We start from the raw sequence: 288358 nt of genomic DNA, 5'->3' as shown, positions 1-288358 counted from the left end.
GAAAACACCCAAAAAATCCACGTTCCACCCATGGCCCAAAATACCACACCCTATTCTGTCAATTTAAAATAAATGCCTATGATAACCTTAAGCTTGATTTGGACATGTCCTGCACCGAGAACCTCAGCAGGGCAGCTTGCCTTCAGACTTCTGTCGCTGCCACAGCCTTTCCCTGCGCAATGAAAGGATTTGCACAGGCAGCCTGGCTGCAGCAGCAACGCTCCCCCGGCAGAAAGCATTCCTCTGCCTGAATTTCAGGTACCGACCGTTCACGGTGAATACGCCAGAGTGACCCACCAGACCATGACAGTTCTTGGAGAACCTGTCTGGGAGACAATGAATGTGTTTTAAGGAAGACGACCGTTACGATTGCTCTCCAAGCAGAAAGCTGCTAACGGAAGACAATACATGTGGTTACACGAGCCAGTCTCTAGGCTCTACCCTGCATTAAATCTTTTAAGTCTGTCACCAACTGATCATTTTAGCAATAATGTCATGTTGAATACCTGAGGCCCTGGGATTTTAGCCCCAAAGTGCAATCAGTGAGCAGCCCCAGCGCAGACCTGCCCGTGCGCTGCCGTCCTGTGGTTTCCCTTTCCTTTTCCATCTACCTCCCAGCAACCCCTCTCTGCAGTTTCCCTCTGCCCTGCTGGCAGGAGTATTAGCTCCGCGGGCCCCGGCGTGTGCATCCAGCACCGACAAGCCTGGAAACCCGCTGGCGGGTGTGCTCTGCCCTCTCCGCTGGCCTCCTGCTCACAGGAGCATGAGGTGAAAGAAGGAAAACCGGGACACCATCAGCAAGTGACCGCTACACCCTCAGATCATAAACTATTGGCTTTGTCCTTTTGGGAATGTAGCTCCTTCAAAATACACGGACAATTAGCTAGAGATTGCGAGCTCCTCCGCAGAAACCTCATTTTTCCTTTTGTACCCCACTCTCCGCCATGTCAGCACGAGTTATGTCCTCCTACTTGCATTATCTAAAGAAGTGGATGTCCCATCTTTGTTTAAAAACAGCAAAGCCAAGCATCACTTAATATGTCACTGAGGTATGAGATCATGTTGACTGAGGTACCACCGCTGGTGGCTGCACACACAACAGCGTCTCGGGGAACACCGACACACTGCTTTGAAGTGGCTTTGCGAGCTTTAGTGGGGGATGTATCGCTGCTGGCTCCCCTGATCTATTTGGATAATTAGAACTCAGCTGTAGTGGGAATTAATTCCATACCTCCGGCTCTTGCAACATTACAAGGACAATTGCCAGGCGCAAGGTTTTCCTTTATAAAACGTAGCTTTAGTCTCATAATCCCGGCCTGATATTTCCCCCTCCAGCTATTTCCCACATTTTATGATTAAAGTAGACTTTCAATTAACTTGTCTTATAGATCAGATGCCACCTGCAGATACAAATACAAACATAAAAAATGGAAGGTTGCTCAGAGGCTAGAGAAAAACCCCACACTTCATCACTTGTTTAAATCCAGCCAGATCGATAGAGAACGGAGGCTGCTGCTGATGGCTCTGAAGGAGGTGACGTTTAGTTTTCTGTGCATCCACCATTTAGCACATCTTCCACAAGCACTGGCACTGCTGACTTCTGTAGTACTGTGGGACACAGAAGGGGTCATCCTACAGACAACTGACTTTAATGGAGGAAGGCTATAAGCATTTATGATTATTCATTCTAAAAATATTTTAATAAATAAAAAAAACCCCAAAACTTTCAGATTTTTTTTCTGCAGGATCTTAGCAAGCATTGACCTTCTTGTGCCGTGCTCCCGCCCTGTACGTGTTGGTGAGTGAGAGGGAACTCCACTCCCCCACACCTTCACACCACCGGGAAAGCAACCGTTAAAATCTAAAATGACTGGCTAATATTATCAGAATAAAACCACACATTGCAGGAATTCCAGCTGATATGAGATGGAGTTGACGAATCTCACTGCAGTTTCCACTGGGAAAACTGCAGTGAGATACAGTGGGTTGTGCACAGCATTAGCCGTTCCTCTGGCAGACTTGCCCCTGGGCATTGCCAGCTGAGCTCATTAGGGCCATCGGCCGCGACGCAGAAGAATTGCATAAGTCTATGAGACAACTTGTCTATTCTCCTGGCAGGGAGAGCAGGAAGGTTTTAGAGGACTTCCAACAATGCAATGTAGTATTTTCTAGTCAAGTTCAATCAGTGGGTTGCAAATTTTTAACGTTCTATAGACTATTAAGTGGTCTGGAAGACATAGTTGTAAATGTCTGTATTCTCTTTCGCCATCTACTTATGCAAAATTTGTGTAATTGGGGAATCACTAAGTTAAAAAGGGTTGAAACCCATCCCTCTGTGCCTTAACTGCAGGTTACCACCACAATGCAAAGGAGCGCGTGGATTTTAGCCCCGGTCCGCAGCTACGCCGACAAACCTGCCCTGAAAAGATGACTGCAGTCAAATGAGGGATCTGTGCGTGCCGGAGCGTTAAGGTCAGGCCCAACTGGATTCTTAAAGCAGAGAAATACCCTGCTCACCCCCGAACTACCTTCACATACAAGGGTTCGAGCTATTTATAACACAGTCAAGCCTTTATTCTTGTAACATTCCAGCAGAGACTGCAGGAGAGCATCAAGTAATTTGCCTTTAAGACAAACGTGTGGACGGTTTTCGTGCCTTGGCTTTGCTTTCCAAGATTCCTGAGAAGCAGCAGAAAGAGAAGCCTGGCCCTCCGGGGCGGTGTGAAGGGCAGCTCAGCCTTGCCAAGCCCCGCATGGCTCCGGCTGGGCTGCCGGTGGTGCAGGAGCCAGCCACCCTGGGACCCCTCCAGAGCCACCCATCTCCAGTGCCCTTCACCCATGGGGACCTGGCCGAGGCTTTGCCTCGTACAAAAATGGGTTTGCAGGTGACAGGGGCTACCTGGCAGCCTCTCGTGGCACCGCTGGGTCCCTGCAGAGCTTTGCTTGGCTTAGTCCCGAGTTTAAGGCAGCGAAATTCGGCTTTCTCAGCTCTCAAAGGTTTGTGCACCGGCAGGTTTCGTGCCGTGCGTCCCTGCAGGGCAGGTCAGGCTCTCGCAGGGTGACGGCTGCCAGATAGTCCAGTTACTCACCCGAGGGTCGCTTACATTTGCCGCTGGGCGCACGGTTTGCTTATAAACAGCGTATTCAGGCCCAGCAGCCACAACTGGGATCAAATCAGGATCCTGCTGTGCTAAGGAGCGTGTTTGTCTGGAGAGCTCGAAGTTCATAGACTTCGAGAGCTGGGAGGATGGAGAGCATCCAACATAATAATGTCCTTAAAACATCCAGCATTTATGGGGTGTTTTTTTCCCGAACTAATACTAACTCTCCTTCTTTGGCTTTTTGCTAGACGACCATTATCTGGTCAGTTAAGTGACATCGCAGCAAAACCAAAAATCAAAATGGGATCTGAGGGTAAAGGAGTGCTGGTCTTCTGAGAGAAGTCAGGGCAGGGGCTCAAGACCCAGGAGCCAGGCTTGAGGCCGGGGAAGGCGCTGCCGCGTCGATGGGAAAGGGCCGTATCGCTTTGGGAGCGGGCAGAGCGCAGGGGAGAGGGAGGTACAAGAGGATGGCGACGGCAGAGGGAGGTGCTGGTTCACAGAAGCCCTGGCAGATGGGTAGGCACGTGCATGAATCAAAACACCTCCAGAGATTTATTAAGAACCCAAAGAAAGCCTGTTGGTTGAAAAGTAGGTATTTACCCCCAAATCATCTGACTTTCAAATGAGATGGAAACGAAAGAATAATTTAGGAGTTACTGTTAAGTCATAAAATGTTTGTAACAGGGTCAGGAAAGTCGCCGCGTTTCCCTGCAGAGGCAGCTGTGATAACAGGGTTGCTTTGCCCCTCCGTTTCTTACGAGCGAGTGAACGGCTGTAGAAAACCAAGCGCTCTGTAACGCTTCTTGGCTGGCACAGTCGAGCCGACCTTTTCAAGGAGCGTACCGTCCCTCCGCGGGGAAGCTCGGCCGTGCCTCGCTGCGAGTGGAGCCAAGCCGCGGGGCACGCCAGCCTTCCTCCTGCCGCGGCCGGGCGCCGGAAGGAGACTCCAGGATCTCCAGGACGCCGTGTGGAACGTCGCACCGGGCATCTCCGCTGTGCCGCTTCGCGAAAGCCGTAGGCAACCTCATTTCTAAAAGGCAAATTGTGCAAATAGCTTTATACCATTTCTTTTTCAATTGCTTGTTCTCTGATTCAGCTTCTCCGCTGTCTTCCGAAGGGGAGCGTCCGGGATTTTTCCTCACAGGTGCTTGGAAGCGCGGAGTAGCGCCTTGGAGTTACTATGGCTATCTCGGGGAGTGCTGCCAAAGAGGGACAGCACGTTATCGTGTCCTTCCCAATACTGTTAAGTGCTCGAGGAGCGCCTGTAACAGAGTTCTCACCGGTTCAATCAATGGAAATGATGTGATAAGGGCAGCTACCGATTAGAGGGAAAGAACAGGTTTAAATGAGCGAAGGCAAAACCAGCGGTGACTTTGAGCTGGCATCCAGCACGGGTCTTTGTTCAAACTAGACCACCACCACCTCCGGGAGCACCCAACCCTCCTCCTGTTTTCTGGGTGCAGTTACACCTACTGAAGCTCACGTGTCTTTGCCCCGAGCTGGTAGCTGGACTAGAGCATCTGGGCTGATACAGAAACCTCCTGACGAATTCTGTGGTTTGGCTTACAAAGCAGGCAAAAATGACAATTGTTTAGTTCCCTGTAACATTTTCAAATCTACTTTCTATATATTACTAAGCTACATATGAGGCAACGGATCAGTTCTGACTGGGAAAGGCTGGGATTTGTGTGTTCAGCTGTTACCAGTGATGTAGGAAGGAAAACATCTGCATCAATTCAGTCACCTCTGTGAGCAACAGCCTAGATCAGACACTACGGAGCGGGCAGAACTTGTATTAAAAATCTGAGGATTAGGTCATATCTTATACAATCTTTTTTATCTTTTAGTGGATTTAAAAATATGAAGCAATCCTTTTCATCATTAATCTTTCAGAGGAAAACAAACAAACAAAAGCAAGTCTTTTACATCCGCCTATACTGGTAATCGGTTAGAGCTAAAACCAGAAATGCCTTTTTTTTTTTCCACAACTCGGTTATATGGAGCATCACTTTTCCTGTGCATAACAGTACAGCAGCTGAAAAACAAAGGTCTTTTATGGACAAACTACAGGCCCTTCAAAACACCGTCAAATAGTTCTCCTGCCAAATGAGAACAATTTTACACCATATAATATAGTGTAATACACCCAACACACCCTATGACGCATCAAGTAATACCGCATCATTAACAAAGTTACTGGAACCAATGCTTAAAGAAATAATTTATTTTAAAAATATGCTTTTTCACCCTGCACTATCTGCTTTTTTATCCGACCAGAAGAGGTGGTCTGATAAGTCTCATCTTATCAGAATTCAGCCAGGCCAGTGTGAAGGAGGAGTTTCTTTTTTAGGAACACTTGAATGTCTCCATTAAATTGCTTTTTTCTTTCCTAGAGGCCTTTGTAACCAAAGCATTCCAACACCTAATTTTAAGTACACCAGCGGTTTCAATGAGATCAATGAAATGATTCGCATTCATTGCATAAGCACCGAAATGCTTTGTAGGGCCAAGACGAGCAGCTACCACGTGAAGTACGAACCAGATCCTTTGATCTGAACCTGCCCGTCCTGACGCTTGGAGAAAGGAGTGAGGCTGCAGTCTGGTTTTCAGCGATAACTGACAGAATTCCTGAAGTCTCCCATCCCAAAAAAAAAAAGGTATTTTTGCAGCTTGACTTTACTCCTGCCAGGGTCTGGAGCACATCTCCCCTCCGCACTCCCGCGTGCGAATCGCCTCCGCTCCCCCCGACGTCCGCGGCCTGGGCTGCTCCTCCTTCGCCGTGTTGAGCCAGAAGGTTACTTCACCTGCTGCATCGTATTATGATTTTCTTCATTCAGTTCTGCGCTGGCGAGATGCAGTTTGCAGCGGGGCCAGTTGAGTTCCTTAGCGGCTGTACAAGCCTCCAGGGATGTACACTAGAAAAATGCACGGAATAAAATCCCCTGAACCATTCTGACCTCCGCAAGCATCACCTCAGCATCACAAACACTTAAATGAAAGCTGTTTAATATGAGAAAAACACAGACATGGCCTGAATCCCTTCTCTGGCTGAGAAGCTTTTCTCTGACAAAACAAGACTTACAGGATCTGGTCTCTGTAGGGTGACTGGCAACAGAATCCTCTCATAGAAAGGAAAACCTTTTCCTTCTGGCTGGACCATACTAACCCCACAAATCCATAGTAAAAGCTCTAAATATATCTTCAGCTTGCCCTCGTTCAGATCCACTTGGGAACATATCAGATTTACTGTTTCCTTAGGTTAAACATTTTTCAGCTGAAACCTGCAGACATCAAAGGTCAGTTGACGGATTCTTACCAGGTTTGCTGGAGTTTTCCACGGCAATCTCCCAGCAGGGTCCTGTATCTCCACCATATAGGGTGGAGTTGCTCCGATGACTAATGTTCTCCTTAGCCCCCACCTATATCTAATAGCAGGACCCTGTATGTGAGGTATGGGCTGCCTTGGCAGACAGCCAGAGAGCCGAATCCGTGACAACCCCAGCAAAAAGCCGGAGCGGCGGCAGCCAGAGCTGATGTACAGCTTCGCTAAGCTGGTGAAGGAGACAGCCTTTAACCTCCTCACCCATCACTGATGATACGAGCACCTTGCAGAAAGATTGTCCCAGTCCCACCTTCCATGTTTATTCACAACTCAGGTTCTTCTGTTGCGAGCCATAAAGGACACCTTGCAAGGGAAGGAATTTGTTTAGTAGACCCTGGTCCAGCCCCCAATGCCATCAGCCCCAAGTACGAGAAGGTGGAGGGGAGATTCAGGTTTTAGGTCCTGTTTACAGAGCTGGGCACCATCCTGCACGTCCATGTTCCATCTACAATTAATAGCATGTTTCCTGTTGTTCTGAAATTAAATAAGAGGTGACCAGCCTGTTGGGGACATCTCTAATAGCGTGAGCCATCTGCACTCCTGCAACGGGTGGTTCCTCCCACGTCACCGCAGTGAAGGTTACTGGCAGGACACCCAGTCTGCGCTAGGACTTGTTCCCAGAGCTTTCCTATCATCCTGTCCTGAAGGGAATTTTACTTACAAGCACTGATATTTCTGCAAGCACCACCCTTCAGAAGCAGCATGTTGCAATTAAACTTCAGCATCTGGCTAAGTTTGACCTGTAACTTCATATCAGCTGCTACTTCTACGTGCACTTAAGAATAAGTAAGTCATCACTAGCAACCCCTCTTCTCCTCCACTTAAAATGTGTCTCTTGTAGGATGGTTTACTAGCTGGTCTTTTTTTTTTTCTGTAAACTTTATAAAAAAATAGTTTAGAAACATGCAACCTCTCTGAGGAATCATCCCTGCTATTAACATTTACCATGTGATTTACCAGCTGACTGGGACACTAAATTAATATCCACTCTTTGGAAAAGTTGGGGTTTGGCTCAACTACAACTCTGGAAAACGGGAGGACTGCAGTGATAATTCATCTTCTAGATTACCCAGATGAGAACTAATGAGGTTTTACGGGTAAAAGTTTAACGAAAGAAAAGCTAATAATGCCACATACTGTAATAAGCACCTGCCTGAGACAGGTTTGCAGTGAAAAACAGATGACACGATGACTATAGTGTATTGAGAACTAATTTAAACTACATAGAACAAACCTCTGGAAGGTTTGGAGGTCTGGCTAGTTCCTTGGAGAATTGTCACTTTTTCTGCTTTTAAGTTGTTTCACTTTTTCTTCATTTACATTGGGAACAGGATCTCAGCCTGCTGCTGAAGAAGAAAAGTTCTGGCTTGTCAGAAGCAAGACATAAAACCTCAAACACTATTTAATTACAGTAGGCTTATAGTTTGGAAAAAACCTAACAGTTCAGAATAAGCAGAGCCAAGTTGGATCACATATTCTTGTGACAGCATCCATTCCCTGTAGCATAAAATGCTGGCATTTCTGCTCTCACAACTATAAATAGATACATATAAATATAATAATTAGATGTATAATATTTTTTACACGACCAGCTACACCTGAAAATACATGCCATGTAGGAGGGCTCAGCCTCCTGGTCCACGTCAGCTGCGCCTTGGCCCCGGTCTGATGAGGAAAGAGCCCAGTTGTTATCCCGGTGGCCAACCGGCAGATGTTGTTGTCCAGATGTGGGCGCTTTTAAGGGCAGTCTGAAAGCAATTATGAGCCCAGTCAAATGAGAAACCTGAGGTTAGATCGCCTTAATTTCATTTAAGAACAGCTCGTTGAAGCTCTGCTTTTCAGGCTACAGCAGACTGTCATAACATGTAAGTTAATTATGAAAGTCCAGTTATTAAAAAAAAAAACCAAACACAAGTTTGCACCTTTATTGGAGCTGAAATATTTCCAAAACAAGGAGTAAACGAAGTGCCTGTACTAAATAAATCGCGGGAGGAATGTATTATTGATAAATGGATTAACCGGGCTGAATGCTTCAAAACCGCGTCTGCGTCTTTGTGGGGTCCCACGCAGACAAAGCACCACCTTATCACAAAACTTACAGGAATATTTGTCCAAAATAGTTTACATTGCCCCTGTTGATGTACAGCTCATAGGGAATAAGGCTCTGTACATTTTATCTGCCGGCTGGAGGGCAGACTCAACCAAGCAGCCAGACCCTGTCTGGTTGAAGCGCTGCCCTGGCTATCGTCACACTTCTTAGTGTGTATCGGGCTGGAAGGGGCCGTTTCCTTTCAGCAGCACGGCTAGCTGATGCAACCAGTTTAATTCGGCTTCCCCGTGCGGGTACGCGCCGTCTGTCGGAGCTCGCTCTTCCTCCCAGCGCCGGTGCTCTGCTTGCGCAGCACCACCCGCACGCTTCCGCGGCAGCTTTATCCCGCACGGGATTACAGAGCCAAGCCAAGACAAGCTCTTTCAGTAACACGGCGAAGGAGCTCACGGAGAACAAGCGTCTCTAGAAGTGTCAGAATGGAAGGGAGGGGCTTTAGCTTTCGCGGAAAAACACAAAAACTCGGAAGCCAGCCAGGTGCTCGTCCTCTTTGGAAGCAGTCTTCCCGCCGCCTATATGATTAGAGGAAACTTCGCAAAGCCTAATTCTTTAAAAAAAAAAAAAAAGTGATGAAATGAACATGTGCTACCACCTGCTGTCCGTTATTTGCAAGAGCAGCATTCCTCAGCGCGGTCTGGCACCGGTCGGTCTCTCCGTACACAATCAATCACAGAATCGTAGAATGGTTTGGCTTAAAGATCATCTGGTTCCAACCCTCGGCCACGGGCAGGGACACCTTCCACTAGACCAGGTTGCTCAAAGCCCCGTCCATCCTGGCCTTGAGCACTCCCAGGGATGGGGCAACCACAGCTTCTCTGGGCAACCTGTGCCAGTGCCTCACCACCCTCATAGGGAAGAGTTTCTTCCTTATATCTAATAACCTTTACCTTCTGTCAGCTTAAAGCCATTACCCTTTGTCCTATCACTGCATGCCCTTGTAAAAAGACCCTCTCCAGCCTTCTTCTAGGCCCCTTTCAGGTACTGGCAGGCTGCTATGAGGCCTCCTTGGAGCCTTCTCTTCTCCAGGCTGAGGAACCCCAACTGTCTCAGCCTGTCTTCATAGGAGAGGTGCTCCAGCCCTCTGATCATCGTTGTGGCCCTCCTCTGGACTTGCTCCAACATCAAGAACAAGCTTCAATCTGTGTGAGGACAGCCTCAGGGGGCAGGAAACCGCCACCCTAAAGAGAAAGAGTTTGAGATTTTGTGAAATTATGTTCAATAAAGAGCAGCATCGAGGAGAGAATTAAGAGATGAGAAGATCAGAAAGGTGCCCAGTTTCATGCGAATGTCAGATCCATGGATGAACATGGAGGTACCAAGACGGAGAAGACAGCAACGGCAGCTCCACACACACATATCCTGGGTGCTCTCCTGGGGTCCATCATCACCCATTGGCACAGACATCCCTTATGGGAAACAAAGGCAAAAGATTCACCAAATAAATACAGGTTTAGATAGACAAATTTCTGTAGAGGTCAGTTCACTTCCACACATCACCACCAGGTCATCGACTCCGAAGTAGCAATGCAGATCTGAAGCTATAAATCACCTAGGGCTGGCAAGAAGAACAGCCCAGAGCTCACAAACACAGAGAATGTACTTAATCTTTTTCTGTTGCTGTGGTGAGCAAACAGAACGTGCCTGGCACATTAGGCAGCAAAGGTCCAGGCTCTTCTTGTGTTAAGGTATTACCTAAAATTATTTGTAAATTAAACGGAGACCAGTGGAGTCAGTCTAAGTACTCACCATTCACTGAGCCAAAGGACTCCCAGGAATCGTTATCCTCCCAAAGTCTTGACAAATAGGGAATTAAAGGACAAAAAAAGATCCGGTTCCAATTGTTGTAGCCAGAACCACATATGTCCTGAACCCATGGTTACACGTAAGATGTAACAGGAGAAAAAGAATGGAAAAGACTTTAAAAAAACACCATTATCCTTCTCAGCCTGTGCAGAGGCTTCTGAGCCTGCAAGGGCCCTGGGCATCAAAGTTACACATCTCAAAGTCTTTACATCTGCTTCTTTTGCAACATGTCACTGATACCACTGGTCCATGGTGCCTCTCATCCAACACTCTCAAAACACCTCTACAACTTGTTAATCGAGCACACTGTTTCACAAAGGTTAAATGAACTAATCCCTCACCTACCACATTATACAGCTGAGCAGGAAACCTCAAGCACCAACTCGGTGCAGAACACGTTACAGATTTGCCTCCAACAGCCGATGCGCTCAGCTGTGCTGGCAGAGATCACGCATTGAACAAGAAATTGGGAAGGAAGTTACCTTTTCCAAGATCATGTATGAACATAAAGTGTGGCTAAATTCAATTAATAAATTACTGAGGATATTTTGATCAACTGCAACAGGAGGTTTGATTGCAGCAGAGATGGCATCGGTAACTTCCCTGGCCTTCCCAAGCCTCTTGCAGTTTGCTCTGAAAGCAAACCTCCGCTAGGTTGGTTTGGAAGTGATCATTTCTACAAGCACGTTTAGCCCAGTTTAATCTGAAACCGTTTCTGTTCAGCCAGCGTGCTGGAGCAGTAACTACCAAGGAATAAAAAGGCCAATCCGGCATCGGTGTAAAGTAGAAAGGCAAAAGGTATTCAAGAGAAAAAGCAAAAAGGGGAATAAGTTAATGGCAATGCAGGCTTTACGGATACGTTTCACGGGCTCTTCTCTTACTTCGCCCTAAAGAGCAGAAAGAAACAATCTACGGTGAAATAAAAATGAGCAAAGGAAGAAAATAACGACTGTGCTAAACCCATTTTTTCAAAACCTCGATGGCATTTCTCTGCCGCAGCACTCCACATCTATCCGTAGGCTTGAGCCAGCGAGCGGATGCTGGGTTGCTTCACTCTCATAGCATGAACTCGCACTCCTTGCTATTCTCAATCTGTCACATTCAACAATCGCATGTGAAAATGACTCAGGCTGCCAGTTGTCTGCGTGTTGTGCTCGTTGAGCATTTGCCAGTTCCTCAGGAGTAGGCTTGATATCGAAAGCCACACTTTCGGAAACGTGATTTAGCCTGAGGCTGCTGCCATTAGGCTCAAACATTTTGATTTTTGTCCTGCAATTTTTTGTCCTTTTGTTTTTAATCTCACAGCCCACCAAGCCTGGAGACAGAGGAAACGATGGCAGGTCAGATTGGTGGCTCCTTCAACCTGGCATTTCGCCCCAACTGAAGGCATTTATTCAAAGTGCCTAACGTTTTGGCAGAAGTGGAGAAAACCTTCATGCACCACACCAATCACCAGCTGTGAACGCTGTGAACTTACAGCCCCAAGGACGCGTACCGTAGCCGCCGCTGACTACAGAGGCAGCCGCGAGCAGCGCACAGATACGATGCATGCGCCCCATTATTTAGGTGAATCCTACCCCAGGGTGCCCCAGAGCAACGGACCCGGCTGTGCAGGAGGGAAGCAATCCAACGTGTAGCTGCATGAGAAGCTGCCAAGTTTCAGAATTTAACTATTTATTTTGGCTGTGTTGGTGTTTTGCCCAATACTACGTTGTCCCCGCTCTCTGCAAACCTGGTGTCCTAAGGAAAGTATTTTGTCAATTCACATAATATAGAAATATCCACACTTAAGTAACTAAATTTATTCAGTCATTATTAACTACTAAATTTATTCAGTCATTTGGGGTTTTTTTTGTAACTACCAATTAAAAAAAATAAAGAATATTAGCACCTAGAATAGCCTCATGATTAAAGTGTACTTTATAAATTCAGTGGAGGTTTTTTCCCCCCCATTTGAGACTGTCCTTAGCCAAAACTCTTCAGATAAATAATGATCTCCTGTACAAAACATTCAGCAATGAGGACATTTAACATCTTGGAAATGTGTGATAGGTTGCAAAAGGAAGAGTCTATATAACTGTAAGTGGAAATTCTATGAAGTCACTTACTATTATGTAAGTAAAATTTGGGCCTAAGGTTTGAGGCAAGAAATCAGAACATTAGAGAGATTGATCCTAAAATCTTCATGCAACCATTTTATTGTTATTCAAAGTAATTAAACTGAGTTACTAATTTACAAAAAGTAAACAATAAATCACTCATTCTGACTCTCAAGTATCAAAAGTAAGGTCAGCAGAATTATAAACGAAGTTTGCAATGTCTTCTAATAACGTAGCAAATGGACTTTATATTCAAGAAGCTTCCATAACTTCCCCCCGTTACATAGATAGCTGTCTGAAAGCATACGGTTTGTGTGAAGACTGCATATACCATATGCACATCTCACTTCACTCGCCACTGAAACAGTTGTGTCATGGGTGGAATGTGGCAACTCTACCCACACACAGTAACGTGATACAACAGATGAAGATAGTGGAAAGCCGCGAAACTGCATGGAGAAATTTAAGTAGATTGAGCCCACCTCTACTTCAATGGGAATTAGATCAGGCCCCAAATGAGAATTTATGCATGACAGCTGGATTAACATATATATTTCCTGAAAGACAGTACCTTTATAAACTGAAGAGTTCCATAGTGTCACACTGGAGCATTAGTTCATTTTTTATTACGAGAGAAACCATCATTTTGTAATTCATGGTAATTTCCTCCAGGACATAGGTCCCCTTAGTTATCTCTTTTGAGTCCCGATCCTACTTAATTTGCAAGGTATGAGACTGCAGCAGGGACAGCTTAATGTATATTTCAGTTATAGTCCCCATATATTCGGGCTCATGAGCAGGAAACGGTGCAAGCGTGAGATTAACAGTTAAAAGTTCAGCGGTCTTCCTTTTCAGTGAACTACCAGGCGTCTAACGATAAGAGTATCACTGCATAGCCTTACACAAGAAAAACTGCACACCCTTTATTTTTTTGAAACCATGCCCAAGCGGCAGCACCCTGCCTGCCCGATCCGCGGTGTGAAATCCTGGCACTCCTGAAGGCTGGAGCTTCCCAGCAGTCGTACGAAACTAAATCAGACACGCAGTGCCACGGCAGGGGAAGCTCCACAGCGCAGGAGCACAGATGGGATCAGCTTGCAAGTAAATATGTTTCTGTTGCTAGAGAAAAGTGCAGAAAGAAACAATGAATAAAGAAGAAAAATAAGATGCTGACAGAAAAAGGGGGAAAAAATGCCAAAATGGGTACAAAGAGAAGAGGATATGGTAGAAAGGACGAAAAACTGGATGGGTAGTTTGAGCAGCTGGCTTTCCACTATGGAAACTCCTTCCATCTTGCATCAATAACGCCAAAATTTGGCATTTAACCTCTCAGTTGTGACTCCATAACTGGGCATTCAAGTATTTCATAGCAATTTTCACTATTCACTCACATACGTAAAAGCTCTTGCCGTGAAAGGCAAAGCCTTGTGCTCCTTTTCCGGTGCTTTGAATGCAACCAGGAGTTCTGCCCGTGTAATGAATCCACGCAGGTCATACCTTTTACTTTTTCTTTCATGTAATTACCTTGGTTTTGATACAAAAAGATGGTCATCTTCTTGGAGAAAGGTAACCGAGAGTTGGAGAGGTGACTGTAGAGACAAACATCTGGAAGAAGTGACCTGTACTTAAAAAATTACAATGAGGAAAACATAATTCCAGCTTCTTAACAGTGTTCACATTTTAATATTTGATTAGGGCAAGTAAGAATTATGTTATTCTTAGATCTGTTACTTTACTACTACGGTATAACACAAACGTGCATGCTAAGAAAATACTAATGACTAAGTGCTCCATAGACCTGTAAGGTACATTTTAAACTGTTACAGTCCTGATAACAGATCAAATATCTAAATAATTATAACAGTCATCTAAACATGGCATACAAGCATCTCAGGTGGTGGCAGAGTTAGTAGTATCCAGAACTGGCAAAAAGGAGGCAGAAATTCTTCTCTCGCTATGGAAGTCTTAATGCAGATATTTCTAGAAATAAATATTTGAAAGCTTTTCATCATATTTCACTTCTTTTTTAAGTACTTAGACAATTTCTGCATAAAAATGCATATTAAAGTAATGCTACGGCTGCAAAGCCCTTACCTACAATTGTGCCATGCCAGGATTAAAATTCCTTAATTCAGCTCTGTTGTGGATACGCATAACGAGAGTTTTCAATTATCGTTTTACATACAAGTCTTCTGGAAACCACTGAACTCCATTCCATGCAGACGAAAGCAGGAATATTAATTGCCTGAATGCTTTTTGTATGGGGCTTTCACGTAGTTTTAATGCTCAATAAACATCAAAGATTTATCTTTACGCTCCAACTGTGACAGAAGATGCTTTTACGTTCACTCGGTAGATGGAGAACAGGCCATAAAACTTAAGGCTGAAATCATTAAGCATGCAATGATTTTACATGTACAATACGAGTGCTCCAAGTCCTCATTTTTCAGAGTACCTGTCATTTTGGGAATAACCCATATTCAGAGCGGTGATCCCACTGGTCTCAATAGCCATGGAAGCTATCCTGCAGTTGGGATCCCAGTCTCTCTACCTGGATATATTGAAAATGTAGACCACAATTAAGCTCTGCCCTCCTATTTGGGATCCCTCTCCTCCTCCCAGTTACTCCCTGCTTTCCCCGTCGTTATCTCCCCTGCTTCGCCATAACTCCGCTCTCCTCCCCTGCTTCATTTCTTGCCTCCAGCTACATTGTTTTTTCGCATTTTCTGGGCACAGAAAGTGGGGCAGCGGAGGGCACTGAGCGTCTCCGCGTTCAGCTCTTCGGTAACCCCAGACACAAGAGCTTTCACAAGCCGTGACAGCTCCGTACCTGCTCCCTCTCAGCATGGGGTGACGTCCCTTCAGCTCACCCATCATGTATGAGCCACGGAGGATCAAGGATATGTCTCTTACTACAAAGAATTTAGAAGTCAAACAAGCCTCTACTGTACAACCGCCTATAGATATTTCAAAAATGCACAACTTCACCAAATTTGGCGATTTAAACAAAGCAAAAGAAGGAGCATGGCTCAGCCGCAAAGGCGACTCTCTACCACAAGTTTCACATCCCTCCGTCAGTGCACGGAGGCAACAGGACCTCAAACCAGCTGCGAGTGTTGGCAAGACGGACCAAGCGGCACACCTGGAGTCCTCCCAGGAACACCCCCCAGCTCCGGCCTGGGATGCATGCGTGGAGAGGGGAGATGACAGGGGTGCTAAGAGTTCTTAAACTACTCACAGCAAATTATTTCTGGCTCCGGGTATAAGGTCAGAAAGGTGGTAGGATATTCACTTTGGTTTTGTGGGACACGTGGTTGTGTGTCACAAGCGAGACTTGGCCCAACTGAAGCCTTATTCCACAGGACAAAAAGGTATTTTTGTTTTAGGGCTAATGAATGAAAACTAAAGTTCAGAGCATGGTAAGTTTAACATTGTGTTCAAAAAAGGGACTAATTTCTGGTCTAATCTGATTGTCTTTCACAGCAGTACTGTCCCGAACTCAGGACAACTGCGCTCCGTGCGACACAGCAGCTCTCGAGATGCACGGAAACTCTCATGGGCAGGTAAAAGATTAATGGCAAGGGCTCTCTTTTGATTGATGAATCTGTGACCTTGAGCAACAAGAGCACTTGCACGAAGTATATCTGCCATGCGAGACAGACAAAATGAAAGAGGCTCCTATTACACTCTCAGATCTCATTAAGCACCCGGACCAGAAACACCGATACTGGCACTGGCCATCTGCTCCAGTGTTTGCCTGGTTACAGGTCTGATAACACTTACAGGGAGCAAAAGTTAATCATACGGTACAGATGAGCAACAGCACTTCAGCACAGGAAATTCAGTGGAGCGTAACAGTTTCTAAAAAAATCCCCCACATACCTGTTTTTACTTCATTCTGTTGTTTCAAACCACACAAGCAAGCTGGCAGTTCAAAGAAAAATTGTTGACATAAAAGGCCATAACTTTAGAATCTTCAAATATTGTTGGTTTTTTATAAATAACCTGTAAATTTATCAGAAAGGTAATTAACTTGAAATCTGCCAAACTGCTGTGATCTCATGTTAGTTTATATAATGAGCAATAATAAAGCATTATTTTACAATGGCTTTTAAATTATTTCCTCTAATGCTCTTTTTTGCTTATCTCAGTTATTTGAGAATTGCTGGTATTTTCTGCCATTTGTTCTCCACTCACAGCGACGAAGCCAGTAGCCCCTTCCAATTCTGCTGTAATATTACCCCAGCATCCATCCCCGAGGAATGAAGTTTCCCTGCAAGCGTTTTTTGAGAGACTTGTGATCAGCTGAATTTTCTTTGCTGAGCAGCAATTCCTGGAAAATCCTGCAACGTATTCAAAGACTTTCCTACCGCTTTTGGAGAATTATCTCTGGGCAAAACGATACAGTCTATTGAGGCCATATCTGACCTAGAAAGTATTAACTGAAGAATGCGCGGGACAGCTGGTTATCGGAAAGAAAAGACATGCAGTGCCGGGGAACGACATGTAGAGCTACTCGAGTTAGGTCTGAATGGCTGTCAGCTCTCCAGAGCCAGCCAAGCCCGGGAAGCAGATACGGCACCTCTGCCAGAGCCTGTGCCGCGTCCCGCAGCACAGCGAGCTCAGATATCTCGAGCACAGGATTGCGCCATGCGGCGAGGAGATAGTTTATCATCCGAGAGCATTTCAGATACGTGATACGATAAGGCTGAACAGAAATCTGAAGTGCACCAGGATTATTTCCCAACAAAGCGCCAAGGGGCTCAGCCTTTCAACGAAGGACGTTCTGCCATCAGGGCTGGTACGCGGCGTGCCAGAGGTCATCTTTGTCAAAGCGTCGCTCTCGATGGTTGCTGGTGGTACTCCTCAGAAGCACAACCAGGTACCGTCCTCCTTTAAATGATGTTAAAAGAGAATGCCTTGTTGCAGAACAGTGTGAGTGCCATTTATTTCCAGCTACGTATCCAGTTATACCTAAAGAGATGAGGCTTCAGTTCTCATTTTGCTTTTCCCCATTCCCAGACACAGGGTTCTGTGTCTGGGATCACGTCTTTTTCCTTACTATTCCCGTCAATGAGGTGGTGCATACCAAGCACACATTTGCTTCCGCATCACCAATGCTTGAACATTTTAACTCTCTGAAAATCAGTGGAAAGCCTTCATTTGGAAGTCAACGTTTACGATTTTGGCCAGTGCTGCACCATGGATGGCACCTCCCCACCATCACTTCACCTAGTATCCCTCATCTTGCTGTGGAGTCTTGTTGCACAAGGGCAGTAGTAACACTACTAACAGCAGCCTTTATTTTTCCAAATATCTTTGTACACATCCATTAATCAGTTCAAGGGGGAAAATGGCGTGAGCCATAACCTGAGCTTCACAAAGGTGCTGACGGCAATTCTGGTGGCCATTTCACGGTAAACACTGTTTGTGCAAATGCCGTAGCAAAGGATCCGGGGCACTATTTTGCTATTAAAGACACAAAGATATAAAAGACATCCCCTTTGCTAAAAAGCGTTCAGCACACCCTCCACGTTTTGCCTGAGCACACCCAGTGCAAGTTTGAGTTCCTGACTCGGACTTTTGCAGAATTTGAAGGTTTTTTTCAAACCAGTGGCTATTTTAACCGGGCTTCCTGGACTCCTGCAGGAAGGCGCTTCCCCGCGATGCACCACTCGCGCCGCTTTCGCGTTTTACGGTACAGCTGACACGTTGTTTCACTGACTTTTCTGCGCCCCCCCCCGCCCCGATTCCTACCGAGGTTGCCCTAAAACACCCCTCCAAACCCCCTCCCCCGCCTTTGACACCCCCCCCCCCGGCACCCTACCCCTTCCCCAGCTCCGCCGCTGCCCCCCCGGCCCCTCTGTCCCCCCACCCGCGAGTGCCCCGGAGCTCGCCCCAACCTCCTGCCACCCCCCCGCCCGCCCCGCGTTCCCCACCGCGGCCGCGGAGCGTGCGCGGAGTGCGGGCGGCCTGGGCAGGCGGGGCGGAGGGAGAGGAGGAGGAGGGAGGAGGAGGAGGGCCGGCCCGCCCGCCCGCAGCCGCCGCCGCCGCCAGCGCCGCCATGATGCTTGTTTGCTTTCAATGAGTGAGAGGAGGAGGCGGGGGGGAGCTGCTCTCCCGTCCGGCCCGCGGCAGGAGACAAAGAGCCAGGCAGTCGGCGGAGCGAGGGCGGCGGGGGGACGGGGATGCTGCAGCCACAGGTAGGGGCGGCCCCGCTGCGGGGGGCGTCCGCGGCGCCTGGCCTGGAGGGGGGGCTGTGGCGCGGGGGGGCAGTACTGCGGGGGGGCGCTGCTGTGGGGGAGGGGAGCGGTGCTGTTCCGGGGGGGGCCTCCCTCGGAGTTTGCGGGGCGGCTGCCCCGCGCTGTGCCGTTTGGGGGTGTCGCGGGAGGGGGGCGAGGCCCTCCCGGGCGTGAGGGGGGCTCCGGGGAAGGGGGGAGGGGTGGCGCTGGAGGAAGCGTTGGGCCCTGGGCGGTCGCTGCTGCGGGGATGCCCGGGGGAAGGCTCCGCGCCCCCGGGAGGCGGCGGGGAAGTGTCCGGTATCAAAGCGGGGAGCGGGGGCTCCGCCGCCGGGAACTTGCCCGGCCGGCGGCCAGTAAACACCCATCCGGAGTGCGGGAGGCAGCCGGGCCGGGCGGCGCCTCGCAGGGAGCCCGGGTTCATTTGCATCGGGAAGGCAATTAAGAGAAATTAGCGTAGTGGCATCTGAAAGCTTGAAGTTTGTTTGTTTGGTTTTTGTTTGTTTTTTTTCTCTCCTCACTGTGCAATTGAGTTTAAAATAATTAAACAAAGGCAGAGGGAAATGACATCAATCTGGTAATTGCCCGTCCGCCCCCAGCGCACGGCTTCCCCGCGTCTCTGCCTCCCCGGAGGCCGGTTTGCCTCACGGAGAGCCCACCGAGCACCGGCAGCGCTGCCTGTCAACGGAGCGCCTCTCCTGCTCCGGAAGGAGCTGCCGGCAGCTGCCCGCCCCGCCGGCAGCGGGAGCCGCGGCCTCGCTGGCGCCGGGGCCCGGAGCGGCCCTTGCTCGTTCCGGCGGAGGGAAACGGCGAGGCAGGCGCGGGCCGTGATTGCCAACCCCGGCGGCCAATGGGGGAGCGCGGGAGGCGGGCCGAGCGCTGGCACATGATGCCGCGGGACAGACGCATGCAGGGATAAACAGAGGGGAACGGGGCGGGCGGGGAGGGGCCCTCGGCGGGTTCAGGCGTCTGAACGGCAGCGGCGCGTTAATGGAGCTGATGGGGGGGCGGGGGCGGGTTATCGCGCTTGTCCCGCTCTGGGGCAGGTGTACGGGGACTGGGCGCCTGAACTGGTGCAAAACTCCCGCACCGTGTGCGCCCTGCGGGCGCGGGGGAGCGGCTCCTGCGCCCCGCGCTGTGCCGTCGTGCTCGCAGGGCGGCTTTTCTCCTTCGCAGTTTTATAGTTTTAAGCCTGGGATCAGATAAGGCTTTAGAGAAGTACGTATCCATGCACCTGTCTCTGTCGTGATATACGTATATGTTGTGAACATGTATTTTATCAGCAAGTTTTCCACAAGCATTACAAATTCATATGAAGCCTGCTTTGCTTTGTGTAATATAACAAACGTATTCAGAACAAATGCAGTAAAACGGAGGTTTTGGGGGGGTGTTTTTTTTTAAATACAGACTTCCCTATTTCCCCAAACGCATAGAAAATTGTATTACTGAAAATACACCTTCGCAGACGGGTATTTGCTTTGTAACTAGAGCTGCAGATCTTCTGGTTTCTCGTTTGATTTCTGGGGCTTATTTTCTTAATCTAGATTTTGCCACAACGGGTAAATAATTCAAAATTCAAGGGATTAAGAAATACCTGTGGTATTTGTCTGGCTTAAATACAAAGATATGTAAGTGTTGACTGGTAATTGTACTGTATCTCGCATTTTTTTTTTTCATTCTAGAGCAGGTCTCGTAATTGGGAATTTATCAGCATTTCCACTGGGGTAATTTTACAGGATTATCCGCCCTCTGTTCTTCCTGCTGGTTCATCTGGACTCTGGAGTTTGCTGCTAGCAATGAAGCCTTCTGTGGGGGTTTATTCATGCTATTACTGAAATGGAGCCCTTCGCATTTGGATTAACTCTTTATTCACTTTCCACCTGAATCACATGGATCAGTCCATTTATAAAAAGGATACTACCGTGCGTCTCTTTTCTGTTTGCATTTTGAAGTTGAACTCTGAATACGGTCTTGGTATGTTCAGGCTGTTTACTTTGCTTGAATTTTAGAGGAAGAACTGAAATACAAATATAGATGAGACTGTAATACTGCATGGGCAGGTAAATACTTTTGACATTTTTATATATGAAAACTTGAAAACGTTATGAAAGGTCATACATTGAAATCAAGGCAAAAATTATTAAGATCAGGCTGTACTAGATATTAAGAAGATATTCTTCTAAACAAGTGCGATGTTCCTGATGGAAACCACTGTCTCTAAAATGGGCTCGAATGCTCCCAAGATTGAACAAACTAAAAATTATTTCTCAACTGATGAACAAAGCATTTATTTCTTTTAAAAACATGGCAGTGTAAATAAAAATGGTGCTGTTAATCGATCACCAAAAAGCTATGTATTTTTGCTTGTAGTGCAGTGTGTCTTATTATTTGGATGACCCCTGTGCCTAGGAGGCCGGGTGGTGAACCAGCATTCCTCCTTCCAGTTGTGCAGCACCTGCTACAACAGGCAGTCCCTGCTGCCGAGGCCCTGGTTCTGTTTTCTAACAGAACATTGAGGATTAAAATTATTCTCTGGGTTTTTTTCCATGTAATTTTGGGTGCACGCATGCATACGTGCAGTTTGTACCATTAGATCCCTGGCCCAAATGGGGCTGCATTATGTGAAGATTGTACGCAGACTGTATCTTTATGAGTGGAGATGCCTTTCAGTATTGAAAGAATATGTAAGAATCGTCACTTATTCCCACAGGAATAAGTTTTTTGCTAGGAGAAATGTGTAGTATTCACAGGTTACAGTTGTGTATGATGAGCTTTCCACTGATCTTAAAACTCTACAAGAATAATCTCAACGAATCCTACCTGTAGATTTCAGTGCTCGTTGCATGAAACAGGTTGGCCCCTTGCTCTGTGGCATACAATGTATCTGGGTTTTTTCTGTCTGTATATTGAGATTTTACACTACTTTCGGTGTCACAATACTGACGTTACTGAATCCAGTCTAAATTTAGACTTCTTCCATGGTGTAATTTTGAAAGCTTTGTACATAAATTGCTCAAACTGAGTCACTGCAGGGTTTCATCTGTTTTTCTATTCCCTCTTCAGTGTTGGTGCTGCACACTTGGAAGTGTGATTATTGTACAATATCTTGCAAGATTAGTAGCATTGTATTAAGTGACATAATTTATGCTCCTACATTGAAATTGGGTTGTAGCAATCTACTCAACAGGGAAGCTTGGCATAAGTTTGAGGACCTGCACTTACAGTTTCTACATTGAGCAATTTCTGCAGTTGAAGTCTTGAAAAGTTTACAAATGCTGAGGCAGGTCCCATAGAAAAAGCTGTTTAAATGCTTAACATGTACTTTTGAGCTACTAATTACACGTCCAAGATGGTGCTTAATTAAAAAAAAAAAAAAGTTGGCAACAACTCAGTTTTCTCTTTTGTAAGACTGCGACATGAATCCTTTTGTTAATGCCTCAGAGGGCTTTTTTAAGTGAAGAGATCAAGGAGGGACTCGGTGCAGAAAATGTATACATAGTTGTTTACTTTAGAACTAAAATACTTGCTGTTAGTATTCCAATTTGTGCTGTAATGGAGCTCTGCAGGAAGAGGTTGGTTTTACTTTTTTTTAGACTGGGAAAGCCGTTAGGTACGTTATGGAGGCTGCCATCTAGATGTCGTGATCACAGCCTGGATATTTTGATGGCTGTCTTGTGTGTCTTAGTTCATGTTCTCGATTTGCAACCTTTATTCCGCAAGTAAAGCGGCGTCCTACCTTAAGACGGTCCTAAAGTTTCTGTATCATTTTATCATACCAGTATCTCCAAGGCCTCCTTCAGCTCTTTGAGCTTCCCCCTTTCCTTAGCAAGGCAGCAGTGTCAGTCTGAAGACTGGGGCTTTTCTTCAGGAACACGCTGAAGCAATCTGAATCATAGCTTATGTTATTGGGATACAGCATCTTGCCATAGTTTGGAGACCATGAAGTACGCTGTAATTTAGTATACTGCATCTTCCAAATAATCTGTGCAGCTTTTCTGCTTGAGCTGCAAGTTGATCTGACTTAAATGGCGTTCCACAAAAGTACCGCTCCATATAGATCAGTTTGCAGAGTCAGGGATCAGAAAAAAACTTGAAGCACTAAACAGAAAAAACCTCAGTGCTTCAGAGATGGACCCTTTTATGCGCTTTTTGGAACAAAAACCACATTAAACTGACACCTACAAAGACAGGGAGGCTTGAAATTAAACTAAAACACAGCTATGTTTGAGCGTGCACTGTCTCATGTATATCACCTGTCAGAAGAAGGAGACAGCATTGTAATGGTTAAATAATGGAAAGTATTACGATGTCTTATGCCAAACTCTGACCATTAGCACTTTTCAGTACTCTTTTAAAGAAGTCTTAACAGTTGTCAACCCAACAGAAGAGCTTTTCCTGACAAGGCAAAGGTCCTGTACACTAAGATAGAGGAGTTTCAGTGCTGCTTTCATCACAATTCATCTGTAAATAGAGTACTTTCGAGAATAAGAGCTTTTAGGAACAAGTGATCTGTGTGAAAAATAATTAAAACTAGGGAGAAATCCTTGCTTTGCTGAGGAACTTCATGAAAGATGCACCTCTGAAGATTTGAGAACTGATCATACAGTAATTGCCAGTCACAGCATAGATGCTTTCCGTGTACGGAGCAATGTGCTAGATCACACATGGTTTCTTCTGGTACAGTAGGTCAGGACCTTTCTCCAGTGGCAGAACTTAGAAAGCTGCTACTTTGGTTGCTCATTAACTCCACATAATCTACATCAGTACAACCGTCATCGGAATAACGCTGAAAACCAACCAGTGACGTGGCTGGAGTGGTGATACTTTATTGGTTTTTTTTAAAAAACAACAACAATAGCCCCCACTTTCTTAGCTGTGCATCATTGCTGGTTTTCAACATCGTCTCTCAAACAGCTGCACCAACGCAGTAGAGTGATGAAGTGGAACATGGGGACAGGAAAAAAACCTTGAGTTTTCTTTGCTGTGTGAGAGTATGGCTGTGGAAGAATATTCTCAGGCTTGGTGTAATTTGAAGTAAAACCAATCTATAAATAGTCAGGATGTGGCTAGATGGATAGAGCACGAGCTGCATGAACAAATTCTGTGATATCCTGAACTTCATTTAGTTTAGCAATTCTAATATTAATAAGCATTTAAGTATCTAGAAATTGTTTTTTAGGAAGGCAGAGATTTTTGGATCTAGATACTGACATCTCTTGTCAAGCTTTCGTCCAGATCTATAGCAGGAATGCTGAAAATGAGCTCATGTCCAAACTTCATTTAAAACAGCTAGGTTGTCTCTTACTATTCTGTTGCAAGACTAAGAAAGAGAATAATGTTTTGTGCGGTGACTTCATGTTTTCACCCACAAAACAGCAGAAACATGGTAACAATTCTGCAGATGCATAAAGGAAAATGTGGTAAGGAACATTTTGGTCTATGTGCCAGTATTTAGAACAGCTTACTGAGTTGGACAAAGATAAGAAATTGTGCAGCAGTTACTGTAAACAAGAATTAATGTTCCATGTATTGTGAAGATTCATGACTAAATTGTCAAATATGATTGTCTGGACACAACCAGTGGAGTGAGAGTTGGTATTGTATTAACGTTTTGGAGTGTAAATCAATTCTCATTAGCTTTCCAAAGACGTCTGTAGGTAAAGCTTTTAAGCCTTGGTCTTACTGCCTATCTGCATTTTTAAAACTTGAAGCTAAATATTTTACAACAGAACTCTTCCTTTTAAAGTTGATCTTTTAGGTTCCATCTTATTTGTACAGTATATAATTATGTCATGCAAGTAAATTCTTAAAGTAATTAGTGAACCTGACTGGTCTTTTAATGTAGTGGCATTTCAGAATACACTAAACTAGAAAATGCAAAAATCTGAATGTTGCATAGTATTCATTAGCTAGCCAGAGTGTTTCTAGGGATACCAGTTAAAGGTCAACCTTTGCTTTGCAATTTGGTTTTTGCATTAATGTTTGTTTTGTATACAGCAGCCTTTTACTATAGACATAATTACATACAATTGCTGATAATTAAGAACTATTCTAATCATCTGGACTATGTCTGTGCTACACTGAGAACATTTGGACATAGTATTTCTAATCATTAGATGATGTGCAGGGTAAGGGGTGGGAATTAGAGTTTTTATCATGAGTCAGATAAAATAGATCTGTCTTGTAGATCTGTCTGGGAGATGGAGTGGCCAAGGACCTCTGTGCTGAAACGTACCATGACCACTTTAGAGTTCTCTTTTGAACCCAAACTTCTCTTTATATCAACTGAACATGAAATTAAAAACTATGGTAAATAAGTTTCTTCATGCCTTCCAAGGCTCAGGGGGTTACGTGTACACCGTTAAAATATCAGGCTGCAGGTCGCTTGCCTGATAGGAAGCTGCAAGTGGAGTGGAGGGGTGGCAGGTTGGGCAGGAGGAGAAGTAGAGGTTTGGAAGATGGCAACCTCCTACCCCTGCCACACACCTTGGAACCAGCCAGTTTGCATTTCTATAAACAAGTAGGTAAGAAGGACAAAGAAACCATAATTACATTTTAAATAACTGCAGGTCAAAACTTAATAATATGGTCTTCTTAAAAATATGAATTGACTGATTTTTGGACTTAACAAAATTTAAAGCCTGATCTAGTCGGTGCCATATAGCTCCATAGTCTAACCAAGTCTTCCTGGTTGGAAAACAGCAAATACACCCTTTGACATTTATGGCCCAGTTGGTCTGAGCCGGGATGCTTTGCTTTTCTTAAGTTTCAGGAGGGTTAGGTCTCATTTTAGTTGGCTTCGGTTAGATTAAGGGTTTTGCAGAACTTCTACGGCTTTATAGATTTTTTTGAAAGAATATTAAAGCATTTGTCAACTTCTGAGTTTTCTATAGTAGAACTTATATATGCAAAAATCAAATAACTTATCTGATTAGTCATATTCCACATATACTCACATGAACTAATGTGTATTGACTTAATCAGTATCTTGTATTTATTACTACACAGTTGTAACGCATGTTCACATCAGACTGCATTATCTCAGTCTGAAAAAGAGGAAGGCTAACTTGTGGTTTTGTATCAGCAGTCATGTAAAATGCTAGTTTTGGAAGTCTTCAAAATACGATGAAGCGTTACTTCCCTGATGAAGCCATTAAATCTTAATATGCTAACAGCCATTAAAATGTGATCCTACCAAGTGAAAAAGCACTTGGAATGAATCAACTGACTTTGTGTTGACTCAACAGCAATTTAATTTTTTTAACTTAATTATAAAATTAAGCTATAAATTAGGTTAAAGGGATCTTGACACTTTCCCACAAGTTATAGTTGTGTCTCTTGGGGGTGGGGCATGTTTCAGGAGTCATTCTGCTGCTGCTCCAGTTCTACCTGTGCACACAGCTGTTATGTCCCATCCCTCCCCACAGAAGGTAAAAGGAAATTTTTAATTCACAGCAGGTATTCTGAAAAATTCAGGTGTTACCCTTTAGCTAATTTCCCAATTGGATTTTCCCTAGTCTTATTTTTTGAATACTATATACTTACTGTGGAAAAAAAAAAAAACAAACACATTACTTAAACACCCTTTTAAAAAAAAAAAGCCAAGAGTGTTTGCACTACTCAGCAAATAATAGTTGTTTACACAGACTTGATGTTTACCTAAAAGTAGCATACTAGAAGGAAGAAAACCCCCAGACCTGTTTTCATGCAACACTGATGTTTTCCCTTGTGTGTATTTCAATAGTGCGATCTTGTTCATTCCTACAAAGTTAAATGTAAGGTTGTATTTCAATAGATAGGTGAGGTCTGTTTATTCAGCATCAAAATATTTGTAATTTTAGTACTAATGTGCTTTAGCATGGATTCCTCTAGTTCGAGGAAGCTTTAATTCTTCAATTTAATTTTTTTTTTTTTCTTTTAGGTGGTGGCTTACACCTGCATTTCTGAACTTTGGTTTATCTACTTGCGCAGTTGTGTATTGTAGCAAAATATAACCAGAAGCTATATTTCATAGCATGATGCAAGTATTCTTCCATATTATGATGTATACCTGCTGGTGGTTGGGAGATCCAAAACCGTAGGTGTATGTTAAGATTTCTTTAAGCAGAAAAAAACCACACACACAAAAATGCAATTTAATATGTTCTGAATAAGACATTGATAGAAGTAAGACTGACATGAAATTTAGCAGGATTTGTAGGAACAGTATCAGGCATACAGAAAAAAACACATTTAATTCTCTAGTTTTAAGTTTTATGTCTCAGTGTGTGTGTGGGGGGTGTGGTCCCCAAATAATTTCTAATAATAATTTGTCTGAAGTACATTAAATTTACTTCATATGACGCTAGGAGCTTAGCTGGGATGCATTGGGTACTTGCTTTCTTCCTTTCCTCAGTGTGGCATCTTGCCTAGGAATATTTTTTCCAATCATTTAACAATATTAAGATCACTGTCTACTTTGTTGCCCATGCATGGTATAGACTGAGGATAAATACAATAAATTCAGGTGTGTAAATTCTGTAGGGACTGACCTTTATCATAAGCCTGCTGAAGCTGCTGTTGCTTTTTTGGGAGAAGGCAGATGTTGCACCTTGTCATCCTGGCCAGCGACAGTGCCTGTTTACGCAGGGTCGTGGCTTCATTTGCCCATACTTTAAGCTGAAATGGCATTAAGTTCACATAGAAATTTGTAACTTGCCGAGTAAAGTACCACTAATGACTGGAAGGCGAAAGCAGTAAGCTTGATTCATTTTGGAAAAGCACTCGTTTAGCCAATGGGTAGTGGATCTTTCAGTGGGAATGAGCAAATCTCGAGTTCTATGGTAAAAACTGAAGTATAACACTATGAAATCACCTTAAAGAATTTTTTCCAAAGCACAGTAGTTATCTTTTAGATGTACGTCTGTTCCCTTTGAAGAGCGTCACTGTTTGGGGTTTAGAGCAGTAATTTCTGGTCATTCTAATAAAGCTCAACAGCCGAGATTAACCCTTTAAATACGGGTTAACGTTTCTGAGTAGCCTATACATTGCTAGAACTGCTACAGCTTTAAGTTATCTAAAAAGCAGTGTACTTTGCCTTCAGTTGGGATTTCAGACTTTGTTCAGTGTTACTATTTAACTAATCCATGGGTGAGGGTAGTTGGAAGCAAGATTTTGCTTCCTGCTGTGCGAGATGAGATTTCGGGTAGGTGTGGCCAGACAGGCCAGTTGTTGTCCCGATTTCAGTCCCATAAGCAGCTGCGCTGCGGATCCACATATACATTACTGCTGTACATGAATAATAATATAGGAATCTCAATCCCTCAATTTTATTTTTTTCCCCCCTTCCTCCCATGAGCTTTTGGGCAGTTTAGTTCTCTTCGCCTGCTCCTTGTGTTATCAGACAAAAGTCGGCGCTGATGCAAGAGCGGAGTGGAACTACACAGTCCTGGGGTGGAAGGAACTGCAGCAGGCAGCTTAGTTCTGCTTCATGCGGTGTAAAACCACGGCACAAGTGGCTGGTGTGGGGAGGATCCTAAATTAACTTTGCATTCAAGACCTATCAGTCAATTTAAGAAAGATATTTGTGGGGAAAGTCATTGGAACCCATTTTCCACATGGCTTTCCCAATGCAAAGTGAAACTTTGGATTACATGGAAAAGAGCTTCAGGGCACAAGGTTGCAAAGGAATGGTCTGGTGTGAGCTTCCAGTATTAGGGTTTGGAGATAAAACAACAAAACCAAATCTCAAATCTCATATATGCTATCATTTTCTTATTAAATCTTTGAGCAACTTAATGGTTTATAATTAATAGGAAGTACTGCAGATTGTATCCTATCCATCTAATTTTCAGCAGCGCAGAAGTTATTTATTTGGTAATTAATACTGTACTGCATTGATACATGGAAGATTGCTTAAATTGTTTTGCTACTTCTAACTTTGTTAGGTCTGGGTTTGTATAGTTTGTTCACCGTTTTTAATTAAAGTAGCAAGAAGTTTGAGTAATTCTGTACTTGATCAGGGTGATCCTACTTCATTTCCTCCTCGTGGCTGTCTTCTGAGCTACATCAGTTTATTGCTGTACCCAAATAAAGGGGGAAAAAAAAAATCAGAAGTCATCAATATGTGTCAGGAAGTTTCAGAAGGGGAGTTGTAATGCATCAGCAAAGTGATCTTCAGGTATTTCTAAAGGTACTTTCACATTTGTAAATGGGAGTGGTAGATGCTGCTTAGTGAGCATTGAAATACTTATTTCAGAATACTTGGTTAGATCAGATAAAGCTGTATCTGAACATTAACCCACGCTGCTCTCACTTGTTCCTTATTTTCTATGAAGTTTTAGAATTCAAGTTTTCTTTGCCTAGTTTAAATTTTGATAGGGAAGAAGCTGATGTTTCTAGGAGAGTTTTTATAGAAAAATTGATGTCTATGTTTATATTAAGGTTAATACCATACAGGATTGATGGTAAGCCTGGCTTATAGGAGTTGTCTAATGTATTTAGTTGTGAAATAGAGTTAATTTAGCTGTGGTATTGTAGAAAGCATTTCAGGAAATGAAGAACTGCTATAGTATTTTCTGTTGGTTTGGTTGGTTTTTCTTAAAAAAGCCCCACACCTTACTCTCAAGAAAATGGCTCACCTACCTATTTTGATTAAATCGTTCTGCCCACCATCTTCCCATTTCATAAATATGGCAGAAGGGAAGGACAGGGGAAAAGCCACTGTCTTTCCTGCCCTGTCACTCAAAGCAGCTTCCCTAGACTATCATCTCTGCATTTTGGAGGCGTTATTTACTGGTAGTTTACATAGTCATCAGGAGTGTCAGCTACCTCCTGGCCTAGCTTCCACCTTACACATGCCCATAGCCTGGGAGACTTACCATTTCAAAAGTCTTGTTGGGCAATGCTCTGAACGATCTTCATTCTTCTACAGCTAGCAGTGTAGCTGAAGTGGCTTGGCCTTCAGGCAACTCCTCCTTGTCTACACCACCAACTCCTCCCGACACCCCTAGTGGCACCAGTGGGAGGCCATAAGTGCTCCCCCATAAGTGCTCCCCCATAAGTGCTCCCCCAGCGAGGCAGCAGCTGTTCCGTAGTGCAGCATGCCCACTTGCAAGGCTGCTGGTAATCACACCGGCTCCTTTCCAGGACAGTTCTCTGAAACAACACCTAGCCTGACTGCACTCATGGCTTTAATCTGGAGAGACAGGCAGCCGTCGCTGCGGGTGCGCCTCAACCGGTGACCATGCGGCTTCGTCTCGAGTGGTCTGCTCCTGAGCGAAGCCAGAGCCCGTGCTCCATCACTCGCCTGCTGTGTCGGCCAACTTTGTCAGCTCTTCTAACAGGTTGCCCTCACTCGACTTTACAACCTTCAGGTTTTTTTCTCCTTCTCTTTCTGATCCTCGTCATCTGTGCCCTGCACCTTCCCTGAAGGGGCTTGTCTGCCCCTGCTCTCCCTCGCCCTGTCCTGCTGCCTTTCTCTCCGTACCCTCTGTGCAACCAAGGGCTTAAAACTCTGTCTACACTGGAGACTCGAGATCTAATTCCCTGCGGCAGACCCTTTGCGTTGTTGACCTCATTGGCCTCCTTCAGCTTAGTTTCTTTGGGGTAGAGGGTGTTAATTCTGTGTTGGGACTAAGTGACCTGGGGTGGGAATGGGCAGCCATGCTCCTTTTGAACTCTCAAGCTCTTCTGTTTTTACAGCAATTTAAATAACAATTTTAATAACCTGGTACAAGATAGTAAACAATTTCATTTGCATTCAAATATATTTAAATGTCCTCTTCATTAAATTTATATAGTCTGGGGTGTGTTCCAGGCGTCCATGTCATATCTTTGTTTATAAAGATTTTCTCCTTTAGCTTACTGCATGTGATAACAGCCTAATGCTCAGTGGTGCTTTCCACCATCTGTGTTGGTGTAACTGAAAATTACAGGTGGTGTAAGTAAGCTCTTTTGAAAATGATCATCGTGATAGTTTAAAGCTGCAGTTATCATGGCTTTAAGGTTGTTCAACACCATTTTATAGCTCTTACTTAAAATTGCTTTGGTCTGACAGAACTGTATCACTTAATCTGACTTTTACCTCAGCTTTTACAGTTAACTTTAGCAGCTCAGCGGGCTCTAAATTTGGATTTGGGGAGGTGGAGACAAGAGGAGAGACAATGATTTGTGAAAGAGACTGGTTTTCTTGAAGTGCTCCGCGCTGTGAAGTTTTGAAATGCAATTCAAGCTATTGCGCTTGTGTTTTACGACAGCCTGTGAAACACGACCCGGGGTTAGCCTTGCTGTCAGATCCTGAGCAATCCTGAGCTCTACCTGCCGGGTGAAGAAGCACTAACGCTTGGTGTGGCCGGCGTCAGCGATGCTGTGGGTCGGCAGCAGCTCCTCCAGCCAGGAGGCTCTCGAGCATTTGCTGCTTTTTCTGCTCCTGGTTAATCCTAAAGAGCAGAGAATTATGAGCAGAGAATTATCCGCAGAGAAATGCAGCAGCGAGAAAGGGAAAACCATCAAGAGCAGGAATGTTGACGGAGAGGAGTGCCATGGATGGACCGGGAGTGCGGGGCCACCAGGATCCAGTGTTAAAACCTCAAATTCTTAAATCTCTCATTGTTTTAGCACATATTAACAAAACCCACCGGAGAAGTATGTTATCCTCTTCTGGTAGCGAGGAGCGATATGCTGCTGGTACTGGCAAGGCTGTTAATTAGTGCGTGTGATTGAGCGTGCTCCGGGGAGCATTCAGGTTGCTCTACTGAATGAGATTTCGGTCTCCTGTCTACCTGCTTCATTTCTTGAAAAATTGGAACATATTTATTAATTCAGGGAGCTGCAGGAAGAGAAAGCATCAAACAACCGAGGAAGATAAAGGTTTCCTGACAAACTGGAGCATTCCTACGTAGCATTGGTCGTTGTTAATTACATATAATTATATATAGCAATTTCAGAAGAGGTGCTCTGTACACGACTTTGCCATATATTATTGCACTAGTTGCATAGTTACTGCAGGGAGAGGTTATGCTTTTACCTTTCCGGTGGTTATAATCTGCTCTTATCTCCTTTAATTAGCTGGGTTTGAAGAAGAAAGCGTTACGCTTGGTGATTCCAGTGCCCTGGGTACTCCAGTGCCTTCATTCTTTAAGGAGCTCCAGCCAGCTGCTATTTATAATCTCATCCTTTTACCCACAATTCACTTTTTAAAGGGGAATTTCTTTTCAGTGCAGAAATCTGTGTTTGACCAGTAGTGGGAGTGGGAGAGGGAAAGAGGATTGTGAATTAGTAACAGAGCTGTTGTATTAAAGTAAGCGTGTGGTGCCTAAAGGCTTTATTTTAATTAAGATGCATAATTAGATGAAAGGTTGGGGGGGGGGTTCTGTTGTTGTTTTTGACACGTGGAGTAAACATTTTCCAGTAAAATCAGTAAGCAGATAACGAGGCTGTTTACTAACAGTTACTCCTTGTTTATTCGCTTTATAATTACAACGCTTTTGTGATGTACTCACTTTGTGCAGGGATGTGAAAAAGTTAGAAAGCCTTAAAAGACGTGGTAGGTAGCTGTACTGGTGATTTTGACCAGCATAGCTGCTTCTTTATTGGGTGTTTTTGGGTAGTAGTATAATATTGCTGTAATGTATTTTCCTTAATAATTGCATAATATTACTTGTAATGTGTTAGTAAATATGATTTGAGCCAGCGTTGTTTAATTTCTCTATGCCATATAACTGATTCTATAGCTTGTTGCTTGTGCCTTTCTGTATGTAGTTTGGATGTGGCAGCTTAAGGTGGTGAAATTGCTGCTGTGAAAGCTCTTAGATATATGTAGGGCCATGCAAGAACATTACTTTTACTTGTGATAAATGCAATTTATATTGGAAGTCCTGTGTAACTTGAAAACAGCGCTAATTTGCAACATAATATAGTATTGATTGATTTATATCAAATATAAAAATACATGTAGGCTGGTTTTCTTCTTAAACTGAGTAAAACCCAAATGTATTTCTGTAGGGACAGAGAAGAGCTGGCTCATGGCACAGGGAGGGGTTATGGCACACAGCTTTAGTGTGGAGCCAGGAATGCCTTTTTTTTTTTTTTCCCTTCCTTCCTCCTCTTTGCAGTGAAACAGTACAAGCATGTTGATGTACAGGAAAGCTGGAAGGAGAGGGGTTTTTTGAGACAAAAGAGTTTTTCTGGAGAGGATTTTTGCCACGTCTTTCTCACAGTCCATGATGGGGTATGGTAAAAACAGACAAGAAATTTAAAAATGTTTTTTGTAAAGTTACCAGGAATGACATGAAAGAGAGTGGGAGAAATGGAGTTAAATTTTGGTGTTAAACACCTGGCTGAAGAAAGTGATAGAAATGTTTACCTCAGGTACAGTATTTGGAGATTGAAAACAGTAGAATGAGGGTTAGTTTAAAAGCTCTCACTTGGCATATTTAAAGAATTGAGGATCTTCTTGAAACCTGAATCCTTTTCTCGGATGCTGACTTGTGCAAAGAGTTGAGAATTGCAGTAAACCTGGAACTGATAGGTAGTCAAGGTTATTACTAAATGTTTTCTTTATAGTTTGAGTGAGGGAGAACCTGGTGGTGGTGGTGATCATTTTTTGAAGTTTCGTTGTTGAAGAACCAAGAACCTGCTGTAGGACGGATTGATTTTGAAGGACGTAGTAACTTACCCGTGAAAGGTGGCAGGACACAATGTTTATCTTGGTTTACAGCTTTTGTTAAATTATTGGGTGGGGGTTAGGCTGTTCTCTACGATTCTAGGCGCATCAGGAATCTGTGTTCTTCTATTTTATAGAAGTCTTTCCCACTCAGTGAAGTTGTAAAAGGGCGTGGGTTATCTTTAGCTGAAGTTTTGAGAAGTATTTGGAGCAAACGTCCAACACAAAAGTTAACTGAGACGGAAATTGCCTTTTTAAGAATTCTCAGTATATAATAGCTTAACGATTTGTGGTTTTGTCTCAACAGGAATGCCCAAGGAAAAGTACGATCCACCTGATCCACGGAGGATGTACACAATTATGTCCTCAGAGGAAGCAGCCAACGGAAAGAAATCACACTGGGCAGAGCTGGAAATAAGTGGTAAGAAACTCAGGAATCGTTCTGAGTTACAAACTCATTGCAAGTTAAGAGCAGCCTACAGGACATGAGGTCTGGAGTGGAGTTACCTAGCTTGAAGTGAGCCAGCATACCAGCAGAGCAGCTGCCAGTCTTTGGGTGTGTCAAGGGAAGAGGTTGGGTTGGGATAACGTAGGGAGCTGTAGGAGAGGTAAGTTGAGGCAGGTGGGGAATCCTAACATGTAGGAAGGGTGGCAAGATGAGCATAAGGGTGTGAGCTCTCTGTGTTTTCGGAAGATGGGGTGCGTGAGAGTGTGGATTTAGAACCTAATTTGTCAAAGAGAGGAGGGTAAAGTTGGGGATGATACATAGACATATGCTGTTACTTTAAGTAATGTAACAACAATGTTGTATTAGTCCATGACAGTATGATTTGTATTGAAGCATAAGTTTTCATTTTAAAAGCAGTTGTAAATCTTTGTTCTTGAGATTTAAAAAAAAAGATCCTCCAAGAACTGTGCCAGCTTTGAGATACTGTTGGACTTTTGGATCTTTTCTTGAAAATAAGGTAATGTTCAGAATTCATAAACGTGAATTCCAACTGATGTGGGACACCAGCCTCTCTTGATTTGTAGGGTAAATTCTGATTTTGCTACATAAAGTGTGTTTACAAGGAAATTCAAGCAAATATTTTAAGAATTTAAAAACTATTTTGTGATGTTGTATATTTAGGCTGAGATTTTGCTTAAATGTGGACAGTTTTTAAGAGACTGCAAAAATTGCCATGTGGTATTTCTAAATGACTGTCCAGTAGAGAAATTTATGGAAGGAGGAAAACAAATAGACTTCCTTGAATTGTGAGGAGGCTTTCCATCCAGATCATTGATCTGTGTCTTTCTTCAAGTGCCACATGCCTTGACATGTGAATAGCGTTCTTAACTTGAAGGTTACAGATACAAAAACCTAGTTAAATGCTACTTCAGGAATTGGCGTTGTATATCAGCATTAGGCTTGGATATCCACGTGGACATCTGCTGCCTCTGCGTAGGAGCTGCATTACGTGATGGCTCTTTCCTTTCACGCCTGGTAATCTCGCCGTAGACTGATTCCAGCCAAGAGAGGTGCAGGTAGTGAAGAGGATGGATCAGTGATGTTGATTGTAAATTCTTTCAGCTACAGGTGTTTCTCTGATCACAGTCACCTGTTTGCATGGCGGGGGGGGAGAGGTGTTAATTCAATTTTATAAATGCAAAGAACTATTGATTTATATTTAAAACCTTTCGAAAGATTTCTTAGTAGGATTACAGTAACATGAATCCTTTAAGAACTGTATGCATTTGCCCTGCAAAATAAGATGGGACAATGTTTTTGTTTTATTAAAATGTTCACGCTGTCTTTTCCTTGTGAAATACTTGGTCATCTAACACAGAAAGCCACAAATGTTTTAACTGCTCTCATTGAAATTGCTGAGCTTTTTCACTGCAGGCTTTTTTAGGCCACTCACTTTCTTACAGCTCACAGGAAATGATACCTGTATTAAACATTGTGTTACCAGGGTCTGAGTCCCAGGTACATGTATATCAGTGTAGCTTTCCCCAGGCACTAAATACGACTTTTTATTTGGAAGAAAATCATTTAAGGAAAGTAATTATAATGTGTGTATGTTGGTATAATATTAGCCAGACCGTTTTTAACGTTGGTGAGTCATGGTGGGGATTTTAAAGACTGTCACAAGAAACTTTTTGCCTTGGAGAAGCTGGTGTTGGTACTGTTCTTCTAATGCTTTTGGTACAGTGAGGTGACTTCTGTAAATGAAAAAGGAGCCACTCCAGGGGGGCATGGGGGAAATCTTGGAGAGAAGAAATGCTTTGAGACCTTCTGATGATAGCTCACATTCCTTGCATGCGGCAATGTAAAAATCTTGATTCTGTCACACAAATCCATGTTTCCACCCTTCAGTTTATACAAAAATCATACCTTTTTTTAAATATCTGGCAATAGTTTATGCAGCTTTTAGTTGACTGCCAGATGGAAATCCATGTTTTCAACTAAGCATTTTAGTCACTCTAAATATAGTGCTTCTATCTGTTCTTGACTGGATTAATGCCATAGAATAAAGATTTTTTTGGTTTGAAAGATGTTGCACAGAAATAAGGGGCAAACCGAAGAAGCATCTTTAATCTCAAACATAAACTATAGTTAAAAAAAATCTGTTTCTTACACCTCTGTTAATTATTGAATTCATGGTCAGTTAGTAAATATGTCTTGTATGGAACTCGAGAAAGACAGATGTTTAAACCTGAAGTATGGATTGGAATAAAACAAACTAAGCATCCCCAGGAACACCTTACATCATCTTAGGTATAGCTGAATTTTTTTTATCTGTGGAATTGGTGATTAATGGAATTTTCATTGAATAAAATAATAATAATAAAACCCAAACAAAACTCCTCCTCACACCCCCGCCCCATACGTACTTAGGAAATGTGTTATTATCGCTAAATCTATATATTTTAAATTTTTTATTTTCTTCTGTATCTTCCTTCCACAGGGAAAGTGAGAAGCTTGAGCTCATCATTGTGGACACTGACCCATTTGACAGCTTTGCATCTCAGTGACAATTCCTTATCCCGTATTCCTTCAGACATTGCCAAGCTTCACAATCTGGTATATCTGGACCTGTCCTCTAATAAAATTCGCAGTTTACCAGCAGAGCTCGGAAACATGGTGTCACTCAGGTATGTAAATTTTAACAGGAGGTAAAACCGTTCTCTTGTTATCTTTGTAGCAACAGCTTAAATTTCAGTGTAATTTTTAGATTCTAGTAAACAAAAAGCATAAATAAATTCCTCTTTCTTCACTTCTTTTTATCTGTTTCCCTGAATACTTGGTGTGGTCTGTGCAGCTATGGCAGTACTGGCTTTTCTGTGATCTCCTGTTCTGAGGTATGATGGTACAGAATGAGCTGCAGAAGTGCTCAGTTTGAGAGCAATCACCCATTTCATCTTTTTCCAAGTCAGGTTTCCTCTCTTCTAGACTCTTTTACAAGTCTTTATGTGGCGTTTTTCTCTTAAGAAATACTGATACACAAAAAATTGCTTTTAACACATAGTAAGGTAGCAGAAAGCTCAAATTAAACATTCATAATCATGCTAGCTACACTTTCTTCCTCTTTATTCATCTCTAGTAAATATTCTTAACAATAGTTCTTATTCTGTTTTTTTTATAACAACTGCAACTTGTCTCTCATTGTCTCCTTCCCACCTTTGGTACTGTGTAACTGCACTCCTGTGCAAACTTGGGAGGAGAGGAAAAAAATGTTATAAATGCACCTTTTTTTTTTTCTTCCTCAATTTTACAAATCCAAGGTGCACAATGTTTGCATGGAATGATGCCTCCTTTTGGAAGTGAAACATGAATAGTGATGCCTATTTAGATTATAATTAAGGCTGCAGCATTTTACTTTGTAAAAACAGTGTTATGTAAATATGTACATGATTTATATAAGAGTAAATATTTACAGGCAACATTTGTTTGCCCTTGACCCAAAGGAAGAGCCTTATCTTAGGGTTATTAGACAGTTACCAGTACTTGCCTTCATTGCTTTTAATTTTGAAGACATTTATGGACAGCTTTCTGAAATCCAGAAAACACCGAGTCTAAAAGTAACAAGAATGTTATTAGAAGTAAAGACGACAACAATAGAGAAATGGACTGCCAGCACAGCTTTAATGAAACTGGAAGCAAAGCAAGTTTGCACATAGAATAAAATGCAATGACTGATATTTCTACTTTAGGAAAGTCCACTCTGTTGGGGAGGATTAAACTAGCTGATTAAATTGGTACTAAAAGCTCAAATTCCAAAGCAGTTGAAGTCTCAGCCTTGGAGGCTGAGCAAAGGGACCTTGTTTTTTACAGCTTAATTGGCAGTTCTGTTTCGTAGTGTGTTTTATGGTTGTTTTCAGCTGTGAAGTAGCCTGTTCTAAAGAAAGCTTTGTGTTACTACTTCTATTAAAAGCAGTTATTAGTAACAGGTTTCTTCCTTCCTTTACCTACTCCTCAGGTGTTGTGAGTTAGCAATCCTAAATTTACTGGAACATTCTCAAATTCATCTTTGTACTTCATTAGCATTCTTTTATTTTCATCAGTCTTTGTCCATTTTAAGGAGAAGCTGTAAACATAATACTCATGACATGGAATTAGCTTAGGACTGTGTAGTCATCAGTAGTATCAAAAGATACGATGCCTTCTTCCCAACACTCTTCCCAATTTATCCTGGCTGATTCCATGAAGCTTCAGCTCTTCCAAGTCCGAAGTCTCTTCTGAGTACAGAAGGCTAAATCTTATGAATTTGAGATGCGTAGCTGAGGTCTAGGATCACATTAGTTTTCTGTTTGTGACCGAAACATAACACTTGAATCCAGATCTGTAGACATGACAAGCTAGTGCATTAATCCCCTGCACGCACTCAGTAATTGCAGCTGATCCATGATTTCTTTTCACTGGGGTGAAAGGGAAGAGAAACCCGTAAGTGCGTCCCACATGACAGTGCTCTGTAGGTCTCGGCTGTGCTGGAGTTTTATGTTCTAGGCTGGCTCTTACTGCTGACGCTTCCCATAGCTTCTGGGAAGTTGTTCAGACTAATGGTAATTCAGCACTGGGCATTGCTGATGTCCTGAGCCACAGAAATCGTCTATGCTCTCACGTCTGAGAATCGATGGCTTCTTCCAGCTCCCACCCCTGGAGCTCTGGGTTTGGTCTGTAGGACAAAGCTTGCCTAAGGCTCCTTGCATCTCCCTCCTTACTGCAGGTGCTTGAAGAAAGAGGTGTCAGAGCAGTACAAGTTCTGATCTTTGTGGAAAGAGGAGAAAAACGCTGTAACATGTTATCTTGGAAAGCTCAGCTGTAAAACAGATTTTCTTGATATGCTTGGAAGAACTGGTGGGATTTGCTGTGATCCCCGTTGCTGTGTAGAGGGGCCGGGTTCATTAGAGAAAATAATTCTTTCATCCAAGAGAGAAGGTCTAATGATACTACTGTGCCATTCTTCCAGCTTGGTGTTTTTCCTTTAGAGAATTTAGTTGGAGTTTTTTTGTAATTCGTACAAAACGTTTTTAGATTTCATCAGTGCTTTGAAAAACTCTTAGAGGAAAAAGTGGCTTCCTAAAGAATAAACTAGTACCTTTATAATGTCATACAGAACATCATCCCTAAAATAATAGCCATCTAAATGTCAACTGTCTATCGAAGTGCTGGGAACTAGTGGAGATGTTGATGTTGTTCTGGGCTTTTTTTTTTTAACCCCGCCATCTTCTTTCCTACCTGCTGTGTGCCTCATTTGTATATAGAAACCCTAGAATGACACAGTGGGCTTCTGAGTTTCTCTAAAATATGTGCTTTTGTCTGTGGGATTTTATACTCAAGCAAGCCCGGTTGGCTAGGTGTGAGACAGTCTGGCAGCCAGCTGAGCAATGACTTGACATTTCTAGATAACCCAACAAAATAAAAAGGAAGTCCCCTGCTGTATCTTCTTCCACTATTCCACACCCCCGAGGGTCTCTAAAAGAAGCCACTTTTACCAAGGTTTCTAAACACACAGTGAAACGGCGAGAATTGCTCAGGGAGTCCTTGTTGGGGAAGGACCAGGCAGAGCTTCTGAAATGCAAGGCTAGAAGAAGGGTTGTGTGCCTCTGCTTCAAATGTTATCTTGTAGAAAACTAAGAGCTAGGTAACTCTTGGCATCCCGGCTTCTCCCCCTTCTTTTTCCCTTTTTTGTTGCCCCAAAATACTTTTCAAGTCTCTAGGCTTCAAAGTAGCAACTTTTATATTGAATATGGTGAGGAAAGTCTTTGCTGCTTAGATGGGAATGCATTTAAGTAAGTGAAAAGCTCCAAACAAGTCCATTTTCTCTGCCCAGTTTGTTGGCATATCAGAATTCAGGACGTGAATTCTGTTCCTGTCTGCATATTGATTTTGTAAGCTAAAAAGCACATTTGTCTTAATGCTGAAATTATGAAAACAAACAACAGAAAATTACTATTGTAAATTACTATTACATGGTAATCATAGCTCTAATCGTACTGTCCTGTCCTGGAGTTTTTGCTTATACTTGTCTTCGGAGAGGTAGTTTCCCTTTATTTGGCCTTTAATTGTAGCCAAACTGTTTCATCACCTGGTTTGTCAGAGCTGTTACTGCTTCATCACTGGTAGTTATTAAAGTATTTAATTATTGCTAATGTTTACAAAAATTCTGACTTTTTAAGACGACCTTGCCAAACAGCTACTTTCCTCTGTACTTCAACGTAATGTGTATTTTGTCTATGTGTGTGTGTTTGAGTACAGCCTGATTTCCCTAACTGTTGCTGTTTAGTCTGAGTTTTTCAATATTGTGGTTTGCTAGTATTTTGTTTCTCTTTTAGTTAAACTTCTTGTACTGTACTGCTGAATACAAACGTTGGTCTGTTTTCAGCCCTGTATGATTCTTGCTCTGTCTACAGGGAACTACATTTAAATAACAACCTGTTACGAGTTTTACCTTTTGAGCTGGGAAAACTGTTCCAGTTACAGACTTTGGGTCTGAAAGGTATTACTGCTTTTTCTTGGTATCTGCTTGTTTAATGATATGTGTAGACTGCTAGTTCATAAAATGTTACTGAATAGGAATCCCAAATGTAGCTATTTACTCCACGTTTATAGATATTGTTATTTAGGAATTATTTTAAAAAAGAACTAGTTTGGCAAAGCGCACCACATATAAAGAGGTTTGCTTCTCTTTCCGCAGTGAGTGGAAGCTTTCTGCTGCTTGCGCAGGGGTTGGATAAAGTGCTGCTTTAACTAAGTAGTAGTCTGCAGTTAACTGTAGGTATTCAACTCCAACCAAAAAGGGAGCGTGGTTTGTACTGCTGCAGGGTACTGTGCCGTTCATGCAAGCAGCCATTTAAATCTTTTTCCAATTTTCTTTTTCTTCTCTGAGCTGTATAGATTCTAGCTGTAAAACTGCTGACCTCAGGGGAACCTGTATCACAAAATCAGGAGCACAGAGTGATGCAATACCTTTAAATGCTGTTAAGTCTCAAAAAAGTCTGTTTTTCTTCCCCTTTTAATAATTGCACTGTGTGGCGTCCGTGAAAACTGTTAGAATCCGCTTGCGCGCTTGGCAGACGGTAGGCTCTCTCCTCGGCTGCGACTGGCAGATAAACCGATGGTGGACGGTTCACTGCGTCGAGCAAAGCAAGCAGAGGTGCCTCCTCTGTTTGGCCTCAGCAGCTCTGCCGGCATGGTACCACGCCAAGTTTTGGCCGCTGTCAGACCCAGCGACCGCCCTCGGGGTGCTCAGTCAGGCGGCAGACGCAGGAGGGAATGTGGTTAACTTCGCTAGAGCTGTTCACACAGCTGGTGTTCTGTGGGATTGAAGACCTGAGATTTGAAACCTCTAAGTAGTTCATACTAGAAGCAGTGTCTTTTCTCAGAGGTGCCAGCTTTAAACACTGATACGTAAATTCATCGTGGTTCTGTTTATTAAATATTTCTGTAAATGTGTTTGCAGGAAATCCACTTACACAGGATATTCTGAACCTTTATCAGGAACCAGACGGGACGCGAAGGCTACTGAACTATTTGCTTGATAATTTGGCAGGTACTGCAAAAAGAAGTAAGTGATCATTCTTAAAGCATATATTTTGGCTGTGTAAAATAAACATGATTATCACTTGTTGTATCTCTAAAATGTGCCCATAGTTTCAACAGAACAACCACCTCCAAGATCTTGGATTATGTTGCAGGAACCAGACCGTACAAGACCGACAGGTACTGTAATACCTCTCTTCTCCCCACCCCCCATTATAAAAGCTGTGGATTTTCACTATCGGTTTAAAAATTTTTGATGCTTAAACTAACCAGTCATCTGTGCAGTTCTGACCAGCCAGCTGAAGTAGTTGGAACACCTGTTCAAGATTTACCCATCTTTTATTATAAGTAATTCCTTTTTAATTAATGTCCTCCTCACAGGAATTGAAACTGTTGTCCACAATTAGCTAAATAGTTGAATTATAATAGGCTTAATTGAACATTTGTTGAAGAATAAAAAAATGGAAGAACATGAGCATAATTTCCAAAAAAACTAGAATTTTTTTCTTTTTAAGTAACCAGTGTATCATTTTTGACACAGCGGTTTTCTTGCTGTTGGGTTTCAGGTCATGTTGTTTACTCCTTTCCCCCCCCCCCCCCCCCCCCCGCATGAATTGTGTAAATACAGCCTTTTCTATTTACCTGCACACCAAAAATCTTTGTGTATTTCTCAGTTATTGCCGTGTCCTCTCTTTCAGGACTGAGATACATTACTTTCCCCTATTGATTTTATTAAGGCAGTTGCTTCAAAGACCATGATGCTAATGCAGCTTGTCTCTTGCTATCACCTATTTGTTTTCAAAATGCTGGGCCTTCACCCTCGATCAGCCCAAGATTGTTACCTCACTTTGCTGCATCTTCAAACAACTGTCTTGTTTCTTTTTACTCCACATTTGAGAGGAGCTCCCAATAAGTTTCCAAGTATCTCATTACTCTACTGCAAATTCCTTAGTGCTTTGTTAAACAAAAAGTAATTAAACCCAACAAAACAAAACCAAAAATCCATGCTGCTGGATTACCTGCCTTGTTGCCCCGAACTGTCTCATTATCACTCCTGTTCCAAACGAATACAGAGAGTAGATGTTTCTTGTCTGTACACCTGAACTGTAAGCTTTTTGAGGTGGAAATATTTGGGGTTTTACTTTGCCTATACTTTTTCATTGTGCGAAGGGATCCTTATCCTGCCTGTGGATCTGTTACAGCTCGTGGTGGTAATAATTAAGATAGATTTTAAATAATTTATTTTAAGAGTTTGCAAGCCTTTGTATAGCTAGCAAATGTAAGTGTTCAGATACACTTGCCTTGTTTTAGGCTCTTCACAGTAGAGCACCACTTAGCATAAAGTACGTTTCTCTGCTGTTTACTACATTAACCATATAAAGAGGGGGCTTGGTGTTTGTTTTCTAATTAAATGCTAGAGGACAGCTGCCACAAGTCCAAGCTTGTAATTTATCTTCTTGGAAGGACTAACAAATTTTTTTGGTATAGATACATGTGCTGTGGTTTGGTTGAAGCGAAAGCAGCATGAATTGATAAGTTTGCAGAATGCAAAAGGGAAGAACATAATTGTATATCTATTTTTGTTGTTAAATATATCGGTGTGTAAGTAAAATTATTGTTCTGCAGCTTTGTTCTCTGTCATGTGTTACAATGTGCTCTGTGATAAATACGCTACCCGGCAGCTGTATGGCTATTGTCCGTCTTGGGCACTGAATTGGGAATACAGAAAAAAAGCCATTATGCAGGAAATCCTGAGCTGCAATGCTGACATCATAAGTCTTCAGGTAAAAGACATACTGTTATTTCTTTTCCTTTTCTATTCCCGTGTGCTGGTTTCTCTATATGAAACGTGTTTACAGTAAACGGTCTGTTTTCAAAACCTTCTGAAAACAAAAGAAAAAAGAAGCGGTGTTTAGAACATTATGTGTTGCTTGACATCAAAAGAATGCTTTTCAGCCCACACAGTTGGAATGTGAACCAGCAGCTGCTGATCAAAGAAATGTACGTGGGGGTGTTCTTGTGCCTGTGTGTGTACGTGGGGCTATAACTGACACATTTTCAAATAAAAGGCTGGAGATAATCATAACTCTGGGGATTACAGAAATTCATTTATATTTTCTTAAAATAGGGATATCGCTCTCAAATTTGCATTCTCTGATGTACTTAATTCTTAGAATTTTGTTTCCCTTAAATCTAATTTGAAAGTGATTTACACTTCTGAAGAGTCTCAATAATATCAGTCTAATAGTACATTCATGCTGTGCTGTCTTACAACTTTATAGGAGGTTGAAACAGAACAGTACTACAGCTTTTTCCTGGTAGAATTGAAAGAACGTGGCTACAATGGATTCTTCAGTCCAAAATCTAGAGCTAGGACAATGTCAGAACAGGAAAGGAAACACGTTGATGGCTGTGCAATATTTTTCAAAACAGAAAAGTAAGTGATGTGTTTTGCAAAGCCTTCTATTGTGTCTTGCTCTCTTTCGCATAATTTCTCAGGGCAGTCTATAGGTCCAAAAGTTTGGCATTAATCGCCCTTTTTATGGCCGTTCAGTGTTTCTTACAGACCATTCCTATCGTTAGAAAGAGGGACATGTATGAGAGAAATCGTTCTGTGCATAACTAGCAATAAAAAATCGTACCCTGAAGTTTTGTTTACGTTGGAATTTCATTCCGTTAGAGCAGTGCAGGTTAGGAGTTCTCTAAATTATACTTCCATTGTTGAGTGTGTGCGTCCCAACCATCAGGTGTTAATAATGAAAAATGAAGCAATGTCTTGTTTTCTTGCTTTCTTTGACTAAAGGAATTGATAATTCCCAAAATTGCTGCAGTAAGACCTCAGATGACATTGACTTTTTGATACAGTAGCCTTCTGATGAAGCAGAAGACCAGGCACTTAATATGACTGCTCACTTCTGGAAAAAAGCCATTAAAAGCCATATTAATTAAAAAAAGCCATTATTTATTAAGTCATAATTTAAATTAAAGCCATTATTATTTATCACTTACTGATTGTGTCATATTGTACTTGTACAACTATCTGGAATTGAGGGTAATCATTTCCCTTCCTCCTCCTGCTTCCATTCCTTTGTGTCCACAAGTAAATGTAGGTGCCAGGTTTGATACTATTTGGCTCAGAAAAATTACTTAGTCCCTCTATTAAATCTGCGTCTTTGAACTAGAAACTGGTGCAGAATTAGAAACAAGCACTCCTTTTCTCTAGTCTCTCTATACCCCCCCCCGCCCTTAATTGAAATTAAGTTAGTATAAAATATCTAAAAATTGCTAGGAAAATGATCCTTTGAGTTCAGCTTAGGATTTTATGAAATTATGTGATTGGCTGAGATTTTCACATCATAAATGTGTTTGAGCTTTAATTAAAAGGAGAATTCTCTATAACACTTTTGTATCTGGCTGCTGAAAAAAACATATGTTTCTCTTTCAGATTTACTTTGGTTCAAAAACATACTGTTGAGTTCAATCAACTAGCTATGGCAAACTCAGAAGGTTCAGAAGCGATGTTGAACAGAGTTATGACAAAAGATAACATTGGAGTTGCTGTATTGTTAGAACTGCGAAAGGAATTGATAGAAATGTCATGTAAGTCCTATTTACTTTAACTGTTTAATAGATTGTATTTTATAAATGGAAAAAATTGACTTTTGTTATAGTAAACCAGAGAAACTAGGTTCTACGGATGAATACATCTTTGCACATTGTATGCTTAGACAAATTTGTTTCCAAAGAGGATTTGAGGAAAAGTCATATTGCTTAAATGATGAAGACTTTTTTTCCCCCCCGACTTAGATCTCTTTGCTTAAAAAATACAAAGACTTGAGTTTGAGTGATTGTTGTTGTTGTTGTTGTTGTTGCTCGAGTTATGTACGGGTATCAAAGAATCGGTTGGTGTTAGTCCCGTGTTTCTGGGTCATGTATCTGCATCGTTTTAGCTTGTTATTTTCTTCCTTGTGATGCTTACACAACCTGCTTGTTCTGCCGTGGTGTCCTTAATTTAGGAAGTGTAAATTGGCTTTTTAAGTATCGCAGAGGGTACCTACTCAACCTGTGTTATGTTTATCCAAATGATACTTTATTAATTTAGATTCTAACAAAGAAACCTTTTAAGAAGCACTTCTAGCAAGAGAGGTAATTTACAATGTGGATAACTTAAAAATCAGAGCTCATTGCCTAGTAAGATACGAGCAATGCCTGTTTACTGTCACAACCTGAGGAAAACTGTTCCAATTTTTTAGAACTATGCTATTTGCCTATTGTTAGGATTATCTGTTATATATGGTAATTCACAGTATTCTTAAATATGTAAACATTACTTGTAACAAGATAGTCTGTCAATGGCCTTGAATGTGAAGCACAATTATTCCTAATGCTTCATATCAAGTAAAACAGTTGTATGACCCTCTTAAACAAAACGCTATTAACCCTCTTCAAGTTATACCGGTATTTTATTTTTGCCTCCCCTCAAACATCTTGTTTAAAATTCAATAATAGTATTTTTTGTTGCTGACCATGCAAGGTAAATAATTGATTTTTAAATTTTAGCTGGAAAGCCACATCTTGGGATGGAAAAGCAGCTAGTTCTTGTAGCTAATGCACATATGCATTGGGACCCAGATTATTCTGATGTGAAGCTGGTTCAGACTATGATGTTCCTGTCCGAGGTAAAGAACATTATTGATAAAGCTTCTCGTAGTCTCAAACCTGGTGTTTCGGGAGAACTTGGAACCATTCCGCTTGTACTGTGTGCAGATCTCAATTCTCTACCAGACTCTGGTAAGAGTTCTATTTCTTATTCTTTTAGACTGTTTCAAACGCGTAACAATTTAAATTTCAAGGTCTCACTTTTTTAAAGGAGTTTTCAACTTGGAGGATATGTTGTTTGATATCATAAGCTCTAAATGTACTAAGAAAATAGAAGGAAGAGAGAAAAGATAGAACTGTTTCTTTTGTGAGTGACCTTACTGCCCATGCAGTAGTATAGCTATGTCTGGTCTTTCAGAAGTATTTTCATTGTTATCTTAAAATACAGGAATGGAAAGGAAGAAAATATCTTTGACAAATAACTTGTCAATTTGGCTTTGTAGCCTCTTTGAAGTTAACTTTATCTGAAGTACTGTTATGAAAGTTGGCGCTTTTTTTTTCCCAACATTTTAGCCAAAGAATGTTGAAAGCCAAGACTTGAGCATAGAGACAAGGAGAGGAGGAAGCTGCTTACTTAGCACCTATAAAATTTTACTTCCACTTTTTTCATCTTCCCCCTGGCAGTCTGTTCCTAATTCCAGTTTTTTCTAATCAAAGTATGTCTCTATTTGTTCTAGGTGACATTTGCTCTTGACATACATATACATTGTCTTGAAATATTTTATAAGAACTACTGCTGACTGTATTGTATATGTGTTAAGGTTTTGCTTTTACAATGCGTAAGGTTGCATGTATGACTTTACATATAGTAATCGGCACATGCTTATTTGCTGAATGATTGTTAATACCTTCTTGTGTGAATGTGTCTCTCCTAAAAGGTGTTGTTGAGTACTTGAGCACTGGTGGAGTGGAAACAAACCACAAAGATTTTAAGGAACTGAGATACAATGAAAGTCTTACTAACTTCAGCTGTAATGGGAAAAATGGAACAACAAATGGAAGGATTACACATGGTTTCAAGTTGAAGAGTGCCTATGAGAACGGTCTAATGCCTTATACAAATTACACATTCGACTTCAAGGTAAGGACTGGGCTAGTATTTTGGAAAAGTCTTCCGTTTTGAAGCTTAACTAATGTGATTTGTTGTACAAAATTTAACAGAGAAGTTAATCCATTTGGGTAGCTAACAGTAAATTCACCAAGTTTATATTTAAAACATAGCAAACGAGAGTGCCCAGCACTTCGTCTCCTGGAAACCAAATTTTCCTTTTTCTTGTTCGTAACTTGTAATAGATTTGCAAGAGTTGGGGTGCTGTTAACATGCCCTGTAAATAGGAAGATACTGTATTTTAATACTCCAAGCTAAATGAAATAGTACAACAGGGGCACTTAAGCTGTCAACTGCAAGGCAATAATGCATGTTGCTACTGGAAAATGCGCAGTGCTCTGTTGCCCAGGGGAAGCAAAGATGGCTCTTCTCCTCAGAACCAGAGGAATGTGCTTTTAAGCTTTGTAGGAGGTTGGAAATTACAACTCACAAAAGCAGAACCGAAGTGATACTTTTGTTTTCCTAATCTATATTGAGCAACCCATGGGATATAGGAAGCAGTCCTAAGTGAATGATGTGCTGTGGGGAGGGAGTGGTAGCATTTCTGTTACCCGTAGCGCTGAGCTCACTTTTTGTTTGGAACAATACCTTGAGTCAAGAATATACACTTATAATAGACTTTATTTCTTTTCTTGTTATAGGGTATTATTGACTACATCTTCTACTCTAAACCTCAGCTAAACATACTTGGCATTCTTGGACCTTTGGATCATCATTGGTTGATAGAGAACAATATAAGTGGTTGTCCACATCCACTCATCCCTTCTGACCACTTCTCACTTTTTGCACAACTGGAGCTTTTGCTGCCTTTCCTGCCTCCTGTAAATGGAATCCATCTCCCTGGCAGGAGGTAGTCAAGTACATTTTGGAGGGCAACCTCAATCTAACTTGTACAATTGTAAAATCTGAATATAGAGGAGTGAGGTATGGCCAACAGGGATTTTTTTTTTCCTTAATAATCTTAATCTTAAATCTAATTATTTGCTAAAGACATAGTAAAAGCCAGGTGCTATCAACAGACACAATTCTGAGCCCAATATACTTTGTATACTGTTCGACAGCGATTGGTGCATTTGCACCTTTCTTTAATACGTTACAATTAACTTTCCTGTTTCTTTTATCCAACGTGACATTTTCATGCCTTGAAATAGGGAATTGTTATACAGTGTATTCTCTTTGCACAGTTATCTGTAGCACTACTTTTTGAGGCCAGTAGGAACATCCACAGAACATTTTCCGTACTTCACTCCCTCCTTTTTCAGACTTGTTTGTAAAATATAGAATTTGAATTTAGCCTTTATTGATTGTATATGAACAACAGATAAACCTGATTTATGAGATTTTGTACTTTAAAAAAAGAAAAATCAGATTTGGAAAATGATTGTATTGTAAACTAAGGCTAAATTTTTATCTGTTTTCATGTGTTATAAAGGCCAGCTTGTAAAAGAGGTTGTCACAGGTTTTCTCTGCTAATGATTTGCACTGTTAGGGTTTCGTTAGCCCTTTTGTACTACTTTTTATGTTCAATTGAGAACGTTACTTTTAAAATCCAAACCTATAAAATCTTAATATCTTACAGAGAGAACTAAATACATTCTGTCTATTTCTGATTTAAAAAGAGAGCAAAGCATAGAGTTCTCGCAGAACAGATAAGCTAAGCAGTGAATATAAGTAGACATGTATGGATTGAAGTTATTGCTGATGCGTATACACTCAGATATTTTTCACATCTCTAACTTTTTGAAGTAAAATTTAGGGATACTTGTGTACAGCTCCTTCATTTCTGTTTTGAATACTTGTCCTATCTCCACTGTGCCTGCTTAAATTTGTTCTCAACTAGCACTGCCTGTGCATGCAGAGAGATCCTGTGCATCCTCTTTTATTTTTTTTAAATAATGTTAACACTTGTGAAAATTTTATGAAGATACTTTTGTATAAGCTGTGGCATCTCTTTTTCCTTTGTGAAGCATTGAATATCACACTTCTTGAACATGTTCAGGTTATGGGTACACAGTTTCTAGCTTCTAATACCCATGCACTGCTTCTTTCAGTGTCATTGCACAGTGCCGTTTTTCCCACTAAGAATTACTATCATGTGAATTCTCTTTCGTTTAAGTGTGTTCCTCAGTTTCAGAAAGTATAATTCCTTGAAGAAAAATAACCCAACCCTGCATTTTCCATTGATGAAGCAGTGTAAAATAAATGCGTTTTCAATACAGGTCCCAAAGACAATTCTTCAGATCTTTTTTTTTTTTTTTAGAGTGACCAAGTCTTATTTTAAAGTGTCAAGCAAGACTAAAGTTGCAGTGTACCCTCAGTGCCATTTGTGTCATGAAGCCAAGTATATAACAGCTTACAAATTTAACTTGTTTATTTGTATCCTAAAAGGGAGAATTTATTATCTCCTTAAACTAATACAACTTGAATAATCAATGTTTAAAAAAAAATGGAGATAGAGAGCTTGGTCTTAAACAGCTTTTGTTTCAGCTGCGGGCAGGGAAGCAAAAGGACACTGAGCATTAAGAGAAAACTTTCTAAATATTGTGAATTTTTATATATAAGAGAGTGGATTGGTAATAATGATTCAAAATTTTATTGAAAAGTAGTCAGCACATTAAGTGTGCTCAAACCGTTCTGTTTTAAACTGAAAGTAAAAATTACAAACAGTTCGGATATGTAAAATGTACATTTTAAAATTTCAGTAGGAGAAATTTTGATCTTGAATCCTTGTCTGGGACCTGATCTCTTGGGGTTATTTCTTTTGGTTTTAGTTGTGAAAACACCAAACATGTCCAGTTTATAATCAGTACATTGAAATGCTGGTAGTATTGCTGTAGTAGACTTAATGCGTAGTGTTATTTTTTTTCTGTTTGTTTTTTGGGGTTTTTTTGTAAAGTGTGAATAAAAGGTGTTTTACTCATGTTTCCTTAACGATGTCTTGGTAATGTACATCATGACAATTTCCAGTGATGATGAGCCAATTTAGCTTGTCAAACTGAGCAAACTATTTTTCTTTTCTGATTATCTGGATTGTGTAATGAGTCCAGAAAGCTTTACAGAAGGGCAAGGGAAGCACTTACTCGTTTTGTATTTCTTGGAGGGGGATAATTTACTTTAATAGATGCTGGAGCTTGAGTGCACTTGTTAGATTCTAAAGGTTTGAGCTTTATCCGGTATGTGTTCTCCTGTATTGCTTAGTCTTAAAAAATATTTGAATTTATGACAGCATGTTAAAATACGGCCCCTTGTGTTTTTGGAGACACAATGTTCCTGCTTTAGTCACCTTACAGTCAAAGGGTCCATTTAAATAACAGTTTCCTCCAGCTTTTATATTAGGCCATCAGGTCCCAGTCGAAAACCCACTGGATACATTGAAGACACACCTTTGACTTCACTGGGTTTTAACTGGACTGCAGCTATGACTCGGGGGCTGAAGGAAGGAGAAAGGTTTTAAATATAGGGAAAGGCCAGACGGCACCAAAACAGAGCTGACAGAAACTTTGTCAACCAATCTTTCGAAGAAAATATATTCCTGTGTCAAACAAATCTAACTCAAAAGTCTCAATTTCCAGCTATAACACAGAATAAGGCAATAAACCGTGTCTTCACAAAATCAAAATTTTGCTTCACAGTTTTTAACACAAAATGGTTATTTGTAATATTTTTATTCGAGGTGGTTTTGGATGTTGCCATAATGTACCTTCAGTGTTCCTGTTGTAAAAGCACATATAGCAAAAGTCACAGAACACCCTTGGGGTTGAAAGGATTTATTTAGGTTAGACCAGGGTTTTTTCCCCACTTAAAGTACAGTCAGCCATATCTTGTCTAGTTTTATTTACATTTACCAAGAGTTCTGGGTGTCAAAGTGTAAATTGAAATAGACCTTTTACTAAAAGAATTGATTAGAGTGCAAGACTAATACCACAAGTTACTGCTTTTAACATAACACAAGTAGGGGGGAAAAAGAGCATATAAGTCAGTGTGTGTTGTAATTACTTCGTCCTTTAAGCAGCTTTAAAAAAAAAAAGGTAAATTTGGCTAGCATTTGACAAAACTCACTTTAGGAACATTGTACGTATGCATCTTTGATGTCACTTTAGCAAATCTCTCAACTTTGTTTTTTTTTTTAGAGCAGACTTAGAGTTTGCTTTTTCAACCACACAAAGCCTGTATGAGAGACAAAATAATTGCAACACCACTGGGGGGGAACCCTAATTACACTGTAAAACTTAAAAAAAAATTCAGTTAACTGCTTAAGTAGCAAGCCTTTTTCATCCAGCCGGACACAGTATTTTTAGTATGTTAAGTGCTATTCTTTTCTTTTGGTTGCATAAATTTGTAACACTTAAGTGTCTTGGTATGTTTAAGTAGTGTCTAAAATAGAATATCTTAGTCTTTATTCACAGTACTTCTGTATAATGTGTAATGCACTGGACTAACTCTTGTTTACCATTCATGTAACAAAAACCAGCACATTATCTGCACTAAGCTCAAAGAATGTTGCATTTGTCTATAGGCAGCTCTTCAATAAGATAAATGGGAAACTGAATATGGTCTGATGGTAAACAAGGGCTTTTACTGTTCTCTTCAGTGGAACTTTCTTCTTGGTCAAATTTTAACTAGTTAGTATTATATTTATATACAGGGTCTTCTTTTTCTTTACCAATGTATTTTCCTACTCATAGCTGACCAATAAATCCAATATCTGTTTCAAACCTTCTTGAAGTCTAATTCATATTTTAACTTAATTCCTAAAGCTTTTACCGAAGAGTTGCACGTACCGCCAAAGTGAGTGACCGCAAGTGTTAAGGGTAAAATGGAAGCATGGAAGAAACTTGTTAATCCCAGAAAGGCTTCCCTGTACTTTCTGTAACTTTCTAGATCTGCAAACCAGAAAGCTACTTGAATCAGTTGGGTTTGGATTGCAGAGTGAAGACCTGGATAGTAATAAACTCCAGAGTTTGTGGAAAACCTGTGTCCAAACCTACTTGGATCTCAACCCCATGTCTTCACATATGGCCATCTTCTGACCTTCCAAGTCAGTCAGTAAGGTTGCTTGTGCAGTGTAGGGTTTTGTCTGGGTCCTGTAGACCCTGCTCTTCCCTTCCTCTTCCCTCTCCACCTCAGAAAGCCCAAAGCAGACTTGGGGTCTGGTAGTGGGAAGAGATTCAAAGATTTAATTAACTTCCCACAGAAGGGGAACAAGGTGAAGATTTTTTGCATCTTTTTTTCTGGAATGATACTCTGCTAACTCTTGTCCTTGGTTCATTTTAATACCACATTCTTTTTTTTTTTTTTTCCCCCCCAGCATCAGAGTATATGTCTAACAGTGCACACACTTACCTGTTTATGTGATGTTCCCATTGCCAGCAGCAGAAAACATAAAATATCTGAGCACACTCGCTGTGTAAAGCACGGAAGCCCACAGGACCTCTCGCTGGCACCCCTGCGTCTCTTCAGAACTCGCGTTCAGTATGTTGGCGCTGCTTTGCTTTGAAATAAATGATCTAGCTCAGTGTTTCCACGAATACCGGACGCCCCAGAGTGTTCAGCTTGTTTGTAGTTTTAAAATTTGCTGTCTTGAAGCAGCTGTAAGTTGCCGACAGAGCGATGAGTCCATTACAAGCTTCAGCAATGATTTCTCTTCGATTCCATCTCGTGGGCAAGATTTTAATTCCCACCATCACGTTTGCAGTTTTGCCACTAGATGGTGTGGGTAACGCGGCTTCGTGCACACGGAGCGTAGCAGTGAATGTATTCATCGTGTAGCCACCCAGAAAGCAGGGCTTACAGAATTATTCTTATTTGTGGGAATTCAAGCCCAGGAATGAACCTTTTCCAGTGGCAGCTGTTGATTTGGTAACGTCCATGCCAATTAAATACTGGCTTTATAAATCCAGCTGTCATGATGGGAATAAAAATTACCTCCTTGGTCCTCAATGGTAAAATCATTCTAGGGCCTTCGCTTGCTGCATTTAATCTACTTAACGTTACATTTTAAGATGAGTATAGTTGTTACATGGTTCCGAAATTGGAATTTTTGAGCTCTTAAATAATATCTGCTAACCTGGCATGTAAGTATTGGGAGATTTAGCTGTAGGAAAACTCTCTGCCAAAATTGATGGAGAGCCTGGTGTCCTGTCCAGAGAGCGTATATGGAAAACATCTCTCACTCAATCCTTTGTCTTTGAGTTGAGCTTATGTCCTGTGGTCCTAAGCCAGACAGGAGAAAATCTGTTGTTCCTTAACTTGCAGTAAACGAACTACAGCTATTTTAATATAGTTGAATACAAAATCACTCTGGCCGGACTCCGAGTTTCTGGTCCTTCATGCCCCGTATCCACTGGCTCTTCAGTGATAGTACAAAGTTGGGTTTGTGCCTTATAGGGTGGGAATTTCCCAAATCAGTGCAGGTGACTGCGTGGCAATTCTTTTCTACTGACATGGGTAGAGCAGGGGGGCCTTAAAACGTCTTGGAATTGAGCCCGAAGAGACAGGGAAGGATGAGAAACTGAGAAAAGGGTAAGTGGAAAGGATAAGAATATGCAAGGTACACTGAGTGACCTTTTGGGAGAAAAGTACTTTATTAAAGGCGAGTGTTACGGTTACTTTCTTGCTTTTCATCTTTCCCTCCTAACCCAGAGGCACTAATTGTTCGCTCTCTAAATGCTCGCTTACTCTGTTTGCATGGAAAGCAGTAAAGCTAATTAAGCTTTGGGGACCTTTGGTGCATTTGAATATTTTCTTATTCCAAAATAAGCCTGGAATTCTCACAGGTTATCAGTTTTTAAAAGATAGGAAGGTATGTTCTGCTTAGATCTTCCTGGTGTGTCAGTGGACAGTTTTAACTTCTTTTAAAAATGCTAGATGTTTATTGTAAAAAAACATACATTACAGAAAATAAAAACATATATGCACTCCTTGCTGCATTTTAACGACCACAAAGATTTAGGCATCAGCTAGTTGTTCATAGCACACTTTTCTTTCCTAGTTAGTCTAGTTTTTCCAGGGATTTTTTTCTCGGTTTTTCCTATTTTTTTTCTAGTTGAAGGCACAGACTGCTCCCTTTGGGTGCCAATAGTGAATTAATGGTAGTTTCTCCACTGTGGCTAATGGCATTGCTAGCTCTTCAGAGATGGGATTTATTGATTTTATTTCCCTTCTTCCTTCTCAAAAAATGGCATACCAGTTAATAGACTGCTTTTTGGCAAGAGAGCTAAGACCCATTTTACCTAAAGACCTGAACCAAGCTAGGTGCCGGTTTTGCTGATCCTGGCAAGAAGGCATCACCAGGGTGAGATTAGATGGGGGAAAGCCTAGAGATGCGCAAGGATTTCTTTTAACCATGTCCTCGCCTCCCACCTCCCCCAGGGAAAGCAGGGGGAGAGGAGGGCGTTCGGAACCGCACACGCGTCGCTCCCGTGAGCAGCGTGGGGTGAAGGGAAGCGTCGTGCCTGACGTCGTGTCTGGCGATGCGCCATCCCCCACGGCGGGGCTGTCGCTTCTAACACATCAGTCTCTTGACGAGGCTACACCTTTTCTTTTCTCAATTAGTTGTTCTCCGGGGTTTTCGGGGCTCTGTGGGGACATGAGCCAGGCTCCAGTGGCACGCGAGAGCGCTTCACCAGTCGGCGTGGTTGCGTGGTGTCAGGATGTTGCGGTCCCGGTTCTTGTTAGTTGGACTTGTGCGCTCACGCAGGTCTTTGGCATCTGTGGAAGAGCTGCTGCTGAAATCTCAGAAGTATGAATTACAGGTTACCATGCAAAGGAAGCGAACAGGGATATTTAACATCTGCCTTGGTTAACACCTCAGAAGATTCAGCTTCCTTTGTCTTAGCGTGGTCATGAGTTTTCCCGTAAATAATAGCAACTATATTCAGTTGTGTTCTCCCTGTGCATTCTCCCTGTGCATTGCCCAGGGAGAAAGGAGCAAGGCAAGCACGCTTACCTTTCAAACTGAATTTTGATTTTCAGATTCTCCATTCATGAGTTTATGTGTTTTCATTCCTTTTGCAATGTTTTAAAACAATGTGTAAAACAGCATGGTTGCTTGGCTGCTCTCTGTGAGGCTGTACCTCTGTATTAGTGTGGGCTATTCCTGCAAACACTTGCACGTATTAAACTAGAAGTATTTCTGGTGTAAGTTTAGGTAATAGACTACAGGAAGGCCTGGGATTACTCTCGCGAAGGTTTTCTCCCTTAGCTGGAATCCTTCATCCAGGGACCAGTAAGGGAGGAGGGAGACGAACAAAAGGTAGAAATTTGGGTCTTGGCCCAAGATGACCAACAGGAAATTTTCCATTAACTCCACTGGGATTTCACTGGAACAACAAATACTCCAGGAGTACAGAAAATACCCTTGCCACATGTGCATGTAGAACAGAGTGTCTTCCCTTAAACCTGTCCTAACGCACCGAACCACCGCAGGCGGGGAGGGCGAGAGTCTGACCTGCGGCACCAAACAGGGAATTCACATTCCACTGAACCGGGTTTGCGTGGCTGGGTGCAGTCCTGAGTCTTTGGTACGGCTGTTCGATTTAATTAAGCTTTCGCATTTGACGATGTGAAAACTGCAGTTTCATCTAGTTACATCATCTTCAGTAGACGGCCAGGCTCTTCGTCACATTTGTCTTCGTATTACTCACGTCCTGTAGGAACCGTTGAAATGAATAAAGAGAAAGAACCGACCCAGCGTTGCAGCACATGCTCCTCTTTTACCACTGCGATTCTTTGCTGGCTATGAAAGATCTGTTTCTATATAATTATTTTTTCTTATAGGTTTGGCTCCTTCTTCCCCTAAGCAAGAATTATTCCCATTCTACAGAGAGCAAAAATAACTCAAAGCAAGCCAGCAGCTTGCTGGAGGTCCTGGGTGCCAGGACTGCGGAGCAGATCACGCTGCGGTCCCCAGCTCCAACCCGTCGGTCGTTCTGGCTCCCTCGTGTCCGGCAGGCAAACATCACCTCCCGGGACCTGAAACGTGCCGGGGGAGCATCACGAGGGTGCAATTGCTCTGCAAAGGTAGATCAAAGGGTATGAGAAGAACACAGAGCTGTGGCCGGGTCCTGCCCGGGGTACCTGTCACGGCAGGTTGAGCAATGTGCCTTCAGTCTGGCCCTGTCCGGTGCAGCGCTTTGTTCTCACAGCCATTTTAAAAATACCCTGCTGCTGGCGTGGAACACTTTGTACAAGGTTCTGAAAGCAGCGGCTCCTTAAATATGTTGCAAAGGCCCCGATCCATAAAGACACGTGTGTCTGTTGAAGTACGACGGATCTGAAATAGCTTGGGGAGCTGGTGCGGATCAGGATGTGAGTGCTTGTACCAGCAGCACTAAAATCTTACAGACTCTTTTATTATGATCTAAGCAAAAAACACTTCTCTAGGAAAAAAAGAATATATACGTGTGACAAACTGCCATGTAAATGCAGCCCTCGATACTGTTAATGAGAAAGGACAGAATTCTAATAAATCCTAATCAGAGTGTTCTGTCTGATAGCTGGGTCCTCGCGGCCCCGCCACATCTCAGGGTCTGACAAAGTTGTGACAGATCGTATTAAGCGTTGCTATTCCTGGAGGAGCAGGAGGTAAGGAAAATGGAAAACGCAAAGCAATTTTGCAAAACAGTTTGAACTTAATTTTGAAACGAAATGGATAGAATTGACCAAACGGCATTGGATGCAACAGCATTTGGTGGGGAGGTTTGGGGAGGATTTGTTTCCTTCCTCGGCGGTTTTGGCAGCAGTTGTTTTCATCCTTATTTTCAAATACGAAAATTTCCAAGGCAGTGGGCATCCCAAACTTCTGCCAAGCCTAATGGGATGATATTTAAACATTGACGTGTTTTCCTTTCTACCCCATATTGTTTGCAACGGACGTAGGAAGAAGGTTTTGTCTTTGGGCACATAATCCAAAGATTTCCACTGCTGGACTGAGACTACCAGGTAACTTTGTTGCCAGCATTAGGCTTAGCGAGATACTTGTCTCAGAATCCTTTTGTTGAAGACAGTGAAATTTAATGAAGTGAACTGATGAGCTTGGAGCGGGTTGCACTACCTTTGCTGTCACACCCAACGCACCATGCCTTCTGACATACTGTGCCAGGAGCATTTTTACGGTGTCAGAAAAATGTGCAAAGACTATAAATTTTTCTCAGCATCTTTCTAATGAAAAGAAAATTTTGGAAGAGATTATACTGGACGCTCCAGCTGCCAGCTAATACCTCCATGGTAGCTACCTCCATGGAGCAGCTAGTGTGTATCTGCACACCTGAAGAGTGAAGTCTGTGTTTCACTGGGGATTTTGCTTTGCTTATTTGCAGTAAATCCCAATTTCTTCTCCTCTTTTTGGTGGTAGAAACCATCACACCCACTGGACCGCCAACGCTTCCCTATGATGCCACTAGTGTTGGCTTTTGGATTCAGCTATTACCTCTACATGTTTTTGCGGCTGATGCTATAATATAGTTAAATAATTATTTTGGTTAGTTACGCTTAGAAAAGGGTTTCAGGGTGGAGACCCAACCAGCAGCTGCTTTATTGTGCAGCTCATTCTCTTCTTGATAAACGATTTGATCTGAAGCATAGAGGCAGCAGAGAAGTTAAAACTTGCGTTTCCTATCTTTCAAATTACGAGGGGAGGCTTTCACCACATGCTGTATCACGGACCAGCCATCACTGTGGCTCTCGGGGACTTCCTAGCGCGGGCGATGCTTTATTATTCTAAGGAAAAAGAAGAGACTTTGCAATAGCTCCTGCTATTTGCTTGTTGCTATAAAAAGATTGGGAAGGGGAGGTGGGGAGGAATCTGCTGTAAATCCAGCTGGTACCAGCGCAGCCCTTCAGGGAAGCACAACGCTTAATTTCTCGTGTATTTCTTTGACCCAGTTAGCATTGCACGAATGTTCCTGGTCACAGGACTAATCCTCTCTTGAGTCCTGCTAAATTTTATCTTGTTGACATCCTGCAGCAATTAATTCCAGGAGCGGACCGTGCACAGCACGGAGGCCTGGAGCTTTCTCTCTGCATCACCCGCTTTTCATTCCCCCTCCACGTACCCTCGCTCCAACACGGCGGGTTTGCGCGGGGGCCGCAGCTCGCGCTGCCGCCCCCGAGGGCCGGGGCCTGCGCCGCACGCAGCCGCGCCGGGAGGGAAGCGGCACGCCCGCCGCGCAGCTCCCACGGCACGGCACGGCGCCTCGCAGCACCTCGCCGAGGTGGCACCGCGGACGTTTCGGGGAGCGCTGGGGCCGAACCAGGCCCAGGAACAGCAGCCGAGCCCCAGCTGCAGCTTCTCCAGCTCATCCGTACCTGCTCTGCCGGGGCAGGAGCGGAAGCTTGTTTTGCCATCGCTACCAAATTGCTGCTCCCTGCAGTGTCAGCCCCTCAGGCACCCACCTGTCCTTAAACTGGGGTCCTGAGCGGGTCCTGAAAGTTTCTGGATTCAAAGCTGGGCATGATCGGGCCTGCGCTTACATTTGCTTACCCTAAAGACCAGGAACGTTTTTGGCGGACGGCGCTGGCTCTGCTCCGAGCAAGGACCGTGCACGGGTTCCTTTGCTCTTCACGCAAATCAACCTCCATCTGAAGCACCCAGCTCGTGTCACTAATGAGGTTTGAACAGCTCAGCACGTCGGGGACAGCCGCTCGCCACACGTTCGCACGGCACCCAGCTGAACAGGACCCAGTGGGTCGCTGGCATCACTAACCCACAGGAGACACCTGCGAGCAAATGTCACGACTTCTCCTGCGCAGTTCGATGCTTCTATAGCACGAGCTGAGGGGGAATGTGAAGAGCATCTGGAGCAAAGCTGGTATCTCTCATGTCATTGCTTTGGAGACTGGACACTTGCGACGTGGCATCTCCCGCTTCTGAAGCTGAGCCAGATGAGCTGCACCCAGTGCTCCACCAAGTGAGCTGGAAAGAGCCGAAACTTGCAGCCCAGCGCAAACCAGAAGCCATTTTCTCTCCTACATGCTTGTGACCAAGGGAAAAACAACAAAATATTCAGCTAAACTCAACTGACTTGTAGATGTCATATTCCACCGTCAGATGGGATGTGGCAGCCTCCCTGCTGCCTACTTCTGCTTTCAGCTTGCGTGACCACCCTGCTCCGCAGAGCAGAGGCTTGCTGACCGGAGAGGGGAAAAGCCGCTGCCAGCCGTGTCAGGAGCAGGCAGATAAAGCGTTGTGGTTAACACACAGTTTTTGCTAAGCTCACAGCAGGCTGGTGGGCTTTCAGCTAGATTAATTTAAAATTCAAGGAAATAGTTGACAAAATGCTAATACACACAAATAAACAAACTAATAATTTGATTGCCCTCATCAGCTGCTATTAGGAATCTGTGCTTTAAATGCAGCAGAAAATTATTCCCATTACAAGCCCGTTCCAAAGCACTTATGGGCTCCCTTTGATTTTAAATGGCATTTGGTCAAACATAATGTAGCAACTAGATGGTATTCCAGAAATGCCCAGTTTTTCTACAGCTCCTCACAACAGTCCTCAGAAGTGTTACCTCCAGGAGCATTAATTCCAGGAAGGCTGCGATTGCCAGGAACATTACATCTGTATTTACACAATGTGTATTTTGCATCAGCTCCAGCTCATGCCAGGCAAATTAAATCACAGTTGAGAATCCCAGAACACATGAAAAGGCCACGAGCCCAAGTCATGGTGCTCCAGGGGTCACCACTGCTGTCAACTGTGGCCCACAGAAGTGGTGCCAGCCACACAAATGCACGTGGGCTCTGGGGGGAGCAAGGCAGAGAGCTGTGCTTGTATAGCTGACTCTTCAAACACAAGCAGAAAAGCTTTCGGCCATCATTCTGCATCTCTATTCCGCCCATGGTTACAGCTGCAAATGCAAAATGCTTTGCCATTAATCACGTTGCTGATGGGACAGACGAGGTTTTCTTCCACAGCTAAGGGATTCCTGCTTAGTCACTAAATGCAGTTTAACTTCGTTGTACACCATTTATCATTACTCTCCACTTAGGAAGGCTCGCAGTTAATTAAAATATGCTCTCAACGAGCAATTAGGCCCACTTGCAGGCGCTTCAGGGCACTGATGCACTATCCGCAAAGCCCCCACTTTAAGCGGCGGGGCCCTGCGTTCTGCCTCGGGCCCGATCCCCTTAAATTAAGCCCTGTGTTTTCTCTTGGAGCTTTAAGATTTGGATTTTTTCTTAAAACAAAAATAGCTGCTTTTATCCTAACTTCAGAGTTAAAGACCTTTTTAGAAACTGGTTTTGCCAACCTCGCTCACATACCTCCTGCATCTACCTGCTTGTGTGAATCTGCTCCAGCTTGTCTCTGGCCATTACAATCCCTCGCTGAGAGAGACACGTTCATGACCTATCCCTGTCTGTGGCACTGGCTCATATTTTATTTTCTGAACAACATCTGTCTTCCTGGCTGTCCACATTGGCACAGAAAGGCCCCTCCTGCGGTGGATGAGGATCTCTATGTGCTGTGGCTGCTGGAAGCTTCTGAGCTGTTTCTGCATGGTACAGAAGACCATGGTACCGGTCTCATCACCAGATGCCATTAGTGAGGCTCACCAGCTGTTGCTTCCTTGCCTTTGGTGGGAGCTAATCGGTATCTTTGTCATTTAAAAGACAAGCGTTTAAGGAAAGAGTGGGACAGTGTTGTTTCTACCTTGCCGTCTCTGGTTTGTAAATTCTCCTCGTGATTTTCTGTGTCCAAAGGCGTCTACTGTTTGCAGCAGTAAAAGGCTGCATGACCATGCAAGCAAAATTGCACGTTAGCCCATAGATTGCTTGGGAACTGGTTGCGAAGGCTGAGACTGAAAGCTGCCAGTGGGATTTGGATACCAATTCCCCATTCAAATTAATCCAAATCCCTTCGGCGGTTTTGATGATCTCAATAAATGAGGTTTTTCTGCCAGTGACTTCAAATGCAGTGACTGCCATGAGATTGGCCATGGAAGCAGCATGGCTTTTATCTCACTCTGTGACCTAAATTCTTAGAAAAGGTTTTCTTTCTTGTCTGGGAGCACTTCGGAAGAGGCTGTGACTTCTGCAGGTTTATCCTGATGGGTAATCAGGTATCTTTTCCTCTCCTTTTCTGTAGAGGAAAAGAGGGAGAGCATTTCCCAATGGCCCCAGGTGTTCGTCTATGGGGCACTGTGGTCACCAAAGCGGGGAACGAGGAGAAAAGTGCTGTAGCGACAGGCCATGTCACCCCATCCAAACACACCCCATTTATTTTCCTCTGGTTGGGCCACAGGCTCCCTCGGCAGCTCTGTCACCTTCTGGAGAGCCCTCGGTGGCAGGGGAGCAGCGGGGCCGCTACAGCAGCCAACGCCGGCAGCAGTGGGGCGAAGGGGCTGCCCCACACCCCGGCTCCTCGTTGAGCCAGCCCAGAGTGTGTCCATGGGAGGTGGATGATGTTTCATGGCTGCAAAACTGCCTCATCCCAGCAACTGCTGGAGCAGCTAATTTCCCAGCGATTTCACAGGGGCTGACGTGCTCGTTCCAGCAAAGGCGGTGGTGAAGAAGGTGAGGGCTGTGCTTTTCAAAACAGGGTTTACTGGATCCTCAAGGGTGGCTCCCAGCCCCACAGCCCCCGGCATCCCCCTCCTGCTGGGAGCTGCCCCACTCACAGGCACCCCACGTTTCTCTCCTCTCACCCTGCTGCCCTGTCACTCCTGTGACCCTAATTTGCCTGTGCCTCTCTTTGTCCCATCTGCTGCAGCCCAGCAGCTTCGGCTCCTCTCACAAAACCCAGCTGCTTGAGGAGAACCTCAATTTTCACTAAAGAAAAGTGTGCTCCAGGAAAAGCCAGTTCACTCCAAAGCTTCATTCCTCTAAGCCTTGCTGCACCCAACAGCAAACATCCAGCGCTCACCGGGCATGCAGCCGCCGGCTGCTGAGCAAACCATGTGTACAGGTGCCCCCAGCACCAAGCCCAGCCCTGCCGTCCACCCCAGCCCCGCAGAGGGCGGCGCTGCTCCCTCTCCTGCCCAAGAGGGGTTGGGGGCTTTTCCAGGGTGTCCTGAGCTGCAGCTCTAACCCACTCCCGCACCTCTTTGCTCTGGGTATGGAAATATTTGCAGAGCCAGGAGCAGCAGGAGCGGCTGGGCTGTGCGCCCCGTGGCTGGGCTCTCGGCCGGACACGGCACATTGGTGCTCCGGTCCCCGCTCGCAGGTTTTAGATTGCTAGGGAGCTCTGCTGGAAAAGCTGATGGGTTTCAGGGTTTGAGAGACTCACAGGATTACGTGGCAGCTGAGAAGGGATGTGAGCGTTGGCCATCAGCTGCCAAAGGGGAGAGGTGTGAAGGCCTTTTTGTGCCTCTGCCATCAGGATGAAAATTTTAGCTACAGCGCTTGTCCTGGGGGGACATGCTGGTACACAGCTTGGCTGGTTTTAAGACAAGCAATTGCCTGGATCCTGGGCACAGAAGGACCGATCCTGACAAGGTAGAAAATATTTGCAAGGCATTGAATGTGTGGGGAAAGAGGCTGGGAGCTGGTTCTGTCGGTGACCTGGTGGGGTGAGAGTGTGTTTGGGTGGCGAGGCACAAGCCCACCTGCTGTGGACCAGCCCTGCACTGAAAATAATCACCTGTGGTTCTGCAGTAATGGAAACAGCAGCTTGATGTAACGGTTTTATTTGTTTTCTCTGTCCAAAGCAGTGATACATGCAGTTGGCACAAGACTTGCTAGGCATTAGTGTCATACTCACACAGAGAGAAATTTAAATGTCACCAGGGCAATGAGGACGAGCATCACTTAAATCCCAGCATTAACCTAAGAAGGGAGGGAAAGATGAGGAGGAGGCAGAGCAGGCTGGCACCTCCCCGATTCAACTCTCTCCATCAGCTCTAATAAATGCTGGAGCCACCTTCACTTTTGTTCTTGCTGTGTGGTTAGTTCAAAAACAAAGATGAGAAGCAGTTCAGCTCCATAGCGCTAATGAGTTTCAACAGGAGAAAAAATATTTTGAGGTAAGAGATGTGAGAATGAGAAGCTCAAATATGCTCAACTTTTGATCCTCAAGCATATTTACGCTCATGTTGGTACTGAGCAGAAGTTGCCTTCTGATTTAATCTGCTTGAGGGTGGTTTAGAAATCGCTTGTGAGCATTTTTATAATTGCAGCTTTCCAGTGGTGTTTCCCATCTTAGCTGCTGTTGAACAAACAGCCTGGTCCCTGTGCTCTCCTCCGTGCCAAAAGATTTATTCCTAGTAGTAGTAATAATATTTAGGCAAGTACAGCTTTGCAGTTTTCTCACCTACTTCTTTTGGCCGGCTACGGAGAGTGCGGTACCAAGCGCAGGAACGTGAGGTTGCTCTGATTGCAGGAGAAAGTGCCAATGAGAGACAGTTTCTCTGGATGGAGAAATCTCCACACAGCTGCGAGGGATGACCTAGGTGCGTGTCACCACCCTACACCAGGATCTTACAGCAATGTGGGAATGCTGGTCTTTCTGCAGACATCCCATGTAGCATTAACATCAACTGAATTGTTTTATATATGTGATGCCCTGGATGGTCGTAACATGCACGTGTGTTTTTTTCATGTTTCAGTCTCACAGCACCAGGCAAAGAGCAGTCAGCATCATTAGCGTGCTCAGGTAGGCAAGTATACAGAAGCACAGATATGAAGGGAAACTCAGAAATTATTATTTTACGCGTGGGTCCTGTCAACACCAGCCCAGCATCTCCAGGCTGCCCCTCAGCCAAACTCCTCTCGTCGCGCCGCTGAGCCTGCGGAGCTGCGTGCGAGCTCGTGGGGCACCGGGGCAGCAGACTCTGTGGGTGCCGCGGTGCGCTGCCTGGCTGCTGCGGGGCTGACAGTGCAGAGACCAGCCTGATATCTGTTTTTTTACAGCTGGCATCGCAGGTTGTTACAGCTCCGGGACAGCCGCAGAACTGGCACAGCAATGCCCACCCAGGGCTCCTAGCTCTCCTCCTGCCAAGGGCAAATCAGGGAGTAAAGGTAAGAGTTGTGCTAGGGTAAGCAACAGGAAAACCCCCACCCAGAGGAGTGGTAACATTCTCCATGTTGCCCTCTAGCAAACCCTTTTTTTTAAAATTTTTTTTTTAAATATTTCTTCATGCTACTGCACTAACAGGTGACCTATCCCGTGCTAGTCTGGTCTTGACACAGTGATCTATAATGGGTCTCCTAGTAAATTTGTATGTCAGAGACAGCACATTTAGTAATGTCCAAGCATTGGTCAAAATGTTCCTTTCACAATAACTGTACCCAAGTGTGAACAACATCTGGCTGGTTGGCATTTGCTGGAAAACACCAGTAGTCTGATGTTCCTGCAGATCACTTCTTCTCCAGAACAGATGGGGTTTGTGTTCTCTCCAGCTTTTCTTCATGCTCAGGGCAGTTCTAGGCAACAGGTGGGAGAAGATGCTTTAAGAACTGTTGCCTTTCCAAAATGAGAACTAATTGCTGTTTCCTTAGTGGATGAGATTCTGAATTGCCCCTTTGCCCACTGATGAGGAATATGATGGGTCACAAAAGTCTGCCTGACTCACATGCACATTCAAGCCATGTTTTCCATGTAAGGACTCCAGGGAGAGCTTCTTAGAGCACAGCGTAGTTATAGCTTGTGAATAAAATTATTCTGAGCAGCTACTTCTTCACACTTCAGCAATGGCTGGGAGCAAACAAGCCTTTACCTTTGCTTCTTTCCAGATGCATCTGTGCTCTGAAATCCAGTTATGGATCATGGCTCTTTTCGGTACCTGGAAACACTCGGAGTATCTCTGCTTAGTGGGGGCATCATCACCTCTTAAATTTTTGTCACACTGAGAATTTCCTCCCCCTTCTTTTTCATCGGTGCCTGCTGTATTGAGCAAACAACTCTGCCTTCTTACAGAGCAGTGCAAGTCTGGGTTTCCTACCAGCTTCCCTCTGGCTGAGGATGGCAATAGCTTTTCACCATTAATGAACACAGGGCCGTTTTCTTTCTGACTGTGGTTACTTGCTAAAACTGCTCCCTCATCTCTTCTGAGATGCTTCAGCTCTGAGCAGTCCACTTCTTTCTGCACTGGTCTTGGGGAGTGAAGCCTTGAAAACCTGAACACTCGTGGAAAATTGGGTTTCCCCAGGGCTTTTTCTTTCATGGTTGGGGGATGAAGTTCACCATTTGGGGTGGAAGAGTTGCACCATGAGTAACCAGTGCTGGAGTTTTTACTGTATGAAGAAGCCATGGAGGAGCAGAGCTTTCCTGCACGGGTGTAAATCTGTGCCAGGGGGTCCTCTCTGGACCAGAAGTTGGCTTCTGCAGGTGTGACCTTTCCCAGTGGCACCACATTTGAGATTAAATTGGTCAATTTACATTTTGACATTTCCTGCTGTGTCCCTCCAAGGGATGGAGACCATGACATGTCTTCAAGGGTCTTCAGGGTCTTTCTGTCCTGAACCTTATGGCTGCTTTCAGGAAGGCCTGGGAAGGTGGGTCTGGCAAGGTGGCAGATGGATTGAATGTAGTCATCGCTGGAGTACGAGTCTGGGCTGGCTGCTGTGCTTCCAGTGCGTTTCGGGTTGCTGGTTGAATCTTCCATCGCTTCCTCATGGGTTTCGCGTATGGTTGGGAGAGGCTTTGAAAGACCCAATCTTATCCGGGGTGCCATGGCTGCAAAGAACAGACCAGACATGATCAGCATGTGAAAGTCAGCAGTAAAGAAATTCTGGGCTTGCTTCTGTAAAGTCCGTGCTACCTGAGCCACCCGATGTTTTCTTGTGGCAAACAGTGATGTTTACAAAAACCGCATTTTAAAAGCTTTCTGGCACTACTTTTATATCCATGGCTTCATGAAGAGCCCACATAAGAAGCAGCCAAGTGATTAAGTGCAGTAGAAAACAAAAGGTACATTAAAGAGACCAGCAACAGGGCTCCCTTCTGAAGCAACACACGGGGTCAGCAGCCGAAGCAGCGTGGTGCAGGTGCACTAGCTCGTCTCCCTGTCCGGGTTGTAGCAGCGAGGGACAAACTACTCTCCTCATTTAATACTCCGCTGATCTGTTCACTGTAACAGGGCTCTGACTTCACATGTGTCCGAACAGGCAAGAGCTGATCTCAACAGGAGAGGAGCTGACCTACCCCCATGTAAATAAAGGGGGCATGTAAATGCGAGGGGGCGAGCACCATGTAAATAAAGTGACATTACAGCTGATCTCTTCTAGAAGATGTAGGTGATAATGTACAAACATGCTCATTTTCGTCTCTGCCAGCAGTTGATAAATGTAGTTACGGACTGGTAGATCCTTCCCTGAATGCTTACATAGCATCAAAGGGATTTAATTCATGTCCTTTATATTCAAATAGTTATCCTCAACTCTTTTTAGAATGGATTTTCATCAAACTGCTCCCACTAGTCAGGTAAACTTTTTTACAACTATTTCGGGTTGCAGCATTTGCTAACTACTGATTTTTTTTTTTCTCAAAATACTCTCCCCTGTGCTTTGGTTATCCTCACTTCTGGCAGAAATGACCACGTAGCCTGGATCCAATCTTTTATTTTTTTACTACCCCCCACCCCAATGGAATTTGTAGGTGGATAATCTGTCAACATAATATAGCTTTGTTGTGTGATTAAACACAAAAGTGCTTTGCTAGCTATTTTAATGCCTTGCTTGTCGTTGCTGGATATAAATCTGGCTTTGCTGAACTTCTCTGCAAAGCTGCAGATCTCGGCGTGCAAGTGAGCAGCTCCCACCGAGCCCAGGGCAGAGCTTGCCGGGTGTCCATCCCTCCCCCAGCTACTGCTGGCTTTTACTGGTTTTCATCACGGCTGCTACTGGTACAAAGACAGCCAAGGTGGGAACTGCTGAACGGAGAGCAGGAGATGCTTGTGTTAAACCTTACGGCCTTTTTGTTTCCCCTTATTCTGTCTGCTCCTTCCTCCTCGTTCCTGCAAGCACTACGAAGCAGGCTTGCTCCGGCGCCCGCCCTGCCGCCCCTTGCCCGAGCGCGGCTGTGCCAGGCTCGGGCCTGCTCTGACCCCGGCGCCGAGGAGGCGCAGCCGGATGCTTCAGATAACGGGCACGGGCACGTCGCGTTAACCTACGACAGCGCTAATCATTAACCGAGTCCTGGTAACGTGCCCTTCCTCCGGAAGGAAATTCAATTACTTATTTACAGGAGAACTCTTCCGATGGGATGGACCGGTTCCAGCCCGGACGCGATCCCCCTCGCCCCGGGCACCGCGCCGGCGCGGCCCCGCTCCATGCCGAGGTCACCTTCCCGCCCGCCGGCACCCCTGGGCCCCGGAGAGCTCGCACGGCGCTGCCCCGCGCCTTCGCCTCCCAGCCGCGCCCGGAGCATCACCGGCGGCCATGCTGGGCCCTTCCCAGCCACACCCGGCACTCAGCCCGCGTCCGGACCCCAGCTGTTGCGGCGCCCTCCCTTACCTGCGCTGCAGCCGAGGGACGGGCGGCGTTCGGCTGCCTCGGCTCCCCCCGCTCTGCGCCGCCCTGCTTTCAGCGCAGGGTACGTGCTGCCTGACACTGCCCCGCGCAGCAGGTCCCTGCCTCCAGTCAGCTGATCCGGCTGCCTCTTCTGTTGCTGTAGCTAAATATAGCGCGCCGGCCGCCCGCGCTGCCGGAGAGCCCGCGTCCGGCACCGCCGCGCCGCGGCAGCGACCGGGCGCCGGGGAGGCATGGCCGCCCCGTCCCCATCGGGGCAGCCCACGACAGACCCCCGCCGCTCGGCTGCCTTGTCACGCTTCCCCACGTGCAGCGCGAGCGCGGGGCCGCCGCAGGGGCTGCCTGTGCGCCGAGACGGGGGTGTGCGAAGAGCCGCGGTACCGTCCTGTTTCACTGCTGAAAAGGGGGGGTCCTTCGATTTTGGGCTGCTTTTGCTCCTTCTCTGCCTTATTTGGCGAGCAAATTCACGCCGCTTTGCCCGGGGTGCCCAAGGGAGCGTGGGGGAGTTCGCAGCACCGTCACCGCTGCTCTCCTCCCTGCCCGCGCCCGTTCCGCGCCGAGCCGTACACCCGCTGCGGAGCCCCAGCGGCAGCCACGTCCCTCCCCGGGCTCCGCTCCTCTAACCCCCCTCTCCCCGCTGCCCCCAGCATGGCCCCGTTTGCGTTTCGCTGAGCTGGAGCCCACCCAGCCCGGCCACACAAGTCGCTTGGCCAGGAGGACCGGCAGCGTCCGACCTTGCGGGTCTCTGGGGCAGGGGGTTGTCTGTTTTCGGAATTATTAACGTGCCGCAACCTGATTGCAATTCTAGTATAACTCCAGTATCCCTCTCGTAGCCTCTCTTGCAGCATCATGTTGGGTGGGGAGGTGAATAGTTGTTTTGCAGCAGAATTCCTTCTGCTTTTGTAGAAGTACCGGCCTCAGAGGGAGCCTCGATAGCTGCTCTTCGTTACTGGGAAACAGCCACGCTGCGCAACGTCCCTGTGTGACCCAGGCCAGAGAGCCTGACCGCGTTTCTGAACCTTGCTGCTCCCCATACAACCTGTCATGAGGTGCTTGGAGGGATGGAGAGAAAAGCAGCAATCCTAGATTTAAAATCACTGCTTTGTTTTAATGCAAATATTCTCAGTGTTACCAGCATTCAGGCTGGAATTGGCTTTGGCTGCTTGGGTCGCCCAAGCCCACACTCATCATCCAGGTTCTTTCTTTACCTCCAGGGGAAAGAAAGAAGCAGGTCAAAAGTCCTGTGCATCCCTTCAAGATACGTTTCAAAGCAGAGATCATTTGCTTTCCGGAGATACCCATTGCTTAGCATTTAAATATAAAAGGTGTACAAGCTGAAGCTGTTTGTCTGGACTTCTGCTGCCAAACAGCTGAACTGAGCTGAAATGACCCTCAACCTTCATGCATTACATTTGCTAACAGTGATGATCAGCTGGGGTCATGCAGTAGTAACAACTTCCAGCTTAGATTTCTCCTTCCTCCTTGCAGGCACCATAATTACCATCAAATGGGAAAAAAACCACCTCAGACCCCAGCTACTCTAAGCAGCTGCAGTATGAAGCTTGGGAAAGCCGTTTCACGAGGAGAATCACTGATCTGGCAAAAAGATTCCACATGTGCAGATGCGCATGGATACATTTGCTTTATAACACCCTTTGAGATTGTTCCCTTCCCCTGGAAAGTCCCTCTCCCGGCTGGAGACGGCTCCTTCTTAAAGGCCACATGGTCTGATGGAGCAAGTAGAACCAGGCGCATGGCACCCCACCTGCGATGGCAGCAGCTCCAAGCGCAGCTGAATCAGGCTTGGGGTTGGGTTATCAGGTGTCTAACAGGGTCAAGGCCCCTCCTAAAGCTTTTCCGTATTATCATCCCTCTGCGTGGTTTTGGTGGTGTCCAGCGGGACGCCGAGCCTCCCCTGGGAGAAAACCAAGCCCCGCACAGAGAAGCTGCCCGAGAGCTTCTAAAGTGATCAGGGTCCTCACAAAATGTGGATAGGTAAGATGTTTCTTTATGAAACTACACTAAAAATAAGGGTTTGCAATAAAAATCCCTTCTATCTATTGAAATTAGTTTCTTCTAGAAGTCTGATGCTACTGGAGGAAAATCACATTTATTCGAATCACTGTTATTGGAATTACTCAGATAAGCCCAGTATAAATGATTTGTTCTCTATCATCTTTTTTACATTCTTGATGATACGAAGATTAAAATACAAATTTAAAAATACCAGATACAGCTTAAAAAGTAGCTATCATTAACCAAATCTAATTTACAGCAATACCTCTGGGTTTTTTTTTTTACCTCAACCACGGCCGTTCAGTTTCCTCCTTTATCAAAGGTTTGCTCAAAAAATGCTAATTAAAAAAAAAAAGACACACCTTTGAACGCTTGTCTGTCTCATCGCAAACCTGCCGTAGGCTTCTTCCACGCGCTTCTGAGGATGGCTCTGATTAAACCATCCCGGTGTCCTGCACTTATACTCCCCTGAGTGCGGTGAATCAGCATTCCTGAGTGCATGAAAACCGTAACCAAATGGGATTAATAGCAAAACAGCAACAGCGGCGGTGCCCAAGCTGCCAAGGAAAACATGAGTTATTAGTTCTGCAAGGCTTGGTTGGGTGTCTGAGATCTAAATGCTGTAGAGTTATTTTTTGTTTGGTTTTCTGTTTGTTAGCTTTTTTTTTTTTTTTGATTGCTCCCAGTTTTGGGGGAAGCCTTAACAGAGTTGCACAAGTGTAACAGGCAGCTCTCCTCTGGGCATTTTTGAAGCTTGTTGATGTTTGGATAAACAAACCAATTTTAATCTTTGGGAGCCATAAATGGATACCAAAGTCAATTCCCATTTTGGATATTCTCAGGAAAAATACTCTTAATGCCAAAGGGGGGCTCTGGGACGACGGCAGCGCTGCTGGCGGAAGCCAGCGTCCACCTGATGGGGCACGAGCACTGCCAAGGCTGCCTCATAAATAACTTTTGCTTTGGAATATTGCGAGAGGTCTTTATTTGGGGGGGAAAAAATCACCTTATGCTTTCCAAAGTAAAGAATCTGTACAGCAAATGTGAAAAAAAAAAAAAAAGCCCTTCCAGCTTGGTTTGGCAGACCGATACCCCCGCGGGTGCCGGGGAGCTGGGCAGCCGTGTTGACCTGACTGGTGGGATGCAGGTCAGAGCTGGTGGCACCGGTATGACAGCTCAGTGGTGCCACATTGCTGCTCTGCTTGTGCCTGCGGTGACACAGCTGAGCCCTGGGCATTGGGACGCAGGCATCACTGCCCTGGGCTGTGGTAGCAAAATCCCAGTTTGAAAGAAGTCCCAGTTTTCGAGCTCCTGCACTGGGAGGCTGTGCCTGCTGCCAAAACTGGGTCAAACAGCCACTAAACTGAAGGTCCATTCCCTTCAACTTCTGATTACAAAGTCTCCAAAGGGACATTTAGGGTGCCAGGTTCCAGCTTTCCCAGTAACCGGTAGAACTGTAAATTCTGGTTTTAAACTTTTTTTTTTTTTCTTCTTTTTATTAAGCAGTTTTTACCCTGCTTGGCATCTCTCTGCCTCTGCTCCTCCCTGCCCTCTCCTCTTCCCAGAGCAGGCGCAGCACCCAAAGGCAAAGGGGTGGCCATCGGCCTGCGCACGCGGTCCTGCCACGCTCCTGCCTGTGGAAACAAGGATTTTTGGTAAACTAGCAAATATAGTGACTGGTTCACGACTGGAAAATGCTGCCATATTGCTCCCATGCTGTGAGACAGTATCTAAAAACATGTCAGAGAGTGTCGGGAAGGGAGCGGCATTAATGCCGGGCCCTGCTGTAGCGTGAGCTCCTGCCAGGGACGGGGTCCGAGGTCAGCGTGTCCCTGAGCATCCCCAAGGCTCGGTGCAGGAGCCGCTTCTCTCTTGCACGTTTGCCATTAAAAGTTCAGGAAAGGAAAACAGTTTGACCCAATTTGTGCCAGATTCCAGATGATTTGTGTTCTCTAATTATATCCCCCGGCCCATTAACCCCTTATGCATTACGGCAAGTAGCCGCTACGGTACTCAGCGAAGATATTCCCATGAAACATTAACGAGCTGTTTTCATATTAACTAGAGGGAGCTGGGTTAGAAATGTCGCACCCACAAGGTGCTGTTGCCTTGACTGCAGCTCACATGGTAACTGGTGGCAGCTACTTGTACAAACACTATAATTGATGCACACAGATTTTCTGGAAATTACCAGGCATTTCTTGCTCTTTTGCAAGCGAGGAACCGGTTTCTGGAGGACTGGGTTCTGCAGCCCGTCGCCATTTAGCACAAGGCTTGTTCGCAGGAGCTGAGCTCTCGCCCAGCTGCGAACATGGGTGGAATTTTTGCAGGAGGATTTGAAAAGGCTCCGAGTGATGTAGGCACTCGGTTTCCTTGGGAATTCAATTAAGCTGGGAAAACGACTCCAGGGAGCCTTCGCTGAGAGTTTCTGGGCCATGCCGGTGCCGTGGGTTCGCCAGCCCGGCTCTCATCGGCGCCGGCTGCCTGCGGCCAGCAGAGAGCTCGGTGCCGGCGTGGATTTTTTTTAAAGAAGTACTTTGAAGTCTCAGAAAGTGCAAACCATGGTGGCTGCTCGCTGGCAACTTCCCCTGGGAATCCAGCCCAGGATGTTTATTTGACATAATAGAAATATTTTTATATTATTTCTGTTCTGCATAAGGTTACATTCTCTCTTTGTATGCATGCATTTTTCCATACATCTTTTTAATTATAGAAATGCACATCCAGACTCCAACAAGACCCCTGAGCAGCCCAAAGCGCCTGAACGCTGATGCGGTTCCTCCTCTTCTGGGTTCACCCCGCGAAGAGGCTGGGAAGCTGCTCGCTGCCGATTGCGGCAGGCTCGGGGAGGATGCTCTGCTGCCATCGCTTGCAAGCGTTCTCCTAGCCGGGGGCCCCTGAAACCCCCCCCGTGCCGCCGGCAGCCCGGGGTGCCAAGTCGCTTGCTGCGGTTGCCTGAAGCTGAAACCCGGTGACCCGGGGATGCTGGCAGTGGCCAGAAAATCTGAGAAATCTGTACCAAGGGAAGCAGCGAGCCATGCAAGTGCCGTTACGTATTACAAGCAACAAGCTCTTTCCTGCTGGTCAGGCCTGGCAGAAGAATTGCGCTTCCCTTGCATGGCTCCTTTCCAAACCCCCTCTGGCAGTGCTGGGTGGGGGAGAGGGGTCTAAACGTGCCGTGCTACCGACCCACCGCCCCTCGAGCTGAAAACAAACCCAGACGGACCGAGGTTAGAGTACAACCGCACCGCGCGGCAGAGCGGGTGGCAGCTCAGCTCCCAGGAAAGCCGCGTTTGCTTCCTTTTGCCCTGAAGACCTCAACCACACAGAAACCCAGCTTTCGTTTTTCAGGCCCTGCGATCTCTATCCTTTAAACATGGAGATCAGTTTTATTTTGGAAGCTGTCTCGGTCAGTCCCGTAGACTGCCCCGGCACAGCTCACAAAGGACTCAATTCAATTAAACCTGCCATAAATGACTTCTGTTGCATGAAAGATTCTATAATCACAAAAACCAGCAAGAACATCCCAGTCACTTGCAAACGGAAAACAGACCCCATTTTGCTGAATAAATGTTTTTTTACAAATTGCTTGGCATTTGGCTAATCCAAGCGGCCGGCTCACCCAAGATGGGTTCGTCTTCCCATAGCTGTTGCATTTCTTTAATAAAAGAGCTTTGCCCGATTGAAAAAATCACAAGACCAGTTAATGATAATCATTAGTGGAAAACCCTGCAACGTTACTATCCTCTAAACTGTCTGTTGTCAGCTAGGGCTGGGCTGTGTTTAGATGCCCTAAGAAGTAGCACTCCCAGAAAATAATTTTTTAACTATTTTCTGTGTTTCACGTGGCGGGGCTGATCATGGCTCAGTTTCTCCGCTGCTGCTGCTGTCTGTGTTTCTCCCCCGCAGGCTTCATGCTTGTTCTTCAGCCCCCAGCTGCTGGTAAGGCACAGACAGCACTACAACAGCATCTCCGAATACATCCACGCTGCGGTGGGGATTGAGCCGAGCAGGATGTACCCCATCTGGTCCTGCCTGCAGCCCTGGGGTTGCAGAGAGCCCTTTCTCACCAGATGGAAGGATTTTTCACCCTGTTAGCAAAGGCCAGTGGCTGTTTCATAATCGTACTTCTTGTACCGTGCCACCATCTAGTGGTAACTCAACTAGAAACTCTGCATCTGGAGAGGCAAAGCAGCCTGAGCAGGTCCTCCATCGCCTGCCTGCAGGACCCAAGTGCTGCTCAGGGTAGCATGGATGCAAAATGGAATTCCGTCGCCTAAGGCTGGTGGGAACACGCGGCTGATGAAGCATAAAAACCAGTAGATTAACTATTATGAGGTTTCTCCCACGTGTCATCCTGCTCTGCTACTTGCTGTAATGGGTATTTAGAAGTGCCCTTGCACTTGATGTGGCTCTGTGGCTCCTTCGCTTCAGTCCTGCTCAGCTTTGGGAAGCTGCTAAGGAGGGAGGGATTGTGGAAGGGTGGTTGCTGGGGAGGGGTGGTTGCTGGGGAGGGACGGTGGGGGAGAGAGCACAGGAGAGGGATGCATGCACTCACACATCCACATGCACACCCCTCGGCAGCTCCGGCAGGCTTTCCAGGCACTCAGCCCCCAAAAAGGGCTCTGCACCATTCTTTGACCCCTGTGAGCAATGCCAAGCGCTGAGCCAGCGGCCCCCGGGTGCGTGGCTGGAAACCACCCTGCGCCTCCGCGGTGTGAAGGGCCAGTCAGATTTGCACGGCACTTTGGAGGAGCTACGTTCTGCCTGGTGTTAATTGCAAATAACCTGAACAACTACTTTCCTGGCCTGGAATTGCTCCTTGAACTGCCTTTCCCGCCCCCACCTAGAGCGCACGCCGCGGAGCCAACCGTGGTGTTCCCCGACCATTTGCCTGTTTCTGCAGCACCAACTCTAAGTCCTTCTCCCGAGACGTGAACACTTGCCCAGGGAGGCTCTCGTTCACCAGCACAGGCTCCTTGTTCTGCCCACGCCCATTTTAGTGCAGTCCATGGTTTTGGCATTTAGCTTATAGCCTGCTGCCAAGGTACCGCCGCGGTGGGCTGGCCCAGGCTGGAGGCCAGGTGCCACCGACGCTCTGTCACTGCCCCCTCAGCTGGGCGCGGGAGGGAACGGCTGAGGAGAAGCTGGTGGGTCGAGGTGAGGATGGGGAGAGATCCGTCAGCAACTACCCTCACGGGCAAAACGCTCAACTTGGGGAAATTAGTTTAATTTATTGCCAATCAAAATCAGAGTAGGATAATGAGAACTAAAACCAAATCTTAGAACACCTTCCCCCCACCCTTCCCTTCTTGCCAGGCTCAACTTCACTCCCCATTTCTCTCCCTCCTCCCCGCGAGCGGTGCAGGGGGACGGGGAATGGGGGTTGTGGTCAGTCCATCACACGCTGTCTCTGCTGCTCCTTCCTCCTCAGGGGGAGGCTCCTCACCCTCTGCCCTGCTCCAGCGTCGGGTCCTTCCCACAGGCTGCAGTTCTGCACAAGCTGCTCCAGCCTGGCCCCCCACGGGTGCCGTCCTTCAGGAACAGGCTGCTCCAGCCTGGGTCCCCCCACGGGTGCCGTCCTTCAGGAACAGGCTGCTCCAGCCTGGCCCCCGTGGGGTCCCAGGTCCTGCCAGCAAACCTGCTCCAGCCGGGGCTCCTCTCTCTCCCCACGGGGCCACAGGCCCTGCCAGGAGCCGGCCCCGGCGCGGGCTGCCCACGGGGTCACGGCCTCCTTCGGGCATCCCCCTGCCCCGGCGTGGGGCCCTCCCCGGGTGCGGGTGCAGATCTGCTCCCCCGTGGAGCTCCATGGCCGCAGGGGCACAGCCGCCTCCCCGGGGGCTTCCCCGGGGGCTGCCGGGGACCCTCTGCTCCGGCGCCTGGAGCCCTCCTGCTATGAGCCGGGGGCTGCGGGGCTGTTTTCACATGTTGTCACTCCTCTCTCTGGCTGGAAATGCCGCTCTGCTCTCCCAGAGGTGCTACCACCATTGCTGATGGGCTCGGCCTTGGCCAGCGGCGGGTCCATCTTGGAGTCGGCTGCACTGGCTGTATTGGACACAGGGGAAGCTTCTAGCAACTTCTCACAGAAGCCACCCCTGCAACTCCCACTGCTACCAAGACCTTGCCACACAGACACACTACAGTCACACATGGTGGGTTTGCTTTTGTGGGGACGCCTGGAGCCAGGCATGGCTTTGTGTACAGGGACAGGCAAAACATCAGCATGTGGTGCTTGTGGACGCCGTGGCAGCAGGAGACTGTATGGACATCGTCTACATGAGCAAGACCAAGCGGTCTGCCCGCAGCTTCTCTCGTTTAGGACAACGTTTCCTTTCCTTCCACTGCCAGAGTTGCTGCTTTAACGCACGCGCTGCAGCGAGCTGGGGAGGTGAAGCCCAGCTGGTGCTGTACTCGGTGCCGTTTAACCCGCTGTGATCCTGCACCCCTGCAGCGCCCGGCCTCCTAGAAGGAACTTGTTATCTGCAGTGGGACCCGAGCTAGGCCACTCGATTTTGGGGGCATGAGCATAACGTCCTCAACAGGATGAGGCTCCTGGAGCAAACGCTCGCCGCGCTGTTCCCAAAGCACGGCTTCCCAGGCACATCCAGCCCCGCGGCAGGTACCTGCTTTCGTCTTGGAGAAAGAGCCGTTCATCTGCCACGGGCTTTCCGAAGCAGTGACAGTCCCCCGGCAGGGCCCAGGGGACGGCCACAGTACTTCCCCTTAGAAAAGAGGCAGATCTTTAAGTTAAAAAAATTCTGTCGCTTCCGTTTGCATTTGGACATATTGGACGCGTTTGACTCCACCATGGGGGTTTCTTGTGGCTGGGGTATAGACATGAGACCCTTCCCCATGGCCACCCTAAAAATCTCCAAATCTTTGGGTTTGTAAAAGCCAATTAAGTATAACCCTTGTCACAGCTGTAAATCAGATACTATACAAATTGTCACAGTAAATGAAACCCTGGTTTTGTCTGCTCTGCATTTAAGTAAGTAAATGTCTTTTCCATATTGAAAATGCTGAGGTGGTTCGTTACCTCATTAAAGAACATGTTGGACTTGAACGCACTGCGTGGTGCTAACTGAATAATCAAGGTAAGCAGGGATCTTTCAAATCCTCAAGCAACAAAATTCAATTGGATGGGAGACAGTCAGTTATGTTTTAAAGGGAACCCGGCTACAGGCACGCAGGGTACGGCAGGAAAATGTGTGCAGAAGAGTTTCATGGAAAGGAGCAATTATTTCATCAATAGGACATGCAAAGCAAAATTTGCTCATCAGTCCTGCAGAGAAGCCCAAGTAACTGAGCCTTTTAAGGAGATGATACATGGACCAGGATGGATCTCAGCCGAATGCAAAGGATGAGAGCCCCAAGCAGGTTTAAGTGAGCTTGATTAAATATCCATGCAGTTGCCAGCTGAGGTTTTGGTCCAGTGACTTCATGATATTTGGCCTTGGATGATGCATGTTGTAACAAGGACGTAGGACTTTGGCATACAGTGCATCCCAATCAACTAAGAGGAAGTTTTAGAAATTGAATTGGGTTTGAGTCTGAAGATGCCGGTTCTTCCTCCTCCAGCATCTCTGCATAATGTTACTCCAATGAAAAAAGCACAGGGAAAAGTCAAACACTTTGCAAAAGAACACAGACATTTGAATTTAATAAATTATAAAATTAAAGATTCTAATTTGTATATACATTTTTAATATACAAGAAATGGCTATTTATTGCAATTTCTGTTAAGGCATATGTAAGTGAATGGAAGTTGCATATAGATACTCAGATGAACATAGCTAATACTGTGCATTGTAGGTGAGTAAATAAGACATTAAATGCAGTATGTAATAAAATAAAACATAAAACCCTTTGAGTACTGGTAAAGCACCATTTCTAGAATTCTCAAAATATCTGAAAGCATTCTATGGAGATGTTGTGAGACTCTAAATATTGAATGGATATATGAATATAACAAGTGATGCATTCATAATAGATTACAGAAATTTTTAAAGGCATGTTGGTAAAAAAAAATGGCAGTAGATTGGAGCCAAAGGAACCAGAATTGGTTTGGGATCTTTTTTTTTTTTCATGAGGGGCTGTCACTTGGATTTTAAGTTTAGACCAACAGAAAAATGACAATTTAGAAAGCTATATAGTTGCATGATCAGATCACAAAATGCACTGCTTAATGGGAGCACATTGCTTCAGCTCTCAGATCTCCGAGATGGTCTCTATAGGAATATACTTACTTATAAATCCGCTTTAGTTTCTGTGATTAGGTTACATTAAAATACCGCTCTCTGCTCATTATGTCTCAAAATGCAGTACCAGGGCAACAGCAAAATGGTTACAGAAGACACACTATGATGATGCTCTTGCCCAATTACAGCATTGTAGAAAAGAGGCAACAGTTGTCAAAGTTCAACCAACCAAAAAAAATGACCAAAATTTCCACCGCATGACAAGGAACGAAGATGAGCTGGAGCAAACCCCCATCTACTCCCTTGGTCTGCTTTTTCTTTACCAATAGACTCTGCTCTGTGTTTTCATAAGAGAGATACATGTTCTTAAGAAACCACCGTCATGGGAAACTGCTGAAAAAAATACCTTCTGAAAAACTCATGCCAGCTTGAAAAGAAGGCATCTTTCCTGGTCTGAAGAGACTTTTTTATCTCCTCAAACAGCAAGACTGTAAAGAGAAGGCAGCTGGTGGCTCTGCTCCATAAGGAGATCAACAAGTTTGTATCCATCATGGTCTCACTGTCTTGAGCAATCTAGACTGAAGCTGCTCCTTCAAATATCATTTCAGTGTTCCCCAAATAACAGCTAGAGAAATATTCAGTAGAATTAAAATCAGTGAGAAATATATCAAATTAAATCTCTCAAAAGGTGAGACTGAGAAGGGAGCAAGCGCTTCCTAAATGCAGATGCCACTAGGCATTGCATCAGGTCCCTAACGAACACCAGACATAGCATAGCACCACATCAGCCTTCTGGGAGGCTGCTCCTGCTCCAAGACGGAGCAGAAGTTTCCACTTTGTCTGGAAAAATGCTTTTGGTTGGTTTGATTGCAAACTGACTCACTCTGGAAAGATTCTGAACTTTGAACCGGCTTTGCAAGGTCAACCAGGGTGTCCATGCCGCACGTGAGCAAGCAAACCCCTGTGAATTGACCTTGCCCAGCCTCCATCAGTCCTGGCCACTGGGAGACACGGCTGGAAATGCTCAGCGCAGAACCGCCCACTTCTTTTTAAACGTTGGGTCTCCGCACTGGAAGAGGACTTTCCTTGTGCGGTTTGCAGAACGGTCACTTGACTTTGCACCGAGTAAATTCCTGCCCCACTTGCTATTGGAACACAACTTAGAAGTCCTTTGGACAGAAGAGGCTTTTGTAAGACAGCATTTGAGCTGTGGGCACTTCCTCCTGTGGCATTTCTTCACGTTGCCTGGTTGACTAAGCCTATTCCTGATGCTAAGGAAGAACAGAAGCTACTAGATGGGTTATCTCAGGCCTCTGGAGGTCAGAGAAATGGGTGTCCACAAAGTCCCAGAGAATAAGACTGGTACCATCCAGGCAGAAAACTTCTACTTCCCCACATTCTAACTTCATGGCCCAACCCCTCTCTACCCTTGGGTTGGTGAGGGTTTTTCCCCAAGTTTATCATATGCTTGGATGTGCTTCTAGGCTACAAAAAAGCTGGGGGTTGTGGTTTATTTTTATTGTCCACAGAGCTAAAAGCAGGACAGTAACTTGGAGGGGAAAAGATGAGTTTCACACTAGCCACATCTGTGTAAAGGAAATGTGGCAGGCAAGAAGTGCTCACTATGTCTACAGGCTGGGAGCCCAATTACAGCTTGCATCTCCTGTGGCACAGCAGCTGGAGTGATGTTGATTTACAAACATCTTCCTTGCTTATAAATAGCATGGTGGGTTTTTTCCCCTTCAGTGCTCATTACTACATTGCTCTGTTTTGCACAGATGTGACTGGACCCTCCGCTGTTACTAAAACTTGTCCTGTCTGCAGGCAGCCACAAATCCCTCAGCACAAGGCTCCTGGGGCCAGCGCTGGGCTCACCCGTGCATCACGGCTCTGCAGCGGCAGGCAGGCCACGGCGCGGGGCTGGGGCAAGCGAAGGCTACCACGCGGGCAACTAAAGATTAGCAACCTTTGACTGCAGGAAAATGCTTAGCGTCTCCCGAGTTAAAGTGAGACTCTGCTGTGCTTTTCTACCCGCACCAGGTCCTGCCACTGCCCCAACCAACTGCTGCTCAATGCTGCCAAACTGTGGAGCCCGAGTTGTACTTTTCAAAACCAAAATGGATTGCTTTGTTGCTTGTGCTGGCTGCTGCTTTCACATCTGCAGCCACGTCTGCTTGGCCCAAGAGATGTTTCCTAGTGCTCTGGGCTTTTACCAGGCCCGTTATGCTCCCTGGTCTTCAGAGCAATTCCCATCCCTGATACCATCTGAGCTGCTCTGAAACACTCACCCAAGTGTATCACCCGGTCCTCTGTAAGAAGGGATGCTTGATGCCATCACACCAGCTGAAAACACTCCTTCTCTGTTTTGGTTAGTATTTCCATAAAGTTCTTAAACCAGGTCTTGTCCTTCAAAGACTTTTGGCCACAGTTCAGGCCAGAACAGTTCAACGTTTCTGCGCTGCAAAGACGGCTGCTCCTGCAGGCTCTCGCCTCCTTTCCCGCAGGACCGGGCAGCACATTCAGCCGTGGTGGTTGAGGGCAGAAGGCAGGGTCGCAGGAAGCCACGTGTGGTTCACCTTGCAATACTTCTGAAGCTCTTTGCCAGCAGCCAGGCCACAGAAGAGCTTACACATTGCTGGAAAATCAGCACATTTCCAATAACTATGTGACTGTGTATACAGGCTTGCTACTGGCACTGCTTCAAACCAAAGCCAGCTCAGGCTGGACGATGAGATCTTTCTTACTCTCAGACTGGAAAATCTGAACTAGGAGCCATCAGACCTACCCAGTGGTAAAACAAGGATTTCGGGGAAGCCCTGGGCTCTGCAGGAGGCTTATCAGCAAAGAGGAAACAAATGGAAGGGTCCAAGCCAGTAGACAGTAGAAAAACTGCTCAGATGCCACCTGCAGCAGGAACCTGTCCACACTCCCTGACTCTTGAACCAAGCTGAATTCATCTTTTATCTCCAACCAGGAATTCAAAATGACCTACGAAAATCATGATGACCCTGAGGGGAAAGGAAGTACTCAAAGGGTTGTCAGGTTACACATCTTAAAAGTTTCTAGCAGACCTGGTACTGTGAGTACACGTGTGTGTATGTATGTACGTGTACATGTAAGGGCACAGCAAACAGTTGTTCACTTCTGCACCAATAAAGCTGTCCTAAGGAAAGGAAGATAATACAAAATTTTTGTTCCTCATCTTCCCTCATCCTATGGGAGAAAAAAAAAATGTTTTCTTAACAAAGCACCAAAGAAAAGGCAACAAGAATCCAGTCATCTTTAAGTTAAACAGTATGTGGGTAGAAAAAAAATCAGACCAATAAAAAAAGCACCAACCAGCAAAGATCACTGAGGCTGTTGCATTACCGGAACTTAAAGACTATCAAAAATATGGATAATTGTAAACAGAAAGACGAGGATGTTGTCAGTCCAAGTTGGTTGGATCTAGATGTCTTGCATGTATTCAAAAGTTTAGGAGAATCCTGTTAAATTGTTTATGGAAATATGTAAACTACTGTTTGCCAGTTTTTACTTTACACATAAATATACCGTCACAGAATTTTCTATGTATTTCCTTATGCAGTCCTGGTTAAGAAAGCTATGTAAGCACATGCCTAGCTGTACCTATGGGAGCAGCTCTCCCAAAGTCAGCTAAACTTAGTCTGGCATGTCCTTAAGTACCTTCCTGAACTGGGGGCTGAGTTAGCACCCGGGTTTATGCAATGCACAGAAGCATCACGGGATTGCTGACCATCTGCTTGTCAGTGTTAAAGGGATTTATTATGTCTTGGGACTGTTTTCCTCCATCCTATGTGTAACTCCTATTACTATTCCCAAGCAGTTTTACACAGGCATAGAAGACTTAAAAGAGCCCATAACAAGAAACCTGCTAACCTGGCCTAGGTATTACGGTTTGTTTGGATTCAGTGAAATGCTGTAATGATATTGCACTAATACTCTACCGTACCCTGTAAACCTAGCCATCAAAGTGTTCAGATTAGCACTTATGAAACAATCTGTCATTTTCATTTATAGTAGGCTTGAAAATTTGGCATCTCTGCCATAGCACCACTTTGATTTTTTCCCCCATTTTTAGTCTCTACGACATGGGCAATACTATGATGTTGGTAACATCTCTATAAGAGAAAAAAGTTTGTGCCGTATTTCCATTTTAGTTCATTTTCCTAAGAGTCTCTTTTTTCCTTTTCTCAGCAATCAGCTCCTGAATTCTTTGATTCCTTGTCCTTTCATAAGGTATCCTCCTCCGTGTAATGATGTTATGCTGCGATACTTCGTTATCCAGCCCATCGATTTTATAGGGAACATCCACTGCATTGATTTCTGGGTGCTCAGTTGCATTGGAAGGAGGTGCACGTGTTTTGGAAACAAGAGGAGGGCTGGTGGTAGACTGGGTGGTGGACACGCCCATGGAAGGGCTGAGGGTTGTCAGGAGCTCCTCCTCAATGACATTATTCTTATTTACGTTAGAATCGGTTGCATTGTCATCCTCTGTTATGTTGTTGTACGTATTACAGGACTTGCAACACAGCTTATTGTAACCGGGAATGGAGCAGTAACGAGAGAGAACTTCCATACGACAAAACATTGACTTGTCTCCTTGACAATGATCTTCTGAAAGAGAAAAAGGGAACAGATAAATAAAGAGCATCTTCATTAATCAGAAAAAGAAACACAGCTGAAGCTTTGGCAGTGGGAAGAGGGTTTGGTATTTAAAGAGGGATGGGAAACTGGCAAATGAGCCTTCTATAAGCAGAAGCAGGCTTAATATTAATCTAAAACAACTCGCTTCAAGGGATGCAGAAGCTGATCTGAACTGTTTGTACCAGCCCCATCCACCCTATAGATTGTAACACACTATTTTTTGGCTTTGCATTCCAGAAGTGCTACCTGAAGACCATGCAGCCACGATGAACTGCGTTCCTGCCGTGGCTTAGAGTTCAAAACATACCGATAGTACTGTGTTGTTGCTAAAGCTACTTTAAATCCCCAGAAAGTCATCAAGGTTTATATTGAGAAATCTTTTTTTTCTCCCCCTTTGCTCCTTTTAATGCTTTTCTGTAACCTAACAGTGACTAACCATGGTCAGGGTAATTTGTATTTTTCTGGACTGTCTCAAGAAAGTCAAGTCTTATTTCAATGTGTATCGTGTAACTCAGAATTAATCCATCTCCCATTGGAGTGATATTTTTGCCAGGTATCTCTATTCTGAAAACAGCAGCATCGCCTGAGCATGACCCTTGCTCAAGAGAAAAGTGGTGGGTTTAGCATAAGGCCTTTCTCCTCCTCCTAGAAAGCAGCCGATATATTCAGAACAATGAACTCCAGGGCGATGGAGCCAAGCCAGTCCATTAATGACTGGGAGACTCAGTAACAAGTCCCAGTTTTTGTGTCACTGACTGGAAAACTGTAATAAAAGAGGAAGAACGATAATCAATAGGTTTTTAGCTGTCGATAGCTGTTATGACAATCTGCATTGTAATAGAGGTGTTACAGCAGATCCTGATCTTCCTGAAAGACAGGTAGCAAAACATAGGCTAAGGCGTTAAAGGTGAACTGGTCAAACTGTATTACTGTCTGAGAAACATAAACAGAAGCCTGCTCAGAGATTACTCAAGCCCCTGTGATTTCTGCTCGGAGGAGGTAGAGGACCGTATGAATTGATGGACGGCGAGGGGTTAGCAGGCTCCTTGGAGAGAAAGCTACCTGTGCTCCGTCCTACGTACATGCTCTACAGCTCCTGTGCCTCCAGGCTGAAGTGATGGAGATGGAGCCAGGAACTACGGGGAACTGCCATGAAGGAAAAATCCCCAACATGCAGCCCATGCTGAAAGAAAGGGGAGTCAGAGGGCGTGCAGAAGAGGAGAGGGCTGAGGAGAAAGGCAGGCTGACCAACACTTGGCATGACCAGTAACAAAACATTTTCTCTGTGACCAGAGTGCTGAGACAGAGATGAAATCACTTCTGCCTCTCTCCCTGCTCTTACTACATCTCCACCTACTCTTACAGTAAAGGATGAGTAACTGCAATTACTCGCCTTTATTTAGAGCGTACCCGATGGCAGACAGCGTGCTCAAGGCAGCGGGTTACTGGAGCTCGTTTCTCACCATCCTGCTACGAGCACTGACTGACCCTGTCAGCAGCCTTACAGCCGAACAGAGAACCAGAGCAGGTTCAGAGATATCAAGTGAACTCGGAGAGCGTAGCTGTCACCTCTTCACTCACCCTCAGTTAACAAAATAGGGCATCGTAGGTGTTTAGTTGGCAAACATATCAGTCTAAAATAAACTAATAACTGTTGCTGCTGCTTTAAAATGCTAGTGCTGGCTGAGGAAGCTGGAAACACCATCCTTGCACTGTATTTATGCCCCAATTGTTACATTTGTTGGGGAAAAGCAAAATTCTGGTTCCTATTTTCAAATGTTTCAATTCATTTTCATATTTTTCAAATGCTAAAACTGAGATGCTGCTGGAAATAAACAACTCCCTCCTTAGGAACCTAAGAATAGTACCTAGGTTTTAGAGACGTTTTCAAACCAGTCTTTAAGAGCTGGAACTGTTCGTATCTGCATGCACAACTCTATACAAAGGATTGCATGTGCCTATATAGCTTTATATGTATTTTTACATACCAGGTAGAGTTCCCTTTGAACATTTTGCCTTGTGTTGCATGACCTTAATGCAAGCTTCTCCAAATGGCTTGCAAAATAAAAGCCAACAGGTATAACATTTAAATGCAGGTTCAACAAGGCAGACCTGTTCTTGGCTTTGTAAGAATCACTAAAAGCACCTTTAGAAAAATGCCTTTGTTTCCTATTAAAAATACGTAAGGTCAAGCTTAACAATACGTGAAGATAAAACTGCATTATGTGATATGTTTAGTGACATCTGGTAAGTTATATAAATAAACTCTGTAACTTAGGAATGTCAGAATGAAATTTTTATCCTCTATCCAGACCAAAATATCCAGATTTGCTGAACTTTTATTTATTTTTACTTGCAGTATGCATGACAGACTGGAAGTATATCTCCAAAACATCAGTAAGAAAAAAATAAATCAGTTTCACAGTCACTTTGGTACACATTAGTCTCATAAAAAAATATTGAAAAGCAAACTGAATTGGCACATCTTTAATATTATGTTAAATACATACAAAACACTAATAAAATATCCCTGATAAACCAAAGTGCATATAGACATAGTGCACAATGCCCAGATACCTTATTGCACCATTCTCTATAGCCACCCATCTCTTGAAACATCACTAAACATTGTCTATTTAAAGGTAACAGTCATGAATATATTTATACAGTTAAACACCAATTATTTTACATAACAGTATTCAGTGCCAGATACGTGTCTTTGCTTTTTCACCTTGTCATGTAAATTGTTAACATGTTTCAGGAAATTATCATATTAACAGCAAAATTTAAATATGTGATCACATGATAATGACAAGTTTGAAGTGCTACACTGTTGAAGACCCAAAGATTCAAAAATGCCACTTTTCCAAAGAATATGATCAATGCAATAAGGTACTAACTTGCTCCAAGACTGCAGTTTTAAAGTTGATACGCTTCTACTATTGGTACTGACTGTCACAAACAGGTTTATGACTTGTGAATTCCAAATCTTCAACACGAACACGGAAGGTGAAGCAAGAATGCCAGTTAAATTTCAGTAAGTCAGGTCACAATCCTGTCTTGATGAAGATATGGATATGCACTGTGCAAATTAACCTTGGATTAAATTTACTGCCTTCTAATAGTTATCATTCAAGTAAAAACACTCCATATGAAGATTAACTCAAGGTACCAGTGTACTGTTTATATTTAAAGCTGGATCTGGTAAATTAATGCCATTTACATTTCAACATTAAGGCATTTTTCTAAAATTCTTCTTCTAAGCAAAAAAAGCAATAAAAATTGAGGTAATTCTGTAGTAGTTCACACTGTTATGTTTGCCAGTTGACACATCTATAGAGCATACACACACACACACACACACAACCGTACCAGTCAAGTCAGACATGCATATGGTGAAAAAAGACCAAAGATGTAATGAGTATAAACAGCTCCATGCTGAGCAGCTGGAGACATCGTAGTCAATGAAAACATCATATTGCCTCCGCCAGGTTAAGAAAAACACCACCACGCAACCTTCAACGTGGACCACGCCTGTTCTGCTTCAGTTTTGTTTCTAAAGTCAAAGCACACAAAACTGGCAAAAACTGCGCAATGAGAAAATTAATGCAGCTTTTCACAAGGAAAAATATTTCAAGCCACCACCAGGAGTTTGGTGAGAGCAGACGGTGTCGTAGCAGCACGGAAAGTACCCACAGAAACTGCGCTTCTGCTTCCTGGTGAGCCCTCCACAGGTTACAAACACAAATGTGAAGGTCAGGAATAAAAAATGAGCAGCAAGGGTGAGTAAAGCAACGGCACCGCAAAGGAAAATGGAATGAATAAATTCTTTCACTCATCAGACTACCCTGTCAGCAAACTGAAACTAGATCTAGAGTTACGAGATTTAGGATTTTTAGATAAAGGAGAACTTTAGCACTACAAGGTGTCATTATTGTGATGTGATCACATTCACAATAAGTTCTCAGTTTTGCTATCAAACTGAACATCATGAACCAGTAAGAGCCTTTTTTCACCATCACCAAGCAACAAGCAAACCGATCCCAGCTCCCTTTCAGAGGACTGCAACATACTGTGGAGATCCAACTTCACACATCCAACACTTCAAGACCTCCACCACCAGTGCTACGCAAGCTCCAGAGAAGAAAGACACCGAGCACCAAGTGCCTGGTGTGAAAAAAAAGATTCAGCCCAAGATTTAAACTTGGCAAAGTCAAGGGAACTTTCCGCATAGAGAGAAAAAGAGAGCAAAAGGCAAAGTCCACATTCGATGTGGCATGCATTTAAGGGCAAAGGCAGAGTTATAAATGGGTCTTTTACTTGAAGATATTTTCTGGATGGGGTAGTCTGGATCAGGTCTTGACAGCCATTGTATCATGTAGGTTTTCTTTGAAGGATCAGAAACATTTCCTTGAACAGAGGAAAAAAAAGATGTAACACAACGTATGTTAGCATTAAGTAGCTGACCTGTCAGAAGTGGGTAAGCTAAGAGAGTGAGTGGACTCTGATGGTGAAGGAGCCCAGGGAAGGACTATGACCAGGCTGTGTAGTCTTGGGCAGAGGATGTTGTTTTGCCAGTTTGCTGCAATTTGTGCCCAGCACTTGGCAGCCAACACTGAAGATAGTCTGCAAACCAGTTCTCCAGCAGTACTTCTCACAGGAGTATTAAGTATGTCCTAAGATACATCCAGTCTAGTTTAGTTATACTGCCTCTTTAAAATCCTTGTATTGGAGACCATAATTGACAGCTTGGTTCTAGTTAATTAGGAATCAAAAGAAAAATACATCAGGAATAAAAGAAAAATATTAATTATTTAATAATAGGAATATCTAAAATGATCTCACAAGTATCATTTGCAAACGGCTGAAAAGCTAACAAGGATAAAGGCATTACTGCCCTGGATTAAGTAGGAACAAATGTATTACAGCTTAAAAAAATTGAGTTAGATAACCCCTGAAGATAGCTTGTGCTTGACAGAATGGAAAGGAAGGGTGGGATTGTTGCTGGAGGTGGGGAAAGCAAAGAGGCATCTTTATACATGATGCCCTTGATTAGCCACAACCCACCAGCCTCTTGCCAAGCCCAGCACGTCTCAGGGGTGCAGGGCCGGACTCAGGCAGTGTTTCTCGCCCAGGGGAGCTGCTGTCTGCCAGCTGGTTCCAGTCATCACCGCGGTGCTGAGGTCTGCCCCAGCCTCTCATGCTGTACTGGGGCAAGCGGTGCTCCTCACTGTGAGAAGAGAACAACCATGTGCCCAAGAAGCCCATCGGCCACACAACAGCTCTGCATTTGGAAAGTCTGCTCAAAACTGGGGCTGTGGAGCGCTGCCACCCCAGGCAGATGTAGCACACAAGTATAACTGAAATGCCTTCACTGAATTTAAATGCAACCAGTATAAATTTTTTCAGCAAGTAACATATGCTAGAGAAGACTGGCACTTACTTGGACACGGAGGTAGTCTGCAAATCCTTACGGTCTCCGGTTTATTTTCTTTACAAAGGCCGATAGCATTGTCCTTGGTCCGGCACAGGACCGGGCGATCCTGCGTGCCGTTGCCACAGCTGACAGAGCACTGAAAGGAGATGCACTGGTTAGACCCCAAGTCACCCTTTGGAAACAATGGATTAGAAATTAGTTTTTAAATTTTAAACAGCTGCCCTTGATTCGAGTCGACGTGGTACAGCATTTGAACTACTGCAGGACCTACAGTAACTAAGCAAGAGGGAGAACCACTGCTTTTTGTGGTGTACAAGTAATTGTGAAACACTCCAAGAAAGACCTTATGGTCTTGAGCAATAACCAACCAACTGTAAACGCAAGGCATCTATTCACCGTGTGCACCAGGGATGGCATTGCTTGTGACACCTATTCAACCCAGTGAGGATAGAATTATTTGTGCTTATTTGCATGGCACAGTTCCAAAATAAAATGTTGTTTCTCCAAATGCAGCCACGTTTTTTAAACAATTCAATGGAGAAATGCTGAGACGAACTGTAAGGATCCTGTGTATCAAAATCATAAGAACAATTTAATGTTGCAATATTCTACTCACATTTCTTGCCTTTTGATGACTGCAAAGGTTTCCAAGTATGAATACATGGTGCCTATTATTGCTCGAGGAAGTACTTTAGCAAGAAACAGTGTGCACAGTGGCATTACATTTCTTGCTCGCACAGCGAGTTAGCCAGAAAGCCAGGGATGGAAAGCACAAAATGCCCAGCTCCTGACACTTGTTCTGGGAGCAACTGAATCCTGTTTTGCCCATGGCAATGGCAAACAAAACCGGCTCACGAATAGGTGCCCTGTATTTCCATAGTAAACTAAGTGAAAACCTCTGTCTTTTGGCTTACAAACAGAACCTTATAAAACTGAGCAGCTAAATGTGCTGAAGGCCTTTATATTGCAGATGCTCACACCTTGGAATCTCCACGAGTGTTAGTGCCTAACTTCCTTAGGCTCCCTTAATCACAGTGTCTGATCATGCAGCATCACCACAGGATGCTTTACAGGCTGTTTCACTACCACCATCTCTCCATCTAACTCACTTTCTGTGGCATTAGCAGCAGTAGAAGCAATACACCCTGTGTATAGGCATTAGGTTATTGTGTTAATGCATTTGAACGGAAAGCACAGAACAAATTCCAGGATTTTCTCCCCTGCATTATAAGAAATGAGTTGCTTGAGGCCTCCAGAAAACGACTGACCTGTGACCAGGGTCCTATTCTCCACTGTGCTGGGCAAAGCTCCCGGTTGCAAGGCCTCCTGCCTTCTGGACGGTCATTGTTGCAGTACTTGGTATGAACAGACCGATTTGTATTATCGTGTAGGGGTTGGATACATCGGACAGATCGTACTTGATATCCTGTTTTCCCACAACTTTTGCTGCAAGGCTCCCATTCTCCTGTAACCCATCTGGGTTAGTGAAAAGAAAAGAAGTTGAGTAAAATTTTTGAACTCACCTAATTTAGGAGAGAGAAACTTAAACACAGTTTTAACAGGAAGTTCATAGTGGTTCTGATATGGAAAAAGAAGAAGATATGAAAAACCATAAGCAGTTATGGTGAGGGTTATTTGACCGTGTCCTTGAAAAATCACTAGTAAGACCAAGATGTTTAAAATTACTCTTTCTCATTATCTCCGAGATAAGCATTTTCTTACTTTGCTTCACGTGCTTTGATTGTAAGCTGGTCCTTCCAAGACTGCACATAAAAATCTGGTAGTTTTTACGTCAAAAGCAGCCACCCAAGGGTGCTGCTGAGCTTCCAGGTCTTGGTGCATGAGCTGTGCTTTGTCTCGCACTGTAGGGAGACCTGAGCATGCACCACCCATCCCCACAGCTGCTTCCCACAGAAGTGAATCCAAAACATCTGAGCTAAAAATGCAGCTCCAGCCTGGCCCATATCTGGATACTCCATGGACCACATCCCTGGCCACGCTAGACACCATCTCACTGAAGCACTGGCAAACCCAGCTACACCATCAATGCTGTGTGTGCTGAGCTCAGGGGAACTGGAGTCCTCAGCATCATAAATATTTGGTTTTGGCGAAGGCAACACTCCACTGAAAATCCAAAGGTCTGAGTTCATGTGTAAATCAATTTGGCCACTGAAAAATGTCACCTATGTTTTGTAATGTAGTTGAAAACTCTGCTGATCATCCAAACTGGCTCAAGGATTACACCTACAAACTGTAAGGAACTTAGAGAAGAGCAACAAGGACAGACAGGACCAGAGGAAATTTATGTAGACTGCTGAAAGCTTGGTTATATATTTACAGATTGCAGAGCTCTGCAGGAAGGAAATATTATTCAATACAAACAGTATTCATGGGATAAACTTAACCAAAAAATACATATGGTCTGAAGAAATATCCTGAGTTTGAAGCAATTGTCCTAAAGTACTCATAAAATCCTTGGTTTAGAAATAGTCAAGAAATAGCATGGGCACAAGGCGATGCACTAAAAGCTCAGGTTAAACAAAAAGTAGTGGCAATTTCACCCAGCTTTTTCTTTGTAGCCTACTGAAATTACGTAGCTGTGGAGGAAGGCAAGCGCTGTGGAAGAAGGTGAGCGCAGTGGAGCACAAAGCCATGAATCCTAAGGTGATTTCTGAGACAAAGATGATTTTTTCCCAGCAGTGAAGCAGCAGCATATTAGTGCAGTGGGTGTCACAGAGCTTCATAAAATCTCTTAAATAATTGCCTCTCCTATGCACAAGTGTAAAATGCTCCTATGTCATTCTACGGAAACAGAGGTGACTGAAACATTCAGGAATCCAAATACAATTTAGGATCCTATTGAGTCTTTGTGGTACTTGGGTCCAATTATATTTGCAGCTGAAAGAAGAATACAGTCCTTTCCAGAGAGCTTGAGATATGATTAGGTCATTACTTCAGTTTTCTGATAAATAAATATTAAGCCCTGACCCATGCTGAGTTTATGGGGCACAGCTTCTTGACTTTTCTCTTTTTCAAATCTTTTTTGAAAGGAAATTAGGAAATATTCTGTGGTATGTTCTACTTATTTGCTGTGCTTCCTGGAATCTAGATATGGTCCCCAGAGATAAAAGCTGGGATCAGCATACTCTTTTCTTGTTGCAGTAGCAACACAAGGAATATACGAGTCCTGTATGTGGCAGGAGTAACCTGCTGCCAGTCAAAAAAAGCACCTGTAAAATGTGAATTAAAATATTTGTAACACTTAACTACGTATAGCAAAGGTGAAACAGGCACACTATGCTGTAATAGGGCAGCCACAGAAATCTAACAGGCCAAATACTTTCCCCTGTGTTTATATGTGCAAAAATATGCTGTGAACTTTAGGAAGATTTGGATTTGAGAGGCTGTATGACATTGCTTTTCTTATGTAGCACTCTGTAAATTTGTTCTTACATGGTTAATTCACACTGTGTAAAATCAACTGGTATAAATTGAATTTATGTCTATTTTTTATTACCTCAAGATGGCCTGAACACAAATGTCTGGATCAAGACAGCACTTCTTTTCTAATCCAGCTTATTTCAGAAGTAATAGGAACCAGCAGTCCCAGAAATAGTACTTCTACAAGCAGAATATAGCATCACATCCTCATAGTCCTGGGTCTCTGTAATGATGCATGGAGGTCAAGCTTAAGCCACCTTCTTTCAGGCGACAAGTGCTAGCGGGGTATAATGCCTATCGCCGAGCCGCGCCGGTGGGCAGCGATGCTTACATGGGCTGGGAGCACTCCTGGAGGTTGCACACCCTGCGAATGGGCTTAGGCTTTTGGATCAACTCGCAGTAACTCCGATGAACCATCTTGTGGTCTGTCTTCCTCCGGCAGCCGTATTTCGTGAATTGGTAGCCTGGAGAAAGACACTCCTCTTATTTTCAGTACCGGTAGATCTTACACAGGACTCAGGTTTCAAACAAACTGCACATACACTGTGTCAAAGGTTGCAGTTGGAACTACAGGTGAACACGCTACAAAAGGAACTGTAAATTGCACCGAATAAACTCTTATCACATAGATTCAGCACCCAGAATTGCTCATCCCCTTTAGTTGTCACTACAGGCTATAATGAGAAAAACAACATCATCTGGAATTTCATAAACATTCTGCAAACGTGCACAGCCACGCTCCGGCGCTGCGACCTGCCCATCGGTCTGGTGATCAGCCTCAGGGTCTACATCTGGCCCCAAAAGCAGGAGCCTTCACATTGCAAGGCCCATGTCACAGGACGCAGATTTACTAAGGGCTGCCCCGTGGCACCTTGAGGTTTGACACTGTCGTCTCTCAGAGACCCTCATCCAAATCTTGCACATCTGTACTATTTTTCAATTTTCTAAGCATAAATCAGAAATGAACTGCCACAGATCTGCCCCAAAACCATTTTAGTGAGATTTTAAACTCTATTTGCTATTTATTTAGCTATTTCTCAAGTTAAATAAAATCCTCCCATACTCCTGGTCTCCCTAATGTCTTGTGGCAATGAATTCCACACGTGGAGTTCATTCTTTCAGTTTTCTCTTTATCAATTTTGAATGCTTTGGGGTTTTGTTTTTACCTCCTCCACAAGGTTTTGAACATTGGGACCATTTCTTCAAAGCCCATTCATACGACACCGAGTCCTCTTCCAAAACATTATTGTTATCTACATTCAAGGAATCTTCATGGATCATGTACTTATAAGTCAAAGATATCTTGGCACCACCATGAGGAATCACCTAGTAAGCAAAACAGATGTAGAGAAAAAAAGATTTGAAAGACTGATATCAGAAGCTATGTGAGATGACATGAAATAGCAATCATCACGGCTTAGATATAAAAACATCCCCGGAGGGATTTAAACCTTTTAGCAGCACTCAACACATTTTTTTTTCCCTGATGAAAAACTGTATCTATCCTTATGACACAGAGTTTCTAAACTGCGTATTGAGAAAGACTGTTGTTGATTTAGACTGATTTTTCTTGCCAGCATTGGACTGACTTCACAATACTAAATTTTTTCCATATCCCCTCATAAAGGAAGGAAATGTTGTACTAAAATGATCATGGATAGTTACACTAAAAGTCAAGACAAATACAAATGCACAGATAACTGAAAGCGGTGGAGAAAATTGCTTGTATTTCTGAGGAAATATAAATATTCTTATGATAATCCTAGGAATTCTGTGAAGCTTGTTCCTTAATCCTGACAGAAACATAAACTATTTAGAGTTTTTGCTATCACACTACACTAGGACAAATGCAAGAAAATGGAACTTAATGTGAATAAAGTGCAAAATATTGGTCCTTTGAAAACGTATTTATTCCTCCTTTGACATTCAGTTGGCGTAGATCAACACATTACAGCTTTCAGAGGAATTCTGAATCAACCTACCCCCACTCATTGCAGTCTATCATTTACTGGTTTGCAATGAAAAAAGGAATATAGCCAGGTAGGTTTGGGAACTGCAGGACTGGCTGTGTCCTGACAAAGTGAGCCTGGGGCAGAAGAATCCTGCATCTGCCTTTGCAGGATACATTGTCAAAACATGGTCGGGAGGAGGAGCTATTAATCTATCTGATATGAACCATTTGGACCTTTTTTTAACTGATGCTCATACGTCAGATATGATAAGTTGGGGAGTTTTTACACAGTGGCCATTCGCTAGGCCACCCACAGGAAATAATCAGGAGGGTTGGCTGCTCAGCATGTAACCCTGAGCTGTAACAACTCTTGTACAGAGCAATGAGTTAGGAGAAAGGAATTAGAATACACCTTCTATTGTCTTAAAAATTGAAGCAGATGTCTTGTAACTCACAAGAGGAATCTAGACTATATTATAGCACATTATGGCTCTGTAACTCTGACATTGTGTTCTGTGGAAGATGGTTTTCATTTGACTTACCAGAATAACTATTCCATTACGCAGTGGCCCCATGGTCTGCACGGTTTCTCTATCATCGTCATTCCGATATTCCCATTCCACACCCATGTCAATAAATACTTTAGAGTCTGGCACATAGTTGTCTTCGCTTAGAATGAATTTCCCCGTTTCACGATTTTTAATTGCTAGGAACAATGTAAGAAAAGTGAATACAAGAGGTTTGCTTCTCATCTTGAGTTTTGTTCTGCTCTCGTCCCAGTGGAAGAAGCAGAAAAGGCCAGTGTGCATTTTCCTGCTGTTCCTTCACATGTTTGGAAATACTTTTTCAGGTGTTTCACTGAACTGACAACGCTTTCCTGCTCAGCTCCAGAAATGTCAATTGTCCTTTTTTTTCCTTTTTCATAGCCTGCCTTGCCAGAGAAATGAGGCCAGCGCGACTGCACCGTGTGCATCCGTCTGCCTGCTCCCAACTAACAACTTCTGAATCCACTGGACAAATCCGAGCCAATTTGAGAGCCGGTGGGGGTCCCACAGCTGCTCAGCTCTTTCACATGTTGTAAGGCACCTCAGGGGGCTGTAACTGCTCCATGAGAGAAAGGCTATTGGGCTAACCCCCAGCGGGTCCCCACAGCGAGAGAGAGATGCTAGAAACTGTATTAATTCTCCTGCTCAGATCCAGCCCTGACACCGACACGGCTCCTGCCATTGCACACAGCGCCCGATTCCTCTGGTTCCGCTGGCGTCAATGCCCCACCCTTCACCTGGAGAGACTTCAGCCACTTTTCTATTAGGACTCCTGGTTTTCTCCTACTACGGTGGAAAATTTGCTCTCCTAGTTAGAAGCGGCAGGGACCGTTTGTTATTTAACGCCAGATTTTAACTCCCTTTTCTCTCTAGCAGCTACCTGGGCATCCTGCTCCCTCAGCACTGGCCTTAACAGAAAGCAAGCTGTTCGTGTCCCCTGTGTGTCGTTTACCCCACACTGAAAGAGCCACCTTGTGTGAATCGGCAAGCGATCGCTCTCCTGATCCATGGGGTCAGGCTGCACCGAGCAGCAAGGGAAGCGTTCACTGGTGAGAAGCTGGAATGACTCACGATACAGTTAGCAGGCCATTCGCTGTGGATCTACTTCCGATTAATAGCAGCCTACTAGACACTGCTTCGCACTGATTACAGGGCGAGGAGGGGATTTCAATTATTTTCTAAGCTGCGTGATCGATCGGGCAATCGTCAATACTGTTAGCAACAGGACAGAACCTGAAACGGATTTGGATGTGGCTGGGAAATGACTGAGGATGGGAAGCACATTATGAGAGATGCACACAAAGGTAACATGTTGCACCCCTTAATGTAATTCAGCTCCTTTTCCAGCAGTTTTCACACATGCATATGCCAATGCAGGGATCTTCTGGCTAGGACACTGGCGAATGCAGCACAGGGAAATCAAATTGCCAAAGAAGTTTCCTGTTTTAACATACTTAACAGAGGTACGTGGTGTGGGAGGATAATGGGTAAACAAATGCACAAACACATTGTGAGGCTCCAGAGACAAAAATAGACAGCTGAAAAAAATATTGACTGAAAATTTTCCTACTTGTTAAATACTTACCGAGATTATGACTGGTGCCGTCTGTTTCCTGTATAAGTAAATGTCTCGCACCAACAGGAATTTCAAACATCTTAACGTGCCCTTTATCGTAGTATTTGAAAAGACAGTAACTGGTTAGTATGCCACAAACAGGAAGAGTCTGTCTTAGGTTTTTCAATAAATCTTGTTTTCTAAAAGCAGGGTGTATTACAGCAAGCGGAACCTAATCCAGCATCATTCCCATCCCTATTTTTGTGCCAGATGATGGAACATAACAGGGACAAAGGGCTTTGAGTCAGAAGAAAAATGCCTTAAGTATCATCAACAAACTGACTTTGCTTCAGACTAAAACAGGCTTCGAGTGCCATATGCACCCACAGAGAGAGACCATGCAAGCTTCTGTCTGACAGTGCGTGATGACATATTATTGCAGCACTCCAGTGACTCGGATGGAGCAGCTGACTGACATCAGAAGCACAAACAAGTACATAGCTCTCCATCACAGAGCTCTGAAGCCCTCCTCAATGCATGCACAGGTCCCGATACCAGCAGACTAAACTGACCACTGGACAAAAGTCTTATTTTCGAATTCTGGACACATCTCAAAGTAAAGTCCAAGGAGTTTATTGGAATTAGTGATGCTGTAAATGATTTGTGGTTGCTCTGGTACTTTCCATGAAACAGAAGAGATCAAACAAAAATACCCTGAATTCCCCAGGACAAAACACAGTGAATACACTGACCTTGTTTCTTTGGTACTCTTGAAAATGTTCCTTTCACCACTTTGCAGTGGGAATTATCTCCTCCGCAAACACCACACTTATCTTCCTGCTTGGTGGAACCTATGACCCTGTCACACCCAACTTTCTGTGCACAAAAGAGAAAACAGTCATTCTTATTATCCACGCTTCAATTCAAATGAGCCTTCACTCCGGATATCAAAACCCAGACTTCTGCTTCAGCAAAGCAGCACAAACCGTAGTATTTTCCTGGAAGATCAACATCTAAACAGATTTTAATACTTTCAGTTGCTATAATAGCCGTCAATCAGGTGATTATATTTTTATATTATGCTTCACAGTGGTCCTCTTACTGAAGGAAAGCAGCACAGTTAAGGAAAAGCTCTTAAGCCTCAGCTTATCTTAAAGCAGATGCTTAAATTCCAGGAGAATCAAGGCATCTATGTGAGGATAAGCACCTCCACCACTGCTTTCCTAAGTCAGAGCCTCTAATTCTGTTAAAAGATGACCTGCGGCAGATCCCAACTTAGAGGAACTGTCATTGATTTTTTAAAAATAGCACGATCAAATACAGAGAGAGTGCACATCAGCCATATCTTAACCACTTTCCTTGAAAGCTGCCGCATGTTTCTGTTTCATAGTACATTCCACCCCCACTAAAGCTCTGCAGGAAAAGCTTTCATTGAAAGCTAATTGTAATAGCTCATCTTCAAATACTGCATTAAATATTACTGGTCTAGGTAGGCGCTGTTGGAATTGAGTCACATCCAATGGGATGGCAACTGTGAATATCACACATAATATTGTGACAATAAACCTAATGAAATCTCCTTATTGCCCAAAGCATTATTATTCTTGGAGAGAAACACTGAAGCTACCATTTTAATTGTTCTCACAATACTAAGCTCTGAAACAAGCCATCAAAAGCTTACCAAGCAGTCTCCCCGCACGCAGATGCTGTAAGCGTCTTTGTAGGAGCAGCGGGTCCCATCGTGGACCATCCTTTTCATATACACCACATCCCCCGTTTCCTTTGATTCACAATACAGGTGGCACCTTTCCTTAGCTGGAAAATAAAGTGACCCAAATTGTGCGTGTTCATCTCTAACAGTTCAGTTGCTGACTTTGTGAACAGTACTTTCAATAGTGTTGGCTCTCTCTTCATCCTTGCATACATCCCAGAACACAATACGGTACCCCATAAATCATCAATGCTTATCTCCTTTCAAAGGCTATGTGATCATTTGGAAACTGATGAATCATAAAGCGTCATCATTAGGAGACAGTCTTAAAAATAACAGATCATTTACTTTGATCATGGGGCCTCTATTTAATCCTTTGTCAGAAGATGCAATCTGGCAGAGGTTGCCACAGTGTGCTACATGACTACCTGTGAGAGATGCAGGTTTCTGCATCAGTTTCTCCTGCACTGCACTTAAACCTGAAAAAAAGCAAAAGTCATTTTGCCATTAAAAGCAGCTGTTCGACACTGAGTGAATCTGGTATCCAAAATGTCTTCAGAGACAGCTGGGCCATACCGTTTCCTTCTAAACATGAAGTTAATTTTCCCTCACTGTTGTACTTGTATTTATGATAGTTTAAATCATTAAACAAGATGAGATGTCAAAAAGATTCAGAAAAAAACCATTTCTTACTGCTAACGCATGCGCAAACAGCCAGACAAGCATACCTCTTTCTCCTACTCTGTTCCAAAGACCTAAGACCAAAAATATAGCTGAAATGACTAGTCAGTGGCTGAATAAAGATGTATTCCACCAGTATATTTCATTTTACCTATATCTCTTGCTGTCCCCAGCCCCATAACAGGATTTACTATGCTCTCCTTGGCAGTGAAGAGCAGATGGCCTTTCTGTTGGATGAAATAAAGATTCCACTATTTTAACACAATTAAAAGTTGGGACACTTTTCCCACTATTTAAAACAATAACAACCTTTCTGTTATAGCAGTCCAATTAAAATAAATCTTCACAGGCCCTTCGCGTTCTTCCTCGGTAGAGTTCCATGGCCTTTGCCCTCTTTTAATAAAGTCCTTGTTATTGCTGTTGATGTCCTCATGGCCACTGGGTATTGGTACATCAGAGACCTTTGTTACTGCTCCTGAACGATGCAGAGATATCATGCTAAAAACGTAGGGTCTAGACTATTAAAACAGGTACTTTACTTTTCTTGTGCAGATTCTTAATAGGGGACTATTAATACCATAATAATCACAGACCTAATGTATTTGCATATATTAGAAACGATGCACAAGAGCTGTATACACACACCCCCTGCGTATGTACCCACACCCACCCACACATACCATACATTCACTGTACGTGATTAAATGAAAATATCAGAGGGTCTGACTGGGTGCCAACAACTCCGTACAAGGGCTTTATTTTAGAGAGGGTTCTCTTCCCATTGCTCCATGGGAATAGTAAGTGTGCAAGTGCCGTTAAATTGGACCCTGTTAATTGCAAAGAATTATTTTCTTTCTATTCACTGGTGTTGGGCATAGTTGGGGTGCAGGAGCACGGACGTGACCATACGCCTGTCCGTTCCCAGCTCCCCATGCATTTCCTTCTCCTTTAATTGAGGCCGGGAGCTAACGGCCAACGTCGCTCCACACGGCGCTGGCAGATGCACGGCACAGGGCTATGTGAGCCCAGCGGAGGCTGGGAGATGGGGTGCTCGGGGGGCTTGGAGCAGGAGAGAGGCCAACAGCATGGTGCAGCACCGGGGGTGCTCAGGCACAGACTGGGGTGTACCCCAGCTTGGTGGCTTTTCTCTGGCCACAGGATGAGATGCTCCTCTCTGTCCCCATCACATACACGCTGTGTCAGACACGTCCAGCTGAGCTGTGTGTCAAGTGTATGAATTTAATGTCGCTTTGGAGCCATGACTGCATTATCTGCACAAAGTATGTCACTGATATGCCTTATCTTTACAGAAGGGAGTTTTATATATACTAGAGTTCAAGCATAAGCCACCCTCTGGCCTTGTTTTCACACAAAAGCTGTTCCCTCTAACAACCCGGCACAGGTAAGTGTAACTCTCACAAAGGGGGCTGCAGTTATACCATAATTATATGGGAAACCAGCGGTGCCCAGTGATCAGTGCTCAGACATCAGTGAGATGGTTTCTGACACAGAAGTTATGGAATTTAACAGAAAAACATCTGATTAGTTTCAGTGGTCTTTGCAGCAGACTGCTCCAAAGACTAAAGCAAGAAGCAAAGGTCTGTGGGCCACAACCATTCGTCCCCTCTCCCTGTGCCAGCAAAGTTATTTCATGAAATTAAGCTGTGAAGCTGTGTCTGCGCTCTGAAAACCCAGATTGCACAAGATGGCATGAAAAGAATGAGGGAACCCTGAGAACTGTTTGGGAAGAAAGTCAGGCAAATTAATTACAAGGAACTTGCTATTAACTTCTGGCAGAGTATCCTCTCACTGGAACGCAAAATTATTCACCCAAAGTGACCCTTCCCCTCCCAGAGATGAGTGCCTGGCCGAGGACACCTCGGGTGCCCGGTACCTGCCTCTTGGCCAGGCCAACCCTGCCCTGAAGGACTTGACATTCAAATGAAGTGACCAGGTTTAAAAACAGTGAGCAGCCCGCCCTGCTCATCAAACACGTTGAGAATTGTTGCCCTCTGCCTTTTTGTTTGTTAAAACCTCTTCTCAGCATGTTTTCAACACAACGTGGCAATAGCACGGCAACAGCCTTCATGGCCCAAATCAACCAGCTGCACTTTCATTGACATTTAAGAAGAGGCATTAACAGGAAAATGAACATTTTTGTTCTAAGAGATGAGCTCTGCTGAGGCGCCAGAGACTGACTGACTCTCAGACTGACCATGCCGATTCAGACCCAGCACCGCTCCAACCCAGCAACTGACTCTGACAGTGCCAGCAGTATTTGCAGGAAGATGTAAGAACCAACCTCATCCTTTTCTCAGAATATTCTCCAAGTTCCTTGTAAACTGCAGCCTGGGGACTTCCTAAGTCATGGCTGGAACTTGGTATTTAATAGCTCTTAATGGATTATAGAACTTTCAAGATTCACTCTAAATAATCTTCAAAAATTTCTGGCACCTGCAACTTCCTGTGGCAATGAATTCCAGTTTAAGTATATGCTGTGTGGAAAAGTACTTCCTCATTTGTTTTACACCTGCCATCTGATAATTTTATTTGATGTTCCCAGGCTTGTGTTATGAGAAACAGTGACTAATCATTCCATGTTCAGTCTCTTCATGCCACTCACAATTCTGCAACTCTTATCTTTTTAATCTAAGTCATCACTTTCTCAGAGTGAAAAGTCCTAGTTTCTCTAAAGTCTCCTTATTCATAAGTCACTGCTTATATTTGCTTTATTTGGGCCTTTCTGAGTTCAACTGCAGGTTTTTTAGCAATGGGGGCAGCAGTGAGATGGACACAACCTGAGCTACACTGGCAGAGTATCGTGCAGGTACACAGAGGCAGATGTTCTCCATCTCTCTCTCAACAATCACTGAACTGATGTTTTCCTAAAGCTATCCCCAACTCCCACACCTTTTTCTTCAGAGTCCACCTTGTGTACAGACCCATACACATATAGACACTTACCATTTTTTAATCACCATATCCATTATTGACATTTATCAACACCAAACTTAGTTTGCCACATTCAGTCACTTAGTAACACAAGGTCCTTCTGCAGCTCTCACAGCGGGGCTTCTTATTTTAATTAGCCCCAGTAACTTTGTACCAGGAGGAGATTTTTGTCGCCTCATTTGCTCCCTTTCCCAGCTGGCTACACCATGCGCTCAGCAGCACCCACGCTCCCAGCACCCATCCTTGTGGAACACACACCCCATGCAAGATCATTCCCTTTTGTCTCATGGTAACTCAGCTTAAGAGCAGTTATTGGGCAACAGGGTCCAAAGCTTTTTGAAAATCCAAGTACATTACATGAATTAGATCACTCATACACTGATACTCACTGATCCTGCCAAACAACTTGTAACCAATTTGTGAGGTATGATTTCCTCAGAAATAGTTTTCCCCCTCCTTATATAATTTTTACTTATATTTGCAACTGATTTTACTCTTCATAGGAAAAAGGGACTGCTCACCATCAACATGTTCATAGGGGAGCCAGTGGTGTTTTGTGTTCTGGTACTCGAAGTACGGATCCCACTGCCGGCACTGCTCCTCTCTGAAATCTTCAAAGTCCTTGGGACAGTCCTGAGTGTTGCACAGCTGGAACTCATAGCTCGGACCCACGCATGTGCGGCCTCCATTGGCGGGACTGCAGGAGGGAGAGAAACCCATGCTTAGTTTTTCCATTAATGCATGAGTCAAGCGTCAGTCAAATCCTTTGAGGAGTAATTTAATTCCCAGTCATGTCAGTAGGCACTTGATGAAGCCAGCTATGTATTTCTGATATGAAAAATACATATTTTCTTTAAAAACCCACTGTTACTATTTAGCTCTTAAAAAGCAATTTCTGCAAGGAGACCCTCAAACCACTTGATAAAGGCGAGAAAAGCCCTTTTCTTGGTGAGGCCCGGGAAGGAAAGCACAGGCAGATGAAGTGACTCATTCACATTTACCCCCTAAGCCAGCAGCAAATCCAGAAACAGAGCCCAGCTCAGTGCTGCATCCCCCAGGCAGACATGCATCAGGTTGCTGTCGGATCTGGCAAACCAGAGCACAGGAATCACAGCTGGGTTTGCACCCTCTTCCAGGAACACCGAAAACATTTTCAATAGTACATTAGGCTTTTCCTACATGAAAATAGATTTTACAGCTAAACCTGTGCCCACAGTTATAAAGGTCACTTTCATGTTGCCAGTGTAATAAAGGCTGAAATTAGAACTGGTAATTTTTTTCTTAGCAGAACAATTTCCATCAGAAAGTGATGCTTCATAAAACTTGCCTTTTTTTTTTTTTTTTAATCGATGACAAGATGATTTGTAACACTAGTCAAGTTCAATAACTTTATAACTCAGCATAAACTGAGAAAGTCAATGTTAAAAATATTCTGTCTCTGGTAAAATCATTTAATTCTGACAATTGTTTCAGTTCTTGCTGTTAGGGTCTTGGCATTTTATGATATTGCTATAAGATAGCAATAATTTTACATTTCATATCATTTGTACATACCTATCTATATAAGATATATTATACTTCCAGTGTTACTGAAACTACGTCATTCTACATTATCTAGATGAGCCGTATATAAGTTATTGAAGCAAAAAATTCAGTATTACTAAAAATAACTTTTTGGAAGGTTCTGATCTCTGGAGCTTTGTTCCAACATGGAAGCAAAACAGTTTGAAAATATTTTAAGACCTTCTTGTTGAAACATTCTAAAAGGTGTATTAAACAAAAATTTTAAAATAGTATATACATTTTTAGAAAAAATCCAGCAAATCACTACCGTTATTTCATACTCACATACTAAAACAAGACATATATAGGACCCTAAACTTTTACTCATGCTTTACGCAATAGTGTAATAGCACTTTCAAGATCCTTGTAACTGCATAACCAGCTTAATGGATGGATAAACTGAGAAATAAAGATGATTCATGATTTGCTGAGGGCCAAAAGTAGCGTGTTTGACAACATATACTATAGGTCAGATGTAACAAGCACCGCTCAACATCTTTACTGCATTACTGCACTAGGAATTTAGCAAGGATTCTCACCATTCTTTTGCTCTGCATCAGAAAAACATATGGGTGTACGTATACTTACTGCGGATTGTCACACTGCCGGGTCCTATACTTCACCCCGGTGCCACAGGTGCGAGAACAAGAGCCAAACTTACTCCACGCCCCCCAGTGTCCATCCTGCTTCAGGATGTCTGGTGTTAGCCAGATGCAGTGACCTTTAAAGCAATGCTAAAAGAGAAAAACAAATGTCAGAACGATTGGATGATTAAATTATACCATGAGAAGCTGTGGTACAACAGATTTCATTTTAGGCATGAATTCTGGATTTTTTTTTTTTCACCTCTCCAGGAGAAAGTCGTGAGACTCGCTGTCAGCCTGGGCCCATGATCACAAACTCACTCAGACTTTATGAGCTTACACACGTTAAGTACGCACATACATGCTCGCAGGATTCAAGCCTACCAAGTTCATCAAGCTACTCGCAGCATTACACGCCTTCATCACGTGTCTGCAGCGGTGACTTCAACATAATTGGTAGATTCACTTAAGGGAAATGGCAGAGTCCCAAATCTTGGAGACTAAGTGTAAAATTCTGCCATCGCACGCAGCCACTTCAGGCAGTAATGGCGAGAGCTCCTGCCGCAGCACCGTCCTTCCCAGCAGCTCCTGACTCGGCATACATATTCCTGCACGAAACGCGGTCAGTGAAGTGCAATGAAATTAATGCCAGCTCACATTTTAGACATTAGTGCTATTAAATAAAGAACTCTTGCAGCCTCCCTGGAGATCTCATCGTAAACCTGACCAAAATACCAGGAAGCATTCCTCAGGGAGCAGCCCTGGCCAGTCCCGCTCTGCGCAATTAATCACGCCCCACTAGGCCTTCTCTTTTCTTTCACCTGATTTTTAATACAGTCATACCGAGGTTGAAACACGCGATTTGCTACATTCCCCAAACCTATAAGGTATTTACACATTTCAAGAGCCTTCACATAGCTTCAGTACTGAAACTCTCTACTGTCTCCTCTCGTTAAAGAAACCCGCCGATGCCTTTCCACCAATTTCTTCAGTCCCTAATCAAGGAATTTTTTTCTTAGCTGAAGTCAGGATGAATACTTCTTAAGGATGACAGATTCTGGCCCTTTCTAGTACTATTTCTGCTTTCATAAAAGTCTACTGATGAAGTGCGGGTGCCGGAAAATATTTCCAGCCCAACAAATGACTTTGCATTGGATTGTCGCAGTTTGTCTGCGTTAACGGTTACTGTCGGGATAAGAGCTCTGGCTCAGGCGGACAGATGGCTATAACGACAAGTGCAATCAGTCACTTACCTTCCCTAACATTTAAGTCAACAACAACATTTTACACAGCTTAACAAGCCCTGGAACGCAGGAATTTGGCAGGCGGCACAAGTCGAGCATATGGCTAAATGCATGCTGCCAGCAAAAACAAAATCAGAAGATATATAACAGGAGAGCGTTCTTAAGCATAGAGCAATTAGTGATCTGGAAGACAAATGCAAAAGTGATGGATAATCATTAATAATGCTGAATTTAAAGAGAGAATCACTAGTAAAATAGTGACAAGACACAGATTACCGATTTGCCAATCTGCTCAATGACTGGCTCTTTATTCATGTAATTTATTTTGGTGCTGATTTGGTTGGACAAGGAGTAGAAAAGAGAGTAAAAATTAGGTTTCAACTATTCATTCTTTCTCATGACTTCAAATATTCAAAGTCAAAAATCTATGAAATAGATGAGTTACCACAAAGCCAATTATACCAATCCTGCTCCGGAGCTGTAATGGGCAGATTTTTCTTCGCTGTTTGACGGAAGAGATAATTCAGCAATAGATGAAAGAAATGTAAAATGCTAATACGTCTTTTGCTTTCTTCGGTTTTGAAGCTCAGCGCTGTACCCTTTAGGGACTGTTTACATATTGCTTTGTTTGAACCAACAGTTTGAGTTGTCGGGCCCTGCGTGGCAACAGGACCATTCAGAGATGCAGGGGAAGTGGGCAGTGCATCAGCTTGTCAATACGAATTGCAGCTGAGTTTGGAAGCAGATGAGATGTGGCAGCTCCTGATCCGCGCCTGCTTACACATCCGTTTATCAGAGTTCTGCACCCCTCAGGTATAAGTTCCACAGCGATCACTGAACCCGTTTCAAGAGCCACGTAGTGTATGTCCATTATGTGATGATCCAGGATCCGGCACTTGGACTCCGCGGAGGAAAGGGAGAGACATGTGACGTTGTGTTTGCCAATCTCTTTTCCCTGCTTCAGCCAGGAACAGGGGGATGTGCGTTTGCAACAACCACTAATAAACCACCTATTTGACACTGTGACTGGTCCCTGAACTGGAAAGCAAACATGGAAAAGTGTTATTGACTTTGCTGCGTAAAGGAAAGAGCAGCACCGATTTTTACTGGAGAAGTTGGTCATACGCCGATTGTCGGGAAGCTGAGGCAGAGCTATTAGGAGACAAGCATTTGTCTAAAATGAGTCATCCTCAGCTCTGCCTTTTTGTTTGTGGATTAAAAGAAAGGAGCCTACATAAAACATAACAAAATGATTCACAACCGAGTCTTACTCTGTGTAGACCCGTGCAAGAAAACGTGTGAGAAGGCAAAATCAGAGATGGAGCAATCTCCAGTGTAATAAAGGAAGCTAGAGCCAACCCTTCCTATTGCTACTACATTAACTACACAATGAGGTGGAGAAGGGCCAGCTTCAACCACTGTTCCCTTCATAAACAGGGGGTTTCGTTTAAAGAGTGAAGTATATTAAAGCAATTTTTTTCAAATGAGAAAATGGGTAAATGCAAATTGTTTTCTTAGTGGAAGTCAAGATGACTTCTTGCAGTCTCACTTATTTTTCTGGCAAACAGGACAGTCCAAACCAAGTGCAATTTCCAGGAGAGGAAGCTTAAATCTCTTGCAGTAAAACATTCCACTGCTGTTTTCAGCAGTTCTTTGAAACAACTGCTGTGGACGCCAAAAAAAGAGCCAGTGTGCTCCTGTGGGCTTAACGCACCTGCAAGTTAATTTTTCAAGAAAAGACTTGCAGATCTTCCGTGGGTGTATCTACCTATTTTATATGGGGCAGCAGCTAGCAACTCTCCTTTCTCCTCGCTTGACACCCCAGTTATCTACCCAGTAACCCTCGCGCTGCATCACAGCTGGTGGCCCTCAGCTCTCCCGAGATCGTATCAGCAGAGGGTTACTCATTTATTTGTACTTCCCATCACACGCAGGCTAGCCCGCTCTGCTCCATCTGCTTGAGAATAATTAGTTGCAAGGGATAAACTGAAAGCTTTAACACTGAAGTGTACCTTGAGCCAGTAAAAGTTTCTTCAGTGGAGAATCAAGTATTCTCACTGTTTCTGTGGTGACTAACACAGCATACACTCACCCATCTGTCTCCTGTCTCTGAGAGAAGCTGAGGTCAGCTTTCTCAGTGGGAAATTATCTGGGTTGCTTTGAGCACACATTAGTGTTTTCAGAAACCTTTTTTCTCAGTCCATTTTTCTTCTCCATAATATATATTTATTTCAATATTTAATCATTCCCTTGCTTTCCTGACAGACTAAAAAATCATTCCAAGTTTGACTCAGATTGTCTCATTAGCATTGTGCAAGCAAAGAGAATACCTGCTAGGTTTGTGCTGGATCCTTGGCACATAAGCCAAATCCAAGAGCAACATCAGCGTGGCTGGCAGGGGCAGGTACCAGGCTCTTACCTCTCCAAGAAAAGAAACAAAGGAAACTCAGGTGGTGCAGATGGACTCGAGCATGTGATTCCCCTGCATGAATGACTTTGGGTTTTATTTTTATCCTTCAGCCGATATAAATGTCTCCCCAGAAGAGTAACGGTTCAAAAAAACGTAACAACAAAAACTGGTAAGTTTTTGTGTTACAAAACAAAACTGATGAAGCCAGGTTGCCTGGCTTCAGAAGCCTGAGGCCAATGGTGGAGCTGACAGAATTGTATACAAGTAAATAAATTATCAGCTGAATGCGTATGGGTTTTTTTTAATCCACAGAACGCTAAGCCAGAGTTAAGCTTTGCACAGTTGTGCCTCATCTGCATGGTTTAGTACAGCGATTTATGGAGTGTCTTTGACTTCACATTAAGACTCTGACCCTCCATGTGCTTGACTTTACACACTGGAGTTATTTCATGGAAGTTAATGTGACCATTCAGACACAGAAGTAATTGCAAGTTGCTGCATCATCGAAGCTTCACAAAATTGACAGAATCTTCCCTCTTGCAATTGAAAACTCAATCTAGTTTAAAAAAAAAAAAATCAAGCTGGGAGCAATATAAAATATTCTATTTCCTTTAGGATTCTATAAAAATAGTATTTTTCTTCTCTGGCTGGGAAGCTCCAAGAGAGTATTTTATTTTTCTATCTCTAAACCAGCAAATAATTAATTTGCTGCCAGTTAACATAATGGTTGTTCAATGTCTCCATTTGCACAAGGAGACTTATTAAAAAGCTTTTGAAATGGCAGAACCTCAGTCTGTTTGCAACCACATGCACAGAAGAGCTTACATACATTTTTATATACATATTTACTTAAATACACATACATACACACATATAGACAGGATTAGAAAGGCTAATCTTCCTCCCATTTCTATGGGTCAGTGCCTGGGTCCAAGACACAGCCTGGGCATGCAGAGACATGGCCCTTATCAGCATGCTTACTGAAAATGTGCTGCAAATCTTGTGCATAGGTGTTCTTGCGCCTTGATCATCACTTAGGAAGGAGGCAGCTGGACTGGATTCTCCTCAATAGCATCTGCTAAGTTTGGGGAAGTGAAGAGACCAGTTCTCAGTTATCTGAACACCAGGCTTAGGTGAGAACATCTACGCACCATCCGCTGCGTCAGTCTCCTGAACACCGCTTTCGTTTCTGGCATTCGGTCCCCTCAGCTGCTGCAAAGCCGAGATGTTTCTTTGACACATCAGCAGTGTTGTGATTGGTTTGAGCTTAAAATAGGCCCTGGGAATTAGCGGTACGAAATCACGAAAGCTGCAAGTCTCTAAAGTGGGAAACAAATGGATCTTTCTGAATCAACATCTTTAATTCCTTATGTTTCTATTCTTTTCTTTTCTGGCATTATCCCAAAGAAAATAGTGGATCAAGTTTGAAGTTATTTTCCTCTTCCTCAAGTACTGATGAAGTATCATGGGAGATGTATCTTAAAGGAGGCTGCCACACTGCAATTGAGTCCCAGCTTTGGGCAACGTGTGCATTTAACAGTCCTCATCCTTTCAGGTAAGAGTCTCTGGTATTGTCCCAGTCAATGAAGACAGTGAACAGGGAAAGGCCAAATCAAAGGCAGGGATGAAAAGGAGAGGAACAGATGGAAAAGGATTGATCTGATGTGCCTGTATTAAAAACATCAACAACTAATATATACACTGCTCAAACGCTGAGCTCAGATATACAAAGTCAGTTGTATAGCATTCATAACTCATGCTGTTTCTACAAAAATGTTTAGCTCAGACTGCTAAGCCTTATCTAACAAAATGGTTTTCATTTTATGTAATTTTCTCAGGTTCTCCTGGAAGGTTGCAATAGGTTTATTTATCAAAAAACTGGGATTCCTCCAGGAATAACACAGCCATAGTCCTATCATCTACTGCAACTTCAGAATGTGCACATACTCTCTTGCATCTCCACTGAACTAAAAAGCCCTGGCTGTCTGCACAGTTTGCTGAAGCCTTGGATCCCAAGTTCCAGTCCAGAGAAAATTTTTATAGCTGAGTTGCATAATATCCTGACAAACTGTTTATAATGGAAGCACTGACAGATCCTTAACTGTATGGTTACAAGTTCTTTTTTTTTCATTTCTGTTCAAATACTAACATGAATGAATGGCTTGGGGAAGAGGGTGATGCAACAAAATGGAATATAACTGTACTTTTCTAGAGGTTTCATGAATATTTTCAATGCAAAAGTCAAGCTATAGAAAAGTGAATCTCAAGAAACTGTCTAAGATTTTCAAATGTAATTTAAAAATCTGTGGGTTTTTTTAACAAGAAACAAAGCAGTTATAACAGGAATAATCTAAACAAGAGAAAACCAGAAGGGAGTGGTTTATATAGAGCATGACTTGTAGGGAATTAATTTAGCATTACATTACGTTTTCATAAAAAAGACATTTCAAACCATAACAGCAGCTGCTAATACGGATCATTTATTGCATAAATGATGTCATCCATTGGGTTTTACAAAACGTCTTTCCAAGTAGCGACATCTTCCTCTCCCCCTCGGTCACTGCATCCAAAGCCCAGGGCAGCCAGACTTTTTCAGCAGACTTCAAAGGACTTGGAGTGCAGATCCACTCCAAGCACAGCGTGACCTCCACAGAAGGATAACTGAGACCTGGAGCAGTTCCAGCATGGGGGCTGAAGGGTTGGAGCTGTCTGAGCCCTTGTGACCTTGCAGCTTTCCTCCACAGCTCCTCATGCCTCCCTTGACTCTCATCAAAGCAGCAAATCCACCTCTGCCAATCTGCCCTTCTCTCTTCATAGTCCCTCTCTGCGGTCATGTTGGCTCTCCCTAGCTGGCATTCAACTCCCGCATCCGTTCTTTCCCTCAAGGCAGCCACAGCAGCCTTAGCTTGGCTGTCATCTCCAGGATCTCACTGCTTTCTGCACCCCCAGCACGAGGGAAGCCAGTCAGCATCACTACAACATCACTGACACAAACACAACCCCCCCGACCTCACACATGTTGTGAGTGAGTGGAAATTTCCCCATTTTTGGCTCTGCAACAAAGACTTGCCAAGAAGCACAGGGCAATCTGCAGATACTTACATGACTTGCATGAGGATGGGGTTCGACAGTCACAGAGCTGCCATGCAGGACACACCAGCCCTGGCCCCTGCCTCCTCGCCTCACGCTGCTCACCAGCCTTACTTGCACTCATGAGCTTGCGCCACATCGTTGCAGACTTCACGTCCTCAAGATAGGTTCTTCTCTGGTTCCCCTTGATTTTAAGGGGAACATCCCCAATTGCACACAAACACACAAGAACACACATGAGTGTGTGAGGACACGCAGCACCCACTCTCACCTTTCCTGGTGCACACATGGTCCCGTCCAGCGGAGGCCCTTTCTTTGTTTTGCAGAAGTAGGGGTTCTCGGGGTGGCTACACCACAGCTGCTTGCAGGGATCAAACGTACGGAACTGAAACACAAGAAAAATCAAGAGTGGATGATGCTTCGAGAGAGCTCCCACTGGAAAGTGCAATAGAAGCTGCAGCATGGTGGGGTTTTTCCCTTCTTAGCTGTAAAATGCCAGCTGTTCTCACTGATTCCTGAGGAACACTGCAGTGTCTGTGGATCGAGCATCTCTGAACTTTCATGCAAAATCATCAGTGACTCTGAAGTGAGATCCCATCTGCATTTGATGGAATAAGGTCAGGCAAAAACAGTTTTACACTAGTGACCAAAGGCAGACTGGACAAGGGGGAAACTAGTTCCTCCAGACAGTAAGACACACGCTGCCTTTTCTTACAGTTTCTCCAAATGCTGCTGCTTCATTTGGCAAAAAAAACAAAAAATACTTGAGTTCTCATGGGAGAGGGAAATGAGCTGCTCAGACTGTAGCTTAGCTGTTGCAATCACATGGATGGAAATTTGAGCTCAGGACCCTGATCCAATGAATAAATCGGCATTTTACCTACAATGCAGGACCTTGTATAGGAGATAATGAGAACCACCCACCACACAATATACTAAAACATGGTATCTGGACATGGTTTTGGCTATTCTGAACAAAGAAGAATACAAAGTCTCTGTCCCCCAGGCTCTGGAGAACGGCTGTAAGAAAAGACCCTCTTTGGCTGGGACATTCTTCTAAGGCAGCATCAGTGGGAATTGTGTCAAGACACAATACCACAGTGGATGCTTTAAAGGTTCTCATCCATTATCTAGAGACACCACTTGGCACCCATATTACTGCAGATGGGAATGAAAGAGAAATGTTATCTGTTAGCAGCTGCCATACCAGCTGAAAACATCTCTTTCCATTTAATATTTTCTCCTACTTGCAGAGCTGGAGATGGGAGGCATAGCCCTGCTGCAGAAAACTCTACTTTCTGAGGCCAATCCACTGAGAATTGCACTAATCTTTCTTTGCTTTAAATTTGGACTTTCTCTCTTGTTTTCCGGGCACAAGAGAGCCAACTATGTCATCAAGAGTCCTTGCAAGTTGCTCTATTCACTGTCACGCTTATTTTTTCATGCTAGGCATCAAAATGCATAACGATTTCTGTAAAATGGGATCATAAAAGCATACTGCCCCATGTTAGCACTAAACGATGTGCCACCAAATCCATCTGCTTCACATTTGGGTGGGATTTTTGTAGCAAAATAACTAGCTGCCAGCAATAAGAGGCTCAATAATGCAGCAAGCTTGTTTGCTTGAAGCCTACAGCTATTTATGAAACTACAGAATAATTATTTCTGTAACTCCAGTTTAGAAAAAGACAGAGATACTTAAAATAACGTATTTGTCAACATTCGGTTGTTGTTCCTTGCTCATAGCTAAGTGGGCACAACATCTTTCCTTGTGGGCTTCACTATACTGTCCCTATTGAGGACATTTCAGAGACGCTTACAACACTCCTGGATGAGAAATAGCAGAAGCCAAATTTAAGTACTCACAGCTGTGCACATCATGTAGCCCAAACCAAAATCAAAACGGCACTGCTCATTCATGGAGTAGTGAATTCCTGGCAGCTGTGGAAGGGAAGGCCAGTCATGTTCGAAGGGATCATCACGCAGACAATCATAGGAACTGCAACAGGCAAAAATTACAGTAACAGATGGGGCTGTGAGACTTGCACAGTGTTTGTGGTTTCAGTGCCTTTTTATTCCAAACAAAACAGAGCCTACGATTTCTCAGACACTGGTTGTGAAGAGCAGCTAATATTGCAGTTACACTCACATTAACTTTTTCATGTTGCATCCATCTTTAATGGATTCTGTATATTTTTTTCTGAAGCCCTGCCATTGTAATTTCCATTTAGCTTGCAGGTAAATTCCTATCAGTCTCTAGGCTCCTTATGTGAAAGAAATCAAAGGAAGAATCCACATGACACCAAGAAGAAAAGAAAGTTTAATTAATTTTCCATTTGTGGAATTTCTTGTTGCCTGCAACTGTCTTTCAAGTAAAGCTTTAGAAGCAGAAGCCAGGGTAACCATACAAGATTACCACTAAGCTTGCAGTTTTCCCATGTCCTTGCTGAGAAGCAGCAACTCATTTACAAGCATGTGTACTTTCCTGCCTGTATTAAATGCTCAGGTTTGTTCCCTCTCTGTTTCTCCTGATAGCTCTTGGCTCCACCCATAAGCTGTACAAAGTTTCCCTTCTGTGGGATGAATATGGGAGTTTCTCCTCACCCTAAATCGTGAGAACAGCCTGTAACGTACCAGAATCACGTCTGACAAACTCACGTGGAGAACAGAGGACTGATGGTAATATCACTGAATGGTTAACACAATATAATCATTGGTTAATTCACAAGACCAAGATGATCAACAGTATCCCTGAAATGTCTCTGAGTTAGTTAACAGACATGAGGACACCATACTCGAGTCTATTCTGGCAATAATTCAGGTTGCCTTGAAGATATCAATAGCTGAAAGCAGAATTTTGAGGTTAGATTTACTTCAAAGCAAACCATTGTTCTGCTTTGTTGTATTTAAAAATAACTGTATTTAAAAGAATGTAAAGCAGTCCTCTAGGCCAGATGATTTTTACTGAATGGCTAAAGCTCTAAAGGATCTTGCTAACTGAAACAATCACACTTCTCACACAGTATTTTTATTCTTTATTGCCATACCTAAGATATGTGTCAAAAGACAAGCCATCAGGGAAGACAACTGGCCTGGCTGAACAGAGAGCTTTGGCTGGAACTCAGGAAAAAAAGGAGAGTTTATGACCTTTGGAAGAAGGGGCAGGCAACTCAGGAGGACTACAAGGGTGCCATGAGATTTTGCAGAGAGAAAATTAGAACGGCCAAAGCCCAACTAGAACTTAATCTGGCTACTGCTGTGAAAGACAATAATATTTCTAGAAATACATCAAGAACAAAAGCAGGGCCGAGGAGAATCTCCATCCTTGATTGGATGTGGGGAGAAACATAGTGACAACGGATGAGGAAAAGGCTGAGATGCTTAATGCTTTCTTTGCCTCAGCCTTTAAGAGTAAGAGCAGTTGTCCTCCAGGTACCCAGCCCCCTGAGCCGACAGACAGGGAGCAGAATGAAGCCTCCATAATCCAAGGGGAAGTGGTTAGCGACCTGCTACACCACTTAGACACACACAGGTCTAACAGGCTGGATGAGATGCACCCAAGGGTACTGAGGGAGCCGGTGGCAGTGCTCACCGAGCCACTTTCCATCATTTATCAGCAGTCCTGGCTAACCAGGGAGGTCACGGTTGACTGGAGGTTAGCAAATGTGACACCCGTCTACAGGAAGGGCCAGAAGGAGGATATGGGGAACTACAGGCCTGTCAGTCTGACCTCAGTGCCGGGGAAGGTTATGGAGCAGATCATCCTGAATGGCATCACACGGCATGTACAGGACAACCAGGTGATCAGGCCCAGTCAACACACGTTTATGAAAGGCAGGTACTCCTTGATCAACCTATCTCCTTCTATGACAAGGTGACCTGCTTAGTGGACGAGGGAAAGGCTGCGGATGTTGTCTACTTAGACTTTTGTAAAGCCTTTGACACCGTTTCCTACAGCACACTCCTGAAGAAACTGGCTGCTCATGGCTTGGGCGGGTGTACTCTTCGCTGGGTAAAAAGCTGGCTGGACAGCTGGGCCCAAAGACTTGTGGTGAATGGAGTTAAATCCAGCTGGTGGCTGGTCACAAGCGGTGTTCCCCAGGGCTCAGTACTGGTTGGTTCTGTTTAGTATCTTTATCAATGATCTGGATGAGGGGATCGAATGCACTCTCAGTAAGTTTGCAGGCAACACCAAGTTGGGCAGGAGTATTGATCTGCTGGAGGGCAGGAGGGCTCTGTAGAGGGATCTGGACAGGCTGGATCGATGGGCCAAGGCCAGCTGTATGCGGTTCAACAAGACTAAGTGCTGGGTCCTGCACTTGGGTCACAACAACCCCATGCGACTCCACAGGCTTGTGGAAGAGTGGCTGGAGAGCTGCCTGGCAGGAAGGGACTTGGGGGTGCTGGTTGACAGCCAGGTGAATATGAGCCAGCAGTGTGCCCAGGTGGCCAAGAAGGCCAACAGCGTCCTGGCCTGTATCAGAAATAGTGTGGCCAGCAGGAGTAGGGAAGTGATTGTGCTCCTGTACTGGGCACTGGTGAGGCCGCACCTTGAATACTGCATTCAGCTTTGGGTCTCTCACTATAAGAAGGACATTGAGGTGCTGAAGTGTGTCCAAAGAAGGGCAATGAAGCTGGTAACGGGTCTAGAGCACAAGTCTTATGAGGGGTGGCTGACAGAACTGGGGTTGTTTAGCCTGGAGAAAAGGATGCTGAGGGGGACCTTATCGCTCTCTACAACTACCTGAAAGGAGATTGCAGTGAGGTGGGTGTCAGTCTCTTCTTCCAAGTAACAAGCGATAGGACAAGAGGAAACAGCCTCAAGTTGTGCCAGGGGAGGTTAGACTGGGTATTAGGAACAATTTCTTCACTGAAAGTATTGTCAAGCATTGGAACAGGCTGCGCAGGAAAGTGGTTGAATCACTATCCTCCTAAATTCTGGAGGTATTTAAAAGATGTGTAGATGTGGTGCTTAGGGACATGGTTTAGTGGTAAACTTGACAGTTCCAGGTTAACAGTTGGAATTGATGATCTTAAAGGTCTTTTCCAACCTAAATGATTCTATGATTCCATAGTTAAGATAAAAATACTGACAAAAAGACTAACTCATGTTTACTTCATGTATTTTGCTGCATTTTTTTTCTACTTATTTTCAGGTTTTGCTGGGTATCCTAGTAGTTTCCCTTTATTTTTCCATACAACTTGCACATAACAATAAGGGAAAGATCTTTTCTACAAGGAGGAAAAACATGGTCCTAAACATCAGTTTGTCGGGGAACTCAAGCGCAGAGTCAGGATCAAAGGGAAGACAGGAAGCTGTCACAAGGACCGGAGAATAAACAGTTTTGCATTTAGGGTACTTAAAGTGACAACTAAAGAATTAATTCTAGAACCATGCCTTTTCTTTAGATATCTATGAAAGTCAAAAAAAGCCCTGAGCACTTAAAGGGCAGAATTTCCTCTTTAGGCAGCACCATCTTATCATTGACAGGTATCATTAAGCAACAAATGGCCCTTGAAGACAAAGTTGTTATCTGTAAGATAGACACCACGCTGCTGGGTAGCATAGGCACTCCTACAGCTATAGGTTACATCAGGGAGCGAGGAAAGTTAGCAATGAGATTAAATAATAGTGTCTTCTCATAACCCCTGAGAGGACAGCATATATACTACCAAAGTCCAGAAAATGAACAGATGTAAATGAGAACAATTTAAAATGAACCAAAATCCATTTCATTAATTGAGAATTGCATTATTATTTGCAATTGATGGGAAAGCATCTCGGTCTCAATAGGATAGGGGGATTCTTTCTTTGTCTTATTCAACCCCATTTGAGTAACTAACAGAAGGAGAAAGCACAAATGCTAGATGCAGAATTGTTCTTACATGCTTCCTAATGAAAGGAGAGAGTCTGCTTAACAGTTACTCACTGGAGATAACGATTCAGCTCTTGCTGGCTGCAACGAGACCAGTGGAAGCGATGAAACGCGGCTTGCACGAGGGGAGCCATGATGCTCCCCAGGCGGACTTCATCCCCACATCTGTTCCCTTGGCCATCGTGCTCCATGCCTAAACTGCCCCACACAGGAGAGAGACAGCACATTTGCAGGTGAACTCTGAGTGCCCAAGCGCTTCCACATCCCAAATGTCACCAGTGGTTGATTGCAACAAGGTTCTTAAGTCCCATGACCCTTGTTTACAAGAGCAAAGTCATAAGAAATAAGGCAGGGTGATACTGAAGCTAAAGAGCTAGTCTGCATTGGTTCCCACATAGAAGCATCAACCCCTGAAAGCACTTTCATGTGATTAGCTTAATCCACTTTCTTAATCTGCTAATCTAAAATAGATTAAAAGTACGTTCTTTGGGCTTCTGTGCAGATCCACATTTGTGAATAACTATGGCTAAATTAGTCCATTTCTGGATTAAGGATCTAGTCCACCTTGCAGGAATACTAACAGAAATTTATCCATGCTCCAATCTGGAGCTATCCAGGAGTCTACCTAACTCTTAAAAAAATCACACCTTAGCTTAATTTGAAGTAATTTGCCATTATAGAAAAGTCCTTTGCACGGAAAAAAAGAAACCACACTGAAAGCTAGTTTAGACTAGGTGCTGCTCTTGCCCAGTAGCAATCCCACATTGTTGAAATGTGAAACAGCCTGGAAAGTGTTGGGTGCTTTCTGGAAAATTACCCCAACTTACAGATATTTTTCTGGTTTTATTATGAATATGTTTTCTCCTTTCCTTTGTTAGGATCTTATATTGCATTTTTTGACTAACATGGGCGATATCTGTCCATAATTTAAACCAAATTAACAGATTGGGGCTGAATGTGATTTGAGAGATTACAAACATTCTTCAGTGGTATCTCTTCTAAAGCTCACTGTGTATTCCTTTTAATCTTAATTCAAAAATTCTGGAATCAAATACCATCTGGGTATCAATTCTATGTCCCTGTCTAATTAAGATATGCTTACAGTGATTTCAATAAACTTTGGCAATTTTTTGTTTAAAGCCCTTAATAACTGTGATACAATAAAGAGAAAAGGGCCTTCAGGCTTTCTTAGGGAAAACAGAATAGACTGGAACTGTTCAGAAAAAGCCTTCTGGGAATTGTTGTTCTACCAAAGAGAAAATGGGAAATCAGTGGGTGTTCTCTCCAAAGAGGGAAACTAAAATGCTCTGGGAGAAACCAAAGCTCTGACAACTTCTGCCTGGTCATTGGTTCTAATCACATCAATATTAAAATGCATTTTTTATATGAAATATAGAGAACAGTTGTAACCTCAGTGCTTGGCACCTAGTTTCTACACAGTATTATACCCTTTACCAGCAGTAACATACATAGGTGATGGGCTTATTTAATATGGATTGTTTTCAAGAATCCTGTGTTCTATTGACTCACTGAATTCATATGTCATCATTATGTGTACTTTACATTGCCACCAGGAGACTATAATACAGCATTCAATCTACTCTCACAGCAGCCCTGGAAGATATTTTGGTATTCATTCCTTTTTCCCTTTGAAAATACTAAAATACAAAGCTTACGTAAGATCATAAAGAAAGCCTTGAGACAGCTCAGATCTGAAGCCAGAGCTAATTGAATAGTGTTTCTTGACATAAACTGCATCTTTCCAACGTCATTTGTCAGTACCAAAGACGTTATAAGGTAGGACACGGGATGTCCACAGTTCTACTCACACATGTCCAGTTTCATGAGCCACCACAAATGCAGATGAAAAACCATCTTCATGGTTGAGAGTGCAGCTTCGAACAGGATGACACATTCCAGTGACTGGAGCGTAGCCTGTGAGAAATACCAAGTGTTCCAGAAAATGAACAAGTATGGAAAGGCAACGTGGCGAGTTGCTCTAGGACAAACATCTGTCGCCTGTTTTGACACAGATATAGTTGAAGCAGTCCTCTCAAAAGACCTCTGCGCCCAAGCATTTAATAATGTGCTCCCTCATATACGAAACTAGATGAAACCAGCCTGTTGAACAAATTAAAACTGTATTCCTGGCTCACCAAGAAAACTGTTGTCACCTCTAGGACCATCCTGCAATTGCCTTCTCCAAGTGCATGAGGCAACAGGGGAAAAGGACACCACATGCTGCTGTGTTACAGCTCACAAGGAACTCAGTGCAGTTCTAGCTGGGAATGCAGGAGCAAAGCCCCAGCCCTGTGCTGACAGCAGATCTGGCCAACCCAAAAGGAATGGGAAAGCTCTGAGATTTATCCCCTCCAGTGAACAAACCTGATCTAAGAAGAGGCAGAGCCCTGAAAAAAGGAAAAAGTGGACAGCACTTGGCATTGCTGTTCCAGACCTCTCTGTAACAATATTTCTTGGCAATCCTGCTGGAACACGGCAACAGCTTTGGAGACTTTTTAAACACAAAATCTATTCATTAATCTTTGGGCATTTTCAGGACTGTTTACATAGGGATACCATTTGCTTGGCTTCAGCAAGAGCAAAGAAGTGATCCAATAATAATCCCACCAGTAAGAAAGGATAAAACAATAAGTGAAACAGTAACAACTGATAACGGCCACATGCAGAGCTCTTGGGGAAAGAAAATGCTGACCAAAACTAAGCAAAAGATACACAATTATACTTTGCATAACTAGCCTTGCTCAGTGATAAACACAAATGCTGCTCAGAAGTCTTGACATTTACAAACCAAAACCTGATGAACATCTTACCTTGCATGCCAGATGGACCAAAATCCTGCCTTGTGAGAAAGATAGCATGGTCGTGATATTCTGCATGCCCAGTGTCAGGTTTCTGTTGCAAGTAGGCCCAACGACACACATTCTCCAGGCTTTGCGAAGGGTTCCCAATCTCTATCAGACTCATAGACTGCATACGCACAGGAAGAAAAGACACCAATAGCTATTTATTACGAGAGTCACAATTTTTTTCCCCAAGTTGGGAAAAAAAAGTTCAGGCACTTGAACAAACATTCTATGTCTATTAAAAGTCTGTTCTTAATAAAGAGACAATTACACTTCAGAAACAAATTTTACTGGATCAAGAAAGAAAGAAAAAAGCTGAAGTTCATGGTTAGATTAAATGCAATTTCCATGACATATTCATGAGGTCTAAGATATAACAAAAGAAAAAAAAAGGGGGTATTTTAATGGCAAAACATCTTTTTTTTTTTTTTTTTTTAATTATATTGTGCATTGTGTGTGATTATTTCTATGCCACCCTGGCATCAGCTTGCACCATCACTTCCAGTCTGGACACAGAGTTTCCGATGGAGCTTGTGCCCCTGTTGGAACTGCAGCGGCTGTTGGCCAGCGGACACTAACCACCATGGGGAAGGGTAATGCCTATATGGCCTAGGGAAGCAAATGGCAATACCAGCAGACAGCCAGAACCCAGCCCTGGTTCCTCCGCCACTTCTGCCATGTAACCAAGCTGTTAGGGCTGTTTCGTCAGACCTATGAACACTACTGGATGATCTGTAAGTGTAAAAATTAAGTACATTTTTTCAGCTGTATTTGAATCAGTACTTTCAGAAACGGTCTTCACAATGACTGTCTTTAAGTGCACTTTCTTTATCTCATCTCACATGTGAAGATAGTTCCGAAGGTAGCACACATGACTTCCCACTGCGGCACGCCGTCCTCCCTCTAAACCGCACATTACATGGGTCATGCGCCAATATGGCTTAGCCAGCTCAAATGAGCTAAAGTGTGTTAGGTGCAGTGCAAAGGGCAATCCTCTTCAACAAGAAAGAGAAGGGATTTTAAAATCCAACTACTACATTTGTCTTTTTTCAAAATAGTATTTTCTTAAGAATTCCCAGCTAATTCTACTTAATACTGTGCATTGCTAAGACTTAAGAAAGTTTATTGTATGTGGGATGCTATAAAATGTATGACTAATTGACCCATCCCAGGCCTTCCAGGATTTGTAAGAAATACATATGTGAACCCTGGCTTTTCATCTGCAAAAATTATATTACCATGACAACACTGTAATCATAACACAAACCACTACAATTTAGATGCTATACTGTACTGTAAGCGTTTGTCATTCCAAAATACTTAACGTAGAGCAAAACGTAGCCTGAGCCAAAACTAAGAGAGAAGTAATATCGTTCGTGTTTAAATACAGATGTATTTGACATGTCCTATAATTGAGTGCATGATGCACAGAGTATTGACTACATGAAAAAGAAAATCCTCAAACGGTTGTGGAAGAACAACTGGAATTGATAAAAGAAGAGTCTGCCAAACTGAGGTCTGACTTTGGCAAAACTGGGATATTACAATTCTGCAAATGTTCAGAAAAACAAATTAATAAACCAAATAGAGGCACAGTTTGGATTCTGATACCACTGTGGAATGAAAAAGTTGTAATATAATCCCACACTGGTTCATACTGCTTCCAGCTGTAATTCCCTTGGAAACTGAACTAATAACTGTATTTAAATGGTGGGACAGTTGTGGTGCCTTTATGGCATCTTTGTAGATTTATAAGAACAGACTTAAACAAATTTTGATAGACTATTAAAGGGTAAAATCCTGGCTCTTCAAGCAAAAATCCTATTCAGTTAAACAAGGTTTGAGCACTATTGAGGTCTTTAATAACATACATCAGTGGTAAAGCAAAAACAAACAAGCAAAACAAACAAAATCCCTATCTACATCATCGCCACCTTGTTCTCATTTCTCCAAAGCTTCAGAAAAGAAATCAATCCCTTCAAGGAGCTCAGTGAGAAATCTTACTGCAAGATTCAAAAGCCAAAGAATGCTGTAAAATGAAGTTGAAAAATCTCAAGTCATGTGTATCATTTGCTAATAGTTCGTTGTCTCATAATGACATCCTTCTGTACATTCTACCAAATGAAAATCATCACATCTTACAAGATGCATCGATCAGAAAACAAAGAAAAAATACGCAATATCAACATGTGCTTTGTTTAAGGGTATCCAAATATTTGCAAAGAAATCTCTGCATGATCGGCAAACAATATAACAAAAACAATATAAAAAAGGCAATGAATTCTAAATAGCCACGGTTTTATAGCTCTCCTCTGTCATATGTCACCTCTTCCCTAAACTGAAACCTTTGCAGTGGACCCCAGCACAAAAGCAAACGACTAGTCTCCAAATGAACTAACGCAGCAGCTTGCAGCACTTTGACAAACGTCAACTCTGCCAGAGACCAGATCAGTCTGTCGCAGCGTACCCAGCAGCTCCCACGGTTCAGGCACTGCTTTGGCATCTGGCATGAGTTGACAACTGTTTTCACTGTATACTGAAGTCCACTTTGAGAGCAAAACCACTGGTTGAGTCCAAGAGCATCTCAATGCTTATTTATCAAAATGGCGATTATTTAGATCTTGTTTTCAAGCAAACAAAAGGAGAACCAACTGACTAACATGGGGCATTCTGGGTTTTTTCGCATCCACCACAGTGAGGAAAATGAAGAATATCCCTTTGGCATAAGAGGGGAAACTGAGAATACACAACTCTATAAAACACACTTCAGCTGATGGCCCGACTTCTTTGCTAATGACCCAATTTTACATCAGAAATGGGGCACATGTAAAATTGAGCCTTACTGCTCTTTAAGTTGGGAAGCAAGGCATCCAGTAGGAAGTCAATTATTTTAAATGTCCATGTGCTACAGATATAAATAGCAAGTCGAGGTCCCATGTCAATGAGGAGGACTTCCAAAGAGTAAGAGGAAAAACTCAGTCTACCTGCTGAGTACTCAAAGTCTACTGAGCACTCAAATCATCTGGCCATTAATCTCTTGTGTTTCTTCACTGTAATGTAGCAGCCCGAAAAAGAGACCCCCCCTTAATTCCTAGGAAGTTTTCAACCAAATTCCCACTTTCTGCAATTTGTCAAGGACTTCCAAATCAGAAAGGCTCCAACAGTACGAAGAGTGAATACTGTGCAGCCAGGGAACCACCGACCTGGGGTCTGAGTCAACCCCACTGTGCTATGCAATTGTTCAGACCAAAGAACCATGTAACCAATGGTCCTCTCCGGATAGGAGGCAACGGGATGCCCAGGGAAGGGAATTAGAGGAGTGCAAGTATAGCACAGTATTTGCCTCCAAATAACCTCCAAGGCTCCAGATGTCTTTGGATCAGAGATTTCCTGAGTCAGACATATCTTTATATTGCATTTTATTAACTTTTTCAGCTTCCTTGCCTTTAAAGATAAATGCTGCTGTCCTGCAAGAAAGAAGCTTAGGAATCATGGGACCAGGCACAGCTTGTTACTAGACAGGGAAGATGTAATGTTTTGGAAGGATGTTGTCCAAAAAATTTACTCTTGTAGAGATATCAGATAACACTTGATAATATTTTCTGTTGGAAGTCAATGGGGAGCTTTCATCTGACTCAGAAACGCCCAGTCTCTTATTAAATGGATGAAGTGACAGGACAAAAAGGAAAAGAGATGAACTCTGTACAGTAATAAGGATTACAAGTAAAGGTAAAATCCCTCTTTGTCACACTGCAGAGAAAGTTTGGGGGCTAGCAGGCTGCATATGGAGAAGTATAGGTGTTACTGTTGGCCAGCAAAGGGCCCCCACTGCCAGGAACATGCAGGTCCTGCAGCTGGCTGGGAGCTCAGACCTGGCTGAGAAGGACCTCTTTCCAAACAGGACAGCAGGCCTGTGGCGAGCATTACTCAGCTGATCAGCAGGAAAACTGCCAATGGAAAGAGAAACTTTCCTTCTCACAGCAAGAAAAGCAAAAAATCTGTGAGCATTTCAGAGAACTGCTGATGGAGACAGATGGAGATGTTGGCCAAGAAGTGGAAAGGCCTCAGCTGGGAGAAAAACCCCATGCAAGGAGACTCCACAGAGGGTTACAAGGACAGTCTGCCCTAGAGAACTAGCTCTGAGATCCTTGCTCTGCGAAACTCAACATCTACTACTGCCTTCCATTTTCCTTCTTTTTTGATTCTGCCTTCATTTCTTCTCTACTCCCTTCCTTTTTTAGATGGAAGCAGCAGAAAAAAAACTAAACAAAAATAGAAGACAACTGAGTTGCAACTACTATTCCTACTGGGAAGCAAAGCAGAGCAGTAAGAAATGGTTGAAAGTTGTTACTACATACATCCAGAGGCTTTTGAGCCTTCTTTGCTACCTGTCTTGTCTTTTGGGAAGTTATCAGTGTGATGTTCAGTTGTACTGTTACGAAGACACTGAAGACCAAGTCATTTCTGAAGCCGAATGTAAGGTCCTTCAAATACTTGTGGAAATTGTTTGGAAAGTAAGAAATATGTCATTTCTTTTTTCTTTAACTATTTCAAATACAAAGTTATCTTAGAAGAAAAACTGCAAAGTCTACCCAAACTTTTAAAGACGGTTCAAGTTGCCAGTACATGTGAAAGACACACTGGTATCACACGTAGAGTGGCAGCTTTCCTTAACCAACTGTTTTATTTATCTGCCATTTGGCATAACTGGGTACAATTTTGCAATGGTGTTGATGAGCAGAACACAAGAAATTTAGGCAGGTCAGAAGCTTGCCGGAAAAGGACCTTTCCTAACTCATCCATTAGGTGGTGCTCCAAGAGTACCAACGGAGAAGGCTTTGCTGCTCTTCAGCAGCTCCAGAAGGAGCAGAAATACGCTTAACTTGATAGGCTTCAAACTATGGTAGCAAAAGTTGGACCATAGCAGCGCACACATTCGAGAAACAATACATACAACTTTCCCTTCTTGAATGTGGAAAGTCTCTGCAAAACACACTGTTTACATTGTTCCTGCTTGGCACTTCTATTGTTCATTGTATATTGGATTGGATCTTATATATGCTTCTCTCACCCTGAACAAGACAAGCAATAAATAAATAAATACAATTATCTAGTGTCCATGGTAACCAAACCAACAAAAATAGCTCATTCAGCAAACTGTCATTTTGCATTCAAAGGATTTGTAAAGCTTTCTTATGGCAGCAATTTGTAAACATTTTTCAGTCTCTAATTCTGTATAAATGTAAGCAGATTGGGAATACAAAGTACTGTTTATGCTATCAGCCAGCTCTACACTCTTCAACGTCCCAACAAAACACACTGGGAAATTATAAGCTATGAGTCTAATATATAAATAAGGCAATTGAACTATTTACCCAGATAAAAAATAAGAGGGACAATATCACCTCTCATCTTTACCCCTACCCTAAACATATTGAAACCATACAAAAATATGAACAGTAGCCAAAATGCTATATAATAGGTAGGTTCTGGCCTTGCAACTCAGCCTTTACAGAACCGGAGATGGGATCAGGAACTCCATCTTCAGACATGTTTCCATAGCACATTGCAAGATCAGAGCTTGATTCCTGCTGATACTTTTGGGTCTTCTGCATCTACCAATGTCAGTGGAAAACTAAGATACTCAACTCACATTAGTGACCTTCTAATACAAGAAGAAGCTGGAGAAGAGGAGGCTCAGGGGGATCTCATCAATGTATATAAATACCTATTGGGAGGGGAGTAAAGATGACTCAGGCGGGTTCTTCTCAGTGGTATCCAGAGAAAGAACAAGAGGCAATGGGCACAAACTGAAATATAAGAAATCCCATTTAAATGCAATTAAAAAACTGTAAGAGTGTTACTGTAGTTTTACTGTAAGAATGGCCACACATTGGTAAAGATTGCCAAGAGAGGTCATGGAGTCTCTGTTTTTGGAGATATTCAAAATCCAGATAGACAAGGTCCTGAACAACCTGCTCTAGGTGACCCTGCTTTGAGCAGGGGGTTGGACTAGAGGATGCCCTTCCAAGCACAGCTATTCTGTGACCCTAATGTACAGCTAACAACCCCCTTGCCTTGCCTGGCACAATAGCTCTCAGCCAGAGTCCTTGCGTCTTCCCAGGATAAGCAGAGATGAGGGGAGCATTCATCCCTTTCCAACCAACCAGAGTCAAGAGCAAAATGGTAAGGATGAACACCAGATTTAAGGGATAAACCTGGCTTATCCTTCCACCTCATCTGCGTCACCTGTGCCACCCTCTGGGAAACAGAGCGAAGAACCTGGCTCAGACCGAACCACCGCTTTCCATCCTGGCTGAACCGCGAATATCTTCCCTGTTTGCATCAAGCTTAGACATGAAAAGGTCAGATGGCAGAGATAAAGAGAGCACCATTTTATGAAAAGATCAAAGGTAAAATCTTGTCCCAGATGAAGGCAGCAGGAGCTCTGCTAATACCTCAGATACACACAATTCAAAAATCCTCAGTTGAACAGTTCTGCCCTCTGAGATTGTAGACTTCCACCCCATACTACCTTCTTCTTGAACTGCCATCTTAAAGCCATTTGGGTCTCCTTCCCTCCCATAATTTTTTGAGAGGCTCTCTGCCTTGCTGGTCAGGTTCCTCTTTCAATCTGACGAAGTTAACACATCGCCAGAGTAAAACCACTTGTTCTGGGGCCAACATTGGTTTACAGCTCATATGGGCTTTCTCTCCCTAATGGTTGCCATCCCAAATGTGTACAGAGCAGACACAGCATCCCTCAGCCTATCCCACCCTGTTCCAGTCTGAATATGGGTGACTCTACCTATGCGTGTTGCTCAGGGGTGTCCTGCACTGCCACGTTCACATTTCCCAAGAAATAACCCTCATAAATCCTCAGATGGCTGCATTTCTTGAAACCCCTGCAGTTCCTGCAAAATTCTTTCTGATGTTTTTTTCATCAATAACTGTCTTAATTACACCCATCCCAGCTAACGTGTGTGTTTTTCTCTGCCGCTGTGCAAGCGCAGCTCATCTGCACACAAAGTCACCATTGTCGATGGACAGAGTGTGGGGTTGGAGCCAGGAATTTATGAGGTCTTATCCCCAGCCTGCCAGTGGCCTTCCGTGTGGCCTTGGAAAATAACACTTAACGTCTTTGTTTTTTTAGCTGTAAAATGGGAATAATAATCTTTATTCATCCACCTCAAAGAGGCGATGAGAGGATTTTATGCAGTGCTCAGGATTTAAATGTTTCCCAACAAATTTTATAATAACCAGTCAGGGTTTTTAAATCCATTTTCAGCTCATCTCTTGCCACCTCCTCTGCACTTGGTGATAGTGGTTGCTTTGCTTATTCCCCTGAGTATTCTAGAGCTAGCTGGATTACAGAGTAGTTACAACCAAAATAGGTCTAAATGGAATAATTTGCCCAAACATTGAATTATATTCATCTCAAATGTATCCGCAGTTTCCAGAATTTGGCACCGATCTTCCTACTACTGAAGTCAAAAAGGCAGAAGTGAGCCAGCTCATCTTTTTCCCATTTGAAGAAAAATGCACCACACGTCCCCTGTTTACTTATTTGCAGTATCCCATCACATCAAAAAAGCCTGTGACTTTGGGAGTCCACACAAAGAAAGTGCAAATGTATGGCAGCTACTGAAGCCACCACAGATATGAAGTAGCTTTTGCAGAACACATTTTTCTATCCTATTGATGGAATTGATAAATGAGCGGGCAGCAGCCAGGCATGGTCGAAGCCTTCACATCAGCCCCTCTGGTACATCACATTGCGTTGTTCTTTTATTTGACGTACTAGGAGAAAAGCGGGGAGTCAGGAAGGGGCTGGTAGCTTCAGCACGCCTGCCCCAGACACAGCACCGCCACATGCTGCCCTCTCCTCAAACACACCACCCAGCCAGCACCCACGCCTGGTGCTCCTTGGCAGGTCTCGACCTGCCATATCCTCAGACTAAGTTCAGAGGTAATTACACAAAGCGTTAATTCAGTAAAACAGTGTCAGAGCTTTTGAATTTGCCCCTGAAGTAATTTTAACATGTGATTACCAAGGAACACCTTCCATTTTTTCACCTTACCAGGGCAATTAATGCAATTACTGAAATTATTGACACTTTTACCCAGTTGTCTGTGTTTGAAAATATTAAAAAATAAGTACAATTCAAGGAATGGAGTACCTTCAAGCAAGAACCACTGAAAAGCTGGTTGCTATGCAACTCAAGTATTGTCCGTATTATTTTTATCAACTGATGATCTATAGTATAAAAGAATATAATCTAATCCTCTTTTAAAGGATGGAGAATTGGCAATAGCACAGAGTGCTGTCATAAACCTGACGCTGATGGTACATACTTCATCAATTACAAAACCATAATGTAATTATTATAATTATTTAAATGGCACCCTTAATATATATAAACTGCCTACAATGAAGCAAATGAATCTGAAGATATCAGCTACATGCTTTCAAAAGAAATGCTTACTCAGACAAGACTGTGATGATATTTTCATATTGTGAAGCCAACCAGGCTGCTTCATTCACGCACTCCCGTAACTTGAACATGCACCCTTCCTTTTATTATGTACTTTGAATATATATTCCTAAAAATTGTTAGTGCTGGTGTTCTGATTCCTCAGAAAAGGTTCAGAAAGTAAGAACTGTACACCTTTTCTCCCTGCTTTTCCACTGCTAAATAATCCCAACCCTCCAAAGAGAAACAGAGAAACCTCCTCACCTTCTACCTGCTGGCGCTAGTCCTCTGATCAGAAGCTTTAAAAATATGAACTTGAAAAATGCTTTCTTATACAGACAGGGCATGCAGGCCACCACACTATCAGGTGGAGAAGCTCTGAAATGATACCTTTTAAATTCATTTTACTTTTTTCAGAAAGCCATAAATTGCCTTTCCTGTAAGTAAGAATCAGATACAGAAACGCAAGAAAAATTATCTTCATGGTTATTTAGAGCAAGCTTGCGATACTACAATTCTTCCTTTTTATGCCCTGCTGAAACCACCAGGATGACTCAGAATCTCTGGGTTGGAAGGGTCCGTTTAAGGTCATCCAGTCCAAGCCCCTGCCATGAGCAGGGACATCTTCAACTAGATCAGGTTGCTCAGAGCCCCGTCCAACCTGACCTTGAATGTTCCCAGGGATGGGGCATCCACCACCTCTCTGGGCAACCTCTTCCAGTGTTTCACCATCCTCATTGTGAAAAGTTTCTTCCTTATATCTGGTCTAAATCTACTCTGTTTTAGTTTAAAACCATTACCCCTTGTCCTATTGCTACAGGCCCTGCTAAAAAGTCCAGTGCACTGTTCACTGCAGATTATGGATCTAGAATGCAGAAGTAGACTATCCACAAGGAGATTACATAGTGTCACCTGCAATGCCTAATTTTGTGACATGGCTAAAGACCCACCAAGACATGAAGGTTTCTGCACTCCACCCCACTCTCCTCTCTAAAGAAGATTAATATGCAATCGATAACTTTCAAATTATCAAAGGACAACACTTTATTCTTCACAAGAAAATAAAGATTATTAAGGTGAAATAAGGTCTACTGTAGCTATTGTCTGTCATCAGAAAAATAACAGAAGTTATCAGAGTTCAGATTACTGCTGCAGATCTACAGAGCTAAAGATGGACACACATAATAATTATGAAATACTTATGAAATAAGGACAGCAAAAGAAATGACTAGTCCATGTACTAATTCTGCTGGCTTCTACCACTACTGCAATATCAGAATTTTTTGAGAATTATTAGTCAATCGGCAATCCCTCAAATTGCTGTCATTACAGCAATCACAAGGATATTTCATCTATTTTGTAATTTAATGTTAACTACACACACCATGAACTTTCGATCACAAAATGGCAAACGTGACCTTTTTCACCTTTTATTTTAGGACACACATCTGATTAAGCTTATGCAAAACCCTTAACTATGTCATCATCTACATCACAGCAGGAAGAGTGGAGATGGATCGGTGTGTTTAGTTCTCAGATAGGAAAGCTCAGAGAGAACAATTTATTCCAAATCCAGGTAACTGGTCTCCAGCAGAGTCCAGACTAAAACTCAGAGCTCCCTCATTTGCACCAGGGAGGAAAACTATCAGCTGGTGTCGAGCAGGGTAAAGCGGTGTTTCACCACTGACACCATCTGCGCTGGCTCTTCACTGACAGCGTTTCAGCAGCTTGCACGAACATACAGAGTCTTCCAGAACCAAGGTTTATACCAGGAACATGCAAATGCCAGCAACTCCCATCACAGAAAGGGACACTAGATTTTAACACTCTGCTTTGAGCAGCTGGGCATGCCGCTTTACTAGAGAGAACTAAAATTACATGTCCTTAACCAAAGCATTTATCAACATACTTGAAATGTCCTATTCCTGTTTACATGGAATTTGACATTGATTTAGCAAAAACAGGACACAGGTACCGAGCAGTTCAATACTTTTGAAAACCCTTTAGCATTTCATTCCTCTTTACCCGAGTTTTGCCCATAGACTAACCCCTTCCATAGAAACAGCGAGAGAACACTTGGAATTCTTAATTATAGATTTGATCCGCAGAGTCTTGCCTTCTGGCCCCTACCCCACAGAACTTGCACTTAACTTTAAACATGGGTGTAGTCCCACTAAAGCCCAAATTTAAATGAGTTCTTGGAATAAGGCTGTAGCCCTCGCATCTTGCAGAACTGATCACATGTTTATTGTTACTTACATACAGTTCTACCACAACACCTCATGTTTTCTTTAGGAATCAAAATGTTCTCTACGTTTCACAGATTATTCCAAACAAATTTGAAAAGATAGACTGCCAGAGCTAAGCAGCAACTTAAAATGACACAGGGAAAACCCAGAAGAAACTGAAATTATTTGAAATGTGAAGTTCAAATGATAAACAAATATATATAAAAGTTCTTTATGTTCATAGACTGGTAAGGACAGTGTATGAATTAAAATACTGAACCAATACATGTCACCACTAACGACATTGTTCATAAAAGAATGAGGTTCAGAGATATTGATATCCTCCATTTAAATTAACTTTTACTTACCTTGCCGTAGCTCAGCAGGATTATCCTCACCAAGACAACATTAATGTGAGCACCCAGGGACTCATCATGATAAATTTCATTAACCTGCAAAAGAGTTCAGCACTTTAACCACGGTGCTGGCAACAAGAAACCATGCAAGTAGTGATACAGCGGTACCTTTTATGCACTGTCAGTAAGCCAAAGATTGCTTTGTGATCCTATAGAAAATGGAGAGAATTCCACCAATGCAAGAGAGAATGTTTTCTCTTCTAAATTCTACTGTAGCCTCCCCACAGGCCATAACTCAGGAAATCATTTAAAATCAACACGTCATCAGAGACTTCATATTAACAAGCATTTAAGTGCCAGCCTAAAAGGACTTACATGTATCATGGTGCATCTACACGATGCAGCTGAGCCGATCCAACAGCTGCTAAGGAGGAAGATTCCCAGCTCTCCCTACTCCACCCCAGCTGTATGTGCCCGCTGGAGCCCAGAGCACAGTAATCCAAGCAAAATCCTGAATAGCTCTCTGCTGGGCAAGGCCGTGCATGGGGAAGGGGACAAGTGAGCAGAGGGACAGGATGTCTCTCCCAAGAGCCATTTGCAAGATCGGCTCAGCTGCACTCTGTAACTGTTCCATCCAGGACCCACCACATCCCACTCTGACAAGAGGATATACCTCCCTCAAAAAGCACTGCTGGCCCCACGGGCTGGCTTTATCGTGTGTCAAAACTAATCAATGTTAAACTTTGCAAGCAGGAGAAAAGCTACAAAACATCAGCAAATTAAAAACTGTCTTCTTTTTTATACTAGAGCAACATAACTGAAAATGCACATGGAGAAATCACCCTAGGAACACTGAAAAGAGAACTGTAAATATTTGGAGTGGAGAATTAAATGTGGATGTATAAAGATTACTGGGGAAACACTGCTACAAGCAAGCTAGGCAAATATTAACTGTTAAAGGGTCTGATTTAGGTATTCCATGATGAACACATGAGACTCAGCCAAATGGGTTTAGCTTTACAAATTAGAAGAGGCAGATGAGATTCCCTGCAAGGCAAATGTCTTTCCTAACACCTCTTTCCCTTGGTAAAGGTTGCACCAAACTGGACTGCTTTGCTGTCTGGACCTAAGTTTCATTTATTCCTACAAAATAGATTCATTACTACAAGCTAATAAGTAACTTTCAGAAAACCTTTCATTTAGAAATACAGTAAATAATGTCCTGTTTCTTCAATCAGCCCTGCTTTTAACGGCCCACCCTTTATCTCTTTAAAAATTGTTTAAATATACCAGTGTAGGTTTTGCTAAGCAATCCCCATTGACATTTTAAAGTGTATTTTTAATTCATTTTATCAGTATTTTTGGATGTTCAGAGCCTAATTTTATGCCTGGCAAAAGTCTAAGTTTTGAAAAGTCCTGTGCTGACGGTTATGAGACAGCGTGGCTGAACTGCGGCTCCAGGAGCAGACTCATGCTGCAGGGCATCTGCCCGGGCAGCTGGGGAAGATGCTGTGGGATGCCTGGGATCCAGGCTCATTACCAGTTGATGAGCAGATCCTTGGCTGGAAGATGGTGGGTGAGGAGCCCGTGGCTATGATTGGCTTCAGAGGCCGCTCTTTTCATCGCCGTGTAAAGTATCTGATCTCTTCAGATCTGCTTTGTAAACAATACCTCTGGAAATTAGATCATTTAGTTGCATTTCTAAATAAGACTTTAGGAGACTAACTTTATATTCCTGTATTTAAAAACCCTTTTACTTCTACTTTTAGGACCATTATTGAACACAGATTATAAAAAGGTAAGATATAAACACACATTTTGCTTTACAAAAATTCTTTCACCCAGGAAAAAGACCCTTGCGTGTTGTCAAGAGAGGCAGGGATATTAATTTGCCTCACTCTTTTTGTAGTGGGAAGAGAGCACACACATCAAGGATATGAGACTGAAATAAGATGTAAATTACCTATACATGAAATGAATACTGAACAAAAACTCCTGTGTATAGAGGACAGTAAACACAGCATGTAAGTAATTAATTAGTTCATAAAGCATAATCCAAATTGCCGCACATCGCTCTCTCATTAACTTCCAGAATTTAACCTAAGCCTCTTTTAACAATAGTTGAGTAACAGAACAACCATATCACTGTTGCATGCCAAAATGAAACTTGGCTTGAAAATGTTGATGGAACAGAACTGAAACACTGTTTGACTGTTCATGCAAATGACATCTAACAAACAAACTGTGAATGAACAGAAAGGCACAAGCACTGTAAAAAGCTGCTTGGTTCTCTTGGGATACTGGATTTCCTGCAAGACAGTGGGTCAATTCAAAGCTCTGGGTCTTGGTTTCATTAATAAGGATGAGTTCAACCCCTCTTCACACAGCAGCTGAATTGAACCCTCTGCGCCTTTCTCTAAGCAAAACTGTGGCTTTACTGGTAGTTTCTCACTGCACACAGATAATACACCGAAATAGATGCTTTTCTTTTTTTTCAGCATGGCCTAAATTGCACCTATTTGTTTCAGGAAGTTATTAAAGATATGAGACGCAAGCAACTGGCTGTTATGCTCTCAAACGTTCATGCAAAGTGCACACACCGAAAGGGCCTCCACAATCTCTAGCTCAGATTCTCCACATTTCCACCTGTCATTTCAACAGGAAAGCAGAGTTAAGCTAATGCAATTTTTTGTATAGGGCACAAAATGATCAACCAAACCATCAGAATCGGAAAGCTCCAGGCTCTCATCCAACACAGCTGCTGAATTAGGTGCCGAAATGTTTGTTTCAAAGCACGGATAATCGGACAATGGATATATATGTTCAGATGTCTATGTAATAAATACACACAGCTGTGAGAAGGATTACACAGTACTTTTGCATGTACTTCAGTAGGACATCCATGGTTCATATCAATGGAAGAAAAAAAATCAGAGCGGACCTCCTGTTTATTCTTAGTTCAGTAAGTCTAAAATTGTGCTGCTGCATAGGAAAAAAGAGTGCACAAAGACCATCCCAAACTTACAGCTCCTGAACTGAGGGCAGTGAAGATTTTGCGTTAAATCTTGTTAGATGTCCTACAGTGATTCAGCATTTATGGAGAATGATGAAGAATGCTGGGTAAATCTCAAGGAATTCAAAGCATGGTGAAACGCTGTAAAGAGACTTTCATCAAGCTATTGTAGTTCACAAACTATTTTGGGATAACTTTGGTTTATTTTTCTGGGATATTTAAATCAAAGCAAAACATGCATTTCTATTTAAAGTTCCTGTTTAGAAATCAGGCTGGCACAGATTGGTGCTACATAAGAAAAACAAAGACTTTCCTTTTTTCTTCTGTCCCTCTCTGCTTATTTTATAATTCTTCTGCCCTGAGCGAGTTTGAAGTCAGCACAGTAAGCGTGTAGAATACATCAAAAAACTCCAACTAACGGCAAGCTAAGCATCTGTGAGAGGGATCACGCTTTGTAAAAGAAGGACCACAAAGTTTTTATTATTAAGCAAAGCGGGGCCCAACCCTAAAAAAGAATTTTGAAACCTACTGTAACACAAATAGTAGAAGAGAGCCTGCAGTTTTGTTAGTCTTGGTGCAGAGTGGGTTACCTGCTGATAGAGCTGGCAGGATTTATAGGGAAGGTCAGGTGGTTCCCTGAACCTCTAATTAAACCAATGTGCAATAGGAGAAAGAATAATCTGCATATTTTGGCAAGTCATCGGCAAACTCATTCATGCAGTTTGAAGGCGTTCCCAGCCTTGCAAAGTTGGTTAGTATCTGCTATGCAAAAGACAGCCCACAGTCACAACATGGCTCCATCCCGCTGAACCATAAATCATCGCAGCTGAGTTCGTCCCGAGGCACACCCTCCGCAGCTCCATGCATCGCACCGTACGGTTGGGTAAGCACCGCGTCCTCAGGCTCCCTGAGCACACATCCCTGATGGACATCTAGTAGTTTCAACCTCTGGCTACCGTCAACCTCAAATGGATCTGAGCCAGCTACACGGCCATCAGAGGCCATCTCTAACCATTTGGAGAGGGCACAACACAAGATGCAGTTTATGCATCTGGCTTTTCAGCCACCACAAATTGCTGATCCATCCAACCCAATTAGACCGCTCTTTGGTCACGCAAAATCCTGATGTAACTACTGTTGCAGAAACTACTGGCAGCTACGTGCTCTCAGGCAGAGTGGGGACCATGTGCGGATCTCTGCCAGAGCGATAGCGGAGGAGCTGGAGAGCATCAGCGTCTTCCCTGTGGGATGGCAGAGCTCCTGGCAAGCCATTGTTTGGGCCCAGCCCGAGATGCAGCTCATTCATCAGATCGTAATTATCTGCAGCAAAGCCTCAGTGCCTGGTGGGCATCCAGTGATTGTCTATTTCTGTAAGGAACGGCTGTTTTGAATTACAGAATAGGAACCAGAAATGTCACGGTGGATACTAAGCACAAACTTTTGTAATCTGACCCTCTCAAAAACGTTCCCCTCTCACTTTATTTTCTGTGTTCCCACTTCAAACACCGCTATCCTCTTCGATTTTCATCACCTCCTTTATGCTTTTGAAGATCCCAAACTAACATTTCTAACATTCCCAAAACTTCATCTTAATCCCACAGGAATAACATTACATCAATTCCTCTGGTGGATAAACTATAGTCACACAGAAAGCCACCAGGCAAAATCCAGGGCTCCCAGTCTTCCTTTCTAGTCCTTACAAGGCATTTCCTCATTTCCTTAGAAAGGAACTCTTTTTTTCTGAAATGTTTGTTGAGCGTCACAAGGAAAAAAGAATAATGAAAGCACACAACACACATGAAACTTAAAGGTCAAACTGTGATCTCAGATTTGGAAAACATCTATCATTCTGCCCAAAACCACAAGCAACAGGCAGTTTTGGAAGAGCCTGGCAATGTCCATTGCGAAATGGAGATAAGAATCTGGCATTTTGTATGCAAATACGAGTCAGAGTCCTGATTTACCTTCCCTGGTGTGAGAGTCAGTAGATGTTACCAAGTCCAAGTTAGCTGCTTCTGATCAAAATAAAAAACATTCCCCAGAGCAGATGTGTTGGCAAGGCACTAGGTAGCTTCATGTTACGGGTCTCTATCTCATCTTTGACTGTAACACTGGCTTTAGAAAGGTCATAGACTTTGTTTTCTGACTTCATGACTAATTTATTTTTCTTAGGTCCTCCCTCAGGCTCTTGGAACTCCTAATTCCTGCCCATAAATCACTGCTCTGAGAAGTTTCTCTAAACTGTAAATTACCTTTCCACCAAAGACAGTATTTGTTTGAATTACTGTCTCAAGATCGCTTTAATAAAATCAACTGTAGTATCATAAAATAATTAAGCAGATTCATTTATTATATCACTAAAAGGGATAGGGGTGTGGTGTCAATGCAATAAATATGGTGACTTCTTCAAATCTAAGTGGTGTGGTTAAGAAAAGCATCCAAAATTTGAAAGCTGATACTAATTATCCATACTCCATCACACAAACCACACTGTCACAACTCCAGAGGCCCCGACTGCAACCTTTTCAGCTAAAGTTCATGTTGGTATTTGGACTAAAGACAAAAATCTATCTTTTAACAGTAACTATCCTCTACCTCAAGGATGATGCCAAAACCTGTGTGATGCTCTGTGCTATGTCCAACAGGGCAGCAAGGCACATTCCGGTCAATAATAATGAGCAATGCTCACCTAATTGACAGTGGAAATAACACCCCTGTGAAAATGAATAAAACCTGTAAGAGCTCGGAAAGGGTATTTCCTGCGGGACCTCCTGAATGCCCAATCACAAGTACAACTTCCACTGTAGTGTGGCAATCAAGATAATGAAGAAAAATAATCTACTGAGACCCCCAACTGTTCTCCTCACTAGTCACAGCTACTGGTTTATAATGAACAGTCTAAAAGCGGAGTTAACTCGCATACATACATTTAAATGTTCAAACAAGCTATAATTCAGCTATTGACAGCTGAAGTCCCTCAGATGAATAGAGTTGGACTTGCATTTGTTATTTGTGGAACTTCTTAGAGTTAGTTTAGATCTGAAGTGTACATATTGAAACAAACGGATTTGAAATAATGAGTATTGGTGCTTATAGATTATTTTTTTTTAAATCCAGTCAGTTCTGTATTACTGAAATATCCTTCCCGTCTAAAAAAAAATGCTTTTTAGTTTAAAAAGTACAATTCTGAATACAGGGTGCACCATTATTTCGAAGTATTAAATCATCACTTTTTAACAGCTTGAACTAGACATGCTTTCAGGTTTTCATCCAAGTGCCAGTTAGAAACTGATGGCATTTCTGCCCTTTCTTCTCATTAGGGACTTGCTGTTCTGTACCTGCAAATCTTCATCCCTCATCAGCCAGAGATAGGAAAGCAGAAATCTCATCTATAATAGCAGTATCATGTACATCCTATTAAAGAGGACGGATAACATATTCAAAAGTGCCTCAGGGCCACAATTTCAAAGATGCATGTAGTGCTGGAAAATGCATGTGAAAGACTCCAGGGTGTTTCCAAAAACCCCCAGCTGCATAAGTCCCATTGATTTCAGTTATTCAGATAAAAAGTTGTTTAATGTATTTCTCCGGAGTTGAAGTTTCACTTAAAGTCTGGGAGAGACACAATCCCATGGGCTAATTTTTAAAACTGATTCTCACTGATTTCAAAGGCAAGTAAACGACTAAGTACTCAGATAAATCTAGCCCAGGTGAGGCATAAATCCTATTTAGGGTCTATCCCCCTTTGAAATAATGGCGGTTAGGCACCAATCTACTTTGAGGAGATGGGTTTTAGCATCTCAAACATTTTGGCCATATATCCATTACTTGGATGTAACAGAGACTAACCCTTTAAATATTGCAATATCACATATTTTAAAGTAAAGGAGTGGAAAGGGAATTAAAGGTTTTTTTTGCCCCTGGAAATTGTCCAAAAATAAAAAATTGTACATGCTTTGTAGACAAAATTCTTCCAAACAACATACAAGGATGACAACTGCCATCATTAGAAAATGAGGTACTTGAGGAATTGAGGAATATTGTGGAGGAAGAAAGACAAAGGATACAAGAAAAAGCTAAAACAAGGGCCTCACTGGGAAAAAACCCACAATTTGAAGAGCGACATTAAAGTTGAAGACTAGAAGTTAAGACAGATGGAGCCAATACATTCAAACCTGTTTGCAGTTGTGTTTATTTCATGAGACAATGCTATTTGGAATGGCCAAAATACTGTAAGACCACATATTCTACCTCTGCCTCTTTAGGAAGCCTGTTTTGAAGATACCCATCCTCGATGTGACCCTAAACACAGGATTGTAGAAGCTGAAGCATTCACCCTAATCAATACTTCAGGCCCAGCCTGATAAATGTGCTGTTGAGTCAGCTCTGCTCCTCTTCCACAGCAGGCAGCAAAAGGCCTGCTTAATCCTGAAAATTATTTTAAAGAGGGTTATGAAACAATCAGAGAATTTCAGCCCCAGGGCTGGCTACCACCAATACCCACTTTAGCTCAATAACGCCCATTCAGCACCCTGCTCCTCCTCCCTAAGCGTCCTGCAGTGAAATCCTTTTGTTTCCCAAGGAACAAGATAACTCTCCGAAGCCGCTTCTAGCCTTGCGCTCTTCTAGTATTTCCAAACACTTGTACGAGTAGATAAAATCCCCAGGATTTTTAGCTGCCTTCTTGCTGAAATTAAATTACCTTCCACGTTCTTGAGTAAACTACAGAGCTGCGAGGTCCCGCCCAAATATCTCCCCTCTGTTGCAATGCTCCTGCATGCTATAAATACAAAGTTAATTTGTGCAATGTGTGGGCTCACACTTGGAAATGCAGAGGACTGTGCAAGCTAATATCCTTCCCAGGAAAAAACACAGCATGACGTACAAAAGAAAATGGTGCAAGCAAGAGGCAGCCGAGAGTCTCTAAAGCAAAAACAATGGCATATTTTCCAAAGATGGACTGAATGTTCCGATAGTGCTGAGCAAAGAGAGGATGTCAAGAGAAACCAGAGTTTTTGTATGAGGAAATGACTGGAGGATGAAAAGGGGGTGGCAAGAGGCCGAGCTCACTGCGGTGAAGCGGCTGGCATACAGTCAGGCGATACATGGCTGCAGCCCAAAGTATTAAAAGTCCTCTGGCCGTCTATCACCATTCATTTGGGAGTGACTTCATTTCCAAACTTTGGGATAAATATTAGCACAGCTATTCAAGATAGCCAGGACACCCAGCCCGTATTTTTTCCTCACTTTATGTCTTTTAGGTGTGGACTGTAACACATCACTTAAGTGGCACAAAACAGATTTACTGAATAAATCACCGCGCTGGGCTTGAAAAAAAAATATTGTTTTGATTGAGTTGGTGGTAGGGTTCCACCCAAGATCCCTGGGAAAAGTTAATGAAGGACAACTGCTCACGCCATCACCTGCAGTGAAATCAAGCAAAGTGGGGAGAAGCAGCCATGCTGGGAGTTGCTTCTGGGAAAGTGATGACATGCCTCCAGGAGCTTGGGCATAAAGGAGGATTCACCTGGGATTTACTTCATTTTTCGAACCAGAGAAATTCAACTGTTTGATCACCCTCTTATCTCCAGTAAATACTTCCACTATTATTTTATTTATTTATGCATTCTTTGACTTTATGCTTTTGACCTTGTTACTGTATGAAGCTAATTGATTTTATACTTAATACCTTGTTACTGTATGAAGCTACTTGATTACATCCATAAAACCAGCAGGGTACACACAATCTGATGGTTATGGTAGGATCTTCCACCAGATTTAAAGACAGCTAGAATTTTTTGTAGCTGTCTCTTCAGCTAACCCTGGACCTACGCATCTCATTAGAAACACAGTACATACATGTAACCCCTAACAGCTAAAAAGACCCCAAGGCTTTTTATATAGAGCCATTTTCTACAAGACAAAAAAAACAACCAACCAAACAAAAAACAACAACTCAAAGGAGGTAGAAGAGAGGACAACAGGGGAGTCACTGTGTGAATTTCAGCAAAGGAGACCAGAGCAATGGTCTACACAGAAATACGCCTTGCATCCATCTAGCAATGAGGGCAAGAGCTGGAGGAGCTGCCAGCTGGAGGTACACTGCCAAGGGGAAGGAGAAGTCCTGCGCTGTGATGTCCCTCGACATGATATGGGTCCCCAGCATCGCCTGGTATCTGCAGTAACAAACCCCTCTTGCCTCTTTATGCTGGAGCAATGCTTGGACAGCTGGAAACAGAACTGGTTACCACCACCCATCACTCTTCTAAAGTACAGACTCTAGAAACCAGCTGAATTTAGAAGAAGGAAAGAACAGGATAACACTGACAACTGCCAAAGGCGATCCACAGCCTCCTCAAGAGGCCTTGTGCATTTCAGACAGCTCCTCGTATTTGGACACAAGGCAAGAACACTTCCTCGGTCCCCAAAAGACATGTTTCTACCTCAGATCTCCCAACAGAACAAGTACTGCCTATGCCAAGAGCTGCTACAGCCCTGTGGGTACAGTTACACAGGCTGCACTTTCTAAACCACTTGCAGAGACAGCATGCGTAAGAGTTGTTATTTCTTACAATTTGTGTGTTGGATGGTTTGCTAAAATTAGGAGAAAGTATATTCCAGAGCTGGAACATTTACGGCTTCTTTACCATTACTGTATATTTTAATTCTTAAAAATAGATTTAATTGACATGATAAGTAGAGAGTCCTGTTTAATCTATTTCAGCCTGTTTGCCACACTCCTGGTTTGGCCTGTTTGGTTTGTTAATTTAGAGATGTATAAAACCATCTGTTTCACTGTAGACTTTGTTTTAAGCCTCAGAGGAAACACACCACACAAATAAATGAAATTCACTATGTCATTTCTGTTAGAATATATGTATTTACAGCCATCAGAGCAGACACTAAGTACTCTAACTCTAATGTTAGTGCATGTTTTTAACTATTTACAATACTGTTCTAAAAAGTCAGTGCAACTGAATTTATACCACACAAGGGATTTTCTTAAATTGTATCCCACTTCTCATTTCAAGTGAAGGACGGTGACATTCTACACATTGTTAAAAGAATGTAATAAAGACAGAAAAAAACCAAAGCTTAATAATTAAAAAAAATGTATCTTGGAAAAAATAAATCCCAGGCAAATACACCTAACAGCCTGGGTTTCTGTGCATATATCTGCCTCTACGTTTTGTAACGCCAAGGAGTCACCTACAGACACTCATCCTCTTGACATGACTGCAAACTTCAGTCATACTCTATTTGTCAACAACAGAGCAGACCTACAATGTTTTGCTCAACAATATTTCACTAAGAACACACACTCACTGAACCTAAAGTTTTTACAGAAGTGTGTTTTATTGAGACGAGACTCTTGTTCCAGGTGAGAATGAGAAGGAAGCACGTCATCCCTGAATGAGTCTCCTATGAAGGGGCCTGCCACTCACTCCCATTTTTTGGCCAGAAGAACAAAATGTATTTTGATTTTGATCTATAATAGAGATGATTTTTTCAAAACTTCACTCTTTTCCCACAAAATAGAGTCCTTGCTTACTGACCAGGGTACTAGAGGGCTGCTGTGTCTGCTGTGCTGATACTTAGAAAGAAAAAATGGTTCTTTCAAATATAATATTCTCTAGTGTCTCCTTTCATAACTAGTACACTATACAGTCTGTTGCACAGACAATGGTTCTGAAGATTAAATATTTAACTAAGGAAACCTGAAGATGTCAGTCATGGAGTAAATATTAAATCAGTTTAAGAAAGTTCAGGGATATACTGCATAGCATTTTACTGCAGAGTGAACAAGGAGTAGGTTGGTGGCCTGGGACCTAAAGTGGTTGTCGAGAAATCAAAGAATTTAACTGAGTAGTTTTAAAAATGTATAAGCCAATCAAAGTTTCTAACAGAACCTCATTTGAAGACAGTTCTCCAAGCCATGTTTTTCAGCAGGGGGCTTAGGTTAAGGGAATATACCTATAAAATGTAATGACTTCCAAGAACCTGAGCCCCTGACCCTGTGCCCCCATCCACAAACGCACATAAGCAGGACTTTGAACATTTTGAGTCCCACAGTCAGCTTCTTCCTTGGCCCCTTCTTCTTCTTTTCCTTCTCCCCTTTCAGCTTTACTGAAAGTGTCCTGGATTTTCCTCCTAGAATTACTTTATCTCCTGCCATGAGAAAAATCTGTTATGTCTTATACAAATGGCTAAACCAACCTACATTCATGGTCCTTTCAGTGCTTTCCCACAGTGCAGTTAGTGGGGTTGTACTCACAATATTCATCAGGGTCAGCAGGTACTTCTGAACATGTTCTTTCCCATGGAATTGAACAACTGAGTCATCAACTCCCAGAAGGACTTCAATGTTGTAATCATCATCCGTTGCATGCCTTCGATAGCGCTGCCTCGATCTATGCACCCGGTCTTCAATAAAGCTCAACGCGCTGTCGAGACTATCCAAATTAGTGAGGTTAGCCGCTGAAATCAAACAGACAAATGAGTTATCAACCAAGAGAGGTTCAGGCTCAGGTCTCAGCTAAGCTGGTACAAATTTAAAGTAGCAGTGTTTGTTATGTTCTGTGTGTTACATAACAGTATTAGTTTCACTTAATGTCAATTAAAATGACCTAAACGAGAGAGAAATCTGACCCAAAATATTTTTACTTTGCAAAATAAAATCAATACTTTCTACTAAGTAACATTGCATAATAAATTCAAGGCCAAAAGGACAGCAAGTCTTGATGAGAAGAATGGAGCTGTTTGCAGTAAAATACTTGTTGCTTAAAAGTACATGTAACAAAACCACACCGTGCAGGGGCCTTGTGCTACCAAGGATATCCTCCATTTCAGAACACTTGAAGATAGACACCATACCTCAAAATCTGATCTGACTGCCCACAGAATCAAGGCAAGTGCAATATAGCAAGTTGCCAGCTGCCAATATAGCCTTTTTCTATCCAGGCAGGTAGTAACAAACCAACCCCTCCCGCTTCAACACATTAGCTCCTTTCCTAGATATACACATACAATTCAACAGTAGCAACAGGGATTCTCTTTATCATTACAACTCAGGAACACATTTCAGATATGAAATTAATTATAGCTATGTTCACAATTTTTTTAACAGCTTTTCATCCTTCATTCCCAATTTGCTATGTCACTTTGCATCATTGTATGTCAAAGACCAATCTGTCAGGCACAACAGCGGCCAACTTTATTACTAACGATTTCTAATAGTCCCTGGGATATGAAAAGCACGTTCTCTGACAGGATGGGATACAGCTAATGTGGCACCTACCTACTAGAAATTAACATGAACATAAGGAATCTTGACATTTCGCCCTATAGAATAACAATGATTAGCATTAATATCATTATTATAATTTGCATTACAAGAGCCCTGGAAACCCCACCGAGAACTTCTTGATTTCAGAGAATGTCAGGAAAAGACTGGCTCAGAGAGGCAAAGAAAGGCAGCGAGAGCGCTGTGGATTGATTAAAGGCTCACAGAAACATAATAGGAATCAAAGGGGGGAAGCTAAAGCCATCACCTTCAAAGCAGAAATAAGAAACAATTCTTGGAAATGTTACAAAAGTGGATTCTCCATCTTCATTTATCGAAGTTTTCACATCAAAACTGGCTGCTTGGAAAGGGATGAATGAGTCACCAGATCACTGGGATCATTACAAGAACATCTGTGCTCTTGCCAGAAGATCGCTGCCTCAGGCTGCCCTTTCAGCAGCTCCTGGGCAGAGCCCCCCGCAGCTCCCCGCCATGCTGACAACAACGTACCGACCTGTACAGCCTCGGGCTGCCAGGAGGGACACACACCCGGCCTCCCCGGCCCCCACCGCAGCGTTCCTTACTGCTCCGTGCTTCAGGCTGTGCCTTATGTGGTGAGATGCTTGGCTCTGTGCCTCCTAGAAGAGACCTCCAGTCAACGGAATCCCTGAAAGACACAGTTGCCTGGGCAGCTTCTTACCATTCCTCCACCAAGCTTCAAGGACATGCTTGTCATGAGACCCACAGCTGCAGGCCACCGCTCTGCACCGGCAGAGCTCCGCTCGCTCACCAGACAGACAGGAGGCCCCGTGGGGTGGTCCTACATCCTCATGGAGCCACAACGTCCTTCTCCTGGGAGGGCAACATTTAATTGTGCTAACAAGCACAATCACCATGTTCTCATTGCCAGCCTCAAGGCTCCCAGCAGCTTCTGCTCCTTTTTTTTTTTTAAATTGGTCTAGTCAGAATTCATGATTCAGCATGAAAATTCACTCATCATGTGGAACCCAGCTGTCACTCCCAGGTTTACCATGGAGGGCGAACGGGTCTGGCCTTGCAGTGATGGAGAGGGCTCTTTATCAGGGCGCAAAACCGGCCAAGCAGCCAGCTCCAGCCCTGCCTCATGGTTTACTCCACCAGGACAACTTCAGCGTTAATCCCTGCTAGTGCCCAGAAGTAATTACCTAGCTATCACAGCAGTCTCAGGGGATTTGCTACGGGATCATGGGGCAATCATATGTTCATGATCTATAAGGCAAATCACAGTTACTGTAAAATTTGACCATGAATCTTAAAAGCTCTCTAGAAAAGTAAGAGTAGGCTGGCAGGAGTTGCAGGTCATGTCCTCTCTGCTGCTCACAAAAAACCTACAGTAATCAGCAGCAAGGCTGAAGCTATCAGCCCTGCCGTGGCAGAACAGCGGTGCTGGGCAGGCGGGGAGAGCCTGAGCCCCGCGCTGCGGCTGCAGACGGCAGCTTTGCTGGCTGGGGGTGCTGTTATTTTGGTGGATGGTTGACTGTCAAGGTATCTAGAGCTTTTGTGCTTTCATTTCTTGCCCTTATGTGTCAAAGTCAAACTATCTCCTAGTGCAGTATCTTTATTCCTGCTGTGAGTAAATCAGCCAGAGGCAAAATGCGATCCTACTGTCCTGCATTTACCATCCTGCAGTGAAAACTGCCTGTCCTCTCTCTTTGCTCCTCACTTCATCATTGTCACACTATAACCCTTACAGTCCTGCCAGCTCCTGAGAAAAGGTATGAGGAGGTTCCCTGGGAGTCATCTCACTGTCAGTGGGTGCCAACCAACTACTTTAAATTTTGCTTGGAGCATGAAAATTCCCCACATCCACATTTACCTTCACCCCTCAAAGCGTTTCCCCTTCTCAAGACAACATGCTCAGTGGGCACTGGTACCTCCGAGGCACTGACTCGATATGCTTCCCGGCAGAGAGCGAGCAACACGGGCTCCAGCTGGCACTGGAATCATCCCAAGCAGCACAGCTCAAAACATTTACAACAGGAGCTGCAAGACTTTTAATTCGTATGCCAACTTCCCACCAAGTGTCCTTTCCTGGGAGACTCTCCCGGGGCAGCCAGGGATGCCTCCACACACAGCCCAACCACACATTGCATGGACTCCTCCTCCAGTGCTGCTCTGCCTCTCAGCCTCTTGAATGATGACTTGTTGGATTTGTTGGCCCATGTCATGTTATACCCATGTTGTATTTGCTCCTAAATGACAGTTATACCCAAATCAAATTAATACCTGTATCTTACTGCAGAGGAAGTGAAACAAAGTGGCATCTACAGTAAATGAGAAATGTCATAATTTTGGCATCTCAACATCAGTAATTTTGTTATACCATTGTAATGCTAACAATATGCTAGAAAAACTCAAGAGAAAAACTCAAAGAACTAAATAAGACACCAAACTCCTCCTTCACATTTTCCACGTTAAACTTTTTTCTGATCACCCCTGGACCTTGCACAATAACATCCCAAAAGTCATCTCAAACTCCACTGTGTTTTACTAAATCATCCCCAGACCTCTCTATCAGATGTTAATTTTCAGCAACTTTTGCCAAATCAGTGCATCAGCCACTAATTATTGTTGCCAACTTTGTTCTCCATCTCCCAAGAGCAGACACTTGGCATTTGCAGGGGCTAACAATAGCCTGTGTTGAAACCTTCTCCTTGCTCCTGCTAGGAAAAATTCACACTTGTGAAAATTAACCACTGAGAGACAAGGTTGTCATTTTCTCTTGTGCTGCTCATGCAGAAAAACTTGAAAGGACAGCAGCTCTGTAACAGTTCACCCAAAGATCCCTCAAAAAAACCTCTTTTTTCTAAAGCCAGCTAAAACCTCATTGATATTTCAGTGATTTTCTCCTAATACTGCAGACCATCCCCAGTGAAGGAATAAAAAGTGCCCAAGTTGTCAATAGAAAGGAAACCTGTGCTTCTGGCTTAAGCATAAAATCAGGAGCCAGGCAGCCTGGCTTGTGCTCCTGCCTTTGATACAGACTTTCCCCACGGTGCGGCAAGATGCAGAAGGTGGCCAAGAGCTGGGCAGCAAAACTGCCGAGGGAAAAGCGTGTGCACAACACGCTTGATGCTGCAGCCTGGGGGTTTTTTGTGTGTCCTCCATTTTTGCTTGCAGTTAATGCAGGCTAGTGACCCTTACTGCTCCTAGGCAGTAAAGTGCTAGTTGTTTGCTGATTCAAGAACCAGACAACGTTGCCGGCTGTCACAGCCCCAGTGATGCATCAGTACATGTAAAGTACACCAAAACCTAAAGAGGACAGGTCTTTATACTGTGCAGGGGCAAACTGCTTGCAGCACTATACATCATACAAGATCAGTCTCCTCTGCTCACTTCTCCTGAGCAATGTGCAATATCCCAACCTTTTACCTTAACTGTTCCACTTTTCAATCTCGTATTTTACTTTTTGTATCTGGGCTCCACCTGAGCTTCCACGTTCGCTGGGACTAGAAGTCTGAACACCCGGTTCCATGGCAGCATCATGCAGCCTGGCTCTGATCCCCGTCTCTAGGACGAGGAAAATTCGCATTGACACAAACATCAGTTTTGCCTTTGCAGGTCTTCAGAAGAATTCTCCATCTGTGGCAGGTTGGGATGTCTGACACTACCTTATTTTCTGGGAATTTTTGCCTTGCTCATTAATCTTTGATATCATGTGCTTTACAGAAACTTAATTACATGACATCTCCTGATTCTGCTTTACCCATCATGGCAGGCAAAGCTCAAACAGATGCTGTGAGTTACTGAAGCATGAACACGCTGCCTGCCACAGAAACTGCCTATCCCTGTGTCTTCTGTCACTCTCTTTAGGACATCCACCAAAAGCACAGTTGCTGGCTTGCAATCTCGTTTTGTTTTTTCATGACCCCTTTCAAAAAGGCTCAGGGAAATATGGCGGCACCTACAGTTCTTAAAGAGTCCCTTATGAAGCTACAGCACTGTAATAGCACCAGCTTTAGGGTTCCCCAGTCTCACAGCAGCAATATTGTCCTAATAAAGCAGTTTCTAATTTCTTATCTCCTCTGTCTAGTAAGGGAAGGGGACTTTCATGCAAGCCCAGAGCACAGACCAGGACAAGAAGCTGGGAGACTGAACTGCATGTCATGTTCACAGCCATCATCTGAGGCTTGTCAGCACAGCAACTCACTGGAATTCCTTTTCAAGTATGAGCGTGCAGCATTCAGACTGGCCAGCCACCATTTCAAATGCAGCTTGTTTGCATTTGCAGACCCTTCATCCGTTACGGCGGGAGCAGACAAACACCTGAGCCGACTGCCGAGCACCTTCTCTGCAGTCTCACAAGGATGAGCACTTCTAACTTGCTGTTTTGCCACTGATCTCCATTCCTGGGCATGCTCCTCAAGGAACTCCCGGCTTCCCATTCTTTCACGTGGCTTGCTGCAAACCACCAGTTTTTTTAGTTTTTTGGGGTTGTTTTTTTTGTTTTGGTTTTGGTTTTTGTTTTTATTTTTTTTTAACCCCAGTGACTCAAACTGAACACCAGTGAAGCGCAGCTGAAGCCCATTCTGTTGTGGTGTCAAGCGTAGCTGTGTGTGCAGCGCCGTGAGGCACGGGGCACCCAGCCCTGCTCAGCTGCACTGCAGCTGGTGGCAATGCCACTCCGAGCCCAGGACTCGCGATCACAGCATAGGCGTGAGGCCATCCATCACTCGGTGCTGCAAACACAGGGGGAACAGGCTGTGTGGTCGGGCAGCAGCAGGAGGCAGGGTGGACTTGCTTTAGCTCTCAGCTTCCCACTGCTTGAGTACATCTGCACCTCTGGAAAAGTACCAAACGCCCTCGACAGCTTGACGAAGGACTGCTCTTTTGGGAATTGCATTTTAAATCACAAGTCATCTTTCTGTAACGCTCCCTGCCACTCGCATGCTGTAGGCTTCTGTCGTGTCTGTCCTCTGTGATCAACTGACTCCCCAATTAGCCCCCAATTAGCCTGTTCATGTATTGTACCAAAATCCTCATTTGTCTTCCATGGTAAATTGAAGCCCAACCCGTGGAGGTTGGAGGCAACAATGAACAGTCAACAAATCTTGCTTGTTATCCCCTGGCAATTTTTTCCTCCCATTTTTAAGTTCCTCAGTTTGGGGTTCTGTTTTTCATTCCAGTTGCACACGATCGTGATGTGTTTTGTTCATTTGCTATTCAATAGTTTCTCTGATCTTTAATTTTTTTTAAACTTCTTTCTGCTGATTTTACAGCCCTGCTCACCTTCCTCTTTGCTTTCTGCTTCGTTTTCCTAATGTCCTCTATTTGTCTTTCTTCTCCCCCTTAACACTCCTGCTCAGCTACAGTGGTCTTTCATAATTTATAAATCCCTTCCCCATACTACAGTCTGCACTTGGACCCTTCTGCTATAGATCATTCATAAGAAAACTGGGTAAATCCAGCAAGGTGAATTAAAATGGAAGAGAGCTCCTGTGAGAAGAAAGCAAATTGCAAATGGTCTAAACAAGAGAAGCAAATCACACACAGAGCACTGGGAACAGGATACAAAGTTAGCCCTGTTTAAAAGGCATCCCTAGGAGGACATTGCCTCAACACAATTTCAACTTGGAGCTCAATTTTCATAGGATTCTTGTGATCCCTTGAATCACAGGTTAACACAGCAGCTGCTACTTGGTAAATCCTTAACCAAGAGCAATTATTGCAGCAGAACTCTCTTTGGGTGTGTGTTCAAATTCCTCCTCTTGCACTTTTTTGTATAAACCAAAAGCAAGACCACACTAGTAGTCTAAAGACCAGGCATGCACTAGGCATCCTCACCGAGGTCATGCATCGTCATCCTGCCCTTATCTGCAAAGCAGCAGGAATTTAAAAGGAAACTTTTGGGCTGCATGCCTTGCTAACCACATGATCTCGTGATGAGCTCCCTGCCTCTTAATTTACGGTAATACGATTTCTAGTCAAGTCACATTTTAACACAGAGCCTGCTCCACCTTTCACCTGTCCAGGGGAAGTGTCGTGGTTTAGCCCCAGCCAGCAACTAAGCACCACGCAGCCGCTCGCTCACTCCCCCACGGTGGCACGGGGGAGAGAATTGGAAGAGTAAAAGTGAGGAAACTCATGGTTTGAGATAAAGACAGTTTAATAAGTAAAGCAAAAGCTGTGCACGCAAGCAAAGCAAAACAAGGAATCCGTTCACCACTCCCCATGGGCAGGCAGGTGTTCAGCCATCTCCAGGGAAGCAGGGCTCCGTCACGCGTAATGGTTTCTTGGGAAGACAGACGCCATAACTCCGAACGTCCCTCCACCCCTTCCTTCTTCTTTGTCCCAGCTTTATATACTGAGCATGACGTTATATGGTATGGAATATCTCTTTGGCCAGCCTGGGTCAGCTGTCCCAGCTGTGTCCCCTCCCAGCTTCCCGTGCACCCCCAGCCTGCTCGCTGCAGGCCAGCATGAGAAGCTGGACTGTCCTTGACTACTTAGCAACAACTCAAAACATCAGCACCTTATCAACATTTTCTCATCCCAAATCCAAAACATAGCCTCACGCTAGCTTCTATGAAGAAAATTAACTCTAGTCTGGCTGAAACCAGGACAGGAAGTTTTCCATGGGTGCTGGGGTAAGCTGGGTTGAGCTCTCAAAAATAGGTCTCAGACTCCAGCTGCAAGAAGGCTGGCAGGTATGGCGGCTGAACTCCTGCTGGAAGGATCTGGTCGTGGCATTTGAAATCAGTAGGAGTTCAAAGGATTTAACAGCATTTTGGATACTGTATATTTGGGCCTTTATAGAGCAATTCTTGCAAACTTCTTGGGGCAGAACAATTGTCCCGTACTGGCAGAACGAATGCACATCCTTGCAAACACACAGGCACGATCCCCCTTCCTTTCTTGTCACCTATGCAACAGCACAGTGACTTTAAATCTCAGGACACGCTCAAGTGCCTGCCTGAATCAGAGTGATAAAAAATAATGAAGCTGAAACCTACCAAAGTGGCAAAATTGAAGATAACTTTCAAAACTGAGAAAAGAAATTGTCTTTTCCGAAGGATAAACCAATTAGCGCAGTGACAATGGCCAGGTGGACACCGTGGCAAACGGCCAGGCGAGAGGCACTAAGAATAACCACAGCTAGATGTTGCCAAGGAGATATTTTCTGGCATGTCACAACAAAGAGAAAAGGTATTACAATACTAAAAAGAAAAGTTGAAAACTAAATTGATCTCATCAGGGCCACAGTCACACAATGACTAACATAAAGATGAGAGATAATTGCACTGTTAAAAGATTAAGTGAGACCGAGGTAACAAAATACCCGGGGCTAAAACTTTTTTTTTTCTGTCGACCTGCCCCCCCAATGGTGAAACATATTGTGTTACAGTTTTAACTTTCATATTACAACATAATAGTCAAAAAGGGGAAATAAAAGGAATGGCAAACCAGCCAGGCAAACCAATCTGTGTGACCTGGTTGAAGGGGAGCTCTTTGAGAACTGAACATGAAGTTCTTCCAACAGCAAACCTATCCTTTGGAAAATTTTCAGCTATCAACCTTACTAATGCAAAAACACGTTTCACAATTTAGCACCAAATAATGAATACGCAAGATGTTTCTAATGCAGTGCTTAAAAATAAGCTCAAAACGGGACAAAAAAAAAAAGCTACTCTGTAGAAAATTAATTTATGGGCCAACTTCTAAGTTTCACTGACTTAATTGATTGCATCTGGGAAACGCTTATCTTGCAGATATTTTGGCAAGTCATTGTCAACTGGCCTGTATTGCAGAACCTGTGACTTGCAAAACATGTTGCCTGATTTACCACATCCCACCCATTTAGAGAGCCCACAGCTGCTCCGGGACAAGGGCTCCATCCCTTCCAAGCCCTCGCATGTGCACCTGTGCAAAGTTTTGTTTTACGTGGCTCACGTAGAGCTACGATGGGAGCTCAACGCTCTTGATCTCATTTGCAGTTAATGCATAACTAATTAAACGTCAGGGTTCACCCACATCCCCACGCAGGTGCTTGGCGTAGAGCCACGGCTCCATGAAGCTATGTGAGCCCTAGAGAACCCACCTGAAGTCCCAAATGCAAAGTCTTCTCGCTTCCCTTTGAGCAAAGGATCAGGATCTGACCCACAACTTAACTTCCCCTGAGCAGGCTTTAACAAAGTGTTTACGGCCTGTTTGAATCCAAATTTGCCACCGAGATACTCAAACGTCCAATCCATATTCCAAGCATGATTAAATTACAGCAAATTAGCACATTAAGTAAGCTGCCTAGCTGACCTCCTGGCTTTGTAGGTGACATGTCTAACAATCCCACTTGCATTTTTAACAGAATGAAATGCCAAACTGTGGTACAGGACCTGAATAACAACTGGTTACAGGGGATAGCAGCTGTCTTTCCATAAGCCAACTATTCTGCAAGAAGCGGAAATAGAGTTTAATTAGAGTTTAACAAACAAATATTTAAAAACACAAAGATAAAAAAGTCAAATTCCTAGCCAGGGCAGAGGAGGTGAGAAGAGGGACAAAAAACACATACATACATACAATAACCATACATCACTGGAAATACTACTGAAAAATAATGGCTGAAGCAAATATGCATCTTTCCAGTGCTTTCTAGCCATAACTTCAGAACAACAAATCTTGCCTTTTGGTAATGTTTCAAAGTGGAGTTATTCCACCCTTTTTAAAAGGGAGCTTTTTTTGTCAGGAATGAAGTCTCATAAAGTTGTAAATGATCCAATTAAATGTATCACACAAATGACAATGCAAACAGCTCCTGTTCTTCTATATAATCATAATGATCTTTTAATTAGAAAAAGTAAATGGTCTGCTCATTTCACCTTGTAAAAAAAACCATAGGAAGAAAGTTTTCCAAATTCTAAGGTGAAAAATATGGGCAACTTGAACTACCTTTAAGTTTAACCAACTTCTTGTACATCTCCGAATATTATGCGAGAAATCAGTGGTCGGCCAGGAAAAAAAGGTTAATTTGAGTTTCACAAGAAGAATCACCCAGGCAGTCTGAGCAAAGGCAGTGCGATGTACTATGCCTTGGCTACTTACACTGGCAGGATTTGAATCGGAGCAAGAAGGAGTTATAATTTCACCTATGTTTTGAAAATATCCTTGTCGCTAAATCTGCTTGGACTTTCTGCAATAACAAAAGCAGCTGCAATTTATTAGAGACTGTAAGAAAGACAAAGCTAACTTGGAGGACGCAGGAATTTCTTAAACTTCAAAATTACAGTAAAAAACCCTGAAAGAGAGAACAAGTCTCTGCTCCAGTGAAAGCGCATGAGGTTTATTCCCAAAGCATTTCAAAATCAAGGGCAAAGGCTTCTTTTGTCATTTGTACAAGAGCTCTGAATCTGTCAGGCCCTACAAAAGGCAAACTGCTAAACGCTGCCCTTCCTACTGCGGTGTGTGGGTGGGAGACGGGGTCCCAAAGACAATGCCTGAGAAGAGATGCTTCCAAAATGCAGCACTTCTCATGAGCAAGTACCAGGAACGGAGAGAGCGGGGAGGAAGGGAGGGAGGAAAGAAGCTGGATGGATGCACGGATACTAAAACCCTCTGGGGAGAAGGCAAATCAAGAAGCAGAAGTTGGAACACCACCAATGCAAATGAGGAAAGTGAAAGGAAAGCATGGCTGGTCTTCCTGCTGCAGTTCCCACCTCCTGGGAACAGCCTCGGAGCTTTGGGGAGCGCAGGGATGAGAGCCTAGGTTTGCAAGGCAATCCACGTCCCCAGTGAATGTGGGCAGGGCTTTCCTGTTTCTTTTTCAAGATAAATTTAGCATTAATATCTTCGAGCTTTAGAAGGATTACAGGCAGGTCATCACGCAGTTGTTTATTTTTCTGGCAGGTCCAAGATATTTTTAATTCCTTTTGGGACAAATGGACTCGAATACTGAAATTTTTTGAAGTGAAAAAACAAACAAATCATTTCAGCTCATGTGAAATCACGTTCTACTCATTTAATACGAAATCAAGTGTTTCAAGTCTCAATTCAGAGACTCATTTGAAAATATGAGAAATTTCAAGGGAAAGAAAGGAAATGGTTTGTGTCAAACCCACTGCCATGAAATTCTTCAACATTTTCAGGGTTTTTCTTTCTTTATCTGTGTGAAGTTCAGTGAAAACTCAGTATCTTTTACCACCGATAAAAATTTCACCTAACTCAACTGTAAGTGCCAGGCCAAGAAGGAGTTTCCATTTGCCTCTTTCTACCACCTATTCCCCTTCCCCTAAAGGAACGATCATCTTCAGGACCTCTGGATTTTTGTCGGGTTATTCACATATCATTGATAAGCAAGCTGTACTCAGTGCTGTCTGACTTGTCCTTCAGATTGGCTTCCAGCCTAATCAAACTGAGGTCATTTGTCTGCTACATGAGATGTAGCTGGTAGGCTGTAACACTCCTTGGCAGATGTTAGAGAACTCTCCTATAGGGACAAATGAGACCCCAAAATAAAAGCCTTTCAAGAATTACGTAGCAAGGAATTTATCTCCTGAATTAAAGACAGTATCATTTTTGTCTGTGTAAATAAGGCTTAAAGTGGTCAGAAATTGCATTTGTGTTCACTTTGCAGAGTGTTACCAAATTGCTTTAGTATTAAGGACTACTCTGCTCTTACTACAGAGAATGAAATCAGACTTTGGAAAGTGAATGCACAATGTCCAGTAAGAAGAGCTGGGAAGGCTTTTACATATATATGTAGACACATATATAGGTATACACATATAAAGTACACACACATAATTGCTAAAATGAAAGAATGCTGTATTTTAACAAGGTACCATGGTGGTTGGAGGGTTGTTAGAGAACTCACTTGTTAGCTGACATTTCTATTAGAAATGTTTTTAAAAGGAGTCAAACATACTGGAAAACTATCAGAAACAACAGCAAATTCGGATAGTCAACTTTTTAAAATTCCATTACATTCTCTTTAAATGGTGCTAACCCAAACTGATGCTAAAAAGGCTAGACAAGCCGATGGCTGTTAGAGAAACAGTAGAAGGCGTTAAGGGTAAAACCAGATAGTTGCTCCAAAGCCTTAAGTAGTTTCTGCCTCCCAAACTGGAACTGTGTATAAAGACCATTTAGCCTCTAACCTGTTGCTTTTGCAGAGTAAACAGGAAATGTCAAAGCCAATGCCAAAAAAAACTTTCATATTGCCTTACAAAGCAGTTGATAGAGTAATCAAGAAGTTAACCGAGAGCTCTGCTGACACAAATAGTACCAGTAATTAATACATTCTGTCTAAAACTAGTAAAAACAAAGTCACTCAAGATCTGGGTTTCTGCAATGAGTTACAAGTTTTATCCAAATGCTGGACTTGGATTAGTTGAATTCTATCATCTGTTTCTACCTAGTTAAGAATTGGCTAACTAAGCTGCTCCTAGCTTACTTGATTCTAAAAATGCCTGTGATCGGTTAAACAATGACCATAGGAAGAAATGGAACAAATACAAAAACCTTCCACAAATCATTGGCTATAACACCATAGTTTATGTTTCATTTTACCATAGTTTCATTTTAGGAACCAAACGGTGAAAAGCTGTCCGTGAGTATATCCATCTTCTTTATTCTTCCAAAAACCTAAATGTTTAGATAAAAGTACTGACCATTCAAACAATGAAAAAAATTAATTATTAACGCAAACTATGATAACAAAAGTAGTAACATGGTCCCTCATCTGAAGTCAGAACAGATGCTATCCTCTTTCAGTTCTTGCGGAGCAGGAGAGTATTACTCTTTCAATTGTTCAACAGAGAAATTCTTTATGTTTTCCCATTACCCCAAAAAGAAGAGAAGTCTACAAAGCTAAACAGCAAAGCTAAACACTAACTGAACTTACTTTAAAGAAAAGAAAGTGACAACTTGTAGCATGAGGGAAGCAAGGCTGGAGGGAAAAGTAATATCTTTTGGTAGCTGAAGAAGGCAGTCTTCGGATGTCAGGGTCTCTTCAACACATTATTGTACCCTAAGAGCATAGCTTACTACCTGTCTCCTCAGCAACACGAGCACCACAAATACTTCAGTCCACCTATAGTATCTGTTCACACAGATCTGAGACCATAAATCAGTGCTGAAGAGTAATGTTTTTCAAAGTCAGACAAATCGGCATTTACTTGTCCGACAACAGCGCTATTCAATTATGCAATAAGAAAAAGACATGAAGTACCACAGTCAATAAAGACTGCGTGGCTTTGGTGCCTTGGAAGCCCCCACAAGTCCCCAACAATTATTGTGGACTTGCAAGACCTGGCATGATCTTCCACAGTGTGGGAGCTGGCTGTATTTGTATTTGTTGTATTTGTTGAAGCTGACACTAATCAATACCCATCACTTTCTCACTGGCTTCAACTTTAGTAGAAAAATTATATCAACAGCTGCTACTGTCCCACTGAGCTTCAAAAGAAAGCAGAGGGTTGATGGTATCTAGGTGCTCTCATTGCCTGGCTCTCCAGCTTATCTTCATCTGAGCTCCAGGCTGCCTTCAGTGCAAAGTTTTCTATTTGACCTTTCCTATACCTAAGATCACAGAATTTTAATTTACTACTTTTTCACTCTTTCCAATCTATCTCTGGCTAATCTCCTCTAAATTACTCAAGCCTTCAGAAAGGCTTCTTACATTCTGGTTTTAGTCCAAGGTGCCTTAGTCTGAAATACTGCAGTGCAACTGCAGGGCAACTCTTAGATTTTGCTGAATAACTGGTTCACCAAACACAAGCTTGGATTGTTTTGAAATGATTTTCAAATTAAACCGCAGGCTTTCTGAGGGGTAAAAAAAAAAAAAAAAAAAAAAAAAATATGGAGCAAGGACACCCGTTTCATCTCAGTGAACATACATGCCACAGTATGAAAGTGCCCAACCAGCTCAGGCTACAGCAGAGAGGAGAGGAGATGCAACCATACAAGCACCTGGGTGTGTCTATCTTCCAGTGATAGACGCCAGCTCTAGCTTGTGAAGTTGCAAATGTTGCAAAGTTAGTCCATGCCTTAATTCTCTGAATTATAACGTGTGTTCGTTCACAGCAAGAGCGGAAGGGCTGCACCTTGCCAAAGGACTGGAATCTGGGGGAGTTAGAAACAACCAAGCAATACGAGGGAGATCCTCCACCCTCCCGCCTGAAGGCTTGGTTTTTGCAGGGACTGTCTAGCTTTAAGTTATTACCTACTTCTTGACCCAAAAGGCCATTTGAATGGAAGACTGTTATCCAAGTCTTTAGCAACATTTCGCAGCCTTGCTAAAAATCAGAAAATACTGATTCTGAGCAATGAGCTGGGAGGTGGGACAAAACACACCAAAAAATACCCACTACAATGAAAAAAAAAAATCACAATATGAAAAGAAGGGAAGCAAAGCAGCTAGCAAAGGGAAAAACCTTTCAAAGGTGAAACCACAAAGCAGGAGTTTCAAACTGCGGTATGAAATTAGTGCAGCAACCATTACACATCGCATGAGTTTAAGCTGCCTCTGAGAAGCTCCACACTGAGGTTTTTATTCTCAGGAGGCTAAATATTTTCAGACAATTCTACTAAAATTATGTTTAAAAAACTTATCTGGAAAACCAAGTAATGCTCTGGGATACAAAAGAGAACATCAGTTATTTGGATCACCTAAAGTACAAGGAAAGTCAGCAAAGAACAAAATGTCTGAAGCATTAACCTGCCAGGATTATTTCTTAACGTCAGAAATTTCAGGTCCATTTGAAGTCTCACAACAGAGAAACTAAGGCAACCGATTGAACTTTCCTGTGAAAAGATTAAAAAAAAAAATCCCATAGAGTACAGCATGTGGTCCTGCAGATATGTCCTGAATTCACCTAGGGAGACTGATGCCTGTTGCCGAAACCCTCTGTTGCCATTAGTCAAGGCAAAGAGAGGGTAAAAAAAAAAAAAAAAAGTACTTTCTCATCCAGCTGCAAATACAGCTCCTCTGTCTCTGTTTTCCAGTCTTCCAGGCCTGGATCTAGCTCAGTCCAGACATTACCTACAGTTATCTATCTCATCAAGGCCAAAAACATGCCTGGTGGCAATATCCTGCCGCACTGGTATCAGCGGCTTAACTTCAGCAGAGCCGCACCTCCACCTTCTCCCTGTGACTCAGAATAACCTCCAGAAAACCAACACCCTTCCCCAAAGACAAGTGATGGCAAAACTCCAACAGGTTCTGTAGATAACCATCCGGGCAAGGAAAGGGTTCATGTCAAAACACATGAGGGGGAACAAGGTTGTTTGGGTTTGGGGAGAAGAGTTGCTCTGTTTTTCGCAAATCCATGTAGAATATGACGATGGAGCCAGAGGGCTTTGGGAAAAGACATTCAATGTGCTCCTAAGTGCTGGACCATGGATGGAAATGCTGGTGAAGAACTGAAAGAAAAGACGCAAAAAAGAGGCACTGATGGCACAAAAGTGCAGGGGTCTGAAAATACATATTTGGGAGGAACAGGGGATTGAATGGAGAGAAAGAACCAAGTGACAAAGAAGCAACGCCCAGCTCCTGGAGTGGGGGCTGCTGACCACTGGTGGTTCCACACTCTCCTGCACAAGCAGCTCATCTTTCGCAGACTCTGGGTAATGCAGATCTGCCAGGGATGAAAACTTCCTCCAGGAAACCAAAGTAGCCAGCGGATTGGCAGGTAACTGTGTAGGAAGGATCAATGTTAAACCTTGGAGTTAAACACTCTGAGTTATCATGAGGTGCTTCCAGTCCTGACTGGGCTTTAGGTATAACCACCATGTAAGAAGTTGACAGCAACAAGGCCTTTTTTCCCTGGAGCCAACTGCTTCCTCAAACCTGTAAATCTCTGCCTCCTAACATGAAGTTAGCATGGGTCTGTAATTATGGATGTAGCATAAGAAGCAGATAAGCTGAATTAGGCTTCCGATTGCATGTCTAATTTATGTACAACTGCAGCAATTACAGATGCAAATTAAATAACTGTGCAGAAAATGGGTTTTATTAGCCATAACTAAAACCCAATAAAACTCAGTAGCTCATACACATCTCTGCACTGAATATGCCTCTTTAGAATGTCAATTAGAAATGTGAGAAACAACCAGGATTTTCTATTTCCTAATCTGAAAAAAAGAAAAAGGATAAGCTGTCAGAACTCATGTCTTTCTTCCACAACAAAATGAACAGGAGCTCTAATTGGCAATTTCAGAGCAACACATTGTTTTACAGACAGCAGTTCTGTGCAGCTTTTAAACACATTATTTGTACTCAGTCTTTCATACCTGACATGGCTGAGAAAAGTCGCATCTAATAAAACCATACGCTAAATGTAATTCAGCTTCAGAAGAGGCCCACTCTGACTGCCTGGCAGATTGGGATTTAAAAGTTTAAACTCAAAGCTGAGGAACACCGTGCTTAACTTTGCAGCCCTCCTGAGATTTGGGAAGTTGCGGGCTTCTTAGCATCATGTCAACTGGGTCCAGGGCTGTGAAAAGCCTCTCTGGATGTTTTAATGCTGAAACCACTCAAATCTTCTGTCATTCAGGCTTAGCGTGAGTGCTGCCATGTCTAAGGAGCCAGCGCTAACGTATCAATTTGTTTAAAAGCAATAAAAAGAACAGTTTCCATTAAATCAAGGTTAATCCTCCTGTCTGCTACAATTCCCTACTATGTGTGATGCAACCTACTCCATATATATGTAGCACAAACACCTGGATAAAAAGTTTATGTATACCATGACATGTCTACATGTGTTTGCTTCATTCCTTGTTTTGCAAGGGAGAGGGGATTTTCCTGGCTGCTGCGTTACACACACGTAAGTTAATCGCTCTGGCTCTGACCGGGAGTGACCGCTGGCTCTCGGCACGGGAACCCTGCTGTGTTCCCGTAGAGCCACCTAGACACAGCAGGTCTGGGCACGCCACTGATGTACAGCATAGAGACAAGCCAGGATTTCCAGCTACAGTATAGGTAATTCCCACTATACATCACACATCCTTCCTTCCCCACCCAGCTGCAGGCAGAGGCTTAGGAGGGCTCCGTTCCTCCCCGGCCATCTGTGCACATCCCAGGCAGGGTGGGATTGCCCATGTCCCTTCCCCAGGGAGCTCTGGCAGCCACCAAGCAGGGCCAGCCCCTGGGCACCAGGATGAGACAGAAACACCCCGCTTCTCGCATGGGGCAGGCAGCAGACGCCAGAAGGGAAGCAGGCAGCGTGCCACGGTTAGCGGGTCCCCTTGCCTCCAGGCTCCCTCGGATGTGGCTTCCACTGATGCCATCTTCTCCCACAGATGCTCTCCTCTTCCTCAGCTGTCCCACTACATGATGCATTACTTCTACTACTTCTACCTTCCCCGACGCACACACTAATACAGGCGGGATTTAGCACATAAGGTTAGCGGGACCATTGCTCTTCCTATGCCACTTCCCCACGGACCTGGTCCTGCATGCGGTGCACTCCCTGCCACTGCCCTGAGCTTCTCCTGCCAGGCCACAGTGTGGACACTCATTCTGGATGCAGAAACCTCCTTCAAAATTTAAATATACCACATCCACTGACTTCCCTTCATCTCTTGTGGCAGTTATATTCTCAAACAACTCCAGCAAATCACTTAAGCATGACCTCCCTTGCCTGAATGTCTGCCAGGTAGTCTTAATTAAACTGTGCATTCCCATATACATACTCCATAGCACCCTGAAGAGAGGTTTCCAACATTTCCTCATTTTGTTTATTCCCTTGGATCATCTATCATTAAACAATAATGATAAGCAAAATGAAAAAAAAAACAAGAATAGTTTTGTACCTGCAGAAAGACAGCACACACCACTGTGCCTCTCCCCAAACAAAGATGCTGAGCGCTTCACTACAGCTACTGAAGTAGAAGATTTTCAAACACTGTGGTGATGACACAGGTTGGACGGGGCTCTCGGCAACCTGATCTAGTTGAAGATGTCCCTGCTCATTGCAGGGAGGTTGGGCTAGATGACCTTAAAAGATGCCTTCCAACCCAAAGAATCTACGATTCTAAAATTCTATTATTCTATGACTATCTGAGGAAAATCTAAAGAAGATGTGTTCAGAACAGGTCTTATCATAGGAAGGATTATTTAAGTTGCTAAAAGAGAAGATAGATCAGAAATACTGATTCTGCTTACGATTTAAATAACAGGAGCATATACATGGAATCATTTCCAGATTTTGTAACTAAGGGACTCATTAGATAATGATAAGGCATTATCATTTCGTAATTCATTTTTTATGTGCAGTTCTAGATTCATGTATTCCAGATTCCATAACAAACTTTAAAAAAACCCAACAATGCTCAATGAGCCCAATCCCCTTCCCAAACTGGTCCTCTCCTCTTAAATCAATGCTAGATCTACCACCAGTCTAAGCGGGTGCAGGAGCATCCTGCAGCCACCAACTGCACCCAGCTCCACAAAGGCAGAGGGGCAGGCAGAGCTTAGCACTGACTGCCTCGGCACTCGAAGCAAACACCTTCTCTTGGAGGTGAACTGCTCTGGGAATGGTGATTTTGTAACACTGGGAACAGCCAAAGGACAGAGGCTGAACCACACTCTCCAAAACTCCAGCTGACAGTCACATCACTGGGCTTGTAACACAACAGCAGCAGCATCCTGGGCTCCAGGAGCCTGCCACAGAGCATGTAACATCCAGAGAAGGTGAGCAAGGTAATGTGAGGCACAGGTTTATTAATGCTTTCAAAAACAGTTTAAGGAGATTTAGGATTTACACTCATCCCATGCCTGATTTGAAAAGATATTTTAAGTCATGCCTTGTTTCTAGCTGTACTTTGTAGCTGACCTATTTCTGTTCATAATTAACACTGCAGTTTTGTTTTACTCCAAGATCAAGAGAGCTACAGAAGAATGATCTGGGTTGTATTTGGACTGATGCAACAAGATCGTTACCTAAAAACTGAGTACAAGACTCTGTTGTTGCTGATGAGTGAGCAGGAGAAAAAGCATCTTGATTTTGTGATCCAAGCTCAACTTTGCATTGCTCAGCACTCAAAGAGATGCTTTATTTCCAATAGCGCAATGAAATCTAGCAGTATTTCCACAGGCAACGCATATGGAATTCCACAGTGTCATCCCTGCAAAGCCCTTTTTCACAAGAGAAGTATACCCACAACTAAACCATGCCATCAAAAAAATTCCTTCACTGCAACCTAGCCCAGGGACTGTCAGGCAAGTAAAAACCCAGCTCGTCACACCACAGCTATCCCATTCATGTAACACAGGCGTAGCTGAAAAGAAAAAAAAATGCTTTTAATTAAAACTAATGTTTTAATAATTCAAGAAACTACTTGCTCTCATGCTTGCTGCTGGTGGTCGGTTGGCTGAGGACACCAATGTGGGGCAGAGGGTTAGGATGTTGAGGAAGGAGACGAGAGGCAAATGATGGAAAAATGGAAGGAGGAGAGTTACATACATGGCCAAACTTTGACTCCTTAAAACAGATGAAAAAATCAGGGGATACTCTTTTACGGAGCAATGGATCTAATAAGAGGGTAGTTATAGTCATTCACAGTGGTCTAGAGAACAGGAAATTCTATGTGATAGAAATGAATTACACCACAGTAAATGCATGGGTACATCCATTTTGGATTTGGACCTCATGCGTGCAACTGGCGTGAAACCACAGACAAGACTTGGTATTGACATCTGTGGTTTGTGGGCAGCACTTCCATTACACAGGCAGGATACAGACTCACTGCAGCCAGAAGACCTATTGAGATAGTCTAGCTAGAAGACATAATTTTCTTACATTGCCTACAGTGCGTCTATGTTAAAAATTAATGAAGACTCAGGTACAGTTATCAATAAAGATGAACGAAAGTGAATACTATGTGCAGAAGGTTTTTGAGCACCTGAAGAAAAGAGTCACTTTCAGTCTTCCAAGGAGAATACCGCGCACAGTTACTTTGCTAGTGCAGCATCCCCAAAAGTCAGTGCATCACCAGATGCCACCGATCCATGCCAGGTTATGCAAGGTCTAGAGCACACTTCCTACAGAAACTTGCCAAAACAGAAATCCTCTCAGTACTTAACTGGAGATTTTGTTAAGATTCACTTAATCTGCCTTCTTAAAGTACATTTACAAAAGCAAAAATTATCAATAACTCCACCATTAAATTGCATTACTTTGCATAAGTAATTTGGGACAATATATTAAGTAAATGAATGAATAATCCTTAAAATCTACATACAGCGGGACAACAGCTCTAATAGCGAATCTGTGCTGGAAGGAAAACCAGCAATTCAGGTAACTCAATCTATGAGGCAACTCATGAAAACCAGAAAACAATCAGTTTCACGCTAGAAGCAAGTAGATTAACTTTCAAAGACACCAGTGTAGCAATTTATAGCTCTTACAATTTTTTTGACAACATAAATTTCCAATTTCAGCAGCCAGCGTAGGTGACGCTTTAAGTAGAAAGAGCTCATTGATTCAATGTGTCTGTACAGTTTAATTCTGAAAAATCGATCATTGTGCATTTCCTCCAGCACTTTTTTTGTAGCATCCTCCTAAACAATTTATTATTATTGCTTATTGCTAAAATAGAAATGGTGATTCCACCACCCTGTCTCCTTGTTATTTAAGGCTGTATGGCTGCCCTCCTTATATAAAGGGATAGCTTGTTTTATTATGAAGAACATTATTACTAAACATTTCTCAGTTTTGTTTATAGTTGGTGGCTATTATCTTAAGAATTCTCTGTTTTCTTTGAATAATTTCCCTTGCCCCACCTACGTTGTGTCAAGCTCTTGGAATCACCTCTAAGGGAAAGGGTCACTTTTGGCGTATGAAGTATCCTCGGGCAAAAGCCAGAAACTATAAACATGAATTTTTCATTATATTAATTGTCCTGGTTTAACTATGCAACATGACTCTTCAAGATAACCAATACAGAATTTTAATTGTGTGTGAAATACTCAGTCTTTATAAGCCCCCTTCCTAACCGTTTTTGTACTGGAGGGAGTTTTTCCCAACAAACACTGCCTCTTAGCTAATGTTCAAGTTTCTTTGTAATTCACTTCCCTAACCTTTTATTTTGACATTTTCACCTCATATATTAATTCTGCCTGCACTGAATACTGCAGCATTATAATTACTTACATACAAACCTTTCATCACATCTTTCTCTGGACTTTGTTAGAAGGTGCTGTATATCAAATAACAGAAAATTTCACATTAATCAGCTGGCCTTTCAGAGGAACAGGCTGCCAGCAGCCAGGAGATGATCACACCTAGAGCCTCTCTGCTGCTGAGCATGGGTCAGAGGAGCCTTCTGCTTTGAGAGCAACACAAGGCGCTCAGAAAAGAGAAACCAGCCTCCCCAGACCTCCTACGGCACCAGTGGACATGTCCCCAGTCTTGCCCTCGCCAAGCTTTGCGCAGCTATAAATTAACCAGGACACTGGGCACCCTCCCTGCGCATCCCAGGAGCCCCACCGCCCCAACAAGCCTTCGGACACGTTCGAGAGTTACCCTTTCATCTTGCTCTCTGCACTAATGGCTATTACGGGTAACTTAAACCACATTTTCCAGTGAGTTTATTACCCGTATCAAGAAAAAACCCACATAAATCATGCAGGTTTTATTGTATATTTTTATCTACAGCATATTCACACACAGTCTTTTACAAATGGGTAAGATGCAGTGACACACTGAAGCAGTCACATTCAATCAATGTTCTTCTCACCTAGTTTCCTTGCTAGAAACTAGGAACAGAAACTGCAATAAGGTGTAATTCAGGTGATCAGCTCTAGTAAGCTGGTGTCCATTGGACCTGACACCTCCCAAAACCAGCCCAGCAATCCACCTGAGGGTCTACTGCGGTAAAGTGACATACAGCAAACAGTGCTTTGTGCATGCCTGTACGCACCAAAGCACCACGCGAGAGCCCAGTGTGCCTCACCGCGCGAGAGGAGACCTGCCCCATTGGTAACAAGCGTGCAGTCCAGCACCATTCTCCAGGGCATTTCTGATTCTTCGGGACAGAGGTGGAAGCCTCCAAACTGCCCACGTGATTGCAATATCCCACAGTGATTTCCATACACCAGCATGGATTTCGGCCCTCTTCTACCTTGCTGGCTTCTCTTCCCACAGCACAGCAATGTTTAAAGCAGCATCTTTCCAGGGACAGGCATGTGTTGGGATGACAACCCATGACAAGCAAGAGAGAGATTCAATTTTGCAAAGTCCTAGTCTAGTTTCTTTCTAGTCATGTTCCATAAGATATCATGAAAAGCATTTAAATTTTTTTCCACAGCAGCCGCCTTCAGAAAGTCTCTTGGATGCAACTGCTCTAAATACAATTCCAGTCTTTTGGGGTTTTTAATCTTTTAGTTGCACTGAAGGAATTGCAGGACCTTCACAGCTGTCACAAATTTTTGATACCTAGACAGAAGAGATTTTCAAATAACGTGTGCAAGCAGCACAGATGTTCCAGCATTGTTCTTCCAGCTTCCATTTGGCCAAGGCCCTTAGTTCTGTTATTTACCATAGAGACCAGTGAAAAAATAATCCAAATATGTGGGTGAATTAAAGTAACCTTGTCAACAGTTCTGAGAAGTGGGTATGCGCTCAGCAGAGCAAGAGGGACAGAAAAACACACCAAGCCATTTCAAACATCTTACAACATGAGCTGCAGTCACACTGAAACTAAGCATCAGTGGAAAATATCCACAGTTCTGTTATCCATCCTTTTATTTTATTAGCTAATAAAGATATAACCCAAATGTTCGCAGGCAGACACAGCTGAGTATTCTTCATGTAGAGATCTAAGTCATCATCTAGTACCCTGAACATCAAACAGAGTGAGATTCTGGAGCGATGCTTGACATGCAGGATAAAATTCCACAAGAGAGAAAACGAAAGATGTAACAGCTGATCATGTACATGCTGCCATGTATTAAATACATTTTCTGCAGTAGAAAAGTATATAGGGACAACATCACAGAGGTGTTTATGGGTTGCTCAGACTTTCTAGTTCCCATAAGGCATTTCACATTTCTCTTCTCGTCAAGGTCCTGTCTTGCACCCAGTTTAGTCCTAGTCCTTAAACAAAATCCCTGCTCCAAAATTTACAAGCACATTTTCACCTCCTGACACTAATAAGAGATTTTCCCACTAACTTAGAGTGCTACAGTTTCATCATAATCTTTGCAAAATAACCAAAATGCAATGAAGAACATAAGCATTACTAAGCAGACATCATCCCTGCCAGCGATAATCCTGTTGCTGAGAGGACTGCGAGGCATTTATCCCATATTTTTGCTTTCCAAGACCACCAGAAGAGTGTTTTGTTAGGACACTTAGAGATATCATTAGCTCAAATGACATGTTATTTTATTGGTCTCAAATTCAAAAGACAAGTCGCTCAAAATTCCAACCACGATCTTTGATTCTAACTTGCTAGGAAGAAGCGGAAAGCTCACAATCAATGTCCCACTATTTTTTAAATACTATTTCAAATCTCTCTGAGCAGATTATTTCAAAGCTTGATTCCAGCTCACTGCAGAGTGATGCTCTTGTGGAACTCCTGCTAATGGAGAAAGAGCAAGCAACACAATGGCTATTTATCAGAGCACATTGTAGGAGAGAACTTTGTGCCCATAAAAGCACAGCTGGGCCCCTTGGGTCTGTCCAGACACCAGCACTGCTATTTAATCGCTTGAAGCTGGAGGAACATTTAGAATCCTGGAATGCAAGTCAGTAAATTAAACAAGTGAAACTTCTCACTTCTTTAACCATTAAAGGGAATTCTCAGCAAAATTCTGAAACGCAGGCAATATGGATGCTTTATTCCCAGCACAGGGAAATGGTAACAAACCTTCCCAGGCTTGGCAAAGGGCAAATGAATTAATTGTTTTGGGGTTTGCTGTGTGCGTTCAGCGCGTACCTGCACAGTCTGGGGGACATTATAGAAGTCACAGCTGTGATTCCACGGGTTAGGCTGAGCCAAGTCTGGAACTCAGAGCAAAGCTCCAGCCATCTTCCTATGAAGGATACAGTATGTCATGCTCAAAGTTACAGAACTTCATCTCCAAGAATAGCATTTTGCCCTGAGAATGTACAAGGAAATCTATTTTTTAACTTACAATTTTAAATTAATCAGAAAATTGGCTCTCCCAAGATCCTTGGCACCACATATCACACCAAATATTTGTTCTTTCTCGATAAACAATTGAGCTGTTCTCTTCAGCCCTCCCACTTACACAGAACTCAATTTCTGCCATTTTTTTATTATTTTGTTTAATGAATATGAAGGGACATTCTCCTGTTATTTTTCAAAGACAGAAGTCTCTTCATAGAACTAAACCAAACACTTCTAATCACACTGACCTCCTTTATACAGCAGTTCGACATAAACTGATTAGCAGGACTATGGATATCAACGCTGCTGCTGGAGGCAATTCCAAGACAAACCCACATCCTCAGGAACGGTTGCATTCCCCTGCGGTGTGGAAATTTCTGATGTACCCCTGGCTGTACAGGACAGGACATCACGTTCCACAAATTATATCCTGTCAGTAGCTCAACACTTTGCCATTGTCCAGGACAAAGCCCTTGGCATAAAGGGCCACCTTCAGATACCCAGAAAGCAGATGCTCAGCAGGGTGCCAGGCTTGCTTCACAGAACCGACCCCTTTTTGTTGCTCATGATGAGTATCAGAGCAGCAGTTCCAAGGAAATGGGCATGTGGTGCCTCACAGCAGAAACCTCTGCCGTCTTTTCCAAGTACTATCTCAGTTTTATACTTCCTTTACACTTTTGTGTCTTCACTTGCTAGGATTTCTCTGTGTATAATCATCTCAATATTGGATATACCTCGCTTTTGTTACTCCTAATTTAGGGATAACTGCATCACTCCTTAAAATATGTTATATTTTTTGATTACTCCCAATTGTAATTTCAATATTGCCAAAAATGTTCATGTATATGTTATTAACATTCAAAAATTACCCTGATTCTTTTCTACCAGAGTTGGGAGTAACTGAAGTCAGTTAAATCAGTGTTAGAGAAAACCAACGTTAAGCTTATCTAACCTGAAATGCAGACAGATGCTGTCTGCATGGCTAATGAGACACTGTTTAAAACCAGGAGTATATCTTGTGCTACCCCAACACCATATATTAACTAAAAGTTGGCTCAGTAATGGCATAAGCATTTTGTTTTGTTTAGTGTAGGAGTGGCCTACAGTTAAGTGCAGTAACAGAGATTGTATTCTGCACAGAGGGTAACGAGCCCTGGGAGAGGCACACACAGCCATCGCCATAAAGCAAAACTGCCTGCGCGAAAGTTTGTTAATCACTGCTATGAGACATTTCCATTAAAACATGTTTCATAAAGCCACAGGTTCATTCTGCCAAAACCAGGCAGCTAGACGGACTCGCAGAGCCGTGGAAGACCTCAGAGCCTGTTTCACAACCATTTCAACAAAACTTGCATTTACCCAAAGACCGACAGCAAATCATGTTCTGCACCGTTTCCCAAAGCAGATACCTGAATCTGGACCTATGCACCCATAGACTTTATTTTGCTATAGAAGTAGGGGATAAATTCTTCTAAGACCTGGATGCTCATGTATCAGTTAGAAAGAACACTCCAAAAGCAACTGATTTTTATATTCATCATAATATTCAACAAGATACTTAACACTGACATTACAGTAGGAGATAGTATAAATTTAGCAGATTGAATTAAGATAAGGAATAAACAAGACACAAGAGAAGACTAAAGCCATTTATTACAAATGCACAAAAGAAATATCACTACAACTTCTAGAAATGATAGATTACTTTTTTTTTCCCCCCGAAGGTCAGTCGATTTGAATGACTTTGGAAAAAGGGAACACGTTAAGTCTGAAGCTGAAAATCCACCGCAGAGAACGTCTAGACAGCGAGTCTTAAATCTCACTCCTAAATCAACTGAGCTGCAGCTCAGCCGTCCCTGCCATGTTGTCATGCTGGGTGAGAGACAAGTCTCGGCAAGGAGGAGTCCCCAAACACCACCGTGAAGATGAGGTCTGAGCACCTGGGGCGCTGCCCAGAGCAGAGATGCTGTAGAAATGGTACCATATCAAGGGTTTGGGGTTTTTTTAAGGAGTCAGTAATGTTCTGACTGAGCTTCCAGGTGGATTTAACAAGCACATCTGCAGCAGCAATGAAAGCAGAAGCAGCAGCAGGCAACTTTATAACCTACAGATCTCAAAATACTTACAAAAGAGACTTGTACACCATGGCACAGAGAGACAAAATGTGGCCCTGGGAGGGGAGGTGACTGAATGGAGAGCAGCCATCCCAGCCCAGTGCCACCACATCCCCACCTCCACCACCGCATGTTCTCTGAAGCTGCCCATTTTGCTATTTTCCACCTTTAATAACAGCAGATCTTCCAGCTCTTATTTCAGGTTTACACTGAAAGCAGCATAAGAAAACATCATTGCAAGTTTAGTGTCTGTTTTTCCCCATGGAAAAGAATATAAAACTCCTTTCACTAATTTCTAATTCCACTGGCTTTGTAGACCTCCTTCAAAGACTCGGATACAAAGTTGTGTTGTATTTTGTACACCACAGGGTAAAAGCTGTAAATTGTATCACTTTGGGTGCTGTCTTCTTCAAATGTGATTTATCAGACCCAGCTCACCGTGAGGAATATTATGCAGGGGAAGAAGAGTGATAAATGCCATTAATGACTGGCCTGAGAACACGCAGGATGAAACAACAGGATAATGAATAGTGTGGGACTCCCACCTCCTGCTCATGGCTTTAGACCATTAGACAAAGATATTGTTTTATGCTACAACAGGTTCAGACACACTCCATTCTTTTGTTTAATCCATGAAAGAGAGATTTAGCAGAGAAATACACATGCAGTAACTCAAAAGTAACAGAGCAGCTTTTCCTTTATTTTTTTTAATTTCTCCCTTTCATCCTTCCCTTTATTTGTTTTTCCTCCTGTCCCCTCCCCCCCAAACATATCCTCCTTTTGTTGTTGGGGTTTTTTTCCCCCCAGAAAAAGACCGAAAGAAGTCATAGCATTGTTACTGAGTCTTAACCTTTGCCAGTCTTTGGTTTGACTCTCTCTAATTTCAGAAAAGATCCTGAAGCTAATAAACAATTAAGCCACAGAGGAAAGCCACCTGGAAGATGTATTGCAGAAGGAATTAAAACAGCAATTAATTATTTTGTTTTTTTGGTGAGGCAGCCAGAAAATGCAAAAGTACTCTAAGCAGTCTGATGCTTTGGGATTCATGGGGTGAGAGTCATGCGTTTGGTAGCAATTGTATGCAAATATCAATAATTTTGTATAGCTGTTCCAGTGAGGAGAAAAATATATAAATAATTTTTTTTAAAATCTTAAAAGAATAAATGGGGAGAGAAAGAAACTAAGGGGTGGTGTAGAAATCGAAATGTCAGAGAATGTCGCAGGCAGAGGGTAGGTATGGGAATAACAGATCCAGAGCAAATCTGCTGGAGATGTTAAGAGCCAGCAAAAGATCAAAGCGATAAGAAGCAGAAATGGAAATAACCTTTAATTCTGTGCCTATAAGAGGACATGAAAAAAAACATTGCAAAGGCCAGCCAAGGTAACATGGAAAGGGGCCTAGGCCATGTGCTGGGAGCTCTGCTCATCTCAATCCAAACCTAAGGTTTTTGTCCTACTTTAAAAAGCACTCCGCTGAAAACACAGTGCAGAAAAGCCCTGAAACAAAGCTGCGTTACTTTGAGGGTTTTTAGTAAACCAAGGCTTTAACTGCAGTTTTCTAACTCTTCAGACATCCCAGCTCCGAGATGTATTTTCACTCCTCTTCCAGATACAGAGGCAAGCCCGTTCCACTGTCCATGAGGAGTGCTACTATTTATGGCACCATGTTTAATTAGGTGACACGGCAGAGAGACAAATGACCAAACCCTGCTCTTCCTCCCAGCACCCTGTTCCACCTCTGAAGACATTCAGAAAGCAGTTACTCATGGGACACCAAATACCCACTGTTACTGAGAAGCTGTACACAGCCCTGGCTGACCACCATTTGCGTACTAAGATGACAAGCAATGAGTAGATTATCTTTTCATTTGAAGTCTGGTTTGCTACGGGGCAGGTACAAACCTGCCCAGGTGCTCCACCAGTGCAGGTCCTACAGCCCAAGTCCCCTTCTTGGAGTGCACACCAGCTCAGCCAAACCCTTATCTACTTGTCTCCAAAGCGGAAGAATGCAGCTTCTGGAGTGCAGGCAGATGCTGAGCTTCTCTAAACTGGAGCTAAGATTTTCCTGAGTTCAGAAGAGTGTGTGGAGCTGACACAGAATATAACCTCTGATCCAAACATGTTTCTGTCTTTGAAACACCTCTTTCTAGCCTCGTCACCCCCATCCCAAAGTGCTGAACACTGCCAGGGAATAGTTGAGGATTTTACAGCTTGGTCCCAATCTAGAAATCCCAGGAAAATCTTGCCCTTACTAAAGTAACAAACCCAGGTTTGCAAAACTTGAGATGCTGGAAAAAGCTTAGATAAAACCTGAAGAATTACTGAGCTTTTGAGCAGTATCCTGAGCCACAGGGAAAAACTGAGGTTTGTTCATCACTAATTAAGGGCTTAACTGACATTACCAATGTTTACCATATGTCCTTCCCTATTAGCTTCCAAGAACAACAACAGGCCTGCAAGATTATTTTGAGCTTGAGTTGAAATAAGGTGAACCATACCTAGGCCAAGAAAGTTTTCCAGAAGGAACAAACACTTTGTTTACTCTGAAGTCAATTCTAAGGCACAAGGTGTTTACCCAACTTCAGCACACAGAGCCACTGATCAGCCACATTTCCAGCAAACCTTCAGCTTTATTCTTACTTCTTCACTTCAGAAATCCCAATTTGCTCATGTAAAACTGAACTGTAGTACGAGATATTATAATAATGCCCACTTCATTAAATGAGCGCATTTTTTTGAAGTTGCAAAGCTTCTCCACAAGGTAGTTGTACAGTATTGTGCTGATATATATAGCGCTGATATCCTGTGTACCTGCATGATGCTTTCTCTAATGCACATAGATGCAATATACAATATGCAGTACAATATACATACATGCAATATATATTTGTGATGGAAATTACTTACACCAAGCCCTGTCAAAGACCTCAAAAAGGCTAAAATGAGGCCCTGTGGAGTACAGAACTTGCTCCACGGGAAAAAGTTAATCCTAAACTGGATTTCTTGCCATATTATGGTCTAAAATTACACAGTGGTCATCAACAACCTTATCTGTAGGCACATATGGAGTTCCAGAGAACTCGCTATGATGCTTTTATGTTTAAAGGTTTATATGGTCAGAGGCTCAGATGTCATTATTCATGAGCAAATAAAGTTTCAGAATTGCAAGGCACTACAGAAAATGTCAAATGCAGTTCATCCCATTTTCACCTAAGCTTTTATCATCATCGTTTCATCAACATCATTTAGTGTTATTGTTCGTTATACAGGGGAAAAATATCACTCCTATTTTTAAAATGGAACACTCAGTTAATAAAACCGTATATTTATTAAGTTTTAAAAGTCAATCTGGTTCCTGCTAAAGCTGGCAGAAAATGTCATTGATTCCACCGGCAAATAGGTCAGGCCTTCTGATACAGGCCAAAAAAGTACGGTTTCCTAAAAATGCTGAATAGGTGTACCACCAAACGGCCAAAAGCTGCCAGGTGCCAGCTCTCCTGCAAATACTGGGTGGTGGGATGGGGTGGGATGGGAGGTCTCTCCCCTGTCTGGTTCAGGATCACCCGAGTCCAGTGCAAGGGGAAGGGCTCACCCGCTTTTGTAACGCAGCCTGGATTTGGTGCACGCACCTGAACTGAAAGAAAGCAAAAATCTTGTAATTTTCTTCAGGGTTCAAAAATTTCTTCATTGAACAGTTGCTGCCATTGATTTTGTAATGTCCTGCCACATACCAGTATAATACGCTTGCGGCTGAAATCCAGCCAGCCCTCCCAACCACCACTCTGGTATCTTTTGCTAGAAAACCAGTATCACTGGCATAAATAAATAGTTCACACCAGGCAGACTTCCATCCACTGCGAAAAGGTCAGACACATCCCAAACTATTTTTAATGCATATTTAGGGCCCATTCAGGCTTGATTTATTTTAGTTCAGAGAGTTAAGAATAGCATAAAGTTACAGTACTTTAAAACTCATTTAGGAAACATCTAAACAGAAAACCTAATGACCTCCCAGTGACCCAAGACAGATTTAAATGTGATTAGTAACAGAAATGAAAATTCATTTTCTTGTGATAAAGACAGTCGGCTTCATCACTATGATGTTATAATTTAATCTTAAACCAATTATATTTATAGCCTTGCTGGTGTCTTATGCCATGTCTGGTGAAACAGTTTTATCTATCAAATCCAAACACAACCTCAGTAGTTAGGATCTTCTCAGGTAGCAAGTGTTTCTCAGTGCCTGAAATGTCTTCAATAAGCCTGACTTCTCAAGCAAGTATGGCTCAGCAGTTTTTGAAAATGAGGCCTTTACAAAAGTGTTAAAGTTGTAACATAGCAGCTACCTTCAAAAATGTAGGCCACCTGTTTCATTCAGTGGAAAAATAATCAGGATGCTTGTTCTCAAATCTTCAAGCCAGCCAAACTGGCTACAAAATATGATTTCCCTTCCATAGACTGCCAGAGTCAACTGTCTGGTGTAAAAGACGCTCAGTTTTGACATTGTTCCTGTGGGGAAAGACTATGCACTAAGAACAGCTTAAGGGGACTCAACTGCAAGTATATCCCAGGACACTGTCCTTCGCGAGATAAAAAGACATGCTGCAAAGTTGTTTTGCCTGAATTCAGATTTGAAGAGGCGTTCAGCATTATTTCAGGGGTTGAAAGGAGAAAGGGGTGGGGGAGTTTGTTAAGTGATGCAGCTTGGCATTTTGTGGCAGCAGACGAAATAGAAAATGCAGGATCAGTGCATACACCAATAAAGCTTTGACATACTGTAATGAAATCCTGACCACTTAAGTCAAAATCGTGGCTGTCTACCTCAGTGTGTGCAGTCTGAGCAAGACTTCGGAGCCGCGTGCTCTAGGGCTGTCCCGCAGCAGCACGGAAGAATGCTGGCTATCTTACTGGGAGCCTGTGTTTGCAGCTCGGCTCATGTTTTATGCTTCGGAGATGTAGGATGACAAGCTGAAGAGTGGTATACAAGGCCAAAAAAGTCCTGCAGCTCACCAGTGCCTGAAAGATCAACTAGGGAACCTCTTTTTCTAGTAAGGCATAAGAAATCTCCCATTCCCACCAAACATATTTCAAAGCGATTCTAATGTAGATCAGGAAAAAAAAAAAAAAAATCTCTGTTGTTGTACTTTGTAGCGAGGAAGGTGGGTAAAGATTAGAAGAATTCAGATTTAGTCCTTGAATGGCAACTGTCACACTAAAAAGTTAACAGCCACAAGTGGCCATAATAAAAGGAGCCAAAGCAGCCATTTCTCTCTTCTCCTGGTAGTCAGTTTGTGCATTTACCTCTCTCTGAAGATGTTCTCTACTTTTTTTTATATATATGTGTGTGTGTGTCCAGGAAAGAGTCTTTCACCCATCCAAAGCAACAAATGCCAACAACCTAAAAGTCTGCCACTAGAGACATTTGCTGTCTCCCACAAACTGTAATTGCCTTCTTGGTATCACTAATGAACTGAAACTCTGTAACCTACATTCAAGCTGTCAAATCTTGCAGCATACTAATATTCACAAAAAACAACATACCTCTTTTCTCTGCATAAAACATACACTGTTTTCACTAATTAAACTACAGAAAATAGAAGCATTTTAACTGTATTTTCACAGACACATGTAGTTTTACTTGAATAAAATATTTTTTTATCTCCAAAAACTACACTGACTTTAGGAAGATGACCACAAAAGCAGGTTGGCAAATTTATATGATGGAATAGAGACAAGAACTTTATTAAGAATTGCATTTCTAGCAACGAACCAAAAAATATTTAATATTAAATTTTGTTTTCACATATCCACAGGAAACATACCTGTACTGCCCTCCCATACTGTCAGAGATCCTCCTGCCACTTGCATCACATAAGCCAAAATATTTGGCTGAAATTTGTGACAAAACAAGTAAGCAGAATACTACTGCTTATTTGGAGGTCTAAATGGACTTGCGTTACTGTCTCACCAGGTTTGTGCGCACAGGGAAGGATTCTGGTGATAACACAACACACACTCCATTTTCCAAACTAGTGGCCTCATGGCCTCAGAAATCCACCACGTCTTCCTGAAGCAGAGGTTAAGTAGAGAGAAAAATAAATCAAATTAAACAAATTTCCGGAAAAATTAAACAGAAGGTAAGGCCTTAGCTGGCTGCTGCCACTCATGGCCTGGTTGTTTCACCAGGATGCACGCAAGAGAACAGATCTGTAAAATTAACCGGGTGTCATCGCAGGTGAGCTATGCTTTGTAGGTCTTTAAAAGCAACCTGGTGCCAGGGTAAGGAGCCTCCTCAATTCACCTTCAACTAATGGTTGCACACTGCGTAACTAGATACGCAAGCAATACTCACCAGTTAGCATTTTAATAGCTCTTTACAGGTAAATATGACAAGCATTTAGGAAGCTACCCTCTTGACTATGTAAATTTTCATAATTCAGCAATATTAGCTGTGTAGAATATGAAAGAGAAGAAAGAAGAAGAAAATAAGTTTTGAATTCAGAAAAGGAGATGGGGTGGTTTGCCTTTATTCCTTTCTGGACACTACTAATTTGACTTCTCTGTCTTTTCAGTAATACTTCATCAATGGCCTTTGCTCAGTAGTTCTAGGAAACTAGCCTTTGGGTTGAAAACCTGCACAAATTTCATGCACGCACCCCAGTGAGAAACCCTTATATATATCTCCCGGTTCATATATTTGTTGCACAAACCCATGTTTAAGGACCATCCGCCCAGGACATCCAGTAGGAAAGCCAAGTCACTTGTGTACAATTTACAAGATCTTAGCTTTCATACGCTCCTTTCCATCTTGGAACCTGTTGTGTGAAAGGTTTGTCCTATAAAAACACTACGTAGATATAGCAGAATTTCCCTGACACGCCCGGCTCCACTGCTGCTGTTATCCTTACAACACTCCCTACATCTCTCGCGTGTACACGTTCCCTTGCAGACAACTCAAAGTAGGTCACTATCGATGGAGTGAGTCATCCTGCCTAACTTTAGCATCTGATGCAGCTAGCTGTTTAGGAATCGACTCACCTTAGACCCTATAAATAGTCAGCGAAAAGAAAAAGGCATCTCCAGACAGTGATTCAGAAAACAGAAACCAACCTAGATGCTCCAAGTCCTTTTCCAGAGGAATTTCTCTGTGTCTGACAACTGTGTGAGATGGCAGCCAAGGACACAGAGTGGGCGGCTGAGTGTCAGAGCTGGGTGCCACACAGGGTGCTTTTGTATTATAGCGATAGCAAAACCTGATGTTAACCTCCATTTTAAATTCCTGGCGACAGGTGTAGAAGCACTATTTTCCTGTAAAACAAAACTCAAAGAATCTATACATAATAACCATGCTCACATGCTTGCACTTCTTCCAGGATCCACATGGCTGGGGCCGTGCTGGAACCTCGCCCCAGGCAGCACTTCAGGCAAAACAGACTCCCACCATCCCCTACTACAGCCTCAACAGCTTCCCCTAGACAAAAGAAGTTCCTCCCAGGCCCTCTCCCACCCCCAAAGGTTCACTTAGTGGCATGGTTTCTTGAACAACTAAGGCCATTTGTGCCTAAGTGCTAGACAGCTAATGGTTGCTCAGTTTTTACAAAACAGGAGGTAGAAAGAAATAAACCTGAACAGAAGTTCTCTATCCAGCCCACGTTTGCTTTTACTAGATAGAAACTAGGACTTTGCAATTGTTTTCATTCACAGATGTTGACCGGGGAGCTTAACTGATGTGTTTGGCTGTAGCAAAATTTGCCCTTTTCAACAAGCTGAGACATTTAACTGTATTTTCAAAAACGAGAATATTCAGAAAGAGTCAACTACCACTACTTTTCCATCAGTATCTGTTTCTGCTCAGTGATGCTTCCATAATCTCAAGCCTAGCAAGTTTTAACAACTGCTGATGCATAACCCAACTGATGGAAACACCGGTGAGTTAGGAACGTGCCGGTTAGCTAACAGCTGTATGCTAACATGCCTCACTCTGTCCAGCACAGCAGACATGAGTTATTTTTTCAGTACGTTTTCATCACACCACTCAAAACACAGGCTGTGGAGAGCAAGTTTGTCTTATGGCAAATTCTAGTCTCTGTTAAAATCATGGAAATTTCATGTAAATTGGTATAATTCAAATCTCAGAAGACAAGTATCTGCCCTACCCTAGGACTAAAGCAGCGATTGCCATTAAAATTTCTAGAAACTTATCAGGGGAAAAAAAAACCCTCAATGACTAAATATTTTACTGCATAGTCTCTTGATACTGCCTTTTAATGAACAACACTTCTTGAAATAAGGAAAAGCAGTCAAAGAAGCCTAGACTGGCATTTTTTAAATACCACTTATCTGTAGCATAGACATAGATTATTTAGGCCTTCTCCAGCACTCTGGTGCTAGAGAATACCAATGATTTCACTGAGTTTTGGATTAACTCCCACTGGAAGTATTTCAGGAATCAATCACTGCCCAAATATCCATCAGAAAACACTTTGAATCATCACAAGTCCAGGAGGAAACAGCAGTAAGTACAGACTGTGCTTCAGCTCTCTAATACAGAAAAATAGAAATCCCATGTTTAAATAGCATTTTTAAAACTGCAGTGTCAAAGGTTGTCTCAGCTACAAAGGTGGCTTACTGGAAATGCCTTAATTAATGCTTGTGCAACCTTAACCCCGGCCCCCAGCGCTTACATATTATGATGCAAATTTTAATGAGATGCTTACATACTTTTTTTTTCCCCACTGAACCCCTGACCACACAAACAATAAGAAAGTTTAGACATGAATTAGAAAAGGGTAGTGAATAATTTTCTGCGGAATTTCTTTTATCACACGTTGCAACAGATGAGAAGTGTGTTGAAAAGTACATAGGAAAGGGATACAACGTGATGCACTGGAGAACCGAACTCGACTCTATTGCATGCACCACAAAGGTTTTTCTTGCAGGTACCACCAAGTATCTGCTCTTCATTTAGTAGCCATCTGGCCTGAAACATCAGCCTTTGATTTTCAAAAGCTTCAAGTGCTTCTATCTGCAACTGGGCATTACAATTGCTCAGTGTGTTTTGAATGTTTAAATTGCTTTAAAAAAAGTGCCTCAAATGGGTCAGCCAGAATACAAAGGAAGTTTAAGCTCTAACCACTGGTTACTCGGTTCCCTCCTCTGTAAGATGTGGAAACATCACTCTCCCCTCACGGAGGTCTATGCAAACAGATGCACTCGTGGCTGTGAAATGTCCAGGCTAGTGATTAGAGTCAGGGAAAAACCCTGGAGGAAGTTCAGTCATCAGAGCCAGGTCTGAAAAGGGATCAGGAATGAAGGCATGGAGGGACACACTGGACAGCAAAAAGAAAACAATCTGAGCAGAAGCTCGCCCGTAGAGCTTTGTTTACTCTGTTCATCGAGGAGGACCTGAATAGCATTGCCAAAAGCCAATCTGGCAGAAGTCTCCAGTGTAACTTGGCCCTGGCAGACACCTGTCACAAAAAAACTTCAGTCCAAACCCGTAAAGTTTGGCAAATTTTTGGCAAAATTAAATCAGAGTTCAATAATAGGAAGCATCATGTAAACTCTGTGATAGCTGATACTACCCACTCTGCTTACAACTCTGCCATCTCTCAAGATAAACTGCCAGCTTCAAACTGCCCACACAGAGATTCATTGAGACACCCGGAGGAAAGTACTGTGTTGCTTTGTTCGGGGGAAGAGTGTGAAATTTATCATATGTCTTTTTCTTTTTTTTTTTTTTTTTTGCTTTCCCTTTTCCCCTTACTTCAGACTGACAAGTGCAAATTAAAATTTCACACCCAGCCTCAAGCAGGGAGAATGAAATTCTGATTGGGGTATTTAGGTAGACTTCTCCAGGATTACACGCACGGCAGCTGCCCAAGGCAGTGCCACCAAGCCTGCCCCGGCCAGCCTGCCCTGCCCTCAGGCAAAAACTTCTCGGTACAAATGTTTGACGGGGAGAAAATGCAGATATGACACTGTCTAAAAGCATTACTGCACTTGCGTATTTCTATTTTTATTATCAATAATAATAAAAATATTCATACTGGAAAGTACCCTCAGATCAATTGAATTGAGGCCATAGACACTACATGAATGGACGTCTGGTTCCCACTGTCAGTGCAATAGAGCCACTTCCAGGGTAGTCAAAGATAACCAGAAGGTACTTATACCAAAATACGTAAAACTTAATACATCATTAGTACCGAAGGCAGATTTTTACTGTGCCATTTCTAGAAACAAGAAAGGACTTACTTTGGACCATTTTTTAGCTATTCTGTGTCCTTAGAAGCCTATTGCTATTTTCTCTCTTTGGGGAGGCTGCACTAATCTACTCCATGTTCTCGGAACAGCTGAGGACAGCAGGACTATTGCTGAGATGCTGACCTTGATCTCTTGGGCATAGTTATTCCATGCCAACCTCAAGAACATTTCTGGCATTGCTACAGATGAGCCATGGAAAAGAGTAGTAGGAGACAGAAACAAAAAAAAGATTTATAGACTTCTGGTATTGTGAGGTACCGATCATCTTTAACTCCTTTGTTACCCCTTGCCCCTGTTCCCTTAACCCTTGGAGATGTCCGGAGATGCACAGTGAACACCACTTCCCTGAGTGCCTCCTATTTCCTTCAGTTTCGTTGGATAGTTCACCAACCCTTGAGAAGTCCCGTCTCTTCTTGCATCCCAGTGTCATTTCAGTACCAACAAAGAACAGCAAATGAGGGAATAGCTTAGCAAAACTCATGAGACACACTTTTACATGTCAAAAGCATATTGTATGACTTCCAAATGGAAGTCCCTGGGAAAGTTCCCAGTAAGCTCAGAGGAGCCACAGCTTCATTCAGGTTTGATTATCCCAAATTCTCCAATATCTCCTGGGTAGAAGCCTGCATTTGGCATGGCAGCATTTCTGATTGGAAATCACTTTTTTGTTTAATAAAATAATTGGAAAGTCAGAAACTGACAAAGCACTTGGGTGAATATTAATGCTTTCTACTTCACGCAGATTCAGTCTTATCCCTGTTGCCAAACTGCTGCAACATGGCAGTGCTCGATGAGAGAACACGTGTGGATGTTCGCGAGTGCCACTCGCTTCTGGATTTTTCATTACCTTGAATGGTGGAGTTCCGTTTTTATTATGTTAAATTCCCACCAGTTCCTGCTGACACTCATCATTTAACTGGCAAGGACTGCAGCAAACTGCTGAGCAATCCATTTAAAGAAATAGGTTGGATATATTAGCTAGGAATTTTCTGGCACCAGTTCCTATGTTTTGGTTAGTATATACTGCAGCACAGACATTCAATGATCTATTTTCCTCTTTGCAGAGAACAACATTCTCCCCATTTTTGGAAACCATCTAGCCCATAGAAAAGAAAGAGGTAGGACTAGAGTCAACTCTCAGTTGTGCTGGTACATATTTAGTGTAATCGCAATGAAGTCAATGGCTTTGGAGAGTTTTGGATCATCACCAGTGTAGGTTATTGACTCAGTAACTCTTGAAAAGCCTCTGTATGAAACAGATCTAGGAATTCAACACCTGCATTATTAAGGTTTTTGTTTCTGATTATATTTTATTATCTTTGAAACTTTTTTAAATTCAAAGTCAGGACGCGATGTCATTCCAGAACCACACAGCCACAACACTTCTGGAAAAGTATCCCTTGAAGAAAATAACTACACCCAATGTCAGGACAACACTGCAGGATTAACAGCATCATCCACATTTGACTATTGCTTTGTCCCAGTTCTGAATCTTAAAAAAAACCCAAACAGCTCTGCTCAGTAAGGATGTTTTAATCACTGAGACTTATTTGGGAATACAAACGTATGAATAAGAGTCATTCCTCCTTCCAAACACCACCAAACCACAGCAGAATATGAACTCTGCTCAAGGACACACATTTACTCAGCTGATGACTATGTTGCCAAGCTGCCTACCCATTTGCTTTATTTTTCTTTAAGAGTATGGAAATCTTTGTTCACTTAAAAGCATCCTTCTGTTTTATTGTCCTAGATCACTTACCTCCTGAGTGATGATTATCAGTACAAGCAACAGTGTGGGTACTGGGATAAAGGTGGCTTATCCCAAGCAGAATTTGTCTTCCCACAGAACTAAGTTACACAACGACACAAGCAAAGTTGCATTATTTTAACTACAGGAGGTTACATTAGTACGATTTCTGTATTTACATAAAGATGAAGATGAAGGAAAAAAATAATCATCTACAGGAACTAAAAAGTACATCTTGATTGAAAGATGGCTGAGACAACCTGATAACAGCTTATGTGTCTAGAAAACACTGGCACATGGCAGGGAAGGAATATTTTTTAAGAAGAAAGTGGGGGAGAGTTAGGTACAAAGGATAGATTGTGAAAAATTATTAAACCTAGACCCAAGAAAACATTTTTAAGCAATGAGATCATTTAGACTACAATGTAGACTCCAAGTGCAAATCATTGAATTTCCTTCTCTGGAATTCTTTTAAGTAAGTCTGATCAATGCACAGGAGAGCGTGGTGGTACATGGGCTCGGGGTGCACCGAAGGACAAGAGAGATTATTTCCATAGTAGACAGAGGATACTGATACTGCTATACAAGTGATCTTAAAAGATCTGGAGTATTTGGCTTCCAAACCATAACAGACAAAAACCATCTCACATTCTAACCACATTTCTACGGTTTTACTTACACCAAAAAATCATACATCAGATGGTACGCAGAGCGGCGCAAGGCAGAGAGACAGATGCGAAGAGAGAGGAATCGTTTGTAACGATTGCAAAGCGTCCCTCCGCGGGGAATCCTGCGTTTCTCTGGGTTACACAGAAATTATTAAGTACATTTCCTGCCCATTTGTTCAGAGCGAGTGAATATGGAGAATGGAAAGTAACAGCCTCTCAAGACAACTGAAAATCTGAAAACACCAACAGACAAGAAACAGATTGGAAGTATCAAGTCAAAACAGGACTTTCATTTTAATTCAGCAAACCATTATCAAACACTCAAAGCTAGGAGAAAAATACAGCCAAAACCAACTAATAGCAAGGAAAATGCCTTCAGCCAAAGGGTCTGACAGAATGCTTCTCCATGCTCATGTAAAGAAAGGCTGGTATGTATGAGTCTGACCAGTCAAGAACTTGGAGCCTTCCCGATAAATCATTTGCACCAAATTTTCAACTTCTTTTTTTCCTTCAGCTAATTATACATTACTTGGAAAATTCAAACTACATTCCACTCCTGCTTTGATAAGAATGGTTACAAAATCACAATAGGCTCTGATTTGGGCCAAAATTCATTGTATTTTTCCAGAGAGGGAAAAAAAAAACAAAACAAGAAACAGAAAAAAAAAGAAGATATACCTATGTGGGTGGCCTCCTGCAAAACTGGCAAAAGAAACCCACTGCTTTCCCGTTTCACTTCTATATTCAGACATGTTTGCATAACTTTTGCATTTGGAAAGAATCTTTCATATTTCAGGGGAAGATAGCTCTAGTAAGAAAAAATTATTTACCCAATAAGTTCCTTTTGTATTCTTCATTTTTAGTTTAGCAAAGAAAGCATCTTGTGCAACAACACAATCCAAAAACCACTGAAACTTGATTCTTATCAAACGCAATCCTAACAAAGCTCTTGAGAACAGTACATCCTTGAGACTAAGGTTTTGACAGTAGTTTGTTCATCCAGGTTTCCTCCTACTTCTACTCTTTATCTTCCCAGAAAATCTGCCCAGGTGGAATTAGGGAACACTGGCTGTTTGTCTCACATTTCTAGGTGTCCAGATGTCTGACCAAGCTACTGGTGATTTGAACCACTCCTCCATGGAAGAGCACTGGTCATGGGGTAAGCAACTCCGTAAGCGCAATAAATCTAGTGCAGTTGCAATGTATTGGAACAAGTGAGCGACACACGTACCCAATAAATTTGAGATGTCCTTCAGTGCTGTCTCACATGTGGTGAGCATGCTCCAAAATTCTCAAGCACATGGAGCAAGCAGGATGCAACTGGGTTTACAGTGTGTAGGTGGACCAGGGGTGCAGGATATCCACACCAAGTCCCGCAGATCTTGCATATGAAGTTCCACACAACTTGGACACCCTAGATTCACTCTGGTCAAAGCACACACAAATCCTTGTTTGGAAAATCCTGGACAGATTGCTGACACCCAGGGCCTAACAAACTTGTCGAAGTCCTATTAAAATGCAGCAAAAATCATGTGACACTGAAATTCTTCACGAAATTTCATCATTTAGCCATAAGGATATACACTTCTTGCAAGATACAGCTAAATCAGCTAAGAACAACATTTCAGATTGGAAGGCAGATGGGAAGAATCAAGTTTTTTGACACTGCTTAATTAAGCTATGCTGCTTTTCACACCAGGACTGCCAGCAGAAGGCAAAACATATTGCAAGCATACAGTTCTCTCTACAGCCAGACACTAAATGGCACTCCTTCGCTTCCTCACTCTGCTACGTGCTGTTCCACCTTGCCTTACCAACCATCCTGGCAAGGAACCATCATGCACTAAGCGTGCATCAGAGCTGCTCTTCCCCAGGAATAAGGTGAGTTGTGCCACTATCCTCACCCAGTCTGCCCGGGAGCCACCGGAGCCCCTCATCTGGCAGGGACAGGGCACAATGTGTCTATAAGCAGGAAAGTCTTCTGTCAAAGAGCAAGAGCACCAAGCAATGAAAGCGCCTGCAGCAGTGATCTGTGTCTTTAGGCCCCTCTGCAGAGAGAGAGGGCAGATCCTGGTCAGGATTTGCACAGCAGCCTCCTCTTCCAGCCCAAGCTCAGCACTTCCAAGGGAAGGAAATTCACCCTGAGCTCCTGGTAGCATTTCCGAAACATCACTTTGCAGTTTTTAAGAGCAAAAAGTGAATTGAAATGAAGTCCAAGGGCTTATCCTGACTTTGTATTTAAAGCAATTTTGAGGGGGAGAAACAAGAGGAGAGGAGCTAAGAGCTATACAGAAGCTAGACCAGGAGCTTCAAAGTGTGTAGGTGCCTTATTGATTCTCCCTTCAGATTCCGAAACCAACAAAATTACCTTCTTGAAATCTTTTCTATAGAGGCTGAATATAGTAATTTCTCCTGGGAATCTGAAGAACTTGAAACTTGATTTGAAAACTTGAACTACTTACATTTATTATAAAGGAAGTGAGAAAGGTATTTGCACATGACAATGATTTCTGGAAGAATGAGGAGAGACCAATACTGCAAGATGCTTTTGGTGTTAGTGCACAAGGAGGTGTGCTTCTATCCTCTTCAGCTATAACAGAACAGAGAGGTGTCTTTCTGGGTTTTAATGGATATTTTAGGATTCAGGGAACAAGAATTGCCTTTTGGTTTTGTGTTTCAAGACAAATTTGCCCAAGAATGAGAGATCCTCCTAACTGCAAACACAATGATGTCAAATTCTTCCAACTATTTCACTATAATGGGAAGAAAATAAAATGAGAGCAGCAAAGGCCTCATGCAACATGACAGCTTGGTATACAGTGGTCAAAATATTTAGGGTGTATGACTGGTTCCTTGAAAAAATGTGGATGAGAAGCCTGAGAGATACTAGGATATCTGAGAAAGATGAAAAACACCAAGAAATCACCCAGAGACCTAAATTAGACCAATTAACTGTAGTTAAAAAAGTGTCTCAGCTGGATGAGACAAAAAAAAGAGAGAAACTGGAAGAACAAGCCAGTAACAAGAGCTGAGTAAAAATTTTAGACTTCTTACAGTTACACTGTATAGTTGAAATAGTTTTGGTGAACTGAAGAAAGACACAGAAGAACAGCCCAATGCTAATTCAATCAATTATTGAAATCAGTTGAGCACTTTTCAGAAAATTGGAGCAGAGATATGAGAAGAAAGTACTGCTACATGAACACAAAGCAGTGATTTTTGGAAAGTACTATGGGAAAGGAAGGCACTATGTCTGTCCTGCAAATTGGATTAAAGACAAAGTATGAACAGATGAACGAGATTAAGCAGAGTGAAGTGCATATCCCAAAAGAGGGCTGTACAAAGAAAATTTAGAAAATTATTTAACCAGAAAGCACCAGAAGGAATGGAGGTGCGATTATTACTGACAGAGCTTAACAAAATTACATCCCAGCTCTGAATGCACTGAACAAACACTGGAGGAAGGCAAACACTGACCAGGCGATAGGAAGAAAGCCTGTGCTCATTAAAAAGAAAAAGGAGCAGCTTGGGCTGAAAGCCCAAGACTTGTAACTTGGTCACTTACGATCTGGAAGCTTCTTATCAGATTCATTAATGACAAACTGGTTGAACTGGTTAAAACTAATCATGTGTTTCTTGACATGAGGATAGGTATCGACAAAGCATAAGTTGGGGGCGGGGGAATCATCTCTCAGTGGCCAAGCTGTTGAAGGCAGGAAAGACTGAATGCTGAGCAAGTTACGTGAACGTATACAACATTGTGATAAGCCTGTGTGCTAAGAGACAAAAGCACATCTGTTGCAACTGTAGTACCTGTAAAATAGCGCATAAAAGCATACAATCTATGCGTGGAATACAGTGGTAAAACAGTAAGAAAAGTAAGAGTATTTCCTAAAGGGCTCTGATAATTTTTCATGAACAATGAAAGACATTGCTGTCTCTCGACAGACATAAAAGGGGTGTCAGAGTGAGGATCCATGTGGTATGGCTTCATTAGGAATACCTGGGTCTATTCCATCACATCCACAGGTATACTCCATTATTAGATATACACAGGTCATATTCTCAATGCTCAATTCTTAATGCAACTTCAAGTTACAGGTTAGTTTCAATGTGTTCAAATGAATCTCAAAGTAAATCATGAAACCTAGAAGGTACAAAATTAACCAAAACAGAAGACGACAAAGACACTTTGCAATTCAGGCAAATTCAGCCACTCGGTTTCCCACAGCCTTGCACTGAGTCTGCCCCCACTAAGCCCACCGGGAACGTTTGCATTAAAATCAGTGTGGATGGGATCAAGCGCATGGCTTGTCTGAACCCTATCCACTTGCCAAGCAGTAAGTTATTATTACAAAGGCAGTTCCCAGAAAATGCATTTATATAAGGTCTGTGAGAATTTGCTATCACATAACATGCGTTACCTATGGGGATTTTGAAAGAGACACTGTAATTTATTTGGTGGGAGTACAGTTCCATGTCACATTGCAAAGACTCCAAGCACTTCTTTAAAAACTTCAAAAAATTGAAAAGAAATTATCTTAAGGAGGAAAGGTGGCCTTTTAGCTAAGGGATTCTTTCTTCCAAAGATTCTTGGAAATGCCCCCACCATCACTTCAGAGGCAAATCAGGCTTTCCAGTTGTCTGAACCCGAGACCCATAAGAACTGTAAATCCTACTAGTGCAATCAATCATATCTGCTGCAAATCTTCAGCGCTTGGACACACCAGTTTTCTTGCAAGGACCTTTGCCCATGCTTTCCACCAGGGTTTCAACAGCACAAAAGACCATTTAGTTGTCTTCAGGACATCAGATAAGAGGGTACCAAACAGAACAGCAGGCAATCAGTTATTATGGACCACTAAACACCTCCACATAGATCTAGGGTTTAACTAACTCAGGCTGTGCGCCCTTCCCACCCACATCCTGCCATCAGCACCAACAGCCAGAGTAACAGTAGCGTGAAGGCAGCCAGGTAAGGCTCTCTTGAAGCCTGTTGGCACCTCTAATAAGAGCATAATAGGAGTTGCTACAACATTTTTGCAATCATCCTACCTCTACACACATCCAGCTGCAAATATAAACCAGATCCCCAGCCAAAAAATGGCAGAAACTAACCCACCAGGGCTGTCACTTGATGTTACTCACCGTTAGTGGAGTCTTAAACAAAACTTCCACTTAACTTTCAGCCCAGACTTTATTCCAAAGCCTGAGTTCTCTCATCTGCATTTTGTTGCTATGCTGTTGTCCATACATTTTGCAGCAGAGTGATAGATTTTGCCAGTCTTCCAAAAATATTCTGCTTCAGTAATTTATGACCTGCAGGTCAATATCTGAAATGCTACAATGGGTTACCATGGAAATGTCAATACCATCCATTTCTCTGCACACATGTAATTGGGATATCCAAGGAAAATACCTGGAAATTTAGAAATTATGTTCAAGTAATCTTACAGTGACTTAAAATCAGGTTTTCGCCCTTTGTTGTATTTTACACTGGAGACTGAGCAGTGATTTAGGACTGCCTAGGACATTTAATACTCCTAGCTAGAGCCTTTGGGCTGCCTTTTTCTAACCATTTCATAATTTTACAAGCCTCCAGAGGCTCTGTTTAAAGAAAAACAAAGCAAAAAAATACTTCAGCTTGCAAGTAGAATATAAAGTTAAAACATATGATTTTCAGCCTGCTATTTAGTCAGTGCTTTCTTAACAGGGGTTGGGAAAAAGCTAAGTCACACTGGCAGGAAGAATGGCCAGCAAGCCTGTGAACAAGGATTCAAGCCCAGATTTAATCTATGGCTTTAGACAATACACTATTTTAAGCTCAGGTCCCTGAACAAGCTGATTCTTCAATCCCCATTAATCCATTTTTTTGATGTATTGGAAAAAAAAAAACTGTTTTAAAGCCACTGAACAAATATATTCAAGCCCCAAATATCTAGGGCTTGACACACCAAACTTCAACATAAATAAATGGGTACAAGAGCACTAAGATGCAGAGATCGCTGTAAAATGGGGACCAAACCTTCACCCTACTCCACAGGGAGAAAGATGTGAATGACTGTGATGTGTTCATTACTATAACTAACAGTGTCTCTCTAAAATAGTGAGACTCCAGAAAGAAACCCAGCAGAATGAATGAACTCTGAACACTATGATATAGTGAAGCTCAATCAGACAAGCAGGACTTCTGCCTACTCAGCAACACAAAACACAGCTCGTAAGATGCAATTCTCAGTGCCTATTAATTTCATATATAATTAGTCAGTCAAGGGCAATTTCTCAAGTCACTATTTAGTTATTGTTGCTACCAGTTATACCAGATGCTTTTCTGTTAAGTGACCTGGCACTGCTGACCTATGGAAGAATGATGTGTCCAAAATGTCACCACTTGGTACATTAAAAGGCCCATTCAGAACCCCACGTCACTTTAAACCACATTGCCAATTTATTCCAAAGACTGAAAGTTATTTCACACATACACACAAAAAAAAGGGGGGGGATTAGACAGAATGATGCAATGGTTCATATTTCTTTAAAAGTTAAAAAAAAAAAAAAAATCCCTACACCACCAAGGTAAATTTTCTCTGCCGACTTCCCTGCTAAGTGTGTGAGGTGGTTTTTGAAGGGAGGTGCCGGGATGGGCATTTCGGAGGCAGCTGCTTCAGGCATAAAACATTTCTCAGTGCCTCTCACCATTCACAGTCAGCAAACATCTTCAGCAACTGTAATATGTCTCCACATGTACAACAGGAAAGATGATCTCCACAGGCAAACAGATGTGGTCACAAAGTGTACAGATACCTGTCAAGATTGTAAGTTTACAAAATTCCCACAGATGGCAATTCACAGAAACTGATACCAGGCTTCTCTTTCCAGGTTACTTTTAGGACTGAGCATGTCTTATGTGTGACTCATTCTTCAGATCACAGAATCACAGAATCACTAGGTTGGAAAGGACCTTTAAGATCATCAAGTCCAACCATTAATCCAGCACCACCATGTCCCCTAAACCATGTCCTGAAGCGCCACATCCACACGTTTTTTGAACACTTCCAGAGATGGCGACTCCACCACCTCCCTGGGCAGCCTGTTCCAATGCTTGACCACCCTCTCAGTGAAAAAATTTTTCCTAATATCCAATCTAAACCTCCCCTGGTGCAACTTGAGGCCATTTCCTCTTGTCCTATCACTAGTTACTTGGGAGAAGAGGCCAACACCCACCTCGCCACAATCCCCTTTCAGGTAGTTGTAGAGAGCGATAAGGTCTCCTCTCAGCCTCCTCTTCTCCAGACTAAACAACCCCAGTTCCCTCAGCCGCTCCTCATAAGACTTGTGCTCCAGACCCCTCACCAGCTTCGTTGCCCTTCTCTGAACACGCTCCAGCACCTCAACATCCTTCTTGTAGTGAGGGGCCCAAAACTGAACACAGGATTCAAGGTGCGGCCTCACCAGTGCCGAGTACAGGGGCACAATCACTTCCCTACTCCTGCTGGCCACACTATTCCTGATACAGCCCAGGACGCTGTTGGCCTTCTTGGCCACCTGGGCACACTGCCGGCTCATGTTCAGCCGGCTGTCAAGCAGCACCCCCAGGTCCCTTTCCGCCAGGCTGCTCTCCAGCCACTCCTCCCCAAGCCTGTAGCACTGCATGGGGTTGTTGTGGCCAAAGTGCAGGACCCTGCACTTGGCCTTATTAAACCTCATACAGTTGGCCTCGGCCCATCGATCCAGCCTGTCCAGATCCCTCTGCAGAGCCCTCCTACCCTCCAGCAGATCAACACTCCCACTCAACTTGGTGTCATCTGCAAACTTACTGAGGGAGCACTCGATCCCCTCATCCAGATCATCAATAAAGATATTGAATAAGTCCGGCCCCAGAACCGAGCCCTGGGGAACACCGCTTGTGACTGGCCGCCAGCCAGATTTAACGCTATTTACCACAACACTCTGGGCTCGGCCATCCAGCCAGTTCCTCACCCAGCGAAGAGTAAACCTGTCTAAGCCACGAGCCGCCAGTTTCTCCAGGAGAATGCTGTGGGAGACGCTGTCAAAGGCTTTACTAAAGTCCAGGTAGACAACGTCCACAGCCTTTCCCTCATCCACTAGGCGGGTCACCTGGTCATAGAAGGAGATCAGGTTGGTCAAGCAGGACCTGCCTTTCATGAACCCATGCTGGCTGGGCCTGATCCTTTGGTTGTCCTGCAGGTGCCCTGTGAGCACTCTCAAGACCAACCGCTCCATAATCTTCCCCAGTACAGAGGTCAGGCTGACAGGCCTGTAGTTCCCAAGATCCTCCTTCTGGCCTTTCTTGTAGACGGGCGTCACATTGGCAAGCCTCCAGTCTTCTGGGACCTCCCCTGTTAACCAGGACTGCTGATAAATGATGGAGAGTGGCTTGGCAAGCTCCTCCGCCAGCTCTCTCAGTACTCTCGGGTGGATCTCATCAGGCCTCATAGACTTGTGGGTGTCCAGGTGGCTTAGCATGTCCTTGACTGCTTCCTCCTGGATTATGAGGAGTACATTGTGCTCTCCATCCCCGTCTTCCAGCTCAGGGGGCTGAATACCCTGCGGATACCTGGACTGGCTATTAAAGACTGAGGCAAAGAAGGCATTAAGTACCTCAGCCTTGTCCTCGTCCTTGGAGACAATGTTCCCCGCCATATCCAGTAGGGGATGGAGATTCTCCTTGCCTCTCTTTTTGTTGTTAATATATTTGTAAAAACATTTTTTATTATCCTTTACGACTGTGGCCAGACTGAGCTCTAGCTGGGCTTTTGCCTTTCTAATTTTGTCCCTGCTTGACCTAACGAGATCCTTGTACTCTTCGTGAGTTGCCTGCCCCTTCTTCCAGAGGTGATAAACTCTCCTCTTTTCCCTGAGTCCCAGCAAAATCTCCCTGTTCAGCCAGGCCGATCGCCTTCCCCGCCAGCTCTTCTTACGGCACATGGGGACCGCCTGCTCCTGCGCCTTTAAGATTTCCTTCTTGAAGACTGTCCAGCCTTCCTGGACCCCTTTGTCCTTCAGGACTGTCTCCCAAGGGACTCTCTCAACCAGTGACCTGAACAGGCCAAAGTCTGCCCTCCGGAAGTCCATGATAGCAGTTTTGCTGACCCCTCTCCTTACTTCCCTCACAACTGAGAATTCTATCATGTCGTGGTCGCTAAGCCCAAGACGGCCTCCGACCACCACATCTCTCACCAGTCCTTCTCTGTTTGTAAACAGCAGGTCCAGTAAGGCACCTCCCCTGGTGGGCTCACTCACCAGCTGCATCAGGAAGTTATCCTCCACACACTCCAGGAACCTCCTCGACTGTTTCCTCTCTGCCGTGTTATACTTCCAGCAGATGTCCGGTAGGTTGAAGTCCCCCACAAGAACAAGGGCCAGCGAATGCGAGACGTCCGCCAGTCGCTTATAGAATGTCTCATCCGTCTCTTCATCCTGGTTGGGTGGCCTGTAACAGACTCCCAGCAGGATATCTGCCTCATTGGCCTTCCCCCTCATCCTTACCCACAAGCACTCTACTTGGTCTTCACAATCTTCGATTTCTATGTAATCAAAACACTCCCTAACATACAGAGCCACCCCACCGCCTCTCCTTCCCTGCCTATCCCTTCGGAAGAGCTTATAGCCATCCATTGCAGCACTCCAGTCATGAGAAGCATCCCACCATGTTTCTGTGATGGCAACTACGTCATAGCTGTCGTGCTGCACAATGGCTTCCAGCTCCTCCTGTTTGGTGCCCATGCTGCGTGCATTGGTGTAGAGGCACCTGAGCTGGGCTATCGATTTCAACTCTGGCACGTTGAACCTACCCCTAGGTTCAACTCTAGTGAGCCCGGTTTTAGCCCCTCCCCCCTCCAAATCTAGTTTAAAGCCCTCTCAATGAGGCCTGCCAGCTCATGAGCAAGATGAAAGAATCCTTCCTCAAATGTTCTGTAAATAATACCTCAATTTTTGAAAAGCTACGATTCTTGAAGCAATATTAAAATATTAGTTACCAGAAAGAAAAAAAAAAAAAAAAGCCATGTTTCTTGACAGTCTGTAGTGGTCAAACCCTGCAAAATGGAGCAAAGCCCAGCGATGTGAATTTTGTTCCAAGGACAACTGTCTGAAGCCCAGCAGTGCTAAAGAAAGCGATCCTTAGCACTGTGAGGCTCCTGCAGCACGACAGCCTCCGAGTGGGCCAGCAGCAAGGGACTGCGCAGGCTGAGCCACCAAGGAGCGCTGCTCCTGACGCCTCCCTGGCGCTTGGTCCTTCGGGATTGCTGGCCGCCTTTCCTCATGCACCCCTCGGGCGGCACTGTGAAAGCCTGCTGAGACACCTTCTCTGGAAGCTACCTACCTGTGGAACTGTCAGCTCTGGAGTTGAAATAAAACCAATCCCTAACCCCCTCACCATCCAGATTGTGATTAATAATTTCTCCCCTTGAAAGCACTACACATTGCCGGGCAGGCAAGCCATGCCAGATGGTCCATGCACACACAGAGAGCTGGAACAAGTAAGCGACCGCACAAAAACTCGCAGATAAAAGGACGAGCAAAGATGCATACCAGGCTTTTAACCAAAGAACCTGCTGAAAAATAAAGCACACGGTATTTAACCCATTCACAAGCACTGCAGTTCCAAGAGCTGCACAACACCACATAGTAAAAGAGGAACCTCCTGGTCTACAAGAGACTTCACCCTTTGCACAGGGATGGAACAAGTGGACAGCAGAACCAGGTGCCACCCTCTGTGAGGGTCTCTGCAAGATACAGAGCCAGCAGAGAGCAGGGTCTCCACGGGCACTGAGGAAAGCAATGCAATGATTCAGTTGCCTGCCTTGGCCTTGCTGGACCATCCAATAGCCCCCAACTGGCAACTGATCCCTTTCAGCAATGCGGCTCAGACAGCAACAGCTGGCAGATGCACTGTGTGGCCAGTGAGAGACAAAAAGCCTAGTCTGTCATTAGCAGCGTGTTAGATTGGTTTAACCCAATTACCAAACCATGCCCTTGTTCTTATAGCGGAGTTTCAGCAATAGAATACGAGGACGCAGTTCTGTGCAGTGTTGCACAGTTCGAACCGGGAAAGAGCATCACACCACGTCTGGGACGGGTAAGTCACTGAAGCAGGTAGCGGTTACTGCTCACATCTGGGCCTTTAACAGAAATGGTTCAAATCCAAGAAGGCACCTCTGAATTAACAAAATAATCATTGGTTGGCTTAAAAATACATCATGGTCCAAGACATCAGTCTGCAGACAGAACGTTTTAAATCTAGCAGACAAACGGTAGGTAACGCGACTCCTGCGGTTTATACTCAAACGAGTAAAGACAATTAAATTGAAACTATTACCAGCAAACATGCATGTGAGAAATTGTGACACACATAGTTCAGGACAAAATATTTTGAAAAATAATTATAAATCAATCATTTGTAACATGATCGTCTAGAAAAAAATCAGAGTTTGAGCTCATAGTTTGCAGTAACATAGTTTCTGCTACTGCCTTAAATGTATCCCACTGTTTTAAAACAATATTTCCGCTGTATAGAAAAACACAAGTTCTCAAGAAGAAATGAATATACTACTGTGACAAAGTACAGATTCAAAGCAATTGAAATCAGAAATTTTACTGGCTTTTTCCTGGTCTGAGATCTTCTTACTTTTTATAATTTCTGGAAAGCACAGGGGAAAGACTGGCACTAGCTGAAATTAAAGTTAGCACTGCTGTTGCTTACTTTTCGAGTGAAAGTTATTTTTACCTAAAAGGTGCAGGCAGCCCTAAGTATTGCTTAGGGAATTCAAAACACAGAGAACACGAATAAACAAGCAAGATTTACAAAACGGCTACAGAAAGTTATTACCCAACACAGGCTCTAGCTATACACCAAGGCTCTGTAGACCAGGCACCTAATTCCTACCAACCACCGGGTTACTACAGGTGTACTCCCCAGCCTCCTGCAGAGTGTAACACATGCTTTACTAAAGCATAAGCATCAAAGAAGCATGAGCTTCCCTGCTCACCACTGCACCTGCACACGCCATGGGAAGAATCAGGCCCAGATTGCTGCATCTCCCTCTCATCCCATCTACTAAAGACAGGTGAAATGCTCTGTACCTTCTCCATCTGGCCAGTTCACCCAGCAGGTAGTAGTGGCAAGTGGTAGTTGTCTGCGCTACTAAGCTCCCCCAGCACTGCCAGACCTCATGGAGCCACATGGGACCTGGGATTGCAAAGGGGGAGGCAGGACAAGCAGTCGTGACTATACTGGGAGATGAGTTCAGGGCACTGGAAAGAGGGGCCTTTAGAAGTGAAGAGTGCATAACGCAGTGGTTAAACGCATTGTATCATCACTGATGATACACAGTCAGCTAAAGAAAACCATCCTTTAGCTCAGGCAATAGCTACCTGGTCTTTCACTTTGAACGTGCCCGATGATGACTGTCTACACAGCACCAGCTCTGAGGCACTGAACCACGGTCCCTTTGACCAGCGTTGAGCTCATGAGCAACACAGCATTTGCTTGTAGGCATGTGCTTGGTATACAGTAGCCACCATGAATTAAATTAGTGCAGAGAAAGACCAAGCAATTTGTTTCTCATTCTCCAGCTGGGTCTCCCACTGCTATAAACACAGTGACTCTTCCAGTGCCCCTTCTGCAAGCACCAAGATACCAGCAGCACACAGCATTGCTTCAGTGGCCGGCAGAAGGAGCAGATTCCACACAGCTGAGAACAGTCAAAACCAGCTGGAATACATTTTTAATCCTTGGACCACTTCACAAGGCCTCACATGTGGCTCTTTTGTTGCAAGAAACAACAGAAATTTAGATGTTTGAAGGATATCCATCTCCCTTGCAACTCTGGGCTTGCCCATTGCTTTCATTTGATGATGCCTGGAGCTTTTAGCCTGATCAAACCACTTCATCATCATTGTCATGGACAGCAGACAAGATTTATGCCACTTTTAGTCAGAAAATATTTTAAACAGAAAATGTTTATCGGCATTTTCTACTAGAGCTTATTTTAAGTGACACATACCAGATGCCATTTTGCCTATTGTTATTAAACACAGAGTTTGAATCCCGTGGTACAAAACAGCAAACACTACACGCTACCCATATTTTTCAATCCTCAGTTCCAGAATCCCTTTCCTAAACACAGACATGGGTTGCAGAACACTTTCAGTCTGTCAGGACAGAATATTAAGGTCCTTCTGTGAACAAGTTTCTCCTTATTTGTGCCTGGCAGAGACATCGGAACCCGCTGGATCATTGCCATCCCCTGTCTTTCTCAGCAGGTTGGACAACACAAACACAGCTTGTAAATAAACAAACCCCAATAGGATGACACTTCGTGGAAAAACTCACCAGTAAATGTTAAATTGCCAAAACCGTGTGGGTGTGCACATACATTTTCATAAGCAAAAACTCCTCACATGCCTGTGGGCAGCTGCACACACTCACACATGCAAGCACTCGCATGGGCTCCAAAGGCAACGTTTGACTTATGAACTGCTGCCCCGACGAACTCGGCTCTTACACGGGGCTATTACCAGCAAGAAACAGGATCAGCTTTCAGTGAAAACAAGGTTTATGTTACTCTTGTCCAAAAGGAAAATATTTTGTTCTCTCTTTCCTCCCAGGAGACCGAGAGGCTAAATTCATTAAGGACTGAGATCAATGGATATTATAAGGAAGAATAAAAACAAACCTTAATGAAATCTGTTGTTAAATGTTTGGTCTCTACAAATGTATCTATAAACAAGCAAATGTTGACTAAATGTAAACACAAACAAACAAGCGATTAATCAAGCTTAGTTTCACACACCCCTAGTGCTGAATTAATTGATAGAAGAATGTGAAAGATAAAATGAGCACTTTCCCCATGCTTTCACAGTTTCTCACAAAAATTTTGCAAGAGTATTTGTACAAGAACTGGAAACTGCTGTTTTATAGACCAATATCAGCTTTATTATCTTTTTTTTTGTATTTAGCAACATTTGGTACTATTCAATTCCAGCTGTAAGCTGTTCACAGCAATCACTTAGGAGAGCCTTATCATAGTGTTTGAGTTTAGTAGAGAGGCTAAAATGAAGCCATCAGTTGAAAATGAAATTATTAGCTAATGATACAAGCAAATCAGTGATATTTAAATAAGTACAAATAATTAAGTTGTTCACCTTTAATTGATGTATATCTGAATGGAAGTAACTTGCTCCAGCAACTTGCCTCATAACCAAAACAGGAACCCACATCCATTCAGAATAAAACACATTTAGCCTAAGGTACATATCTGGATCCCACTGAAATCAATTTGACTCAAGTACCTGCTTAAAGTTAAGCATGCACTGAAGTGTTTCCTTGAAGTCTACGTGGGTCTCAAACTACCTAATGAGAAAGGCAGGGACAAATATAGTATGTTAAGAAGCTCAGTTTCTATTATTATGTACATGTATTCCACATTTAGCGAAGGTTTATTTCAGGAATGACTGCAGTTCTGTGGAGTGTATGGGAGAGGGAGATGACAGCTCAGTGCCAGGAGTCCGTAGCGGAGCCAGCGCATGCAGCAGCTCTCCGCTCCAGCCTCTCCCTCCTGCCCGAACCAGCTGCAGCATCGCCGCGCAACATGGCGCTCTGCATCGCTCCACGCTGCCCCACCAATTTTTACTTATGTACAAGAGGATTTATATCGCTGGTGAAACAAAATGATGCTGCAGTGACTACAGACTTGATGTCATGAAGAAATAATACTGAGAGAGTATTTAATGAACATTCAATCATTCTGAAAGCGGTTTTTAGCATCTGGAAAAAGGAGGTTTAATTAAAAGCAAAAATCTTTAAGATGCAATATACTTTCCAAAGCACTTGAAAATTCAAAAAAGTCTACTGTAAAAGTAGACCACACAGCTTTACTGTGGTCCTGATACACATACACATCACCACGCACCTTTAGTTACATGAGTACTTCCCTTCCTCTGCAAAAAACACAGCAAAATTACTAGTATGAAAAAAAGTTCAATTAATTTCTTAAGAATTTTATTTCCAGACAAAAGAAAACTGACTGTCCCAGAAGCACTGGAAGTATTGACTTTTCACCTGAGACCATTCTGTGGCCCAGCTAAGGCCATCTGCTGGGGAGGTCTATGGTAGAAAATTCCATCAACTCCAGAAAAAAAGAGGCTAGTCCTTGTATTTCACATCAAGCACATGTAAGAGCATTGTTCATTAGCTTTCACCCAATCATCCCAGATGATTTATTGCACTGTTATAAAAATAGAAACCTTTAGATTTATCCTGAAGTTTCATATTAGAATTGCTGCAAGGGTCTTATTTGCCTGTGCTAGCAAAGAACCGCTTCATCAGCTGCGCCTGTGGTTGGGAAGGGTGACATCCAATGGCCTAATATCACTCTCTGGAGACTTGTTTCTTCATGAGTGCATAACCTTGCTTCTTATTCAAAAGCTGATTCTCAACTGAATTCTCAATCTTTCTCTGCCCAGAAAAGCCCCATGAATCTGCAATGTGAAATTCAGAGAAAAGCCGAGACAGGAAAAAAAGACAGATGTATTTATCATGCACAGATGATGTAGGAAGGAGACAAAAAATATTGTCATCAGTGCCTTACTGACTGCAAAATAAGGGAACAGTAATTAATCAGCAGGAGTACATGCTGAGAGGAAGTATTGATTGAATTTGGAGAAACTTCAGTTTCCTGAAGGAACTGTTCCCCTGCAAAGGTAACCAGGAAAGTTTCTGTAAATTAGAATGGCAACCAGCCAGCCTGCAGCCAATCTGAATGTCATTTCAGGCAATCCAGAAAAATATACACCAGATGCACGTTGGTTTCTAAAAAGTAATTTAAATACATTAGTAAATCAATGGCATTGACAGTTTGATGGACTATGATGGAGGAGTCTTCCTCTGAAATATCATCTTGAAAACCTGCAAAGCTCTGGCAACTGAGTTGGCTACAACTTTATCATATTTTTAACTTTTTCATCTTTTCCAACAACTTCTAGTGTTTGGTTGTTTCAGCTTGAACTGACATGGATTTCTCTCCTGCTGAATTGGTCCCCAACCCCTCGGGACTCCCAAATGTCCCATCAGTGTGAGGAGGAGGAGGAAAGGCTTTTGTCCTTTTGTGTCATGGAGGGGCAGGAGATGTCAGTAACAGGACTGAGGAGCAGCTCTGCTCTGAGGAGGTTTGGGTGTCTGTCAGAAAGGAGCTGGTTGCCTCTGTTGAGTAGAGGCAGCAACTTATTTCTGTCTTTTTACCTAACTGGTACGCACTGAGGGCCAGGGGGATGTTAGCAACCCTCAACATAAAAAAGGAAACAGCAGAATTAAAAACCATAAAGAAAAAGATGGGTTTTGCCCCAAGAAGTACATCACAGGGTCACACAAAACCATCACATCTTTCAGCGCCAAACCACCACCCCACTGAAGGTCTGACCTCAAGCAAAGCCAAGTATTGCCACGGGAAGGGGTCACAAGTCTCCAGCAGAGGCTGTGAGTCTGTCCGTCCCATCAGCCCAGAGTATATTCATGATGGGACTTGTGTCAGATTGGGTTTGGCCATCCCAAGGAATTTAATTAGCTGTTAAGAAATGACAATCTGCCTGGTTTAAGCACATTTGGAGAGTTACCTTGCTATCTACCTGAGTAATAAACTGTTCTTGGCTATGATCATCTTTCATCTGCACAGTAAATAAAACTGTCAACTAAAGCCAACTTTCTGTTTCTCGTCAGTCAAGCAATACAATAAAACTCAGAGCAGCATATTTAGACAATGATTTTGAAAGAGAAGGAAAACCTTAAGGAAGTTTTAGTATAATCATTTCCTCTCAGTTGATCAACATAACAGACACAGTAATTTAGCTGGGGAAATGTGATATTAAAGCTTACAAGCCCGATAATCAGATTGTCTTTAGAGACAAAAATCAAGTTGCTTTTCCAGACCTCACCACAACCCATTAATTAAATACCTACCATCTCTTCACTTAACATCTAAAGAACATTTAAGCAAAAACCCAGCAGTTTCAAGAAAAAACAGCCTCCTCTAGCTTGCCTATTTAATTCTAGTTCTATCATGTAGGAAGTTTTACTGCTGTCAAGCAACATTTCTCATCTTTGTAAGAAGGAATTCAACTGGAAATAGTAAAATATTTTCAACATGTTGCTTATTTTTAGCTAGAGGAAGATAAATTATTACATGCATGCAAGTAGTAAAAGCAGTTGCCAGAAAAAATAGGGTTTATTCCCACCATACCTGCAATACATCAACCACTACATGAAAATATTTCTCTTTCAAAAACAATTAGCCTAATTTGTAGTGAGCTCGCACAGGCTTTCACAGTACTACTCTGCTGCAGATTATTACTTGCCTAAAATATGATGCTTACTTTTTCCAGTACATTAACAAATAGTATTGTTTGAGAGGGGAAAAACAGGTAGAAATATTACATCCTTTACTTTGTGATTCTTGCAAACACCAGATAATCCTACACCAGTCAAAATACAATGATTCAGGCTGCCAAAACAAGTATTTACTTTTCCCAATATTCTGATAGCGTTTTACGTAAACGCAGAAGAAAACCTGGTATGGTCTGAAATCAGAGTAGAGCTTTGCTGCACATTCCATTACTTAAAATCCAGCACGTCAGCAGAGCCTTCATAAAAGAAGATGCATACCTTGATCTCTCCAGGGCTTAGGAGGCTGTGCAGTTTGTTTGTTCATATTTTTTGAACAGATTGAATAAATCTCAATTTCTCTTACTATAATATAAAAGACAGATAATAGCATATGGAAAATGCTAGAAAAACCCTGCTGTTAGGTCCACCTCATCATATCTGTTACCACAATCTAGAATTTACTTCCACGGTTGGGAAAATGCATGGGGTTTTTTCTTTCTGCATGACTCTACCCTCACAACCAGTCAATGGATCTTCCATTAGTCCTAGCTGTCTTTTGGAGAAGATCAGCTGCCCATCAGCTTCAGGGACCCCTCTCCCGCTGTCCTGCAGCTCCCTGTTGGAGCTCTCCGCGAGGCAGCCACGGGGGCATGCACATTGGCTCATGGTACTGAGATCTCCAACAAACCACCATCTGGAACTATTGCACTTAGGAGACATGTCCCCATATAGAGTCATTACGAGAATAACTGAAGTTAGAGCAAGTTTGCCCCCAAAGTCTCAAATGACTAAACAAGACCACTCGCTCAGGCAGCACCTTCGGCACGAAGAGCTCCTCACTTCTGTGGGGAGACGGGAGGTGCGAAGAGTCCCCCTGCACTGGGATTTTCTGTTCCACAGACCCAGCCCTGCTTCTGCAAGTGAGAGCCTGGGGATGTTTCCCTAATAGCACCATCCTAACAGACCCACCGACTGCGGGAGTAAATCCCAAAGCCCTTGTGCCGTGCAAAGGCTGGCATGACCACTGCCCATAACAAGCCCCAAGTCCTTGAAATGACAACTGACCATCCAACTCCAAGTTCCTGGAGCTTTCAATTCCTTCACCTCCTGTTTCACTGTGGGGAGAACAGCTTGTCCTATTTCTTGTGAAAAGGAGTGCCAGAGAGTGGAATATTTATAAGGAATTTCTATCTACCCATCCAAACCCAAACATTCAAAAATCATGACTCACAATCCCCTCCCAAATCATGGGATTAAATTAACATATCGTGGGGTTTTGAAAGATGCTGTCTCAAAAATTACAGAATACTATATACTTTGTGTTACTCATTACTTTAAAGTATTTACACAGTCAGAAACTACAAAGTTTTCATCAACAGTTAAAAGAGCCAGAAGCTCACCTAGGGAAAAAAAAAATGATCATCACATATTCATAAGATTCCTGGAGGCTGGACCTTTAAAAATAGTCCAAGTGTTACAATTCATCACATGTAAATTTATGGGACTTGGCAACAATGCAGTTGTCTCCAGGGATGGTGGAAGAGAGGGAGTGCTCTTGATTAACCTTTTTTTTTTTAAATAGATACAACATGCTGAAAGTGCCCTACTAAGTATTTCCTAAATAAGCCCATTGATTAATTTTGAGCACTATGGAAACACACAGCACAGCGTGCTTATCAACGCCCAGTCACTAAATATTTTGACGTTTGTTAACCAAAACTAGATGTATTCTGGAAAAAGGCAAAGTGGAAAATAAAATTACAATTTTTGAAAGCATGTCCTTCCCATGTCTGTTGCCTAGAGCAAATCAGAGGTGGGAAGCCAGATTTAATAAAAAGTAGAGAAGAACAGACCAGTTTTGGAGAATCCGTTCTCTTTTTTGTTAAAGGCAAGGAGAATTTCATGGGGAAAAAATCCTGTACAGTGTCATGGGTCTTTTTCAAAAATAAAAACTAATCTTTAATCAATTTTACAAATCAAAAGAATATTGAAATATGAAAAATCACAACTATTCCTACCTATCACGACACCTGCTGTTCCAGACATGGTCAGTGCTACTTCTCAGCCTGGCCTGCACAAGTTCAACCTTGGTTCTGCTTTTTAATCCCACAGTGCTGGCTGATGGCTATTATTTCCTTGTGCCATTGTACCAAAGCCTATAAATTTCAGTCCTTAGGCGACCACACAGCGCAGGTGAGGTGACATGGATGCAGATGTCTGATGGCATTGTGCACTACACGTAGCTTTGCTGCTGGTCACAGCAGGAAGCCACGAACAGCCCCACCAGCAGCTCCATGAGCACGGCGCTGCATTTCGGAGAGGTGTTTTCAGATACTTCTGTCAGAGCCTTTCTCTAGCAGGTACCGCATGCCAATAACTGGGGCTGATCTACAATTTATGCTTTTCTGTGTACCAAACTCCTACTCCTGAGGAATATTTACCATCCAAAAACAAAAATACTGCCATAAGGTGTGAATAAAATCAAGTCTCTTTTGTTTAAAAGGGAACACAGTGACTGGCTGATATTTTCCAACACTGCAATAATTTTATAAACATCTAACAGAGCAACTTCCATCCTATGATTCAGGGATTGTGGCACTCAAGGCTCCTGTGTCCCCCAGCTCTGCTCCAGAATAAGTACGAAGGCAACCAGAAGAGCCCAACACAGCACTGTGTCAGTCACAAAATTCATGAGTCATTTTAATGGCCAAAGTGGGGAAAAAAAAGTTAGTTGAATGCTATTGTTTGCTTTCTTTTTTCTCCCCATTTCAACTTGAACATTGAGAAATGTATATTGTTCACTTGGCTCTAATTTCAGTGCCTCACCTCTGTGACTATCTGTTCCTTCCAAGTGGTTTCTGGGGATTACTATATGCAAGAGTAGAGTATAGAGTAGAATTTTCACAACAGGTACCATACTCTGACTTTGGAAAATTACTAAGGTAGCATAATAGAGGGGTGCGGATCGCTGGGAAGATTTCTATAAAGGACAATATAACACACTGCATTAGACTTGAAAACTTATTATACTGAAATAAGATAATACCAGGGTATGAGTGGCAAATAACTCTGCAATTTGGTACATACATTTGGAACAAAAATGTAGTTATTTTGTTGTTTCCACTTAAATGACCCAGCTAATCTCAGTGTTAACATCAGCTGTCAAAACATCCACTTACCATATTTGCATCCCTTATTTATTCAGAAAAAAAGGTGCAACATCCAAGCAGTTACCAGAGAAATAGAAAATACTACATGGAATGGGTGTTTATGTTTAGCTCCTGTTATTCCATTGCTGTCTATCACATACTTAGTATGTTAAATCCCACACTTGGAAACACATAAATAAATCAAGCAAGTTTATGTTCATATCTGAAGATACCATTACCTCCCTGTTAGGATTAAATCCAGCCCAGCGAAGATGCTGTCAATGAGAAGCCCGTGTACCACGTCAGCCTTGGTGTCCTTGCTGCAGCCTTCCAATACGGCCTTTGCAAAGCCAGCACTGCTACCTGTCCCCAGTGCACACAGGCACATCCACCATCCCCTTCCGCTGACCTGAGGACTCAGTGGGACACACGACTTTATGCTGGCTACCTCCGAAGCCAATGAAACACTTTAAAGCATATACAGATCCACCATCCTGGAGATGGTTTTGGCTGCCGCAATGCTTGCTTACCCCAGATAAAGTGTTCTGACTCCTTCCCTACCTTTTCATCCACAGAGGGAGAAGAACCATTTCCATTTTCAAGGATAAAAAAAAGCCAGAGATAGCAGACCACATTGGCTACAGGCCTTCAGCTACACTTTATACATCAGCTGGCGTTAACATTTCTGCCTTACCTTTATACAGGGTATCTGTGTTCTCAACAGGAAGCTGCTTCTTGGCAGCTGCTCTGCGATAGACCACGTGCGTTCTGCCTCCTCCCTCCTCCTCCTCCTGGGCCCCCTTCTCCAGAGGTTCAATGAAGAACTCGTCCTTGTCTGTGCGAATCATGCCAGCCTGCAGCAACAGGGCAGAGATCAAACATTTTGCGTTACCGCACATACAGCAGACATTGTGAGTAAACAGTTACAATATGCTTAAGCACACTTTAGTGCTCTCTAGAGAGCAATTAGGATGCAGAGAGGAAACCGGGTGAATTCTTTATTAGAGCAAAACAAAGCATCATTCCCCCAGCTTGACAAGAAAGGACAAAAAGTACAACCCTGAACCAAAAGGACTTCTCCTCAAACCACATGAGTGAAGAATCTGGTCTATAGATTCTTGTTACAGGTCTAAGAATCTGTCTGTCTAGGAAACACACTCCCTATTAGAAACCAGGTACAATGCAAGTTACTACAACCTTAGCTATCTATCAGACCCAGAGTGCTACAGGGTTAACTATCTCTGCTAAAGAAAGGCTCAGTTCAGCACCGTAAGCTGGTTCTGATGTGCAGTTCAACAGTCAAAAAAACACAGAGTCAGCCTTTCTGTTCAGATGAAAAAGTACTACATCTTACATACAGGCAACTAAGTTTTGTTATTATTTCCCCCTTGACACAAAGGGTTCAGCTGACAAAATACCCTTTCAAGAATTAGCCGCAACTAGTTTAAAAAAGGTGTCAGTAGTGCATAGCTAAGAAATAAAAAAAACTTATTCAGACGGGACCAGATACCCTGGTATGAAAAAAAAAAAAGATAAATTTGCACTTCTACAGAGCACCTCAAAGGAACATCACTCAAGCAATTCTCATTGTGTTCAAGGTAAACCCTCATAAAGACTGAAAAAAGTCCTTTCATCATCTTCATGCAGGTGAAACAACTTGGGCATCTGGATCACCTGCATTTGTCTCTTCTTGCAGTCCTGCTCTACTGCAGAAGGTCACAGCTGCTGGTAGCTGGCTTGCAGAGATGGTTGGCTTGAATCAGTTTTTCTGCATATGTTTGCACATCTGTGTTTGAGAACTTAAACTAATGAACTCTTAGCTTGCAAACAGAAAGTCTTACTATTAACATGAAAGAAACTGTTTAGATTATGATTGAGAGAAAGCCCCAGATCCAACATTCAGAATCTCCTTCATCATGCTCTTTCCCACTCTGCCCACTGATGATCCTGGGGTCACCAGAGTTTCAAGTTGGGCACAGAAGAACATCTTGACACTGTGACACACTTCATCTTGCTATCTGAGCTTCTGGGAGTCTAAATCCTCTGCTGGGTGATGCCCTACCTCGAGCTTTCAGGAAAACCAGTTTGGTTCATTTGAATCCAGTATCCTCACTTCAGGCAAGGATCATCTAAACACTCTTATCATATCCCAGCACTAAAGTTCTCATACAACACATATTTTTCTTCTACAAGCAGCAAACTATATTCCTACTGCTATAAATACAGTATGTTCTTTGGTTCCCATCCCCGGAAAAATGTCAGGTGCATTTGTCATGTCTTAACTTACATTAGGCAAGATTTCAGTTCCAGATTTCAAATATATAATGTATACAAAAACAGATTGAAGGGGAAGGATTAAAGAAGCAAAATTATATCGAAGCAATTTAAACTGATGCTATCCTGCCTGTATAGAGGAAACTGAATTTGAAATCCTGTCCTGTTTCTTCTTATCTAATTTAGATTCTACATCAGACACAAAAAAGGTGAGACAGGCTCAGCAGCTCAAGGAAGCTAAGACAACCAAGAAAATAAGTGCTGAACCCAGAGGGAGAGCAACTGATCTTTTACTGTAAAAAGGAATACATGAAAAAAATCGTAATTGATGTTATTCTCCATTTAATGTATATTTTAATTGTATACACACATGCTGCTTCTGAATATTAAAAATTACATCCAGAAATTTTCAAGGCTTTTTATGAGAAATGCACCTGTTCAGAGCGAAGATTTCCCCCGAGAAGATGAAGGCAACATCCTGGGACAGACTGTAAGACTAAACAAAAGAGATATTCGAATGCTGGTGCCCAAGACACAAAACCAGTGGTCAAACACCGATGGTTTCCTGCAGATCATTGTGCCCGGTGCTGGCCCTTTTGCATGCAGGGGGATTCATGTGGCACTGAATACTGTCAAATAGCCAGCCAACCATCGGGTGCTCTTATTTGACGTTTTCTCATTTTAATCTTGGACTAAAATAACTTTGTCTTTATATTGGAATGTCTCTTTCCCTTTACTCCTGAGAAACACATCAATTATGTCTGGTCAGAATTATTAGGAAAGAGTGTGGGTTTGAATTGTAAAAGAATTATATATTTTTATATACTGTTTATCCTACACAGTCTTTGGTTTAGCCAACATATACTCATAAAATAAAATAAGAAAAAATGACCGTTTGAGACTTTAAGAAGAAAATTTGTTTAGACGGCAAGGCAGAGTTCCTACAGCAATCCACAGTTCAAGCCATCTGCCTAATAATACACCCACAGTTATAAATGATTCATTAAGAAATATGTGGGGCTCCTGAATGTCTCCACCACACATTTCCTTGCTGCTTTGAGCAAGACATTTAACCTCTTTACTTCTATTTCTCCACCTCTGAACCAGCATAACAACAGTCTTGCAGGGTAATTACAAAGGTTGATTTATTTTTTTGCCAAGTGCTTTGAACACGAAAAGCTCAAGATGAATTGCCTAATGCATTTTTGCTGATACTACTCAGAACAGCCTCAAAAAGCCACCATGAAAGGGAGATTGCTTTTAGTCATCAACACCAGTGTTGCGCACAGCCAAGCAAGCAACATGAAGGCATTGCTCCGGCAGCAGGGCTTTGCTCACGCCCTTCACCCATCAGTCCTGTTCTTACCCACAGACGCCATCACCCTTCTGCCAGCCTGTCATGCCAAGACAATTGTCAGACCACCACCAAGTTTATGATGACAACAGAGAGTATTAAAGTTGCTGCAATTTTCTGGGGAATGCCTCTGGATGACTAGAACAGAAATGTCACATTGTTAGAGCTAATCTGTGCCTTCCCTTCGACACAGGTTAGACTAGAAGGACTTCAGAAAATTCTTGGGCTATCGTCTGGACATTTACTCCAGGGGATGCAAAAGCAGAATTAAGCCTTTCAATTATGAGTTTCCTCAAGTTCTGAACAGAACAACAATAGTTGCTTTCATGAGCTAAGAGCTTAAAGGTAACTGTGTTTTTCTATCCCGCACTGCTCAACACCCATCCCGGGACTGCTGTACTTCCAGGAGTTACGGATTAGCAGTGCCTCCCCTGCACTACCACCCTGCAGCCACACACATGCTGTGTAATTCAGAACTAGGTGTGGGATTGAGCATCTCCATGGAAAGGACTTCCAATTCTGGAAAAAACACTGAGCTAACTGTTACCTCTTCCCCTCCTCTTCTGGGACTTTTAACTTGAAACTGAAGTGAATATGGGAATATTGCTAAATAACGATGGCAGCAGCGACTCTGTCCTGTGACTAATAAAAATATAAATTAATTGAAAAAGTGTTTTCCTTTGGAACGCACCAAACTGTAGCAAAGAGCCTATAATTTCCCAAAGTGGGACATCCCCCAGCCTTCCTTCCAACAGTTTTCAGATCCCAGCTGCAAATTACTTAAGTCAAGCACTGCTTAGCACTTATTAATATGCATTAAAGACTAGAGCAGAGGACACTTAATCAAAAGGAAACTGCAGTTCAGAGAATCAAAACCTCTGCTACAGTCAGCAAGGCAGTTATTTAGAAGTGAAAGCTACACAGGAAAAAATTCACAAGGAAGGCAGAGAGTGACTGTCCTGTCTAATTAAGACAAGAATTACATTGATAAGCCACAAGTGAGCCCACTGCAATAGAGGACTGTGGTTTCGAGCTCCACTAATCTCTTTTGGAGGTAACAGGGCTCCTGCACAACCCTGAAGACCTGCTTCCAAGGCTTTCAAGGACCACAGGATCTAGAGATACTGGCAATGAGGAGCAGCCACACAGACCCCTTCTCTTACAAGGCAAGTCCACTGTGCCACCAGGTCACCATCTCCACTGGGGGCTTTATGACCAAGGTAATTACACTAGTCCCATCCACCACGATGGAGACCTCCTCTCCAGCCCAGGAGACCTGCCAACAGTTTGCCACCACACTGTAGAGCTCAGCAGAAACCAGGCCTCTTTTCCAGTCTCCTCACCATCCCCAACCCCTCTTGCATTTCTACATTCTTTAAAAGTCTAATTTGACAGAAAAACTGCCTGGCATATTTAGATCTACAGAAAACTCCAGATTTTAGAGCCTTAGCTCCTGTGGATAATTAAGTGTCTTGCTGGCTCTGCACTTGGTGAGCGACTTAATTGTCTCCTCATTCCCATTCCCATCACAGCTCCCTGTTCTAGGCTGTAATGAAGTAACCCATCTAGCTGCTGCTTCAGGACTCCAGATCCTCAGCCCATCCTGTAACTGCAAGTTTAATTAATGTTCATTTTCTTCCTCATTAGTACAGCTTTACAAAGTTTCTCATTGCTGAACTAATTTGCAGATTTACTTCCCAATCTCCAAGCACATGATACAGATAGGAAGCTAAAATTAAATGTGAACAAACCTGAAATTAATATTTAAAAATCCAAGTCTCTGCTTAGTTAATTAAATCAGTAACCTACAAAACCAGTGTTTCAGAAACTCTTAGAAACAGTACTTCTGTAAATAGAGAGCTCTTTTCTTTTTTTTAGTATTTTATTCTGAAAAAGGTAGGCAGCCACATGACATACCTGTGCATGAACAAATCCTAAATACAGTTCTGAATTGCAGGTGATTTTTTTGAGACCAAATGGAGGTTCAAACTATCTGATATTTAGCCTCAGTACCTGGGTTAGGAGCCTGCACTCCTTGCTATGTCAAAGAAGCCTCCAGGGGGGAATCTGCAATATGGGATCCTCCCAACAATCAATTCACAGAGAAGCAGAGAGAGGAGATTTGCATTTCGTTGTATAGTTGCCAAAAAATACTCTGTAGATGACTTGAAAGGGAAAATATTTATATTTGCAGGACAGCATATTGGACAAGGTCTCACTCTATTTTTCTATCAATGTGCCTGTACCCTAAATACACAATTACTACACATTTGACCAGAACTGGCACTAGTATAGCAGAGAATTTTAAAGCAAATTCCACATGTTATTTTTAATTATGATCCTTCTCTAGGTCTTAAAACCACAGGAACATGCTTTTTTCCAAACAGCAACAGATGTGTCCTCCCAACACTGAAGTCAAATATAGAAATATTATTAGTTCAATTATATTAGAATGGACCTGATGCACCAGGAGCTCCGATGACTGGAGCAAGATCACCCAAGAAGCCAATGGCAGAACTAAGGACATAACAGAGACCTTCGAAACTTTTCCCTGCCCACCCAGGAGCTCTCAACATTTTCAGTTCTGCAAAGTATTAATTCCCAATCACACACTACATTGATCCAGAAACAGACACGTTTGGCGTCTTATTTCCATTTAGCTTCATTCATATAGATAACAATGCAAGAAAAAAGCTTCTTATGTCATATTTGCATTTGATTCTTTGAGAATGTGCCTCGAACTACTGAAGCATTGCAGAGGAAGAATTGTGCAGTGCTGAAAATTCATCTTTCTTTACAGTGGATGGAGGTACCAAAGGAATTGTAGCAAACATTTGGAACATGTTGCCACTTATTGTGCTGTATGCTGCTGCTGCCCTAAAGCTACGCTGATTTATTCTGTTCCAGGCTGGATGAGGAACGGGAAGAAAAAGTTTTTAACTGACCATATTATTTTTATTAGTTAGTCTAAAAGAGTAGTTTTCAGCTTTTTTTTTCAAGTCAATTTGCAATTCAGTCGCTTTGTTTTCACATATCCTCAAAAAATTAAGGCAAGGGGGGAAGTAATTATGTATACACACAGACAGACTGACGGAGAGGCAGAGCCTGCTGGGTAACCCTATGAAAGCTGCATCTTACTTAGGGCACCTATTTATCCTCTGCAGAATGGGGATACGGTCACATTTTTAATGCACTTTGAGATCTACTAATGAAAAGCACCATACAAGAGCTATTCGTACTAAGAGTGCTTTCATACAGTCCCTGTAGCTCAAGGGAGGATGGGTATCTATCCATTCATGCATCTATACGCTTCCACTGCTACCAAAAAAATCAAGTTTTGTCCCTGGAACCCAGCTTAAGGACACCTGCAATTGTGTAGTGACTAAAAACAGCAGTGGGACAAATCTGCAGCCAATATAAGCTAAGGTAAAGGAACTGCGTTAGTTTATAGCAGATGAGAATCTGGACCCAAACCTTGCATTTGTATGGTACTGGTGTAACTCATTTTAGAAACTCAGAAGGGTTTTCTGTGGTTTTAAAGAGACACAATAGTGAGACAGACTGTGTCTCATTCTCACTGAACCATCAAGAAAACAGACACAATTAAAGTGATTTCACAAAGCAATGCGAGCAGATTTCATGACAAGCATCCTGGCCATGGTGCCTGGCTTTTACCAGTGGACAATGCTAAAATCATTGCTTCCAACTGCTCTGCCTTTACAAGAAAATTACCAAATTCTCACCTCTGGCACTCAGTGCCTGTGAGGACCAGCAGCAGTGCAGGAGACCAGGGCCATGACCCTGAGCACCACTTCCCTTCAGTAAATCTCCTGCCTCTGTCCCCCACAACCTGCCCCAACTTAGCAGCTGCTCACCTCTGAATCCTGGTAGCTCAAGAAATAAATCTCATTTTCTAAAGGTTTAGGCGATACAGAAAAACACAGCTTTCTGCAAAATGAGTATCTGCAGCAAACAGTACAGCCCACAAATGTCTAACAGAGACTTCAGAGCAGGCAAATTCAGAGCAAACTTCCCTGCAGCTCAGGGCAACAGCATCGCACCTTTGCCAGGTTGGCAGGAACCTCATTTCCAAAAAGTTCAACTGCAAGAACTCTTAAAATTCTGTAGCTTTTTAAACAGAGACCTGCAGTTATTTTAGCTAAAATAATGCTTAAGCAAGAGCATTTTGGAAAGTCTCTAGGCTTAATGTCCACAGGTATGTGTAATTCCAAGTGGGAAAGAGGTGAGTTATTAAATAGCTGTTAAGAATGAAAATGATAAATGCAGCAGATCTTGCAGACTCAGGGGATTGTAAACTCGATTGCTGTTGTTGCAAGCAGGGAATAGTAATTGAGAAACTCTGTTGCAGAGCGCTGCAATTTTAATCTTTCAGGGAGGAAAAGCATGAGTATCAAGTGCATGAATTTGGTAACAGCAAGATCCAAAAGGATTAACTTTCACAACTTTAACACAAGGAACCATTTGAAATAAAGCATTTCTGAGGTGACTCTGACAAAATGCATAGTTGAGTCCTACCCTCAGCAATAAAAATGAATTGACATTCTGCAAGAAAACAAAACCAGTCTGACTGGAAAGCTCTTCAGCTCAAACTCTCACAAATCGGGATGGTTGCTACACAAGTTTCTTTTCAAAATTGTATTTGCTTAAAGCACAAATCAACACCCACTGAAGTCAACAGGCGTCACATTCATAAATCTCAAGGTCAGGATTCATAAATGGATTCATAAATATTAAAGCAGTTCAGTCTGACCTTCTATGTAAGACAGGCCAAAGACTTTCACCAAAGCATCGCTGCAGCCTCCCAAAACCAGTCTTCATCCTGAATTCAGTAGGGCTGGATCAGATCCACTAACGGGTAGGAAACGGAGTCTAGGTCTTTGTTATGGTGAACAAGATAAAAGGATCCAGACCACACACCAGAGAAAAAGGTTTACTACGTTAAAAAAAAGTTTAATATATTAAACTCATCTGAGTTGAAACACAATTTTAAATTACTTTAAATGCTATGTTATAGAAACCCTGATTCTTCCCTTTAGAAGATGTCACTGCAGCAACATTTCATATTCCAAAGGAGCACATGCGCTGCAGAGTGCAAGTTGCAGAGCAGCAGGAACCAGCTTTGGTCTGGGCCATTCCCTCCTCTTCCTCCTCTTCCACCACCATGCTCTAACACCCCTTCTTGCACAGCAGCCCCGGTGCCCACACAACCACACAGCGAGTAGGTTCAGGAAGCTTATCCCAAATCACCATCCTAGAAGACACGCACCTTGGCAGAACCACGCCTCCCTGGTCCACAGCTTCTGACCTTAGCTACTCCAGCAGAAGCAAGACCCCCAGCAGGTAAAAATTCCTACCCGAGAGAGAACATCTCACACCCACTTCACACTGTTCCATGCCACAGCTCAAAACCCAAATATGGCCACAGGTCTAGGGGTGACCAATGCAGTTACTCATGGCTTGGAAATCAGATGGGGTCCTTCTCTGCTAAGTACAAGTTTTACTTAAACAGGAAGCCCGTAAGGGTGAGGGGAAGCAAAAGCATCAAAAAGTTTGCTGCAGCTGGGGCTTGTTTTCCTTTCTGCATCCTATTGACAAGCTTATTTTAACCTTCCTTCTCTTACCCTATATTGGAGGAATGAACCTGGAAAGGGGTTATCCAAATCAGAACATGAAAAACTAATGAGAGATGAGCTTTCAGTTTTATACTGCACTCACTTGTAGGCTCCCAGTACAAGATGTCAACAAAGTGCAAGATTCAGTACAGAAACTAAAATAATTAATCCCTGGAGGAACAGGCTTATTAAGAAGGATTAAATCAAAGAATTAACATGTACTATTTGTCTATATGACAAAAAGAAAGGGAGGCATATGATAACTCTCCAAGATTTGAAAGCATAGAGAGAATAAGAACTGCTGATGAGAAAAGTTTGGACATACCACGAAACAAAAAAAAAGAAACTCAGATTAGCCTGAAACGTTATAGGCAGTCTTACACAGCTTAAAGAAAAAAGTTACCTCAAAATCTTGTCCTTAAAAATCTTTAAATTAACATTCCTTATTCTGTACATTGCACTAGTACCTACAGTTCAAGGAACAAGGTTTAGGCATTGCACAACAGCAAATACATTTTAGCAGACTTCTGCAGAGGAAGAAATAAAGAACATCAGCTGAGCCCAAACCAGGCTCAGGTAAGTCAACAGTAGCTGGTGATCTATGTCCTCAGAAAAGCAAAATCAAGCATGAGGTGGGCCTCTTCTGCGAGCCCCTTGCTTGAGCAAAGGGAGCCCAGCGTGTCCCAAGGCTCTGCTGCGTCCTGACCATGCCAGCAAGGCAAAGGGGAGTTTCAAGGCAGTGAGAGCTTGGCTGTAGCTGGAAAGAAGCTGGAGGCTCTCCACCCCTAATTTCACAGGCAAGCCACAAAACCAGAAGCCAGACAGACCACCCAGAGACACCTGAAGCAACCTCCTCACTGCTACAAGTGAAATAAAGTGCACTCATATAAATGAATACCATTCCTTAAGGGCAATATATATGCATCCATATGGCAATCTGACTGCTAGAGTAAATGTGGTAGATCTCACAGCATGTCTAGAAGGTCTATTAGGAAGCACCGGGGAGGAGTTGGTGCTCATGGTCATTGTGGGCATCAGGACAGAGGTTCTGGATGTCAAGTTGCAAGTTGAAACCAGGACAGTCATGGCATTGTTTTAATGTTCCCAGTCCGATGAAAGGACAAGTCAGAGACACAGTGCGTGGCTGAGGAAATGAACCGTGGATTCAGTGGGTATGGAAACAAGAGTTTGGATTCACCAGGCATTGGGAAAAACTCTGTAATTGATAGAGTCTGTAGAGGAGACATCAGTTTCTCCTACACCATCACTGCATTATGTACTGGAAAGGCTGTGAAGAGTACTTTAAATAAAAAGAGAGGAGTATAGAGAAGGGCAAGTTTGGTGTGTACTGATAAGAGCATATCAGACACTCAGTGAAAAGACGACACTTCGGAGACACTGTAACAGCAAGATAGGGAGCACACAGGAACACATCAGCCTGCCAGTGCAGAAAAGAACCTGGAATTAACTCAGGTTAACAATTTAACCATGTCGAAGAAGAATCCAGAATCCCTCTAGATTAAATTTCTAGGTGTATATAGGAAAAGAACAGTATAGTGCAATACTGCCAACTGCTTGATCAGGACAGCAACTTGAGATATACAGAGGGAGAACAGAAGCGCTACAAGGGCAGGAAGCAATGTGTACCAAGTAATGGGAGATGCCTACAATCCCTATGGAAACTGGTCAAATATAATCTTGGGGCACGGTGCTGAGGATGGATTTTTATGTATCATTAATGATTGATTCATGAAGCTCTTGAGACCAAGCCCCAGAAAGGGGATGCAGCCCTCCACTTGCGTGAGCAGTGCTGTTGAACTGTTGCTACTGAAGAATCCTCAGCAGCACTGACCACAACGTGCGTGTGTTTGATGTCCTGGCAAGACCAATAAAACCTGTAGTATTTCTACTGCAGTGTTCACTTCCAGAAAGGATGACTACATGAGAGTGCAGAAACTTGTTAAAGAAGAATTAAATAGGCACCTAAAAGAGAATCTCATTGCAGGTAGCATTGAGCTATCTAAAAGACAGTGTATTGAAGGCTCAGAGCAAGCATATACCATCCATCAAACAAGCTCAAAAAGAGCAAATGAAAGTCAGCATTTTTAAACAGCAAGGAAAGGGAGGGTTATTGGAAGCATACAGGCACCCCTCAAAAAAAAAAAAAAAAAAGCCCAAATTATGACCCTTTCAATTTTCCTAAACTGGCAGATTAAAGCTAAAATCACAAGAAGGCAAGTGAAAAGAGAGTCTGAGGAATAACTTGCAAAAAGCATAAAAACTAATGATAAAACCTTTCTGAAATACATCAGGAGCTGAAAATTCATCAGGGTATCTGTAAGGGCAACAGATTACCCATGTATAAAGTAGCACTCAGAGACAGTACCATAAGAGCAAAATTAAATGAGGTTCTTCAAAACATGCTCACCTTGGAGAACCTGGAAGAAGCCCCTATGCAGGAGCTCTCTCCATTTAAGGTTGAGCTGAAGCATCTGCCTCAAAACTGAAAAATCAGAAGAGGAGGTTATAGAATAAAAATCTACAATAAAGAGGTTACAGGACTTCATCCTGACAAAATCAAGAAATGAAAGTCTAGCTACTGCCTATGTCACGGTTTGCTCAAAACTGCTTCAGAACAAGAGGACTGAGTGTAAATGAAAACGCAAAGCCAGGTTCTACAAAGAGCTCCTGAAGAGAAGCTGGGTACAAAGATGAGTAAGCCTGACAGACGATGGGGGTATGGCTTCATACAACATGCAGTTCAGTTTCAGAACCCCTTGCCATAGGTTGTGTCTACTAAAGAAAACAGACTGCTACTAATGATAAGACACCAAAGACAGTAACTCACTACTGGCCAGTTTTGAAGACAAGATAAGAACTTACATGGACATCTGGTCCAACACAGTATGGCTCATGTGATTTTGTCTTTCACTCATCTTGATCACCTGCAGGACTTTTTACAGTTTTTGCTGTTTGTGCTTTTCTTGGTATTTTTCTCCTCTACTCCCTCCGAGGCTGCAGCTACTAATAAAACAACTTAATATTGTCTGAATTGAAGAACAAGAACATTCTCTCTGCCTGTTCCTCAGACTATGTCTCCAGTAACCTTATAAACTTTTCACCGAATTCCAAGCAGCACAGAAGAACTTAAAAAACTCACATGCACACACAAAACCCTAAAGGATGCAACCACATCACAGAAAGATGAAAAATTAGCAAGTGTTGAAGTAGAAGGTAGACTGTTAATAACATTTTATTTTGGAAAACAAAAAGCATGTATACTCTCAAGCAAAAGTTAAAGTGCCTGTTTTCTTAAAAATACAGAAATGAAGTTCCAAGTTTTGCAGCAACTAGATAGTCAGAACTTGAACACAACATACACTCAGTCGAATGGAGCCTATAAAGGATGTACTCCCTGAAAATAAGACAGTAACGCTAAGAAAGAAGCATAAGACAGCCTGTAAAACTTTCAGAACTACTAGAAATCAAATTACATACCGTATGTCAGTAGGCTAGTATATTCACACCAGTAGAGCTGGGTTAGGGCCACCACACGTTCTGCTAAGTTTACAAGTGGCATGTGTTTATTTGGACAATACTACTATTACCACTAAAGATATTTAAGGAAGTTCTCAAGAGGCGGTTTCCATACTTTACATGTCTTCTATAAAACAATGTGGCTTTCTTATTTAAAGTCACCTGTAAATCTCATGAGATTGTTCTAGAATTATCAGACATTATGAATTTAGACTACTAAGCAGAGAGAAGAAAAAAAAACATTTGTAGCTCGAGCCAACAACAATGCTTACAAACTTCTCAAAGTCAGTTGTCCAAATATAGTTACAAGAACTACAAGCCAGGAATCTGGGTCAGAGGAAATATTATAGTAAGAAAGCCAATTATCACCCCTTATAAATGCAAAAACTGTTGGTTTTCAAAAGACATTCTCAGATAATCTGTATCAGCTCCACTACCCAAACCAAGTCAGCTATTACAATCATATCTCTAAGTCCTGCCTAGAGGAGGAAAAAATATCCAGCACAGGGCAAAACACAGCTGCTCAATGTTTCTTCAGGGCATCCAGAATGCTGATGAGGATACCCACCAGTGACAGGGGGGCATCTAGGGCCTGACAGTGAAGCATCTCTCACCCAGAAAATAGAGGTTTCAACCAACTCATGTGCATCCCAGACCAGATAGATAAACACACTGGTGGCAAGATGTGGCCATATGACCAGTGGGACTCCGAGCTTCATGATGAACATCCAACATTTCTGAAAAATTACAAAGGAAGTCAATAAAATCCTTACTTTTCAGCTTTAAATTTGCTGCTAACTACACAATTCAGGTTAGAGATAGCACTATCAGAAGCCCAAGAGATACAATTCAGGAAGATCAGGGAATGAATGCACAGGAAACTGTCAAATGGAAGCTAACACTGACAAAAAAACTGTTAATAGTCTGGTCAGGCATTGGAACATGCTGCCCAGGGAGGTGGTGGAGTCGTCATCTCTGGAAGTGTTCAAAAAACGTGTGGATGTGGCACTTCAGGACATGGTTTAGGGGACATGGTGGCGCTGGATTAATGATTGGACTTGATGATCTTGAAGGTCCTTTCCAACCTAGTGATTCTGTGATTCTGTGAAATGCTTTGGCAGGACCATTTAACCAACCTACACATCTTACAAAGTCCTAAATTAGCTACTTCCAACTCAGGTGAGGGATGGATGACTACTGCAACAAGTTCAGTGAAGATTTCCTCTCACTCTATGGTCAAAGTCAACCAGCACCAAAAAAGCACTAGGAAAAGGAAAAGAAAAAAAAAAGCACTAGGAAAAGAAAAAAAAAAGCACATTTAAAAACACGATTAAAAAAAAAGGACAAGACAAATGGCATTATTATTTTGTTGCACTAGTCAGTGGCATAGCTGCATTGAAAACACTGGATTCAGGATGCCTGCAAATATAACCAAACCGAAACGTTTCCAAAGACATTGAATGGGGATGACCAGGACCTCAAAACCACTCTCATTTCAGCAGGGAGACTGAAGACATTAAATATTTGTTTTAATATGAATGAGAAAGACAGAGGAAAACTATTAATGGTGCAATACAGAATACCTGAAAGTAATCTCTTCATTTCACAATAAAGAGTAAGAAGTATCAGTAAAATTAAAACATTATTTCCCCTTCCTCCCTCTGTCTAAAACAAATGACAGAGAAACTCCATGATTTTCATTCTCCAGCTGACATCTTACAGCAAATTAAAGACCTTTAATACAAACAGTGAGGAGCCTCAGAAGCTCCAGGGTGCCCCAGAAAGAACAGAAGCAGGTCTGGGCTTCTTGGTCTTGGACTCCTGCCAGACCAAAAGACTTTATCAAATGAAAATGCCCAGAGGATCCTAAGGAGAAAAATCTCTCTTAGTTTATTTGTTTAACTAGTGATATTACTTCACATTTACTGGTTGAGTTTGTACTGGTAGCTTTTTGTTTTCACAAGTCTATGCTCCAGCTGACCCTGCTTTCACAGTACTTACACCTACTGTGACAGTTTTACAACCTGTTGTAGCTGCCCCACGCAACACGGCCAAAGCCAAGCTTGTTCTTTTGGTAACACCCTCAGGTTTCATAGCTCTCCTTCACCAGGTTTCGCATTCTATTTAGGTACCTCATCTCTATGGTAACTGCCAACCCTATGGAGCCTCACAGCACTGTGCCAGAGGAAAGCTAGCCCCCATCCCTCGCTGGGGAAACGGGGTGTGGGAAAACTGGATGACTTGCCCAAGGACAGGCAGGAACTCTGTGGCAGAGATAGGAAACCAGCTGTCCTGAAGGCCAACTCCAGAGCATGAACCACCAGATACCCTTTCCTCTCCTACCAGCAAAACCTCATGCTCCCAAGCAGCTCTGAGCACCCAAGTCACTTCATACCGCGGTTCTCAGTTAACAAAGCAGGAGCCTTAAGGGATACATCATTACATGCTCTGTCCCTTTGCTACTCTGCTGCAAAGAGTCGGTCAACGAACAACCTCCTCTTCCAGTTGCTCGCTGCCAGCACGGCCACCAGTCCAGGCCAGTCACTGTGGTGCAATGAGGAGCTTAACTCAATTAAGACTTTCATGGGATGTATCTGAACTCTGGGGAAGCAGGAATTTCAAAGCTATAAGGGTTGTTTTAAAAAGTTTTCCAGATTTTATCATTTTTCACACAGTCTGCAATTCTCCTTCCTGGCTTTTGAAAAACGACACACAGCTGTGCTTTGGATCACAGCTGTGCCTTTTGGCAGCAGGCAGAGGAGGCCCAATGCTAGGCTGGGGTAGCCAGCGTCACCACAAGCCGCCCGGCATTTCTCATCAGCAAAGAGGGACCAGTCCCCCTCGCCGGCATGGCCAGGTACGGTGTTGTGGGCTCATACTGTACCACAGCATTTCCGATCTATTAAATACCAATCTGGATTTGCTCTCCTGAGTAGAATCAATGTGAAAAACTGAACACACACATGAAATTCAGTGGGGAAGATAGAAGAGAAAAGTCTAATGAATGTTGGATTTCCTCCCATTTTAAGGCAGTTTTCTTTCTTGTATTTTCTACTTCAAGTTTTTGTTTTGTTATTCTTGGTCTGTTCTGGTGTTAACCAGGCTCCTACCAATTCTCAGCATCTTATTTTCACATCCGTATTTTCCCCAGACTCTGAACATATTTTCTGCCTTTTCCAAAGAGCTCACTGGGTTTCATGTAGTTGCAGAACAGATGGCACAACACTCAGATTTGCTTTAGTAAATGGACAAATGCAATCTCTTTGTTGTTCTCCCCTCGCGTCTGCGCTCGGTGGGGAAGTCTGCCTCTGGGAGTCAAGCGGCCGAGGACAGCACTGAAGCGATGCTGTGGCCATCAGCTGGCAGCAGGGAAGGACTGGGCACTCGTCAAATCTCCCGGAGCCGAACCGGCACTTGGGCAGCATGGGTGGGCTCAGACGCAGCATCTCCCAGTCAGCAGCACAAGAACCAACACAACCAGCCACCTTCCTACAGGAATAAGAAACCTTGGGAAAGAATTAAAGTGCAAGGGGAAGTACAGAGAATGAAGAAGCACAAAAGGACAAGATACACTGACTCTCCTACAAGAGCCTGAGGACAAGTACTGTCATTTTTAGCCATATTTCAACCTCTTAAGCAGCCTTCCATCAGTCAGAATTACAGTATGTGTAGGGATCCTGTTCTGTCTTGGAAAGCCAGAGGCCACTTAGTCTCATGACAGCACACTGATCAGACCCAGCTTCCTGCACAGAGTACAAAGCAGTGAGAATTAACCCCTGGCCTGCCAAGCACTCTCCTGTGGTGGCCAACACATGCAGCAAGTCATCCCTGGAAGTTTTGGCTGGTGATGGATGAAACAGTCTTTTCTTTGAAAATCTAGGCATGGTTAGGTCACGTCATGCTTATATACAGGACACCACTCATTCGGCAAGTGAGTCTCATGGGCCCACAAAGCACAAACACATAGGGACCACAGTGGCATCTCCAAGGGTGTTCCTCAGTTACCGGTCCAGATTTCTTCTGGGCACAAGTGCCTCATAAGAGAGAAGATGATGATGATTTCATACTTCCAACTGATAACATCAGCAACCAGACATGCATTTGAAAGAGGTCAGGCTATGAGAACATTTCAGGTCACCCCTGCTTTGTCTTCTGACAAAGGCTTAAAATTAAATGTCAATCCTTCTAGCCTATCACATCAGATGTGATGCTTACCTTCCTCCAAGCTATCAGTCTTTCCTCCTTCTCCACAAAATCACCAGCCCATTTCAGAGGGACCAAAGGGAAGTACTTCAGCTCATTTTGATTCATCAAGGCATTTTTAGATACCCATTTTTCATTTCCGTTTGGGCTAATATCCATTTAGAAATACTGTAAATTATCATGAGAAAGAGATGTCATTTTTCAACCCCTGGGGATAATCTCAGAGGAGGAAGAGAGGAAGTCTAAGGAAGGTTAATTAGCCCTGAGGTCTTGCTTTGGGAAAAAACATAGCATGTGAAGAGACGGATTATTAAAACACCTGTGTGGTCCCAGAGCTCAGATTCCTCGTGGTTTTACATTGGCCTTGAGATCCCAAATGTACTATGTTTGGGATGTCTTTGCTTTATCAGCCAAAATTAATACAGACAAAATTTTAAACATACTAATGCATCCTTGGCTATAAACACATCAATATGTTCATGGGAACCAAATGATTTTGGCATGAACCAACTTGTTCATCCACTCGTTAACTTCTACATTCACCAGTGTGTTGCATTTGTAAAACTGGTCACTACAGGTAATGACACTTAACCAGAGCTCTGATATAAACAACCTTTGGTAGCTACTTCCTACCTTGAGCAAAGTAGAGCAGGAAAAGAGCAGAGTAGTGAAGGTCAACATTTTTCTATCAATTTTTTTAAGGGTTTTCTTACAGGGTTTCCAGTGAATTTTTATAGTTTATTGGAGCAAAAGAAACGGTAATTTTAGGTCAGTCTCATAGGAATTGAAAATGTCTTTTTTTGCTGTTATCACTATTTGACTCTCTCCAAGTTCCTTTATGCCTCTCTCAAGAATGAACAAAATTCTGCCTTTTTCCACATCTTGCAGATATTTTTAATAATTAGCATAATGCTTTAATATTAATAGTGTTTTTAGAATAAAAGTAACTTCAGCTTTCTTGCAGGCATGATATCACATGATTATGGAAGCCACAACCAATATTCTGGTGCCAAAAATACAGCTCAGAGAGATGTATAAATACTGGCCAAACCTCGGAAAATAAGGGTTACAAAAGTAGATAACACAACTCTCCTTTCAGAAGCTATTCAAATTGCCTTCCTTTTTAACTTCCTTGGAAAGGAATCAATTAAGAAACAAACATTTCTTCAGCATATGCACCATCCTTTTTTATTGCTTCTGTCTCATGGGGGCAAACTAAATCACACCTTAAAAATTCTCCTACCATCTCCTTTCAGAAAGCAAAGTCATTCACTATGGCCAGAGCTCTCAGTGCTCAGCTCCTGTGCCTGAACAGTCATAGGGCTATAAATGCAAAACCTCAAGAACTACAAAATTCAGGTAGCAGCAATTGGTCTTTGGGACTCTGCTCTTCTGAGACTTGCATGTGACTCTGCAGCAATCAAGACACTTGGCACAAGTGAAAGATGTGTGCAAACAGAGGGTTTTCTGATTTTACAAGTGATTCATAGTGGAAAAATTGCCTAAAGACCCACTTACTTTCAAATTCCTTTTTGCGCTCGGCCAAGGCAAACTTGGGCATTTGTACATTTCTGTTCAGTACTTGCACAAATTTTAGAGGGCTAAAATTAACATGCAGGGACTCCTAAGTATACCTCATTAAAAAAGAGCTGAAATACAATTAAATATTTGTATGCATAACTAAGTAAGTAAACTTGCTTTTCACACCTGGACCTAATCTTTCCTCAGTGAAGCATGCATGCAAAGAACAGCCAGATTATCTGGCATGCTCGTGTGCTTCTAAAATGACAGCCAGGGCTTGATATTAGGAGGCCCCTGTGAATTCACTGGGAAAAAAAATGAATCATTAAATTAGAAAATCAGTACCGCAGACCAACTTTGCAGTGCAAATACATATACAGATCAGCACAGACCACGTGATCACACTATCTAACGTAACTAGAATGTTTTTTAAAAGTATTTCATTCATATGGAACACATGTGGATAGAAAAGCCTAGAGAGAGACTCCTCCATCTGCCACCTCTTCCCCCTGTTAACTCCTGTCTCACTCACCAGTCATGCGAAGCCTGCAACTCTTCTTAGCAAGGAAAGGTTTAACCATACTCTTAATTCTTGCTGGAAATGCCTAAACCAGAACAGCCAACATTCTTAGTATCAAGACATGTGGCTGTAACAAAGACCTTGGACACTGCTTAAAAAAGCACATCTCTTCATGCAGTGCACACCTATGGGTGTCCAATCTCATTCTACTACTATTCAGAAGAAGAAGAGTTAACTGTCTGAGTTTTTCCATTTGTTCTCCACTGATCTGTTTTGCATCTTCTTAGTTAAGCAATACAGGTAAGATCTAGGTCCGCTAAAGTGAGCTAATGCTTATTAATAATACACATAGGTTTATTGGAATTTATTCTTCCTCTTTTCTTTGACCCAAGTGTAAGGAACTGTGCACTGAAAAAAAAAAGTATAGATATTCATATTTTTGTCTTTTTGTGCATTTCAGACACCACAACATGCCTCACCTACACACCCCATTTAAAGACGTATAATGTCACATCAAAACAAGTTACGTTCATCTCATCTATTATTAACCAAAAATCTTCTGTATAGCTTTGAGTATATGTTTACTCTGTGAAAACCTACATATTGCAATCTACAGTTAAGAGCAATACTAGACACCTACATAAACAGAGAAAAAGCAGGAAGAATTCTGCAAAGCAAATGAGCAAATGGTAAATAGATTCTATTATATTGCCTCAACTCTGTTGCAGTGGAAAAGGGAGAATAAATATTGAACATGCAGTATTATAATTTATTTTTGCTGAAGTAGCTCAGGACTAGAGTTAGGCATTTATGCATAAATATACAACCCACAAACTGCTTTCAACCAAACTACAACCCTGCACAGAGGGACTAGATACAAAAAAAATAAACCAGGAGTGGGGTAAACATCAGGTAATCAGAAAGAATTACAATCTGCCAATACACAGCAGCTGGAGAGCTGCTTGAGCTCATGTAAGTCAAGGGTAGTTACCCAGGTGCACGTGGCAGAGACCGCATCACTCAGCTACACAGCTGGGGACGCTGCAGCTCAGGGACCTGCCTCCTGCAGTTTGCATATAGAATCATAGAATCATTTTGGTTGGAAAAGACCTTTAAGGTCGAGTCCAACCATAATACGCAGGGTCCAGGGCACAGAGCCCCGGAGGCTCACTCCATATGGGAGGCACATACCAGGCTGAGGGCATAACCATGCAAGAACTGAAGAAAAAGCAACACAGGTGACAACAGATTGCCAGTTATCAATTCAAATGTGACAAACGATCCCTGTGGGCAATGCTATTTCAAGAAGTGTCTACCTGGCAGCAGCACAGCTGAGTCCAGGAGCATGGGCTGCCAGTTTGTGCTTTCCTGAAGTTGCACCTTCAATGCTCATCCAACAACATAAAATATAGCTGGGGTAAATTACATACATTTCTTAAAGTTCTTATGGGATTTTAAATTGCATTTAGAGTGACAACCTGATCACTGAGACAGACTAGAAAGAGAGGCAACAAACCAGGGTGTTTCATAAGGTCAGCATTGCCCCCCAGCTTGCTGGAGTCCCCAGCCTCAGCACAGCGTAATTAAGAGCATGCAGCCAGAGCGATTACAGCCAGCAAACTTGGCGTAAGCAATACACAGCACCTTGTCAAATAAGCAGCAGTGTATGTGTCTAATGCCTTTAATTTTGTATAGTGCAATCTGGTGCATTTATAAAGCCCATTATAACGAGCAAAAGAAAGACTGGAGCAATTTCTACAGACCAGTGTGCTGGGAAGTATTACATTAGCCTCCAGTTTTGAGAAAGTGCAAAGATTCATGGTTCTCATTAGCTGGTGACTTTTGTGAAACTTATGGAAAAGATATTTGAGTGATAACAAATTCTTGCTACCATGTGACTGAGTCAACATTGTTTAAAAACAAACAAACAACTCAAAAACAAAACCACTCAAAAAACAGCAATCTACTTATACAAAATTTTATATCTCTGGGCCCGACATGGACTTACTCTGACCCACTATTAGAAACAGAGAAATAGAGCAATAAAGTCACAGAGTTCCTCTTCATTCACTCTGCAAGTTTAGGCATGAAAGAAGTCAACACTAGAGTCTGGTAGTGTTGCCATGATGGAGACGGCCTTTGTATATCGATTACTATGAAAACCAGAAGTTAAATTTCAGAGTAGGTAGAAGACAGAAAGAAATTTGACAGTTTCTATTTCTTAATGAAATTTCTTCATCTGCCTTCTAATGAAATAATGTTTTGGCAGAACAGCTGGCCAGAACAGGAAATTCGTATTCTCATACGCTTCTGAATCAGAACACTCTGGAATCTTAGTCAACTCTTTCAACAAAGCAAAAATCATCAAGTTATGATAATCAAATTAAAAAAATGGAAAAATAAATCCTGGAATTTCTGTGTCCAGTGTAGCAGCTGAGCTTCCGAATATCAACTGCTCAGAACAAATCACTTGTGACTGAGATACAAAGTAAGGATTGCTGACAGAAATTATTTGGTGCATAATTTTAATTAACAACTAAATTCAAGCAAGTCATGCTTTATTCCCAGGCAATTCACAAGTAAAAAAAGGTGACATTCATAAAACAAATTACTCTTTATGAATTATTCACCCAGTTCTAATATATTTTTCAAAATTTCCAATCTGTTCACTAAACCCTACTGTGAAAAGTTCAATACCATATTCATTAAAATAAACTTAACATGACTGAACCCTGAAGGAAAACATACAAGGATCAGTCATTACAACCCATTGTTCTGCATGTGAAATTCCTGTTTTACACAAATGTAGAACATGTTATCTTACCTGCAGTTTGTAATCTAGGTGTTGGTATGTCTTACAAGTGCTATCCTTCAAAAAAAACTAAAGCTATCTGGGCATGACCTACTGACCTACTTCAAGACTTAAAAGACATTGCCTCTCTCCTGACAGTGGCTGGCTGTCATAAATCTCAGGATGAAGCCCTGATCGTAGACCTTTTCCCTTGCCATGTGAAGGAACATGCCTGAGGTAAGGTGAGTCATGGGCTAAGGGAGTAAACTTTCCATGTCCTGACCTTTCCCTTGCAGAAAACCACCACCTGGGTCTGTCCTCCAAAAAGAGCAGGAAAGAGGCGTACAGGCTCCCGAAACAGCGACTCTCTCAGTCCACACTGCCAGGATGCAATCGCAGACCCTGCCGTGATTCATGAACGTAAATCCTACAACGGAGGCAAGCACACCAAATACATTCACTGACCTTTGCTTGGGGAAAGCAGTATAGTGATGAACGAAGAGGAAATGGAGCTGCCACTATCTGTATTACTCACCACAGAGAGTTCACTTCTCCCCCATTAGTAAATACAAAAATATGTAGTTTTATTGGCAGCCAAATAGTGAGGCTGTGGTCCTCGGAGGATAATCTGGCAGTCATTGCTGCAAAGTCTCTCCATTTGGTTTGATATTAAGTTAAATAAGACGTCTCAGATCTCTCTCCTAACAGTCATCTGGTGTGTTATCTCCCATGTATATTAGGAGTGCTGTTTTCCTGAAACCTAATGTATCATTGTAACCAGCATATGTCAGGGAATTGCAAATCAGCACATTACAGAGCACTGCTGTAGTCCCAGCCCTGAGAGCAAAATACAGTACCGTACCAGAGGACAGGACTGTACGTCAGCAGAGAAGCTTCTGCTCTACTGGGAAGCTGAGTGCGTGCTGCTCTGGGCACGTCAGGGTCCCAAAGGTCAGGTAGCACTGAAGGAAGGAGACTCAGGATGCAAATCTAATATTTTGATTCTTTCCCAGGATCTTAGTCAGGTCAGCAATGGTTTGTCGGTAGTTCAAGGAAACCCATGGATATATATAAAAGCAGGAAAAGAAACACAATTCTGCATTACATGAGAACAGGAGGGTCCAGGACAGGTAGTAATGTACCTCAGAGAGACTTCTGTCCCTCCAGGTCACCATGACAGAGGGGGAAGCCTGTGCTCTCTGAAGAGAGATGAGTAATGTGCTCAGCACTTCTACACATACGTGATGCAGAAACAGAGGAGGGGAGAGCAGAGAGGAAGGGTGGCTCTTTGAAGGGCTGGAAAGGGGCTCCCTATCCACTTCCCGAGAAATATGTCAGCATAAATAAGTTACCTCTGTTCTCAATTAAATAAAAACATTTTCAATGTCTGAGTTCTCTACAAATCTGAAAGAGTTGCTGTTTCTCATTTTGTAAGGAAAATTTAAAATTTTACATAGGTATTTATGAGCAAATTTACGGCTGGGGGTGGCAGGGGTGGGGAAGTGTTCTTTTCAGAGGGAAAAATGGACCAAAACTTCCAACTAACCCCAAAGGATCTACAGCTGTGTTCCTTCCGCTACGTCAGCACCCAGACCCTATGCAGCCCCAGCCTCCAGTTTGCATCCAAGAAACATGACTAACATGCTGGAGGCATAATCTGATGACTCAAAATCCTGGACAGTGATCTCTCAGGGCAGCACGGTACAGCCTGCGCACAGCATGTGCTCTGAGCTAGCAACAGTTCACACATCTCTTGAACAAGGACAAGCTGCAGACAAAGCTAGTGGAGCAAAAGGAAAACAGGCCCCAGAAGTTGCTGACCTAGTCCTTCCTGCTCTGTCCACTCCGTGTCAGCCTAACACCCCAGAAAACATTTTCCTTGGAGTCTCAGCAGACCTGCAGCTGAAAAACGCTTAAGCTAAGTCCTCTATGTGCTATGAGGAGGAAGGAAATTGGAATGGGAAGGCCCGTGACTCAAAACATCAAGGGGAGAAAAGCCAAGAGAAGAGGTGGCAAAGGCAGAATGGGAGAGAGAAAAGAACCCACAGTAAGGAGCAAAAAGTCCCAACAGAAAAGGATCAAGCAGCAAGGAGGAGAAGAGGGTTTCAACTGAAATGTCACAAGTGGTTTGCTATCCAGCTGCCACCAATTAATTTTTAGAAACAAGAAATTTTTATCACAGGAAATATAAGGTGATGAAAAATGACCAAGCCAAGAACATAATTCAAAGTTTCTTCCTTACATATATGCCTGTAATTATTTCTTATTATTCTTATTTTTTAAGAGATAGGGAGGGAGAAACAAGCCCATCACACTGTTCTCTGAGATCATTGCCTGGGTGCAGCAATACAACACATCCGGCAAGAATGACCCGTGGCAAGCGAATGCTCATGTGCAGTTCAACAGCTGCACATTGTTTTAAAGATGAACAGAAACAGACAAAATACATTTTTTGTTATTTTAGTATCTACATATATAAATATACCTAGTAGGTAAAGGAAATCGAAATCCAAAGTACTAGCAGACTGCCAAAAGCTAAAAAATGTGGTATTGCTGTTGGCTCCAAAGAAAAACGGTTCATCTACCTTCTTCCAGGAACTTTAAAAGATAGTGATGGAACGCAAAAGGAGAGGAGAAAAAGTTATATATAAAAGTAAGAAAATTACTATGTAAATTGAAACCACATACGGGATCCCATATGTATATGACGTACTCCAGCTCATGGGATGTATCAGCCCTGTAACTCTCAACTTCAGGTCAATACTCTCCACTGCCACCATTCCCTCTCCAACACACATCTGCCCTGGGCATTATCACACTCTATGGCTTATTTTTTCACATAGAGACAGAGGGAGAGACCATTTGTAAGTAACAGCTGATATTATTAACAATACAAAATGTGTTTCCCTGAAAAGCTTCACAGATCAGAGACTAAGTTCTTCTCTGCTCTCCAGCAATGAGTTTTGTGCGATGAAAGAGCAGGTGGAGAAGGCTTCTAACCCAGAGAAGTGTCTCACTTGTGATCACAAGAGCAGAGACATGAGAGGTTGAAGTGACCCAATTCACAGCCATTAGCCACATCTGGGCTAATCCATATTTTTTTTTATAAATCAGATTATTTAGAAAAAATTAAAATTGTTTGTTCTAATTTATGATTGAGCCATGCCTCCATCCCCTGGCATAACCCAGCTCTGAGCCTCAACAGCCCAACAAAAGGGGAATAGAGGACACTGGGCAGTGTGGAGGCATTGCAAGAAGACCACTCCGCTGCACCATTCAGACATTGCTGCAATCGGTTTAAAAACAGGGCTGAGGGCACCAACCATGAAAGGAGATGCCAAAATACATGTAAGGGGAAAATTTATGAGAAAGTTGTTTCAGGTGCTTCGAGTAGTTTGGAAAAAAGTCATAGCTTAGCAGGCTTCCTACCAGATAAGGAGGCATCACAATCCAAAGCTAGAAGGGTGTGCAGAATAAGCAGAGGTAAATGCATCAACTAGTGCCAAAAGTTGATGCACATAAATTAAAGCTCATTAAGCCCTTAGGAATATGCTCATCTGGAACAGGCATTTGTTCATCACAACTGAATCCTACCCAGAAGATGAACATACAGCAACTACACCCACTTTACTGCCAGACAACAGCATTCTGACAGAGGCTTGATATGCTCTAGCTAAGCCCCAGTAACTTCACAGTTTTAGTGAGTTTGAATCATATTTTTTGGTTCTTCAAATAAACAACCCTCAAGCATTGTTAAAGGTATCTTAAGTCTACTACACCATGTAAATAAATCAACATATTTCAGGGCAAAATGCAAACACTCATGGCTTCACATTGGGATGACTTCATGCCTGCTATTAATCTTCATGTATCTATGATTGGGACATCTGACTTTGGCCATTTTAGGGACAGAAAAACTGACTAATGGGAAAACAGATGTTAAGTGATATGATAAAGCACTTATTCCTGACACGCAGAAACTACACAATCTTATTTATATACAGCGCAACCCAGTTCTCCCTGCCATCTGCAGAAATGCAGTACAATGACAGCTCCTGCTCCACAGCTGTGTTTCCTCAAGGAAGAGGGGAAGGATCAAGAATGTGAATGCGCAGAATTCCTGTTGCTAGAGAGGCAACAAAAACAAGATTGTACAGTCTGTGAATTCAGACTGATAATCTAAGTTTTTCCCACCACTTTTCCTCTAATTGAACCACCAAAATTAAATGAACCTGGACCCAGTTCTTCATAAAAACAAGATTTGTTTTCTTTAAATGTGCAGAGCTCAACCATCCTGCGACACGTGAAATCCGCAGCCTTTGCACTTTAAGGGACATTAATTCAAATGAATACAGTAGCATACCACTACCATATATTACACTTTGTTTTTACAGATGTACATAGTTTTCAAATTGAAAGATAAAATAATGCAAACCTAGGCAGGAGAATTAGGCATGCAGAAAAAGTCAATGTACAGATATGAAATATAAAGTAGGACTGGCATGCTGACAGGACGTTGCTATTCTCTAGGGAAAAGTAACATGTTAAGAGGGTATAGCGTGCAGCTTGAGAACATCTGAATGGCTGAACACAGTTTCCTGTTTACATAAATTAATAGTAGATTAGTCTTTTCCAAGGTTTGAATTCAGTGATGTGTAAATTCCATGTGACTCACAAATCCATTGCATATGACCAATGAGCATAGGATTTTCCATACCGGATCACAACTTGGGTCCAGCATTTTCCTGTAATGGCAATTTTCGGGAAGGGGGATAGAAACTCTAAGACATTGCAATTTTTTTTTTTAATCCACCCTTCTAAAGACATGTGGGACTAGTCTGCCTTGGTAACTTTTTTTTGCACGAGCAAGCCTGGGAAAAATGCAGACCAGATGGAAATATATAGCTATTACAAACCATCCTAAGAGTCTTCTCAGCATCTTCTCAGCCTGAGGTCAATGTCCCTGCAACACAGAGCTTGGTATTTCTCCTGCAGAATGGCAAATGATCTTATCCACTCCATTCCGAACATACATGTTAGAATAAAAGTGGGAGGACTCCTCTACAGACGGCAAAGTCTATGTTACAGCCACAAGATGGTAAGAGAGATGGGAAGCAAATTCTTACCACGCTGGGAATTGCATCTAGGGTCTGTATTCCTGGAGGAAAATACTCGTATTCACCTCCACTGAATTTGCAAGCTTCATGCATGCCATGAAAAATAGGTAAGACTAGGAAACCCTCATGGCTTCATTTTCCACTGAGGCGAAGCGCTATTTACTACAAACAGGGACTCTTTGATGATTGCCCCACTGCCAGAGGGGAAAAGGCACGCTCCCAGCAAGGATGGGCATCACACTCACTATACACTAATTGGAGGAATCGTCTGCTGGCTGTTTTAGCGGGCCTTGCAACCTATTCACACACAGTCCAAACTCCCCTCGCGGGAAAACTGGCAAAAGCCCCAGAGAATTACAGAATGATGAATTTTGCTTGGACAAGAGAGATTGCCAGAGTTAATTATGAGCCATTATTTAGACATATTGGTGAGGAAGACATAACAATCCTCAATACTCGGACTTATTATCAGGCCTGCCAAATTCATGCCTCTGGGTACAACACTGCACGTAGACCAAGAAATTTCTTCAGAAATTGGCATTGATGAAATTTTATGAATAAGCAAAACATCCCATTAGCAAGGGGTCTCTGAACATCCATTAGTCAGAGAAGCAATAAAAGCATGGGATGGAGCAGCCTACATAGTCACTTCTTGCCCTGTCCCAATGACATGGATCGTGAGAAACAAATTTTCAGCCACAAAGAGACTCAAGAATGTTGATAGCTTGGGAATAAGCTGAAATTGTGCACTGTTAACTAGAGGGACCAGGGAAATGAATCTACACACTGCCAAGAAATTAAACCAAATTTAATTTCCCATCTTGGGCTTTTTTGTGTCTTCTGGACTTCTTGCAAATCAGTCATTATGCCAAGATAACATCTTAAAAATATCACAACGCACACAAACCCCATGCTGCTAAAGGAAATGGTAAGTTAGAAAAGAAAAAAATTTTCTCCAATGTCTGAAAAGCTTTGATGCCAACTAACAGATGATGGGAGTAGTAGTATAGTAAGAAACTGAGAAAGGTGAATATTGGGAGAGTGATGGGATATTTGGACAATATCATACAGGAAAGCTACTGAGAACTGCATTAACAGCAAAGCTCCAAGCCACTCCTAACAACAATAACAGGGTGTGTTGATGGGACTGGAAAGAAACATGATATTTTTTTCAAAATATATGATATGTTCAAAAGTCTGTGCTTACTGGGCCAAAGACAGACACAGCGTTTGTAGGAATGTTTGTTTATACAGAGGATGCTAGAGAAAGATATGACAACAGAGTCCATGAGTCTACTGATTGCCTGCAAAGCCTCAAGGGTCCCCAGTCACAATAACATAACAAATACTCTCAGTACCCTCAGACTCCAAGATTAAAGCTCAATATCCTGGGTATCCTAAAACTGCTTCTTAAGACACTATATAAGAGCAAGGCAGTGATGTTTCCGAGAATATACCTCTTACTTCCAGCAAGCTGCTAGTCAGGGATTTCCTGAAGCAGCATTGGTGACTAGGTACTTCCCAGACCTTAACAATTTTTTCTTCTGTGAAACTCTGATGAACTTCTGAACTCACGCAACACTTTAGCATCCAGAAGTATCACTCAGCAAGTAGTTCATGGCTTTGTTGTGCTCTGTATCAGCTTCTTTGAGTTTGTCTGAAACTACTTTCTGTAAGTTTTATTTTATGTCTCTTAGTTGTTATATAGGAAGAGACAATAGGACAGTGATTACCTATTTACGTTCTCCTGACCACTCATGATTTTATAGACTTCAGTATCTCTATCCACCTCCGCTCCCCTGGACTACTTCTGCCCTTTGTAGCATTTGTCAACTGCCCTGAAAGGAGACAAGTACGTGGTAGTACCCATTCCACTCCCAGGGTCCAAGAACACAGTTTCCCTTAGTTCCCATACTGCCGTACAAGCAGTCCAACCTTCCAGAGGCCAGATGAGGAAGATTTTTGTGGAAATGTTACATATTATCACCGCAACTCATTAGGTGTTCCTCTCCACATACTAAATTCTGTCATAGCACTGTATTTCATAGCTTTATTTTATATTATTTGGTATTACACATCATACCTCCTGCAAATTCGCTGCAAAGATCCCATCTACTTGTTTAGCCTCTATTCAAGGTTAAGCTCCAAGCTGAATACAAGATTTGCAAGTTATAATTCAAGGTGACAGAACACTATAGTTGATGAAAAATGAAAGACAGCAAAATGAGTGGTTTATCCTACACAACCAGAGTCTCTTCTATCCCAGTGAAGTCTTTTTTCTACCACTATAAAGTTCTAGCAATTCAAGCTTAGAGGAAAGAACTCATCTCATAATTTTATCACCATTGTTATGATACCAGCAGGGGTTTCTTTTAAAGCCTACTCTGGCAGGAGAATAACTCTCTGTGATTCTCTCCCTGCATTTAAAACAAAACAGCTCTAGCTGTTGTGGCTGCAAAGAATTGTTAGAACTTTAAGGCAATCTTAGAAGCTCAGAGGGGGCAGCAGATACAAACCCAAACATGATGAGAAATTAAACAAATCTGAGGATTTTTAAACCAAATCTCATTTTCTGAGCAATTGGATTTAGTGTATGAACCTCCCTCTACACTCTACAGATTGTCTGCTTCCTAATGTTGTGCCTACAGCTCATGGAGGCTAAGACTGAGTTAAATTTAGAACAGGCTCCTTGGGTATTTCATCATGAAGCTCAGCTCAGGCTTATCAACCTTTATGGGGGGAGTGAGGTTGCAGGTTGTTTTGGAGGGGTTGCAACCTCTCCATCAAGCTCTTGCTGCTTCAGCAATACTATTACCAATACTCAACTCAGTTATTTTAAAGCTAGTGCATGTAGTCTACACAAGCTGCAATCATACCTTTGACTCGAGGGCGATATACCTAAATTGAGTTCAGAAGAACTCCACGCTGGATTTAGCACCTCAGAGCTTCCCTCCACTGCTTTCCACAGTTCAGAGTACAAACGAAGCATCTTTTTCATTCCGTACATTGAACCAAGTTACAAAATAAATCCACATGTACTCTGAAATTCATGTTGTAGTTTGTATCCAACTTCCATGTATTCATGCCTGTTTATATGAAATCATTGCATATTTTAAGCCTTTACATAACATGGGAACCTAGAAATGGTGAGAGCTTGCTCTAAGAAATTTGTACTCACAGTTTGTTTACATTTGACACAAAACTTTTTAAAAGCTTCTCTGAGTTTTTAACAGTTTTTATGCAGTATTGAAAATAGGCAGATCACTTTGCAAATAGGATGAAGAACATTCTCTATCTTGAAAACTTAATCATGGACTGAGTTAAGCTGGAGTAAGATTTCACAACCGTCTTCTCAATTTCAGAATACAACTCGCAATATGCACTCATTTGAACAAAATGGCTTAGAAGGCCACTAAACACATGTTTAGCTGAATCAAGCAGACATTTATCTGACAATCTTGGCATGTACAAAACTTACAGCAAATGAAAAAAAAGGAGTTTGAAGAAAAAAAGCTTAAAACATTCAGCGTTATAAAACTGATCTACAATTGTTCTCGGCAAAATCAACGGCATGTTCACCAGCTACGTTTCGCACCCAGCTCTGGGAATTGACCCTACCCATCTCCCTTAATTTGTTTTTGGCTTATGACTTGGCAAACTCTTAGCCTGTTGCTTACTTTCACGAGCACTGACACGCTTCGCCCAGCACCGCATTCAGGCCTCAGTGGCTTCCAACCATGTCTGAACACATTCACAAACGCTACTAGGAAATTCCCTCAGATGTTTCAAGGTAGCCCTCTGAGGAAATACTCCAGCTATGAGAATTTTTTTTTTTTTAAGTACATATCACATTACATTGCTCCCACATGACTTATTTTAATTGCCTCCCTTCTCTAGATACACTGGGACTTGGCAGAAGACAACTCTGCCTGGCCCCTATTCTCACACCAGACTTCTACATTCTATATGTTCCACTAAAAACAAAGGCTTCCCCCACACACCCCCTCATTTTAAACATTGTGTGTTTGAACACACATCAGTGCCCTCTCACTGACCAGACAGCCTACACTTAAGAAAGCTGTGATGGAACCACAGGCTACAACCATCTCTTTAAGCGGCGCAGAATATTTGCATCCCATCTGCAGGTCAGCAGGAAAAGCTACAAAACATTCAACAGTTAAGACTGCATTAAAAAAAAAAAGACATTTAAAAAAAAATGTCAGCACTGACACTTCTGTGGGTTACTGCTTTGGTTTAAGTGTAAGCGTATCATCACCTAGAAGCTCTTAGTAGCTGCATGAGCTGCAGTCAAAGCAATGTGGACATCTGTCCTGAGTGACAAGACACAATCCTTGGCAGTTGCTATTCATTTACATGAAAGTCTGTAAGCAAAAAAGAAAAAAGTGAAAAACCCAAAATCCCCATATACACATATGCCTTAGGAACTAGCCAAAGACACAAGAGAGGCAGTACCCCATTTATCTGGAAAATCTGACAGCAACTCCTGACATGTAAAGCTGGACTTTCTAATCTAGCCGATTTGTAAAACTACAGGAATTCATTCCAACGCTACACAGCAAGCACGCTCCAGCAGAAAATCAATTCCAAAGAGAAAAGGATTGTGGAAAGCACAGAATACTTATTTTAGTGTTTGGTGAAGGATGAGGTGGTTATTAATTTTTGTTTTACCATTATTATCAATATATTTTCTGATTCATGCATCTAACATACTTAGGGGAAACAGATGACACAGAAATATCCTTCCTGCTCATAGGTTTGCTTGTTTTAGTATCTTTGTGAACCTCTTCAAAGCAGGTCCCAGTGAATGATGCACTGCAAAGAGAAGATGACTTCTGCAGTGCATTCACAAAACCACACAATTCTTCTAGACACAGAGCCTACCTCTTAATTACACTACAGCTCCTTTCTACCTACTCTAAATGGTTTTTATACTGGCAACACTTATTAGTAATTAAAAAAAACATGCTTTCTAGGTCTCATTTATGGGACAGATCCAAGTACGAAGCCATTCCTTCCTCCCACCAGTATGTCAGGTTTTGCTTCTTAACTATTTGCTTCTAAACACCACTATTTCCAAGCAGTACAAATTCTACACGGAGATCTTAGGCTTAAAACAGGAGAGATCAGAATCCCATAACCCCAAACCCAAGATATTGAAGGCAATCAAAATCCTAAATCAGACTGGATTATTACCTTGAGTTCACAGTGTAAACTGAAACACTTATATTCAAAAGCAGATAGTTTTCTTCACCTCATGAAATATTTAAACAAATTATTATGCTAGGATGTTTTGTGTATTGTCCATCCACAGCAAACAAATGAGAATTCAGGGAAAAATCCTACCACATCCTAAATATTTGCTGGCAGGCTAAGAAGTGCCATTGTCCATTGAAGGGCTCTTAAAAAGCACAGCTCTGGCATGCTTGAAAGATCACAATGTCATGGAGAGACTCCTGATGTAAGGAGCTTGCCTGCAGGGTTGAGCACTGAGCCCAAGGTGAGTGTGGCAGCCTGTGGTGAGAGCACACCCTGGAGATCACACTGAAGGAACTCCTCTACAACCCTTACTGATTATTCAAATTGCAGTGGTATTTTGAGGAACTGAATCACAGAATCACTAAGGTTGGAAAGGACCTTCAAGATCATCAAGTCCAACCACTAATCCAGCGCCACCATGCCCCCTAAACCATGTCCTGAAGCGCCACATCCACACGTTTTTTGAACACTTCCAGAGATGGCGACTCCACCACCTCCCTGGGCAGCCTGTTCCAATGCTTGACCACCCTCCTGGTAAAGAAATTTTTCCTAATATCCAATCTAAACTTCCCCTGGCGCAACTTGAGGCCATTTCCTCTCATCCTATCACTGCTTACTTGAGAGAAGAGACCAACACCCTCGTCGCCACAACCCCCTTTCAGGTAGTTGTAGAGAGCGATAAGGTCTCCTCTCAGCCTCCTCTTCTCCAGACTGAACAACCCCAGTTCCCTCAGCCGCTCTTCATAAGACTTGTGCTCCAGACCCCTCACCAGCTTCGTTGCCCTTCTCTGGACACGCTCCAGCACCTCAACATCCTTCTTGTAGCGAGGGGCCCAAAACTGAACACAGTATTCAAGGTGCGGCCTCACCAGCGCCGAGTACAGGGGCACAATCACTTCCCTACTCCTGCTGGCCACACTATTCCTGATACAGGCCAGGATGCTGTTGGCCTTCTTGGCCACCTGGGCACACTGCCGGCTCATGTTCAGCCGGCTGTCAAGCAGCACCCCCAGGTCCTTTTCTGCCAGGCAGCCCTCCAGCCACTCCTCCCCAAGCCTGTAGCGTTGCATGGGGTTGTTGTGACCAAAATGCAGGACCCTGCACTTGGCCTTATTAAACCTCATACAGTTGGCCTCTGCCCATCGATCCAGCCTGTCCAGATCCCTCTGCAGAGCCCTCCTACCCTCCAGCAGATCAACACTCCTTCCCAACTTGGTGTCATCTGCAAACTTACTGAAGGAGCACTCGATCCCCTCATCCAGATCATCTATAAAGATATTGAACAAGACCGGCCCCAGAACCGAGCCCTGGGGAACACCGCTTGTGACCGGCCACCAGCTGGATTTAACGCCATTCATCACAACTGTCTGGGCTTGGCCATCCAGCCAGTTCCTCACCCAGCGCAGAGTAAACCCGTCCAAGCCACGAGCCGCCAGTTTCTCCAGGAGAATGCTGTGGGAGACGCTGTCAAAGGCTTTACTAAAGTCCAGGTAGACAACGTCCACAACCTTTCCTTCATCCACTAGGCGGGTCACCTGGTCATAGAAGGAGATCAGGTTGGTCAAGCAGGACCTGAGTATCAACCAGAGCACTTGCTCCTCCTGTTCCCAGTGGGACCAGGATATCATAGAATCATAGAGTAGTTTGGGTTGGAAGGGACCATTCCAGGTCATCTAGTCCAACGCCCCTGCAATGAGCAGGGACATCTTCAACTAGATCAGGTTGCTCAGAGCCCAGTCCAACCTGACCTTGAATGTTTCCAGGGATGGAGCATCTACCACATCTCTGGGCAGCCAGTTGAGCACATATGGAATATTCTTGGCAGAATATACATATTCTGCCCATATGGTATAGATGCAATCTAATAGACTCCCAGACCTAAAATCAATTTCTAATTGTTGAAGTATGTAAAATCTATTGTCTTCTTAATTGTAAGCAACTGTACGCTTATCCTCCTGGTTTTATCAGAAGCCTCAAAAGACCAAGTTTCAGTTCCTGTCTTTAAACATATACGGTCATACTCACACAGTGGGCTTTTAAGAAAAATTTAAATAAAGAAGCAATCCCAGTATGTAAACAACTTAAAAATGCAACAGAAGAAGTATGCTCAAGGTCAAGAAACAAAAAGAAAATGTGAATAACTAAAAAAATTTTTTTTAATTTTTCTTTTTACATGATCCTGTAATTGAGGAGTCAGAGAACAGGACTGAGCCAGAATGCTTTAAGTTGGTTTTACTGCAATGCATCTCCTGGAGCATTTAAACACAGCAAATGAGAGCAGAAGCCTTGATGTTTAGCCCAAGAGCTGTCTGCATCAAAGGTTACAGCAGATATCACAAGGCCACATAAGCATTTGTACTTCAACACACAGGACCTCTTCTACACCAAGTTCTGACCAAATTCTCTGCAAAATAACCATTAACAGTAATGACATCCATAAAATACGTCCATAATGCAGTGATATGGCAGGTTTTTTGAGTTCTTCAAAGGGATTAGCAAGTATCACACTGTGCCAGGAAAGCAGAGAAATCTTAATCTTTCCATTTGTTTTGCAACCAAATAATGACTGTTTAAGCACAGTTTTTCCTTTATGCATTGCTTGAGTACTGGAATATCTTATGCACATGAAATTCACTCCTGTCTATGACCCCTGTTACCCTACGCAAACTGCATATTTAAAAAAAAAAAAAATTAATTATAGGCCAATAATACCAGCATGCCACAATGAGCTTATTTCACAACACCCATTTGTGTTGTAATTTTGATCAGTTATTTTTCACACTTTCTTGGTTAAGGCACAAAGAACTCCATCAAATACACCTGCTGAGGCACAACAAACTGCAAGCAGCAAGAACAACACTAAACATCCTGTTTATAGTGCCAAGTATACATGTTTAATGGAGCCTAAATGCCCAACTATCATGTCTCCCACATCCTTCGCCATAAAGTTAAGACAACATTAGGAGCAGCTTGCTTGTCTGGAAGTGGAACACGCATTTTTCTGTGGCACTTTATCTTAAATTCAAGCTTTCAACCTTAAGGGGTAAATAGTGTGAGGTTTTAAGAATAAATCTCAGTGAAACAAACACATGAAAGATTTACAGACTACTTGAAAAAGCAAGAGGAAAGAAGCATTCTGACAGAAAATTATTTAGGTCACTGGGATAATTCATTGTATATGCTCTAGTATTTACACTGCCACTGGCTTACTATACCATATGTAGACATTAACAGGTATATTATACTCTTGCATCATAATTCTGACCTACATACTTCACAAATACTTTTATATTCAATAAGCATCTTTTTACCCTCTCAGTGTGACTACTTCGGAGGAAGGCTGCCCCTAATTCTCATCCTAAATTGCAAATAAACTATCACACCCTTCACTTAATGTATTGCATTTGCTGAGCTGGAACAGTTGTGCGAGTTATACAGCCAGACTGGCAATTCTTTTGTGCTGTTTGGTTACCTCTTGAGAGTTTCTCAGGAAGATTTAAGAGAAAATAGAAAGCCTATATATTATTTATAAACCATTTTGATACACTGAGAAACGTAAGTTTGGGCCACAGTTAAGCAGTAGTGAGAAAGCCACATGACAATGCTGCACTTCTGCTTCAAGAATATTTTCTTTTTCAAAACTGAGACATACTGGAAATGTCTGATTTTGAGGGACGGTGGGTCAAGTCCTGACCAGATCTCAGCACACTTCTGATAGAAAGAAGTGTCCAACGGGTTTCATTCTAAGACTAAAATAGTAGTAAATGATCCAAACTCTAAAATTCACAATATACAACGAAGATTTTCAACGGATTTACTGTCCTAGAGGGACATAAACAAAAAATAAATTGGCAAGTGAAATCAGATCATGGAAAAGAGCTCAAAAGATGCCATTTATGCAGCACACTGCGCTCAGGCTTGTAGCTGATAGAAAGTGTACTTTGACATACACTCTAGCATGGCACACATGGATTTGATCTGGAGTTCACATATGACCAGGGAGACATCTCTTCATGGAGGCAGAGCTGACAGGATCATCCTCACTAGTCAAAGCAACACCAGCATATTGCAAACGCAGCCAGCAGCCTTGTCCCTTTTCCCCCCCCCGTCATCTCCATACTGATGAATGAAACCACAACAGTTTCACACTACTCTCTAAAAATAACTGCATAACCCTTCTACAAAGAAATGGGCAAACACCCTCCAGAGTTTTTTATTCTCCTCATACCTCCAACCTGCTAACCACACAAACACTCATATTCCTCAGTACCACTTGGATTTCAAGACCAATGGTTTTCATCACATCTTTACCCTCATCAAGCAAGCAAGAGGATCATGTCACAGTGCCACCTGAAAAGGCATCTTACTGTTAACATAACAATACTGGAGAACTAGCATACTCCCCTCTGCCTCCTAGTCCCTTTTCCAATCAGCTCCACATGACTCATCCAGAGAGAGACCATCTACAGGAAGAGAAGAAATTTTGTTCCATATTCTTTTCATTAACATCCATGGGATTTCAGAGTGCTTCACACTTCCTAAAATCAGGTCCAATGTCAACATTCATACCTTCGGAGACTAAGGAAATTCCTCTGGCCTGCTCCATGCTACTCAACTGTTGTGCTGAGAGGTTAGCAATCCACTTAAGTCACAAATCAGGGTGATAACCCTTCAGGAGCTCTACCAATAGTTTTGCCTGCTGTTAAAAGAGCACATACATACTGTTAAACTAGCTGCCCAAAAAAAGTTCATCAGAAAAATTACTTACTAAATGCTTCGCAAAAACTTATCATTTTCAGCTGTTTTCCAAAAGCTCTAGTAATGAACAAATGAACTACAAGAGATTCTTATCTTCCCCTTCTTTTGCACTTAAATTTGCTAATTATCCCTAACCCAAGAGGCAGCCTCCTAATTAAGAAGTAAATCTCTTGGCTTGAAAGGACACCAGCCAGTAATTATTACTGCATGTTCACTTTCATTCTCTGCAGTTTTCCATGATGGTTGTCAACACTTCCTTCGCCTTTGGATATTTATTCTTTGCTATTTTCTCGATGATGAGTTACCTGTAAGGAGACCAGATGCCACTTTTATTTAATCTTCTCTTTCTGTTAAGGGTCTTGCAATACAGAGTCTGCAAAATCAACACAGTGCTGGAAGCAGTGGGTTTCAGTTACTGCAGTTTCTGAATGAGCAGGAAGCTCATAATGACTTGTGGCTTCACGTCTACGAGACAGAACTCTATCCTTAAACTTGCCAGGCTTTCTAAGCAGACACGAGATCATAAAAGGGACCCTTAGGCTCTTGGTGTTCGTATAACAATATCACTCACCACAGCAGAGTTACTGCCTATTTTCATTAGTGCATGGCAGGAATTTTTACCTTCTAATGTTTTCATCCTAAAATACTGTAGACTGTTTTCAGATTAAAATTGTTTAAGATAAATATATGTATCACAAAGTGAATTTCAGTTTAATTATTCCACTCACTTCAGAAATTTACAGTAGGAAAAACTATTGGCAAAATTAAATCCTATGCCATTTGTAATCTCCACAGTCAAAACACACTTTTGATTGTAGAAACTGGCAGAACTACTATGAAGAATTCTACACTTGGTGAATATTCTGTTTAGAGGGCAGTGTAGTGCAACTGCAACACAAAACCCCAGCTTTTTCCTGGCCTTGCCACTGACCCATCCATGTAATTGCCACAGGTTGCTGGTTTGTGAAACGGAGATCACAAAAGGGACAACTTTGCATGGGTGCTGAAAGGAAAGGGATCATATAACACAACCGCCTGCACCAGCGGTGGAAGGCATGCAGCAGCCCAGGAGGTTTCTTCTGTTCCATGCTCTTAAAAAAATTTATGTAAAGTTCTTTGAGATCCTTAAATAAATAAATAAATAAAAAAGATGCTCTTTTTATAGGGCATTTTGCATCGGTTGGCTCTGGGGCATAAGGAGGAAGGAAATAATTTTACCAAACATTAATAAGAATATAAACTAATGTTTTCACTATTTTAACTTTATCCAGACTTACCTTGTTCAAAGCAGACCAATAAAATATGCATTCTACTGCCACAGAAAAGTGTACGCATAGAAAATAAGCTGTAACTACAAAGTTAAGCTCTAAAAAAAAAAAAAACCACCAAACCCAAGATGGATATATCTGCAGCCTATCATTACTCCAGGCACCACTTCCTACCCATTCACAAGCCTTTCCTAACATCAGTAGTTTTCAGTGAAGTTGCATCGCAGTAAGCTGAGCTATGCTGAGAAGTTTAAATTTAAAGAAAGTGGTGAACACTGTCCTTCAGCTGCTTTCCTATAAAAGCCTGGGCCAGCTTCAGCTTTTTTCAGATGTTCTTGTAGTTTACAAGGAAACTTCCTTTGCGCAGAGCAAAGCTGAGCTCCGTGCGTCACACTGGAGGATGACACAAAACACGAGAGTACATTCTGTGCAGTGTAAGCTAGCTGCGTGGTCTGGATAGCAGCATTGTGATATGCAGTATTTGGCCATAACAGCAGTTACTTCAAATTTCAGAAGTCAGGAAAAGTATCTTGAGGCGAAAGTCTTAGCAGGTACAATAAAATAGGTAATGCTGGAGGTTGTGAAATGTCTGTTTATGATTCTTATTGATAGATTAAGTTCTTACAACTGGATTACAAATAGGCATTAAAAAAAGCATGGTGCTTTTTTTTGGTTCCCCCCCCTTCGCTTTTTGGGGGGAGGCTTTTGGAGAAGGAACAAAGGAGGAGGAACCAGGATGAGAAACTGCCTGCAAATCTCAGTGCAAAGAAAAGAAGAAACCCACACATAAAGCCAAGAAACAAATGGCTAACTGGAGAGAGGAGAATCCTTCCCTTTTTCATCATCTTCTCCTGTGTTTCAGGCAGACTTCTCTTAAATCGTAAACTGGAAGCACTGAAGAAAGAGATGGTGCATTTGTAATCATGATGGAAGAAACAGAATATATCAAAACAGCTCTCAGCAAAAACATATTAGCTGGGACAGCAAGGCCACTGCCTAAGCCTACCACCACAACTCTCTGCCATAGCCATAAAATAGTCTCTTAACCTAACAGGCTTTCAAAGTTCCTGTGCCCCTGCCACACTCCTGGGTCTCCTCTTTTTTTTTTTTTTAATAATAATATCTGCAGGGTATGCAAATACGTTTAAGGAGCAAACGGCTCTCATCTGCTTGTGGCCGACAGCAGGCGGCATCAGCACAGAAGAGGTAGACCTTGCCTCCAGGAACCAAAAAGCAAAATACACCAAGAGGAGCGTAGAAGAAATTCTAGCACGGATCTCCAGCGATGCTCTGCTGCCAGTGCCTCCTGTGCAGGTCGCTGAGCTGGGGCTCTCCTGCTCCTTTTGCTAATAGCACAGATGCTCCACGCAGCCCCAGGCAATGGGAGGGACACACGGATTTGGCAGTGCCTCACTGTGGTCTTTTTAATATCATTTATTTAAAGCCTTTCTGAAATCTTCTTTCAAACTACAGCAGAACAAGGGACAGGTAGTTAAAAATAAAAGGAAGCTTTCATCTGTTTCATCATGATCAAAGGAGAAGGTAAAGGAGCGTGCAAGTCCCAAGGGACTCATGCTCCCCACCGCTGCACAGTCAGCTATTGTCATAAAACATGGATCTGTATTTTATTCAGGCAGTTTTGCTTAACAGGATATTCTAAGATGCAACATCTCATTTTCATGAGGGGCCTCAGGGGACAGAGTAAAAACACCGATCCTGACCAAGTAAAAAGCATTTAAATATCAAAGTAAGAGGGGAAAAAAAAAAGGTAGAGCAGAAAGCTTTGTCCAGCCACAGAGACTAATGAATGATGACCCAGGTTCATTTACCATCAGCTAACTGAACTTTCTTAGTGTAAGCAGGGCTTGGGATAAATTGGGACATTTATTCCAGATGACAGGACTAGAATAAACAAATAGATGCTTTTTAATTTCCCCTTTTACTTAGGGGGCCATAAAAATTCGATGGCAAAGAGACTGCATGGGGGAAGATGTAGAAGATTTAGATTAGCACAAGAAATATAACATTGCCATCTGAGCTAAGGTTTGCCTTAAGAAACAAAAAAGAGCCTTTTAAATCCAGAAGGGTTTATCCTTAGAGAAAAGGACAAAGACTCTTACCCTGAACATTACCCTTGTACACAACCCTGCCCACCTCTTTTCTGCCGGCATGCCGGTGTCTGTGCACCCCTTACCTTTAAAGTAGCAATGGTTTAAAATTCTCTCACATCTTGTGAGAAAAACAGAACAACACCGTGACCCCTAGTTAAACTAAAACTGGAATGCTCAATTGTGTGTGTGTGTGTAAATTTGACTCTTCAAATCCGTATTTGAGAACTTAAAAATGACCTAATTGTAAAAGCTGCTTGAACACCCAACTTGCTTTCATTCCATTGAAATCGTGGAGCTGGATTAGCCATTACATTGACTGCAGCTACCTGTATCATCAGCCCAAGGAGGTTACAGACCTGACGTCACTTCTGAAACAGCACTTCTAATTCAAAGACAGTTAAAGAAGGGATTAATACCACCTTAGGTATTTTATCCCTGAGTAAAATCATGCCACCTTATCTCACAAAGTATACACCAAGCAAAACCGGTTATCGCTATGCTATGCATGAGTATATCCTGGTGGTCCTACTTAGCAGATATCACAGAAAGCTCTATTCCATCATCATCTAAGAACAAGGAAATTAAAATGTGCAGTGATATGTATGTAACAACAACTTTACACAGAGCATCACGTTGTGCTTTCTATATCAACCATTTCCCTTATTAAGGATAACACCTTGTTTAGTACATGGTTCTCATGAGTTATACCAATTTTTAGTAAAATTGTATCTTACTTTTTAATGCTGTTGTTTAAGCCTTAGAAATCAAAGTTTTTCCAAAACCTTTCACTAACTCAAAAAAAAGCCAAAAGCTTTAGGAGTCTCCTGTATACTATACTTTCCTTGCAGGCATCTCTCTTGAAGGCTTTTTTAATTACAAAAGGAAAATGCCTTTTGGAAGGCACCGGAGTGGTTCAGCAAATTACTGCCTACAGCACAGCATAAAACCCAATGCCGACAAGGGAGCACGTTCAGAATTTCGGTCTTAAAGGTCAGAAATATGTAATGAAAGATTTTTCAACTGTAATGAAAGATGGTTCAATTTCAAAGTGCCAAGTGACGGCTGTGGTCCAGAGCTTTTAGTCAGACATGCAGGAAGACAGACTCCAAAAGAGGAGAAATTGGTGTACACACATCTGGTAGAACAGCATCCACTAATTTACTATGGAAATAATAGGGCCTTAGCTTTTAAGGCAATATAATTGGACATGTTTGGCCATGGTTTTAAAAAGCAGCTTTCAAAAATGCACAAAAAAAAGAGGTATCATACATATGAAACCTCTATATAGTAGTTAAGAAATTCACTGTCTTGTTTTTGGATCAGGTCCACAGCCTGGAGATGACTGTGGAAAGACTCACTTGACATCAGTGATCAAGGTCTGAAGAGCTACACTATAGTGAGAGAGAAGGACAGGAACTCTGCATGGACCGATCTTCCATATACATAGCTTTAAATTTAATTTTTCATGTGGGAGGAGGGAGAAGAGCTCTATCATTCCGGAAGAACTTGAGCCAAAGATAAATACTATTACTATAGCATAACATATGATTTTTTTATATATATAATATTTTATATAATAATATAATATTATTTTTATTAAGAGTAATACTAATGCACCTGATTGACCCTGATTGACAAAAATAAGGAATAAAGAACAGCGGAGACTCTAGAACTTAACAATATAACTTTTGCTTTTTTCTTGATCTTTTCTGATGATGACCAGATGTATGAAGCACCTCGGATAAATGCAAAGAGATCTTTTCAAATTAAAAGTAATGTTTTTGTTCTAGATCCAACTCAGCATACATTTTGTGTTAAGAAATGCTGCCAAATTTCATAACTTAATTTGAAAAAATGATCATTTTCCTTAGTGTACAAATTGCTACATTCCAAGCACATCCTACACAGCCTGGCCAAATTAACATAGTCTAATAAAGCTTAGCAGATACCGTCTTCATTTGTCCTGGCAAGTCAATATGACAAGGATGACTGTTGCCTATGATGCTATTAGAAATATTTAGAGATGAAGGTACAAAACGTGGACATGAATAACTCAATGTAAGTGAACTCAATAGTATAGGGCATGTCTATTTTTCTTCTCCAAAATCATATTCTTAGCCACCACTCTTTAACCTCAGAGCCTACAGTCCAACAGATCATTTGTACTTTTGGCCTTTTAATTGCAAGCTCATCTCTTTCGCATTTTAAGTCCATACTATTTCAGGGAGTTCTGTTCTGCTCTTTCCTCATCCTAGTTTACACACTTGCATAATGCAACCTTATTAAAGATTACAATCTGCTGTAAAAGGCTTTCTTCTGCCTGGAACTACAGAGAGAACTGAACTAAGGCTGGCATCATTTCAGCAGTAAGTCAGATTATTTCCAGCAAGGCAAACTAAATAATTTTCTGTCCTAATTACTTTGGATAATCTTGAATTTAGCCTTATGCCATCTCTCTATGTAGCATTTAGCCATGAACTGGAGACTTGCTAACGCACCCTGACCTGCTTAATTGGAAGCTGGATCATAATTGATATCAAAACAGATATCAGAGGAAAACGTTAGCCAGTTCACCAAATTTCCCATCCCTTTCCATGCCTGAAAAAACTTCAACTGACTCATTAAAAAATTACTTCAAGAAATGAGATATGGAAGAGCAGAGACATCCTAATTAACAGAACAGGAAACACATAATCAGAGGGAGAACCATTTTGTGTAGTGTCACATTTTTCAAGTAAGTAAACCAGGAAAAAGCTGTGTTCATACTCATGTTTCCCTGCATTGATGGTACAGCTTTCTCAATACTCCATGCAACTGTGAGTTTAAATAAACCTGCCCAACAGTCAAGCCTTAGTAATCTGCCTACCAAAGGTAGATCAGCCTAAAAGACATTCAAAATCATCTCTTAATCTCATCTCTCGAGATTAGAACCTCCTCCTGGAGGTTTTTTCCTTTTTTCCAAGGTTTTATATAAAAAATATTTTTGCTCCATCGCAGAGGAATGTATTTTAACCAGAAATAGGCCAAGACTAAAACATTTCTTCCAAGTCCTTAACAATTCAGGTGGGGCGCCCATCCAAATCTGCTTTGAATGCAAGTCAGATCCAAAGCTTGAGAAAAACTGTTTTCTTGTTCCAGTTCAAATATGGACAAAATCTCAAAATCTCTCTTGAGACAAAGAACATACACCTCAGATGAAACATGATTAAAAATACTGTTCTCCTTTCACGTCTTGCTTTAATTGCGAGTAGATGGTCCCACTTTGCCCTCTTGCAGCATCACACCCAGCTCTGCTGTTAGTCCACGTGACACTGAAGCAAAGCAATCTTCTTTTGCCAGCTACAGATTTTCCACCACTTTCTCCTGTTCCAACCCAGATTTAACACTTTAACAAAATATGGTTTAGTCCCTTCTATTTCCAAGGTAGATTCCCACAGATTAATACACATGGATTTATGAATCAACACAGAGGAGATTTAACTTGAGAAGTTCCTCCCTTTCTGTAACTGCACTCCATATTCTCAGCTACAGGAACTACATTAGAACAGAGTTGCTTCCAAATTCATTAATTAACACCTTAATCCACCTCACAGGAAACTAGCAGAGGATTATTTTTCTACAAAACCCTGCTGGTAAGGGAAGGTTGATCTACACTTACCACATGCTTAAAATCAGCAGCTTTTCCTCCTCCTTCACCCCTCATTCATTTTCACTTACACCTCATAAAATGTAACTTTCAAAAAACCAAAAATTTAAAATAAAAAAAAAAAGCAAATCTGACTTGAATAGGGTTTCTTACAGGGTGACCACCTTTCTCACACCAGCAGCTGCCTCGGGCTCTAAGCAGACCAGATCGCACATGGGGGAGGTCAGACACCTCCCTGTATCCCGCAGCGAGCCCTTCCAACACAGCTGAGCCAAGTTCTGAGAACAGGACAGGTAAAAAGGCACAGACCAAAGTTATTCTTCACCCAAATACATGTGCTCTACGCAGAGGCACTGGTAAGCAACTTGTTATTTGGGTGGTAACTACCTTTTTCTTTAATGTTACAGGGAAAATGGGTTAGCCCAATTCCTTAGAAGCTTAAGAGTTCAGCATAACATATAAGAAACACTTTTTTTCCTACAACAATCTGCTCTTTGGCACAGCCTCAGAATACTTTACTGCCACGTCTTACTTTGAAATGGGAGGATGCCAAGAATGAGATAAGTGCAGACATCCATGACTGGGAAACACAAGTAAAAGTCCTTCTCCAGAGCCAATTACAGTCTTCAGCAGACAAGAGTTTTAAAAAAAAAACAAACCCACAAAACTAAACAAACAAAGAAAAAGCAACAGTAAATTTGCCTCTCTATTCACATTGAAACACAGCATTTATTTCTTTAGATTAAAAGGCTCGCTTTTTTTTTAATTTAAAATCTCCAGAATATCCAGCCAAATTGAAGTAAAGCCTTTGCTTCTTCCAAACTGAAGTCCAAATTCTCAAAAATGCTCACATTATTACATTAAAGAAAAGGTCATTATTTATCTGCTATTACCCATTCAATAAATAGAAACCGAGATTCCAGTAGAGACTTACCATGAGATATAACTGCTTTAGGGGCCAGATTTGTCTCCCGCCAACTCCACTTAGTTTTTGTCTTCCTTAAAAGACTGATAGCGTTTTATCATGTAGTTTTATCAGCAGTTTTTCCACTACTAAATGATGTAATCAAGATGAGGCAAAAATGCCAATGTGACTACAGTCTTCATTTGAAACCATATTGTTTGGCATATTTCCTTTCAGAAAAGGAAAGGTTAACTTAAGTCAATTAGGAAAAACATGGTGTGAATACCTTATAAACCACCAGGAGAATAAAAATTAAGTGAAATTAAATAAGCCACAGCAAGTAATTGACTACTTAGATGCAGCTTCATACATGCTTAAGACTACCAAGGATCCCAGACTGATCCATTCTGCATCCACCATTCTTGCCTGAATAGAAAAATCCAGGTGCATAAAGCCAGCAGCTTGCCAAGAACAGCCAAAGAAAGGTAAATGCCAAAAGCTAAACTGCAAAAGGGATTTCTTTTGATAATACAGGATCATTTTGAACATTTGAAGATCTCAGGAGAAGCAAGCAGGGAAATGACCATGTAACAGAAAGACAACACCAAGGTACCAAGTCAGCCAAATAAAGTGGCAACTGAAAACAGTTCTGAAATCTCTTCACCTCAAGAAAGTTCACAAGTGAATGTGCTTCAGCCAAGTTAGTCCTAATGAAACTGACGATTACGTTCAAACAGCACTAGAAATGTACTTCAGCTCCTCCTCCATTGCCTGACCAGCTCACGTTGCCTCTTGCAAGAATTCTGGCCACTTCAAAGTCCTTGGCACCACATCCCCTTCTTTACTAGAACACTGATGCTCATCACTGCTATTGCACAGGGGAAATATAAATAATTTTTTTTAAAAGCATTGAAACAACTCCAAAATATTTGGAATTAGAACACAAATTCAGAAGAGGACAGTGAAGTCCGGCACACCACCACTTCCTCAGGAGGCTTCAAAGTATATCCAACAAAAGCCAACAGCTCACATCTCAGAAACTCAGCTGTGCTGGGTTACATATCTAAAGGTATTTACACACCTGTCATGGTTTAACCCCAGCCAGCAACTAAGCCCCACACAGCCACTCGCTCACTCCCCACAGTGGGATGGGGGTGAGAATCAGAACAGTGAAAGTAAGAAAACTCATGGGTTGAGATAAAGACAGCTTAATAGGTAAAGCAAAACACAGAATTCATTCACCACTTCCCATCGGCAGGCATTCAGCCATCTCCAGTACAGCAGGGCTCCATCACACATAATGGTTACTTGGGAAGACAAACACCATCACTTCAAACATCTCCTCCTTCTCACAGCTTTATACACTGAGCATGACATCCTATGGTATGGAATATCGATTTAGTCAGTTGGGGTCAGCTGTGTCCCCTCCCCACTTCTTGTGCACACTCAGCCTCCTCACTGGTGGGGTGGTGTGAGGAGCAGAAAAGGCCTTAACTCTGTGTAAGCACTGCTCAGCAATACCTAAAACATCCCTGTGTAACCAACACTGTTTTCAGCACAGATCCAAAACACAGCCCCACACTAGCTACTGTGAAGAAAATTAATTCTACCCCAGCCAAAACCAGCACAATACCTGCAGTTAGCAGACTATGCAAAGACACACACCCCCCACAGTGAGTTAGATATTTTAAACTCATTGGAGGTCAAGCAAGTTAAGACCATAGCTTACTTGCACATGGAAGTTTCACTTTTCACTACATGCCACACATCTTTTTTAGTTCCCTACATAACTCTACTAAAATTTGCTGGACTGGATTATGGAGAGGATAGGTATGTATGGAGTAGTTCAGAAAATCCACCACAGCCTTTAGTATTAGTGGAAATTGCAAAATCTTATTTTTCTGAGAGGGTTGTTTTGGGTCTTAGACACTTTATTAGGCTGGCTTCAGGCATGACTACAGGAGATTTTGTGGTTTGTGTCATACAAGAGATCAATCATCAGCATCATAAATGTTCTTGGTGATAATGAAAATAAAAGGCAAAGGACCATAGCAATATTTTTGTGAACATCTGCAAAAACATTCATTGCTGACAATTCAAACTACTACACTAACTTCAGCTGATCACCATAAACACTACAGAAGAAGCTAACGCTCACCAGACCTCTCTCAGCTGTTGTACCATTTGCACAGCAGTGGTAAAGCAGCAGGAGCACCAATGAGAGGGAGAATTCAAAAAATTATTGAACTGGTTTTGTTGAAAGCTTCCACATAGAGAAGAATTTACCTTTGGCCAAAGACCAGGAATGAAAACCTCTCAGTCCAAAAAGAATGCTTTGGCCAAGGCGGCGTACAGCTTGAAAAGGGGGCTTCTCGTGAGAGCTTGAGTACTGTGGTTAGTCCGGCATCTGCTATCACGTGTTTTACATTTTCCTTTCTTAATGATATTATGCTCCCTGTAAGTACTGAAAGTAAGAAAGATTTACTTATTTTACCCATTTTTCCCATATGCTCTAGAGGTCCATTAGTACCATTTGCCAATTTATTCCATTTTAAAAGTATTTTAGGGATTTTGAATGTACAATAATCTAAACTATTCAGCCCAAATTTCATTTAATCAATATTTTATGTTCAGCTTATGTGAGTTCCACAAAAAGGACCAACTGCCTTTTGCAAAAAGTGGTACTTGGACTATCTTGAAAATACAATATAATGTTACAAGTGTAGTGAAATATAATGATATACACAGACGACTCCAGGAAACCTCTCTTTTCCAGTAGTTTCCATAAATCTTAATCCAGAAAGATTACTTTTTCCAAAGAAAAGAGCAATATGTACTTGCTAAGGTAACTATGCAGACGATTAAAATAAAGGATGCATGCAAATACATTGCTGAATTGGAGCTTTTATGCTTTCTTAAGTCCTTCTCAGTCTCTCTTAACGTGAAATTATTCTGATAGCATTCTCTAAAAACCAGCTGAGTAGTAGTGACCCAAGGCAACCACAAATACAAGAAGAAAAACATGAACCTGACACTTGATAAAAAGAAAATTGTTACATTCACTTTCATCCGTTAGTTTTTAATTGTACTGGCCTAAATAATTGAGCAATTCTCAATTTCAGAATTGATGCAACCGCTATTTTATGTAAGTAAAGTAATTCTACAGCCACTTATTGCTGAATTCAGCCAAGCTAACCTCTTTAGAGCCAGCACTTCATTGCCACTGATTTTCTACAAATGGGAGAGGGAGAGATGCTTTACCTACCTCTTCCCCAAACAGCTCATATCTACAGCCCAGGGAAGCTTAAAAGAGGGAGATAAAACACTGCCACTGAGGGAGGAGGATAGTTACGCCTTGGAGCACTTTCCCTTTGCGACCCAATTAATTCTGTCTCCCACACCTCCAACTTTACTCCCTCTTTATGTGGGGAGGCTGAACCAACGCCTTGCAAGGAAATGCCATGCAGTGCTGCTGGTTGAGAAGAAGGAACCTGGGGAACTGCAGCTCATCAGCAGCTCAGAGGGTGACAGCACTAGCAAGAAAGAATGTTAGCAGACACAAATGCTGGGACATACCAAGTCCTTTGGGAGAGGCAGCCTGATTTCCTTCACTCAGAAGCAGCAAATGTAGTGGGTAATGCTATGTTTAGTTTGGGGCTTAATATGCAGAAGAGGCGTAAATGAACGAAGGAGATGAATCAAAGAAGGAGCAAATGCTTTAGAAGCGTTCATGTAAAGACAAATCTGGAGAGTGACCAATGTTTCTTACAAACCAGGGGCAAAAAAAGGGAATACCAAAACTCAGTAATTCCCTCAGCAACAACAGAACAGAACTTTCCCAGTACTCCAAAGAGGATTTGCAGGTGGTATTTACTGGATTATACTTCAGTAAGCAAAAGATGCAGAAAACTAACGGAAGAGCACAATATATGGATTTACACACCTAGAATTTCAAGAGAACCAGCTGTATTTTGAAAGGAAGGAAAGGCCACTCTCTTGTCTAAAACTGGATTTAATGAACACAGAAAACACAAAGCTTTATGTTAATTGTATTAAATGTTTGGTTGGTTCAGAAGCAAAACAGAAATTCTTTATTTGAAAATTAATGTCTGCAAAGTGACCAGAAGGCTTTTTTTTTTCCAAAAAGAGACTTTTTATATGAATTATCTCGTTTCCTGATTAGCAAACTAAAAGTATGAAATTATTTTCCCCCTGGCTATATCCCAGCTGGATCAAAGCACTGGCCCAAGAACATACTGTACCAGTTTAGTTATTGAGAAAGTCCAGGAGAAATTCAAGCATCTACTTCTCATCTCTCCTGATAAAGTTATCAACCCTGGAATGTAAACATAGGGCTGGATATGTAATATATGGCCAGATAATTGCCCAGATAGTTTTATACCTGTTTTTTGTTGCATTGTTACTCCTTCAGCACAAACAGTACCTGTTTTTGGAGCAGAGTGCATGTCCAGTCCTAGATGACAAATCACCAAAGCTCATTACACCATCACTTCTCTTCCCAGGTCTCACAGGGTAACGTTTGTTCCATACCTGGAAATACCATTGTGTCTAATGAGGACCGGAAAGCTACAGCTCACACAGGAACTGTGTGTGCACATGGGCCAGCAGACCAGCTAATGGCACAGGGACACCCTGTAAGGAGTAGTGTATGGGTGGGGTACTTGAGTACAATTCCTAATAGTTAAAACATCAATGCAATATCTGTTTTCAATAAATACAGAGGAAAGAATCCACACTCGCATCTTCTGAATGCACAGGGTCATCCATGAAAGGAGTCTCCTGCTCCAAGCCACAAAGTCACAAAGACAAAACAAGCCATTAACCCGTTTTTATTTTAATGTGGAGATTTACCATTGGAGTAAGAGTTTAAGGCCCTGACAAGTACTTCTGGGTAAATCAGCTCTGTCCTATGTAATCATGTGAAAGATAAATCCAAATACACACAGACAGCCAAAATAGGAGAGCAGTATTCCTCTCTGTTTGGAACAAATAGAGCTATCCTTCAGGAAGGTGTCTGTGTAAATACTACAGTAAGTGAGAATGGATTACTATCGTCCAAAGAGCAATGTTAAGATAGGGTTTAAAAAAGATCAATAGGCATTTTTTTATTGGTCACATTTTTGGCAGCTTGCCCATATCTGCAAATATGTATTTTAGAAGCTCAGATCAGGAGCCAAACCATGCTACATACAGAAGAAGGAAGACAGTAAAAGCACATCTCATCGTATTATACTAGTGCTCCCTCCTACCTAACAGGAGAAAGTTTTACAATTATGTCTGTCCAGCCAAACTAATTCCTCTTTAGTGCTCACTGGAATACCATCCCTTCTATTCCCTCCTAGCCGACTAGGTCTTTTCCATTCCCCTTCCTCACTTATTTTATAAGTGTTTTGCAAATACATAGCCAGTTGAATTAGACTGCACTTAACCTGAAAAAGGTTCACCACTCACTGGGTTTAACATACAAAGCAAAACAGTAGCAGAGATAGATCTGGTGTACATCGCTGTCCAAAGCCTATGTGTGTCCATGGTCAAGAACAACTCCACTGAACATGGTACATCTTGAGAAGCAGGTGCACCTGAGAAAAGTCAGGGAGAGAGTCCAAAAACACACAGTGCAGAGAATCAGACACAGAACCCACAGACAAACAGGCCTAGGAAAAAAAACGAGACGTTGAGTCAGTGGTTGGGTGAACCAGCCTTTGAGCTGGGAGTAGGATCTGTGTCCCGTTGCTTGATTTATTTTGAGTTCTGTGAAACAGGACTTCCTATATTCTTTGTAAACAAGCAGGAGGTATGAAGAATATCTGACTCCATCGCCTTTCCTTCAACTCAACATCACCTTTCCATCAACTTCAACTATCTGCAGGAACCCAGGTTTTGGCAAATCTCACTCAGGTCCAAAGAGAAGAGCAGTATGTGTAAATGCTTTATAGTTTAAAATGTCATATGTCGCTGCTGACAAGTTCAAGACACAAGAAGAGGTTGCTATGGAAACACACACTGTATTGCCTGGAACATAAGGCAACATTTTACATTAAAAAAGGGAAAAAAACTTGGACCAACAGTTGCCAAATTAGGTTTTGGGTGGGGAAAAATTAGTTTGTCATTTGTTCTCGGGACAGAAATATTTTCATTTGGAAACAATGAAGCTAAATGTGATGAAAGAATTTACATTCTATTTTGTATTGTTTCCCTCGCCTCAGAACAAAAAGTAATTTTATATGGGAAGGCATTCTTTTGCAGTCCATATACAGCAAATCCATCTCTATATTCCAATGTGTTGGAGTCTGCATCTAATTTTCCTTTTATAGTTAATGAAATCACTTTAATGAATTTAATCCTGTAACTCTTCTGTAACCTTACTTACCTGTGTACCCACATTGGCCAACAGAACTAATATAGCAATAGAATTGATCAGAAATGCACAGAATTGCATCCTTGAACAGTCAAGCAGCTCTTAGTTGCTTTATAAACCCCCTTTTATAACCTGTCACTGTTGCACGGTGACGCCTGCCCTTCTGGGGTATCGCTGTGCAGTAGCATCCTGCAATGACAATCTCTTCTGCCTCATTCCCTTGCCCTCTCAACAAGCACAAGAACAATTTGAAATTCCCCGAACAACAGTTTCAGTCTGCAGGTTCCATCAAAAACCTATTTTTAAGACACAATTCCCACACACCCATTTCCTCAAAAGAAAAACATTCTTTCCAATTAATCTTTCTCACATAAAACATATAGTCAGAAGAATTTTTTGCTGGAAACCTTCTATTAAGTAACCACTGGATTTGAAAGGGAAGTTTTAAAAACAGGGGAAGTGGGGGTTCTACTTCAGCTGCTTTATTTTTGGAAACACAGAAGAAAGTTTGAGTTGTTAAGCCTGAGACTGATTCCTTCTCCCTTTCCTATTTTGAATATTCTAGGAAATGTCATTTTACTAAGGCGTTTATTTGGTTTGGATTTTTGGCTATCACAGAAGTGACAAATCTACAAAACTACAATTCAGCTTAAATATCTCCAATCTGCAGCTGATGTGATTTTTGCAAATAGGAGGCCAAGATATGCTTACAAACACAGAAGATGGCATCATGGTATCACAGTATCAACATTTTTTCTTGATAACTTTAATAAAAATCTAAAACAAATTGCAGACAATATTTCTTCATAAATACATGAGCAGCAAAGGTGGGGAAAACCTCTTTTTTGCCAACTAGGTTTAAGAGAGAGGATGTTCAGTAGACACTAGCAAGCCTGAAGACAAACATCTGAAATGGAAATAACCTTGTGACCTGGCATGAGAGCACTACCCTTCATCGTAAATGCATCAGCAGGCAAACAATGCCAGGAAGACGTTTTTAGAAAATTTCTCCTTTGGAGTTGTATCTTCAAAGACACCTAAGGAGAACTGATATCCAAACACAGATGGGCACCTAGTCTCCTCAAAACTTCAGCTTACATTGTATTCCAGCACATCTGACTTGTTTAAAATGTGGGAGAGCTTTCCAGCCATCCTGCTGCCACAAGGAAACCCCTGTGAATGCGTTTTGCCGGAGCGCTAACCTCGGTGGAAACTTGTAAATAGGCAGGACAAATCTAAGGACCTTTATAGATTTAGTTCTCTTAAAAATCCACAGCTGTATCTATTTCAAAAGGACTGAGGCAAAGAAATATGGAAAAGCTCATCTGTAAAGATATTGAGACTTTGGCTGCAGTTCATTGAACTTCACAGGGTTCGTCACAACAGTATTTGGCTCTCCTCTCTTCTGTTTTCTTCACTGCTAATGGATACTTTACTATTTAATTAGTGCAGCATGATCCAAATCCCATCAAAGTCAATAAAACTCTTTTCATTTATGTTAATGGGCTTTGGACCAACTCCTGAATTAGTACCAGAATCAAACAAAACACCCTTAGGAAAAGAATAGATACACCATGCTTACACTTTAAAGTGCAATCTTAAGACTTTCTTAAGGTTTTTACTTGCTTTAAAGTAAATCTCATTATTGAACATCTCATAAAACCAGCTGGACAGCCCTTTTATACCAGTCTGATTAAAGTGTCAGAAGGAATCTAAACATATGCACTGCTTCTCTGTGAAAAACCTTCCCATGATTAGGGCAGCAAAAGATTACATCTTCCCGAAGCTATTCCTGTGGCTCCTACATCATGCAAGCACGTGAGGGTTCACCCTGTGGGAAAATAGATTTGGCAATACAACTGTATTTAAAAGGTCCTACCCCCAGACACTTGTTATTTCTCTGGCACCACCTTAGTTGTGCCAACACAGCTTATCTGTTGGGCTGCTCTGAAGAAAACTTCACCAACGTGATTAACCCATTAAGGCTATTTAGCCAGACAACATCCAAACCTGACCAAATAGCATTAAGACAGTCAATGCTTGACTGAAGAAGGCTCTGTTCAGCGTAGCAGTCAGTATTATATGCAATGCAGCTGCATTTCCATAACCACTGTAATCAAATCAGCAGGAGAGGGCACCAGCTATTTTCATCATACAGAGAGAGAGGAGGCTTCCTGCTCTTAGACTATACCCTCATCACAGCAGAAATTAATTAACCACAAAGCAAGCAAAACGATACTATGTAAACAGGGATATTAAACCCTCTTCTGATACTTTTGACTAATTTTGGCAATACCAACCAAGCCGCACAAAGGCACTGCACCGTTTCTTAGGTAACACATAGCAGCATGCTTTAATTGACTGGCACACTGAACATCAAAGCTTTTTACAAAGTTTGACCACAGAAATCACATTGAGAAATCATATCCCACCAGTGCTGACTCAGCAGCAGAGCCACAGAATACTTTTTTAAATTCCCAAAAGCCCAAAAATGAACCAAACCTGTGCTGTTGGTTTGGGTGGGTTTTTTTTTTATTTCACACTAGTCCAGCCTGGCAGCACAGCAGGCTGGGAGACAACTTTTCTTCAGAATAGCTTTGGCAAGAATGTTAACAGAGAAGGAAAAAAATTCAGGATGAGGATGAGAGGTGCTTCGGTCCCTTCTGGGCTGGAGCTGTGAACCCTTCCTGGGGAATCAATCACAGCAGCTCTGGAGGCGACTGTCCTGCAGCACACGGGACATGTTGGTGATGTGCGTGCGCACGTGGCTCCAGCTCTCTGCTCCCATCTGCTCAGTGCCTCTGGGCAGCCCTGACTCACCTTATACTGTCACGTGTACTAGTTTGTGAGATGCAAGAAGTTCACTTTGCTCTCAAATGGAGTCAGTATTCCAGCCCTGCCCAGCACACTAGCACTGAGAACAAATGGGGACATCACTTCTTGCTTCATTCTCCCTTCTGGAGGTACTTGTTAAAGGACAATATTCACTGAACATGGATTTTGTTGCAAATAGCCAAGAAATACAGCGTCTTCTGCTCATTCCTGCTGAATGGACTACTCATAAGCTATTCTCATCACCTCAGCACTCCAGTGCCAGGGCTCAGCATCTTGCCCTGCTGACACTGATCAGATGTCTCTAACTGCTCTTTCCTTTGGCCTTTTTTCTGACCCATCCCTTCCTCTCCCCCAAATCACACACAGAGACACTTATCTCACTGCTCTGAACACTGTGCTCCTCCGCAGGAACCACAGTGCATTTTTCTCCACTGAAGGAAGTATTTCCAGCTCGTGAAAAGGAGAGCAGTACTGCGCACCAGCCCAGCAGCAGCCTGCGGGGAGGTAGACTTTCAAACAATCTGTGTAGCTTTGGAATTCAAACCCTTTAACTGTGGTGGAGCGCATTAACCACCTCTTGGCAGCAATTTCAAAGATGGCCATTTGCTCCACATTCCTCGGCAAAGGAACGATGCTTACAAGGTCCCTGGCTCTGTGAAAGCAAGGAGTGAGAACCTACAGGCTCAACTATCACCTAGAACCAGGTTCAGGGGGGAGGACATCATCACGACGAGAAAGCTGCCTCCACACAGACTAGAAAACACAAGTATTAGGGCTAATCTAGCCAGTGTACTGTGTTGCCCTCTGGCACTGCCTAGTGCTTTCATCTTTCAAGAAGCACCAAGCACCAATAGACAGAGTAAGTCTATTCCCAGAATCAAGCGTGTTGTCCTCTGTAGCTGTCCTCTGATGCTGTGGCCAAACGCAGCAGATAAAGCAGTCCAGGAAGAAGAAAAAAAATCTCTTTATTATGGACTAAGCCAAGTTCTTAGTGATATTTGAGCTATAATCAATAGCTGAAGGGTTTGGAGCAAAGGTAGCTGCCTGCCCACTTCTGTCTCTCTGCTTTGCCCCCACTGCCACCACTTCACAAGGCTGGAAAACACGGACAGGGCCAACTTGCATGGATGCTAAAGAAGCTTATGGAGACCAGCTACTGAATAGCAACAGGACTCTCTACATCAAACTTTAGGCAACCTGCACTCCTCCTATGGCCAATGCCAGTGGCGATGGATATTTTTCTGATCAGTATGACACAACGCCCCCAGCAATATTCACTAGGCAGTTCACCAAAAGATGAAATTTAACAGAACTTTGTTTAGTGCTTTTCAAAAGATTGGACAAAAGGCAAACAAGGTACCACAGAGACAAATGGGCAGCTTTATGACAAGGTGCTCAATGTGTGTCTCTGTCACTGTGTTCTGCTACCCCATGACACTGCAGCATCACAGCAAAGCTGTAAGGTCACCTTCTACTAATCAGAAGTAGTCAAAAGCGCAACTCCACTGAAGCATCTCAATGCAATTTTAAAACTTCTCTGAGTTTCCAGTTTGGTAAGACATTCCAGCACTTTCTAATCCATCTTCAGTTGCCCTCTTTGAGTGCTAACAACTCCTGCATAAAGCAGCCTATGAAAGACCAGAACTTCCTCAGAGGAGATAGGAGTCAGTCTATCTTCATCATTCTTTCAAAGGACACTTTACAGCATCTCACAATCTTTCACCAATAGCATATAGGTCACTAAGCAGCCTCTATATATGAGGTTCTGACTGTGATTCTGCCTTTTTTCATTAAGAATGTGATGTTCTAAGAACAAAATAAAATTTAAACTTAAGGATTTAGTAGACTCCTTGCAAATGTCAACATTGTGTTAAGTCAAAGCAATGGACTCAGTGGCGCAGAAGAAATATATAGAGGATTAAATTTGATCTGATAGGTCTCTGACATCGGTGAGAAGTGGTCTTAATATAAACAAATATAAAATGAGAAAAACAACAGTTTACCACAGTGGGATAGCTAGAACATACTGTAGGACTTGCAAGCAGTGATTCAATATTCCAAAATTATATCCTTGGGTTAAAGACTGCATGGAGTTCATTCTGGAATTGCACTATAAAAACACTACCTAGGCACAAACATTTCTCAAATCCACAAGTCAAAGCAAACACCTCTTTCAATCACCCCAAAGGAACACAAAATTGCCAGAAGCAGCTAAACTCTTCAAAGACCTAAGTACATCCATGATGGATGAGTTCACATTACTAACATCATATTTATTCAATAGTTTTGCCAGTGGTGTCATGATTTCTAGAGGCTTGCATGATAACATGAAAATGTCACAAAAATTACGTCAGAATGGTAACTGAGAGACAGGAAGCCATGAGGCCCTCAGTGAGCCTACACTTTGTGTAAGAACAAGCAGCGCCCGCAGCTCTGTCTTTAACCCATCTGCCCATCCATGACCAAGGACTCCGAGAACCTTCGAAGACACCAGGATCCCTGGTCTCCTAATGCATTTTGCTATTTCCAAGTATGTAAATAAATCCTGAATACATTACTTAATGAAATCTCATGTTAATAGCGCATACATACTCACACATCTTGTGTGTCCTGCTGCCTCCCAAGAATGAGTGTATTTTTTTTTGCAAACCATGGTAGCCTGTAATCCAGACTGTCAGAGGAGGGCATGTCACCAGAAGAGTGTGAAAACATCTAATTACGTAAGGCCAGGTCCTCAGCTAATGCAAAGTGACAGAGCTCCCAGAAATCCATGGAGACATGATGATGCAGATTAGCAGAGGTTTGGCTCATTATAATTGAATAGACCCAACTTCTAATTTTCCCATCTAGTGACAGACTGTTGGAATGCTGACCACCAGAATCTCAGTAAGCAATGCAGAGTTGAAACGTGATGCATCAGAGAAAGTAAACTCCAGTTTGGCTAGAAGCATATTTATGATCCAGGAGTTTCAATTAGCTGTTGCTGAGTTATCACAAAAGTCTGTGGAACAGATGTACAATTAGAATTTTTCTCATCTTGATCTCTCGCATGACTTGGGATTTTTTGGTTGGAGTGGTTGGATTTGGCATTTCTGGGTTTTTTTGCTAATGATGCTAGTTTTATTGAGGTCAGAGCTAATAATCTCATGCAGAGAAAGTTCTTCCCACCATCACTCCTCCAGCAGCACAGAAGCAAAGAGTAAGCAGTAACCTCAGTAAGCAGGAAAATCTTTCTTCTTTCTGGCCCCATCTTCATAGGAAGAAAGAGACAGAAGAGCTGTGAGAATGAGCCTGCAAATTCAAGGCAGCTGGAATTGCCTCACACTCTTGGCATGGACAAGAGGAGGGTTTCTCCTGATCCCTCCCCCTCACTTAATGCATCACCTCTTCTGTGGTGGGGATGTGGTGTGAGGCAGAAGGGGAAGAAGGTTTAGCTAAGCTATTTCAGTTTTAGGAGCATGCAGTTCTGTCCTGTTCCATCCAGCATGTGGGATATAAACAGCAACGGGAAAAACTGCACTTGAGCTCTCATGCTCACCTTCCTCACCATCACCAGGTCCACACCAGGGGACAGAGAACAAGGTGAAAGACAAGGTTATGATGTGGAATACTCTGTGGCCTGTTTTTCGTCCCAAATTCTTTGCTAATCAACCTGCCCATACAAAGCCAAATGAAGCCAGTGAAACTAAACACACTCACTTCAACAGCTTTGGAACAAACCTAAAGATCAGCTGCTTTCCATGGGACTTCCCAGGTCTTTATGCAAAATGATGCTGGACCATGATATAAAAATTTACATAGATCTGTTTTTTCTGCGTGATCCTCTGTTTAGATGAATGCAAGATTAGACTATATTTTCACAGGTTCAGCATTTTTATTCTATTTTATAAGATGCATATGATTATTGTTGGCCTTAATTTGACTGCAGTGAAATAACAACTTTATTTTCATAGTAAATTCATTACCCTTTCCTACTGAGGAGTTTAAATTAATTCAAAACATCTTGCAAATTGTCTTGTCTTTCTTTGCTTGCCTATTACTTATCCAGACTGAGCTTCATATTCCTCTTTCAGAGTGGTAAATCATCCTCTGATTAATCACATTTTCACACTTACTGCTTATGTCAGCCTTAACGTGCTGCAACTTTGCAAACAAATGTAATATTGACAGACACCTCTAGCATTTATTTGGGGATTAAATATTTTAGTTTACTGAAGAATGGTGGATCTGCCATTTTCACAATGAAACCTGAAACTATAAGAAAATGCTGATTTCAAGCTTTGTTGTAAATCTGAAATCAATCCAAATTCATCCCTAAAACTTCTTCATCCCTAAGCTCTTTATTGGTATTAAATTGAGGTATTGTAAAATTTGTGCTTCTGGGTTTCGGGGGGTTTTTTGTTCCCAACAGGTAAAAGATTGTGACCTTAGGTAGGTTCACACTGTTCTACAGAGAGGTACTTTGAAAAGTTTTAAAGTCGTATTTTTTCTAGCTATTACTTACTTCGTTTAAGTGTATGAAAATTTTTAGACATTTTCAGCCTCGCAAGTTTCAAAGCCTGACAGCTTCCAGTATAACTCCTGTGCATGAGGGAGTGTTGGCATGTGAAAGGCTCTTGGCCTAGCTCAGCTGTCTTCATCATCAGGTAGTGATTTATTTCTCAAAGACTGTTTTTTAAATACATTCTGGTTTGCAGAATGCTTTCCGAACAGTATCTCTTACATTCCTTCCACAGCTCCTCTGCTTGGGGAAAGAAAAAAGCCTAGCAAGTTTAACACCCTGAAGAATCAAGAAGTATATTCTTCTGCATATGAGCTGGATGAACACGATTTACCCAAAAGCCATGATGTAAAACAAATAAACCCACTATTAAAACAGTAACCACAGCCTGTGCTGCCACCTATCCTTAGTTAATCCCTGCATTTTCTGCAGGCTCCTTCTCCACTTCCAGACTACGAGCTCTGTCCTGCAAACAGGTCTGCCCTCCAACTGATGTAACAGCAATGGACACTGGCCCTTGTACCAGCTTTGGGAGCCACACGCCTCACCATGGGAGAATGTGCAATATGCATCTGCTTAGAGCAGGTATTGGATGTTAGTTCTGTCTTTTGCACATGGGCAAACTATCAGCAAAATTAGCAAATCTTTGGAGTAAGATCCATGCTTTCCCCTCTTCCATTCTAAATTCTATCATTTTACTGTATTTGTATTAAAATTTAAATGGTTTATTACTATGTTTAGCTCTTGAAATATTTTTACTCCCAAGAAAATAAGCCATTTCTTTCATGTTGGACTTGCTGAATTGTTTTGACTTACTCCATCCTGTACTGTACAATATTAATTATATCATGCCAAAACGCCCATGTTCAGAAGCACAACTTGAAAAAGAACCTCCTCCTACAGGCCAAATTGTGCAAGAATAGCACTGAATCTGCAGTCCCTGTCCTTCTGGGTGCACAGTGCCTTGGGACTGGTTTGCCTAAGAGGGCTAATACATGCCCAGAGCTCCACTGGGCATGCTGGAAGCTGTTGCTGCAGCCCAGCAGCCCACAGGGCACACAGGGAGGAGACAGGCACAAAAGAGGGTCTACCCAGCAACAGGGGGAAGCAGGCACAACAGCAGGCTGAGATCTACACTCGGGGCTGTATTGGACACAAAATTCAACCACTCCTGCCATTTCATGGACTGCTTCTTGTAAGTACTGCAAGTGATGGGGTAAAAGAAAAGAGGTCAGGAAGAGCTGCTGGCCAGCCTGCTAGTTAGCCACACGTCAACTTCATTATTCTTAAGTGGTAGTAAATCAGAAAACACATTAATAAGGGCTTAAAGACTCAGGGCCTACATCAAGATGTGGCACTGTGCCATCCTAAAACCTCAGAAAGATATTTTGCTTCTATGCTTTTTAAAGGCCAGATTAAATGTTGAACAGGTACTTCCTTCTGGTTTTCTCGCTTCAAAAATCTTGTAGAAATAGTTCACGATCATTAAAGGACAATAACAGCAGCTACCTATAGCCAGTACACCTAGTGAAGAGAAATAACTTCAATGCATTAAATTAGTTTTATCTAGTTACAGATAGAAGGAGGTCTCCTTATTCACAAAGATACCAATGACGTTCACTGACTCTTTCTCATTATAGGATTAGTAGGTTTCATGCTTAATTTCAGTAGAAAATAGATTGTAATCTGTCCCCTGAGGTCCACCAGGGTAGAGGTTAAATGCTGGGAAAAAGTGGTCTGACCATATAATGAAATTGAAACACAGAGGTGGAAATGACAGGAAAAGTTAAAGGGAATGACAGTAGGAAGGAAGTTAAAGTGGCTTTATTTATAGCTCATGACATTAAAAGAAAAGTGGTAGGATTGTACTTTGCAGGTGTAAGAGTCATAATGTACCACTCACCCCAGGCAATTTCAAACTCTGCATTCTCCATGGAGAGATGCACAAGTGAAGAATTAATTGTATGTGTTCATTTTGAAGATAAAAGTCACAAGTGCAGCAATAAAGAGGCAAAACATTAAATTTGACATAAACCAATATAAATGGAATAAGAAAGAATATAAACCTGAAGGGAATGCTGATAAACTATAACACACTTAGGATACCAAGACTAAAGAATAACAGCAAGTTACTTCAATTTTAGCAAAGCAAAGTTTTGGGAAACAAGCAGGTCAGTAGACATAGGCCTACAAGGGACATGAAGCAAAAGAAAAAAAAAAAGAGCAAGTATATAAATTAGTGGTCAGGGCAGGTTCTCTCTGTGGTACCTGACAGGTTAAGATGATACTGAAGTTACCACATTCAGCAACTGAATCTGCCCCACTTGAGGGGCAGCCAGCCCATGTAACACATGCCAGTGGACAAATTCTGCCCATTGACAGGAGAGATCCCTGCCTCTTGCTCTGTTTTTACCATTCAGCAACTTGCCTTTCCCTTCTGACTGGTTCTCCCACCCTCTCTTCCACCGCCAAAATGACTCTTCTCCTCCTCACAGCACCAAACGCCACTCCTTTCTCTGATCCCATAAACAGTTCCCTCCAATGGAGGGGGAATTTTATTGCAAAGTACAAAAAAAAAAAACATCAAGCAGAGCTACAAAGTAGAAAGCCATCATCCACAGAGCAGAACAATTTGTCCAAAGCTGCAGTTCCAGCTTCTGATGCTCAGAGGCACAAGTGAGGCTCCCTTAAATAGACCCATTTCAAAATCACGAGAATAAGGATGTGGTTTTACAGTACAGCTTGAGTCTCTCTGTTACCAGAGCAGCAATTTCACTCTCCTTCTGCCCAGCTGAGGGCATTCCCACTTTCACCCCTCTGCCTATACAAATGTCCATCTCACCCCACAGAAAACCAGTTCAAGCAGCTGAACTGGCAGGCAGCAATTCACTGGTTTGGCCACTCACCCACTGCGTTAATTGGTAAGACGAGCAAGGTGCTGAAGCAGGGGACGAATGGGAGCACAGCACGGGGGAGCAGCCAGGGAAACAGGATTAACCCCCTCAGCAGCAATGGGGTGCTAAGAGAAACTCATCTGCACTGTAAAATGATACCTTCAAAACAATATACTTGGGATGATTGTCACTGGCCATTTTTGACACTTCAAGATGCACAACTTAGGTTTCTCTGTCTTTTCCCTGAGGGAAACTCTTGCCTAAAACATTTACTTTAAACACAAAACAGTTACTTAGAAGAAAAACTAAAAAAATTAATGCTGAGGTTCACACTTACTCCAGTTTTGAGGAAAGTACCAGACATTTTGAGACCTGGGAATAACTCAGAAGATCTATAGCAGAGACTGTGATTTAGATATGAGGAAGCAACGTGCACTTCAGCACTTGAAGAGGACACTCTTCTTTTCAATGTTACAATTTAATGGAACGGTGCTGAAAATAGTGTGTGAAATGTGGGCCTTTCATTTTGCAGACTGTCTAAACTGGGAACCCGCTGTGTCAAGACTCTGCAAACAAAGATGAATTTAAAACACACACAGATAAAGGGGCTAAAGAAACCAGATGTGATGTGCTAAAGAACTTACTGAAACTTTGGAAGAAGGAAAGCAACAGGGGGAGAAGGTGATCTGAAAAAGAGGGTGTGCACATCAGAGCTATTCACAGGAAGCAAATGCAAGGCTGTGCAACGCCCTGTAAGAGACTGAAGATGTCCTCCCTGATTCTCTGTTTTAATCAGACCCAGTATGAGAAATGTCCTAGTGTACAATTAAGTAATGTCATGACCTGCTTACAAAGCAACAGTCACCATTAACAAAAAGTGCTCAGAAGTAGGTCAAATAAAATACTACTGTGATCTGTGGAGAAAAGGTCCTGCTGCATGCAACAGCTGTCATTCTGGTTGATCCAAAAAAATATTTTCCAACCTTCTGTAGCAAAAGGTAAACATGTAATCAATGCAAAATGTGGGAATGTCTTTGCCATCTGAAGGAGTCTGTACTGTTAAACTCTCAGAGAATACCAGCACACCTTTCCGCACCGTGGGGAAGCACTAAGCTGGTAGCTAATTAAGCCAATAGCATTTTTCGAGGGACACACCTCTGGAAGCTGAAGAGGGACAGACTTCTCAAAATAGATGTCCTGCTTACCCCAGAAATTAATTATGACCTTATCAAAATTAGTTACTATATTTGGATCTTTCAAGATGGAAAGTAGAAGGAGCCATTAGGCACATTTTCTTGGATGTACATTGTTAATATTCTGGTTGGAAAATTAGTTCTTGCATGGTCAAAGAGAATAGTACAGCTAAGATACTACCACAATGAGGACAATGCAACACAAGGTCAAATAGGACATAAGGAAATACCCACCTTCTATCCAAAGGCCTACAACATACCACAAAGATACCGGTTTTGATTGCCCAAGGATATTCTGCCCAGATAGCGTCCACCTGTATGACGTAGGAAATTACTTACTCTGCTTTCAGATAAAATGTAGGTGACATGATCCATGCACAGAAGATGCAAAGAAAAAAAATAGTACTTACTGATGACAGAGTTTCTTTTAAGGACAGCAAAATGAGGATAATTTACTCCAGTTAGAGGCTGAATCACAGTGTTTACACTCTCTGTGTTTCAGACTGTAACTTTTAAAAGGGAAAGACTCTGCTATTTACACAGCAGAAGGGGGTGTCCAACTAGGCTAGTGTTGGCCAAGGACATGAACAGTAGAAACCCAGAGAATGGATTATGAAGCAAAGCCTCTGTCCTGTGAAAATACATGGATATGCTTGAGTGTTAGACATCAAAATAGCTCCACTGCTTTCTGTCAGGCAATGCATGTCTTTTATACCACATGTGTGAATGTGGATGTGCAGTCAGGCTCTGACTATACTAAAATTTACACACGTGCTTGGGTTAATAAACATGTAGAGACCTCAGCTGAATTCAAAAGACAATGTGGGTTAATGGAGTTCCCAGTCTAATCACCTGCAGAAGAAGGGCTGCTGTTTTCTTAAAGACAATGGCTTTTAAATTTTGTTCTATACTGTCACAAGAATTATTTGCATTTCTCCTGCCACTGTATTATAGTTCTACTTGTCCAAAAAGGAAAAAGCCCACAGCGGTTTTTGCCATTACACAAAAAACAGATGGCAACTTTGGTTTGATTCTCTTTTAATTTAAAGAGAAAATGCTCACAAATCAAGAGATTATATGTGTCAAATTTTAATCCACTAAAAATGGATGCAACCCCATCATAATGTAAATGCTAAAAACTGAGAATACAAAAAAATTACTGGATTTATTTGTAGCAGGCATCTGCTTTAACTGTCAGGCATTCAACCTGACCAGACTTTGAAGACAATATTGTGTTACCTTGAGTTCTGCTTTTTTGCTACATCACAAACCAGTGTAATCCAAAAAACAGATTAAAGAGAAACAGAACTAAATTGTAAATCCATATGAAAGCAGGAGACGGATGTCTAAAAGGAAAAATAACACAGTTACATAAGGATGTTTGTCTTCTCCTGGTGTATTCACTGTGAGCAGATCCTTCACCCTCTTATGCAGGTAAATTACATGATCCACCTAAGGTGAGTTAGATTCAACTTCAGCTCTGCAGAGAGTTCCAAGAAAGCATCCCTGTCAGGAAGGTATTTAAGAATATAACCTTAAAACTCACTGACTTCAAAGAGCTCCAGATCATGCTCAAAGTGAAGCAGGATTATACTAAACAAGGATAGATTGCACAAGGTGTTTAAATATCTTCAAGAATGCAGGGAACATGGTAGGGAGGGGAGGAATATTCCCCTGGGAAGGAGAAAGGTGGGTATTTCACATAGGTAGTTTGAATTGCTCTGAGGAAACACCATTGACTAAATCTGGAACCTGGGTTCCTACATTTACAATTTACATGATGTGCCTAAAAGATCATATGAATACTTTCCTGTAAAATAAAGACTGCAGAAAATAAAAATATTCCATTATCTGATTTTAAAACAGTGAGGAAAATACTAATAATACAAATAATATATAGCAAAGTCTTGGGACAACCGACAGACATGCACTTACTTGAACAGCAGTCAAAGCACCAGTCAATCCCTGAAGATTCATGACTGACTAGTAAAGTGAATGTATCACCATAAACCCACGCAGGTCAGCCCAGTACTACAGTTACTATTAGTATTGGGCATGAGTCTAAAAAGCACTGCTGGCTTCCCAAGCATTTCTAGAAGAAATAGCATCTGGGCAAGCAGCCAGCCACCAGGCTTCTCTCAAACAGTTTGCGAGGGTTTTTACAGCATACAGTAAAGACTGAAATGTTGTAGAGCAAACCCTGCCTATTTCATCACATAAGCAGAAACACTTATTTCCATTATACTGGTAAGGTGACTATGGCTTGGTACCCCAAGACATGAAATGCTTACAGTTCCATAAGAAAACATACAACCATAAATGTCCTGAATAGCTTACTTTCTGTATGTCCACTTCCAATAACTTCCCATTTTAATGACAATATAGTGAAATTTTTGGACAGCTGATATTTTAACTTTTAAAAAAGGAAGAGGATTATGCTAATGAAGCAGAGTTAAGTCCTTGTATTTTGTTATTGAAACTGATGTTCCTCTATTTGCTTCAATGGGTGTTAGATCATCCTAATTATTCAACCTGAAACTGTGATCCTCAGCCTTTTGGGATCCTGTCAGTAAGTCTAACTCTGCATTGCAGCCTAATTTAATCATGTGCTCATTATCCATACCAGATGTGGTGTTTGTATTATGTTTCTCCTGTATCTGCTTGTGTTTAAGCACACATTCTAGCCCACAGACTATGAATGTTATGAGGAGACTGGGAGAGAGTTTATGTCTCTAAAGTTCCACAACCAAATACTGCCATCCCGTCAACCTGAAGATGACATGTTTGGCACATCTGCCTCAAGCACTGCAGAAGTATTTATCAAAATAAGAAATCCAGATGCATAAAGAGTTCTTCTAGAACAGCAGGTTCATCTGCTGGAGTGAAGAAAGGAAGTTCCCATAGTTAAGGCAGTAATGTAGAAGGACTGCCATAATTCTAACTCTTTATTGTTTACAGCATTTTTACAGCCTCCAAGCACTTCTCCTTCACAACTAACCCTTGGAGAGGACAGCCAGCTCCCTCATCCTCCAGCTGCATCCAGAAGTAAGGATCTGGCCAAGAACCAAGAACATACTCAAAGTGCAGTATCTTCCACAACAGTCTGCAGGCCACGGACAACTGACCATGTTGGTTCTGCCCGCTCAGTGGATAATTAGTTTGAATGCTATCAGGCCAATCAAGATGATACCAAGTTGCTCAGAGTGTTTTTATCTTAAGCGGGAAAGCTTTCACAAAACTTCTATTTTTTTACTATGGTAAAAATCACATTCATAATTCAGAGAGCTGTTAAAAAAGCCATTGATTAGCTTTAACTTTCCAATAATTTGTAAAGACCCATTTCAGCTCTGAAAACACACCTAAATTGCAGACTTCACAAGTTCTCTTCATCTATCTCCGATTTGATTTTTAGGTCAATAAAACTAATTTTGTCATTGACTTCTGTTACAGAAAACTGGGAGGACCCAAACTAACAGTGTATCTCCTAAGTCAGGGCAGCGGGTATTTCTGTATATGCATTCAACTGTACCTTTTCATTTTTTAGAATTATTGCAGATTAAAAACCTTCATCATTTACAGTACAGTTCAAAAATCTGTTCACAGATCTACTATTTTCATGTAAATCCCTTCCAATAATGTCTCATTTTGGCAATACCAACACCACCAGACAGACTCTTCTCAGACAATAATTGGAAAATAAGACACAGTTGGCAGTAAAGTGCAAACCAAAGGGGATGTTCGGAGGAAATAACATCAGAAGTTGGCAAGGTGGCAGATGCATTCACTGACTTGAACCAGATTCAGTCTACAAAAGTTTGCAATGTAAAGATCAAACTATGAAACTTCAGTTCAAGTATTATTTCAGCCCTAATGGCTGGATGCAAAAGCTGGAAGCCCACCAGAAGCATAGACAGATGCCAAACCACCTTCAAAAGAAAGCACTTCAAGAAAATACTAGGAATTAAATGAAGCAAGTTTATAACAAACAACAACTCTAACACTTATCAGTTGACAACTTAGTTGTCAGACAGCTCCACCATCCCTGTCTCCACTGTAATCTAGAAAAGGAGGTGGAAATACTTGTGATATGTTAGGAACATTGACCATGGCATGTTAGGCCACTGAAAGAAAATCCATGACACTCCTGAATTTCTCCACTGAAGTAAACTAGGCATGAGGAAAAAAATGGACATAGAAAACCCAGTTGAGAACAGCCTTGTCCATGTCTTCATTCATATCTGAAATACCAATTAACCTGAGAATAATATACAGTCCAGTGGTCTCTAGGAACGTCTCGCTAGCAATACATTGCTCCAGAGACTCTTCAACACTCCCTGCAAACACAAGAAATAAAAAGGTAAACTGAGAGACAGTTCAGTGCAGTAACTTCAGTGGGTTAGTTGCTCATTATTGCTGTCCATGGACCAGTGTCTTTTGGGGAACCACTAGTATCATTTTGTGCAGTTTGTGTAATTCTATTGGCATCTGTTTTAAATTCTCCCCCCACAAGAAAGAAAGAAACTGAGATGGAGGGAATGGGTAGAGATGGAACATAGTACCCAAGGGATTGGAGTTCAATTTGTTGTTCCACAACAGATTTACTGCACAATCTCAGGGAAATCATTATGGCCAGATGCTTAAACGTATTGAGGTAATGCTTCCTGCTGGAAGGCTTCAGTGACCTGGGCAGCAACAAACACGATCTCTGCCCTGCAATGTTTACAATGTAGATACACACTGGAGGAAATAGTAAGCCATTTCCAAATGTATTCACAGAATCACAGAACTTGTGGTGCCATGCAAAAACCAGCGTGACATCCAGCTTAGAATATGGCAGCTTCCACACTAGACCAACTCTCCTGCTTCTTCTATGAGACCAAGAATGCTGGAAAGAGGCAAGCACACAAGTTGTGGACACAAACAAAAACTAAGATTTTTTTTTTGGTAGCTTTTGGCATTCTAGTTATTTATGAGTGCCATTGAATTGAGGTCTGGCTTCATTCCTTTGCATCTGAGGAGTTACTTACAAATGCGAAAAGTGCAGCATTTTATAAACACTCTGTGATTTACACATGCAACATGAGGCCTTGGACACTTAGAGTCTTATCTATACTTTGGCTTTAACTCCCGTTATATTTTATCATAATACTCTTCTCCAAATATAAGGAGTCGACACTCTGGCTAACATCGTGAGAAAGAAGGAACGAGCTCCCCCACTGCCTTTACAGCCAACACCTGTGCTGATGAGAAGAGCCAGCACCAGGCAAGCAGCAGCCGTCAACAGGATCTTCCTCCACCTTCCTGCACAGATGAACAAGGAAGAAGAGCTTTGGCTCCATCTCAGTTCTGCAATGCCCAGGGCAAGTAAATTTTGCTTTACACAAAATGCTCTGTGCTAGCTACGGGGAGAGCAGAGGACTTCTGCTCCCCGGCCAGAGGCAGGCCTGCAGGCTCATACTCTGCTTGCTGAACTGCTCTTCTTGCTCAGTCTTGGTGTTCCTCTTGCCCTCCGACAGCTGGCCACATCAAACAACTACAACATTAAAACCCACTTCTCAAACAGGAATGCACACAGCTAGGAGAAACCACAGGAAAGGAAAGAGTAAGGGGGAAAATATTTGGTTCCCTTCTATTCTCAAATAGCCAACATACTACCTCCATACATGTTACCTTCTTGGCACAGCAAATGACCAACTTTCTATGATTAAATCAATAGAAATACAACTGACTCATGCTGGCTTTTTATGCAGACAACAGAATGCATGAAAATTAAGTAACCTCAAAATCATGAACTCTAAATGGTATAGCAAGAAAATACTGTCTGGATAAACTGTTCATTATAAAAAATACAGCCCTTTTCTCACTAAACAAATTGCTGTGCAGTAATTACTGTTCAAATGATAGTATGACAGTTTAAGATGTCAGGGACAAACAGTTATAATTTGACTGCCGAACATGCACTCCAGAACAGAAAACTGCAGCAAGTTTTAAAACACACAGCCTTGCAAAATGTATCTCAGGGAGCTGTTTTGCTTGTAAAACTCAAACTCTTCTGTGACTTTCCACCAATCACTTAATTAGGCAATGAAACTCATCGAGTGAAAGATCCATGAAAACAAGACTCTGAATAAATTAAAATTTTGCAGGGCAAAAACATATTTTACCTATCCAGTTTGTTTCCAGGGCAGCCCTGCTCATTATTCAGGATTAACTCTTCTAAAATTTCCCTTTGCAGACTGTTAAGTGAAAAGTGGAAGAGGATGCTGAGAACATGCCATTTCATCCTCTGTTTCAAAGCATCAGACACCTCAAGCAACTTTACCACAAATCAACATAAATCCTGGCTTCAGCTGCTCTGTTCCAGAGTAGCTACAACAGAGCATGTGCTCAAACTTCTAGTGCCACTGTCTGCGAAGAAGTGCCTGGTGCAGCGCAGCTATTCCCACACAAGGGAACATTAGTTAATTTGCATTCACAGTTACCATATGAGGTGTGAGTTTCTGACAGTCCACACATTTTATATTTAAAACTGTAGGAAATTAATGTAATTATCTTCAATATAATAACAAAAGTAACTTACCAGTCCATCGCAATTGCTGATAGCAACTGAAGCATTTGGCAAATCAGTGATATCCCCAACATAGAGGCAATTCCCATAGAGAGGTTCAACGTGAGTCTCATCGGAGTCCTCCTGCCATTCAACTGTTGCTCCGGGGGCCACGAGCCTGGAGTTTGGCCGCAACCTGAAGTGAAACTCTCTTCCGAAAACAGTGACATTGTAAAATATTTGCTCATTTGCTGCTTCATGATGCAAGTCCTCCGCAGCTCTCCTGAAGCGTGCTTTTGGTGGTCCAGACACCAAGTGGGATAGGAACCTGCCCTCTGAATCGGTGCTGGTGGGGATGACAAGGCTGTACTCCTCTATATTCCTCAGAATTGGATCTTTACAGGGAGAAGCCAAGAGAGGAGAGATACTAGAACTAAACATACTCTGATGCCACGGGATTTTTATTCCATTATTCATTAGCACAGCAGACACTTACATAAGGCAGATGGACACTGCACTCTGTGCAGGCACTTCGTTCACCGGCATGAAGTGTGCAGAGTTCATTCAAACTTGCATTTTGCTCCCCAAAACACCAGACGGCAGCGTGAGCCCCCCCACCCAGCAGGGACCCCGCACTAGTGCCCATGCAGCGGGGTCCCGCCACCCTTTGTCCACTCAGCCGGGACCCCGCGCCCCTGCCCGCACGGCCGCTGCCCGGGTCGCCTCGGGGACTTTGGGGCTAAGCCGGGTGGCCAGCGGTGATGAGAGGGCGCTGGTCCGCTTCGGGAGTGCTCGGAGGGGCACGAGTGGGGGCTTGGTGTGCAGATGGCAAACCTGCAAGGGAAAGGCGCGTCCCGCAAACTGGCCCCGGTGCGACGGGGATTGAGTCGACCGGTGATTGGGGACGCCACGGGCGGCGACCGCAGCGGTGTCGGCGGGAGCCGCGGGAGTTTTGGACGACGGCGATGGCCGGGTCAGGGGGAAGAGGAGGCGGACGAGCTGCCATGTGCTTCATCCCGCACGGGGAACTCCAGGCACTGAGCCCTGCCCGCCGTCCCGCCGGGGCTCGCCCCCTCTCCGGGGCAGGCAGCGGGCGACCGCCGGGCTGCCGGCACCGGTGCAGCGCTCCCGCTGCCGGCGGGGCTCCCGCGTCCCTTCCCAGCCGGCGGCGCGGGTGCCCCCGTCCCCGCCCGCCGCTTGCAGGAAACAACTGGAAACCCGGCAAAAGTCGCCGCAGAAGTTCAAGGGAAGCGGAAAGCCGCGGGGCGAAGAGCCGCGACTTCAGACGGGCGGGCAAGGCAAGGCACCGGCCGGCGGCGGGGCAAAGCGAGCAGACCAAAGGCGGCGGCGGCGTCTCGGCGGAGACCTACCTCTGTCCCCGGGGTGCCTCAGGGCGCCGGCGGGCAGGGAGAGCGCGCAGCAGAGCAGGACGCAGGCGATGCCCGCGGGAGGGTCCATCGCGGCGGCCCCGGCCCGACGCGGGGGCCGGCGCCCGGGCTGCCCACGGCCGGCCAAGCGCCGCGCCGCCCTCAGCCGGGGCGGGCCAGGCGGCAGCCTCGCTCCGCGCCTCTCCGCGCCGCTCAGCGCTGCCCCGCGCCCCGCCGCCCGCGCATTCGCCCAGCCGCAGCGGCAGCGGCAGTGGCGGCCGCGCTCCCGGCTCGCAGCGAAGCAGAGACACCAGGAGGCGGCGGGGGTATAATACTGGAAAGACAGGGCGTGCAGGAGTGGAGTCAGGCTGATTGACAGAGGCGCTGCCACACGGCGCAGCCGGGCCGCGGGGAGCGGGGACTGCCCGCCCCGCCGCCCGCCGGGCAGCCCCCAGCGCCGCGCCCCGCCGCCGGAGCTGCCCAGCCGGCACCCCGCCGCTGCCGGGGCTCCCACGCGCCGGGACGGGGCCCGGTATCTGGGGGTGGGAGTCGGCCAAAAACGCTTTGCAGCAAAAAGACAGACACACACAGACACCCAGACACCCCCCGCCAGGCTCGGGCCCCCCCCCCCCGGGGCCGCGCCCTGCTCTCAGGGTCCCGGCTCCAGCCAGGGAATTCGCATGGAAACCAGTGGTCAAAGAAAACCAGAGCCAGACTCGGCAAACTTAGGGCACCTCGGCGTGAGTGTTCGGTTGCAGTCTTGGGTTTTCCGTTGAAAGCAGGGACCCAAATGGAGAAAGTGCCACCAACATTGGCAAACCGTGATCAGAGACGTGCATCTCATCGAATAAATTACTCTAAGCAGCCATTTCATGGGAAAGACTGTTCAGACTATTTGCTAATAAGACTGAAATTACTTTCTGCAAAGCCATCTTACATGAAATATCTGCAAATGGAGAGAGAGACCCTGAAAGCATTCAGGAATACTATAAATATGATATAGAAGAAGATTCTTTAAAATAATTAAATAATCAAGAGTGGCCTTTATGGAAAAAAACAAGTTATATTTGTTTCCATATGGCCAGGAGAAATGCCATACTGCTTATTCCTTACTGATAATGTATATATTTACTCAGCTGCTACATTATTGGGATCATTTGCTGTCTTCACCACTGTGCTCTCTAACCTTGCAGAATCCCCATAGCCCTTCCTGGGCTCTCACTGTCCTCACCAGTCCAAGGGCCTGACCTACCACACACGGGCTCACACTGTAGCTGCATCTATTATACCCCTCTGGAAATTTGCATGCAATGGCTTCCTGCAGGAAGCTGGTTCTCTGCCAAGGAATTTTCCTGGGTATCTTTAACCATTCTTGCTCCTGCATGACTAAGGGTCCAGTTATTACCTTCCACTCCTGTATTATGGACACAAGTAAAGAGTACAGAAGAAAAATAACATCTAGCTAGTACTGCTGACTGCCAGTGACTAGGTTTTATGGACCCCAGGCCTGATCCATTATGGCAGTACATGATTTTCTCCTTGCTTCATTTGTTTTTCTGGTTTTGTTTTCCCATTTTTTAGGTTAAGGATAAAAAGGGAAAGATTATTCTGAATAATGGAGTATCAATTTGTACATTACATTCAAACATACATTTACTTATCTTTTTAAATAACCTCTGCTTGGGATTGCTGTCTGCACTGGGTTTCTCCTAGTACTTCCTTTTGGTTTGTTTTTCTGTTGGCTCTTTTTTTTTGTGTGTGTTGTTTTGTTTGTGAGTCCATATTTGAGCAGCTTCTCTTACTTAAAATCTCATATACTTTCATCAGTACACAGCTGGTAAAGTTCCAACTTCATTTTTATTGGACTTGTATTTTAAGCTGATGATGTGGCTTTTTTATGTTCCATCCGTCCCATCCTGCTCAAATGGAAATAACTTCTGCTCATAAACTTGAAAGGGAGAGGGGTTGGCCCTATATTTGAAATCAAAATTCTTATTTGTATACAATGCATCCAGAAAAAAAAAGGAGACAGTATATTATAGAAATACAAAACAACCCACCCAATAGTTCTACTAATTAAGATGGATTTTTATTCTTGAAAAAATTGGATGTTAGAAAATATGTTTTAATATGGATAACAGCTGTAATGCAGAGTAATGATATAAACAAAAAGGATCAGTAACTGCCTTCAAGTAGAAGTTTATTTCTACACAGAAACCAAGTTCTATGTGCACATGTTATTATCTTATCACGTGGGGCCAAGACCCAAAAGCTCCATGGGCTCCAGGGGTTGGTGGAGCTGTTTTACAAGCTTCTTTAAAATTTTCTCCTAAACAAAACCAAACTGAGAACAAGTGTCAAACAATGGAGCCAGATCTGCAGTTGGTAAAAACTGTGCTGCCACTGAACTCGCTGGAATAAATCCTGATCCCCCACTGAAGTCAGTGAGTTTTGCCATTGACTTCAACAGAGCCAAGATTTTCTGCAATAGATTCACGATGACAATTTAGACCGAGGACGCGCCACATGGCACAGCCATGGGGCCATTATCCTTCCAGAGAAAAAATGGATCCGTGTTTGACCCTGAGGAGGTGGTCCAAAGCATGCCAACCACCACAGAGCCTGAATGAGTGAAATTCAAGAAGAGAAGCTCTTACATCCCTGCTCTTATACCACTAGAGCAGAGGAATTCAGGGGAATACCCTCCTCAAAACTATTTTTTCCCCATTTCCTAAACTATTTGCCCAGGATCCTTGACACAGGCAGCCAAGGTCGCTGCCTGGGTTTCCATGATGGGGCCTTGCCGTAGCTATCTCCAGCAGGATAGCTGGAGAATTTTTTTTTTCAAATTTTTTTTAGAATGAACTAGAAAAACTCAACATGAAATATATGTATTGCTGCATTACTCATAATCCACAAACCTCTAAATTAATTTGTGTGAATGAAGTCACATGTTTATTTTACTGCAATGAAGGGAGGAGGACTAGATACTGCAACTGTGCTCCGATAGTTTGATCTGAGGGTACGCCTATGCTGCTGCCAAACATGACTACGATCACACAGATGTTTGCCTTTGCTGGAGGCAGGCATACAGAAAGGAGAAAATGATGCTTTGTGCCCTGAACAAATACCCAGTCTGAAGGAAAGGTGTTCTAGCAGCTTATGCTGAAATACCCAAAGTAGCTTTAAACAAGGTAGCAGAGCTATGAACAGCACTGTAATGGAACCAATATGGAGTTCAGCACAGACTGCCTGAGTATGTACTTGGATTTACAGATCTTGTCCGCACTAAGTTTGTCCTATCAGTTCCTGTTCTGGCTAGGGTACATCTGTATAAACTGCAGTCAGACCTTCCCTGTGGAGATGCTCTCTCAACATTTAATTTTGCTCAGTAAAATTAAAAGATCCTAAGCTTAAATCACCAGCTACTGCTTTGAAAGTGTTCAAAACACATGTAACTGCACATTGCAACGAGAAACCTTCTATCTGAGATTTCTAAGATCTCTTGCTGTTTTCAAGGGAAAATCAGTCTTTTCCCTATCTTAGCTGGGCTGTGAGGGGACATGCTAGACTGCAGCACTGTGCCTTCTCCAAAGGGCATGCCATCACCTGAGCAGGTAACTTTTAGCCTGCTTATAGCCCTCATGATCCAAAGCGGTCCAAGCTGTTATGTGAGAGGCTCCCCGGAAAGGAGAGTTCTCATTTCTGACCTCCTTATTGGGAATACAATACCTTTCAGCAAAAGGACTGTGTGTTGCCTGTATTATGTTTCCTACACAGATCACTGTCTTTGCTTTCACCCTTAACTGGTGTGCATACTTTGTGGCTATGCAACATTATAAAGCTTAATAAAAAAGAAGAAAAATTAAAAGTGTGCCAGTTCATTTCCTCCACACTTGACATTTCCAGACTCTGTATTGCTTGAACCCTTTTGCCATTACATGGCAGTGTTATATACTACCTAGAAAAAACACGTGTATTTAATGCCGATTTTGAAGCAGTGTATGCTAAAGAGCAGTAACTAAAACTGGAACAGTCCTGCCTTTTCACCCCTTTACCTAAGCACAGTAACGAAACAACCCATCACACAAAAACCAGACCAATGTAACAATTAATAAATTACCAATTTTTTAATAATTTCACTTCCACGCCTTTTTTAAGAAAGTAAGTGCCAAAGAAACATTCTAAGGAAAATAAAGTGACAAGAAACTAAATTAAAGCAGTAATTCCCAGACTAGTCACTTTGATTCCTGGAGTAAGAAATGAGGTGGTATTACAAAAAATATATACAACTTTAATTGGTAACTAATAAAATGCTTCTTACAACAGGAGAGCTACTGATTGCCTGTTTCAAAGGGGGGCATCTCCTCTGCCTGCTCATCATGAGATTTCTGAGAAACACTTCCCCAGCCCTTACCAGACGTGCTCAGACTGCCCAGGCAGGCAGGTCCTCAGAAGACTTGGGTGATCATGCCAAGACAGGAGCAGCATAGGACATGCCCCAGAACTTTAGGGGCTTAAGGAACTTTATTGACAAAACTTAAGCAGTTAAGACAGTAGTTTTGAAGCCTGTCACTGTTGGACTAAGGCACTTAGCGCTCACTTTAGCTACCTAAGATTCAAGTGTACAGTCTTCCAAAACGGAACAGAGCAGCAGGCATTCTTCCCAACGTCGCTCCATGGGTCAGTGTTACCCATGTAGGATACCCGCAGCCTGGGGTAGTAAAACGGTCAGGCTGCCTGCAAATCACACAGGCCAAGAGGCTCATCTGCCAGATGCTGGCCATATAGGGACCAGCCGTGGACACCTTCTCAGGTCTATGCTTAGTGATAGCACAGGTTCAAATTGCTTCTGGACTGGCCCAAAGCTTCTACCTGACCACAGGCTTGCAGCTGAACAGTACACACACATGAATTTGCACTCAGGGAAGGAAGTAACAGAACTAGGTGGATGGATCCAAGTTTCCTTCACCACCTTCAGTATTTGGTTCAGCCACTTTATCCTGACTTTGTGCCTACAGTAAATGTTCCATTTTAATTCCGCCTTACATTTTCCCTGTCAGCATAACACATAAAATTTCATTGTTACCACTTCTTTCACTAACCATCTGTATTTAACTGCTAATATAATTGTCTTTTGATAAATAGTACAATCCCTCCCCTACGTTTTCACCTTGATTCTTTCTATGCAGATTTATTGCCTCGCTATTAATATTCCAGCCATGTGATTTATCCCAGCATGTTCCTGGAATAGTTGCCTTCCCTATATAAATATTTGAATGATCTTAATTTCAACTAATTAGTACTGGGACGTTTGATTTCCCTCTTGAAGAACTCTCATTTGTTACTAACCAGTTCCTTTCCAGTTTATGAATTTATCCATTTCGAGGGGAAAAAATAGAGTCACTGAAGGAACCAAAGACTTTTTCAATACTGTTCTACCCTTCTTCATATTGTTCATGTCAATCTGGTGCCAAAATAACTCTTCTAGGTCTGAAATCTCAGAAACATCAAATGCACAGGCAGTAACAATAAAGCATTCCTATACTGCCTATCAACATACTTCAGTCCTTACAGAAAGATAAACCTTTTTTAACATCTTATTATGCCACACATTTGGATGAGTCACCAAGTTCAGATTTGTGCAAGATCTGGGACACAGAACAAAAGTTAGATGGCACTAAGATCCATCACCAGCTGGGGCATCAGTTTCACTGTCTGCTTTACCTACAAAGGAAGCTCAGGGCGAGCAGGTTCCAGTCAAGGGTCTGCATTTTTTTTTTCCCCAGTGCAAATCTTGCTGTATATAATTTTCCCTGAAAAACATTTAGCAAATTTGGCCAAAATATTTTGGCTTTGTGCACTGTGACTTTTTAAAAAGCAAAGAATCATCATCTTCCAGAAGAAGAATTTCTGGAGGAAAAACATGTTTCTAGTCAACATACTAATTTATTGTTGAGAAACAATTTTGATGGAGCAGTTTCAACCAGCCATACTTACAAATTGTTCTGCTAGAAAGCAATCACCTCAGAAGCATTTCAGCCATGCAGATTTCTTCACCCTCCAGAAAAACCACACCACTCATTTTCACTGATTCACCCACTGCTGACAATATTAATTGGTTGTTCAGTCTAGGCATTGTTTTAGTGAGTAAGGATACACATAAAGAGTATATATTAACAAACAAAGCAAAAGTATTCTTTACAACTACTAGAAAATGCCTCTGAAATATTTATTTATAAATCTAGTTAAGTACAGACAAAAAGCAGGATTTTCCTCAAAATAGAGGAGTTAAGAAACATGAGACGTTTTTAAAATTAGGCCTTATCAAGATCTTCAGATTCAATTCTCTCTTCAAGTAAAACAAATTCTACTTTCCAGTTGCCTGTTTCACAGCTGCAACTCTGAAAATAGGACATCTTAGTAATTTATATCTTCACTAAAAACAAATACCCCTTTGAAATAGACAGGGAGATTTTCCAGCCTCGGAATCATTATTTTATATTTGTATTGAAGTAATGCCTAGAAGGCACAGTGGAGACTGAGGTCTATTGAGTTAGTAAGAGAGTGAATAAAGTGACCTTCCTAAGTACAAAGTTCAACGCAGCAGTTCAGTGAAACAAGTAGAAAAATAAGGATTTCCATCCCAAAATCCTGACAGGTAGTATAATCTTTCAAAAAGTCATCCCTGCAATCCTTATTTATTACATGTAGACACACTCTTCAAATAGTATTTATTCTTTATATTTACAAACAATTATTTGAATAATTATTTCCTTTAACAACGGAAATCTTACGCTATTTCCCTTCTACCTTCTCACTGCCTACACTACCACCTCAAGAGATGCCATGCATTTGCAACTTAGCCTTTTTTTTTTTTAATCATGCTTTCTGGGAGCCATAAAGCTGAAAGGAAGAAAACCATAAATAATTGCATCTTCAGAGAAGAGTTTAAGCTTTAAGCAGTAGCAGAAATACTGAGTTCATATGCTAGCACCAAAAATTCAGTTATGGAAAATTTACTACTATCCAGGATCCTATATTTTAAGAGGTTTTTCATCAGCCACAAAAATTATATAATTTCTGTAGCTTCCATTTAAGTATATAACTAACACAGAAGGAAAAGCACAGCAGATTACTGGGATCTTGTCCAATACGGAATATCTGCAGCCTCAAGTCAAACAAGCTCAGAAGGGTCATGGAATTTGACTCAGTGAGAACTGCCAACTCAGGGGGAAGGTCACAATCACAGTGCCTAAAATATAGAGAAAAACACTTCTCAGGCAGTCGTGAGATGCAAAATTTTTGGGAATGTGTATTTTCCACCTTACAAAGGGAGATTTTTGTTGAACTTGTGAATTGTGCATTTCCTTTAGCTCCAGTCTCCAAACCTGCCAAATTAAGCAACATTGTCCATGGAAGCTCTTCCTAATCCTTCACCCATTCAGATGAAGGAATGAGGACAGGGATTCTTTAGAAATATTTGAAAGTAAGCATCTTTTGTCACTAAGAAAAACTCAAGACAAGGACTAGAATAATTCCTATTCACCTTTGTAGCGCAGAAATTGAATCCCATCCCTGCTGCCTTTTTAACCCCAGAACAGAACTTCCTTGAGTGTGAGCTGGCACTCCTAGAGTGTACTATAAATTGTGTCACACTAGCATCAAAGGAAAATAGCATGGAAAATCTTTAGTAAGCCCAAGGCTATTATTGAAACACATGCAGTAAAACAACCAAATGTTTCTGGCTGTTCTTCAGCTTATTCTTCAAATGACATGTTAGGGTCAAGTCCATAATATGAATAACTCTAACTTCTGTAAGCATGCTGTATGTTTGCCTTATAAGCTAATAAAACCTGGGTTATACAAAAAATTGTTGCAGCTTAAGAAAGTCCAGTTTAGTGGAAATAATAAAGCAAGTTCACAGAAATGGAAATTTAAGGAAAAAATGGAAATTTTAAGGAAAAAAATTTAGAAAGCATATGAAAAAAAAATATTCACCTGAAAATTCAAAGCTATAGAAAGCTGGCTTGGTGCAGCAAATGCAAATCACGCATTAGGCATTTCAGTGCCCCAGGGGAACAAAGGAAATATCTGGATGTTTCTAATGACCTTCTTCATTTCACAAGTGCAATAAAATCACTTTCAAACAGATATCTAATGGTTAGCAAATTTATAGCTGGTTTTTGCTCCACTTTCAACCAATGGCTGACAAGTAGACTGCAGCGCTCAGTCCATGACCTGAACGCTTGTTAGCAGCCTTCCTTGTTCTTTGGTTCTTTGTATTGATTTCAGGGTATCACAGGGAGTATCTTATGATTGTTCCTGTCCTTTATAGACATAAAAATCAAGAGTAAATTCACTGAACTCAGATCTGTGACCCTCATGTGAAAATGTATGCTAATACAATCAGAATCACCTACTGGCAACGCATTTTTGAATTATTTCAGCCTGCTGTGCTTATAGTGTCCCAGCCTCTAACATGTAGTTTTTGACAATTATTTAAAGTTCATTTCATAGTCAGGCAGCAAAGAATCCCTAAACACAGAAGCAGGTGAAAAACATGAAATATGTCTACTAAAAGTGATACCCTACAGTTTTTTTCCTCAGCCATCATGTATGTAATTTTGGGGGGTTGGGGCTGCTTGAGTTTCAAAATAGTTAACCAACTGCAGCATAGTATTTTATTGATCTGTTTTCATACTCACAGTAATGATGTGATACTACATGAGAGATAGTGTATACTTTGCATTCCCTGAAAACCTTTTCCACCTATAATAATGTTTGGGTTCTGTCTTCTTTAGGTAGTGCTATATATGAATTACTGAACTTCAAAAATGGTCCATGTATCTTGTCAATGTCAAAGATGAATTCTTTAAAAACAGAAAGAACTCTTTAGTTTCTGATCTGTCTGTGTTCACGAGCGTGAGGCCTGTTCATTTCTCCAAAGCACTTCTGAAAACAGCACAGCAGACCTGCAGGACTCCCTGCAGCTTTCTCCAGCTACAAGGCACGTTTTGGTTAAGTGGACAGAGCCATCAACACCAGAAATAGCTGTGCCTTTCACTTTGCATATTTGCTTCTAGCATTCCTGTTTACAAATGCTGAATGTGATTGTTGCATGCAGTTCTGCTAGGGCACTGCCTGAGTACAAAGTTGTTCAAACTCTTCCAATGAAACAGGAGGTAAAATGACATCTGCCTTTTCATTACAACCAATGCAATAGAACTTGTCTACTTACTTGTCTACTTGTTTTACAGTCTGATAAAACTGTGTAAAATATCCATCATCATTAGATGGTGTATGACAAAAGGATTTAAATAGTACCAAAATACAAATCATCTCTCTATACTGAGCTTCAGGCAAGTTCTACAGAGACTGAGAACACAAAATCCATTGAATGGAGCACAGAATAACACATCTCCTGCCCAAACATGGTTTGTCTCATTGCTGGTCAGACTGAAGACACCGAAATAGGTCTATGCATCAGTCAGACTCTACCAGTTCTGTAGACTCCAGGCTTCTGTCCCTCTCTGGAAACATTCTATTCACTATGGAAGAGAATTAAGTTGTTTTTCTTTTTAAATCAAACCTACAGAGGCTTGTAATCCATCAGGCAACTTCACAGCATATACACGTCTGCATAATCCTCCTGAAGTTGCATAACTCTCCAGCTGTCCTCATAAAAAGGATTTCATTCTGCACCTGGCAGGTTTTGCAAGAAGTACATGTTCTGTAGAATATGCATGTACCAATGAGCATGATACTGAGGAGGATTCTTAAAACTCATCAGTTTTTAATCTCTGTACCTTCCTTTTGTAAAACCTACCTTCACTGCAGTTGTGTACACACAAATACAGATGCACAAACTAAGGCACAGACATCAACTCCTCTGGTTCTAAAAGTGACTCCAGTTAAATATTTTAATAAGAGCTAAATATTCTTCTAAATTGTATCCTCTCTTAGAACATACACTTGAAATATTTTACAGAAACATCATTTTTATCATGTCACTGGCAGGAGTTAAATTAATAATTTGGTATGATGGTAATCATGGGACTTCTCATCTATATAGAGCGAGTGCTAAAATGTATGTAGGATCTTGTTAGTTTTCAGTATTATAGCCATTTTCTAATAATGATAAAGCCCAAATTCCATTTTATTTTACAGAAGTTATTCAAAAGGGTTTTAGTGTTTTCAAGAAATCTACAGTATTTCTTCCTCCATTTGGCATTGTATCATAGCTAGTAGCTGCCATGTTCCATGGGAGACGAGAGAAAAGCAGATGATCCTTATGACCAGGCTAAGTATTTCTAAAATGCTATCTTTTCCAAGGCTACCAAGACAGAGTTGCTTCATTCTTTTCCAAGTTTGTTTAGAAATTTCCCTATTCCAATGTTACTTACACCTGTCTTGCTTACTGATGGTATTCTACCTGGCTTCATCTTTTAAATGCAATTTTAGCACAGACATTGCTATGATACAGTATGAACTTGAAGCTTCCCGTGAAGCTGAAATTACCCTATTTTTAGTTGGACATTGCATGCAGGAGAGGGAAAGGGAAAAAATTTGCAAGACAAAATGCAAATCTGATGGAAACTAAAGGGTGGGCAATATCTGGCAAGCTCTTAAAAATGGTGCCCTCAAACTGAAGGGCAACCTGAGCTACTGGTGACTGGTGTTACTACATAACTGACATTGCCATTCCTCTGACCTTTACGAAGGTTTAAACCAAATAGCTCTCAAAGCTCCCAGGCCATTAAGTTACTAGATCTGAATTTTGCAGTTCAACCTATTACAACTTTAATATCATTATGAGAATATCAGTATAAGAGAGGATTAATGTATAGATTCCCTAAAGAAAATGTGCCATTGGCAATTGCAGTGAATTAAAAGCCATGACTATAAGTAATTATTTGAATCACTGTGATGCCAAGCAGATTCAAATAAGACCAGATCATATTGTGCTAAATCCTATTAAATGACTCTTTTACATAAACAAGACATGATAAACATGATAAAAATCACTGTCAGGGAGTAAGGGTATAACTTGCCTACATTCATACAGCAGGTCAGCTGAAAAATCAAGAATAGAACCCAAGTCTCAATGGACCATGTAATCATTACCTCAGAACATAATCTAACATCACCATAATAAGTCTGTATTACACTTGGATAAACATTTGTTCACCGTTACAAGGTTTGGTAATTTGGTACATCAGAACAGTGAAAGAATATCCAACTTAAATTAAACATCTGCATTCAATCCTTTCTTAGATATTACTTCATGTTAGATGTGGATCAAACAGTATTTTAAATGATTCAAGAAAATGAAAAAGGGAAAAACATACATATTGTATGCTAAATACTTATACACTGAGAAAAGCAAAAAAAATATTGATTCTTGTTTCAAGGTCAATGACGTGCATGTCTTTACTCTAACAGGGCTAATTACGAAAGAAAAAAGTTGGTCCCTGCTGTTATAATCACTAAATGCTGCTTAGACAAACTGCCACTTATAATGAAAAGAAACTATTTTGCTTAGTTTTATATTTAAGTTATCCCAAAATCTCCAAATATTACCACTTTATGTACCAATGCTCCTGCATTTTACATGCTGTTTCTCTTCAAAACAGAAGAGAAGTTGAGCTCCATGGACCATTACTCAGAAACTACGGGATCTCACATCATGCTAACTGGACATAAGAGTTCAAGGCAAAGGTTATCTCCTTCTCAGCACCATCCCCATCTCATTCAACAGGCTTCTGAACCCACAATTTTATTCTTCCTCCTAGGAACTCTTTTTAGCTGTGCAGTGATTAATATTTTTTCATTCCTGACATGACATTTTAAATTGTTTAAACTGAGGGACCAGAGAGATTGTTATTGTAACCAATCTGCAGATATTGAGACCTCTCACATACACACCGCATGACTGCTTGGAACATCATGGCAACAGCAGTAATAGCAGGCTGGATAACACTAATGAAAAAAAGCCTGCATGTTTATTTTAAAACATGGCATCAAGGGAAATTAAAATTGAGCTGAAAGTTCAGCAATCAGTTTGGGTTTGAATACAAGATTGTTTGGAGGCTCATCCACTTTTTACACTGCAAACTGATCTTACATCTGCCTGTTTTCTTTCGGCACACACTGTTGCAGCTATTGAGACAAAGATACAGCCTACTGTGAGCAACGGTGTATGATGTGCACTCCCCTCAAAAAGAACTGGAAGAAAATACTGGGTTTTTTTTAAATTAAGACAGAGGAGCAGACATTTCCGACTGAGACACAGCAGATGGCTGCCAGAAAATGGTAAAGAATTCAGGAAGATGAAGGGCGAGGCAGCCTGTGGGCTTTGGAAAAGAGACAAGAACCCAAGAGGAAGTAAGTGCTGTGTATCTGTGGGGCAGAAAGGTTTTGAGTGGCAAAAGCTTGTAGGAGTCTACCTTCATGCACTTTTGCTGGCATCGTTTTGGTCCTGCTGCAGTAAGCTTCCCACTGCAAATTCAGTTCTAAACATAAGTGCTGCACGTCAGCAATAATTTAGCATTCCACGTATGACAAGGAAATGTGTCTATAAGTGCTCTGCTCTGGCCTTTTTTGGCCTTTTTTCAATACAACTGTAACTGGAGCTGTATTTCCTGGGAAAGGTGGCCTTATTCTGGTACAGTAGTTCTGCAAATACTTTTCTTAATATTGAAAACAGTTAGCACTGGAAGGGTTTAGACAATTCCACAGGAAACACATCTAGCTGTGAAGCTTAAGAAACATTTTATTAGCGGTACTAATAACCTTTATAATAATAATAGGCAAAGTCAGTATTTCCGTTCATTTATGTTAGGAGGTGTTGATACAGATGCTTTCTTTTGCAATATATGTTATTGTAACGATCACGTTTCAGAAGGGTGGGAGAGGAATTTCTTCTGTAACTATCTAAAAAAAAATTTTTGAGATATCCCTGATACAAGCATTTTTAGCTTCTCATTCTAAACTGTTCTGAAATTCCTTATCTTAAGCCTCAAAATAAAATGTAATCAGATGCAGCAGCACAGGACTGCACGTAACAGTTCAAAAGTACATTATTTGATCATGGCTGGGGTTAAGTGTGTTGCGATTAGAATGTCTCCCCATTCTGGGGACTTTTTTGGCACTGATTTCTAGGAGTTCATAGCATCTACACAGGGAGCTAGATTTTCAGCATAGCTCAGCTCCTGTTTCAGAGTCTCAGTGGAATGGTCATGTTTTCTGAAGAGGCCAGCACCTTAACATTCTCGGCCTTCTCCAAGGCAATGGCAAGCTGCTTTGTAATCCAATTCCTTTGCATCAAAATACAACAAATCCAGGCATTGCTGACTGATCACAGCCCCTAAACAATCGCTTCCAGTAAAAATACACGTTCAAAGGATTTGATTGTATGAAAAGCAATTGTTTCCTCCCTAATCTATTTGAATATCTAAGGTATTTATCTCAAAATTAAGAAGAAATGCTATGAATGCAAAATACAAGATTCAACAGCTCTGTGAGCCATTTGTTAAGCAAGTCCCAAACTCACCATACACCAAATGCAAAGAATAGTTATTGCAGGTGGGAATATTACAGAATCACAGAATATTGACCACTTATGAAAATAAAAAGACATGAGCTTTCACAGTCTTCCTCGTGGACCACAAGGTTTCATCAGTATTTACTATTCCATTTAAGGTACTTGTGTACATCTTTTTTGGCACGTGCACACACACAAATAAAAACACCTTCTATACATCTTCTGAATGTAAGCTAGTAGCTGAAATTATATCATATGGTCAGTCAGCTCTTTGAAGGTAGCTTGTATGTACTGCATTGATCCTCTTTAAGACCCATGGCCTTGCATGGGATAAATTAAGGGGAACTCAGCAGTGTGCGTGCTTTTGCATATTAAATAGAGGAAGTTCTTTAGCTCAAGGGAGATACTCACATGGTTGGAGAATAAGAATAGCCACTTCCACCATCAATTGTAAGCAATGGATTCAACCAAGTAGGGATTCTTAAATCTCTGTATTGGCCATACTGCAATATTTACAGAAACAATTTGTTCATAGAGTCTCTACTGCTTGTTGGAAGCTATTGTTGTAAAAATTATGCTCTTGGGAAGATTGCTAGATATCCTCTGTAATATAGAACATCCCACATTACGATCCCAAATCCTATGTTCCTTATTAAAAGCAAGAAGAATATTACCTTCCCCATATTTTTTCACCTGCAAGCAGCTGCTCAAGGCCCTCCAAAAATCACTGTGAAGCTGATTTACATTTCTGCATTAGCAGAAAGGTAGATCCAGGTGAGGACTGGCTAAAAACATGCACACATCCTTGAGACTGATTTTCTTTTTAGTTGTATTTCATTTGTGTGCAGTTTCTTCCTTTTGCACTAAAACATTTCATTTTATCTATCAGAAGTACACTACTGTCAGGAAAGCAAGAAAGGGAACCTAAAACTCATGTAAAGGTAAAGGATATTCGAGGCTCACAAGTCACAAACAGCAGGAATCCAACTGTTCAGGAAGGCTGTGCTTCATTTTACTGGACGCTGGTAGAGCAACAGCGTGAGGCATACAGCTCTCACCAACTTCATAGAGTAACAAGGAGAAAACTTCCACAAAGACACTCTGGTCCTGCTTCCCACTGTTGCAGGAACACAGTCTGAATCTGGAGTCTTGTTTTTATTGGCATCTTGATTAATTGTATACAGCAATCAAAGTAATTTGTTCCAACTGTTTTCTTCCAAAACAACTCACATTCACTGCCACACCTCTGACGAACCAAATTGTTAACAAATGGCTGAGGTCTCAGTCACAATTAAAACAAAAATTGTGAAGCAGAAATAATAGTAACACAAACACAGCCCCTTCAAATTCTTGCTGGGGTAACTTATTCCTGCAGAGACATGGAATTGTAACCCAAGGGGATGCAATGACTTTTTGTTAGTTGGCTCAGTGATCTCTTGCAAACGAAGAAGTATTACTGCAAAGTACTGCTGCTGGTATTTATTAGCAACACTGCCCTCTAATAGCTGGTGTATAGAGTAAGTGGTATAGTACTTTCCCTGAGGAGTTCCAACTTAAAAACACGAGCTTCTCCTGTTCAATTTAATGCATGTATGACATACAGTAACTACTTACCTTGATTGCAACATATGGTTACTGGTGAGCACTTCCCAACAGCTGGCATGATCAACTTGTGGCAAAAGATTTTAAACCAGACATGCCTGTGTTTCAAATACTTGCGTGCACTTACTTCTCAAAAGATGTCTTTGTATCATCCACACTGAGACACAGCCAAGCATGAAACAAAAAGTTTGGGAATAAACACACCGCCTTTCCGACAATATGAGATTAGCTGCCATTCTGTTCACCCACAGAACAGATGTTCAGCTTCCTAGTCACCTAAAATCATCCTCCAGGAATGCATAATTTATATCGAGCTGCCTGTATGTAAAACATTGTGTATGAACAGTGGAATTGTTAACAGATTCAAATAGTTCACAACACACAAGACGGCAGTTGTTACTTCTGCAGCTATGCTTAGTAAAGAAATTGTTGAAAGTATGTTGAATTGCTGATGTTTTTAATGACAAGGGAAAACAATCAATGTCAGGAACAAAGTATATAATCATAGTAGAAATATATATATAATTCTGAAATATATGCACTTGATACTGAAAAATACACTGAAAGTACCAGCTGTAAATGAATTTTTTAAATTAAATACCTTGCAAGACCTGTGTGTTCTGGAAAATGTTACCTTTCAATTCACCAGGTATTAGTCTTGAATTACACAATGACCATGGTAGATAAACTTTTCTACTGTCCATATGCAATTTTAAAATATAGGGAATTACTCAATATACAAGATTATACAAATGTTTACTGTGCTTTAGAAATATAGTCTAACTTTAATATAAAATATTGTAATTAATTTATGTAAATTTTAATCTGAGATCAAATATAAATGTAGTAATCTCTTTAGACAATTTCACATACAAACAATACCTTACGATCAAAGTCAAAGAAACATATGCCATTTTAATCACATGTGCAAGACAACCTTCCACCTTCTGTTTCAAAACCCCACACTTCCCTCACATTCTTTTACCTGAGCACTTACAATCCTTTTATCTCCTTCAGCCACTAGAAACAAAGTCAATTCTAGGTAACAAACATGCAAGCAGCCCAAACACTTACGGAATAAGAAATTAGAGATAAAATGTTCTGGTTTTCTTTCAAGACTGTCCTGACGCCAATGCAGACTTGTCCCATGGGAAATACTGTGTTTCCCGTGGCTTCCTGCACAGTTTCTATCTTTCAACCTTCTTTCCCTTTGGGTTGTCTTCATTACCTGTTCATCTGAACACTAATTATATTATTTATTGGGCTGAGAATAAGAACAGATTTTGTAATCCCCTAACATTAGCTGAGTAAGGCCTTCAGGACTGCCCACTTGGTGCTACTCATCTTTCTGCAGAAGCCACTCTGTCTTGCCTCAATCATTTTTGTTGGTTGTCTCTGAATTCCTTTCACATTTCTGCTACTGAGCTGGCCAGAACTGAATTTATTATTTCCTCCAGATATATTAGCTTGCACTTCTCCAGCTTGAATCTCATTTTCCTTCCTGCACATATTTCTGAGCTCTTTAGATCCCTTTTTATTATTTCTCCTTGCTCACTTACATTTGCAACACCTGTCAGTTTAGAGTATGATTGCACCATTAGAAAGCAGGGCAGCTGCAGGGCAGGCAATGCCACAGTGCCCTAGGGAAACTCCAAGCAATTCTGGGTCTTAAACTTTTGGAAATTTAACCATGGCAGACAGGAAGCATCAGGAACAGCTTTAGCTGAGCTGATGCTTGAAATAATCTGCCTGCAGACGAAGGGCATACAGTGTTGCTTCAGAGAGATGTGGAGTGTCTGTTGCCATCATTTTGTCTGAAGTAGCCGCTGTTGCCCGAGTATGATTTTACCTGGGTGTGAGGGATCTGAAGCCTCTTCGTTACCTCGGGAACACTGCCAGTGTTGGCATATGCCCATAACATAGGTGTGCCTCTACATCCTCCCACTGCCTCCCCTTTGGGGAGCACTGAACCTGAAGACAGTTCCACGAAGCCATGATTCAAGCACACTTCCCCCCCCCCCCCCCCCCGCCCGCCCTGAAGACATTAAAACATTTTAGGACACTTAGGACTTAAAAAATTGGAACAGGCTGTAAGTTTGGTTATATGTATAAGTTTGATATTCTGAATTCCAGAGCTATTTAACTGTGAAATAGAAGCATGGGGATTAAAAGTTTGGGAGATTATGTTCACACTGAGTACAGTGTGTACATTCCTTTCACTTTGTGAATTTTTAACTTTTATCTGGAGCCTGATGTTCAGTTTTTCCATGTCATTTTACATAGAATTAACTATTCTCCTCATGTCTTATTATTTCTCATGGCAGCTCCCAGGGTGATTAAGTTATAATACTGACAGCTACCTCCAGGGAGCCCTGAGTTTCTATACATGTAACTAACCGGGTACCTTACCT

At 42.5% G+C, this 288358-nt stretch overlaps 2 protein-coding genes across 3 annotated transcripts; one reads left to right on the top strand and one right to left on the bottom strand.

The window, feature by feature from the left end:
* Nucleotides 1-33684: 33684 nt before the first annotated feature.
* Nucleotides 33685-48019, top strand: CNOT6 (CCR4-NOT transcription complex subunit 6; the record flags this gene model as incomplete). Of its 2 annotated transcripts, none has more annotated exons than XM_082006088.1 (11): nucleotides 33685-33796; nucleotides 36324-36510; nucleotides 40270-40355; nucleotides 41319-41408; nucleotides 41510-41578; nucleotides 43025-43182; nucleotides 43681-43835; nucleotides 44844-44998; nucleotides 45959-46189; nucleotides 46936-47138; nucleotides 47807-48019. In XM_082006088.1, 11 exons carry the CDS (start codon nucleotides 33685-33687, stop codon nucleotides 48017-48019), a joined length of 1659 nt encoding a protein of 552 aa, XP_081862214.1. The 2 variants fall into 2 exon arrangements, with proteins under 2 accessions (XP_081862214.1, XP_081862213.1); XM_082006087.1 differs by having other exon boundaries at nucleotides 41319-41423.
* A 33944-nt stretch (nucleotides 48020-81963) lies between these two features.
* Nucleotides 81964-271045, bottom strand: ADAMTS2 (ADAM metallopeptidase with thrombospondin type 1 motif 2; the record flags this gene model as incomplete). Its single annotated transcript, XM_082005994.1, is given in 23 exon segments — nucleotides 81964-82424; nucleotides 86775-86864; nucleotides 87898-88027; nucleotides 89160-89367; nucleotides 91664-91796; nucleotides 92499-92658; nucleotides 93826-93989; nucleotides 95414-95494; nucleotides 96136-96259; nucleotides 97065-97198; nucleotides 101249-101424; nucleotides 102879-103024; nucleotides 109890-110003; nucleotides 111485-111617; nucleotides 115549-115692; nucleotides 117324-117429; nucleotides 118326-118482; nucleotides 129429-129512; nucleotides 140705-140907; nucleotides 200864-201023; nucleotides 269466-269827; nucleotides 270803-271015; nucleotides 271018-271045. Coding segments are annotated over 23 exon segments (3711 nt in total).
* Between the last annotated feature and the right edge of the window lie 17313 nt (nucleotides 271046-288358).

The sequence above is a fragment of the Phaethon aethereus genome, assembly GCF_964289735.1.
Source record: "Phaethon aethereus genome assembly, chromosome: 14".
NCBI lineage: Eukaryota > Metazoa > Chordata > Aves > Phaethontiformes > Phaethontidae > Phaethon > Phaethon aethereus.
The sequence above is the reverse complement of the archived record's forward strand: the minus strand, read 5'-3'. Positions and strand labels throughout refer to the sequence as shown.